This window comes from Somniosus microcephalus, chromosome 15 (assembly GCF_052327205.1).
Source record: "Somniosus microcephalus isolate GS21.2 chromosome 15, FLI_Smic_1.0, whole genome shotgun sequence".
Taxonomy (NCBI): domain Eukaryota; kingdom Metazoa; phylum Chordata; class Chondrichthyes; order Squaliformes; family Somniosidae; genus Somniosus; species Somniosus microcephalus.
The window spans coordinates 125,014,287-125,258,313 of record NC_141001.1 but is presented as its reverse complement, the minus strand read 5'-3'; the positions used below and the strand labels follow the sequence as shown (position 1 = coordinate 125,258,313).

General features: G+C 49.2%; 1 protein-coding gene across 1 annotated transcript; it reads left to right on the top strand.

Annotated features, from left to right (window-relative positions):
* Nucleotides 1-20,502: 20,502 nt before the first annotated feature.
* LOC147107216 (uncharacterized) lies at nt 20,503-144,268 on the top strand. Its single transcript, XM_086008421.1, has 7 exons — nt 20,503-20,658; nt 47,029-47,101; nt 75,259-75,420; nt 83,953-84,114; nt 114,789-115,097; nt 124,730-124,911; nt 140,533-144,268. The coding sequence occupies exons 1-7, from the start codon at nt 20,518-20,520 to the stop codon at nt 141,052-141,054; spliced, it is 1,551 nt and encodes a 516-aa protein (XP_085864547.1). The 5' UTR covers nt 20,503-20,517; the 3' UTR covers nt 141,055-144,268.
* Nucleotides 144,269-244,027: the final 99,759 nt, after the last annotated feature.

Here is a 244,027-nt window from a genome sequence, read left to right as displayed (position 1 = left end):
CTCTCTGTTCATCATATCCAATATCTCTCCTCTAATCTCTGTTCATCAATATCTCCTCTCGTTCATCAATATCTCTCTCTGTACATCAATATCCTCTCTGTTCATCAATATCCCTCTCTGTTCATCAATATCTCTCTCTGTTCATCAATATCTCTCTCTGTTCATCAATATCTCTCTCTGTTCATCAAATATCCCTCTCTGTTCATCAATATCTCTCTCTGTTCATGCAATATCTCTCTCTGTCATCAATATCCCTCTCTGTTCATCAATATCCCTCTCTGTTCATCAATATCCCTCTCTGTTCATCAATATCTCTCTCTGTTCATCCAATATCCCCTCTCTGTTCATCAATATCTCTCTCTGCTCATCAATATCTCTCTCTGTTCATCAATATCCCTCTCTGTTCATCAATATCACTTATGTTCACCAATATCTCTCTCTGTTCATCAATATCCCTCCTCCTGTCCATCAATATCCCTCTCTCTTCATCAATATCCCTCTCCGTTCATCAATATCCCTCTCTGTCCATCAATACCTCTCTCTGTTCATCAATATCCCTCTCTGTTCATCAATATCTCTCTCTGTTATCAATATCCCACTCTGTTCATCAACATCTCTCTCTGTTCATCAATATCTCTCTCTGTTCATCAATATCCCTCTCTGTTCATCAATATCTCTCTCTGTTCATCAATATCTCTCTCTGTACATCAATATCTCTCTCTGTTCATCAATATCCCTCTCTGTTCATCAATATCTCTCTCTCTTATTCATCAATATCCCTCTCTGTTCATCAATATCTCTCTCTGTTCATCAATATCTCTCTCTGTCATCATATCTCTCTCTGTTCATCAATATCTCTCTCTGCACAGCAATATCTCTCTCTGTTCATCAACATCCCTCTCTGTTCATCAATAATCCCCTCTCTGTTCATCAATATCTCTCTTGTACATCAATATCCCTCTCTGTTCATCATATCTCTCTCTGTTTTCTAATCAATATCTCTCTCTGTTCATCAATATCTCTCTCTCTGTTCATCAATATCTCTCTCTGTTCATCAATATCCCTCTCTGTCCATCAATATCTCTCTCTGTTCATCAATATCTCTCTCTGTTCATCAATATCTCTCTCTGTTTATCAATATCCCACTCTGTTCATCAACATCTCTCTCTGTTCATCAACATCTCTCTCTGTTCATCAACATCTCTCTCTGTTCATCAACATCTCTCTCTGTTCATCAATATCTCTCTCTGTTCATCAATATCTCTCTCTGTTCATCAATATCCCTCTCTGTCCATCAATATCCCTCTCCTTTATCAATATCCCTCTCCGTTCATCAATATCCCTCTCTGTCCATCAATATCTCTCTCTGTTCATCATATCTCTCTCTGTTCATCAATATCTCTCTCTGTTCATCAATATCCCTCTCTGTCCCTTAATGTCTCCCTCTCTGTTCATCAATATCTCTCTCTGTTCATCAATATCCCTCTCTGTCCATCAATATCTCTCTCTGTTCATCAATATCCCTCTCTGTTCATCAATATCTCTCTCTGTTCATCAATATCCCTCTCTGTTCATCAATATCTCTCCCTGTTCATCAATATCTCTCTCTGTTCATCATATCCCTCTCTGTTCATCAATATCCCTCTCTGTCCATCAATATCTCTCTCTGTTCATCAATATCTCTCTCTGTTCATCAATATCCCTCTCTGTTCATCAATATCTCTCTCTGTTCATCAATATCTCTCTCTGTTCTTCAATATCGCTCTCCGTTCATCAATATCTCTCTCTGTTCATCAATATCTCTCTCTGTTCATCAATATCTCTCTCTCTGTTCATCAATATCTCTCTCTGTTCATCAATATCCCTCTCTGTTCATCAATATCTCTCTCTGTTCATCAATTTCCCTCTCTGTTCATCAATATCTCTCTCCGTTCATCAATATCCCTCTCTGTTCATCAATATCCCTCTCTGTTCATCAATATCTCTCTCTGTTCATCAATGTCCCTCTCTCTGTTCATCAATATCTCTCTCTGTTCATCAATATCTCTCTCTGTTCATCAATATCTCTCTCTCGTTCATCAATATCTCTCTCTGTTCATCAATATCCCTCTCTGTTCATCAATATCACTCTCTGTTCATCAATATCTCTCTCTGTTCATCAATCTCTCTCTCTGTTAATCAATATCCCTCTCTGTCCATCAATATCCCTCTCCTGTCCATCAATATCCCTCTCTGTTCATCAATATCCCTCTCTCTTCATCAATATCTCTCTCTGTTCATCAATATCTCCTCTCTGTTCATCAATATCCCTCTCTGTCCATCAATATCTCTCTCTGTTCATCAATATCTCTCTCTGTTCATCAATATCCCTCTCTGTTCATCAATATCTCTCTCTGTTCATCAATATCTCTCTCTGTTCATCAATATCCCTCTCTGTTCATCAATATCTCTCTCTGTTCATCAATATCTCTCTCTGTTCATCAATATCCCCTCTCTGTTCATCAATATCTCTCTCTGTTCATCAATATCTCTCTCTGTTCATCAATATCCCTCTCTGTTCATCAATATCTCTCTCTGTTCATCAATATCTCTCTCTGTTCATCAATATCTCTCTCTGTTCATCAATATCTCTCTCTGTTCATCAATATCCCTCTCTGTCATCAATATCTCTCTCTGTTCATCAATATCTCTCTCTGTTCATCAATATCCCTCTCTGTTCATCAATATCTCTCTCTGTTCATCAATATCTCTCTCTGTTCATCAATATCCCTCTCTGTTCATCAATATCTCTCTCTGTTCATCAATACCCTCTCTCTGTTCATCAATATCTCTCTCTGTTCATCAATATCTCTCTCTGTTCATCAATATCTCTCTCTGTTCATCAATATCTCTCTCGTTCATCAATATCTCTCTCTGTTCATCATATCCTCTCATGTTCATCAATATCTCTCTCTGTTCATCAATATCTCTCTCTGTTCATCAATATCTCTCTCTGTTCATCAATATCCCTCTCTGTTCATCAATATCCCTCTCTGTTCATCAATATCTCCTCTCTGTTCATCAATATCTCTCTCTGTTCATCAATATCTCTCTCTGTTCATCAATATCTCTCTCCTGTTCATCAATATCCCTCTCTGTTCATCAATATCCCTCTCTGTTCATCAATATCTCTCTCTGTTCATCAATATCCCTCTCTGTTCATCAATATCTCTCTCTGTTCATCAATATCTCTCTCTGTTCATCAATATCCCTCTCTGTTCATCAATATCCCTCTCTGTTCAACAATCTCTCTGTTCATCAATATCCCTCTCTGTTCATCAATATCTCTCTCTGTTCATCAATATCTCTCTCAGTTCATCAATATCCCTCTCTGTTCATCAATATCCCTCTCTGTTCATCAATATCTCTCTCTGTTCATCAATATCTCTCTCCTGTTCATCAATATCCCTCTCTGTTCATCAATATCCCTCTCTGTTCATCAATATCTCTCTCTCTGTTCATCAATATCCCTCTCTGTTCATCAATATCCCTCTCTGTTCATCAATATCCTCTCTCTGTTCATCAATATCCCTCTCTGTTCATCAATATCCCTCTCTGTTCATCAATATCCCTCTCTGTTCATCAATATCCTCTCTGTCATCAAATCCTCTCTGTTCATCAATATCCCTCTCTGTTCATCAATATCTCTCTCTGTTCATCAATATCTCTCTCTGTTCATCAATATCCCTCTCTGTTCATCAATATCACTCTATGTTCATCAATATCTCTCTCTGTTCATCATTATCCCTCTCTGTTCATCAATATCCCTCTCTGTTCATCAATATCCTCTCCGTTCATCAATATCCCTCTCTGTTCATCAATATCCTCTCTCTGTTCATCAATATCCCTCTCTGTTCATCAATATCCCTCTCTGTTCATCCAATATCCCTCTCTGTTCATCAATATCTCTCTCTGTTCATCAATATCTCTCTCTGTTCATCAATATCCCTCTCTGTTCATCAATATCTCTCTCTGTTCATCAATATCTCTCTCTGTTCATCAATATCTCTCTCTGTTCATCAATATCCCTCTCTGTTCATCAATATCTCTCTCTGTTCATCAATATCTCTCTCTGTTCTTCAATATCCTCTCTGTTCATCAATATCTCTCTCTGTTCATCAATATCCCTCTCTGTTCATCAATATCACTCTCTGTTCATCAATATCTCTCTCTGTTCATCAATCTCTCTCTCTCTGTTAATCAATATCCCTCTCTGTCATCATATCCTCTCTGTCCATCAATATCCCTCTCTCATGTTCATCAATATGTCCTCTCTGTTCATCAATATCTCTCTCTGTTCATCAATATCTCTCTCTGTTCATCAATATCTCCTCTCTGTTCATCAATATCCTCTCTGTTCATCAATATCTCTCTCTGTTCATCAATATCCCTCTCTCTTTCATCAATATCTCTCTCTGTTCATCAATATCTCTCTCTGTTCATCAATATCCCTCTCTGTCATCAATATCTCTCTCTGTTCATCAATATCTCTCTCTGTTTCATCAATATCCCTCTCTGTCATCATATCTCTCTCTGTTCATCAATATCTCTCTCTGTTCATCAATATCTCTCTCTGTTCATCAATATCTCTCTCTGTTCATCAATATCTCTCCTGTTCATCAATATCCCTCTCTGTTCATCAATATCTCTCTCTGTTCATCATATCTCTCTCTGTTCATCAATATCCCTCTCTGTTCATCAATATCTCCTCTCTGTTCATCAATATCTCTCTCTGTTCATCAATATCTCTCTCTGTTCATCAATATCTCTTCTGTTCATCAATATCTCTCTCTGTTCATCAATATCTCTCTCTGTTCATCAATATCTCTCTCTGTTCATCAATATCTCTCTCTGTTCATCAATATCCCTCTCTCGTTCATCAATATCTCTCTCTGTTCATCAATATCTCTCTCTGTTCATCAATATCCTCTCTGTTCATCAATACCCCTCTCTTTCATCAATCTCTCTCTTGTTCATCAATATCTCTCTCTGTTCATCAATATCTCTCTCTGTTCATCAATATCTCTCTCCGTTCATCAATATCTCTCTCTGTTCATCAATATCTCTCTCTGTTCATCAATATCTCTCTCCTGTTCATCAATATCTCTCTCTGTTCATCAATATCTCTCTCTGTTCATCATATCCCTCTCTGTTCATCAATATCCCTCTCTGTTCATCAATATTTCCCTCTCTGTTCATCAATATCTCTCTCTGTTCATCAATATCTCTCTCTGTTCATCAATATCTCTCTCCGTTCATCAATATCCCTCTCTGTTCATCAATATCCCTCTCTGTTCATCAATATCTCTCTCTGCTTCATCAATATCCCTCTCTGTTCATCAATATCTCTCTCTGTTCATCAATATCTCTCTCCGTTCATCAATATCCCTCTCTGTTCATCAATATCCCTCTCTGTTCATCAATATCTCTCTCTGTTCATCAATATCTCTCTCCGTTCATCAATATCTCTCTCTGTCCATCAATATCTCTCTCTGTTCATCAATATCTCTCTCTGTTCATCAATATCCCTCTCTGTTCATCAATATCTCTCTCTGTTCATCAATATCCCTCTCTGTTCATCAATATATCTCTGTTCATCAATATCTCTCTCTGTTCATCAATATCTCTCTCTGTTCATCAATATCTCTCTCCGTTCATCAATATCCCTCTCTGTTCATCAATATCTCTCTCTGTTCATCAATATCCCTCTCTGTTCATCAATATCTCTCTCTGTTCATCAATATCCTCTCTGTCCATCAATATCTCTCCCTGTTCATCAATATCCCTCTCTGTTCATCAATATCTCTCTCTGTTCATCAATATCTCTCTCTGTTCATCAATATCTCTCTCTGTTCATCAATATCTCTCTCTGTTCATCAATATCCCTCTCTGTTCATCAATATCTCTCTCTGTTCATCAATATCTCTCTCTGTTCATCAATATCTCTCTCTGTTCATCAATATCTCTCTCTGTTCATCAATATCTCTCTCTGTTCATCAATATGCCTCTCTGTCATCAATATCTCTCATCTCCTCTCTCTGTTCATCAATATCTCTCTCTGTTCATCAATATCCCTCTCTGTCCATCAATATCTCTCTCTGTTCATCATATCCCTCTCTGTTCATCAATATCTCTCTCTGTTCATCAATATCCCTCTCTGTTCATCAATATCTCTCTCTGTTCATCAATATCTCTCTCTGTTCATCAATATCCCTCTCTGTTCATCAATATCCATCTCTGTCCATCAATATCTCTCTCTGTTCATCAATATCTCTCTCTGTTCATCAATATCCCTCTCTGTTCATCAATATCTCTCTCTGTTCATCAATATCTCTCTCTGTTCTTCATATCGCTCTCCGTTCATCAATATCTCTCTCTGTTCATCAATATCTCTCTCTGTTCATCAATATCTCTCTCTCTGTTCATCAATATCTCTCTCTGTTCATCAATATCCCTCTCTGTTCATCAATATCTCTCTCTGTTCATCAATATCCCTCTCTGTTCATCAATATCTCTCTCCGTTCATCAATATCTCTCTCTGTTCATCAATATCCTCTCCGTTCATCAATATCCCCTCTCTGTTCATCAATATCTCTCTCTGTTCATCAATATCTCTCTCTGTTCATCAATATCCCTCTCCGTTCATCAATATCTCGCTCTGTTCATCAATATCTCTCTCTGTTCATCAATATCCCTCTCTGTTCATCAATATCTCTCTCTGTTCATCAATATCTCTCTCTGTACATCAATATCTCTCTCTGTTCATCAATATCCCTCTCTGTTCATCAATATCTCTCTCTGTTCATCAATATCTCTCTCTGTTCATCAATATCCCTCTCTGTTCATCAATATCCCTCTCTGTTCATCAATATCTCTCTCTGTTCATCAATATCTCTCTCTGTTCATCAATATCCCTCTCTGTTCATCAATATCCCTCTCTGTTCATCAATATCCCTCTCTGTTCATCAATATCCCTCTCTGTTCATCAATATCCCTCTCTGTTCATCAATATCTCTCTCTGTTCATCAATATCTCTCTCTGTTCATCAATATCCCTCTCTGTTCATCAATATCACTTTATGTTCACCAATATCTCTCTCTGTTCATCAATATCCCTCTCTGTCCATCAATATCCCTCTCTCTTCATCAATATCCCTCTCCGTTCATCAATATCCCTCTCTGTCCATCAATACCTCTCTCTGTTCATCAATATCCCTCTCTGTTCATCAATATCTCTCTCTGTTTATCAATATCCCACTCTGTTCATCAACATCTCTCTCTGTTCATCAATATCTCTCTCTGTTCATCAATATCCCTCTCTGTTCATCAAATCATCTCTCTCCTGTTCATCAATATCTCTCTCTGTACATCAATATCTCTCTCTGTTCATCAATATCCCTCTCTGTTCATCAATATCTCTCTCTGTTCATCAATATCCCTCTCTGTTCATCAATATCTCTCTCTGTTCATCAATATCTCTCTCTGTTCATCAATATCTCTCTCTGTTCATCAATATCTCTCTCTGCACAGCAATATCTCTCTCTGTTCATCAACATCCCTCTCCTGTTCATCAATATCCCTCTCTGTTCATCAATATCTCTCTTTGTACATCAATATCCCTCTCTGCATTCATCAATATCTCTCTCTGTTCATCAATATCTCTCTCTGTTCATCAATATCTCTCTCTCTGTTCATCAATATCTCTCTCTGTTTCATCAATATCCCTCTCTGTCCATCAATATCTCTCTCTGTTCATCAATATCTCTCTCTGTTCATCAATATCTCTCTCTGTTTATCAATATCCCACTCTGTTCATCAACATCTCTCTCTGTTCATCAACATCTCTCTCTGTTCATCAACATCTCTCTCTGTTCATCAACATCTCTCTCTGTTCATCAATATCTCTCTCTGTTCATCAATATCTCTCTCTGTTCATCAATATCCTCTCTGTCCATCAATATCCCTCTCCCTTTATCAATATCCCTCTCCGTTCATCAATATCCCTCTCTGTCCATCAATATCTCTCTCTGTTCATCAATATCTCTCTCTGTTCATCAATATCTCTCTCTGTTCATCAATATCCCTCTCTGTCCATTAATGTCTCCCTCTCTGTTCATCAATATCTCTCTCTGTTCATCAATATCCCTCTCTGTCCATTCAATATCTCTCTCTGTTCATCAATATCCCTCTCTGTTCATCAATATCTCTCTCTGTTCATCAATATCCCTCTCTGTTCATCAATATCTCTCTCTGTTCATCAATATCTCTCTCTGTTCATCAATATCCCTCTCTGTTCATCAATATCCCTCTCTGTCCATCAATATCTCTCTCTGTTCATCAATATCTCTCTCTGTTCATCAATATCCCTCTCTGTTCATCAATATCTCTCTCTGTTCATCAATATCTCTCTCTGTTCTTCAATATCGCTCTCCGTTCATCAATATCTCTCTCTGTTCATCAATATCTCTCTCTGTTCATCATATCTCTCTCTCTGTTCATCAATATCTCTCTCTGTTCATCAATATCCCTCTCTGTTCATCAATATCTCTCTCTGTTCATCAATTTCCCTCTCTGTTCATCAATATCTCATCTCCGTTCATCAATATCCCTCTCTGTTCATCAATATCCCTCTCTGTTCATCAATATCTCTCTCTGTTCATCAATGTCCCTCTCTGTTCATCAATATCTCTCTCCTGTTCATCAATATCTCTCTCTGTTCTTCAATATCTCTCTCCGTTCATCAATATCTCTCTCTGTTCATCAATATCCCTCTCTGTTCATCAATATCACTCTCTGTTCATCAATATCTCTCTCTGTTCATCAATCTCTCTCTCTGTTAATCAATATCCCTCTCTGTCCATCAATATCCCTCTCTGTCCATCAATATCCCTCTCTGTTCATCAATATCCCTCTCTCTTCATCAATATCTCTCTCTGTTCATCAATATCTCTCTCTGTTCATCAATATCCCTCTCTGTCCATCAATATCTCTCTCTGTTCATCAATATCTCTCTCTGTTCATCAATATCCCTCTCTGTTCATCAATATCTCTCTCTGTTCATCAATATCTCTCTCTGTTCATCAATATCCCTCTCTTGTTCATCAATATCTCTCTCTGTTCATCAATATCTCTCTCTGTTCATCAATATCCCTCTCTGTTCATCAATATCCTCTCTCTGTTCATCAATATCTCTCTCTGTTCATCAATATCCCTCTCTGTTCATCAATATCTCTCTCTGTTCATCAATATCTCTCTCTGTTCATCAATATCTCTCTCTGTTCATCAATATCTCTCTCTGTTCATCAATATCCCTCTCTGTCCATCAATATCTCTCTCTGTTCATCAATATCTCTCTCTGTTCATCAATATCCCTCTCTGTTCATCAATATCTCTCTCTGTTCATCAATATCTCTCTCTGTTCATCAATATCCCTCTCTGTTCATCAATATCTCTCTCTGTTCATCAATACCCCTCTCTCTTCATCAATCTCTCTCTCTGTTCATCATATATCTCTCTCTGTTCATCAATATCTCTCTCTGTTCATCAATATCTCTCTCCGTTCAATCAATATCTCTCTCTGTTCATCAATATCTCTCTCTGTTCATCAATATCTCTCTCGTTCATCAATATCTCTCTCTGTTCATCAATATCTCTCTCTGTTCATCAATATCCCTCTCTGTTCATCAATATCCCTCTCTGTTCATCAATATCTCTCTCTGTTCATCAATATCTCTCTCTGTTCATCAATATCACTCTCTGTCATCAATATCTCTCTCCGTCATCAATATCCCTCTCTGTTCATCAATATCCCTCTCTGTTCATCAATATCTCTCTCTGTTCATCAATATCCCTCTCTGTTCATCAATATCTCTCTCTGTTCATCAATATCTCTCTCGTTCAATCAATCATCCCTCTCTGTTCATCAATATCCCTCTCTGTTCATCAATATCTCTCTCTGTTCATCAATATCCCTCTCTGTTCTATCAATATCTCTCTCTGTTCATCAATATCTCTCTCCGTTCATCAATATCCCTCTCTGTTCATCAATATCCCTCTCTGTTCATCAATATCTCTCTCTCGTTCATCAATATCTCTCTCCGTTCATCAATATCCCTCTCTGTTCATCAATATCCCTCTCTGTTCATCAATATCTCTCTCTCTGTTCATCAATATCCCTCTTCTGTTCATCAATATCCCTCTCTGTTCATCAATATCTCTCTCTGTTCATCAATATCTCTCTCTGTTCATCAATATCCCTCTCTGTTCATCAATATCCCTCTCTGTTCATCAATATCCCTCTCTGTTCATCAATATCCCTCTCTGTTCATCAATATCCCTCTCTGTTCATCAATATCTCTCTCTGTTCATCAATATCTCTCTCTGTTCATCAATATCCCTCTCTGTTCATCAATATCACTTTATGTTCACCAATATCTCTCTCTGTTCATCAATATCCCTCTCTGTCCATCAATATCCCTCTCTATCATCAATATCCCTCTCCGTTCATCAATATCCCTCTCTGTCCATCAATACCTCTCTCTGTTCATCAATATCCCTCTCTGTTCATCAATATCTCTCTCTGTTTATCAATATCCCACTCTGTTCATCAACATCTCTCTCTGTTCATCAATATCTCTCTCTGTTCATCAATATCCCTGTCTGTTCATCAATATCTCTCTCTGTTCATCAATATCTCTCTCTGTTCATCAATATCTCTCTCTGTTCATCAATGTCCCTCTCTGTTCATCAATATCTCTCTCTGTTCATCAATATCTCTCTCTGTTCTTCAATATCTCTCTCCGTTCATCAATATCTCTCTCTGTTCATCAATATCCCTCTCTGTTCATCAATATCACTCTCTGTTCATCAATATCTCTCTCTGTTCATCAATCTCTCTCTCTGTTAATCAATATCCCTCTCTGTCCATCAATATCCCTCTCTGTCCATCAATATCCCTCTCTGTTCATCAATATGTCTCTCTGTTCATCAATATCCCTCTCTGTTCATCAATATCTCTCTCTGTTCATCAATATCTCTCTCTGTTCATCAATATCCCTCTCTGTTCATCAATATCTCTCTCTGTTCATCAATATCCCTCTCTCTTCATCAATATCTCTCTCTGTTCATCAATATCTCTCTCTGTTCATCAATATCCCTCTCTGTCCATCAATAATCTCTCTCTGTTCATCAATATCTCTCTCTGTTCATCAATATCCCTCTCTGTTCATCAATATCTCTCTCTGTTCATCAATATCTCTCTCTGTTCATCAATATCCCTCTCTGTTCATCAATATCTCTCTCTGTTCATCAATATCTCTCTCTGTTCATCAATATCCCTCTCTGTTCATCAATATCTCTCTCTGTTCATCATATATCTCTCTCTGTTCATCAATATCCCTCTCTGTTCATCATTATCTCTCTCTGTTCATCAATATCTCTCTCTGTTCATCAATATCTCTCTCTGTTCATCAATATCTCTCTCTGTTCATCAATATCCCTCTCTGTCCATCAATATCTCTCTCTGTTCATCAATATCTCTCTCTGTTCATCAATATCCCTCTCTGTTCATCAATATCTCTCTCTGTTCATCAATATCTCTCTCTGTTCATCAATATCCCTCTCTGTTCATCAATATCTCTCTCTGTTCATCAATACCCCTCTCTCTTCATCAATCTCTCTCTCTGTTCATCAATATCTCTCTCTGTTCATCAATATCTCTCTCTGTTCATCAATATCTCTCTCCGTTCATCAATATCTCTCTCTGTTCATCAATATCTCTCTCTGTTCATCAATATCTCTCTCCGTTCATCAATATCTCTCTCTGTTCATCAATATCTCTCTCTGTTCATCAATATCCCTCTCTGTTCATCAATATCCCTCTCTGTTCATCAATATTCCTCTCTGTTCATCAATATCTCTCTCTGTTCATCAATATCTCTCTCTGTTCATCAATATCTCTCTCCGTTCATCAATATCCCTCTCTGTTCATCAATATCCCTCTCTGTTCATCAATATCTCTCTCTGTTCATCAATATCCCTCTCTGTTCATCAATATCTCTCTCTGTTCATCAATATCTCTCTCCGTTCATCAATATCCCTCTCTGTTCATCAATATCCCCTCTCTGTTCATCAATATCTCTCTCTGTTCATCAATATCCCTCTCTGTTCATCAATATCTCTCTCTGTTCATCAATATCTCTCTCCGTTCATCAATATCCCTCTCTGTTCATCAATATCCCTCTCTGTTCATCAATATCTCTCTCTGTTCATCAATATCTCTCTCCGTTCATCAATATCCCTCTCTGTTCATCAATATCCCTCTCTGTTCATCAATATCTCTCTCTCTTGTTCATCAATATCCCTCCTCTGTTCATCAATATCCCTCTCTGTTCATCAATATCTCTCTCTGTTCATCAATATCCCTCTCTGTTCATCAATATCCCTCTCTGTTCATCAATATCCCTCTCTGTTCATCAATATCCCTCTCTGTTCATCAATATCCCTCTCTGTTCATCAATATCTCTCTCTGTTCATCAATATCTCTCTCTGTTCATCAATATCCCTCTCTGTTCATCAATATCACTTTATGTTCACCAATATCTCTCTCTGTTCATCAATATCCCTCTCTGTCCATCAATATCCCTCTCTATTCATCAATATCCCTCTCCGTTCATCAATATCCCTCTCTGTCCATCAATACCTCTCTCTGTTCATCAATATCCCTCTCTGTTCATCAATATCTCTCTCTGTTTATCAATATCCCACTCTGTTCATCAACATCTCTCTCTGTTCATCAATATCTCTCTCTGTTCATCAATATCCCTCTCTGTTCATCAATATCTCTCTCTGTTCATCAATATCTCTCTCTGTACATCAATATCTCTCTCTGTTCATCAATATCCCTCTCTGTTCATCAATATCTCTCTCTGTTCATCAATATCCCTCTCTGTTCATCAATATCTCTCTCTGTTCATCAATATCTCTCTCTGTTCATCAATATCTCTCTCTGTTCATCAATATCTCTCTCTGCACAGCAATATCTCTCTCTGTTCATCAACATCCCTCTCTGTTCATCAATATCCCTCTCTGTTCATCAATATCTCTCTTTGTACATCAATATCCCTCTCTGTTCATCAATATCTCCCTCTGTTCATCAATATCTCTCTCTGTTCATCAATATCTCTCTCTCTGTTCATCAATATCTCTCTCTGTTCATCAATATCCCTCTCTGTCCATCAATATCTCTCTGTTCATCAATCTCTCTCTCCGTTCATCAATATCCCTCTCTGTTCATCAATATCTCTCTCTGTTCATCAATATCTCTCTCTGTTCATCAATATCCCTCTCTGTCCACCAATATCTCTCTCTGTTCATCAATATCTCTCTCTGTTCATCAATATCTCTCTCTGTTCATCAATATCTCTCTCTGTTCATCAATATCCCTCTCTGTCCATCAATATCTCTCTCTGTTCATCAATATCTCTCTCTGTTCATCAATATCCCTCTCTGTTTCAATATCTCTCTCTGTTCATCAATATCTCTCTCTGTTCATCAATATCTCTCTCTGTTCATCAATATCCCTCTCTGTTCATCAATATCTCTCTCTGTTCATCAATATCTCTCTCTGTTCATCAATATCCCTCTCTGTTCATCAATATCTCTCTCTGTTCATCAATATCTCTCTCTGTTCATCAATATCCCTCTCTGTTCATCAATATCTCTCTCTCTGTTCATCAATATCTCTCTCTGTTCATCAATATCCCTCTCTGTTCATCAATATCTCTCTCTGTTCATCAATATCTCTCTCTGTTCATCAATATCTCTCTCTGTTCATCAATATCTCTCTCTGTTCATCAATATCCCTCTCTGTCCATCAATATCTCTCTCTGTTCATCAATATCTCTCTCTGTTCATCAATATCCCTCTCTGTTCATCAATATCTCTCTCTGTTCATCAATATCTCTCTCTGTTCATCAATATCCCTCTCTGTTCATCAATATCTCTCTCTGTTCATCAATACCCCTCTCTCTTCATCAATCTCTCTCTCTGTTCATCAATATCTCTTACTGTTCATCAATATCTCTCTCTGTCATCAATATCTCTCTCCGTTCATCAATATCTCTCTCTGTTCATCAATATCTCTCTCTGTTCATCAATATCTCTCTCCGTTCATCAATATCTCTCTCTGTTCATCAATATCTCTCTCTGTTCATCAATATCCCTCTCTGTTCATCAATATCCCTCTCTGTTCATCAATATTCCTCTCTGTTCATCAATATCCCTCTCTGTTCATCAATATCTCTCTCTGTTCATCAATATCTCTCTCTGTTCATCAATATCTCTCTCCGTTCATCAATATTCCTCTCTGTTCATCAATATCCCTCTCTGTTCATCAATATCTCTCTCTGTTCATCAATATCTCTCTGCGTTCATCAATATCCCTCTCTCTTCATCAATATCCCTCTCTGTTCATCAATATCTCTCTCTGTTCATCAATCTCTCAATATCTCTCTCTCTTCATCAATATCTCTCTCTGTTCATCAATATCTCTCTCTGTTCATCAATATCTCTCTCCGTTCATCAATATCCCTCTCTGTTCATCAATATCTCTCTCTGTTCATCAATATCTCTCTCTGTTCATCAATATCTCTCTCTGTTTATCAATATCCCACTCTGTTCATCAACATCTCTCTCTGTTCATCAACATCTCTCTCTGTTCATCAACATCTCTCTCTGTTCATCAACATCTCTCTCTGTTCATCAATATCTCTCTCTGTTCATCAATATCTCTCTCTGTTCATCAATATCCCTCTCTGTCCATCAATATCCCTCTCCCTTTATCAATATCCCTCTCCGTTCATCAATATCCCTCTCTGTCCATCAATATCTCTCTCTGTTCATCAATATCTCTCTCTGTTCATCAATATCTCTCTCTGTTCATCAATATCCCTCTCTGTCCATTAATATCTCCCTCTCTGTTCATCAATATCTCTCTCTGTTCATCAATATCCCTCTCTGTCCATCAATATCTCTCTCTGTTCATCAATATCCCTCTCTGTTCATCAATATCTCTCTCTGTTCATCAATATCCCTCTCTGTTCATCAATATCTCTCTCTGTTCATCAATATCTCTCTCTGTTCATCAATATCCCTCTCTGTTCATCAATATCCCTCTCTGTCCATCAATATCTCTCTCTGTTCATCAATATCTCTCTCTGTTCATCAATATCCCTCTCTGTTCATCAATATCTCTCTCTGTTCATCAATATCTCTCTCTGTTCTTCAATATCGCTCTCCGTTCATCAATATCTCTCTCTGTTCATCAATATCTCTCTCTGTTCATCAATATCTCTCTCTCTGTTCATCAATATCTCTCTCTGTTCATCAATATCCCTCTCTGTTCATCAATATCTCTCTCTGTTCATCAATTTCCCTCTCTGTTCATCAATATCTCTCTCCGTTCATCAATATCCCTCTCTGTTCATCAATATCCCTCTCTGTTCATCAATATCTCTCTCTGTTCATCAATGTCCCTCTCTGTTCATTAATATCTCTCTCTGTTCATCAATATCTCTCTCTGTTCTTCAATATCTCTCTTCGTTCATCAATATCTCTCTCTGTTCATCAATATCCCTCTCTGTTCATCAATATCACTCTCTGTTCATCAATATCTCTCTCTGTTCATCAATCTCTCTCTCTGTTCATCAATATCCCTCTCTGTCCATCAATATCCCTCTCTGTCCATCAATATCCCTCTCTGTTCATCAATATGTCTCTCTGTTCATCAATATCCCTCTCTGTTCATCAATATCTCTCTCTGTTCATCAATATCTCTCTCTGTTCATCAATATCCCTCTCTGTTCATCAATATCTCTCTCTGTTCATCAATATCCCTCTCTCTTCATCAATATCTCTCTCTGTTCATCAATATCTCTCTCTGTTCATCAATATCCCTCTCTGTCCATCAATATCTCTCTCTGTTCATCAGTATCTCTCTCTGTTCATCAATATCCCTCTCTGTTCATCAATATCTCTCTCTGTTCATCAATATCTCTCTCTGTTCATCAATATCCCTCTCTGTTCATCAATATCTCTCTCTGTTCATCAATATCTCTCTCTGTTCATCAATATCCCTCTCTGTTCATCAATATCTCTCTCTGTTCATCAATATCTCTCTCTGTTCATCAATATCCCTCTCTGTTCATCAATATCTCTCTCTGTTCATCAATATCTCTCTCTGTTCATCAATATCTCTCTCTGTTCATCAATATCTCTCTCTGTTCATCAATATCCCTCTCTGTCCATCAATATCTCTCTCTGTTCATCAATATCTCTCTCTGTTCATCAATATCCCTCTCTGTTCATCAATATCTCTCTCTGTTCATCAATATCTCTCTCTGTTCATCAATATCCCTCTCTGTTCATCAATATCTCTCTCTGTTCATCAATACCCCTCTCTCTTCATCAATCTCTCTCTCTGTTCATCAATATCTCTCTCTGTTCATCAATATCTCTCTCTGTTCATCAATATCTCTCTCCGTTCATCAATATCTCTCTCTGTTCATCAATATCTCTCTCTGTTCATCAATATCTCTCTCCGTTCATCAATATCTCTCTCTGTTCATCAATATCTCTCTCTGTTCATCAATATCCCTCTCTGTTCATCAATATCCCTCTCTGTTCATCAATATTCCTCTCTGTTCATCAATATCTCTCTCTGTTCATCAATATCTCTCTCTGTTCATCAATATCTCTCTCCGTTCATCAATATCCCTCTCTGTTCATCAATATCCCTCTCTGTTCATCAATATCTCTCTCTGTTCATCAATATCCCTCTCTGTTCATCAATATCTCTCTCTGTTCATCAATATCTCTCTCCGTTCATCAATATCCCTCTCTGTTCATCAATATCCCTCTCTGTTCATCAATATCTCTCTCTGTTCATCAATATCCCTCTCTGTTCATCAATATCTCTCTCTGTTCATCAATATCTCTCTCCGTTCATCAATATCCCTCTCTGTTCATCGATATCCCTCTCTGTTCATCAATATCTCTCTCTGTTCATCAATATCTCTCTCCGTTCATCAATATCCCTCTCTGTTCATCAATATCCCTCTCTGTTCATCAATATCTCTCTCTGTTCATCAATATCTCTCTCTCTTCATCAATATCTCTCTCTGTTCATCAATATCTCTCTCTGTTCATCAATATCTCTCTCCGTTCATCAATATCCCTCTCTGTTCATCAATATCCCTCTCTGTTCATCAATATCTCTCTCTGTTCATCAATATCTCTCTCTGTTCATCAATATCTCTCTCTATTCATCAATATCTCTCTCTGTTCATCAATATCTCTCTCTGTTCATCAATATCTCTCCCTGTTCATCAATATCTCTCCCTGTTCATCAATATCTCTCTCTGTTCATCAATATCTCTCTCTGTTCATCAATATCCCTCTCTGTTCATCAATCTCTCTCTCTGTTCATCAATATCCCTCTCTGTTCATCAATATCTCTCTCTGTTCATCAATATCCCTCTCTGTTCATCAATATCCCCCTCTGTTCATCAATATCTCTCCCTGTTCATCAATATCCCTCTCTGTTCATCAATATCCCTCTCTGTTCATCAATATCTCTCTCCGTTCATCAATATCCCTCTCTGTTCATCAATATCCCTCTCTGTTCATCAATATCTCTCCCTGTTCATCAATATCTCTCTCTGTTCATCAATATCCCTCTCTGTTCATCAATATCTCTCTCTGTTCATCAATATCCCTCTCTGTTCATCAATATCCCTATCTGTTCATCAATATCTCTCCCTGTTCATCAATATCTCTCTCTGTTCATCAATATCTCTCTCTGTTCATCAATATCTCTCTCTGTTCATCAATATCTCTCTCTGTTCATCAATATCCCTCTCTGTCCATCAATATCCCTCTCTCTTCATCAATATCTCTCTCTGTTCATCAATATCTCTCTCCGTTCATCAATATCTCTCTCCGTTCATCAATATCCCTCTCTGTTCATCAATATCTCTCTCTGTTAATCAATATCCCTCTCTGTTCATCAATATCTCTCTCTGTTCATCAATATCTCTCTCTGTACATCAATATCTCTCTCTGTTCATCAATGTCTCTCTCTGTTCATCAATATCTCTCTCTGTTCATCAATATCCCTCTCTGTTCATCAATATCTCTCTCTGTTCATCAATATCTCTCTCTGTTCATCAATATCTCTCTCCGTTCATCAATATCCCTCTCTGTTCATCAATATCTCTCTCTGTTAATCAATATCCCTCTCTGTTCATCAATATCTCTCTCCGTTCATCAATATCTCTCTCTGTACATCAATATCTCTCTCTGTTCATCAATGTCTCTCTCTGTTCATCAATATCTCTCTCTGTTTATCAATACCCCACTCTGTTCTTCAACATCTCTCTGTGTTCATCAATATCACTCTCTGTTCATCAATATCCCTCGCTCTTCATCAATATCCCTCTCTGTTCATCAATCTCTCTCTTTGTTCATCAATATCCCTCTCTGTTCTTCAATATCCCTCTCTCTTCGTCAACATCCCTCTCTGTTCATCAATCTCTCTCTCTGTTCATCAATATCCCTCTCTCTTCATCAATATCCCTCTCTGTTCATCAATCTCTCTCTCTGTTCATCAATATCCCTCTCTGTTCATCAATATCCCTCTCTGTTCATCAATCTCTCTCTCTGTTCATCAACATCTCTCTCTGTTCATCAATATCCCTCTCTGTTCTTCAATATCCCTCTCTCTTCATCAATATCTCTCTCTGTTCATCAATATCCCTCTCTGTTCTTCAATATCCCTCTCTCTTCATCAATATCTCTCTCTGTTTATCAATATCCCTCTCTATTCATCAATCTCTCTCTCTGTTCATCAATATCCCTCTCTCTTCATCAATATCCCTCTCTGTTCATCAATCTCTCTCTCTGTTCATCAATATCCCTCTCTCTTCATCAATATCCCTCTCTCTTCATCAATATCCCTCTCTGTTCATCAATATCTCTCTCTGTTCATCAATATCCCTCTCTGTTCATCAATATCCCTCTCTGTTCATCAATATCTCTCTCTGTTCATCAATATCCCGCTCTGTTCATCAATATCTCTCTCTGTTCATCAATATCTCTCTCTGTTCATCAATATCCCTCTCTGTTCATCAATAGCTCTCTCTGTTCATCAATATCCCTCTCTCTTCATCAATATCCCTCTCTGTTCATCAATATCCCTCTCTGTTCATCAATATCCCTCTCTGTTCATCAATATCCCTCTGTTCATCAATATCTCTCTCTGTTCATCAATATCCCTCTCTCTTCATCAATATCCCTCTCTGTTCATCAATATCTCTCTCTGTTCATCAATATCCCTCTCTGTTCATCAATCTCTCTCTTTGTTCATCAATATCTCTCTCTGTTCATCAATATCCCTCTCTGTTCATCAATATCCCTCTCTGTTCATCAATATCCCTCTCTCTTCATCAATATCCCTCTCTGTCCATCAATAACCCTCTCTGTTCATCAATACCTTTATCTGATCCTCACTACTCCTGTCTTCTCTGCTGATGCTTATCGTTATCCTGCTCCTGATCCTAATGCTGATTACATAGAATGATAACATTTTACAGAACAGAAACAGGCCATTCGACCCAACTGGTCCATGCTGGTTTTTATGCTCCACATGAGCCTCATCTCACCCTATCAACTTATCCTTGTCTTCCTTTCTCCCTCATGTGTTTATCCAGCTTCCCCTTAAGTGCATCAATGCTATTCCCCTCAACCACTCCCTGTGGGAGCGAGTTCCACATTCTCACCACTCCCTGGGGAAAGATGTTTCTCCTGAATCCCCCATTGGACTTATTAGTGACTCTCTTATATTCATGGCCCCTAGTTCTGGCCTCGCCCAGAAGTGGAAACATCTTCTCTACGTTTACCGTCAAACCCTTCCAGTATCTCAAACACCTCCATCAGGTCACCCCTCAGCCTTCTCTTTTCTAGAGGAAAGAGCCCCAGCCTGCTCAATCTTTCCCGAGAGGTATAACCTCTCAGTTCTGGTACCATCCTTGTTAAACATCTCTGCACCCTCTCCAGTGCCTCTATATCCTTTTTATAATATGGCGACCAGAACAGTACGCAGTACTCCAAGTGTGGTCTAACCAAGGTTCGATACAGGTTTAACATCACTTCCCTGCTTTTCAATTCTCTCCCTCTAGAACTGAACCCAGTGCTTGGTTTGATGTTTTATGGTTGATAATGCTTATGCTCCTATTCCGGCTCCCAGTCCCACTCCTATTTCTGACTTTTATCCTGCTCCCGATGATGATCCTAATCCAGTTACCATTGTCGGAAAGTGCCTGTGTATGTGAATATTAGGTCAGGGATGGATTGTGATTAGCTGTGTCTCGTGCACTTCAGCAATTTAAAAATCCGATAAAACTGATATTACTTATCGTATTTAATGATCACTTCTATTTTGCAGAATAAAAACCCTTCAATAAGATATGAAATTACACCGAGTGATTATTTCACTATAAACAGAGATGGATTCATCTTCACAAAGACAAAGCTCCCCCCTGCAGACAGAGTGCACGATCTAACGGTAGGCCTGCTCACCCTACAGTTACATTCATAGTGCGGAATATAATGATTGGCCATTAATTCAGCCAATGCTTTGCCTACTTCCGACCAGTGTATTTCCCCAATAGATCAGCAGAGGTGTGTCATGTTTCCATTCCCAATTCTCGGGATGTGGGCGTCGCTGGCAAGGCCAGCATTTATTGCCCATCCCTAATTGCCCTTGAGAAGGTGGTGGTGAGCCGCCTTCTTGAACTGCTGCAGTCCGTGTGGTGAAGGTGCTCCCACAGTGCTGTTAGGGAGGGAGTTCCAGGATTTTGACCCAGCGACGATGAAGGATCGGAGATATATTTCCAAGTCAGGATGGTGTGTGACTTGAAGGGGACTTGGAGGTGGTGGTGTTCCCGTGCGCCTGCTGCCCTTGCCCTTCTAGGTGGAAGAGATCGCGGGTTTGGGAGGTGCTGCTGAAGAAGCCTTGGCGAGTTGCTGCAGTGCATCTTGTAGATGGTACACACTGCAGCCACGGTGCGCCGGTGGTGGAGGGAGTGAATGTTTAAGTGGATCTTGTAGATGGTCCACAATTAGCTGGTCTGAATTGGGGCAGACGTAGATAAGAAAGAAAGAAAGACTTGCATTTCTATAGCGCCTTTCACGACCTCAGGACGTCCCAAAGCGCTTAACAGCCAACGAAATACTTTTGAAATGTAGTCACTGTTGTAATGGAATTTGTGAATGGAATTCTGTAATTTGCCTCAGCACCATTGGGTAGAGAGGGGAAACAGGGTTCCTGCCTGTGATCGCGATTGCTGCAGGGATGTGCGTGTGTGTTTGATGTTGAGTGAGGATTAGATCAGGTGCAGCTGTGATGCCCCTACCGGTGAAGTAGCCAGCTAATGTTCAATGTTTGGACTGACAGATAGAATGAGCGGAGGTGCCATTGGAACTGTCCCCAGTGGCACTGGGCACCTTCAGGACAGGACGGAGCAAGGGAGAAACTTGGTAAAAACCAACCTTCACTCAGAGAAGGGCCGAGGCTCTGGGCCCTGAACACAGCTTGTAGAGGGTAAGAGAGAAGGTGAGGGAAGCTTGGGCTTGTCGCAGGAGAGACTGAGGGTGGCGAGGAGTCTGAGGGTCTTTAGGGAAATGAAGGAGTTGGGAGTGGGAGATGCTGCGACGGCCTGGAGGAATGGGCTCTGGCACCTTGGGCAGGTGGCGCCAAACCGGCAACATTGGCGTCTGGTCACTCTGGCAACACTGGCGTCTGGTCACCCTGGCAACACTGGTGTCTGGTCATCAAACCGGCAACACTGGCGTCTGGTCACCCTGGCAACACTGGCGTCTGGTCACCCTGGCAACACTGGCGTCTGGTCACCAAACCGGCAACACTGGCTTCTGGTCACCCTGGCAACACTGGTGTCTGGTCACCAAACCGGCAACACTGGTGTCTGGTCACCCTGGCAACACTGGTGTCTGGTCATCACACCGGCAACACTGGCGTCTGGTCACCCTGGCAACACTGGTGTCTGGTCACCCTGGCAACACTGGTGTCTGGTCATCAAACCGGCAACACTGGCGTCTGGTCACCCTGGCAACACTGGTGTCTGGTCACCCTGGCAACACTGGTGTCTGGTCATCAAACCGGCAACCCACCATTCATACAGTGCCATGTAAAGCATGGCATGCTGGGATTTGGGCGCTTCTGACATTAGCATTAATCAGACCGAGGCCTTTGGGGAATGGAGGTTCCACCAACACAAGATGGGTGCACTGCTCCTCGCTCTGCAGATGTGGGGGTCCAGACTCCAGCGGGAGGGCACGGGGCACCTCTCGGGCAGTCTGACCTGTCAGACATCCATCCTCCCTCCTTCCACTCCTCCTCTCCTCCCGACTCCATCCTCCTCCCCTCCCCTCTCCCCCTCCTCCTCTCCTCCTCCCTCCTCCCTCCTCCTCTCCTCCCTCCTCCACCCATCCTCCTCTCCTCCCCTCCTCCCTCCTCCTCCACTCCTCCTCCTCCTCCTCCCCTCCCTCCTCCTCCCTCCTCCCTCCTCCTCTCCTCCCCTCATCCTCCTCCCCCTCCCCTTCTCCCTCCTCCTCTCCCTCCTCCTCTCCTCCCCTCCCTCCCTACCTTCCTCCTCCCCTTCTCCTATCCTCCTCTCCTCCTTTCCTCCTCCCCTCCTCCCCTCCTCCCTCCTCCTCCATCCTCCTCCCCTCCTCTCCCCATTCCCTCCTCTTCCCCTCCCTCCTCCTCCCCTCCTCCCTCCCTCCTCCTCCACCCTCCCCACCTTTTCCTCCTCCACCCTCCTCCTCCCACCTCCTTCCCTCCTCCTCTCCTCCCCTCATCCTCCTCCCCCTCCCCTCCTCCCTCCTCCCCTCCCTCCTCCTCTCCTCCATCCTCCTCCCCTCTCCCCTCCTTCTCCTCTCCTCCCTCCTCCTCACTCTGTAATATTAGATCTGGTTCCATTGCCCACCTCTTCAGTGGAAACCCAACCTGGGGGCTGAGGTGAGACATGGCAGTGTGAGGCTGGGGAGATTTCAACTCCCGGTCAGTCACCCCCTGCCAAAAATCAGTGGCTGACCAGCAAATGGGAGCAGAATGTCCGGAGCAGGAGGACATCTCTGGTGGGCCCAGCAGCTGCTGCTCGGCCTGGAAACGCCCCCACACCCCCACACCCCCAAACCCCCTCCAAACCCCCCCACCAACTCCCACACCCCCACCCCCAACCCTCCCCCAACCCCCCCAAACCCCCTCCAAACCCCTTATTCTCAGAGATCCTTATCCTCACATCTTAACTTCGTTACATTTTTGCATTTCTTATTATTTCTAATCCAGAATATCCACCAAAATCAAATAAGAGTACCTTTTTGATCCCCGAGACTCAAAGAATTAAAAACTTACAGAGACTGCCTCTGAAGTTGAGAATCACTTGCCCTTTCCAACGACTTCTGACTTTCCATTTGAAAAGCTCTATTTTTATACCTTTTTTTAGTGGTTTATCCTTTGAAGTTTTCTGCTGGTGTAAGCTAATTATCTCTAGTCATTCTTTGTTGAATTCTTTTCTATTCTTACTGTCAATTTAGCTGTTGACTCTCAGAACCCTGTCTGCTGTATAGGTGTTTCAAAACTTATCATAAAAAACAACATGACTGAAGTACTTATTTGATGCTATTCTTACCGAAGGACTTCCATTCAATTTCTAAATCACTTCTGCTGTTTGAAAGCAGACGTCGTGACTCCTATGTGTTCCAAGTTCAACACAAACACAATGTGATTGCTTGGTGCCATCTATTGATATTATATCCTCAAAGTGTTCGGTAGGTATCTTTTACAACATGTAAATCAAGAACACTTCAACTAGGGTGTTTGTTGCATTTCTTAGCTACTTCAATTGGTTGCATATATAATCATGTTTCCTGTCTTATTTGATGTTACTTTTACAAAGGCACATGGTTTTTTAATATTTTGTGTTCCTGTTCAAAGTGTCAGTTTTTAACACTTTACTTGGGCATTGCTATTATGTTGGTTCCAAACTGCAGACATCTTGGAAGCAAGCCTTTGCTTCTTCAATAGGGTCTTTGTCTCAGTATTAACAATCAATTCCCACTTCAAAAGCTTGTATGGTGTTTACAACTTTTGTGTTAACACTTCATTTTATCTCAGAAGCCTGTATTTCTGTTTACAGCCGAGGCTTTCCAGACTTTTAGGCCCAGTATGTCATGTATTAATAATATCAGAAATCTGTTCATAGGCTGGTGTATCTCTTGGAATATGGCTATTTCCTTTACACTCACCTCTTGACCAAAAGATGAGCGCATAACATCAGGGCAGAGTTTGGTCAATAATACTCATAAGGTTACAATAGCATATTAATTTCACGAGATGCACAATCATGTGCTACATGAAAATTCCTTTTAAGTCATCCTAGGACAATGTTTCCCCTTATTTTAAATTGTACACAATTTAAAAGGATGATAAGTACATAGTCATGAAAGGAGCGAAACAACATGTACTTAGAATGTCCAATCGACAGATGTACGTTCCGTAGAGGTGAGTTATCCATACGAGTCAAGGAGACGTCAGTTGAAACTAGTTGAAGCTTGACACGCTGTCCCTTCGATCCGGCGTGTGTACAAATGCGTGTTGTGGTAAAGGCCTTGCTAGGCACTCAGTTGATTCCTTCTTTATCCGTTGTGTCTTCCTCCTTCGCTGAAGTAACTCATTGATCTTTCCTTGTTTCGGTTGTTACGTTTCGCAAATCCAATTCCTGATGCGTTGCCAAGCAACGTGTGGAGGAGCCGGCGACACCATCTGACTGACCGTCGTCAGTAATTCAATCGCATCCATTTCCTGTGTCGTGCTCCAAGCTGGGTCTTGAAAGACAGTGTACGACTGCACCTTGTATTGTTCCTCCATTCCGGTATTCTGCAGGACATCTCTTGAGATTGTCTATGGAGACAGTTTTAAGAATATGCTTGCCATTCGGCTGATTATTATGTATTTGAACTGTTCTTCCATTAATAACAGAATGTATTTGAACAGGTTTTTTCCACTTCGGTCTTAAACCAGGTTTTTGCTCGAACTTCTTTTCCTGTACCCATTCTCCTGCTAGGGGTTGCCATACTTTATTTGTCAATTTTTTCTGCCTATTTGCCTCCCTTATCCTCTGATCAATTCGATGAATGTCCTCTGTTACTTCTTTTTAAAAATCTAACTGTTGCTGTCAGATCAAGGACTCAGAGTGTGTAGAGGCAATAAAAGAACTATGGGTAAGCGGTGTATGCATCTCAACCCCATACATCAGATAAAATTGAGTTTTAGGGGACACTGTCCATGATGCAGATGTGGGCACATTATTGAGTGATAGCTGCACCTCCGTAATGCTGGTGGTCCACTTATTCCCCTGATTCTCAACAGTTTGACCAAAAGCTTTATTACTTCCTGGTTTTTACGTTCCACCAGCCCCGCTGATTGCGGATGACGTGGCGTGCTGTGCTCTAACCCAATCCCCTTTGTTCGCAGTAGTCTTTGAAGACCTTAGAGACAAAGGCTCCGCCTTGTTCGGAGTGTAAGGTTTCGGGTGCACCAGCTACAGTAATTATATCAGACATAGCATTGGCGAGTGCGTTTTCCGAAGCAGTTTTTGTGGGGACCAGCCAGTAGAAGGAAGTGCATCCATCTACACAAACGAGAACGTGTCTATATCCCAAAAACGGGGGAAGTGGTCCAATAAAGAATTTTCCCATTGGCTCAGCAGCTTTCACAGGAGCCAATGGTGGTGGCTTAATTAGTGATAACTTATTGGTTAAATAGCATGGCTCACAATTTGCCACGTATGTTTTACAGGTTTTAAGCGTGCCTGGCCACCAATATAAGGGGATCAATTTGCAGAATGTTGTTCTGGAACCACAATGTGCTTGAACTATGCCCTCGTGAGCTTCTTTTACAAGCTGTTCTCGTTTGTGTCTTGGGGGTACCTCTTGTTTTCCTTTGGGCAACTTAACTAGTACAATTCCCGTAGGGGTTTCCGAGTAAAAGTACTTTGGTGGACATTCTGGTGGATTCTCTGTTATTGGGTCTAATAGCTGAATCAGTTCCTCATCCTGATTAGCTGCCCGTTCTGCCCTAGTGATTACACTAACATTGGCAGACCCCTCTCGAGGGGGTGTCATGCAGACCGAACGTTTCGCTTGTTCGTCTGCAAGGCTGTTTCCTTTTGAGTGGACTGTCCCAGTGGCAGATGCAATATGATACTGGAAAGTGTGAGGTTATGCACTTTGGCAGAAAAAATCAAAGAGCAAGTTATTATCTAAATGGAGAGAAACTGCAAAGTGCTACAGTACAAAGGGATCTGGGGGTCCTGGTGCATGAAACTCAGAAGGTTAGTATGCAGGTACAGCAGGTGATCAGGAAGGCCAATAGAATCTTGGCTTTTATTGCAAGGGGGATGGAGTATAAAAGCAGGGAAGTCTTGCTGCAGTTATACAGGGTACTGGTGAAGCCACACCTGGAATACTGCGTACAGTTTTGGTTTCCATATTTAAGAAAATATATACTGGCTCTCGAGGCAGTTCAGAGAAGGTTCACTCGGTTGATTCCGGAGATGAGGGGTTTGACTTATGAGGAAAGGTTGAGTAGGTTGGGCCTCTACTCATTGGAATTCAGAAGAATGAGAGGCGATCTTATCGAAACATATAAGATTGTGAGGGGGCTTGATCGGGTGGATGCGGTGAGGATGTTTCCACTGATGGGTGAGACTAGAACTAGGGGGCATAATCTTAGAATAAGGGGCTGCCCTTTCAAAACTGAGATGAGGAGAAACTTCTTCACTCAGAGGGTAGTAAATCTATGGAATTTGCTGCGGAAGCTGTGACATTAAATAAATTTAAAATGGAGATAGACAGTTTCCTAGCAGATAAGGGAATTAGGGGTTACGGGGAGAGGGCAGGGAAGTGGACGTGAGTCTAGGTTCGGATCAGCCATGATCCTATTGAATGGCGGAGCAGGCCCGAGGGGCCGTATGGCCTACTCCTGCTCCTACTTCTTATGTTCTTATGTTCTTATGTATGCCCGTTTACATGAATCACCTGACAATTCTTTTTCTCCATTCTCGAACGGAGAATATCTTCCCACTGTGTGGGTTTAATAAGATCTGCTTTCTCTAAAGCATACCGTAATGCTGCGGCTTCAGCATATTGCGCTGTCTTATGGCCAAAGGGTATAGACAGTAATTCTTCTGGATAAAAAGAATAGGAATCTCAAAAAGTCCCTACTACTATCCCCATCCCAGCTGAGGATTGTTGGGATGTCCCTTTTTTAATCGTCATTGACGATCCATCACAGTAAATAACTTGATGGTATTCTGTCCGCGGTCTCGTCGGTGTTTGTCTGATTCCCTCCTCCGTATTAGGGCATCTCTCCATCGTGGAGGATGATATCTTTCCACATTGATTTGGATGGCGTTGTAGATAAGGATAGTATTTATTAATGAGTTTTTCAAGGAGGTCTTTACCTCCTCCCTCTAGGCAAGTTCGATCAAGCTGTGTTCGAACATGTTTTCCCCTGTCATCTTGGTCTGTGGCTGCTTCTACTGGCCTGGTGGAAATTTTAAGGTAATAGTTCATGTCTGGTTGTTTTATAATGAGGGAACAGGACAATTGTGGTACCAGTCCTGCATCTAGGTTCACCGTGATTCCATATATAGTAATAGGTATCTTGGAAAAGTTAATTATTTTGGTTTTGTCTTGTGTGAATCCCCCTACTGATTTTTTTTACAAATTGGGCTGCCCAAACCTGTCCACTTGGTTTTTATAATTGCAGGATCTATTACAGTGTAATCAGCTCCCGTATCAAACAGGGCCTTCACTTGTGTGTTTGTGGGCAAGGTTGCCAAGGCCTAGGGGAATTCAAGAGGCCCTGGCTGGATGCCAGGCCTTCAATCCTGAGATTGTTCATTGTTGGGGTGAAAATAAATTCACATCTAAACCATGTAAAAGTAAAAAGATGCAGTTTATTATCAGAGCTCTGGGAGAAGCGCCTTAGACCCTGCGGTCTGTGCGAGCACCTTCTCGTTCTCTCTTGGTTGGTACAGCTTTTTATTCTATTTTCATCCAATCACATTGTATTACAATAATCACCTGATCACATATGGATTCTGTTCAGTATTAAAAAAGGTTAGTTACATCTTACTATGCCTTTGGTTACAGGTCAAATTCCCATGACCCCTATATTCTGCTGTGTCTACAATTTTTAGCTAAAGCAGCATATTCCTTATTGCTTACGCAAAACGCACATATTCTGTCTGGTCCCACAACTGCGTCTTATCTTGGTTTTTCGAAGCTTCTCACATTGTTCTTTGTTTTAGTTTCGCCTCTTTACATAAGTCAATTTTTATTGTGATATTTCTTATCTTATTCACTTTCACATGACCCCACTCCTTTGTTCTGAGTTTAATTTTACTGGCATCACTTAATTAGTGGTCACCTCGGCTGTCCGAATTCGGAGAGGGTTCAATTTAACCCCTTCAGTACAATAGCTAATTAATCCTCCCCTGCAATGATTCTGGCGGTTAGGCCCTCGTGACCCTTCTTGGTCTGCAATACTGGGCTGCAGGTCATAGGTTACAGTATCAACAACTCGTTTGTAACTGAGCCCATTCTTTCTGTTCCTTATCTCTGCCACCTGTGTTATGACGTCTGGTTCTATAGTTGCTAGGCTGAGGTTTCTTTAATAATCTACGCAAGCCATTTTGTTTCTTTATGTTACCACTTTAAGTTTAGCTGATTTTATTAAATCTTTCTCACAGTTCAGCATTAGCTGTGTGTAGCCTGGTGGCTATACCTTACCTTATTCTTGTAAGGCTCCATTGTATAAAGCCCTTGAGCTGGGCAGACATTTTATCGCCACCTGGCTTCTCCTCAGCTCTTAGTGATTTCGCACATAACCCCTTTCTCTTTCCTTTGTAATTTGTTTGCTTTGCATTTTAAACACTGAGAGGATTTGCTTTTAACCCTTTCATTCATCCTCAGGAGCTTGAGCTTCATTTGCTGGTTTATCTTTAATTATTTTAACTGATTCTTGTTCCTCACTCTTGGGGGTTTCATGTTTTCCAAATCCCTGAGGGGGTTTATCGGACCGTTTAGTTTCTTGATGATCCTCCTGTTGAGGTGGACGTTGGTTCTGCCGGGAATCTTTTTGATCCCAATTTCGGTTTTCTCGATACCCTCCCATGGCTCTTTGATAGTTTTGGCCAGTATAAAAGCCATCCCCATAGGGAGTCCACTGTCCTTCGCTTTCCTTATGAGGTCTAGCCCCTCACCTATCCCATCTTTCTGAGGAGAAATCTGTCTCATATTGTGGGTGAGTTGGGGGTGTAAACCTTCTGGAATACCCTCTTGGGGGTCCTGAGCCATGAGTTTGTGTCTGGGCGGGGTGGACTTGAGACTTGGGTCTATACAGTCCTTCTTTCTGAGTACCAAAGGTACCTTCTCCGGTTTTTTTATCCCTAGTTTCTGATCTCATTATAGGTTTAGTTTGGGGTAGACCTAAGAGGTCATGATTTAATTGGATAATGTGATTGACATTATCCCATCTTTGTTGGTTATCTCAATAATCGTTTAGAGCACCATCACAGGCAAGTTTGAGGGCTGTATTTTGATATTGATTGGCCAGGCAACCATGGACAATGTCCCAATTATCCTGTGTAAGTACTTTGCCTAATCTGTAGGCAGCTACCAGCCCTTTAGTTGTGGCCGTATTAGTGAGTATTTCCTTGATGGAACCCATTACATGCCCCCCCTGAGTTGCCGAGAGAACATAAGCGTATATTTGAACACAGTTGTTGCACTGGTTTAATGGGGGAATTAAGTTTGAACTCAGCATCATTTGCAGTAGTTGCCTCAGGTGTTGGGCATTCCAATCTTAGCAACATGTTTCCAATTTATCAAGGTTAGTTAGAATCCGGCAGGTTTTTTCCTGGTTGGTGTTTCCCGGTCTACCGCACATTGTGTAGATAGAGCTCAGGTTTACTTGACCTAGGGGCGCAATTTGTGGTTGCTGGGGTTGGTTTACTGGACCATTAATCATTGCGCCTCCAGCATTTAGATAAGAGTGAGCTAGTGCCTGTCGGCATTGATTATAATGGATTCTAAGCTGTCTATAGTTTTCTCGAAGATTGTTGTCATTTACTTCATCATGAGTTTGCCACCTTAACCGGAATCCATGGCCCCCAGGAGCATAGGCTGCTCCGGGTCCTGCTATTTGTCCATGGTTGCCACCACCTTGTTGGGCACCGTTCATTAAGTCTCCCAATTATGCAGGTGTTCACCTTATCATCAAGGAATTTAGTGGATTTGGAGTATTTGTTTGATTATCCCACAGGATATTCTGTATCCCCTGGTTCTGGTGATCAACATTAATCGTGCCATGAGTTCTAACAGCTCCTTCAGTATCAAAGCCTTCTATTTCAAAAATTATCACTTGGTTTTGTGGAGGTACAGGGATAGGATTATTTCCCCTAATAAAGCAATCGTTTGAATTTTATAATAAAAAGTCTTGGCCAATTCCGACAGGGTTTGCGATTTCTTCAGGACCTAACCTCGGTTAGGGTTTAATATGAACCGTACAAGAAATTTCTAGACCTCAGTGGTATATTGAGGGAGTTCTGATTTAAGTTCTACAAGGCCTGATCAGGGACTTGTCATCTCTAGAGACTTAAATCTGGGTCTTAGTACCACTGTCAGTAAAACACTCCTTCTATACTTAACAATCTATGAGATGGATATAGATATAAATATAAATGTAGGTTCTGTATCAACTCGTTAACACACACTTTGGGCACCAACTGAAAGGATAATTACTAGTCCTAGCCCCTTTAAGGCTACCCCGGAACAGGCGTATTCCTCAGACGTTCACCTTCCACTAAAGCTAGAGATAGCCGAATTCTATAAGACGCTTAATTGGGTCTAAAGGTCCAAGCTATCTCTCTCTAAAGGAAAGGAATAACATAAATATGTTACCATCCTCCAGATAGTGCTTTAATAAGTTTAACTAGACTGTAACCTTCCGGATATTATGAGGGTCCGGAAGCCCCCCCCCCGCCAGAATTCTGCAACTCCTCACAAAAGAGTGTACAGAGATTGAGTTTGTGAGTTTGATACAGAAATACTATTTGAGACAATTCTAAAAATATATAGATTTATTTAAGAGCCAACATACAGTTAACATCTGTTAACAGTTCAAAATACAAATAGCTTACATTTCTTATTCTCAGAGATCCTTATTCTCAAATCTTAACTTCATTACATTTATACATTTCTTATTATTTCTCATCCAGAATATCCACCAAAATCAAATAAGAGTACCTTTTTGATCCCCGCGACTCAAAGAATTAAAAACTTACAGAGACTGCCTCTGCAGTTGAGAATCGCTTGCCCTTTCCAGCGACTTCTGACTTTCCATCTGAAAAGCTCTATTTTTATACCTTTTTTTAGTGGTTTATCCTTTGAAGTTTTCTGCTAATGTAAGCTAATTATCCCTAGTCATTCTTTGTTGAATTCTTTTCTATTCTTACTGTCAATTTAGCTGTTGACTCTCAGAATCCTGTCTGCTGTATAGGTGTTTCAAAACTTATCATAAAAAACAATATGACAGTTGTCGTAATAAAACTACGAGGCACTTGTTCTGAGTATTAAACAAGGCTTTAATCAACTGTTCTTCAACATGGAGATCTAGTTGTGTCCTTCACTAGTTCCTGTTAAAGAATGTCCTGAGCAAGCTGGGCCCATGCCCGAGTATTTATACGCCCTCTGGACAGCGCCACCAGCAGGCCACCCAGTATTACACCATAAGCCATTTCTACATGAATGACAAGATTCATGTCAACAGTAGTACTTATTTGATGCCATTCTTACCGAAGGACTTCCATTCAATTTCTAAATCACCTCTGCTGTTTGAAAGCAGACGTCGTGACTCCTATGTGTTCCAAGTTCAACACAAACACAATGTGATTGCTTGGTGCCACCTATTGATATTATATCTTCAAAGAGTTCTGTAGGTATCTTTTACAACCTGTAAATCAAAAACACTTCAACTAGGGTGTTTGTTGCATTTCTTAGTTACTTCAATTGGTTGCATATATAATCGTGTTTCATAGAAACATAGAAACATAGAAGATAGGAGCAGGAGTAGGCCATTCGGCCCCTCGAGCCTGCTCCGCCATTCAATGCGATCATGGCTGATCATCCAAATTCAGTACCTGGTCCCTGCTTTCTCCCCATACCCCTTGATCCCTTTAGCCTTAAGAAATATATCCAACTCCTTCTTGAATATATTTAATGAATTGGCCTCTACTGCCTCCTGTGGTAGAGAATTCCACAGGTTCACCACTCTCTGGGTGAAGCAATTCCTCCTCATTTCTGTCCTAAATGGCCTACCCCTTATCGTTAGACTGTGACCCCTGGTTCTGATCTCCCCGACCATCGGGAACATCCTTCCTGCATCTAGTCTGTCCAGTACTGTCAGAATTTTATAAGTTTCGATGAGATCCCCTCTCATTCTTCTAAACTCCAGCGAGTACAAGCCCAATCGACCCAATCTCTCCTCATACGTCATTCCTGCCATCCCAGGTATCAGCCTGGTGAATCTTCGCTGAACTCCTTCCATGGCAAGAACATCCTTCCTCAGATAAGGCGATCAAAACTGCACACAATACTCAAGATGTGGTCTCACCAAGGCCCTGTACAACTGCAGCAAAACATCCTTGTTCCTGTACTCAAAACCTCTCGCTACGAAGGCCAACATACCATTTGCCTTCTTAACCGCCTGCTGCGCCTGCATGCTTACCTTCAACAAATGGTGCACAAGGACACCCAGGTCTTGTTGCACTTCCCCTTTTCCCAATCTATTGCCGTTCAGATAATAATCTGCCTTCCTGTTTTTGCCACCAAAGTGGATAACCTCACATTTATCCACGTTATATTGCATCTGCCATGTTTCTGCCCAATCACCCAACCTGTCCAAATCATCCTGGAGTTTCTCAGCACCCTCCTCACAGCACACATGCCCACCCAGCTTTGTGTCTTCTGCAAATTTGGAGATATTACATCTAGTTCCCTCATCCAGATCAGTAATATATATTGTGAATAGCTGGGGTTCAAGGACCGATCCCTGCGGTACCCCACTAGTCACTGCCTGCCACTCAGAAAAAGAACCGTTTATTCCAACTCTTTGCTTTCTGTCTGCCAACCAGTTCTCCATCCAAGTCAGTACCTTGCCCCCAATCCCATGTGCCTTAACTTTACACGCTAATCTCTTATGCGGGACCTTCTCGAAAGCCTTCTGAAAGTCCAAATACACCACATCCACTGGTTCTCCCTTGTCCATTCTACCAGTTACATCATCAAAAAATTCCATTAGATTAGTCAAGCACGATTTACCTTTTGTAAAGCCATGTTGACTTTGTCCGATCCTGTCACTGTTTTCCAAGTGCTCTGCTATTACATCTTTTATAATGGACTCTAGCATTTTCCCCACTACCGATGTCAGGCTTCGTTTTCTCTCTACCACCTTTTTTGAATAGTGGGGTTGTGGCAGAGCCACTAAGGGACTCTGAGCAACTGTATATAATTCCCTTTAACGATGTTTTGCTCTAACCTAAGCCTGTACCAGTCTGTTAGTGACTTCTGTGTTTGTACATACTGTTTGCATGTACAGGGCACGGTCCCTTTAAGACCACAGCAAAGCGTGGGTAAACGCGATGACGTCATGCCGTTAATCACGTGACCACCCAAGCGCGGGAGGAACGTCATGACATCATGACGCCATGCACGGGACCGCCCTGGCAGTCCTCGTGGAGCCTCCGACCAGCAAAGACCTGTTTTCGTGGTACTTCTGTACAATCTGTTAACCTCGTTAGTTTTGCATTAAAACTCGTTTGTTTGATCGCCTGAGTCGAACTCGATTCATAGATAGGAATTAGAGGCAATTCCTACAGGGTAACATTAGCTACCCTCCAATCCATGGGAACTGTTCTAGAATCTATAGAATTTTGTAAGATGACCAGCAATGCATCTACTATTTCTAGGGCCACTTCCTTAAGTATCCTAGGATGTAGATTATCAGGTCCTGGGGATTTATCGGCCTTCAATCCCGTCAATTTCCTTAACACCATTTCCCTACAAATACTGATTTCATTCAGTTCTTCCCTCTCATTAGACACTATGTTCCCTGACATCTCTGGGAGGTTATTTGTGTCCTCCTTTGTGAAGACTGAACCAAAGTATGTATTTAATTGTTCTGCCATTTCTTTGTTCCCCATTATAAATTCCCCTGATTCTGACTGCAAGGGGCCTACGCTTGACTTCACCAATCTTTTTCTCTTCACATATCTGTAAAAGCTTTTACAGTCAGTTTTTATGTTCCCTGCAAGTTTCCTCTCATATTCTATTTTCCCCTTTTTAATTAATCCCTTTGTCCTCCTTTGTTGAACCCTAAACTGCTCCTAATCTTCAGGTTTACTGCTTTTTCTGGCCAATTTATATGTCCTCTCCTTGGATCTTATGCTATCCCTAATTTCCCTTGTTAGCCCCGGTTGAGTCACCTTTTTTGTTTTATTTTTATGCCAAACTGGGATGAACAAATTCTGTAGTTCATCCATGCGGTCTTTGAATGTTTGCCATTGCCTATCCACCGTCAACCCTTTGAGTGACATTCCTCAACCAATCCTACCCAACCTGTCTTATTTGATGTTACTTTTACAAAGGCAGATGGTTTTTTAATATTTTGTGTTCCTGTTCGAAGGGTCAGTTTTTAACACTTTACTTGGGCATTTCTATTGTGTTGGTTCCAAACTGCAGACATCTCGGAAGCAAGCCTTTGCTTCTTCAATAGGGTCTTTGTCTCAGTATTAACAATCAATTCCCATTTCAAAAGCTTGTGTGGTGTTTACAACTTTTGTGTTAACACTTCATTTTATCTCAGAAGCCTGTATTGACAGCTTGCGTCGTTGAGGCTTTCCAGACTTTTAAACCCAGTATGTCATGTATTAATAATATCAGAAATCTGTTCATAGGATGGTGTATCTCTTGGAATATGGCTATTTCCTTTACAAATACACTCAACGACTGAGCCTCCACAGCCCTCGGGGGCTGAGAATTCCAAAGATTCACCACCCTCTGAGTGAAGAAATTTCTCCTCATCTCAGTCCTAAATGGACGGCCCCTTATCCTGAGACTATGCCCCCTAGTTCTAGACACTCCAGCCAGGGGAAACAATCTCTCAGCATCTACCCTGTCAATCCCCCTTAGAATCTTATATGTTTCAATGAGATCACCTCTCATTCTTCTAAACTCCACAGTATAGGCTCAATCTCTCATCATAGGACAACCCTCTCATCCCAGGAATCAATCTAGTGAACCTTCATTGCACCGCCTCTAAGGAAAATATATCCTTCCTCAGATAAGGAAACCAAAACTGTGCACAGTACTCTGTTCCGCCATTGAATTAGATCATGGCTGATCTGTATCTTAACTCCATCTACCTGCCTTGGTTCTGTAACCCTCGCTACCCCTCACCCAACAAAAATCTATCAATCTCAGTCTTGAAAGCTCCAATTGAGCCCCAGCCTCAACAGCTTATTGGGGGGGAGAGTTCCAGATTTCCACCACCCTGTGTGTGAAGAAGTGCTTCCTGACATCACCCCTGAATGGCCTGGCTCTAATTTTAAGGTTCTGCCCCCTTGTTCTGGACTCCCCCCACCAGAGGAAATAGTTTCTCTCTACCGACCCGATCAACTCCTTTAATCATCTTAAACACCTCGATTAGATCACCCCTTAATCTTATAAACTCGAGGGAATACAAGCTGAGTCTGAGCAACCTGTCCTCATAATTTAACCCTTTTAGCCCTGGTATTGTTAAGTCTGTGTGTTATATTGAGAATTAATACACAGACCACAAGAGTAAAAGTTAACAGGTCTTTACTAGTCGAAGGTCAGGGCGGAACTGTCCAATAAATCATTACACAGCACTTATATACCGGTGTGGTCACCGCCGGTATTACAGTATACAGCAGCCAAGCTAAAGTAGTGCAACTCTTAAAATAGTTCTCTTAAAGGTGGAACGGTTACATACAATAGTTCTCTTAAAGGTGGAATGGTTACATACACTACAATCCTCCCTTTTTAGCTTACAATATATATATTCCCCATTAAACATAACATCATAACATATATACACAACTTCATGTAAAAACAGTTCACAGATTCAGTCTCTGCGGAAAACAGTTCACAGATTCAGTCTCTGCGGAGGCGCCTCCTGCGCTTCCTGACTCGGTCCGGATAACGCCTCGGTGGTGTAGTAGTTCTCGATGGTGTAGTAGGTTCACGTTGCTGGGGTGACTCATCTAATAGTCCTTCACTGGACTTAACAGCTTGAACTTTCGTAAATTCAGAACCAGCCTTGCTGACTTCTAAAGGCTCGAGTACCTTGGGAAGTTTTCCTACTTCCAGACTGATTTGGCTCCGTTCAGAGGGACCACGTGCGTGACCTGGTAGGGGTGATAATGGTTCAGATGAGTCATCATCTTCATCATCATGGAACAACTCACATGAATATACTAGATTGCTGTCCTCCTCAGTATCTACGTCCTCCAAATGGTTTATTATTTTTATTTTTGGAGCTTCAACTGTGAGTGTGGCTGCGGTCTGTGCATTACTTGATTTGCAGCTATATTCACCAGAGTCTTTGGGTGTGAGATTTGTAATGGTAAGTTCTATCACATTCTTATTTTGTTTAAATTTGTAACGGTCAGAAGATTCGATTAAGCTCTGGTCTTTGTACCATCTGACCATCTTGGGAGTAAGTGTAAACTCACAGCTCAAAGTAGCAGAATGCTTCTCTTCCACTGTAATGTTCTGTAGTTCTTTGACTACCTTTGACGGAGGCTCTTTAATAGTCAGCCTTGCCTCAGATTTTGATTTCCCTGCAATAAACTGCAGCAAGCCGGTCATCTTACAAGTTGTTTTTTTTAGAGTGAGACGATGAATAGTGCCACGATGCTCAATGTCCACATCTTCAGAAGCATGAAGAATTTCACCATTTAGTATCCATTTTGGAGACTTCACGTCAGCAACTGAAAGCGCACACTCAAGAATGGCGTCACTTGGCTCTGACACTTCCACATCACATATGGGTTTAATGATGGCAATTGATTGCTCTTCTACATATAACTTTGCTGTGCTTTGGTCATCTATGGCGTCGCACATGTAGTTGCCTTCATCTTCAAAAGCGACATTATTAATAACGAGCTTCCTGTACACATCTTCACTCACAATCTCATATTTATTACTGGGATGAATCTCTTTGTCTTTGTAATACCACTTGACAGCAGCATTTGACCTGGAAACCTTGCATTCAAAAATGACACGATGTTTCTCCATGTCAATCTTCTCTCTCAAGGGTTTCACAATTTTAACTGGCAATTCTTTAATTCGAAGCAAAGCTCTGGAAGTAGCACTTTCAGCAACAAACTTGATCTCTGCAGCATCTTCAGTTTTTGCCTCTGCCACCAATTCCCTGAGTGGCTTATTACTGCTGACACTGCTCACAAAAGGGTGCTCTTTCTTCTTAGCTTTCATTCGTTTGGCCTCCTCGCGCAGACAGGTTGTGTGTTCCTGCTCCATTTTCTCAATCAGCTGCTTCAGCTGTCTTTCCAGATTCTCCCACTCTGTGTCAAAGAACTTTTTCTTTGCATTCATCTCTTGCTCAAAACGGCGAATCATTTGTTCTAATTGCTGTTGTAGTTTGAAATTGAGTTGAGTTCGAGCCCGGTGTTCCTCAGAAATGTGCATGTCTGTAGACTGGACAGACTCAGAATTCTCTGTCAAACTATGTTGTTGTTGTTCAGTGGAAATCTGTTCTGATACTTTGTTCTCTCCTGAAGCATTTATGCACTCCTTCGTTTTTCCATCATTAGTCTGCAAGTCCATTTTAGACTTGTCTTTTGCACATGGGCTGGTCTTACCATCATCAGTTCCAGAGTCTGAGCTGATTGTGTAGTGTATGTACCCGTCTACCTTTAAGGGAACTATTGAATGTAACCGTTCACCTTTAAGAGGACTACTTTCGGGTGGCACTATTTGTTTGGCTTCTGTATACTGTAATACCGATAGTGACCACACCAGTATATAAGTGTTGTGGCATGATTGCTGGGGCAGATTCGCCCGGACCTTCGAATAGTAAAGACCTGTTTGTTTGTTACTTCTGAAGTCTGTGTATTTATTAACTGCACAACCCACAGACTTTACAGTGGCGACGAGTCCGATCGTACCCTGCGGCAAGACTACCAAAAGCAACGAAGAGCGTCGAAGAGAGACAACCGCCCTCGTCGTGCTACCAAAAGAAAACACGAGGCTGCAACATCAGAAAGCAGGAAGACTAACAACAAAAGCGTATCAGCAACAGGCACTGACTACCCTTCTGCCACGGTGCGGAGTGAGCCGACCAGCAAGAAACAAGGCGGCCGAAGAGACTGTGAGTAGGGGAAGGTGTAGAAGTATCCGGAGGATAAGGGCAGAGCACTCGACCTCGGTCGAGGGGGAGCTGTGCCGGCCAAAAGTCGGGTCCAACGGCGTCGGGTGACAGCCGGACCGCGATCGACGGGAAAAAAATCCGGGCAGCGACCGCAGCCACGAAGCGCTGAGCCTGCGAGTAGGCGCGGGAAGAGAAACCCAGCCGCAGCCGGGGAGGGAAACACCGGTCTGCGAGAGGGCTGGGGAGGCGAACGGGAACCGTGCGGGTGAGAGCCGGGTGCGGAGAGAGAGACTGCGAGGAGCCAGTCCAGCGGCTGAGCTGTTCTCCACCAACGGGGTACTCAGAGCCGGCAAAACCGTACGTGCGGGAGTGAGAGAGAGACACAGCCGAAAACGGGGTGAGAGACTGCGCGAAAGCCAGTCCAGCGGCTGAACTGTCCTCCGTTAACGGGGTGTACCCAGCGCCGGTAGAGCCGTGCGGGCGGGAGGAAAAGACAGAGCCGAGTAAGGGGAGCTGTGTGGAAGCCAGCCCAGCGGCTGAACCTGTCCGCTGTGGGGAAAGCGTTCCCCTTCCACCAGGGAAGAAACGCGGGAAGCCGCCATTAGGTGGGGAAGACGATTGAAGTGGGCGGGGCGAGAAGGAAAGAGCGGGAAACCGCCATTTTCGCGGGAAAACCGCCATCTTAGAAATAAACAAATAAATAAGAATACTTGAAGAAATACTTGTGTTGTACCCAAGGAAAGAAAGATGCCTAAGCGGGCGGACATCAACGATTTCAATTCGGAGATAGAAGACTGGGCCACGTACGTAGAACGTATTGAGATACATTGTAAGGCTAACAAAATAGCTAAGGAGGAAAAAGCTTTAACCTTACTTAACATGATGGGTGCGAAAACATTCGGGGTGTTGAAGAATCTTCTCTCACCAGCTAAACCGGCAGATCAGACTTTCGATGATATTGTAGCAGTGCTGAAGGATCACTTGAACCCCACACCGTTGATGCTGGCTGAACGATTCAAATTCTACGCAAGAACGCAGAGGAAAGACGAAAGCAATGCGGAATACTTGGTCGAACTGCGTAGGATAGCGAAATACTGCCAGTTTGGAGGGAATCTGACAGAGGCACTGCGGGACAAGTTCGTATGCGGATTGTCCAAAGAAGGAACGCAGAAGCGACTACTGGAAGAAAATGACCTCACACTGGACAGGGCTGTCCTCATAGCTGCATCGCATGAAGCCGCAGCGAAAGGAACGGCGGAAATGCAGCTAAAGGCGGCGGCACTAGGGGTGGACCAAATTACTTCGAGCACAACAAAATGCTACCGTTGTGGGAAGACAACACACGACCAGAATCAATGCTGGGGTAAAAACCAAGAATGCAGGAAATGTGGCAAGATCGGGCACATAGCTAAGGTATGCCGGTCAGGAGCAACGTACAACAATAAGAAGTCACCACAAAAATGGTACGGGAAGGTACAAGAGGTGACTAAGAAGAGTCTGAGGGAACAGAAGTCGGTCTCACACTCCAAATGCAAAGGACTGGACAGTCTGAGAATTCACAACGTGAGCAATGAAGCTGACCGACAAACTATCTGGATAACGCTACAGATTGCAAAGGTCCAAGTAAAAATGGAAGTGGACACCGGATCGGCGTTGACGGTCATGAATAAGCATGACTATAAGAAATTTTTCAAGCATATTCCACTACGGGATACGGAACTAGTACTACAGACATACACGGGGCACAAAGTATTCCCCATCGGAAAGATAGAAGTCAAGGTGAGATACAAGGATAAAGATCATCACCGGTTGGACCTGTATGTATTGCCTGAGGGAGGACCACCACTTCTGGGACGGGAGTGGATCCGAAAAATAAAATTGGACTGGCAGTCACTAAACGCCATGACGGTGGATTCTGAAAAAGAGGATGTCAAACCTGAACGGTTGTCCAGAATATTGGACGAAGCTAAGGAGGTATTCCAGCAGGGACTGGGAACACTGCAAGGTATTAAAGCAAAGGTTAAGATTGCAGAAAATGCAAGCCCAAAGTTTTTTAAGGCCAGGTCAGTACCTTACGCAATACGACCAGCTGTGGAGGCAGAACTGGAAGAACTTGAACGATCAGGGGTTCTGTCAAAAGTGGACTGGAGTGAGTGGGCCACGCCCATTGTTCCCGTCATGAAGTCCTCACCGAGTAATAAGCCAGGGGGACCGGGGAAGGTCCGTATCTGCGGAGATTTCAAGATTACTGTGAATCCGGTGCTTCACACGGTACAATACCCGCTTCCGCGGATTGAAGATATCTTTGCTTCGTTGGCTGGAGGGAAACATTTCACGAAAATAGATCTGGCTCAAGCATACCTACAGATGGAGGTCGAGGAAGAGTCACGCCAGTACCTCACCATCAACACTCACAGAGGCTTGTATCGCTACAATAGACTGGTCTTTGGGGTAGCTTCGGCGCCAGCAATTTGGCAGAGGGCCATGGAACAGGTGTTACAAGGAATTCCAAGCACGCAGTGCTACTTAGATGACATTTTAATCACGGGAAAAGATGAGGAAGAACACCTCACGAATTTGAAACTGGTACTCACCAGGTTGAAGGAGTATGGCCTTCGGGTTAATCGCAAGAAGTGTGAGTTCTTCCAAAAACGGATCTCATACTGCGGTCATGTCATTGACCGAGAGGGACTGCATAAGTCACCCGAAAAGATAGAAGCGGTTGTGAAGGCCCCCGCTCCAGGAAACGTATCTCAGTTAAGATCATTCTTGGGGTTGATTAATTACTATCACAAGTTTCTGCCGAATTTGTCCACGGTACTGCATCCGCTGAATGACCTGTTGCGGAAAGAAACACCATGGAAGTGGAGTGAAGAATGCAAAAAGGCTTTTCGCAGGAGCAAGGAGTTGATTACCTCTGAAGAAGCGTTGGCTCATTTCAACCCAGCATTACCCCTTCGTCTAGCTTGCGATGCTTCCCCGTACGGTATTGGGGCAGTACTCTCGCACAGGCTACCAAATGGCTCGGAAAGGCCAGTGGCTTTCGCGTCCCGATCATTGACACCCGCGGAGCGAAATTACGCCCAAATAGATAGGGAGGCCCTCAGTCTTGTGTGGGGCGTGAAGAAATTCAACCATTACCTACAATGTAAAAAGTTCACATTGCTGACAGACCACCAGCCGTTGGTGTCCATATTCAACCCAAATAAGGCCGTTTCCACCATGACAGCACAAAGGTTACAAAGGTGGTCCGTGTTACTTGGGGCACACCAATACGAAATTGAGTACAAAAGGTCTAAGCAGCATGGAAATGCTGATGGGTTGTCACGCTTGCCATTGCCGATGGTAGAAGAAGCGAGTATAGTGGACCCAGTAGAGTTGTTCCACTCATCCATAGTGGAGTGTCTACCGATAACAAACTCAATGATTGAGAATGAGACAAGGAATGACCCGACTCTTTCACGAGTCTATGATGTAACGGTGGAGGGATGGCCAGCACAGAGCGACCCAACACTGCAAGCATTTGCACAGAGGAAAGAACAACTGTCAGTGTGTCGAGGAACCCTGATGTGTGGATCTAGAGTGGTGATTCCACCCAAACTCCAAAAGAAGGTGCTAAAGGAGCTGCACGAAGGACATCTGGGGGGAGTAAAGATGAAAAATCTAGCAAGAGCGTTTGTGTGGTGGCCAGGCATTGATGGAGACATAGAGGAGATCACGAAGAACTGCCTAGGATGTCAGAGGGTTCAGAACGCGCCACCCCAGGCTCCTCTGCATCCATGGGAGTGGCCCTCATCGCCTTGGCAAAGAGTACACATCGACTTTGCTGGTCCATTTATGGACTCGATGTTTCTAATAGCGGTGGATGCCCACTCCAAGTGGCCGTAAGTAATTAAGATGACCACCACCACGACGGAAAAAACCATCGCAGTGTTAAGGACTATGTTTGCTCGGAATGGCCTGCCGGAACAGACCTGTTCTGATAATGGACCACAATTTGTGTTTGAAGAATTCAAGAAATTCTTAAAGAGCAATGGGGTTAAACATTACACGTCAGCCCCATACCATCCCGCCTCTAATGGATTGGCTGAAAGGTTTGTCCAGACCTTCAAGAAGGCCGTAAAGGCCATGAGTAATGAAAATATAAGTCTGCAACATAAAGTGGATAGCTTTTTGTTGGCATACCGAAATGCGACACATGCGGTCACAAATCAAACTCCCGCAATGATGTTCTGTAATAGACACCTAAGATGCCGGCTGGATTTACTAAAACCAAACGTCAGAAGAGACGTAGAGAACCGGCAATTCCAGGGCATGAACGACAGGGTCACTAGATCTTTCCAGACCGGTCAACGAGTTTTGGCCCGGGACTACCGTACTGAGAAATGGCAGCCTGGAACTATTGGGAAAAGGCTGGGGCCATTGATGTACACCGTGGACATTGGAGACAATATAATAAGGCGCCATGTTGACCAAATCATAGGGTCCGCCACAAATGGGCCACCGACTTCACCGCCTTATCCGGGTAATGTTGAAACTGAGATACCCAGAACACCTACTTCCGATCTAGTGATACTGGAGTCAGCTAAACCTGACACGGCTTTTCAAGCCGAATCGACCTTGTCAGAAGCACCTCCTAGCCCGCCTGAAATGACGACACCACTGCGGCGTTATCCTGACAGAATCCGGAAACCCCCGGAAAGACTGAATCTATGAACTGTCTTACATAAACCTGTATATATGTTAGAATGTATGTTCACTATGGACTTAGTAAGTAATAAGCTAAAAAGGGAGGATTGTAGTGTATGTACCCGTCTACCTTTAAGGGAACTATTGAATGTAACCGTTCACCTTTAAGAGGACTACTTTCGGGTGGCACTATTTGTTTGGCTTCTGTATACTGTAATACCAATAGTGACCACACCAGTATATAAGTGTTGTGGCATGATTGCTGGGGCAGATTCGCCCGGACCTTCGAATAGTAAAGACCTGTTTGTTTGTTACTTCTGAAGTCTGTGTATTTATTAACTGCACAACCCACAGACTTTACAGATTGTCTTCACCGAGTTCTCACTCTCTGCTTTGTCACGGTCACTGTTGCGTATGCCCTCATCCAATATTCTGGACAATCGTGCAGGTTTGACATTTTTCTTTCCGGAATCTACCGTTATTGCTTTTAGGGAGTGCCAGTCCATATTTATTTTCCTGATCCACTCCCGTCCCAGAAGTGGTGGACCTCCCTCAGGTAGTACATATAAGTCCATTCCTTGGTGTTCTGTGCCCTTGTGTCTCACCTTGACTTTTATCTTTCCGATGGGGTATACTCTTTGCCCCGTGTATGTCTGCAATACTATCTTCGTATCCCGTAGGGGAATATGTGTGAATAACTTTTTGTAATCTTGTTTATTCATGACCGTCAACGCCGATCCGGTGTCCAAGTCCATCTTCACGTGGACTCCTGCTATCTGCAGTGTGACCCAGATAGTTTGTCGGTCAGCTTCCTTACTCACATTGTGAATTCTCAGACTACCTAGTTCCTTGCTGTTGGAGTCTGAATCCGAATTCTGTTCATCCGAACTCTTCTCAGCCACCTTGTGTACCTCGCTACACTTTTCCTGCGGTGACTTTTTGTTGCTGGTCTTCTTTCCTGACCGGCATACTTTAGCTATGTGACCAAGCTTGCCACATTTTCTACATTCCTGGTTTTTAAACCAGCATTGGTTCTGATCGTGTGTTGTCTTCCCACAACGATAACATTTCGTTGTACCCGAAGCCATTTGATCCACGCTGAGTACCGCTGCCTTCAGCTGCATTTCCGCCGTGCCTCTCGCTGCGGCTTCGTGCGATGCTGCAATAATGACAGCCTTATCAAGTGTAAGATCATTCTCTTCGAGCAGTCGCTTTTGTGTTCCTTCCTTCGACAACCCACACATGAACTTGTCTCTCAGTGCCTCTGTCAGATTTTCCCCAAACTGACAGTATTTCACTAGCCTACGCAGTTCAACCAAGTACTCCGCATTGCTTTCCTCTTTCAGTTGCGTTCTCGCATAAAATTTAAATCGTTCCGCTAACATCAGCGGTGTGGGGTTCAAATGATCCTTCAGGACAGCAACAATATTAGCGAAAGTCTGATCCGCCGGTTTAGCTGGTGATAGAAGATGCTTCAATAGCCCGTATGTCTTCGCACCCATTGAGTTTAGTAAGGTTAGTGCTTTATCATCATTTGATATTTTATTTGCCTTACAATATATCTCTATGCGTTCTACATACGTGGCCCAATCTTCCACGTCGGGATCGAAATCGTTGATGTTACCACGCTTAGGCATCTTCGCAATCTTTTTGAGAAACAACAATGAAATTTTTCTTCAACTTTTTTTTTCAAAAATGGCGGTTTCCCGCGCTTGTCTTCTTCCCCGCCTCCGAAACTGGCGGTTTCCCGCGCTTGTCTTCTTCCCCGCCTCCGAAAATGGCGGTTTCCCGCGCTTACCTTTCTCCCCCGCGGGCTGTCTCTTGTCACTCCCGCTCGCTCGGTCTCGGTCTCCCTCGCTCGGTCTCCCTCGCTCGGTCTCGTTCTCCCTCGCTCGCTCGGTCTCCCTCGCTCGCACGGTCTCCCTCGCTCGCTCGGTCTTGTTCTCCCTCGCTCGCTCGGTCTCGTTCTCCCTCGCTCGCTCGGTCTCCCTCGCTCGGTCTCGGTCTCCCTCGCTCGGTCTCCCTCGCTCGCTCGGTCTCTTCTCTCTCCCGCTCGCTCAGTCTCGCTCGCTCGCTCGGGCTCTGTCTCTCCCACTGGCTGTAACGGCGATTGCCGTATTGCTGCTTTCGCCCTCCCCAGCGGTTTTCAATCGTGCCTCCCAGCCCCTCTTGCAGTCCGGTCCTTTCCCCCCCCCCGGCTGCGGCTGAGTTCTCCGCGTTTTTTTTTTTTAATTTTCTCCCGCGCCTTGCTGTCCCGGTCGCTGCGCCTCGCGGCCTCGGTAGCTGCCCGGCCTTTTTCACCGGTCGCAGTTGAGCTTGCTCTCGACGCTGCTGCGTCTCCCAGCCCGCTTGCAGCCCGGTCTCTCACACCGGCTGCGTTTGCATTCGCTGCGGTCTCTCACACCGGCTGCGTTTGCATTCACCGCGGCTTCCGTGCCTACGCTGCCCCAGTCTCAGCGCTTCTGGCCCCGACTTCTGTCCGGCTCTTTTCCCCGGCAGTGGTCGAGTTCTCCGCCCTTATATCCTCCGATCTTCCCTCCCCTATTTCACAGCCAACGTGGCCGCCTCGCTGTTCGTCGCTGATCGGCTTACTCACCACCGTGATAGAAGGGATGATCCTGCCTGTTGCTGATGAAAGGCTTCGTGTTAGAATTCTTCCGCTGCTCTGCAGACCCGAGTCTTCTCTCAGCAGAATGATGAGGGCGGATGCCTCTTCTCGACGCCCGTTAAACTGCCTTGGATAATCTCTGCCGCAGGGTAAGATCGTACTCGTCGCCACTGTTAAGTCTGTGTGTTATATTGAGAATTAATACACAGACCACAAGAGTAAAAGTTAACAGGTCTTTACTAGTCGAAGGTCAGGGCGGAACTGCCCAATAAATCATTACACAGCACTTATATACCGGTGTGGTCACCGCCGGTATTACAGTATACAGCAGCCAAGCTAAAGTAGTGCAACTCTTAAAATAGTTCTCTTAAAGGTGGAACGGTTACTAAATAGTTCTCTTAAAGGTGGAACGGTTACTAAATAGTTCTCTTAAAGGTGGAACGGTTACATACACTACAGGTATCATTCTGGTGAATCTGCGCTGCTCCCCCTCCGAGGCCAGTCTATCCTTCCTGAGGTGCGGGGCCCGGAACTGAACCCAGTTACTCCAGATGGGATCTGACCAGAGCTCTGTACAACTGAAGCATCACTTCAGCCCCTTTGTAATCCATCCCCCGAGATAAAGGCCAACATTCCATTAACCGATTGAATTATTTTTTGTACCTGTCCACTAGTTTTTACTGATTCATGTACATGGAGCTCTAATCTCTCCGCCCGTCCACAGTTCCCAGCTTCTCACCATTTCAAAAATACTCTGATTGAGCTTTCTTGGGTCCAAAGTGGATGACCTCACACTTGCCCACATCGAGCCTCATTGGCTCATTGACTGAATCGATTAATGTCCCTCCGTAACTGTCTGCTCCCATCGACATGACTTACTGAGCCTCCCAACTTATTGTATCATTATATACCTGTATTATTACTGAGTATATCTCCTGATTAGCTGCGGCCGGTCACTGGATAGCCTGAGAAAGTGTTACCCATCTCACCTGATTAGTAGAATGATACAAAAGCTGGTCTCTTACCCTGTGATGCCCAGTGTTAATGTGTGACCTCGACCTGCTGTGTTTGTACAGGTAACAGCGACAGATGATGACTACGGACAAAGAATTACAACCAAAGTCACAGTGAAAGTCATCAGCAATGACGGTAAATGTGCTTTGTTACATTCAGACCTCTGGTGTGTCAGACTGGAGCGGATTAATCTGATAGGGTCGTGCAATCACCTGATGGATCCCATCAAGTCCCCAGTTTTCCCAGTGACACTTAATGATCGGTTACAGACATGGTTCGACCATTTAAAATGCGAATCTTTAATACTTTTCAAGCAAGCTGCCCCAGTGAAGGTACAAGACTGTTAAGTAATGAGGGCGATTTTCTGAGTTTGTGAGCTTCAGAAATGCTATTGTGGTGAGAATCCTAACCAGCTGGTATTGAGTGCAGGGAATTTGCTCATAATCGGCCCATCGTTTCTCACACATTCTAAGTAAGTGGAAAGGGCAGAAAATCGTGGGCAGAATCCACTTGAAAGTCCAGTGAGAGGATAAACGTGGATAAAGTTTCCCCTCTCCCTAGATTAATTGACATCCACTCCCTCCCCCACCGGCGCACCGTGGCTGCAGTGTGTACCATCTACAAGATGCACTGCAGCAACGCGCCAAGGCTTCTTCGGCAGCACCTCCCAAACCCGCGACCACTTCCACCTAGAAGGACAAGGGCAGCAAGCGCATGGGAACACCACCACCTCCAAGTTCCCCTCCAAGTCACACACCGTCCCAACTGGGACATATATTTGGAGAGGTTCCATTAAAATTGAATGTAAAAAAAATAAGCCTCGCCAACAGAGATTTTCCAGCGGCTTCAGAAATGCGATTGAGTATCTGCCCCAGAAAGCAGCGCTAGTTAAAGGATACTCAGTGGTCTTCCAGTCACAGGCTCGGGGCAAGATTAGTGATGGTATTCTCATTAGCAACACACCTTAGGACACCAATCATTTACCTCCCCAAAGTGTGCAACAATGTTCCCACTCATTTTTTTCCCTGCTTGGGGCCTTTAAATTTGCTGCACTCATGCGCAGTATCTCTTCCAGGACCAGTTGCTGGTGCGTGGCCTGCGCGGGACCTCGTGATTGGTGCGTGGCCTGCGCGGGACATTGTGATTGGTGCGTGGCCTGCGCGGAACCTCGCGATTGATGCGTGGCCTGCGCGGGACCTCGCGATTGGTGCGTGGCCTGCGTGTGACCTCGTGATTGGTGCGTGGCCTGATCGAGACCTCGCGATTGGTGCATGGCCTGCGCGGGACCTCGCGATTGATGCGTGGCCTGCGCGGAACCTCGCGATTGGTGCGTGGCCTGCGCGGGACATTGTGATTGGTGCGTGGCCTGTGCGGGACCTCGCGATTGGTGCGTGGCCTGCGTGTGACCTCGTGATTGGTGCGTGGCCTGCGCGGGACCTCGCGATTGGTGCGTGGCCTGCGCGGGACATTGTGATTGGTGCGTGGCCTGTGCGGGACCTCGCGATTGGTGCGTGGCCTGCGCGGGACCTCGCGATTGGTGCGCGGCCTGCGCGGGACCTCGCGATTGGTGCTCGGTCGCGCACCTTCGGGGGAACACTGGTTTGCAACCGTTCATTATCCACAGTAGAATGAAGAGCTGGGTGGGGCGTGTCCTCCATAATACTGATGATGTTAAATCAGGTTTGATATTACCACACCCGAAAACATGAAGTTGTCAGAAAGTTTATGGTTAATGGTTTTACGTGTGATCGCCATACGCTCAGTGCTCATGGGCCATGTTTCCAATCACTGCTCATTCTATTTCTGAGCTACATTATGACTTACATTCTCTGGAAGTTTCACATCGGAAGCAAGGAGTTGTTGTTCTTGTATCGCGCACTCTTCCCTTGGACAACAGTCGAAGTGTCACGTGTGGACCAGGCCAGGCCCCCTTCCCTGAAGGACATTAGGGAACCAGTTGTGTTTTTCCGACAATCTAGAAGTTTTCATGGTTATTTTTGTCTGATGCCAGTCCACAAATCACCAGCTTTATTGAATTCAGTGTCACAAATTGCCCCGGTGGGACTTGAAACCATGACCTCTGTATCATACAGTTTACTCTCCAATAACTTACTGCATTCTGTTTATACTGGATGTGGTTTTAACTTTCTCTGGGTTAATCCTTTACTAAAGAATAAAACAAAGTCATGAGAATTCACTCAGCGACAATTATTGTCTCCATTGCCCCAGTACAGTGGACTCCTGGTGCCCACCAGGGGAGTGGAGAGGAAGAGTTGGTGCAGATTTGAAATGTCAGATCTCCGCTTTGTCTGCATATCTGCCGGGCAAATACACCAGGGCAGGAAGTTTCTGCCTGAAGCCGGGGTGGGGGGGGCTGCATTGTAATATTAACACTGGGAAGGGGCATCACTCTGTCCTTCGCGTTATTCCCCAACATTCATGTCTACAGGACCCTGAGTACATTTCACACCTCCATACGATAGCAAAATACTGCGGATGCTGGAAACCCGAAATAACAACAGCACTCTACAGCCCTCTGGACTCAACACAGAATTCAACAATTTCAGATCATAACCTTGGCCCCTATCACACATATATATTTTCTTCTTTATTTTATCCACACTTTTTGTTTTTTCTTCCCTCCCTTCAGTTGTCCTTCATTCTGCCAGCGCAATTCACGCCCCATCTAGAGCCATCCTTTGTTCCTTAACCTGCCCCATTACCACCTCCTCTCGCCTTGAATATCTCTCAATGTCTCTTTACTTCTCCTGCTTTCTATCCTATCACTGACTTTCCCTTTTGTTCTTTCATCCCCTCCCCCTTTTCCCAGCCCCTAAACTTGATTTCCATTTCCTGTTTTTTCCCAGTTCTGACGAAGGGTCTTCGACCTGAAACGTTAACTCTGTTTCTCTCTCCACCAATGCTGCCTGGCCTGCTGAGTGTTTCCAGCGTTTCCTGTTGTTATTTCACACCTCCTTGTGTTGGGTGCCCAGGGTCACAAGGTGATCAATCAGCTGTACGTGGGCCTTCATTTACAGGGCCTGGTCTGGAGATGCAGTGAGCTGCTAAAAGGCCATTTTTGCCCCAATTCTTCACTTTTATTTTGGTGTCAATCACATTTTTACTAGACTTTGGGGCAATTGCTCTGCCTTTCTCCTTCTGGAGACTGCCGCCAATGGGTTTCCCACTGGGAATCTCCCTGTCTGAGCGTTTTAGAGGGACTGGGTGCATGCTGTAGGCCATCAAATAGTGGGGAAGGTCTCCTGAATTCCCTGTTGGATTTATTAGTGACTATCTTATATTGATGGCCCCTCGTTCTGGTCTCCCCCACAAGTGGAAACATCTTCTCTACGTTTACCCCATCAAACCCTTCATAATTTTAAAAACCTCGATCAGGTCACCCCTCAGCCTTCTCTTTTCTAGAGAAAAGAGCCCCCGCCTGTTCAATCTTTCCTGATAAGTATAACCTCTCAGTTCTGCGATCATTCTAGTAAATTTTTTTTGCACCTTCTCCAGTCCCTCTGTATCCTTTTTATAATATGGAGACCAGAACTGTTCACCGTGCTCCAAGTGTGGTCTAACCAAGGCTCAATACAGCTTTAACATCATCAAATCAAATCAAATCAAATCAACTTTTATTGTCATTGTTAGTGCACAAGTGCAGTACAACAAAATGTGGGCTTACGGCTCCCGAGAGTGTACATTTAGATTAAGACATTTAAACATTCAACATACATTTGGCTTGTAATACATTAACATAAACATAACCATAATAAAGTGCATTGGCAGATGTGCAGGCTTTAGAGTTTATTTGTGGAGTTCAGTAGGATGACAGCCCTGGGAAAGAAGCTGTTCCTAAATCTGGTCGTACGGGTGCGAATGCATCTGTAGCGTCTCCCAGATGGCAGGAGGGCGAACAGACTGTGGCTGGGGTGGGTAGGGTCTTTGATGATGGACCGTGACCTCCGTAAACAGCGTTTCTGGTATATGTGCTCTATGGTCGGTAGCCGGGTGCCGGTAATGCGTTGGGCAGTTTTGACTACCCGCTGCAGGGCTTCTCTGCTTTTCAATTCTATCCCTCTAGAAATGAACCCAGTGCTTTCTTTGCTTTTTTTTGGCCTTATTAACCTGCCTCGCTACTTTTAGTGATTTCTGTATCTGTACCCAGACCCCTCTGCTCCTCGACCTCCTTTATTTTCCAAGCAGTATCTGGCCTCCTTATTCTTCTGACCAAAATGCACCACCTCACACATACCTGTATTGAAGTTCATTTGCCAATTACATGTCCGTTCTGCTAGTTTATTAATGTCTTCCTGTATAGGGTAGATAGAGAGAAACTATTTCTGCTGGTTGGTGAGTCCAGGACTAGGGGGCAGAGTCTAAAAATTAGAGCCAGACCTTTCAGGGGCTCGAAGGGCCGAATAGCCTCCTCCTGCTCCTATTTTTCTATGTCTATTTTTCTATGAAATTAGGAAACACTTCTACACACAAAGGGTCGGAGAAGTTTGAAACTCTCTTCCACAAACGGCAGTTGATGCTGGGTCAATTGTTAATTTTAAATCTGAGATTGATAGATTTCTGTTAACCAATGGTATTAAGGGAAATGGGGCAACGGCGGGTAGATGGAGTGAGGTCACAGATCAGCCATGATCTCATTGAATGGCGGAACAGGCCCAAGGGGCTGAATGGCCTCCTCCTGTTCCTATGTTCCGAAAACAATCAGAGGTGACACAAAAATTTTCTTTACGCAGTGAGTTGTTGTGATCTGGAACGCGCTGCCTGAAAGGGCGGTGGAAGCAGATTCAATAATGACTTTCAAAAGAGAATTGGGGAAATACTTAGTATCATTGAATCATAGAATGATACAGCAGAGGAGGAGGCCATTCGGTCCATCGTGCCTGTGCCGGCTCCTCCTAGAGCTCTCCAATTAGTCCCACTCCCCCTGCTCTTTCCCGCTAGCCCAGCAAATGCTTCCTTTCAAATATTTATCTTTTCCTGAACGCCTTGGCCTAGAAATTCACTGGTGCCCCTCGCCAGGGCTCCGGAAGTAGCGCCCCGGAAGAAGTCGCGGCTGCCCGCCGCAAATTCAGTTTGCGCACCCCAGAGGGAAGCGCGGCGCTACTTGAGGCGCTCCGCATTCCTCTTGGGGCGTTTTAACTGAAGTTTGCAGCGCAACGTGCCGCAGCACCACACGCTGCGGCACGGCATGCTGCGGTACTGCAGGCCTTCCTCCCCTTCTTAAAGGGGAGGGGCCTGCTGCAGCGCGCTCAAAGAGCGCGAGTGCCGGCAAAAGAGCCTGGCACCGAGGAGAAGTGCCGGGCTCTTGGGACACAGCCGGCACTCCGTGGGGGGGGTGGGGGGGGCTCAGGAGGCCGGGGATGGTGGCGCGGAGAGGTGCTGGCAGGCGGCTAGCAAAAAAAAATGGCCGCCCCACACTTCAGCACCTCCACCGCCGCAGGTAGGCCCTCCTGAACCGGTCGCAAATTGCGACTGGCGTTAAAGCAGGAGGCGCTACCAAATTTCGCGATCGGGGCGGTAGCGGGGCGCTGCACACACCGATGACGTCATTGGTAGCGGCGCAGCGCTAAGGGCTAGCGCCGCCATTAGCGTCCCGCTAAATTTAGCGGGAGGCATGGCCAGTGGCGTAAAACCCACTAAGTGCCCTCTTTGGGTGCTAACGGGTGGCGCAGCCCACTGAATTTCTAGGCCCTTAAGTCTTAGAAAAGAGAAGGCTGAGGGGTGACCTGATTGAGGTCTTTGAGATTATGAAAGGGTTCGATAGGGTAGACGTAGAGAAGACGTTTCCACTTGTGGGGAAGAGCCTAACTAGAGGCCATAAAAGATAGTCACCAATAAATCCAATGGGGAGTTCAGGAGAAACTTCTGAGTGGTGAGAATGTGGAACTCGCTACCACAGGGAGTGGTTGAGGCGAAGAGCACAGGTGCATTTAAGGGGAAGCTGGATAAACACACGAGGGAGAAAGGAATAGAAGGTTATGCTGATGGGGTGAGATGAAGAGGGGTAGGAGGAGGCTCGTGTGGAGCATAAACACCGGCATGGACCAGTGGGGCCGAAGGGCCTGTTTCTGTGCCGTATATCCCATGTAGGTCCCTCTCGTGTTGAATTAATTCCCATGTTTCCCAATCCTATTGCATCTTGTTTTGCTGCTCTTGTATCTACTTCCAGCCCCACCATTCACTCTCGATGCCTCAGTCTTCCGGTTTGGGCAGTTTCATTGTCTTCTCTGCTCATATCTCGGCTGTTGAACCTTCTTTCTTATGGCTAGTTTTATTTCCTGCTTTATCTTATCCTCAACTTCCCCAGGGCCAGCCTCCAAGCTCTGTATTTCCATGGTAACAGCCCTGCTCCCTCCCCGTCCCGACCTACTGTAAAAACCTTACTTCACCCTCTTGTTCATGAGCTAATGCAGGAGAACTTGCATTTCTCCAGCGCCTTTCACCACCTCAGGACGTCCCAAAGTGCTTTACAGCCAATGAAGTACTTTTTGAAGTGTGGTCACTGTTGTAATGTAGGAAACGCGGCAGCCAATATGTGCACAGCAAGCTCCCACAAACAGCAATGTGATAATGACCAGATAATCTGCTTTAGTGATGTTGGTTGAGGGATAAATATTGGCCCCAGGACACCGGGGAGAACTCCCCTGCTTTTATTCAAATAGTGCCGTGGGATCTTCTACCTGAGAGGACAGATGGGGGGGGATAAGCTTCAAGTTTCACCGGCTGGCGGAAGTCAATGGAAGTGGAAATCGGGTGGGTTATAACGGGCAGCCAACCTACTGCTGCCATATCAGCTACAGTCTACCTCGGGTCTCCTTTTAATGCCTCATCTGAAAGATGGCCCAATCTCTATGCAGCGCTGAAGTGTCAGCCTAGATAACGTGCTTAGTCTCTGGAATGAACCTTGAACCCACAACCTTCTATCTGAGAGCCATGGCTGACGCTTTGCTCCGAATCTTCCCGTTTCACCTGATGCAGATGCAAATGAACGAGGTTTACCCAGAATTAGTCCCAGTTATAGAACCAAAACCATTCAATCTGCCCCAACATGCATCCAACATCCATAATTCATTGATGATATTTTACTGTCCAACCCATGAATTATATAAAGTAGTTTTTTATTCATTCTTGGGATGTGGGCGGTGCTGGCAATAGAAACATGAAAACATAGAAGATAGGAGCAGGAGTAGGCCATTCGGCCCCTCGAGCCTGTTCCGCCATTTCATGAGATCATGGCTGATCATCCAAACTCAGTACCCTGTCCCTGCTTTCTCCCCATATCCCTTGATCCCTTTAGCCTTAAGAAATATATCTAACTCCTTCTTGAATATATTTAATGAATTGGCCTCAACTGCCTTCTGTGGTAGAGAATTCCACAGGTTCACCACTCTCTGGGTGAAGAAATTCCTCCTCATCTCTGTCCAAAATGGCTTACCCCTTATCCTTAGATTGTGACACCTGGTTCTGGACTCCCCTGCCATCGGGAACATCCTTCCTGTGTCTAGTCCTGTTAGAATTTTATAAGTTTCAATGAGATCCCCTCTCATTCTTCTAAACCCGAGCGAATTTAAGCCTAATCGATCCAATCTCTCCTCATACATCATTCCTGCCATCCCAGGTCTGGTGAATCTTCGCTGCACTCCCTCCATGGCACACAATACTCAAGGTGTGGTCTCACCAAGGCCTTGTACAACTGCAGCAAGACATCCTTGCTCCTGTACTTGAATCCTCTCGCTATGAAGGCCAACATAGCACTTGCCTTCTTAACCGCATGCTGCACCTACATGCTTACCTTCAGCGACTGGTGCTCAAGGACACCCAGGTCTCGTTGCACTTCCCCTTTTCCCAATATATTGCCATTCAGATAATAATCTGTCTTCCTGTTTCTGCCACCGAAGTGGATAACCTCGCATTTATCTACATTATACTGCATTTGCCATGCATCTGCCCAATCACCCAACCTGTCCAAATCATACTGGAGTTTCTCGGTAGCCTCCTCACAGCACACACGCCCACCCAGCTTTGTGTCATCTGCAAACTTGGAGATATTACATCTAATTCCCTCGTCTAGATCATTTATATATATTGTGAATAGCTGGGGTCCTAGCACCCATCCCTGCGGTACCCCACTAGTCACTGCCTGCCACTCGGAAAAAGAGCCATTTATTCCAACTCTTTGCTTCCTGTCTGTGAACAAGTTCTCTATCCAAGATAGTACCTCACCCCCAATCCCATGTGCTTTAACTTTGCATGCTAATCTCTTATTTGGGACCTTATTGAAAGTCCAAATACACCACATCCACTGGTTCTCCCTTATCTATTCTACCAGTTACATCCTCAAAAAATTCCAGTAGATTAGTCAAGCATGATTTACCTTTTGTAAATCCATGTTGACTTTGTCCAATCCTGTCACTGTTGTCCAAGTGCTCTGCTATTACATCTTTTATAATGGACTCTAGCATTTTCCCCACTACCGATGTCAGACTTACCGGTCTATAATTCCCTGTTTTCTCTCTACCACCTTTTTTAAATAGTGGGGTTACATTAGCTACCCTCCAATCCATGGGAACTGTTCCAGAGTCTATAGAATTTTGGAAGATGACCAGCAATGCATCTACTATTTCTGGGGCCACTTCCTTATGTACCCTAGGATGTAGATTATCAGGCCCTGGGGATTTATCGGCCTTCAATCCCATCAATTTCCCTAACACCATTTCCCTACAAATACTGATTTCATTCAATTCCTCCCTCTCATTTGACCCTATATTCCCCGACATCTCTGGGAGGTTATTTGTGTCCTCCTTTGTGAAGACAGAACCAAAGTATGTATTTAATTGGTCAGCCATTTCTTTGTTCCCCATTATAAATTCCCCTGATTCTGACTGCAAGGGACCTATGCTTGACTTCACCAATCTTTTTCTCTTCACTTATCTATAAAAGCTTTTACAGTCAGTTTTTATGTTCCTTGCAAGCTTACTCTCATAATCTATTTTCCCCCTCTTAATTAATCCCTTTGTCCTCCTTTACTGAATCCTAAACTGCTCCCAATCCTCAGGTTTGCTGATTTTTCTGGCCAAATTGTATGTCATCTCCTTGGATCTTATGCTATCCCTAATTTCCCTTGTTAGCCATGGTTGAGTCACCTTTTTTGTTTTATTTTTATGCCAAACAGGGATGAAGAAATTCTGTAGTTCATCCATGCGATCTTTAAATGTTTGCCATTGCCTATCCACCATCAACCCTTTGAGTGACATTCCCCAATCAATCCTACCCAACTCACGCCTCATACCATTGTAGTTTCCTTCATTTAAATTCAGGACCCTTGTCTCTGAGTCAACTACTTCACTCTCCGTTTTAATGAAGAATTCTATCATATTATGATTGCTCCTCCCCAAGGGGCCTCGCACAACAAGACTGCTAATTAATCCTTTCTAATTACAAAATACCCAGTCGAAGATGGCCTGATCTCTAGTTGGTTCTTCGACATATTGGTCCAGGAAACCATCCCATATACACTCCTCCAGAGTACTGTTACTAATTTGGTTAGCCCAATCTATATGTAGATTAAAGTCACCCATGATAACTGCTCTGCCCTTATTGCACGCATCTCTAATTTCCCGTTTAATGCCATCCCCAACCTCAGCATTACTGTTTCGGGGTCTGTATACAACTCCCACTAACATTTTCTACCCCATGGTATTTCTCAGCTCTGCCCATACAGATTCCACATCATCAGAGCTAATATCCTTCCTTACAATTGTGTTAATCTCCTCTTTAACCAGCAATGCTACCCCACCTCCTTTTCCTTTTTTCCTGTCCTTCCTGAATATTGAATACCCCTGGATGTTGAATTCCCAGTCTTGGTCGCCCTGGAGCCATGTTTCCGTAATCCCAATGATATCATATCAGTTTACATCTATTTGCACAGCTAATTCATCCACCTTATTATGAATGTTCCTCGCATTAAGACACAAAGCCTTCAGGCTTGATTTTTTAACACTTTTAGTCCTTTTAGAATTATTATTTACTGTGGCCATGTTTGATTTAAATCCTTGATTTCTCTGACTGCCATGTTTGCTTTTCTCCTTCCTATCTTTTGTTTCTATCCTTGTTTCCCTTTCCTCTGTCTCCCTGCACAGGTTCCCAATGCCCTGCCATTTTAGTTTAAACCCTCCCCCACAGCACTAGCAAACACTCCCCCTATGACATCGGTCGCGGTCCTGCCCAGGTGCAAACCATCCAGTTTGTACTGATCCCACCTCCCCCAGAACAGGTTCCAATGTCCCAGGAATTTGAATCCCTCCCCCTTGCACCATTCCTCTAGCCACGTATTCACCTGAAATATCCTTCTATTTCTACTCTGACTAGCACGTGGCACTGGTAGCAATCCTGAGATTACTACCTTTGAGGTCCTATTTTTAAATTTACCTCCTAACTCCTTATATTCAGCTTTTAGGAGCTCATCCCGTTTTTTACCTATATCGTTGGTACCTATATGCACCACGACAACTGGCTGTTCACCCTCCCCCTCCAGAATGCCCTGCAGCCGCCCCGAGACATCCTTGACCCTTGTACCAGGGAGGCAACACACCATCCTGGAGCCTCGTTTGCGGCCGCAGAAATGCCTATCTATTCCCCTTACAATAGAATCCCCTATACTATAGCTGTCCCGCTCTTTTTCCTCCCGTCCTGTGCAGCAGGACCACCCATGGTGCCAGGAAGTTGGCTGCTGCTGCCTTCCTCTGATAAGCCATCTCCCTCAACAATATCCAAAGTCGTATATCTGTTTGAGAGGGGGATGGCCACAGGGGACCCCTGCACTACCTGCCCGTACCTACTATTCTGCCTGGCGGTCACCCATTCCCTTCCTGCCTGTGCAGCCTTTACCTGCGGTGTGACCAACTCCCTAAGCGTGCTATGCACGATGTCCTCAGCATTGCGAATGCTCCAGTATGTATCCATTCGCAGTTCCAGCGCTGCAATGCAGTCTGCCAATAGTTGCAGCTGGATACACTTCCCGCTACATGGTCATCAGGGGCACAGGAAGTGTCCCTGATTTCCCACATAGTGCAGGAGAAGCATGCCACGGGGCCGAGCTGTGCTGCCATGATTTACCCTTTAATTAATTCAAATTAAATTATATCAGATCAATGCCGGCATTTATTGCCCATCCCTAGCCACCATTGGAGCACACATGCAGCTTTCTGCTTATCTTATTGGGCACACTGCCCGCCAACATTACACTGGGTCCCCTTTCCGTGACCTGGAACCCCCAGATTAGGGGGCCCCTTTGCCCGCTCATCATGCACCTCGTAAAGGGGTGGATTGGTGTAGTGTATGTACCTTGAAGAAGGAACTATATTCTGCAGCCCCTGTATACTGCAGTACCAGTAGTGACCACCCCTGTATGTAAGCCTGTGTAGTAACTTTGTATAGTAGTTCCAGTTTTGTCTCCATTCAGTAAACACCTGTTATAACCTGCAGTCCGTGTCTCAATTACACATGGACATTACATTGGCGACGAACAGATCCGAACTAACCTACAGTTCTGCACCACCTCACGGGGATCCATCCCTGAAGCGAAGTTATTAGAGGTCGAAGCCAGAAGGAAGAAATCCAAAAAGAAAAAAAAACAAACAGAAGAAACGGGCGTCGACCATGGGCAACTGCCCTCTGACTCATCGAATTCGAAGATTTGCAGGAGAGGCTGTCGAGAGCTGGGTTTGGTTCTCCAGCCTATGGTGTTCCAGCTAATCGGGCTGGTGGCAGGTAGTACACTGATCCTTCCTGGGCTGCGGCGGGCTAGAGCTCGATCGGGTGGCTTTTCAACAGGGCCGAGCAGCGTTGTCGGGAAGAGGAGAGAGAGAGAGAGGGTGGAGCACACAGGGCGCGGCCGGTGCTACGACGCCGGGCAGCGTACAGACCCGAGAAGAGGGAGGGAAGTGTCCCATAGGGTCTGCTCTGACGACGGGAACAGTAATTAAAATAAAAGAAAAAGAAATTAGAAGCGCAGAAAGCCGTGAGGAGCTGCAGTTTGCCACGGGGACCGCGGAGAGCGGCGTTGGCAGTAGCGCGGGGGGAAGCGCGCGAAGACCATAGGGCGTCGCCATCAAGGCATAAAAATGCCAGCAACAGCGCTGGCAGCAGCGGAAAAGGCAGAAAGCGCGGGAGGCGCCATCTTAATCTAGCGGGGAAGAAGGCAAAGCGCGGGAGGCGCCATTTTGTTCAATCGGGGAAGAAGGCAAAGCACGGGAGGCGCCATCTTAGATCTCCAAGATGCCGAAGACTGGCAATATCACTGCCTTCGATAATGCAATAGAAGACTGGACCACGTATGTGGAAAGAGTCGAAGTATATTGCAAGGCAAATGAAGTAGCCGATGAGAAAAAGGCATCGGTACTACTAAACTTAATGGGCGCAAGAACATACGGCCTATTGCGGAACCTGATCACTCCAGTCAAACCGATGGAGAAGAGTTTTAACGAAATTGTTGATATCCTACAGGAACACCTAAATCCTACACCGCTGCTGATAGCAGGAAGATTTAAATTCCACAAGAGAAATCAGCATAAAGATGAGAGCAATGCTGATTACCTTACGGAACTATGCAAGCTATCAAAGCACTGCCAGTTCGGAGCAGGACTGGCAGATACCCTACGGGACAAATTTGTCTGTGGACTCCTGAGTGAAGGAACCCAGAAGAGGTTACTCTCAGAGAAAGAGCTGACGCTAGATAAGGCTTTCAGCGTGGCAGTATTGTACGAAGCAGCAGCAAGGGGAGCTGTGGAAATACAGCAAAAGCCACAGGAATACGGCACCCATGAAATGACACGGGGATTTGAAAAATGTTATCGCTGCGGCAGAACAACCCATGACCAGAAGGACTGCTGGTCCAAGGACAAAACATGCAGGCACTGCGGAAAGATGGGACACATTGCACGAGTTTGCAGGTCCGGGAAGAAGACTAACGACAACAAAAAGACTACTAAGGAAAAGTACAGGAAAGTACAAAAGATGACGGACAGTAGTTCCGAAGACCAGAAGAGCGATAGTGAATCCGGGAACAAGAGACTAAGCTGTCTCAAACTACACAACGTAATCGCAAAAGAGGATCACCGAACCATTTGGGTCACCCTCACGATAGCAGGGTCCCAAGTCAAAATGGAATTGGATACAGGATCAGCCCTGACCGTCATGAATCGACGAGACTACGAGCGGCTATTCTCACACATACCCTTGAAAGACGCATCCATTGTCTTGAAGACATATACGGGGCAGAAAGTATACCCCAGAGGGAAAATAAGGGTGCCTGTCGAATACAACGGCAAGGAAATACAGAAATTGTATTTGTACATACTGCAAGATGGTGGACCACTGTTATTGGGACGTGAATGGATCAGAAAGATAAGTTTAGACTGGCACTCCATTCAGGCACTGACTGTGGCTGGTAAAAAGAATGACGACGTCACACCTGGTCGATTGTCAAAAATCTTAGCTAACGCTAAAGAGGTATTTCAACAAGGACTGGGAACTCTTAAAGGTGTAACTGCCTCGATAAAAATAGAAGAGAATGCAATTCCCAAGTTTTTCAAAGCAAGACCGGTACCGTATGCAATTCGCCCAGCCGACAAGGCAGAGCTGGAGAATCTGGAGAATGCAGGCGTGTTATCTAAGGTAGACTGGAGCGAGTGGGCGACACCCATCGTTCCTTTCATGAAGCAAATGTTAAACAATGGCCTAGAAATTAGCTATAGCCCCGCCAGCTCGCTGGCGGCCAGAATTTACCGCTGGGCGCGGAGCCACTCGCGCCCAGCCGATATTCAGTTTCAGCGCCCAAAGTCGAGGACGGCCGCTGTTCAAGGGTGTGGCCGCCCCCGCTTGGGGCGCTGAAACTGAATATCGGCGCGCTAGTGGCCGCAGCGCCACCCGCAGCGGAGCGGCAGGCTGCGGTACTGCAGGCCTTCCTCCCTCTCTTAAGGGGGAGGTGCCTGCAGCAGCCGGAGCCCCGATCGCGAGTGCCGGCAAAAGAGCCCGGCACAACGGAGAAGTGCCGGGCTCCCGGAAACCAGCCGGCAATGCCGCGGGGGGGGGGCGGTGGAGGAGGCCAGGGAAGGAGGAGCGGGCAGGCGGCCGCCGAAAAAGCGGCCGGCCGCACCTCCACCTTAAAGCGCCCCACTAAGGCTGCTGTACGGACCCGGTCTCCGAATGTTATTAGCGGCCGCCACGGAAGAGGCGGCCGCTACTGAAGATGGGGATCGGGCCGGTGTCGGGGCGGAACCGGGGCGCTGCGCACACCGATGACATCATCGGTGGCGGCGCAGCGCTAACGGCTACCGCCACAATTAGCGCGTCAATGAAGTTTGCCCGAAGTTTGCAGACTGGCGCAGAAGCCCTCTTTGGGCGGTAACTGGGCGCAAAGCCCACTGAATTTCTAGGCCAATAAGTCTGAGGAGCCAAGGAAGGTTCGCATCTGTGGGGACTTCAAGGTGACTGTGAACCCAGTCCTTCACAGAGTACAGTGTCCTCTTCCGAGGATAGAAGATATTTTTGCCTCACTATCTGGAGGGAAACGTTTTACAAAAATTGACCTAGCACAAGCATATTTGCAGATGGAGGTTGAAGAATCCTCTAGGAAATATCTCACGATAAACACTCACAAAGGTCTTTACCAGTATAATCAACTGGTATTCTGAGTAGCATCAGCTCCGGCTATATGGCAAAGAGCGATGGAACAAGTTCTGCAAGGAAATCCGGGGACTCAGTGTTACTTGGATGACATCCTAGTGACAGGTGAAAATGACAGTGAACACCTTGCCAACCTAGAGCAGGTGCTCACTAGACTAAGAGAACATGGGCTATGAGCCAATCGCCCCAAGTGCGAGTTTTTTAAGAAACAAATATCGTATTGTGGCCACGTGATTGATGAAGAGGGGTTACATAAGTCCCCTGACAAAATTGAAGCGGTAGTTAAGGCTCCAGCGCCTGAAAATGTGTCACAACTGAGGTCATTCCTCGGATTGGTGAATTACTACCATAAGTTTTTGCCGAATTTGTCCACAATTCTGCACCCACTGAACACCCTGCTACAAACTGGAGTAGCATGGAAATGGAGTGATGAATGTAAGCGGGCCTTTCAGAAGTGTAAAGGCCTGATCACTTCAAGAGAAGTATTGGCTCACTACAACCCATCACTACCGATAAGACTGGCGTGTGATGCGTCTCCCTACGGCATTGGAGCGGTACTGTCACATAAATCCCTTGATGGTTCAGAGAGGCCGATAGCTTTTGCGTCACGCTCGTTAACTGCAGCCGAGCGTAACTACGCCCAGATTGACAGAGAGGCCCTCAGCCTGGTGTGGGGGGTGAAGAAGTTCAATCACTACCTACACGGACAGAAATTTACTCTACTAACTGATCACCAACCTCTTGTCTCCATTTTCAACCCTAAGAAGGGCGTCCCGATAATGACAGCACAACGGCTAGAGATGTGGTCCCTTTTCCTAGGGGCACACCAATATGACATCGAGTACAAAGGAACTAAACAGCATGGGAATGCTGATGGATTGTTGCGCCTACCGTTGCCGACGGTGGAAGAAGCACCTGCAGTGGATCCTGTGGAGATATTCCACTCGACCATAGTCGAATGTCTACCTGTGATGAATGCAAACATAGAAAAGGAAGCACGAAATGACCCGACACTCTCCAGGGTCTATGATTTAACGGTGAAGGGATGGCCAGCACATGGCGAACCACTGTTGCCAGCATTCTCTCCAAGAAGAGAACAGCTGTCAGTGTGCCGAGGAACCTTGATGTGTGGATCCAGAGTAGTAATTCCACCCAAATTGAAGGATAGAGTGCTCAATGAGCTTCATGAGGGTCATCTGGGAGGGGTAAAAATGAAGAACTTAGCCACAGCGTTTGTGTGGTGGCCGGGAATCGATAGAGAAATTGAAGAGATGGCCAAGAGCTGTACAGGATGCCAGAAGGTCCAAAACGCCCCACCACAAGCCCCTTTACATCCATGGGAGTGGCCCTCATCTCCATGGCAAAGGGTACACATTGATTTTCCTGGTCCATTTATGGACTCGATGTTTTTAATTGTGGTGGATGCACATTCTAAGTGGCCAGAGGTAATAAAAATGTCCTCAACCACCACAGAAAAAACTGTCACAGTCTTACGAACCATATTCGCCAGAAATGGGCTGCCTGAACAGATTTGCTCCGACAATGGACCACAGTTTGTGTCTGAAGAGTTCCGGAGGTTCTTAAAGAACAATGGTGTTAAGCATTACACATCCGCCCCTTATCATCCAGCCACCAATGGATTGGCTGAGACGTTCGTTCAAACATTCAAGAAGGCTATCAAGGCAATGTGTAATGAAGACATACCCCTACAACACAAGGTGGATAACTTCTTGTTTGCCTACCGGAATGCGACACATGCGGTTACCAACCAAACTCCAGCCATGATGTTCTTCAATCGAAGACTAAGATGCCGCTTGGATTTGGTTAAGCCAAACATCAGAAGAGATGTGGAGAACAGGCAGTTTCAGAATATGAATGAAAGGCCAACCAGGAGTTTCAAGATAGGTCAACCAGTTTTGGCCGGGACAACCGCACAGAGAAATGGCAGCCAGGAACGATCTGCACACGGCAAGGACCTCTAATGTATACCGTGGACGTTGGAGAGAGCATTGTAAGACGCCATGCTGACCAGATTCTAGAGTCACTGGAAAACGTCAAATCTACACCACGATCCTATACACCTGGTGATGAAACCGAAGTACCAATTGCATCTACCTCAGAATCGATGATACTGGAAGCAGACGAACCAAACAACGACGTTGATCCCGAATCAACTTTGCCAGAAGAACCTGATACCCCAAAGAGGCGTTATCTGGACAGAATCAGGAAGCCTCCTCAAAGACTGAATTTATAATTGATTAACTTCAGCTAATGTATATAGCAACTGTAATTGTAAATATGTTATTTAATTATTAATCGAATGTTATGTACTGTTTAGCTAAAAGGGGAGGAATTGTAGTGTATGCACCTTGAAGAAGGAACTATATTCTGCAGCCCCTGTATACTGCAGTACCAGTAGTGACCACCCCTGTATATAAGCCTGTGTAGTAACTTTGTATAGTAGTTCCAATTTTGTCTCCATTCAGTAAACACCTGTTATAACCAACTTCTGCAGTCCGTGTCTCAATTACACACGGACGTTACAATTGGAAGTTTCACCACTTTAAAGGCAGTTCAGATAATCCTGGAAATGGCGGAGACCCGATTCTCCGCTGTTTCTGTGGGTGTTCCTCCAGACCCCCTGCCAGAGTTACAGTGAGAGTCGGGCAGACTCCCCGAGGGATTTCACGACCAATGTCCATTATAAATTACTGACTATTATCCATACTTTACTGTGACAATTAACTCATTTTGAATCCAGCGCCAACCACCGTGACAGCAACAACCCAAGGAACTGGGCCAACAAAACCACCGACTTAACCTGCAGAGACTGGGGCACTGACTCTGTCACCGGCCCCTCCAAACCTGCAGAGACTGGGGCACTGACTCTGTCACCGGCCCCTCCAAACCTGCAGAGACTGGGGCACTGACTCTGTCACAGGCCCCTCCAAACCCGCAGAGACTGGGGCACTGACTCTGTCACAGGCCCCTCCAAACCTGCAGAGACTGGGGCACTGACTCTGTCACCGGCCCCTCCAAACCTGCAGAGACTGGGGCACTGACTCTGTCACAGGCCCCTCCAAACCCGCAGAGACTGGGGCACTGACTCTGTCACCGGCCCCTCCAAACCTGCAGAGACTGGGGCACTGACTCTGTCACCGGCCCCTCCAAACCCGCAGAGACTGGGGCACTGACTCTGTCACAGGCCCCTCCAAACCTGCAGAGACTGGGGCACTGACTCTGTCACCGGCCCCTCCAAACCTGCAGAGACTGGGGCACTGACTCTGTCACCGGCCCCTCCAAACCTGCAGAGACTGGGGCACTGACTCTGTCACCGGCCCCATCAAACCCGCAGGGACTGGGGCACTGACTCTGTCACCGGCCCCTCCAAACCTGCAGAGACTGGGGCACTGACTCTGTCACAGGCCCCTCCAAACCTGCAGAGACTGGGGCACTGACTCTGTCACCGGCCCCATCAAACCTGCAGAGACTGGGGCACTGACTCTGTCACCGGCCCCTCCAAACCTGCAGAGACTGGGGCACTGACTCTGTCACCGGCCCCTCCAAACCTGCAGGGACTGAGGCACTGACTCTGTCACAGGCCCCTCCAAACCCGCAGAGACTGGGGCACTGACTCTGTCACAGGCCCCTCCAAACCTGCAGAGACTGAGGCACTGACTCTGTCACCGGCCCCTCCAAACCTGCAGGGACTGAGGCACTGACTCTGTCACCGGCCCCTCCAAACCTGCAGAGACTGGGGCACTGACTCTGTCACCGGCCCCTCCAAACCTGCAGGGACTGGGGCACTGACTCTGTCACAGGCCCCTCCAAACCTGCAGAGACTGGGGCACTGACTCTGTCACAGGCCCCTCCAAACCTGCAGGGACTGGGGCACTGACTCTGTCACAGGCCCCTCCAAACCTGCAGAGACTGGGGCACTGACTCTGTCACCGGCCCCTCCAAACCCGCAGAGACTGGGGCACTGACTCTGTCACCGGCCCCTCCAAACCTGCAGAGACTGGGGCACTGACTCTGTCACCGGCCCCTCCAAACCTGCAGAGACTGGGGCACTGACTCTGTCACCGGCCCCTCCAAACCTGCAGAGACTGGGGCACTGACTCTGTCACAGGCCCCTCCAAACCTGCAGAGACTGGGGCACTGACTCTGTCACAGGCCCCTCCAAACCTGCAGAGACTGGGGCACTGACTCTGTCACCGGCCCCTCCAAACCTGCAGGGACTGGGGCACTGACTCTGTCACTGGCCCCTCCAAACCTGCAGAGACTGGGGCACTGACTCTGTCACCGGCCCCATCAAACCCGCAGGGACTGGGGCACTGACTCTGTCACTGGCCCCTCCAAACCTGCAGAGACTGGGGCACTGACTCTGTCACCGGCCCCTCCAAACCTGCAGAGACTGGGGCACTGACTCTGTCACAGGCCCCTCCAAACCTGCAGAGACTGGGGCACTGACTCTGTCACCGGCCCCTCCAAACCTGCAGAGACTGGGGCAATGACTCTGTCACCGGCCCCTCCAAACCTGCAGGGACTGGGGCACTGACTCTGTCAAAGGCCCCTCCAAACCTGCAGGGACTGGGGCACTGACTCTGTCACCGGTCCCTCCAAACCTGCAGAGACTGGGGCACTGACTCTGTCACCGGCCCCTCCAAACCTGCAGAGACTGGGGCACTGACTCTGTCACTGGCCCCTCCAAACCTGCAGGGACTGGGGCACTGACTCTGTCACCGGTCCCTCCAAACCTGCAGAGACTGGGGCACTGACTCTGTCACCGGCCCCTCCAAACCTGCAGAGACTGGGGCACTGACTCTGTCACCGGCCCCATCAAACCCGCAGGGACTGGGGCACTGACTCTGTCACAGGCCCCTCCAAACCCGCAGAGACTGGGGCACTGACTCTGTCACCGGCCCCTCCAAACCCGCAGAGACTGGGGCACTGACTCTGTCACCGGCCCCTCCAAACCTGCAGAGACTGGGGCACTGACTCTGTCACCGGCCCCTCCAAACCTGCAGAGACTGGGGCACTGACTCTGTCACAGGCCCCTCCAAACCTGCAGAGACTGGGGCACTGACTCTGTCACCGGCCCCTCCAAACCTGCAGAGACTGGGGCACTGACTCTGTCACAGGCCCCTCCAAACCTGCAGAGACTGGGGCACTGACTCTGTCACAGGCCCCTCCAAACCTGCAGAGACTGGGGCACTGACTCTGTCACCGGCCCCTCCAAACCTGCAGAGACTGGGGCACTGACTCTGTCACAGGCCCCTCCAAACCTGCAGAGACTGGGGCACTGACTCTGTCACCGGTCCCTCCAAACCGGCAGGGACTGGGGCACTGACTCTGTCACTGGCCCCTCCAAAACTGCAGGGACTGGGGCACTGACTCTGTCACTGGCCCCTCCAAACCTGCAGAGACTGAGGCACTGACTCTGTCACTGGCCCCTGCAAACCTGCAGAGACTGGGGCACTGACTCTGTCACCGGCCCCTCCAAACCTGCAGAGACTGGGGCACTGACTCTGTCACAGGCCCCTCCAAACCTGCAGAGACTGGGGCACTGACTCTGTCACCGGCCCCTCCAAACCTGCAGAGACTGGGGCATTGACTCTGTCACCGGCCCCTCCAAACCTGCAGGGACTGGGGCACTGACTCTGTCACCGGCCCCTCCAAACCTGCAGAGACTGGGGCACTGACTCTGTCACCGGCCCCTCCAAACCTGCAGAGACTGGGGCACTGACTCTGTCACCGGCCCCTCCAAACCTGCAGAGACTGAGGCACTGACTCTGTCACCGGCCCCTCCAAACCTGCAGAGACTGGGGCACTGACTCTGTCACCGGCCCCTCCAAACCCGCAGGGACTGGGGCACTGACTCTGTCACCGGTCCCTCCAAACCTGCAGAGACTGGGGCACTGACTCTGTCACCGGCCCCTCCAAACCTGCAGAGACTGAGGCACTGACTCTGTCACCGGCCCCTCCAAACCTGCAGAGACTGGGGCACTGACTCTGTCACCGGCCCCTCCAAACCCGCAGGGACTGGGGCACTGACTCTGTCACCGGTCCCTCCAAACCTGCAGAGACTGGGGCACTGACTCTGTCACAGGCCCCTCCAAACCTGCAGAGACTGGGGCACTGACTCTGTCACCGGCCCCTCCAAACCTGCAGGGACTGGGGCACTGACTCTGTCACCGGCCCCTCCAAACCCGCAGAGACTGGGGCACTGACTCTGTCACCGGCCCCTCCAAACCTGCAGGGACTGGGGCACTGACTCTGTCACAGACCCCTCCAAACCTGCAGAGACTGGGGCACTGACTCTGTCACCGGCCCCTCCAAACCTGCAGAGACTGGGGCACTGACTCTGTCACCGGCCCCTCCAAACCTGCAGAGACTGGGGCACTGACTCTGTCACCGGCCCCTCCAAACCTGCAGGGACTGGGGCACTGACTCTGTCACCGGCCCCTCCAAACCCGCAGAGACTGGGGCACTGACTCTGTCACCGGCCCCTCCAAACCTGCAGAGACTGGGGCACTGACTCTGTCACAGGCCCCTCCAAACCTGCAGAGACTGAGGCACTGACTCTGTCACCGGCCCCTCCAAACCTGCAGAGACTGGGGCACTGACTCTGTCACCGGTCCCTCCAAACCTGCAAAGACTGGGGCACTGACTCTGTCACAGGCCCCTCCAAACCTGCAGAGACTGGGGCACTGACTCTGTCACAGGCCCCTCCAAACCTGCAGAGACTGGGGCACTGACTCTGTCACCGGTCCCTCCAAACCCGCAGAGACTGGGGCACTGACTCTGTCACCGGTCCCTCCAAACCCGCAGAGACTGGGGCACTGACTCTGTCACAGGCCCCTCCAAACCTGCAGAGACTGGGGCACTGACTCTGTCACAGGCCCCTCCAAACCTGCAGAGACTGGGGCACTGACTCTGTCACCGGTCCCTCCAAACCCGCAGAGACTGGGGCACTGACTCTGTCACAGGCCCCTCCAAACCTGCAGAGACTGGGGCACTGACTCTGTCACAGGCCCCTCCAAACCTGCAGAGACTGGGGCACTGACTCTGTCACAGGCCCCTCCAAACCTGCAGAGACTGGGGCACTGACTCTGTCACCGGTCCCTCCAAACCCGCAGAGACTGGGGCACTGACTCTGTCACCGGTCCCTCCAAACCCGCAGAGACTGGGGCACTGACTCTGTCACCGGTCCCTCCAAACCTGCAGAGACTGGGGCACTGACTCTGTCACAGGCCCCTCCAAACCCGCAGGGACTGGGGCACTGACTCTGTCACCGGTCCCTCCAAACCTGCAGAGACTGGGGCACTGACTCTGTCACAGGCCCCTCCAAACCCGCAGGGACTGGGGCACTGACTCTGTCACTGGCCCCTCCAAACCTGCAGGGACTGGGGCACTGACTCTGTCACTGGCCCCTCCAAACCTGCAGGGACTGAGGCACTGACTCTGTCACCGGCCCCTCCAAACCTGCAGAGACTGGGGCACTGACTCTGTCACAGGCCCCTCCAAACCTGCAGGGACTGGGGCACTGACTCTGTCACAGGCCCCTCCAAACCCGCAGAGACTGAGGCACTGACTCTGTCACAGGCCCCTCCAAACCTGCAGAGACTGGGGCACTGACTCTGTCACCGGCCCCTCCAAACCTGCAGAGACTGGGGCACTGACTCTGTCACTGGCCCCTCCAAACCTGCAGGGACTGGGGCACTGACTCTGTCACCGGCCCCTCCAAACCTGCAGGGACTGGGGCACTGACTCTGTCACCGGCCCCTCCAAACCTGCAGAGACTGGGGCATTGACTCTGTCACCGGCCCCTCCAAACCTGCAGAGACTGGGGCACTGACTCTGTCACCGGCCCCTCCAAACCTGCAGGGACTGGGGCACTGACTCTGTCACTGGCCCCTCCAAACCTGCAGGGACTGGGGCACTGACTCTGTCACCGGACCCTCCAAACCCACAGAGACTGGGGCACTGACTCTGTCACCGGCCCCTCCAAACCCGCAGAGACTGGGGCACTGACTCTGTCACAGGCCCCTCCAAACCTGCAGAGACTGGGGCACTGACTCTGTCACCGGCCCCTCCAAACCTGCAGAGACTGGGGCACTGACTCTGTCACCGGCCCCTCCAAACCTGCAGAGACTGGGGCACTGACTCTGTCACCGGCCCCTCCAAACCTGCAGGGACTGGGGCACTGACTCTGTCACTGGCCCCTCCAAACCTGCAGAGACTGGGGCACTGACTCTGTCACCGGCCCCTCCAAACCTGCAGGGACTGAGGCACTGACTCTGTCACAGGCCCCTCCAAACCTGCAGAGACTGGGGCACTGACTCTGTCACCGGCCCCTCCAAACCTGCAGAGACTGAGGCACTGACTCTGTCACCGGCCCCTCCAAACCCGCAGAGACTGGGGCAGTGACTCTGTCACCGGCCCCTCCAAACCTGCAGAGACTGGGGCACTGACTCTGTCACCGGCCCCTCCAAACCTGCAGAGACTGGGGCACTGACTCTGTCACCGGCCCCTCCAAACCTGCAGGGACTGAGGCACTGACTCTGTCACAGGCCCCTCCAAACCTGCAGAGACTGGGGCACTGACTCTGTCACCGGCCCCTCCAAACCCGCAGGGACTGGGGCACTGACTCTGTCACCGGCCCCTCCAAACCTGCAGAGACTGGGGCACTGACTCTGTCACCGGTCCCTCCAAACCTGCAGAGACTGAGGCACTGACTCTGTCACCGGCCCCTCCAAACCTGCAGAGACTGGGGCACTGACTCTGTCACTGGCCCCTCCAAACCCGCAGGGACTGGGGCACTGACTCTGTCACCGGCCCCTCCAAACCTGCAGAGACTGGGGCACTGACTCTGTCACCGGCCCCTCCAAACCTGCAGAGACTGGGGCACTGACTCTGTCACCGGCCCCTCCAAACCCGCAGAGACTGGGGCACTGACTCTGTCACCGGCCCCTCCAAACCCGCAGAGACTGGGGCACTGACTCTGTCACCGGCCCCTCCAAACCCGCAGAGACTGGGGCACTGACTCTGTCACCGGCCCCTCCAAACCCGCAGAGACTGGGGCACTGACTCTGTCACCGGCCCCTCCAAACCTGCAGAGACTGGGGCACTGACTCTGTCACCGGCCCCTCCAAACCCGCAGAGACTGGGGCACTGACTCTGTCACCGGCCCCTCCAAACCCGCAGAGACTGGGGCACTGACTCTGTCACCGGCCCCTCCAAACCCGCAGAGACTGGGGCACTGACTCTGTCACCGGCCCCTCCAAACCTGCAGGGACTGGGGCACTGACTCTGTCACCGGCCCCTCCAAACCTGCAGAGACTGGGGCACTGACTCTGTCACCGGCCCCTCCAAACCTGCAGAGACTGGGGCACTGACTCTGTCACAGGCCCCTCCAAACCCGCAGGGACTGGGGCACTGACTCTGTCACCGGCCCCTCCAAACCTGCAGAGACTGGGGCACTGACTCTGTCACAGGCCCCTCCAAACCTGCAGAGACTGGGGCACTGACTCTGTCACAGGCCCCTCCAAACCCGCAGAGACTGGGGCACTGACTCTGTCACCGGCCCCTCCAAACCTGCAGAGACTGGGGCACTGACTCTGTCACCGGCCCCTCCAAACCTGCAGGGACTGGGGCACTGACTCTGTCACCGGCCCCTCCAAACCTGCAGAGACTGGGGCATTGACTCTGTCACCGGCCCCTCCAAACCTGCAGAGACTGGGGCACTGACTCTGTCACCGGCCCCTCCAAACCTGCAGGGACTGGGGCACTGACTCTGTCACTGGCCCCTCCAAACCTGCAGGGACTGGGGCACTGACTCTGTCACCGGACCCTCCAAACCCGCAGAGACTGGGGCACTGACTCTGTCACCGGCCCCTCCAAACCTGCAGAGACTGGGGCACTGACTCTGTCACAGGCCCCTCCAAACCTGCAGAGACTGGGGCACTGACTCTGTCACCGGCCCCTCCAAACCTGCAGAGACTGGGGCACTGACTCTGTCACCGGCCCCTCCAAACCTGCAGAGACTGGGGCACTGACTCTGTCACTGGCCCCTCCAAACCTGCAGAGACTGGGGCACTGACTCTGTCACCGGCCCCTCCAAACCTGCAGAGACTGGGGCACTGACTCTGTCACCGGCCCCTCCAAACCTGCAGGGACTGGGGCACTGACTCTGTCACAGGCCCCTCCAAACCTGCAGAGACTGGGGCACTGACTCTGTCACCGGCCCCTCCAAACCTGCAGAGACTGGGGCACTGACTCTGTCACCGGCCCCTCCAAACCTGCAGGGACTGAGGCACTGACTCTGTCACAGGCCCCTCCAAACCTGCAGAGACTGGGGCACTGACTCTGTCACCGGCCCCTCCAAACCCGCAGGGACTGGGGCACTGACTCTGTCACCGGCCCCTCCAAACCTGCAGAGACTGGGGCACTGACTCTGTCACCGGCCCCTCCAAACCTGCAGAGACTGGGGCACTGACTCTGTCACAGGTCCCTCCAAACCCGCAGGGACTGGGGCACTGACTCTGTCACCGGCCCCTCCAAACCTGCAGGGACTGGGGCACTGACTCTGTCACCGGCCCCTCCAAACCTGCAGAGACTGGGGCACTGACTCTGTCACTGGCCCCTCCAAACCTGCAGGGACTGGGGCACTGACTCTGTCACCGGCCCCTCCAAACCCGCAGAGACTGGGGCACTGACTCTGTCACAGGTCCCTCCAAACCTGCAGGGACTGGGGCACTGACTCTGTCACCGGCCCCTCCAAACCTGCAGAGACTGGGGCACTGACTCTGTCACTGGCCCCTCCAAACCTGCAGGGACTGGGGCACTGACTCTGTCACCGGCCCCTCCAAACCCGCAGAGACTGGGGCACTGACTCTGTCACAGGTCCCTCCAAACCTGCAGGGACTGGGGCACTGACTCTGTCACCGGCCCCTCCAAACCCGCAGAGACTGGGGCACTGACTCTGTCACCGGCCCCTCCAAACCCGCAGAGACTGGGGCACTGACTCTGTCACCGGCCCCTCCAAACCCGCAGAGACTGGGGCACTGACTCTGTCACCGGCCCCTCCAAACCCGCAGAGACTGGGGCACTGACTCTGTCACCGGCCCCTCCAAACCCGCAGAGACTGGGGCACTGACTCTGTCACCGGCCCCTCCAAACCCGCAGAGACTGGGGCACTGACTCTGTCACCGGCCCCTCCAAACCTGCAGAGACTGGGGCACTGACTCTGTCACCGGCCGCTCCAAACCTGCAGACACTGGGGCACTGACTCTGTCACCGGCCCCATCAAACCTGCAGAGACTGGGGCACTGACTCTGTCACCGGCCCCTCCAAACCTGCAGAGACTGGGGCACTGACTCTGTCACTGGCCCCTCCAAGCCTGCAGGGACTGGGGCACTGACTCTGCCACCGGCCCCTCCAAACCTGCAGAGACTGGGGCACTGACTCTGTCACCGGCCCCATCAAACCTGCAGAGACTGGGGCACTGACTCTGTCACCGGCCCCTCCAAACCTGCAGAGACTGGGGCACTGACTCTGTCACCGGCCCCTCCAAACCCGCAGAGACTGGGGCACTGACTCTGTCACAGGCCCCTCCAAACCCGCAGAGACTGGGGCACTGACTCTGTCACCGGCCCCTCCAAACCCGCAGAGACTGGGGCACTGACTCTGTCACCGGCCCCTCCAAACCCGCAGAGACTGGGGCACTGACTCTGTCACCGGCCCCTCCAAACCTGCAGAGACTGGGGCACTGACTCTGTCACCGGCCCCTCCAAACCTGCAGAGACTGGGGCACTGACTCTGTCACCGGCCCCTCCAAACCTGCAGAGACTGGGGCACTGACTCTGTCACCGGCCCCTCCAAACCTGCAGAGACTGGGGCACTGACTCTGTCACTGGCCCCTCCAAACCTGCAGGGACTGGGGCACTGACTCTGTCACCGGCCCCTCCAAACCCGCAGGGACTGGGGCACTGACTCTGTCACCGGCCCCTCCAAACCTGCAGAGACTGGGGCACTGACTCTGTCACCGGCCCCTCCAAACCTGCAGAGACTGGGGCACTGACTCTGTCACCGGCCCCTCCAAACCTGCAGAGACTGGGGCACTGACTCTGTCACCGGCCCCTCCAAACCCGCAGAGACTGGGGCACTGACTCTGTCACAGGCCCCTCCAAACCTGCAGGGACTGGGGCACTGACTCTGTCACCGGCCCCTCCAAACCTGCAGAGACTGGGGCACTGACTCTGTCACTGGCCCCTCCAAACCTGCAGAGACTGGGGCACTGACTCTGTCACCGGCCCCTCCAAACCCGCAGAGACTGGGGCACTGACTCTGTCACCGGCCCCTCCAAACCTGCAGAGACTGGGGCACTGACTCTGTCACAGGCCCCTCCAAACCTGCAGAGACTGGGGCACTAACTCTGTCACTGGCCCCTCCAAACCTGCAGAGACTGGGGCACTGACTCTGTCACAGGCCCCTCCAAACCTGCAGGGACTGAGGCACTGACTCTGTCACCGGCCCCTCCAAACCTGCAGGGACTGAGGCACTGACTCTGTCACCGGCCCCTCCAAACCTGCAGAGACTGAGGCACTGACTCTGTCACAGGCCCCTCCAAACCCGCAGAGACTGGGGCACTGACTCTGTCACAGGCCCCATCAAACCTGCAGAGACTGGGGCACTGACTCTGTCACAGGCCCCTCCAAACCTGCAGGGACTGGGGCACTGACTCTGTCACAGGCCCCTCCAAATCCGCAGAGACTGGGGCACTGACTCTGTCACCGGCCCCTCCAAACCTGCAGGGACTGGGGCACTGACTCTGTCACCGGCCCCTCCAAACCTGCAGAGACTGGGGCACTGACTCTGTCACAGGCCCCTCCAACAGGCACACAAAGCGGTGCCACCCGGTCACCTGGACAGCAGCCAATGCAGGCACTGTGGCCTCACTGGGGACAATATTTGCCACTGATTTCCCGATCTCTGTAATCTCCTCCAATCCTACAACCCTCCGAGATCGCTGCGCTCCTCCAATTCTGGCCTCTTGTCCATCTCCCACTTGCTTCGCTCCACCATTGGCGGCCGTGCCTTCAGCCGCCTGGGCCCTAATCTCTGGAATTCCCTCCCTAACCCTCTCCACCTCTCTCTCCTCCTTTAAGACTCTCCTTAAAACCGACCTCTTAGACCAAGCTTTTGGTCACCTGACCTAATATCTCCTTATGTGGCTCGGTGTCAAATTTTTGTTTGATAATCGCTCCTGTGAAGTGCCTTGGGATGTTTTAGTACGTTAAAGGCGCTGTATAAATACAAGTTGTTGTTGTTGTTTTGCCGGTGATTTATCAAAGATTCCGTGTTATTTTGAATATTTGATTTTGTGCGGTATTTACACTTGCTTGGCCCTGGACCATTGCATTGTGTCAAACATCTGCTTCGGGTCAGTGAGAGGTCATTGGCCTCAGTGGAACTGCAGCCTTTAATGGGGAATACATTCATTGATTATTGAATGCTCTGATTATGTATCTTCTGCTTAATTACTTTTACTTTCCTGGCCACTGAAAATGAGCTAATTTTCAATCCAGCACCAACAACAACCCAAGGAACTGGACCGTCAAAACCACCGACTAACCCTCCCGGGCCTGGGCCAACCAGCAATGGGCCGTCAACTCCATCAAAGGTCCCTCCTGGACCCCCAGAACCCACAACAGCAAAGCCCCCCGGACCCGAGAGTGGGCCTCCTACAGGTAGGACAATGAGGCCTTGTCATACAACCATCTGCCCACCTAACTCATAGAATCAGAGAAAGTTACAGCACAGGAGGAGGCCATTCGGCCCATTGTGTCCGTACCGGCCGACAAAGAGCTCTCCAGCCTAATCCCACTGTCCAGCTCCTGGTCCGTAGCCCTGTAGGTTACGGCACTTCGAGTGCACATCCAAGTACTGTTTAAATGTGATGAGAGTTTCTGCCTCGACCACCCTTTCAGGCAGTGAGTTCCAAACCCCCACCACCCTCTGGGTGAATTTGTTCCCCCTCATATCCCCTCTAATCCTTCTACCAATTACTTTAAATCTGTGCCCCCTGGTTATTGACCCTTCTGCTAAGGGAAATAGGTCCTTCCTATCCACTCTATCAAGGCCCCTCATAATTTTATACACCTCCATCAGGTCTCCCCTCAGCCTCCTCTGTTCCAAAGAAAACAACCCCAGCCTATCCAATCTTCCTCATAGCTAAAATTCCGCAGCCCTGGCAACATCCTCGTAAATCTCCTCTGCACCCTCTCTAGTGCAATCACATCCTTCCTGTAATGTGGTGACCAGAACTGCACGCAGTACTCTAGCTGTGGCCTAACTAGTGTTTTATACAGTTGAAGCATAACCCCCCTGCTCTTATATTCTAGGCCTTGACTAATAAAGGCAAGTATCCCGTATGCCTTCTTAACCACCTTATCTACCTGTCCTGCTACCTTCAGGGATCGGTGGACATGCACTCCAAGGTCCCTCTGATCCTCTGCACTTCAGTGTCCTACCATTTAATGTGTATTCCTTGCCTTGTTAGCCCTCCCCAAATGCATTACCTCACACTTCTCCGGATTGAATTCCATTTGTCACTGTTCTGCCCACCTGACCAGTCCATTGATGCCTTCCTGCAGTCTGCAGCTTTCATCTTCATTATCAACCACACGGCCAATTTTTGTATCATCTGCAAACTTCTTAATCATACTTCCTACATTCAAGTCTAGATCATTGATATATACCACAAAAAGCAAAGGACCCAGTACTGAGCCCTGCGGAACCCCACTGGAAACAGCCTTCCAGTCACAAAACACCCGTCGACCATTACCCTTTGTTTCCTGCCTCTGAGCCAATTTTGGATCCAACTTGCTACTTTGCCTTGGAGCCCATGGGCTTTTATTTTCATGTCTCTCCAATAGTCACAGAGAAACCGACCACCAAACCTTATCTCAGTAGATCAACAATTACAACTACCCCTGGGCCTCCAGGACCAGTAACAACTCAAGCCAGCAAACCGCCTGATGGACCAGGAACTGGGCCAATGACAAGTATACCACCTGGTCTCACACCAGGCCAACTCTCCCACCGTCACAGCCGTGGGAATCCTATCATTGTTTTAATTCATTCATGGGATGTGGGTGTCGCTGGCAAGGCCAGCATTTATTGCCCATCCCTAATTGTCCTAGAGAAGGTGGTGGTGAGCCGCCTTCTTGAACTGCTGCAGTCCGTGTGGTGATCGTTTTCATGGAAGTGAGTGTCTCGCTGGACCACTTCACTGGGCAATTAAGAGCCAACCAGGTTGGTGTGGGACTGGAGTCACATATAGGCCCAGACCAGGCCAGGGCGGCAGGTTTCCTTCCCTCAAGGACATTAGTGAACCAGATGGGTTTGTCCAACAATCCAGAAATTTCATGGTCACTTTTACTGAATTCAAATTCTGAAACTGCCCTGGTGGGATTTGAACTCACGACCTGGCAGATTATTAGATCAGGGCTCGGGATTACTCGTGCTTTGTTTTGTGCTAAACTGTAACCTATAATTGAGCGTTTGATACTGAAAACAGCAAAGTGATTGATTTACGGGACTCGTAGTGAAGCCCCTGTGGGAGAGGCTCGGGGACCTCGCGGCTGGCTGGTGTGTGGCACAGGGAGATCAAGAAGGAGCAGGAAAGGAAGGGGGGTAGGAAAGGGGGCAGCGCGTGAGCACAGTGAGGCCGTATGATCGGTGCATCACGGGCAGTCCGAGCCTGGATCTCCGACGGGTGCCCCAGCTGGGTAAAGCTCCATGACAAGAGCACAGACTCATAAACTCAGCCCTCAGAGCGACAAGTGACAACCTCTGTCAGCCCCAGAAGGTCCCTGATGCGGCCGACGCTGCCCTCCTGCATTGACCCTCTCCCCCAACCCACCCCGGCTAGAGTTTACTGGGTCAACAGGAGGGGTCAGCAGGAGGGCACCTCATTTCATGGAGCAGGCGGGCGGGAGCGTCATTTCGGGCACATCTCCCGTGCCCGCGGAATCTCGTACACCCATCCACCCGTTGTTGGGGAGTGGGGTGGGGGGGGCGGCGAAGGGGGAGTGCTGAGCATTCCCCTGCTCTGATTGGCCCCCTGAGAAAAGCATTACCCATTTAGGTGGCTGGGGGGGATGGAGAGGTCTATGCCATGCCCGAACCCCACCATTGGAGCACACATGCACCTTTGTGCCTTACCTTATTGGGCACACTGCCCGCCAACATTACACTGGGTCCCCTTTCCGTGACCTGGAACCCCCAGATTAGGGGGTCCCTTCGCCCGCTCATCATGCACCTCGTAAAGGGGTGGATTGGAAGTTTCGGCCCTTTAAAGGCAGTTCAGATAATCCTGCAAATGGCGGAGACCCGATTCTCCGCTGTTTCTGTGGGTGTTCCTCCAGACCCCCTGCCAGAGTTACAGTGAGAGTCGGGCAGACTCCCTGAGGGATTTCACGACCAACGTCCATTATAAATTATTGACTATTATCCATATTTTACTGTGACAATTAACTCGTTTTTTTAATCCAGCGCCAACCACCGTGACAGCAACAACCCAAGGAACTGGGCCAGCAAAACCACCGACTAAACCTGCAGAGACTGGGGCACTGACTCTGTCACAGGCCCCTCCAAACCTGCAGAGACTGGGGCACTGACTCTGTCACCGGCCCCTCCAAACCTGCAGAGACTGGGGCACTGACTCTGTCACCGGCCCCATCAAACCTGCAGGGACTGGGGCACTGACTCTGTCACAGACCCCATCAAACCTGCAGGGACTGGGGCACTGACTCTGTCACCAGCCCCTCCAAACCTGCAGAGACTGGGGCACTGACTCTGTCACCGGCCCCTCCAAACCTGCAGAGACTGGGGCACTGACTCTGTCACCGGCCCCTCCAAACCTGCAGAGACTGGGGCACTGACTCTGTCACCGGCCCCTCCAAACCTGCAGGGACTGGGGCACTGACTCTGTCACCGGCCCCTCCAAACCTGCAGAGACTGGGGCACTGACTCTGTCACCGGCCACTCCAAACCTGCAGGGACTGGGGCACTGACTCTGTCACCGGCCCCTCCAAACCTGCAGAGACTGGGGCACTGACTCTGTCACCGGCCACTCCAAACCTGCAGGGACTGGGGCACTGACTCTGTCACCGGCCCCATCAAACCTGCAGAGACTGGGGCACTGACTCTGTCACCGGCCCCTCCAAACCTGCAGAGACTGGGGCATTGACTCTGTCACCGGCCCCTCCAAACCTGCAGAGACTGGGGCACTGACTCCGTCACAGGCCCCTCCAAACCTGCAGAGACTGGGGCACTGACTCTGTCACCGGTCCCTCCAAACCCGCAGAGACTGGGGCACTGACTCTGTCACAGGCCCCTCCAAACCTGCAGAGACTGGGGCACTGACTCTGTCACTGGCCCCTCCAAACCTGCAGAGACTGGGGCACTGACTCTGTCACCGGCCCCTCCAAACCCGCAGAGACTGGGGCACTGACTCTGTCACCGGCCCCTCCAAACCTGCAGAGACTGGGGCACTGACTCTGTCACCGGCCCCTCCAAACCTGCAGAGACTGGGGCACTGACTCTGTCACCGGCCCCTCCAAACCTGCAGAGACTGAGGCACTGACTCTGTCACAGGCCCCTCCAAACCCGCAGGGACTGGGGCACTGACTCTGTCACTGGCCCCTCCAAACCTGCAGAGACTGGGGCACTGACTCTGTCACAGGCCCCTCCAAACCTGCAGGGACTGGGGCACTGACTCTGTCACAGGCCCCTCCAAACCGGCAGAGACTGGGGCACTGACTCTGTCACCGGCCCCTCCAAACCGGCAGAGACTGGGGCACTGACTCTGTCACCGGCCCCTCCAAACCTGCAGAGACTGGGGCACTGACTCTGTCACCGGCCCCATCAAACCTGCAGAGACTGGGGCACTGACTCTGTCACAGGCCCCTCCAAACCTGCAGAGACTGGGGCACTGACTCTGTCACTGGCCCCTCCAAACCGGCAGAGACTGGGGCACTGACTCTGTCACAGGCCCCTCCAAACCTGCAGAGACTGGGGCACTGACTCTCTCACAGGCCCCTCCAAACCGGCAGAGACTGGGGCACTGACTCTGTCACCGGCCCCTCCAAACCGGCAGAGACTGGGGCACTGACTCTGTCACAGGCCCCTCCAAACCTGCAGAGACTGGGGCACTGACTCTGTCACTGGCCCCTCCAAACCTGCAGGGACTGGGGCACTGACTCTGTCACAGACCCCTCCAAACCTGCAGAGACTGGGGCACTGACTCTGTCACCGGCCCCTCCAAACCCGCAGAGACTGGGGCACTGACTCTGTCACCGGCCCCTCCAAACCCGCAGAGACTGGGGCACTGACTCTGTCACCGGCCCCTCCAAACCTGCAGAGACTGGGGCACTGACTCTGTCACTGGCCCCTCCAAACCCGCAGAGACTGAGGCACTGACTCTGTCACCGGCCCCTCCAAACCCGCAGAGACTGGGGCACTGACTCTGTCACCGGCCCCTCCAAACCTGCAGAGACTGGGGCACTGACTCTGTCACTGGCCCCTCCAAACCCGCAGAGACTGAGGCACTGACTCTGTCACTGGCCCCTCCAAACCCGCAGAGACTGGGGCACTGACTCTGTCACAGGTCCCTCCAAACCTGCAGAGACTGGGGCATTGACTCTGTCACCGGCCCCTCCAAACCCGCAGAGACTGGGGCACTGACTCTGTCACCGGCCCCATCAAACCTGCAGAGACTGGGGCACTGACTCTGTCACAGGCCCCTCCAAACCCGCAGAGACTGAGGCACTGACTCTGTCACAGGCCCCTCCAAACCCGCAGAGACTGGGGCACTGACTCTGTCACCGGCCCCTCCAAACCCGCAGAGACTGGGGCACTGACTCTGTCACCGGCCCCTCCAAACCTGCAGAGACTGGGGCACTGACTCTGTCACTGGCCCCTCCAAACCTGCAGAGACTGGGGCACTGACTCTGTCACAGGCCCCTCCAAACCTGCAGGGACTGGGGCACTGACTCTGTCACAGGCCCCTCCAAACCTGCAGAGACTGGGGCACTGACTCTGTCACAGGCCCCTCCAAACCTGCAGAGACTGGGGCACTGACTCTCTCACAGGCCCCTCCAAACCGGCAGAGACTGGGGCACTGACTCTGTCACCGGCCCCTCCAAACCGGCAGAGACTGGGGCACTGACTCTGTCACCGGCCCCTCCAAACCTGCAGAGACTGGGGCACTGACTCTGTCACCGGCCCCATCAAACCTGCAGAGACTGGGGCACTGACTCTGTCACAGGCCCCTCCAAACCTGCAGAGACTGGGGCACTGACTCTGTCACTGGCCCCTCCAAACCCGCAGAGACTGAGGCACTGACTCTGTCACCGGCCCCTCCAAACCCGCAGAGACTGGGGCACTGACTCTGTCACCGGCCCCATCAAACCTGCAGAGACTGGGGCACTGACTCTGTCACAGGCCCCTCCAAACCCGCAGAGACTGAGGCACTGACTCTGTCACAGGCCCCTCCAAACCCGCAGAGACTGGGGCACTGACTCTGTCACCGGCCCCTCCAAACCCGCAGAGACTGGGGCACTGACTCTGTCACCGTCCCCTCCAAACCTGCAGAGACTGGGGCACTGACTCTGTCACAGACCCCTCCAAACCTGCAGAGACTGAGGCACTGACTCTGTCACAGACCCCTCCAAACCCGCAGAGACTGGGGCACTGACTCTGTCACCGGCCCCTCCAAACCGGCAGAGACTGGGGCACTGACTCTGTCACCGGCCCCTCCAAACCTGCAGAGACTGGGGCACTGACTCTGTCACAGGCCCCTCCAAACCTGCAGAGACTGGGGCACTGACTCTGTCACCGGCCCCTCCAAACCTGCAGAGACTGGGGCACTGACTCTGTCACAGGCCCCTCCAAACCTGCAGAGACTGGGGCACTGACTCTGTCACAGGCCCCTCCAAACCTGCAGAGACTGGGGCACTGACTCTGTCACCGGCCCCTCCAAACCTGCAGAGACTGGGGCACTGACTCTGTCACAGACCCCTCCAAACCTGCAGGGACTGGGGCACTGACTCTGTCACAGGCCCCTCCAAACCTGCAGAGACTGGGGCACTGACTCTGTCACAGGCCCCTCCAAACCTGCAGAGACTGGGGCACTGACTCTCTCACAGGCCCCTCCAAACCGGCAGAGACTGGGGCACTGACTCTGTCACCGGCCCCTCCAAACCGGCAGAGACTGGGGCACTGACTCTGTCACCGGCCCCTCCAAACCTGCAGAGACTGGGGCACTGACTCTGTCACCGGCCCCATCAAACCTGCAGAGACTGGGGCACTGACTCTGTCACAGGCCCCTCCAAACCTGCAGAGACTGGGGCACTGACTCTGTCACTGGCCCCTCCAAACCCGCAGAGACTGAGGCACTGACTCTGTCACCGGCCCCTCCAAACCCGCAGAGACTGGGGCACTGACTCTGTCACCGGCCCCATCAAACCTGCAGAGACTGGGGCACTGACTCTGTCACAGGCCCCTCCAAACCCGCAGAGACTGAGGCACTGACTCTGTCACAGGCCCCTCCAAACCCGCAGAGACTGGGGCACTGACTCTGTCACCGGCCCCTCCAAACCCGCAGAGACTGGGGCACTGACTCTGTCACCGTCCCCTCCAAACCTGCAGAGACTGGGGCACTGACTCTGTCACAGACCCCTCCAAACCTGCAGAGACTGAGGCACTGACTCTGTCACAGACCCCTCCAAACCCGCAGAGACTGGGGCACTGACTCTGTCACCGGCCCCTCCAAACCGGCAGAGACTGGGGCACTGACTCTGTCACCGGCCCCTCCAAACCTGCAGAGACTGGGGCACTGACTCTGTCACAGGCCCCTCCAAACCTGCAGAGACTGGGGCACTGACTCTGTCACCGGCCCCTCCAAACCTGCAGAGACTGGGGCACTGACTCTGTCACAGGCCCCTCCAAACCTGCAGAGACTGGGGCACTGACTCTGTCACAGGCCCCTCCAAACCTGCAGAGACTGGGGCACTGACTCTGTCACCGGCCCCTCCAAACCTGCAGAGACTGGGGCACTGACTCTGTCACAGACCCCTCCAAACCTGCAGAGACTGGGGCACTGACTCTGTCACAGACCCCTCCAAACCTGCAGGGACTGGGGCACTGACTCTGTCACCGGCCCCTCCAAACCTGCAGAGACTGGGGCACTGACTCTGTCACAGACCCCTCCAAACCTGCAGAGACTGGGGCACTGACTCTGTCACAGACCCCTCCAAACCTGCAGAGACTGGGGCACTGACTCTGTCACAGGCCCCTCCAAACCTGCAGAGACTGGGGCACTGACTCTGTCACAGGCCCCTCCAAACCCGCAGAGACTGGGGCACTGACTCTGTCAAAGGCCCCTCCAAACCTGCAGAGACTGGGGCACTGACTCTGTCACAGGCCCCTCCAAACCCGCAGGGACTGGGGCACTGACTCTGTCACAGGCCCCTCCAAACCTGCAGAGACTGGGGCATTGACCCTGTCACAGGCCCCTCCAACAGGCACACAAAGCGGTGCCACCCGGTCACCTGGACAGCAGCCAATGCAGGCACTGTGGCCTCACTGGGGACAATATTTGCCGCTGATTTCCCGATCTCTGTAATCTCCTCCAATCCTACAATCCTCCGAGATCGCTGCGCTCCTCCAATTCTGGCCTCTTGTCCATCACCCACTTGCTTTTCTCCACCATTGGCGGCCGTGCCTTCAGCCGCCTGGGCCCTAATCTCTGGGATTCCCTCCCTAACCCTCTCCACCTCGCTCTCCTCCTTTAAGACGCTCCTTAAAACTGACCTCATTGACCAAGCTTTTGGTCACCTGACCTAATATCTCCTTATGTGGCTCGGTGTCAATTTTTGTTTGATAATCGCTCCTGTGAAGCGCCTTGGGATGTTTTAGTACGTTAAAGGCGCTGTATAAATACAAGTTGTTGTTGTTGTTTTGCCGGTGATTTATCAAAGATTCCGTGTTATTTTGAATATTTGATTTTGTGCGGTATTTACACTTGCTTGGCCCTGGACCATTGCATTGTGTCAAACATCTGCTTCGGATCAGTGAGAGGTCATTGATCTCAGTGGAACTGCAGCCTTTAATGGGGAATACATTCATTGATTATTGAATGCTCTGATTATTTATCTTCTGCTTAATTACTTTTACTTTCCTGGCCACTGAAAATGAGCTAATTTTTAATCCAGCACCAACAACAACCCAAGGAACTGGACCGTCAAAACCACCGACTAACCCTCCCGGGCCTGGGCCAACCAGCAATGGGCCGTCGACTCCATCAAAGGTCCCTCCTGGACCCCCAGAACCCACAACAGCAAAGCCCCCCGGACCCGAGAGTGGGCCTCCTACAGGTAGGACAATGAGGCCTTGTCATACAACCATCTGCCCACCTAACTCTCCAATAGTCACAGGGAATCCGACCACCAAACCTCAGCTCAGTCCATCAATAGGTACAACTACCCCTCAGCCTCCAGGGCCAATAACAACTCCAGCCAGAAAACCGCCCGATGGACCAGGTACTGGGCCAACGACAAGTATACCACCTGGTCTCACACCAGGCCAACTCTCCCACCGTCACAACCGTGGGAATCCTATCTGTAAATATCACAACAGAGAGTGATTCACTGGCCCCTTCTGTTAAACCCGATGCAAGTTCTAAAATTGGTAACTTGACATGAAGGCCAGTCCTCATTCACTACAAGATCTTGCTGTGGTCTCGTTTAACAGAGATCAGCTCAAAGCAGCAAAGTCATCTTTGCAACAACAACTTGCATTTATATAGCTCCTTTAATGTAGAGGAATGTCACAAGTAACAGGAAATGACGCCAAACCAGGAGGGGAGAGAGTAAAAGGGGTGACCCAAAGGGTTGTGGGAGGTGGAGAGATTTAAGGAAGGATTTCCCAAGAGTAAGACTGAGGCATCTGTAGACCGAGATAGGGTGCGACAAGGCCATGGAGAGACTTTAAAGACTAAGGTACGGATTTTATAGCTAATGTCTCGGGAAGCCACTGGAGATGATGATTGTTAAATGTTAATTTTAAATCGGAAATTGATCGATTTTTGTTAACCAAAGGTATTAAGGGATATGGGCCAAAGGCGGGTGGATGGAGTTAGGTCGCAGATCAGCCATGATCTCATTGAATGGCGGAACAGGCACGAGGGGCTGAATGGCCTCCTCCTGGTCCGGTGTTCCTAGGTTGGTGATGATTGGAGCACGGAATGATTTGCCACAGGAAGGGGTTGAGGCAGAGAACATTGCATTGCTGGTCATCTTCCAAAATTCTATAGACTCTGGAACAGTTCCCATGGATTGGAGGGTAGCTAATGCAACCCCACTATTCAAAAAAGGTGGTAGAGAGAAAACGGGGAATTATAGACCGGTAAGCCTGACATCAGTAGTGGGGAAAATGCTAGAGTCCATTATAAAAGATGTAATAGCAGAGCACTTGGAAAACAGTGACAGGATCGGGCAAAGTCAACATGGATTTACAAAAGGTAAATCGTGCTTGACTAATCTACTGGAACTTTTTGCGGATGTGACTGGTAGAATAGATAAGGGAGAACCAGTGGATGTGGTGTATTTGGACTTTCAGAAGGCTTTCGATAAGGTCCTGATTAAGAGATTAGCGTGCAAAGTGAAAGCACATGGGATTGGGGGCAAGGTACAGACTTGGATAGAGAACTGGTTGGCAGACAGGAAGCAAAGAGTTGGAATAAACGGGTCTTTTTCAGAGTGGCAGGCAGTGACTAGTGGGGTACCGCAGGGATCGGTCCTAGGACCCCAGCTATTCACAATATATATTAATGATCTAGACGAGGGAACTAGATGTAATATCTCCAAGTTTGCAGACGACACAAAGCTGGGTGGGCGTGTGTGCTGTGCGGAGGATGCCGAGAAACTCCAGTATAATTTGGACAGGTTGGGTGATTGGGCAGAAACATGGCAGATGCAGTATAATGTGGATAAATGCGAGGTCATCCACGTTGGTGGCAAAAACAGGAAGGCAGATTATTATCTGAACGGCAATAAATTGGGAAAAGGGGAAGTGCAAAGAGACTTGAGTGTCCTTGTGCACCAGTCGCTGAAGGTAAGCATGCAGGTGCAGCAGGCAGTTAAGAAGGCAAATGGTAAGCGTTTGCTAGTGCTCTGGTGGAGGGTTTAAACTAAAATGGCAGGGGGTTGGGAACCTGAGCGGGGAAACAGAGGAAAGGGAAACAAGGATAAAAGCAAAAGACGGGAAAGAGAAAAACAAAAGTGACAGGCAGAGAAATCAAGGCCTAGACATTCAATTGTTAGTGTTAAGTCTGTGTGTTTCAGTTGTATTAAGATTAATTACTGACACAGACTACAAGAATAAAGTTCAACAGGTCTTTACTAGTTGGAGGTCAGGACTATACTAAATACAATATCACTACACAGTACTTATATACCGGTGGTCACCACCGGTATTACGTATACAGCAGCCAGAGAAAGTAGTACATCTCTTAAGGTGGAACAGGCTTAAGTTCTCTTAAGGTGGAACAAGTTACATACACCACAATCCTCCCTTTTTAGCTTAACAGTCATATCCCCATTTAACATAACATCATAACATATATACATATATAACTTCAGGTATAAACAGTTCAAAGGTTCAGTCTCTCAGGAGGCCTTCTGATTCGGTTTGGATAACGCCTTTCAGTGGTCTCTGATTCTTGTTGCTGAGGTGACTCTTCTTGCTGGTTTCCTATGTATTGGACGTCATCATCAGGTACAGTCCCTGCCGAGGTAGATGCTTCAGGTTCATTAACGTCTTCCACAGTTGTCTCTGTTGCAACCATGGGTCCGACCCTTGCTCTTGATTCTACCAGTTGATCCGCATGACGCCTTATCACATTGTTACCAATATCTACTGTCTATATCAGAGGTCCTTGTCTGGCCCGAATTGTTCCGGACTGCCATCTTTCATTTCCATAGCCCCTTGCCAACACTGGTTGTCCTACGTCGAAACTTCGAGTGGACTTGTTATTAATATGCCGGAACTGTTTGTTTTCCACTTCCCTCCGCACATTTGGTTTTAACAAGTCCAACCTGGACTGCAACCTCCTGTTATAAAACATCATGGCAGGACTTTGGTTAGTCACTGCATGAGCGGCGTTTCGATATGCCATTAGGAAATTGTCCACCTTGTGTTGTAACGGAATCTGATCATCGTTCATGGCCTTTATTGTCTTTTTGAATGTTTGGACAAATCTCTCGGCCAACCCGTTTGTCGCCGGATGATATGGGGCAGAGGTATAATGTTTCACCCCATTCTTCTTTAAGAATTTTTGGAATTCTTCCAACACGAACTGTGGTCCGTTGTCCGAACATATCTGTTCTGGCAATCCGTTCCTTGCGAATATTGTTCTTAACACCGCAATTGTCTTTTCTGAAGTAGTGGTATTCATCTTGATCACCTCTGGCCATTTGGAATGTGCGTCCACCGCAATTAGGAACATGGAGTCCATGAATGGACCAGCAAAGTCAATATGTACGCGTTGCCATGGGGCTGAAGGCCATTCCCATGGGTGTAGCGGTGCGATCGGAGGTGCATTTTGCACTTTTTGGCACCCAGTGCAGCTTTTTGTCAACTCCTCTATCTGTTGGGCAATGCCCAGCCACCATACATAAGCCCTAGCAAGACTTTTCATCTTAACTCCCCCCAGATGACCTTCATGCAGTTCCTTTAGAACTCTTTCCCGTAACTTGGGAGGAATAATCACTCTTGTCCCGTACATCAAAGTACCATGGCAGACGGACAGCTGGTCTCGCCTTGCCGAGAATGCCGGTAACAGAGGATCACCATGTGTTGGCCATCCCTTCACTGTCACCTCGTAAACTCGGGACAGTGTCGGGTCGTTCCTGGTTTCTCTTTCAATACTTGCATTGGTGACTGGTAAACACTCGATGATGGTCGAATGAAATAACTCAACAGGGTCAACTTTCGTCGTCTCTTCTGCTTCAGGTAGTGGCAGGCGCGACAGCCCATCAGCATTGCCATGCTGCTTTGTACCTTTGAATTCTATTTGATATTGATGTGCCCCTAGGAAAAGGGACCATCTCTGGAGTCGCTGTGCTGTCATCACCGAAACACCCTTCTTAGGGTTAAAAATGGATACCAACGGCTGATGGTCTGTCAGAAGTGTGAATTTTTGGCCCTGCAGGTAATGATTAAACTTCTTCACTCCCCATACAAGGCTGAGAGCCTCCCTATCGATCTGCGCATAGTTGCGCTCAGCGGAGGTCAATGATCTGGATGCAAACGCGACTGGCCTTTCCGTGCCATTTGGCAACTTGTGTGAGAGTACTGCCCCAATACCATATGGAGAAGCATCACAAGCCAACCGAATAGGCAGTGTCGGGTTGAAGTGAGCCAACACTTCCTCTGAGGTGATCAATTCTTTGCTTTTGCGAAATGCCTTCTTACAGTTTTTGCTCCATTCCCATGGTACCCCCTTCTGTAAAAGAGCGTTCAGCGGGTGCAGTACCGTGGATAGATTCGGTAGAAACTTATGGTAATAGTTAATCAATCCCAGAAACGACCTCAACTCAGAGACATTATCCGGAGCGGGAGCCTTTACAACTGCCTCTACCTTGTCAGGAGACTTATGAAGCCCCTCCCGGTCAATGACATGACCACAGTACGAGATCCGCTTCTGAAAGAACTCACATTTCTGCTGATTACCTCTAAGTCCATACTCTTTCAGTCTGTTGAGCACCAGTTCCAAGTTTGCGAGGTGTTCTTCATCACCATCACCTGTAATCAGAATATCGTCCAGGTAACATTGTGTGCCTGGAATTCCCTGTAATACCTGCTCCATGGCCCTCTGCCAAATTGCCGGAGCCGATGCCACTCCAAAAACCAGCCTATTATACCGGTACAAACCTCTATGCGTGTTGATCGTGAGGTACTGGCGTGACTCTTCATCAACCTCCATCTGCAAGTACGCCTGCGCCAGGTTTATCTTGGTGAAGTGTTTCCCGCCAGACAACGAAGCAAAAATATCCTCAATCCGCGGAAGTGGATACTGCACCGTGTGAAGCACCGGATTAACGGTGATCTTGAAATCTCCACAGATGCGAACCTTCCCTGGTTCTCCTGGCTTGTTGCTCGAAGGATGTTTCATAACGGGAACAATGGGCGTAGCCCACTCGCTCCAATCTACATAGATACATAGATACATAGAAGATAGGAGCAGGAGTAGGCCATTCGGCCCTTCGTGCCTGCTCCGCCATTTAATGAGATCATGGCTGATCCTTTAATTCAGTATCCCGTCCCCGCCTTCTCTCCGTAACCCTTAACCCCTTTTGCCCGTAGAAATATATCTAATTCCCTCTTAAATATATTTAATGAGCTGGCGTACACTGCCCTCTGTGGCAATGAGTTCCACAGGTTCACCACTCTCTGAGTGAAGAAATTCCCCCTCATCTCTGTCCTAAATGGTTTAGCCCTTATCCTTAAATTATGTCCTCTAGTTCTGTTCTCACCCGCCAAGGGAAACATTCCTTCTGCATCCAGTCTGTCTAGACCTGTCAGAATTTTATACACTTCTATGAGGTCCCCTCTCAATCTTCTAAACTCCAGTGTGTACATCCCTAAACTACATACTGAACGTTCTAGCGCTTCCAGTTCCGCTTCTACAGTAGGTCGTATTGCATAGGGTACCGGTCTGGCTTTGAAAAATTTTGGTTGTGCATGTTCATCAATCTTGATGTTTGCTGTAATTCCTTTCAGTGTTCCCAGTCCTTGCTGGAACACCTCTTTAGCATCATCCAATATTTTGGACAATCGTTTAGGTTTGACATCTGTTTCCCCGGAATCTACCGTTAGTGCTTTTAAGGAGTGCCAGTCCATATTCATTTTCCTAATCCACTCCTGTCCCAGTAGTGGTGGACCTCCTTCAGGTAGCACATATAAGTCCATTACTTGGCTTTCTTCGCCCTTGTGGACCACTTTTACCTCTATCTTTCCGATGGGGTACACTCTTTGCCCCGTGTATGTTTTCAATATAATCTCCGTATCCCGTAGGGGAATATGTTGGAATAACCTTTTGTAATCTTTCTTATTCATGACCGTCAATGTCGATCCAGTGTCCAATTCCATCTTTACTTGGACTCCTGCTATCTGAAGAGTGACCCAAATTGTTTGGAGATCTGCATCCTTACCAACGTTGTGTATTCTTAAGCTACCCAGTTCATTACTGCTAGCATCTCAATCTGACTTCTGTTCGTTCGAACTGGTCTTTGTCACCTTGTGCACCTTTATGTATTTTCCTTGCGGTGACTTTTTGTTGCTGGTCTTCTTTCCTGACCGGCATACTTTAGCTATGTGGCCAAGCCTGCCACATGTTCTGCATTCTTGGTTTTTAAACCAACACTGGTTCTGATCGTGTGTTGTCTTTCCACAACGATAACATTTTACAGTACTCAAACCCAATTTATTTGTACTGTGTTCCAGTGACCGTAGCTGCATTACTGCCGTGCCTCTCGCTGCGGCTTCGTGTGCTGCTGCCATAGTGACCGCTTTCTCAAGGGTCAGCTCATTCTCCTCGAGCAGTCACTTTTGTGTATCTTCTTTTAATAATCCACACACAAATTTATCTCTTAGCACGTCTGTTAGTCCCGTTCCAAACTGACAGTACTTTGCTAGCTTACGCAATTCCATTAAATATTCAGCATTGCTTTCATCCTTCAGCTGCCTTCTGCTGTAAAATTTAAATCATTCCGCTAGCATCAGCGGCGTGGGGTTTAGATGATTTTTCAGGACAGTAACAATCTCCTCGAACGTCTTATCCGCCGGTTCATCTGGTGATAAAAGGTGTTTCAATTGCCCATATGTCTTCGCACCCATTAAGTTCAATAACGTTAGTGCTTTCTCTGCATCTGGGATTTTATTTGCTTTACAATAATTTTGTATACGTTCTACATACATGGCCCAATCTTCGATGTCGCCATCAAAGGTATCAATGTTCCCATGTTTAGGCATCGTTGCAATTTATTTTATCCCAAGATGGCGGCTTCCCGCTCTTGTCTTCGTCCTCCGCCTACAAAATGGCGGTTTTCCCGCGCTTGCCGGTCTTCACCCACTGGCTGCAATGGCGTTTGGCGTGCCGCTGCTGCTCCCCTTTCCCAGCGGTTAGTAACTCCCCCGACGCTGTCTCCGCTTCACCGCGGCTTCCTCGGGCATTCGCGCTTCCCCGGTGTCGCGCCTCGCAGCCCTTCTTGCAGCCCGGTTATTAGCAGCGGCTGCGTTCGCCTTCACCGCAGCTCTCGCGCCTTCAGTTGCCCCAGACGCTGCGCCTTTTTGGCCCGAAAGCGGCTCGGCCCTTATCACCAGCCGCGATCGATGTCCCCGCGCTGCGTCTTTCGGCCCGAATGCAGCCCGGCCCTTATCTCCGGTCGCGATCGATCTCACCGCCCTTATTCCTCCGTCTTCCTCCCCCCGTCTGTACAGCCAACGCGGCCGACTTTCTGCTCGCGTCGCTGACCGGCTAACCCACTACCGAGGTAGAAAGAAGATAGCTGACTGCCGCTGATGGAGGCTTCGAGTTCAGGATGTCTTCTGCACTCCGGGTTCTCGATGCCTGCCGCGCGACGTGTCTTCCAGCAGGTTGATGAGGGTGGATGCCTCTCTTCGACGCCCGTTCTGTGGACGAAGCCACCGTGGATATAAACTGCCGCAGGGTAAGAATCGGACTCGTCGCCACTGTTAAGTCTGTGTGTTCCAGTTGTATTAAGATTAATTACTGACACAGACTACAAGAATAAAGTTCAACAGGTCTTTACTATTTGGAGGTCAGGACTATACTAAATACAATATCACTACACAGTACCTATATACCGGTGGTCACCACCGGTATTACGTATACAGCAGCCAGAGAAAGTAGTACATCTCTTAAGGTGGAACAGGCTTAAGTTCTCTTAAGGTGGAACAGGTTACATACACCACAGTTAGCGCGAGCCGCTAGCGCCTTAGGAGGAGGAGAAGTGGGGCGCTACGCGGCTAGCGCCCGGGCGCGGTGCGATCTGCGCCTCTCGCGAACTTCACTCAAGATTTAGCGGCGGCGCAAAACCGCAGCGCCCGCTCAGCTGCGCGCGCAGATCCTGACGTCATTTCATGGTGCAACGCCCTTGGTGCGCCCCGAACTGGAACTTCAGTGGCGCCGCCCTTCTGTGCGCCTGCCGCCCCCAGCGACTGGTAGAGGGGAACGGTTCCCAGTCGCTGCGGGGCGCGGGGGGCGCTATTTAAAGGGGACTCCTCCTGCATTATAAGTTGCAGCCATTTTGTGGCAATCCTTCTTTGTGAGAGACGGGTATTTGGAGAGAGACAAAGGGAGAGAGCTTTCTGGTTTGACTCAGCGCTCGCACAGGTACTTCTGGCTTCAGGCTAGAGCTTTGCACTTGGATTTAACTTTCAGTGCCATAGCCTTGAGTCGCCACATATAATGGGGGCTGCAATGGGTGGAAACGTTGGCTTACTGCATTGCATTCAAAGGGCTCAGAGACGCCGTGAGAGAGTGCCAGTCATGGCCAGATGGAGAAGGGCCAACAGGCGTCGGCAGAGGAGGCCTTACCCACCCAGGGTATACCGCCAGCAGTTCTCATATCTGAACATGTCTGAGGAGCAGTGTGTTCGGAGGCTGCGATTCAGAAGGGAGGTGGTCACTGAGATCTGCCACCTGCTTCGCAGAGATCTGCAGCCACAGCTGAGGAGCAGGACGTCTCTGTCCGTGGCAGTGAAGGTGGCTCTCAACTTCTATGCCACCGGCTCCTTCCAATCCGCTACTGGGGACATTGCCAACACCTCCCAGTTCACAGTACATTGCTGCATCCGCCAGGTGACCAATGCCCTTTTCAGAAGGAGACGTCAGTACATCTCCTTCCCCATGACCCTGGACAAGCAGCAAGAGCATGCAATGGGATTTGCAGGAATAGCGGGCTTCCCCATGGTCCAGGGCGCCATTGACTGCATGCATGTGGCCTTGCGGGCACCTCTAGAGAATGCCGAGGATTACCGCAACCGGAAGGGCTACCATTCGCTCAACGTCCAGTTGGTGTGTGACCACAGGCAGCTCATACTAGCTGTCAATGCCCGCTTTCCAGGCAGCAGCCACGATGCCTTCATCCTGCGCCAGACTTCTGTGGCAGACATTTTCGAAGCCCAGGCTCACCCACGAGGATGGCTTCTCGGGGACAAAGGCTATCCTTTGTGCACCTGGCTGATGACCCCGCTCCGTGCGCCCAGCACCCCTGCAGAAGAGCGATACAATGACAGCCATCAAGCTACCAGGAACATCATTGAGCACACAATCGGTGCAAGACGGGAGGGAGGCATAAACTGCAAGTGCCGTCCGTCGGCGGCTTATTGCAACTCGGTTCTAGGCCCCCTCTCAGGGAATTGCTTGTGCCAATGAAAGAAGATGAATGGAGCCGCTCCGCAAGCCCTCAGCCGGTCAAGGCAACAAATAGTTCAAAATGCAAACATGGACAATGTGATTAAAGAAAATTTTTTACTGTGCAAACTCTGTGCCCTTCCCGCATGACAAACTAATTCAGAGAAACCCCCCAAAAAACAGTCAGAGACATAACTGGCTCTCACAACCTTCAGAAAATGAAAAGAACAGTTAAACAAAAATGACCACGATCCTCGGCCTTCATATAAAAAACAAACACAACAGTCTCGGCCTTCATAAAAAACAAACACAACAGTCTCGGCCTTCATAAAAAACAAACACAACAGTCTCGGCCTTCATAAAAAACAAACACAACAGTCTCGGCCTTCATATATAAAAAAAACCTTCTCGGCCTTCATATATAAAAAAAACATTTGGCCACACCTTCTACTTTTTCCCCTGCGAGGGTGATCCGCCTCGCTTCCGCGAGTGGCCCCTTCCGCCCTGCAGCTCCTCCTCAATGGGAGCCCAGTGGCTGCAGCAAGGCTGGGGGAAGGCTGCTGAGGGTCAGATGGTGAGATGGCAGATGCCCTTGGGGGACGGCCTGGACCAGCTCTGGGCCTGGAGGGCCCGGCTGCTGACTGATCCAACTCTGCTTGGGCGGCAGCAGTCTGTCCTACGGGTGGTGGCAGCTGCAGTGGAGGAGTGACAGTGTTGGCTGCAGGAATGCTGCCAACCTGACAGAGCACAGGCACTCCCTGGTTGGCTGATACACTGGCACTCGCACGGGCCAGCACTGCAGCATACGCAGCAATCTGCTGAAGCACAGACTGCTGGGCTGCTGCGGCGCGGCGAGGGCCCCGGCGATGCCTGGCCGATCCAGCGAGGGTGGCAGCAGTTAGTGCCCGTGTGGCCCTGATCTGTGTCTGCATCAGACCCTATCGTGGTTCCGGGAGGGAGGGGCAGGGGTGAGGGCAGAAGTGCGGGAGATAGAACGGACACGGTCAAGGGCAGTGTCAATCACGGTAGAGGGGAATCCTCGGTTGCGGAAAAAGGAAGACATGTCTGAAGCACTGGTGTGGAAGGTGGCATCATCGGAGCAGATGCAGCGGAGATGGAGAAACTGGGAGAATGGAATAGAGTCCTTACAGGAAGCGGGGTGGGAGGAAGTGTAGTCCAGGTAGCTGTGGGAGTCAGTGGGCTTGTAGTGAATATCGGTCGATAACCTATCCCCAGAGATGGAGACGGAGAAGTCGAGGAAGGGAAGGGAAGAGTCAGAGATGGACCATGTGAAGGTGAGGGAAGGGTGGAAATTGGAGGCAAAGTGAATACCTCTCCCTTTGCCTCTCTCCAAATATCCGTCTCTCACAAAGAAGGAGTGAAACAAAATGGCTGCCACTTATAATGCAGGAGCAGTCCCCTTTAATTAGCGCCCCCCGCGCCCCGCAGCGACTGGGAACCGTTCCCCTCTACCAGTCGCTGGGGGCGCCAGGCGCACAGAAGGGCGGCGCCACTGAAGTTCCGGTTCGGGGCGCACCAAGGGCGTTGCACCGTGAAATGATGTCAGGATCTGCGCGCGCAGCTGAGCGGGCGCTGCGGTTTTTCGCCAGCGCTAAATCTTGAGTGAAGTTCGCGAGAGGCGCAGATCGTGCCGCGCCCGGGCGCTAGCCGCTTAGCGCCCCACTTCTCCTCCTCCTAAGGCGCTAGCGGCTGCCGCTAACAACTGAATTTCTAGGCCCCAGAGTGCATTATAAAGGATGTAATAGCAGAGCACTTGGAAAAAAGTGACCGGATCGGAGAAAGTCAACATGGCTTTACAAAAGTTAAATCGTGCTTGACTAATCTACTCGAATTTTTTGAGGATGTAACTGGTAAAATAGATAAGGGAGAACCAGTGGATGTGGTGTATTTGGATTTTCAAAAGGCTTTCGATAAGGTCCCGCATAAGAGATTAGGGTGTAAAATTAAGGCACATGGGATTGGGGGCAAGGTATTGACTTGGATAGAGAACTGGTTGGCAGACAGGAAGCAAAGAGTGGCAGGCAGTGACTAGTGGGGTACCGCAGGGATCGGTCCTAGGACCCCAGCTATTCACAATATATATTAATGATCTAGACAAGGGAACTAGATGTAATATCTCCAAATTTGCAGACGACACAAAGCTGGGTGGGCGTGTGTGCTGTGAGGAGGATGCCGAGAAACTCCAGTATGATTTGGACAGGTTGGGTGATTGGGCAGAAGCATGGCAGATGCAATATAACGTGGATAAATGTGAGGTTATCCACTTTGGTGTCAAAAACAGGAAGGCAGATTATTATCTGAATGGCAATAGATTGGGAGAAGGGGAAGTTCAACGAGGCCTGGGTGTCCTTGTGCACCAGTCGCTGAAGGTAAGCATGCAGGTGCAGCAGGCGGTTAAGAAGGCAAATGGTATGTTGGCCTTCATAGCGAGAGGGTTTGATTACAGGAACAAGGATGTCTTGCTGCAGTTGTACAGGGCCTTGGTGAGACCACATCTTGAGTATTGTGTGCAGTTTTGGTCGCCTTATCTGAGGAAGGATATTCTTGCCATGGAGGGAGTGCAGCGAAGATTCACCAGACTGATACCTGGGATGACAGGAATGACGTATGAGGAGAGATTGGGTCGATTGGGCTTTTACTTGCTGGAGTTTAGAAGAATGAGAGGGGATCTCATTGAAACTTATAAAATTCTGGCAGGACTGGAAAGACTAGATGCAGGGAGAATGTTCCCGATGTTCGGGGAATCCAGAACCAGGGGTCACAGTCTAAGGATAAGGGGTAGGCCATTTAGGACAGAAATGAGGAGGAATTTCTTTACCCAGAGAGTGGTGAACCTGTGGAATTCTTTACCACAGAAGGCAGTAGAGGCCAATTCATTAAATATATTCAAGAAGGAGTTTGATATATTTCTTAAGGGTAAAGGGATCAAGGGATATGGGGAGAAAGCAGGGACCGGGTACTGAATTTGGATGATGAGCCATGATCGCATTGAATGGCGGAGCAGGCTCGGGGGGCCGAATGGCCTACTCTTGCTCCTATCTTCTATGTTTCTATCGCATCTCTCCAGGGAAAATTGGATAAATATTTGAAGTAGAGAAAGATGCCGGACTTTGGGGAGAGCGCGGGGCAGTGGAAATAGTTTTGGTTTGATACAGGGCTGTGGGGGGAGAGCAGGGAAGTGGGATTAGTATTAGATTGATACAGGGCTATGGGGAGAGAGCGGGGCAGTGGGATTAGTTTTAGATTGATACAGGGCTATGGGGAGAGAGCGGGACAGTGGGATTAGTTTGGGATTGATAGAGGGCTGTGGGGGGAGAGCGGGGCAGTGGGATTAGTTTGGGATTGATACAGGGCTATGGGGAGAGCGGGGCAATGGGATTAGTTTGGGATTGATACAGGGCTATGAGGAGAGAGCGGGGCAGTGGGATTAAGTTGGGATTGCTGCAGGTCTATGGGGAGAGAGCGGGGCAGTGGGATTAGATTGGGATTGATACAGGGCTATGGGGAGGGAGCAGGGCAGTGGGATTAGTTTGGGGATTGATACAGGGCTATGGGGAGAGAACGGGGCAGTGGGATTAGCTTTGGATTGATACAGGGCTATCGGGAGAGAGTGGGGCAGTGGGATTAGTTTGGGATTGATACAGGGCTATGTGGGGAGAGCGAGGCAGTGGGATTAGTTTGGGATTGATACAGGGCAATGGGGAGAGAGCAGGGCAGTGGGGTTAGTTTGGGATTGATATAGGGCTATGTGGGGAGAGCGAGGCAGTGGGATTAGTTTGGGATTGATACAGGGCTATGGGGAGAGAGCGGGGCAGTGGGATTAGTTTGTAGATTGATACAGGGCTATGAGGAGGTAGTGGGGCAGTGGGATTAGGTTGGGGATTGATACAGGGCTATGGGGAGAGAGCAGGGCAGTGGGATTAGTTTGGGATTGATACAGGGCTATGGGGGAAGAGCGGGGCAGTGGGTTTAGTTTGGGATTGATACAGGGCTATGGGGAGAGAGCAGGGCAGTGGGATTAGTTAGGGATTAATACAGGGCTATGGGGAGAGAGCAGGGCAGTGGGATTAGTTTGGGATTGATACAGTGCTATGCGGAGAGAGCGGGGCAGTGGGATTAGTTTGGGATTGATACAGTGCTATGGGGAGAGAGCAGGGCATTGGGATTAGTTTGGGGATTGATACCGGGCTCTGAGGAGAGCACGGGGCAATGGGATTAGATTGGGATTGATGCAGGGCTATAGGGAGAGAGCGGGGCAGTGGGATTTGTTTGGGGAATGATACAGGGCTATGGGGAGAGAGTGGGGCAGTGGGATTAGTTTGGGATTGATACAGGGCTATGGGCAGAGAGCTGGGCAGTGGAATTAGTTTGGGATTGATACAGGGCTATGGGGAGAGCGGGGCAGTGGGATAAGTTTTAGATTGATACACGGCTATGGGGAGAGAGTGGGGAAGTTGGATTAGTTTGGGATTGATACAGGGCTATGGGCAGAGAGCTGTGCAGTGGAATTAGTTTGGGATTGATACAGGGCAATGGGAGAGAGCGGGACAGTGGGATTAGTTTTGGAGTGATACAGGGCTATGAGGAGTGTTCTGCCCTCGCAACGTGATTCTATGCAGAGCTAGACAGATAGCGAACAACTCGATATCTTCCAATAAAATCACAAGGCTTGACTTTTCTTGTAACGCTTTACTGAACGATTCTAATTGTAAAACTGAAATACAACACAGAAATGGAAGCACACATTAGTATACAGGCGCATAACTGATATGTATACACAGATTTAGGTACGCCTGAGCAACACAGTACATTTAGTAAACTGGGAGGCATTCTCTTTAAATTAGCCCTGTACATAGTGTATGAAAATACAGCTACTAGTTAATCAGCTAGGCAGAGAAAAGTTACAACTAAACATTTTCTACAACATACAGTGCACATTAATCATCCATAGCATTCTAAAATACTTACAGACAAACAATTTCCAAGACTCAAGCATGGGGACAATACAACTGCCCGGAGCCTGTGCTGCTGTAGGAGCACCGTGGTGTAGGTCTGTGTCCCAGCGAGGACTCCACGAGGACTACGTAGCAGTCCTGTGGGGAGCGTGATGACCTCATCACGCTCGGTAGCGTTGTCCGCGCTTGGGGCGTCACGTGATGCGCGTGGTCGCGTTTCTGGCCGTGGAGGCCGAAGTCGGGAGCGGGAGCTGGAGGCCAGGCTGAGCCGATGCTTGCCGCGGGAGCGGAAGATCGCGTCGCTCCCGGCGGCTGGTAGATGCGGCCAAAGACGCTAGGCCGGGCTGTGCCGGCAGCCTTTCTGGAAGGCCGAGTCGGGCCGGCAGCCGCCTCACGCACGTCACGTCGTACGTGCCGTGACGTCAGCACGCTACGTTGTACGTGACGTGACGTCAGCACGCTAAGGCGCGTCTTAAAGGGGCAATGGCCCTAAAAGGTAAGTTAAAGGGGCAACGGCCCCAACAGGTAGGTTATACATATATAAGTAAGTTAAATACATACAGTGAGGTTAAGTTAGAGGGAGAGGCAGCACACTCCCCGCTTGGTACAATTCCATTGTACCACTACAGATACAAAATAAACCTGAAGAAAACGTCCTTTGGCTGCAACATACTCAGAGTCCGTTCTCTAGGTTACTTCAGAAAGGAGGATCTCTGAGACTGGCCTCAGAAACACTTTGATAGGCCCCTCCTTGACAATCTTCACCTCCACCTTGCGGACCCTCTTGTCCCTGGTCGGCAGAGTTTTGACAACCAGGCCCACTGGCCATTCATTTCTGCGTGCTTGGCTGTCTTTCAGCAAGACAACGTCTCTCACTTTGACGTTTGGCTTGTCTTCTGTCCATTTCCTACGGCTCTGTAGGGTGGACAAATACTCTCCTCTTTGCTTGGGGAATGTCTGTCCCTCTTCAAGACATTTGAATTCCTCCTTGAAGACATCATGCTGGACAGAGTGAATGATCACACCTTTGGCTTGTGAAGGCTCACTTGTGCTGGATACTTCTTTAGAACATTTCCATCCTTTGCGTTCTATGTTGTCCGAATTCCCCTTGAAGGATGCTGCTACATGAATGAGTCGGGCTGTGGTTCGGCAGAGTGTTCTCCAGCTTGAGAATCGCTCGAAGCTTTGTGAGCCCAACTGAGATTCTGAGGCTTTGGTGACCAGGGTCGTAACTTCAGGCCGAATCTCAGTATCAGCTTCAGGCTCCACAAGGGTGAAGGGATTGGACTCAGGAGTCTCCTCTGTGTTGACATTAGACAGGAAAGAGGGGCCCGAGAACCAACTGCTTTGCTGTAGGTGTGCTGCTGGTATAGACCTGGTAGCATGGTCTGAAGGGTTCAGGTCTGTGGAGACATAGCACCACTGGTCAGGGTGAGTGGATCGTCTGATACGAGTCACCCGGTTGGAAACATACACGTAAAACCTTCTTGTGGAGTTGTGGATGTAACCAAGTACAATCTTGCTGTCCGTGAAGAACTTGACGGCGCCCACATCGATGTCAATCTTGTCTCTGATCAACTGTAGGTTCCATTTTGCTTCTTTTTCTGGGAGGAGTGGAGCATCCCACTCACTCTGATCCGATGAGAGTTCCCGTACTAATGCTTTTCCTTGCATTGTTATGGGAGCTACGAACCCCAAAGGGTCGTACAAACTGTTGACTGTGGACAGGATGTCTCTCCGTGTGAATGGCCTTTCTTCACGGGACACCAGGAATGTGACGCTGTCTGTTTCCAGGTTCCAGGAGAGCCCCAGGCTCCGTTGAAGGGGGGGAGGATCCACTCCAAGGTGCAAATCCTTCAGATCCTTGGCACGGTCCTCTGCAGGGAAGGCTTCCATCACCAGTCCACTGTTCGATGCTACCTTGTGTAGTCTCGGGTTGGACTCTTTCCATGGCCAACAACTTTCAGGACGGCCATCTAACTCCAGAAGGCCCGAACTCAACAACTCTCGGCGGATAAGGCACCCAGCGAGGTCCTGTGTACCCTGTGGCTCGGGTGAGGACTGCTTGGCTGGATTGGCCGAGTGCTGTGGAGGTCTCTGTAGGTAAGTCTTGCTTGTTTCTTCTCCTTTAAGCTCAGTGTCTCCAAAAACAGGCTGTTTGCTACTGTGTTGAGTAGCTGGTTCTGCGTTGAGATAGTTGGATGTTTCCTTGGAGAACAATTTGGAGTGTTGTTGGACACACTCACTTGTACGTTGCACTGGACTGAGGGGCTGTCCCAGAACATATGTTTCCTGGCTGGGCTCCCCGCCTTCGTTCTCCTCACCTTCTTCATAAGCTGCGGCTTTAGCTTTAGCTTTAGCGGCAGCTCTCTGGCTTTGGAGAATGTGGAGACTGGCAGCGAGGTCAGCTCTCTGCTTCATAACCCTAGCTTCTTTTTCAGCAAGGGCCAATTGAGCCTGGGCAGCTTTTGCCTTGGCACGTGCTTTGGCGGCTGCAGAAGCTGTCGATGGCGACGGTCTGCTGGACTGCCGAGATGATCTAGTGGATACTTTAGAGGACTGTGCTGTCTGCTTCATCACACTAGCGTCGAGGTCAGCTCTCTGCTTCATCACACTGGCGTCGAGGTCGGCTCTCTGCTTCATAAGGTCAGCTTTCTGCTTCATCATACTAGCTTCGAGGTCGGCTCTCTGCTTCATAAGGTCAGCTTCTTTTTCAGCGAAGGACAATTGAGCCTGGGCAGCTTTTGCCTTGGCACGTGCTTTGGCGGCTGCAGAAGCTGTCGATGACGACGGTCTGCTGGACCGCCGAGATGACCTAGGGGATACTTTAGAGGGCTGTGACTTGGCATCGTTTGCTAGGAGAGGCTCATGCTTCTCGCTTGACTGGTCGACGTCCTCTAGGGTATATTGTTTTCCTGAGCGTAGACTCATGGTAGCTGAGTGGTATCTTCCTGCGCTTGAGCCCGCTGTGCTGTTGTCTTTTTACTGTTCTGCCCTCGCAACGTGATTCTATGCAGAGCTAGACAGATAGCGAACAACTCGATATCTTCCAATAAAATCACAAGGCTTGACTTTTCTTGTAACGCTTTACTGAACGATTCTAATTGTAAAACTGAAATACAACACAGAAATGGAAGCACACATTAGTATACAGGCGCATAACTGATATGTATACACAGATTTAGGTACGCCTGAGCAACACAGTACATTTAGTAAACTGGGAGGCATTCTCTTTAAATTAGCCCTGTACATAGTGTATGAAAATACAGCTACTAGTTAATCAGCTAGGCAGAGAAAAGTTACAACTAAACATTTTCTACAACATACAGTGCACATTAATCATCCATAGCATTCTAAAATACTTACAGACAAACAATTTCCAAGACTCAAGCATGGGGACAATACAACTGCCCGGAGCCTGTGCTGCTGTAGGAGCACCGTGGTGTAGGTCTGTGTCCCAGCGAGGACTCCACGAGGACTACGTAGCAGTCCTGTGGGGAGCGTGATGACCTCATCACGCTCGGTAGCGTTGTCCGCGCTTGGGGCGTCACGTGATGCGCGTGGTCGCGTTTCTGGCCGTGGAGGCCGAAGTCGGGAGCGGGAGCTGGAGGCCAGGCTGAGCCGATGCTTGCCGCGGGAGCGGAAGATCGCGTCGCTCCCGGCGGCTGGTAGATGCGGCCAAAGACGCTAGGCCGGGCTGTGCCGGCAGCCTTTCTGGAAGGCCGAGTCGGGCCGGCAGCCGCCTCACGCACGTCACGTCGTACGTGCCGTGACGTCAGCACGCTACGTTGTACGTGACGTGACGTCAGCACGCTAAGGCGCGTCTTAAAGGGGCAATGGCCCTAAAAGGTAAGTTAAAGGGGCAACGGCCCCAACAGGTAGGTTATACATATATAAGTAAGTTAAATACATACAGTGAGGTTAAGTTAGAGGGAGAGGCAGCACACTCCCCGCTTGGTACAATTCCATTGTACCACTACAGATACAAAATAAACCTGAAGAAAACGTCCTTTGGCTGCAACATACTCAGAGTCCGTTCTCTAGGTTACTTCAGAAAGGAGGATCTCTGAGACTGGCCTCAGAAACACTTTGATAGGCCCCTCCTTGACAATCTTCACCTCCACCTTGCGGACCCTCTTGTCCCTGGTCGGCAGAGTTTTGACAACCAGGCCCACTGGCCATTCATTTCTGCGTGCTTGGCTGTCTTTCAGCAAGACAACGTCTCTCACTTTGACGTTTGGCTTGTCTTCTGTCCATTTCCTACGGCTCTGTAGGGTGGACAAATACTCTCCTCTTTGCTTGGGGAATGTCTGTCCCTCTTCAAGACATTTGAATTCCTCCTTGAAGACATCATGCTGGACAGAGTGAATGATCACACCTTTGGCTTGTGAAGGCTCACTTGTGCTGGATACTTCTTTAGAACATTTCCATCCTTTGCGTTCTATGTTGTCCGAATTCCCCTTGAAGGATGCTGCTACATGAATGAGTCGGGCTGTGGTTCGGCAGAGTGTTCTCCAGCTTGAGAATCGCTCGAAGCTTTGTGAGCCCAACTGAGATTCTGAGGCTTTGGTGACCAGGGTCGTAACTTCAGGCCGAATCTCAGTATCAGCTTCAGGCTCCACAAGGGTGAAGGGATTGGACTCAGGAGTCTCCTCTGTGTTGACATTAGACAGGAAAGAGGGGCCCGAGAACCAACTGCTTTGCTGTAGGTGTGCTGCTGGTATAGACCTGGTAGCATGGTCTGAAGGGTTCAGGTCTGTGGAGACATAGCACCACTGGTCAGGGTGAGTGGATCGTCTGATACGAGTCACCCGGTTGGAAACATACACGTAAAACCTTCTTGTGGAGTTGTGGATGTAACCAAGTACAATCTTGCTGTCCGTGAAGAACTTGACGGCGCCCACATCGATGTCAATCTTGTCTCTGATCAACTGTAGGTTCCATTTTGCTTCTTTTTCTGGGAGGAGTGGAGCATCCCACTCACTCTGATCCGATGAGAGTTCCCGTACTAATGCTTTTCCTTGCATTGTTATGGGAGCTACGAACCCCAAAGGGTCGTACAAACTGTTGACTGTGGACAGGATGTCTCTCCGTGTGAATGGCCTTTCTTCACGGGACACCAGGAATGTGACGCTGTCTGTTTCCAGGTTCCAGGAGAGCCCCAGGCTCCGTTGAAGGGGGGGAGGATCCACTCCAAGGTGCAAATCCTTCAGATCCTTGGCACGGTCCTCTGCAGGGAAGGCTTCCATCACCAGTCCACTGTTCGATGCTACCTTGTGTAGTCTCGGGTTGGACTCTTTCCATGGCCAACAACTTTCAGGATGGCCATCTAACTCCAGAAGGCCCGAACTCAACAACTCTCGGCGGATAAGGCACCCAGCGAGGTCCTGTGTACCCTGTGGCTCGGGTGAGGACTGCTTGGCTGGATTGGCCGAGTGCTGTGGAGGTCTCTGTAGGTAAGTCTTGCTTGTTTCTTCTCCTTTAAGCTCAGTGTCTCCAAAAACAGGCTGTTTGCTACTGTGTTGAGTAGCTGGTTCTGCGTTGAGATAGTTGGATGTTTCCTTGGAGAACAATTTGGAGTGTTGTTGGACACACTCACTTGTACGTTGCACTGGACTGAGGGGCTGTCCCAGAACATATGTTTCCTGGCTGGGCTCCCCGCCTTCGTTCTCCTCACCTTCTTCATAAGCTGCGGCTTTAGCTTTAGCTTTAGCGGCAGCTCTCTGGCTTTGGAGAATGTGGAGACTGGCAGCGAGGTCAGCTCTCTGCTTCATAACCCTAGCTTCTTTTTCAGCAAGGGCCAATTGAGCCTGGGCAGCTTTTGCCTTGGCACGTGCTTTGGCGGCTGCAGAAGCTGTCGATGGCGACGGTCTGCTGGACTGCCGAGATGATCTAGTGGATACTTTAGAGGACTGTGCTGTCTGCTTCATCACACTAGCGTCGAGGTCAGCTCTCTGCTTCATCACACTGGCGTCGAGGTCGGCTCTCTGCTTCATAAGGTCAGCTTTCTGCTTCATCATACTAGCTTCGAGGTCGGCTCTCTGCTTCATAAGGTCAGCTTCTTTTTCAGCGAAGGACAATTGAGCCTGGGCAGCTTTTGCCTTGGCACGTGCTTTGGCGGCTGCAGAAGCTGTCGATGATGACGGTCTGCTGGACCGCCGAGATGACCTAGGGGATACTTTAGAGGGCTGTGACTTGGCATCGTTTGCTAGGAGAGGCTCATGCTTCTCGCTTGACTGGTCGACGTCCTCTAGGGTATATTGTTTTCCTGAGCGTAGACTCATGGTAGCTGAGTGGTATCTTCCTGCGCTTGAGCCCGCTGTGCTGTTGTCTTTTTACTGTTCTGCCCTCGCAACGCGATTCTATGCAGAGCTAGACAGATAGCGAACAACTCGATATCTTCCAATAAAATCACAAGGCTTGACTTTTCTTGTAACGCTTTACTGAACGATTCTAATTGTAAAACTGAAATACAACACAGAAATGGAAGCACACATTAGTATACAGGCGCATAACTGATATGTATACACAGATTTAGGTACGCCTGAGCAACACAGTACATTTAGTAAACTGGGAGGCATTCTCTTTAAATTAGCCCTGTACATAGTGTATGAAAATACAGCTACTAGTTAATCAGCTAGGCAGAGAAAAGTTACAACTAAACATTTTCTACAACATACAGTGCACATTAATCATCCATAGCATTCTAAAATACTTACAGACAAACAATTTCCAAGACTCAAGCATGGGGACAATACAACTGCCCGGAGCCTGTGCTGCTGTAGGAGCACCGTGGTGTAGGTCTGTGTCCCAGCGAGGACTCCACGAGGACTACGTAGCAGTCCTGTGGGGAGCGTGATGACCTCATCACGCTCGGTAGCGTTGTCCGCGCTTGGGGCGTCACGTGATGCGCGTGGTCGCGTTTCTGGCCGTGGAGGCCGAAGTCGGGAGCGGGAGCTGGAGGCCAGGCTGAGCCGATGCTTGCCGCGGGAGCGGAAGATCGCGTCGCTCCCGGCGGCTGGTAGATGCGGCCAAAGACGCTAGGCCGGGCTGTGCCGGCAGCCTTTCTGGAAGGCCGAGTCGGGCCGGCAGCCGCCTCACGCACGTCACGTCGTACGTGCCGTGACGTCAGCACGCTACGTTGTACGTGACGTGACGTCAGCACGCTAAGGCGCGTCTTAAAGGGGCAATGGCCCTAAAAGGTAAGTTAAAGGGGCAACGGCCCCAACAGGTATAAGTAAGTTAAATACATACAGTGAGGTTAAGTTAGAGGGAGAGGCAGCACAAGGAGAGAGTGGGGCCATGAGATTTGTTTATGGAATGAGACAGGGCTGTGGGGAGAGAGTGAGGCAGTGGGATTCGTTTTGGATTGATACAGGGCTATGCGGAGAGAGCGGGGCAGTGGGAATAGTTTGGGATTGATACAGGGCTATGAGGAGAGAGCAGGGCAGTGGAATTAGTCTGAGGATTGATACAGGGCTATGGGGAAAGAGCGGGGCAGTGGGATTTGTTTGGGGAATGACACAGGGCTATGGGGAGAGAGTGGGGCAGTGGGATTAGTTTTGGATTGATACAGGGCTATAGGGAGAGAGCGGGGCAGTGCAATTAGTTTGGGATTAATACAGGGCTATGGGGAGAGAGCGGGGTGGTGGGATTAATTTTGGATTGATACAGGGCTATGGGGAGAGAGCGGGGCAGTGGGATTAGTTTGGGATTGATACAGGGCTATGGGCAGAGCGGGGCAATGGGATTAGTTTTGGATTGATACAGGGCTATGGAGAGGGAGCGGAGCAATGGGATTAGTTTGGCATTGATACAGAGCTATGGGGAGAAAGTGGGACAGTTGGATTAGTTTGGGATTGATACAGGGCTATGGGGAGAGCGCGGGGCAGTGGGATTAGATTGGGATTGATACAGGGCTATGGGGAGGGAGCAGGGCAGTGGGCTTAGTTTGGGATTGATACAGGGCTATGGGTTGAGAGTGGGGCAGTGGGATTAGTTTTGGATCGATACACGGCTATGGGTTGAGAGCGGGGCAGTGGGATTAGTTTTGGATTGATACAGGGCTATGGGGAGAGAACAGGGCAGTGGGATTAGTTTTGGATTGATACAGGGCTATGGGGAGAGAGCAGGGCAGTGGGATTAGTTTTGGATTGATACAGGGCTATGGGGAGAGAGCAGGGCAGTGGGATTAGTTTGGGGATTGATACAGCGCCATGGGGAGAGAGCGGGGCAGATGGATTTTTTTGGGGACTGATGCAGGGCTATGGGGAGAGAGCGGGTCAGTGGGATTAGGTTGGGGATTGATACAGGGCTATGGGGAGAGAGCAGGGCAGTGGGATTAGTTTGGGATTGATACAGGGCTGTGGGGAGAAAGCAGGGCATTGTGATTAGTTTGGAGATTGATACCAGGCTCTGGTGAGAACATGGGGCAATGGGATTAGATTGGGATTGATACAGGGCTATGGGGAGAGAGCAGGGCAGTGGGATTTGTTTGGGATTGATACAGGGCTATGAGGAGAGAGCGGGGAACTTGGATTAGTTTGGGATTGATACAGGGCTATGGGGAGAGAGCGGGGCAGTGGGATTACATTGGGATTGATACAGGTCTATGGGGAGAGAGCAGGGCAGTGGGATTTGTTTGGGGAATGATACAATGCTATGGGGAGAGAGCGGGGAACTTGGATTAGTTTGGGATTGATACAGGGCTATGGGGAGAGAGCGGGGAACTTGGATTAGTTTGGGATTGATACAGGGCTATGGGGAGAGAGCGGGGCAGTGGGATTACATTGGGATTGATACAGGTCTATGGGGAGAGAGCGGGGATGTTGGATTAGTTTGGGATTGATGCAGGGCTATGGGCAGAGAGCTGCGCAGTGGAATTAGTTTGGGATTGATATAGGGCTATGGGAAGAGCGGGACAGTGGGATTAGTTTGGGATTGATACAGGGCAATGGGAGAAAGCGGGACAGTGGGATTAGTTTTGGATTGATACAGGGCTATGGGGAGAGAGCAGGGCCGTGAGATTTGTTTAAGGAATGAGACAGGGCTATGGGGAGAGAGCAGGGCAGTGGGATTAGTTTTGGATTGATACAGGGCTATGGGGAGAGAGTGGGGCAGTGGGATTAGTTTGGGAATGATACAGGGCTATGGGGAGAGAGCCGGGTAGTCGGATTAGTTTGGGATTGATACAGGGCTATGGGGAGATCGCGGGGCAGTGAGATTAGTTTGGGATTGATACAGGGCTATGCAGAGAGAGCGGGGCAGTGGGATTAGTTTGGGGATTGATGCACGTCCTTGGGGAGAGAGCGCGACAGTCGGATTAGTTTGGGATTGATACAGGCCTATGGGGAAAGAGCGGGGAAGTGGGATTCGTTTGGGATTGATACAGGGCTATGGGGAGAGAGCGAAGCAGTGGGATCAGTTTGGGATTGATACAGGGCTATGGGGAGAACACGGGCCAGTGGGATTAGTTTGGGATTGATACAGGGCTATGCGGAGAGAGCGGGGCAGTGGGATTAGTTTGGGGATTCATGCAGGTCCTTGGGGAGAGAGCGGGACAGTCGGATTAGTTTGGGATTGATACAGGGCTATGGGGAGAGAGCGAAGCAGTGGGATCAGTTTGGGATTGATACAGGGCTATGGGGAGAACACGGGCCAGTGGGATTAGTTTGGGATTGGTACAGCGCTATGGGGAGAGAGCGGGGCAGTGGGATTAGTTTGGGATTGATACAGGGCTATGGGGAGAGAGCGGGGCAGTGGGATTAGATTGGGACTGATTCAGGGCAATGGGGAGAGAGCGGGTCAGTAGGATTTTTTGGCGATTGATACAGGGCTACGGGGAGAGCGCGGGGCACGGGATTAGTTTGGGATTGATACAGGGCTATGGCTAGAGAGGGGGGCAGTGGGATTAGTTTGGGATTGATACAGGCCTAGGGGGAAAGAGCGGGGCAGTGGGATTCGTTTGGGATTGATACAGGGCTATGGGGAGAGAGTGAGGTAGTGGGATTAGTTTGGGATTGATACAGGGCTGTGGGGAGAGTGGGGCGATGGGATTAGTTTTGGATTGATACAGGGCTATGGGTAGACAGCAGGGCAGTGGGAATAGTTTGGGATTGATGGAGGGCCAATGGGAGAGAGCGTGGCAGTGGGAATAGTTTGGGATTAATACAGGGCTATGGCGAGAGAGCGGGGCAGTGGGATTAGTCTGGGATTGATACAGGGCAATGGGGAGAGAGTGGGACAGTGGGATTAGTTTGCGATTAATACAGGGCTATGGGGAGAGAGCGGGGCAGTGGGATTAGTTTGGGATTGATACAGGGCAATGGGGAGAGAGCGGGGCAGTGGGATTAGTTTGGGATTGATACAGGGCTATGGGGAGAACGCTTAGAAGTGGGATTAGTTTGGAATTGATACAGAGCTATGTGGAGAGAGCGGGGCAGTGGGATTTGTTTGGGATTGATACAGGGCTATGGGGAGATCGCGGGGCAGTGAGATTATTTTGGGATTGATACAGGGCTATGAGGATAGAGCGGGGCAGTGGGATTAGTTTGGGGATTGATGCACGTCCTTGGGGAGAGAGCGGGACAGTCGGATTAGTTTGGGATTGATACAGAGCTATGGGGAGGGAGCGAAGCAGCGCGATCAGTTTGGGATTAATACAGGGCTATGGGGAGAGTGGTGGGCATTGTGATTAGTTTGGGATTGATACAGGACTATGTGGAAAGAGCGAGGCAGTGTGATTAGTTTGGGATTGATACAGGACTATGTGGAAAGAGCGAGGCAGTGTGATTAGTTTGGGATTGATACATGGCTATGGGGACAACACGGGCCAGTGGGATTAGTTTGGGATTCGTACAGGGCTATAGGGAGAGTGTTGTGCAGTGGGATTAGTTTGAGATTGATGCAGGGCTATGCGGAGAGAGCGAGGCAGTGTGATTAGTTTGGGATTGATACATGGCTATGGGAAGAGAGCGGTGCAGTGGGATTAGTTTGGGATTGATACAGGGCTATGGGGAGAGAGCGGGTCAGTGGGATTAGTTTGGGATTGATACAGGGCTATGGGGAGAGAGCGGTGCAGTGGGATTAGTTTGGGATTGATACAGGGCTATGCGGAGAGAGCGGGCCAGTGGGATTAGTTTGGGGATTCATGCAGGTCCTTGGGGAGAGAGCGGGACAATCGGATTAGTTTGGGATTGATACAGGGCTAAGGGGAGAGAGCGAAGCTGTGGGATCAGTTTGGGATTGATACAGGGCTATGGGGAGAACACGGGCCAGTGGGATTAGTTTGGGATTGGTACAGCACTATGGGGAGAGAGCGGGGCAGTGGGATTAGTTTGGGATTGATACAGGGCTATGGGGAGAGAGCGGGGCAGTGGGATTAGATTGGGATTGATTCAGGACAATGGGGAGAGAGCGGGTCAGTAGGATTTTTTGGTGATTGATACAGGGCTACGGGGAGAACGCGGGGCACGGGATTAGTTTGGGATTGATACAGGGCTATGGCTAGAGAGGGGGGCAGTGGGATTAGTTTGGGATTGATACAGGCCTATGGGGAGAGAGCAGGGCAGTGGGATTAGTTTGGGATTGATACAGGGCTATGGGGAGAGAGCGGTGCAGTGGGATTAGTTTGGGATTGATACAGGGCTATGGGGAGAGAGCAGGGCAGTGGGATTAGTTTGGGATTGATACAGGGCTATGGGGAGAGAGCGGGTCAGTGGGATTAGTTTGGGATTGATACAGGGCTATGGGGAGATAGCAGGGCAGTGGGATTAGTTTGGGATTGATACAGGGCTATGGGGAGAGAGCGGGTCAGTGGAATTAGTTTGGGATTGATACAGGGCTATTGGGAGAGAGCGGGGCAGTGGGATTAGTTTGGGATTGATACAGGGCTATGGGGTGAGTGCGGGGCAGTTGGATTAGTTTGGGATTGATACAGGGCTATGGGGAGAGAGCGGGGCAGTGGGATTAGTTTGGGATTGATACAGGGCTATGGGGAGAGAGCGGGGCAGTGGGATTAGTTTGGGATTGATACAGGGCTATGGGGAGAGTGAGGGGCAGTGGGATTAGTTTGGGATTGATACAGGGCTATGGGGAGAGTGCGGGGCAGTGGGATTAGTTTGGGATTGATTCACATGTATGGGGAGGGTGTGGCGCAGTGTGATTAGTTCGGGATTGACACAGGGCTATGGGGAGAGTGTGGGGCAGTGGGATTAGTTCGGGATTGATACAGGGCTATGAGGTGAGTGCGGGGCAGTGGGATTAGTTTGGGATTGATACAGGGCTATGGGGAGAGTGCGGGGCAGTGGGATTAGTTTGGGATTGATACAGGGCTATGGGGAGAGTGCGGGGCAGTGGGATTAGTTTGGGATTGATTCACATGTATGGGGAGGGTGTGGCGCAGTGGGATTAGTTCGGGATTGATGCAGGGCTATGGGGAGAGAGCGGGGCATTGGAATTAGTTTCGGATTGATACAGGGCTATGGGGAGAGAGCGGGTCAGTGGAATTAGTTTGGGATTGATACAGGGCTATGGGGAGAGAGCGGGTCAGTGGAATTAGTTTGGGATTGATACAGGGCTATGGGGAGAGAGCGGGTCAGTGGGATTAGTTTGGGATTGATACAGGGCTTTGGGGAGCGAGCGGGGCATTGGGATTAGTTTGGGATTGATACAGGGCTATGGGGTGAGTGCGGGGCAGTTGGATTAGTTTGGGATTGATACAGGGCTATGGGGAGAGAGCTGGGCAGTGGGATTAGTTTGGGATTGATACAGGGCTATGGGGAGCGAGCGGGGCATTGGGATTAGTTTGGGATTGGTACAGGGCTTTGGTGAGAGAGCGGGTCAGTGGGATTATTTTGGGATTGATACAGGGCTATGGGGAGCGAGCGGGGCATTGGGATTAGTTTGGGATTGATACAGGGCTATGGGGAAAGAGCGGGGCAGTGGGATTAGTTTGGGATTGATTCACATGTATGGGGAGAGTGTGGGGCAGAGAGTTTAGTTTGGGATTGATACAGGGCTATGGGGTGAGTGCAAGGCAGTTGGATTAGTTTGGGTTTGATACAGGGCTACGGGGAGAGTGCGGGGCAGTTGGATTAGTTTGGGATTGATACAGGGCTACGGGGAGAGTGCGGGGCAGTGGGATTAGTTTGGGATTGATACAGGGCTATGGGGAGAGAGCGGGGCAGTGAGTTTAGTTCGGGATTGATACAGGGCTATGGGGAGAGAGCGGGGCAGTGGGATTAGTTTGGGATTGATACAGGGCTATGGGGAGAGAGCGGGGCAGTGAGTTTAGTTCGGGATTGATACAGGGCTATGGGGAGAGAGCGGGGCAGTGGGATTAGTTTGGGATTGATACAGGGCTATGGGGAGAGAGCGGGGCAGTGAGTTTAGTTCGGGATTGATACAGGGCTATGGGGAGAGAGCGGGGCAGTGGGATTAGTTTGGGATTGATACAGGGCTATGGGGAGGGTGTGGCAGTGAGTTTAGTTTGGGATTGCTCTTGCAATGTGCTGGCACAGACATGATGGGCTGAATGGCCTCCCATCTTTTAGGGTTCTATGCCGAGACTGGAGTTCAGGGTGAGAGACTGGGGGAAGACCTGGAAGTATCATCTGCACAGATGGTTCTGATCTTGAAGATGAAGAAATCCATGAGCTCCTTGTGCCTGGAGTTTGAGGCGAGGGTAGAGGTGAGGGTGAGGTGGCTTTAGTGAGGTGGCTTATTGCGAAAGGAATGAGCCTGAGGACCTGTTTTGATCCTCAGGATGTTCCTGCAGTAGGTGGATTTGGCTGAGGAGGTTGAAGCATGGCGCTGCTGGACGTGGCCAAGCAAGATGAAGCGCTGAATGCCTCGGCCAGCTGTTTGCCAGATACCTCGAATTTGCCCCCAGTACCCCCTTCTCAGGGCAACTATGGATGGGCAACAACCTGGCCCGTATTGCCCACATCCTATGATAATACACATAGTGATAACTTGGTTTTGGTGATGTTGGTTGAATGATAAATATTGGCCGGGACACCGGGGAGAACTGCCCTGCTCTTCTTCGGAATAGTGCCATGCGATCTTGTACATCCACCTGAGACAGCAGATGGGGACTCGGTTTAATGTCTCATTTGAAAGATGGCACCTCCAACAATGCAGCGCTCCCTCAGCACTGCACTGGGAGTCTCAGCCTGGATTATGTGCTCACGTCTCTGGAGCGGGACTTGAACCCACGACCTTGTGACTCAGAGGTGAGAGTGCGACCCACTGAGACATGACTGACACCACAAAGGTGTAAGGTCAACAGGAGCAATGCCATGGGAACACCATCACCTGCAAGTTCCCCTCCCAGTCACACACCATCCTGACTTGGAAATATATCGGCTGTTCCTTCATCGTCGTTGGGTCAAAATCCTGGAACTCCCTCCCTAACAGCACTGTGGGAGTACCTTCACCACACGGACTGCAGCGGTTCGAGAAGGCGGCTCACCACCACCTTCTCAAGGGCAATTAGGGATGGGCAATAAATGCTGGCCTTGCCAGCGACGCCCACATCCCATGAACAATTTTAAAAATCTAACCACTTATCCCCATATATTTGACAACATCCTCTCCTCTCTGGAACTTGTCAAGTTTCCCTCGCAAAGGACTGTAGCGTTCCTGTCGTCCCCCATGACCAGCTCATGGTGGACAGGTCACTTCAAACTCACTGCAAGTCATTCCTCTTCTGGCCTCATGTTTCCTTCAAGGCCTCATCTGGGTCTCCCTGGAAAATGGAACCTTTATTAATAACCCTCGTGTGGTCCAGAGAAGCTTTGTGCTTACTTCGACTGGAATTACTGGTCAGTTCCTATGCTGGGTGTAATTTGAAGGCAGATTGTGATTAGATGAACCTTCTAAAAAAAGTTCCCTTGTTTTGTTTTGAAATATTGCTTAGTTGGCTGATCGTAAAACTTTAAGCTTTGAGCAACTGGTGTGAAATAAAAGTGTCAACGCCTGTTGGACCTTGACCCTGACAGGAACCTTCTGATTCGCTGCAATTCAGCCGTGAAGGTTTATCATTGTTTTATAGTAACTGAGAGAAGTTGCAATAACTGGGGTGTCCGAGGTGTAGCAAAATCCCAAACATTCTCAGGAAGAAATTGCTCATAATCTCAGAGCACGAGGAGGAAATCTCACCCCATGGTTATAAAAGGCTGATTTTTAGTAAGTTTGCTACCCAGTTTTTCACTGAGTGTTACCTGGTGGTCATGAGGGTAAAACAGCTTCCTTGCTGGTGATACCAGCATTATCATCCTTATCACTGAAGGGAAGTACAGAGTGATTCCGAGTGAGTTGGGTGCTTAGCCTGACTGACTCGTGTCCTGAGATTTTAGGCTGTCGTTAACACTGGTAGTGAGGCTGGTGTCTACGTGTGGGTTCCAGACACGCTTCTCAACCTCTTTTTAGACACCATCCCCCTCCCACCTGTGTCACGTGCTATTTGGGAAAGCAAATATATGCCTAGTTGCCAAGGAAATAATCTGGGATCTGAGAGACTGAAGAAGGCAAAGGAGAGGGAGAAATAAAGCTGATCTCTGAGCCTGAAGGGACAGATTGAGGTTTACGAATGTACCAATCACACTTGGGGGTTGTGTACGTTACCAATCAAGCTAAGAACAGCCCGTTTGGAGATGGTTTTGCTTCTTCAGGATCAAACAGTCAGCAGCAGTAAGGGTCCCTCGCCCCCCACTGTGGCCGGGGGGGTCACCAGCTTTCCTCAGGTCCCCTACTGGCGCCTGATTAACACATCATTGCTGGGTCTCTCTTCAAATGTAAAGCAGCCAATGGTGGCACAGTGGCCTCTCTGGAAAACTTATGTCTTTGTCAAACAACTGCTTTAAAACGGAAAGGGGTCGTTGGCAGTACCCTGAATGGAACTCCAACTCTTAATAAGCTATAAATGAATTGATTATTGAATGCTAAGATTACTTTACCATCTCTTCAATTACCTTTGAGTAAGTGAGGGAGTTGAGCAAAGTCGCCGTTCTCTTTTTCTGAGTGCGCGGCCCCTTTAGGGGGCTACACTGCTCTTTCACAATACCGCTCACGGAAAGTCTTTCTCATTGAACAGCCAGCGAGCCGACTGCACGGGAGGTCCAGAGAGCTGCGCGGCCACACGGCTTAAAGGGAACATTGGGCTTGAGTTATGTGGAGAGACTGACGAAGCTGAGGCTTTTCTCCTTGGAGCAGAGAAGGTTAAGGGGAGATTTGATAGAGGTGTTCAAATTGCGAAGAATTTTGAGAGAGTAAATAGGGAAAGCAGCGGGAGGGTCGGTAACTAGAGGACACAGAGTTAAGGTGATCGGCAAAAGACCCAGAGGGGAGATAAGGAGAATTTTTTTTATGCAGCAAGTTGTTGTGATCTGGAATGCGCTGCCTGAAAGGGCGGTGGAAGCAGATTCAATAGTAACTTTCAAAAGGGAATTGGATAAATACTTGTAGGGAAATATTTACAGGGCTGTGGGGAAAGAGCAGGGGGGAGTGGGACTAATTGGAGAGCTCGTTCAAAGACACGGCACAGGCACGATGGGCCGAATGGCCTCCTCCTGTAAGATTCTATGATTCTTTGCTTTCCTGGCCACTAAAAATGAGCTAATTTTTAATCTAGCACCAACAACAACCCAAGGAACTGGACCGTCAAAACCACCGATTAACCCTCCTGGGCCTGGGCCAACCAACAATGGGCCGTCGACTCCATCAAAGATCCCTCCTGAACCCCCAGAACCCACAACAGCAAAGCCCCCTGGACCCGGACCGACAACCATCCGCCCACCTAACTCTCCAACAGTCACAGGGAATCCGACCACCAAACCACAGCTCAGTGGATCAACAATTACAACTAACCCCGGGCCTCCAGGACCAGTAACAACTCCAGCCAACAAACCGCCCGATGGATCAGGAACCGGACCAACAACAAGTAAGCCAGCTGGTCTCACACCAGGCCAACTCCCCCACCGTCGCCATCACTTTCTGTTCACTCCTGATCACACTCAAAAACCCTTGCATGGATTTTAATTCCTGTTTACTCTACGACCTTCATGTTTCCTGGATCTCACCTTTCTCACCTCCCGTATAAACATGCTGAGTGTTCATTTCCAATCGTAAGAAAGGCTAGAATAGGAGTAATTGTTGGTGACATCAGCAGGTGTGAAGGTCACCCTCGGCAGGGGAGCAGAGCATGCGGTCAGGGATCGACCGCCCGTTGTACGTGGGGAGAGAGGTGTCTAGGGGGCAACCGATTCACTATCGCCCGCTTTGCACCCCTGCGGAGTAGAATTTCACCCCCAATGTTATTTAATGCGGGGTTAACCATGTCCTTTAAATTGAATAGCGGCTCCAGTGAAATAGTGGACAGGGAGAGGGGCGCTGTGTCTGGGGAAATCACTGCCTGACTGTTGAGTCTGTGCAACACCCGGCATCAAATCATCTCAATCCTGAAGCCCTCTTCACTTCAGCACCATGTTAATCAGTGACATAAGAAAACTCACTGAGCACTTGGTTTTTAGTGTAAAACAAGGCTTCAATCAACTGTTTCACAACCATGAGAATCTAGTTACATCACTAGTTCCTGGTTACAAAAACATCCTGAGCAAGCTGGGCCCACGCCCGAGTATTTATACTCCTTGGACGGCGCCACCAGCTGGCCGCCCAGTGTTATTTCAGGAGTCATTTCTTCATGAATGATCAGATTCCTGACAATCAGTATTGTGCTTTCCTGTTGATCTTTGTTCACTTTAATATTTGCATGCTATTATTCTACTTTAACCTTTCAATTCTGCGGGTGCATGCAGGGTCTACAGTAGAAATTAATGTTAATTCTGGTCTTACTGTTGGTGAGTGCCTCATTTTGATTTAATGGAACCCTAAGAATGACTGAGAAAGATATCCTACCTTTGCCCTACCATCTAGGAAAAAGCAACCCGCTTGGTCAGCACCTTGTCCGTCACCTCAAAGATCCACTCCCTCCACCACTGGCACACCGTGGCTGCAGTGTGGACCATCTACAAGATCCACCACCCTAAACATCCACTCCCTCTACCACCGGCACACCTTGACTGCAGTGTGGACCATCTACAAGATCCACCACCCTAAACATCCACTCCCTCCACCACCGGCGCACCGTGGCTGCAGTGTGCACCATCTATAAGATCCACCACCCTAAACGTCCACTCCCTCCACCACCAGCGCACCGTGGCTGCAGTGTGGACCATCTATAAGATTCACCACCCTAAACGTCCACTCCCTCCACCACCAGCGCACCGTGGCTGCAGTGTGGACCATCTACATCACCTCCTTCGCCAAGCATTTAGTCACCTGTCCTAATATCTCCTTCTCTGGCGTGCTGTCAGTTTTTGTCTGATTATGGCCCCTGGGACATTTTACTAAGTTAAAGGCGCTATAGAAATGCAAGTTGTTATTTTCCTGTGATCCTGTTTTCTCTCCCTGCTGTCCCCTGATCCCAAGTTCTCACTCATGTGGGACTAGTTGGAGAGCTCATTCAAAGAGCCGGCACAGGCACGATGGGCCGAATGGCCTCCTCCTGTGCTGTGTGATTCTGAGATGCGGCTGATGGAACAAGCAGTTCTTTCTCTTCCCTATGTAAGCTGCCACAGAGGCTGTTAGAAACGGTCAGTTGAAGAGATCAGAAGACCTCCGAGGGAGTGAGGAACATGCTTCATTCTGGGCTAACAGAGATCACAATATAACGAGGAAAGGGGAAGGCCATTCGGCCCATCTTAATTCATCCATCCGGGGAGATCCTGTTGCCCCCTCCCCCTCCCTCCCGCCCCCCCATTGCCACATCCAATTGCTTCTCAAACGATTCCAGGATTTTTGCCTTTAGTTCTCGATCTGGGAGTTTATTTCATACATTGATCACTCTCTGTGTGAAGAGCAACCTCCTGATATCAGTTCTAAAATGAACTTTCACTAGTTTGAACCAGTGTCTTACTCCCACAGTTTAAATTAAAGTAATGTTCCAGCTTAACTTTTTCTATACCCTTAACAATTGTGTATCGCTCTGTAAGATCCCCTCTCAGACCCCCCTTTCCAGCTGAGAAGCCCCAGCCTCTCCAGTCTTCCCTCAATGACTCAGACCCTGACACTGGGGACCAGACTCATGGCTCTTCGCTACACTGCCTCCAGCAGTTGAATATCTCCCTGGTTTCTTGGTGACCAGAGCTGGACCCAGTGCACAAGCTGCGGTCTGACCAGAGCCCTGAGCTTGATCATTACCCCTCCAGACGCGGGTTCTGTTCTGACTGTAGTTCAGTGTCCTGCTGATTGCTCAGTCGTTGTTTTTCAGTGTACGATGAAAATCTTTAGGTTGAATTTGGGGTGTGAAGATTGGATGTTTAGATAGTTACTGTCGGCTGCCATTGCTCAGTGGAGACAGGGAGTGCCCACAGCAGAAGGTGAGGTGAGGATCATCCCGATAAGCTGATCAGGAAACCAGCACATGAGCTGACACCAAACCTCCCGACTATTTCCTGCCTATTCCTATCTCCGCTCTCCCCTCCACCAGCGGCATGCCATGGATCACCTGGATGTACCTTGACCAGGAAACCATTGCCAGCCTCTCCAATAGGCTGGAAAGGATTGCACTCGACGCATCATTGCCACAGGGCTCTTCTTGCCGATTGGACTATCAGGGATGGTACATGGACTACTGCCATTGAGCTGCATTCTCTCTTCTCTGGAATACAAGGGACGGTACCGGTGCCCTTCTCTAACAGGACCACCAGGGATGAGGTACACATTCTGCCACCAAGGATCCAACATCACTCCCCTCAAGGCTGCCAGCTACAGTGAGCAATCAGAATAGTTGTTGCATAAATTCCTGACATGCGCCTATACCCAACTAGAATGAAGACCAATAGTATTTAGAAAGTAGTCAACATTCAGTTCTGATATAAGGTCTCATAAAACTTCTTCTGGTAAGCCATAGAAAGAAAAGAAAGACTCGCCATTCTGGGCACCGCACTTTAGGAAGGATGTGAAAGCCTTAGTGTGGGTGTAGAGGAGATTTACGAGAATGATTCCAGGGATGAGGGACTTCAGTTATGTGGATAGACTGGAGAAGCTGGGGTTGTTCTCCTTGGAGCAGAGAAGATTGAGAGGAGATTTGATACAGGTGTTCAGAATCCTGAGAGATCTGGACAGAGTAGATAGAGGGAAACTGTTCCCATTGGCGGAAGGGTCGAGAACCAGAGGACACAGATTTAAGGTGATTGGCAGAAGAACCAAAGGCGACATGAGGAAAAACCTTTTTACGCAGTGAGTGGTTAGGATCTGGAATGCACTGCCTGAAAGGGTGGTGGAGGCAGATTCAATCGTGGCTTTCAAAAGGGAGTTGGATAAGTACCTGAAGGAAACACTTTTGCAGGGTTCCGGGGAAAGGGCGGGGGAGTGGGACTAGCTGAAGTGCCGGCACGGGCTCGACGGGCCGAATGGCCTCATTCTGTGCTGTAACCATTCTATGATTCTATTTCTTTAGCACCTTTCACAGCCTCAGGAAGTCCCAAAGTGCTTTACAGTCAATGAAGTACTTTTTGAAGTGTAGTCACTGTTGTAATGTAGGAAACACGGCAGCCAATTTGCACAGGGCAAGATCCCACAAACAGCAATGTGACAATGACCAGATCATCTGTTTTTAGGAGTTGGGTTGAGGGATGAATGTTGGCCAAGACACCAGGGGGAGAACTCGCCATCTCTTCTTTCAATAATGGCTGTGGAATTTTTTATATCCACCTGAGAGAGCAGACGGGGCCTCGGTTTAACATCTCATCCAAAAGTCATGTGGTAATTTGCAGTATTATCAGATGACAAGACAGAGGGCGCTTAGCCCACCTGATCCCATCTGTTCCCATCTGAGCCCATCCTTCCAGAATCCCAGCCCGACAGTTTTCACTTTACAGAATCCAGCTATGACTTGAATTGGTTCAGTATCCAGGCCTCAACTAACCTCCCGCTAAATACTGGAAGGGAAAACATTTGCAGGGCTGTGGGGAAAGAGCACGGAGGAGTGGGAATAATTGGAGAGCTCTTTCAAAGAGCCGGCACAGGCACGATGGGCCGAATGGCCTCCTCCTGTGTTATATCACTCAATGATTCTATGAATCATCAGCCTCTGAGTAAAAAAAATACTTCTGGGAGCAGGTTATAAGCCTCCCCTCACTCCCCTCACCCTGAGCCGTCTTGTTGCCCTGGCATGGCTGAAAGTATCTTTCTGGTTTTATTTTCTCTTCCCTGTTCAGTATCTTGTACATGTCAAGCAGGTTTTCTCAGAGACAGCTCTTTAGGAGGTTACAGACCCTGAGGTTATCCCATCGCTCCTCATAGCTCGTCCCTCGAGCCCCATCACCCTCCTCTGCACTGCCTCAAGGTGGCCCCTTGTATCACATCACCCAGACCCGTCCTCCGTACTCCAGGTGTAGTCTATCACATCACCCAGACCCGTTCTCCATACTCCAGGTGTAGTCTATCACATCACCCAGACCCGTTCTCCATACTCCAGTTGTAGCCTATCACATCACCCAGACCTGTCCTCCGTACTCCAGGTGTAGTCTATCACATCACCCAGACCCATTCTCCGTACTCCAGGTTCAGCCTATCAGATCACCCAGACCCGTCCACCGTACTCCAGGTGTAGCCTATCAGATCACCCAGACCTGTTCTCCGTACTCCAGGTGTAGCCTATCACACCATCCAGACCCGTCATCCGTACTCCAGGTGTAGCCTACCACATCACCCAGACCCGTCCTCCATACTCCAGCTGTAGACTATCACATCACCCAGACCCGTCCTCCGTACTCCAGGTGTAGACTATCACATCACCCAGACCCGTCCTCCATACTCCAGCTGTAGACTATCACATCACCCAGACCCATCCTCCGTACTCCAGCTGTAGACTATCACATCACCCAGACCCGTCCTCCGTACTCCAGCTGTAGCCTACCACATCACCCAGACCCGTCCTCCATACTCCAGCTGTAGACTATCACATCACCCAGACCCATCCTCCGTACTCCAGCTGTAGACTATCACATCACCCAGACCTGTTCTCCATACTCCAGCTGTAGACTATCACATCACCCAGACCCGTCCTCCGTACTCCAGCTGTAGACTATCACATCACCCAGACCCGTCCTCCATACTCCAGCTGTAGACTATCACATCACCCAGACCCATCCTCCGTACTCCAGCTGTAGACTATCACATCACCCAGACCCGTCCTCCGTACTCCAGCTGTAGACTATCACATCACCCAGACCCGTCCTCCATACTCCAGCTGTAGACTATCACATCACCCAGACCCGTCCTCCGTACTCCAGGTGTAGCCTATCACATCACCCAGACCCGTCCTCCGTACTCCAGCTGTAGACTATCACATCACCCAGACCCGTCCTCCGTACTCCAGGTGTAGCCTATCACATCACCCAGACCCGTCCTTCGTACTCCAGGTGTAGCCTATCAGATCACCCAGACCCGTCCTCCGTACTCCAGCTGTAGACTATCACATCACCCAGACCCGTCCTCCGTACTCCAGGTGTAGCCTATCAGATCACCCAGACCCGTTCTCCGTACTCCAGGTTCAGCCTATCAGATCACCCAGACCCGTTCTCCGTACTCCAGGTTCAGCCTATCACAGTTATTGGTGCCTCACACTGTTAGAATCCCAGAACCAAGTTTAACACTTTGTACCCAGTGGGGTAAAGTTTATGAGTTAACATTCTCGGCACAGGCATGGATATGGGGAGTCTGTGCAGGCATGGTCCATGAACCACACGCACTGGTATCCATGCCTGAATTCCTGTTACGGATTTCTGACTTTGGAAACTCTACTGAATAGTTTATCCAGTATTTATTAGTGGTGAGTAAAAGCAAACTGAATCAAGCCGGGCTGTGAAAGGTGCCAACTGATGGGATATGTTGGCCAGCTTATACTAGGGGACTTTTGATGATGATATTCTCCTCTCCACTCTCTTGGTCTCCCGGCCAAGAATGGTGCCTGTAAATTGGCACTTGGAGAAGCCAGGGTTTACATTCCATTCCCGTTCCACTGCTCAGTATCTCCGGATGTAGAGAATGGAACCTTGTGTAGGGAATCACAGTGACTGCACCATATCAACAACAACAACTTGTATTTATACAGCGCCTTTAACATAGAAACATAGAAAAAAAGGATCAAAATAGGCCATTCGGCCCTTCGAGCCTGCTCTGCAATTCAATATGATCATGGCTGATCCTCTATCTCAATACCATATTCCCGCTCTCTCCCCATACCCCTTGATGCCTTTTGTGTCTAGAAATCTATATATCTCCTTCTTAAATATATTCAGTGACTTGGCCTCCGCAGCCTTCTGTGGTAGAGAATTCCACAGGTTCACCACCCTCTGAGTGAAGAAATTTCTCCTCACCTCAGTCCTAAATGTCCTACCTTGTATCCTGAGACTGTGACCCCTCGTTCTAGACCCCCCAGCCAGGGGAAACATCCTCCCTGCATCCAGTCTGTCTAGCCCTGTCAGAATTTTATACATTTCAATGAGATCCCCTCTCATTCTTCTAAACTCTAGTGAATACAGGTCTAGTCGACCCAATCGCTCCTCATACAACAGTCCTGCCATCCCAGGAATCAGTCTGGTGAACATTCGCTGCACTCCCTCTATGGCAAGTATATCCTTCCTTAGGTAAGGAGACCAAAACTGCACACAGTACTCCAGGTGTGGTCTCACCAAGGCCCTGTATAACTGTAGTAAGACATCCTTGCTCCTGTACTCAAATCCTCTTGCAATGAAGGCCAACATACCATTTGCCTTCCTAACTGCTTGCTGCACCTGCATGTTTGCTTTCAGTGACTGGTGTACAAGGACACCCAGGTCCCTCTGTATATCAACATTTCCCAATCAATCACCATTTGAATAATGCGATAGCAAAATACTGCAGATGCTGGAAATCCGAAATAACAACAGAAAATGCTGGGAAAAACTCAGCAGGCCAGGCAGCATCCGTGGAGAGAAGATAGAGTCAACGCTTCGGGTGAAAACCCTTTGTCAAGACTTGTCACGGATGTTGCCTGGCCTGCTGAGTTTTTCCCAGCATTTTCTGTTGTTATTACCATTTAAATAATATTCTGCCTTTCTGTTTTTCCTACTGAAGTGGATAACTTCACATTTATCCACGTTATACTGCATCTGCCATGTATTTGCCCACTCACTCAACTTGTCTAAATCGCCTTGAAGCCTCTTTGCATCCTCCTCACAACTCACAATCCCACCTAGTTCGTGTCATCAGCAAACTTGGAAATATTACATTTGGTTCCCTCATCCAAATCATTGATATATATTGTGAATAGCTGGGGCCCAAGCACTGATCCCTGCGGTACCCCACTAGTCACCACCTGCCACCCCGAAAAAGACCCATTTATTCCTACTCTCTGTTTCCTGTCTGTTAACCAATTTTCAATCCATGCCAGTATATTACCCCCAATCCCACGTGCTTTAATTTTGCACACTAACCTCTTATGTGGAACTTTATCAAAGGCCTTCTGAAAATCCAAATACACCACATCCACTGGTTCTCCCTTATCTATTCTACCAGTTACATCCTCAAAAAACTCCAGTAGGTTTATCAAGTATGATTTCCCTTTCATATATCCATGTTGACTTTGCTTAATCACGTTGATATTTTCTAATTGTCCTGTTATCACATCCTTTTTAATAGACTCTAGCATTTTCCCTACTACTAATGTTAGGCTAACCGGTCTGTAGTTCCCTGTTTCCTCTCTCCCTCCTTTTTTAAATAGTGGGGTTACATTTGCCACCCTCCAATCTGCAGGAACTGTTCCATAATCTATAGAATTTTGGAAGATGACAACCAATGCATCCACTATTTCCATGGCATCATCTTTTAGTACTCTGGGATGCAGATTAATAGGCCCTGGGGATTTATCAGCTTTCAGTCCCATTAATTTCTCCAGCACTATTTATTTTACTAATACTAATTTCCTAATTTCCTTTAATTCCTCCTTCTCACTAGACCCTTGGTTCCCTAGCATTTCTGGGAAGTTATTTATGTCCTCTTCCATGAAGACAGAACCAAAGTATTTGTTTAATTGCTCGGCCATTTCCTTGTTCCCCATTATAAATTCTCCCGTTTCTGACATTTGTCTTCACTAATCTTTTTCTTTTTACATACTTGTAGAAGCTTTTACAATCCGCTTTTATGGTCCTTGCAAGTTTACTCTCATACTCTATTTCTCCCCTCTTAATCAATCTCTTGGCCCTTTTTTGCTAAACTCTAAACTGCTCCCAATCCTCAGGCTTGCTACTTTTTCTGGCAACTTTATATGACTCCTCTTTGGATCTAATACTATCCTTAATTTCTTTTGTTAGCCATGGTTGGGCCGCTTTTCCTTTTGTGTTTTTGCATCAGAAAGGAATGTATAACTGTTGCATTTCATGCATTCGTTCCTTAAATGTTAGCCATTGCCTCTCCACCGTCAAGCCTTTTAATGAAGCACCCCAATCTATCATAGCCAACTCACTCCTCATACCTTCGTAGTTTCCTTTGTTTAGATTTAGGACCCTAGTTTCGGATTGGACTTCTTCACTTTCCATTTTAATGAAGAATTCTATCATGTTATGGTCACTCTTCCCTAAAGGACCCCGCTCAAAAAATCAAGATGTAGAATCAGTCTGGGTGGAGCTAAGAAGCACCAAGGGGCAGAAAACATTGGTGGGAGTTGTCTATAGGCCTCCACACAGTAGTGGTAAAGTAGGGGATGGCATGAAACAGGAAATTAGAGATGCATGTAACAAGGGTACTACAGTAATTATGGGTGACTTTAATCTACATATAGACTGGCCAAACCAAATTAGCAATAATACTCTGGAGGATGAATTCCTGGAGTGTGTATGAGATGGTTTTTTAAACCAGTATGTTGAGGAGCCAACTAGGGAACAGGCTATCCTAGATTGGGTATTGTGCAATGAGAAAGGGTTAATTAATAATCTTGTTGTAACATAGTAAAACATTCCAAGGCGATTCACAGGAGCGATTATCAAACAAAATTTGACACTGAGCCACATAAGGAGATATTAGGACTGGTGACCAAAAGCTTGGTCAAAGAGGTCGGTTTTAAGGAGCGTCTTAAAGGAGGAGAGAGGCGGAGAGGTTTAGGGAGGGAATTCCAGAGCTCAGGGCCCAGGCAGCTGAAGGCACGGCCGCCAATGGTGGAGCGATTATAATCAGGGATGCCCAAGAGGCCAGAATTAGAGGAGGGCAGAGATTTTGGAGGATTGTGGGGCTGGAGGAAATTACAGAGATAGGGAGGGGTGAGGCCATGAAGAGATTTGAAAACAAGGATGAGAATTTTATATTAGAGTTGTTGCCGGACCGGGAGCCAATGTAGCTCAGCGAGCACAGGGGTGATATCCTGCCCCTGTGGGCTATAGCACCCAAACAAGAGGAAACTCATTTATGTTTTTGGATAAGTAATATCACAGAGCATCAATAAACCAGCTCTTTAAATAAAATGTTGTTTTGCAGGTGCACCGGCAGTAAACCCGCGTCTGATCTATGAAGCCAAACACATGGCGGCCCTGGGAGTCCCGTTAGCGCTACTGCTGATTATCTGTCTCGTTATCATTGCAATTCTCCTCCGCAAAATCCACAAGGAGAAAATGGAATGGAAAAGAATAAAGGAAATATCATCGGCAAAGATAAAAGCCGTGAGTGGTCAAATCCTGAGACACTCGAACAGAGAAAACCCTCTTGATGGGTGGACAAAGCAGTCCCAGAGGGAGAGCTGGGATACGGTGGGATTTGTCAGATATTAATGACCTGGACTTGGGTATACGAGGCATCATTTCAAAGTCTGCAGATGATACGAAATTGGAAAATGTAGTAAACAGTGAGGAGGACAGTAACAGACTTCAGGAGGACACAGACAGGCTGGTGGAATGGGCAGACACACGGCAGGTGAAGTTTAACGCAGAGAAGTGTGAAGTGATTCATTTTGGTAGGAAGAATGAGGAGAGGCAAAATAAACTAAAGGTACAATTTTAAAGGGGGTGCAGGAACAGAGAGACCTGAGGGTGAACGGACACAAATCATTGAAGGTGGTGGGACAAGGTGAGAAGGCTGTGAAAAAAGCACACAGGATCCTTGGCTTTAATAATAGAGGAATAGAGTATAAAAGCAAGGATGTTATGGTAAACCTAGTTCGGTCCCAGCTGGAGTATTGTGTCCAATTCTGGGCACCACACTTTAGGAAGGATGCCAAGATCTTGGAGAGGAGATTTACCAGAATGGTCCCAGGGATGAGGAACTTCAGTTATGTGGATAGACTGGAGAAGCTGGGGTTGTTCTCCTTGGAGCAGAGAAGATTGAGAGGAGATTTGATACAGGTGTTCAGAATCCTGAGAGATCTGGACAGAGTAGATAGAGGGAAACTGTTCCCATTGGCGGAAGGGTCGAGAACCAGAGGACACAGATTTAAAGTGATTGGCAGAAGAACCAAAGGGGAGATGAGGAGAATTTTGTTTTAAGCAGCGAGTTGTTGTGATCTGGAATGCACTGCCTAAAAAGGCGGTGGAAGCTGTTGAGTCTGTGTGTCCCAATTATGTTTAGGATCAATCACTGGACACAGACAACAAGAATAACTTTTAACAGGTCTTTACTATTCGGAGGTCAGGGCTGAACTGCCCAGCAAATCCTTACACAACACTTATATACCGGTGTGGTCACCACCGGTATTACAGTATACAGCAGCCAAGAGAAAGTAGTACATCTCTTAAAGTAGTTCTCTTAAGGTGGAACAGGTTACATACACCACAATCCTCCCTTTTTAGCTTAACAGTTATATCCCCATTTAACATACATAATAACATATATAGATATATATATATATACAACTTCATGCAAAACAGTTCAAAGATTCAGTCTCTGAGGAGGCCTCCTGATTCGAGTTGGATAACGCCTTTCAGGGGTCTCTGATTCTCGTTGTTGGGGTGACTCATCTAGTTGGTCTCTTATGGATTGGACATCATCATCAGGTACATTCACTTCTGAGGTAGATGCTTTAGGTTCACTAACTTCTTCCACGGTTGTCTCTGCTGTAACCATGGGTTTGACCCTTGTTTTCGATTCTACCAGTTGGTCAGCATGACGCCGTATTACATTTTCATCAACATCTACCGTGTACATCAGGGGTCCTTGTCTGGCCCGAATTGTTCCAGATAGCCATTTCTCGTTTTTATAGTCCCGGGCTAACACTTGTTGTCCTATTTCGAAGCTCCGAGTGGTCTTGTTATTTATATGCTGGAACTGTTTGTTTTCAACTTCCCTCCGCACATTTGGTTTTAACAAGTCCAACCTGGACCGCAACCTCCTGTTATAGAACATCATGGCAGGACTTTGGTTTGTCACTGCATGAGTGGCGTTTCGATATGCCAGTAGGAATTTGTCCACCTTGTGTTGTAGTGGAATCTGATCTTCGCTCATGGCCTTTATTGCTTTTTTAAACGTTTGTACAAATCTCTCGGCCAACCCGTTTGTAGCCGGATGATATGGGGCAGAGGTATAATGTTTCACCCCATTATTCTTCATGAATCTCTGGAATTCTTCTGACACGAACTGCGGTCCGTTGTCTGAACATATTTGTTCTGGCAATCCATTTCTTGCAAATATCGTTCTTAACACCGCGATCGTCTTTTCCGAGGTAGTGGTAGTCATCTTAATCACTTCTGGCCATTTAGAATGTGCGTCCACCGCAATTAAAAACATGGAGTCCATGAAAGGACCAGCAAAGTCAATATGTACACGTTGCCATGGGGTTGAAGGCCATTCCCATGGATGCAGCGGTGCAATCGGAGGTGCATTTTGCACTTTTTGGCACCCTGAGCAGCTTTTCGTCAGCTCCACTATCTGTTGGTCGATACCCGGCCACCACACATAAGCCTAGCAAGGCTTTTCATCTTGACTCCCCCCAGATGACCTTCATGCAGTTCCTTTAGAACTCTCTCTCTTAACTTAGGAGGAATAATCACCCTTGTTCCATACATCAATGTTCCTTGACAGACGGACAGCTGTTCTCGTCTTGCTGAGAATGCCGGTAACAGTGGATCACCATGTGCTGGCCATCCCTTCACTGTCACTTCGTAGACCCTGGACAGTGTCGGGTCATTCCTGGTTTCTCTTTCAATACTTGCATTGGTGACTGGTAAACATTCGATGATGGTCGAGTGAAATAACTCAACAGGGTCAACCGTCGGTGCCTCCTCCTCTGTAGGTAGTGGCAGGCTGCTTTGTACCTTTGAATTCTATCTGATATTGATGTGCCCCTAGGAAAAGGGACCATCTCTGAAGTCTCTGTGCTGTCATCACCGAAACACCCTTCTTAGGGTTAAAAATGGATACCAACGGCTGGTGGTCTGTCAGAAGCGTAAACTTTTGGCCCTGCAGGTAATGATTAAACTTCTTTACTCCCCACACAAGGCTGAGAGCCTCCCTATCTATCTGAGCATAGTTGCGCTCAGCGGAGGTCAATGATCTGGATGCGAACGCAACTGGCCTCTCCTGGCCATTTGGCAACTTGTGTGAGAGTACTGCCCCAATACCATATGGAGAAGCATCACAAGCCAAAGGAATAGGCAGCGTTGGGTTGAAGTGAGCCAACACTTCCTCTGAGGTGATCAATGCCTTGCTTTTGCGAAAGGCCCTCTTACAGTCCTCGCTCCACTTCCATGGTACTCCCTTTTGCAAAAGAGCGCTCAGCGGGTGCAGCACCGTGGATAAATTTGGCAGAAACTTATGGTAATAGTTAATCAACCCTAGAAACGACCTCAATTGGGATACATTATCCGGAGCGGGAGCCTTCACAACAGCTTCGATCTTATCAGGAGACTTATGAAGCCCCTCCTGGTCAATGACATGACCACAGTACGAGATCCGCTTCTGAAAGAATTCACATTTCTGGCGATTAACTCGAAGACCATATTCTTTCAATCTGGTGAGCACCAGTTCCAAGTTTGCAAGGTGTTCCTCGTCATCATCTCCTGTAATCAGAATATCGTCCACGTAACATTGTGTACCTGGAATTCCCTGTAATACCTGCTCCATGGCCCTCTGCCATATTGCTGGAGCCGATGCCACTCCAAAAACCAGTCTATTATACCGGTACAAGCCTCTATGCGTGTTGATCGTGAGATACTGGCGTGACTCTTCCTCAACTTCCATCTGTAAGTACGCCTGCGCCAGGTCTATCTTGGTGAAGTGTTTCCCGCCAGGCAACGAAGCGAAGATATCCTCAATCCGCGGAAGCGGATACTGCACCGTGTGAAGCACCGGATTAACAGTGATCTTGAAATCTCCACAGATGCGAACCTTCCCCGGTTCCCCCGGCTTGTTGCTCGATGAACGCTTCATGACGGGGACAATGGGCGTGGCCCACTCACTCCAGTCTACCTTAGACAGTACTCCTGAACGTTCTAGCCCTTCCAGCTCAGCTTCCACAGCAGGTCGCATTGCATAAGGTACCGGTCTGGCTTTGAAAAATTTCGGGTTTGCATGTTCTTCAACCTTGATGTTTGCCGTAATTCCTCTCAGTGTTCCCAGTCCCTGTTGGAACACCTCTTTAGCATCGTCCAATATTCTGGACAATCGTTTAGGTTTGACATCTTTTGTACCGGAATCTACCGTTAGTGCTTTTAAGGAATGCCAGTCCATATTTATTTTCCTAATCCACTCCCGTCCCAGTAGTGGTGGACCTCCCTCAGGTAGCACATATAAGTCCATTCCGCGGCTTTCTTTGCCCTTGTGGACCACCTTTACCTCTATCTTCCCGATGGGGTATACTCTTTGCCCCGTGTATGTTTTCAATACAATCTCCGTATCCCGTAGGGGAATATGTGGGAATAACCTTTTGTAATCTTTCTTATTCATGACCGTCAATGCCGATCCAGTGTCCAATTCCATCTTCACTTGGACTCCTGTTATCTGATGTGTGACCCAAATTGTTTGGAGGTCTGCTTCCTTACCAACATTGTGTACTCTTAGACTACCCAGTTCATTACTGCTGGAGTCTGAATCTGACTTCTGTTCGTTCGAACTGTTCTATGTCACCTTGTGTACCTTTCTGTACTTTTCCTGCGGTGACTTTTTGTTGCTGGTCTTCTTTCCTGACCGGCATACTTTAGCTATGTGACCAAGCCTGCCACATTTTCTGCATTCCTGATTTTTGAACCAGCACTGGTTCTGATCGTGCGTTGTCTTTCCACAACGATAACATTTTACTGTACTCAAGACCATTTGATTGGTGCAGAGTTCCGGTGACCGTAGCTGCATTTCCGCAGTGCCTCTTGCTGCGGCTTCTTGCGATGCTGCAATAGTGACAGCTTTATCAAGCGTAAGATCATTCTCCTCAAGCAGTCGCTTTTGTGTTCCTTCTTTTAACAATCCACACACAAATTTATCTCTCAGCGCATCTGCTAGTCCTGTTCCAAACTGACAGTACTTCGATAGCTTACGTAGTTCAATTAAAAATTCAGCGTTGCTTTCGTCTTTCAACTGCGTTCTTCTGTAAAATTTAAATCGTTCTGCTATCATCAGCGGCGTGGGGTTTAAATGATTCTTCAGGACAGTAACAGTATTCGCGAAAGCCTGGTCCGCCGGTTTATTTGGTGATAGAAGGTGCTTCAATAGCCCGTATGTCTTCGCACCCATTGAGCTTAATAAGGTTAGTGCTTTCTCATCATCTGGTACCTTATTTGCTTTACAATAAACTTCCATGCGTTCTACATACGTGGTCCAATCTTCGATATCACTATCAAAGGTATTAATGCTCCCATGTTTAGGCATCCTTGCAAGTTTTTAAATTTTTCTTTTTCTCAAAATGGCGGCTTCCCGCGCTTGGCGGTCTTTCCCGCGCTCGTCTTCTTCCCCCGCCGACTACAATGGCAGATTCCCGCGTTTGCCTTCTTCCCCCGCTGGCTGCAATGGCGATTGCCTTGCTGCTGCCGTTCTCGCCTCCCCAGCGGTTCTCACTCCCCGACGCTGCTTTGCCTCGCAGCCCCGCTTGCAGCCCGGTCCTTTACACCGGCTGCATTTGAATTCTCCGCGGCTCTCGTGCCTTAAGCTTCTCAACTCCCCGACGCTGCTTTGCCTCGCAGCCCCGCTTGCAGCCCGGTCCTGTACACCGGCTGCGTTTGAGTTCTCCGCGGCTCTCGAGCCTTAAGCTGCCCCGGTCGCTGCGCCTCTCGGCCTCGATTGCAGCCTGGCCCTTTCTACCGGCCATGGTCGAGCTCTCCACCCTTATTCCTCCGTTTTCCCTCCCCTACTCCACAGTCAACGCGGCCGACTTTCTGCTCGTGTCGCTGATCGGCTTACCCACCACCATGGTAGAAGGGATGATCACTGCCTGTCGCTGATGGAGGGCTTCGTGGTCAGAATTCTTTTTCTTTTTAACCCGGGTTCTCGATGCCTCCCGTGCGATGGTGCTCAGCAGGATGATGAGGGCGGATGCCTCTTCTCAACGCCCGTTTTGAGGATGAAGCTGCCTTGGATGTAAAATTGCCGCAGGGTAAGATCGGACTCGTCGCCACTGTTGAGTCTGTGTGTCCCAGTTATGTTTAGGATCAATCACTGGACACAGACAACAAGAATAACTTTTAACAGGTCTTTACTATTCGGAGGTCAGGGCTGAACTGCCCAGCAAATCCTTACACAACACTTATATACCGGTGTGGTCACCACCGGTATTACAGTATACAGCAGCCAAGAGAAAGTAGTACATCTCTTAAAGTAGTTCTCTTAAGGTGGAACAGGTTACATACACCACAGAAGCAGATTCAATAGTAACTTTCAAAAGGGAATTGGATAAATATTTGAAGGGAAAAAATTTACAGGACTCTGGGGAAAGAGCAGGGGGGAGTGGGACTAATTGATCAGTACATTTCCGGCCCAACGTGGAAGGAGGCATTGCTGGATCTGGTTCTGGGGAATGAGATGGGTCAAGTGGAGTAAGTTTCAGTAGGAGAACATTTAGGGAACAGTGATCATAGTATCATAAGGTTTAGATTAGCTGTGGAAAAGGACAGGGAGCAATCTAGAGTAAAAAAACTTAATTGGAGGAAGGCCAATTTCAGTGGGTTGAGAACGGATCTGGCCCGGGTAAATTGGAATCAAAGATTGGCAGGCAAAACTGTAATCAAACAATGGGCTGCCTTTAAAGAGGAGATGGTTGGGGTACAGTCGAGGTACATTCCCATGAGGGGGAATGGTAGGGCAACTGAAGCCAGAGCTCCCTGGATGATGAAAGAGATAGAGAGTAAGATGAAGCAGAAAAAGAGCGCGTATGCCAGATGTCAGGTTGAGAAAACAAGTGAGAACCAGGCTGAATATAGAAAGTTCAGAGTTTAAGTGAAAAAGAAAATAAGAGGGGCAAAGAGAGAGTTTGAGAATAGAATGGCAGCTAACATAAAAGGGAGTTCAAAAGTCTTCTAAAGGCATATAATTAATAAGCAGATAGTAAGGGGGGGGTGGGGCCGATTAGGGACCAAAAAGGAGACCTACGCATGGACGCAGAGCCCATGGCTGAGGTACTAAATGAGTACTTTGCATGTGTCTTCACCAAGGAAGAAGATACTGCCAAAGTCATAGTGAAGGAGGAGGAGTGGAGATACTGGATGGGATAAAAAATGATAAAAATGAGGTACTAGAAAGGCTGTCTGTACTTCAAGTAAATAAGTCACCAGGACCGGATGGGATACATCCTAGGATGCTGAGGAAAGTTAAGGTGGAAATCGCGGAGGTTTTGGCCATAATCTTCCAATTCTCCTTAGATGCGGGGGTGGTGCCAGAGGACTGGAGAATTGCAAATGTTACACCCTTGTTCAAAAAAGGGTGTAAAGATAAACCCAGCAACTACAGGCCAGTCAGTTTAACCTCGGTAGTGGGGAAGCTTTTAGAAACAGTAATCAGAGACAAAATTAACAGTCACTTGGACAAGTGTGGATTAATTAAGGAAAGCCAGCACGGATTTGTTAAAGGCAAACCATGTTTAACCAACTTGATTGAGTTTTTTGATGAGGTAAAAGAGAGGGTTGATGAGGATAATGCGGTTGACGTGGTGTACATGGATTTCCAAAAGGTGTTCGACAAAGTGCCACATAATAGGCTTGCCAGCAAAGTTGAAGCCCATGGAATAAAAGGGACAGTGGCAGCATGGATACGAAATGGGCTAAGTGATAGGAAACAGAGAGTAGTGGTGAACGGTTGTTTTTCGGACTGGAGGAAGGTACACAGTGGTGTCGGTCGGTTCTAGGACCACTGCTTTTCTTGATAACTTGGACTTGGGTGTACAGGGCACAATTTCAAATTTGCAGATGACTCAAAACTTGGAAGTATAGTGAACAGTGAGGAGGAGAGCGATAGACTTCAGGAAGACATAGACAGGCTGGTGGAATGGGCGGACATGTGGCAGATGAAATTTAACACAGAAAAGTGCGAAGTGATACATTTTAGTAGGAAGAACAAGGAGAGGCAATATAAACTAAAGGGTACAATCCTAAAGGGGGTGCATTAACAGAGAGACCTGGGGGTATATGTGCACAAATCATTGAAGGTGGCAGGGCAGGTTGAGATAGCGGTTAAAAAAGGATACGGGATCCTGGGCTTCATAAATAGAGGCATAGAGTACAAAAGCAAAGAAGTTATGGTGAATCTTTATTTAAAAAATTGGTTCGGCCTCAACTGGAGTATTGTGTACAATTCTGGGCACCACACTTTAAGAAGGATGTGAAGGCCTTAGAGAGGGTGCAGAGGAGATTTATGAGAATGGTTCCAGGGATGAGGGACTTCAGTTATGTGAATAGACTGGAGAAGCTGGGGTTGTTCTCCTTGGAGCAGAGAAGGTTGAGAGGAGATTTGATAGAGGTGTTCAAAATCATGAGGGTTCTGGACAGAGTAGATGAGAGAAACTGTTCCCATTGGTGGAAGGGTCGAGAACCAGAGGACACAGATTTAAGGTGATTGACAGAAGAACCAAAGGCGACACGAGGAAAAACTTTTTTACTCAGCGAATGGTTAGGATCTGGAATGCACTGCCTGAAAGGGTGGTGGAGGCAGATTCAATCGTGGCTTTAAAAAGGGAGTTGGATAAGTACCTGAAGGAAAAGGGCGGGGGAGTGGGACTAGCTGAAGTGCTCTTGCAGAGAGCCGGCACGGACTTGACGGGCCGAATGGCCTCCTTCTGTGCTGTAATCATTCTATGACCCTATGATAGGCAGTCCCTGGGGAAGATGGGATGTAGCAATGCCCACACAGTTCTCCATACAGTTTCATCCTCCTATTTCTCATCTACATGCTGCCCCTCGGCGACATCATAAGAACTTAAGAAATAGGAGCAGGAATAGGCCACTTGGCCCCTCGAGCCTGCTCCGCCATTCAATGAGACCATGGCTGATCTTGGGCTCAAAGCCTCTTCCCCGCTCGCTCCCCATAACCCTTCACTCCCTTATCTTGCAAAAATCTGTCTATCTCCACCTTAAATGTATTTAATGACCCAGCCTCCACGGCTCTCTGGGGCAGAGAACTCCACAGATTTACGACCCTCTGAGAGAAGAAATTCCTCCTCAGCTCAGTTCTAAAAGGGTGACCCTTTATTCTAAAACTGTGCCCCCGAGTTCTAGATTTCCCCACGAGGGGAAACATCCTCTCTGCATTTACCCTGTCGAGCCCCCTCAGTATCTTATATGTTTCAATAAGATCACCTCTCATTCTTCTAAACTCCAATGAGTATAGGCCCAGCCTGCTCAACCTTTCTTCATAACCCCCTCATCTCTGGAATTAACCTAGTGAATCATCTCTGAACTGCCTCCAATGCAAGTATATCCTTCCTTAAATAAGGCGACCAAAACTGTACGCAGTACTCAAGGTGTGGTCTCACCAATACCCTGGACAGTTGTAGCAGGACTTCCCTGCTTTTATACTCCAACCCCTTTGAAATAAAGGCCAACATTCCATTTGCCTTTCTGATTACTTGCTGTACCTGCATGCTAACTTTTTGTGTTTCATGCACAAGGACCCCCAGGTCCCTCTGAACTGTAGCATTTTGTAATCTCTCTCCATTTAAATAATATTTTGTTTTTTTATTTTTCCTGCCAAAGTGGATAACCTCGCACTTTCCCACATTTTTATAATCCATCTGCCAAATGTTTGCCCACTCACCTAGCCTGTCTATATCCCTTTGCAGGTTCTTTGAGTCCTCTGCACAACTTGCTTTCCCACCTATCTTTGTATCATCCGCAAACTTGGCTACATTACACTCGGTCCCTTCATCCAAGTCATTAATGTAGATTGTAAATAGTTGAGGCCCCAGCACCGATCCCTGTGGCATCCCACTAGTTACCGTTTGCCAACCGGAAAATGACCCATTTATCCCGACTCTCTGCTTTCTGTTAGTTAGCCAATTCTCTATCCATGCTAATATATTACCCTCAATTCTGTGGGCTCTTATCTTATGCAGTAACCTTTTATGTGGCACCTTATCGAATGCCTTCTGGAAATCCAAATACACCACATCCACTGGTTCACCTTTGTCCACCCTGCTCGTTACCTCCTCAAAGAATTCCAGCAAGCTTGTTAAACATGATTTCCCTTTCATAAAACCATGCTGACTCTGCTTGACTGCATTATGATTTTCCAAATGCCCTGCTACTGCTTCCTTAATGAAGGACTCCAGCATTTTCCCAACGACAGATGTTAGGCTAACTGGTCTATAGTTTCCTGTTTTCTGTCTCCCTCCTTTCTTAAATAGGAATGTTACATTTGCGGTTTTCCAATCCGCTGGGACCTCTCCAGAGTCCAGGGAATTTTGGTATATTGCAACCAATGCATCCACTATCTCTGCAGCCACTTCTTTTAAGACCCTGGGATGCAGGCCATCTGGTCCAGGGGACTTGTCATCTTTTAGTCCCATTATTTTACCTAGTACTATTTCCTTAGTGATAGTGATTGTCTTTAGTTCCCCCCTCCCTGTGGCCCCTTGATTATCCATTATTGGGATGTTGTTAGTGTCTTCTACCGTGAAGACAGATACAAAATATTTGTTCAGAGTCTCATGACATCAGGTTCCACATGCCCGCTAGCAACACCCAGCGCAGCCTCACCACAATCTCTCTCAACCCCTGCCAAGGAACAGGATTAGGCCATTCAGCCCCTCAAGCCTGCTCTGCCACTCAATGAGATCATGGCTGATCATCCAAATTCAGTACCCTGTCCCTGCCTTCTCCCCATATCCCTTGATCCCTTTAGCCTTAAGAAATATATCCAACTCCTTCTTGAATATATTTAATGAATTGGCCTCAACTGCCTTCTGTGGTAGAGAACTCCACAGGTTCACCACTCTCTGGGTGAAGAAATCCCTCCTCATCTCTGTCCTAAATGGCTTACCCCTTATCCGTAGACTGTGACCCCTGGTTCTGGACTCCCCGACCATCGGGAACATCCTTCCTGCATCTAGTCTGTCTAGTCCTGTTAGAATGTTTTAAGTTTCAATGAGATCCCCTCTCGTTCTTCTAAGCTCCAGCGAGTATGAGCCCAATCGACCCAATCTTTCCTCATACATCATTCCTGCCATCCCAGGTATCAGTCTGGTGAATCTTCGCTCACTCCCTCCATGGCAAGAACATCCTTCCTCAGATAAGGCGACCAAAACTGCACACAATACTCAAGGTGTGGTCTCACCAAGGCCCTGTACAACTGCAGTAAGACATCCTTGTTCCTGTACTTGAATCCTCTCGCTATGAAGGCAAACATACCATTTGCCTTCTTAACAGCCTGCTGCACCTGTATGCTTACCTTCAGCGACTGGTGCACAAGGACACCCAGGTCTCATTGCACTTCCCCTTCTCCCAATCTATTGCCATTCAGATAATAATCTGCCTTCCTGTTTTTGCCACCAAAGTGGATAACCTCGCATTTATCCACATTATACTGCATCTGCCATACATCTGCCCAATCACCCAACCTGTCCAAATCGTACTGGAGTTTCTCGGCATCCTCCTTACAGCACACACGCCCACCCAGCTTTGAGTCGTCTGCAAACTTGGAGATATTACATCTAGTTCCCTCGTCTAGATCATTTATATATATTGTGAATAGCTAGGGTCCAAGCACCGATCCCTGCAGTACCCCACTAGTCACTGCCTGCCACTCGGGAAAAGAGCCGTTTATTCCAACTCTTTGCTTCCTGTCTGCCAGCCAGTTCTCTATCCAAGTCAGTACCTTGCCCCCAATCCCATGTGCTTTAACTTTACATGCTAATCTCTTGTGCGGGACCTTATCGAAAGCCTTCTGAATGTCCAAATACACCACATCCACTGGTTCTCCCTTATCTATTCTAGCAGTTACATCCTCAAAAAATTCCAGTAGATTAGTCAAGCACGATTTACCTTTTGTAAATCCATGTTGACTTTTTCCGATCCTTTCACTGTTTTCCAAGTGCTCTGCTATTACATCTTTTATAATGGACTCTAGCATTTTCCCCACTACTGATGTCCGGCTTACCGGTCTGTAATTCCCCGTTTTCTCTCCACCACCTTTTCTGAATAGTGGGGTTACATTAGCTACCCTCCAATCCATGGGAACTGTTCCAGAGTCTATAGAATTTTGGAATATGACCAGCAATGCATCTACTGTTTCTAGGGCCACTTCCTTAAGTACCCTAGGATGTAGATTATCAGGCCCTGGGGATTTATCGGCCTTCAATGCCGTCAATTTCCTTAACACCATTTCCCTACAAATACTGATTTCATTCAGTTCCTCCCTCTCATTAGACCCTATATTCCCCGACATCTCTGGGAGGTTATTTGTGTCCTCCTTTGTGAAGACAGAACCAAAGTATGTATTTAATTGGTCTGCCATTTCTTTGTTTCCCATTATAAATTCCCCTGATTCTGACTGCAAGGGACCTATGCTTGACTTTACCAATCTTTTTCTCTTCACATATCTATAGAAGCTTTTACAGTCAGTTTTTATGTTCCCTACAAGCTTACTCTCATATTCTATTTTCCCCCTCTTAATTAATCCCTTTGTCCTACTTTGTTGAATCCTAAACTGCTCCCAATCCTCAGGTTTGCTGCTTTTTCTGGCCAATTTATATATCCTCTCCTTAGATCTTATGCTATCCCTAATTTCCCTTGTTAGCCACAGTTGAGTAACCGTTTTTGTTTTATTTTTATGCCAAACAGGGATGAACAAATTCTATAGTTCATCCATGCGATCTTTAAATGTTTGCCATTGCCTATCCACCATCAACCCTTTAAGTAACATTCCCCAATCCATCCTACCCAACTCCTGCCTCATACCATCGTCGTTTCCTTTATTTAAATTCAGGAACCTAGTCTCTGAGTCAAATACTTCACTCTCCATCTTAATGAAGAATTCTATCATATGATCGCTCTGTCCCAAGGGACCTCGCAGAATAAGATTGCTAATTAATCCTTTCTCATTACATAATACCCAGTCTAAGATGGCCTGATCTCTAGTTGGTTGCTCGACATGTTGGTCCAGAAAACCGTATACACTCCAGGAATTCCTCTTCCACAGTATTGTTACTAATTTGGTTAGCCCAATCTATATGTGGATTAAAGTCACCCATGATAACTGCTGTGCCCTTATTGCACGCGTCTCTAATTTCCCGTTTAATGCCATCCTCAACCTCGGCATCACTGTTTGGGGGTTTGTATACAACTCCCACTAACACTTTCTGCCCCTTGGTATTTCTCAGCTCTACCCATACAGATTCCACATCATCAGAGCTAATATCCTTCCTTACTATTGTGTTAATCTCCTCTTTAACCAGCAATGCTACCCCACCTCCTTTTCCTTCTTGCCTGACTTTCCTGAATATTGAATACACCTGGATGTTGAGTTCCCAGCCTTGGTCACCCTGGAGCCATGTTTCCGTAATCCCAATCACATCATATCCATTTACATCTATTTGCGCAGCTAATTCATCCACCTTATTACGAATGCTCCTCGCATTAAGACACAAAGCCTTCAGGCTTGTTTTTTTAACACTCTTAGACCTTTTAGAATTATTATTTACTGTGGCCATGTTTGATTTAAACCCTTGATTTCTCTGACTGCCACTTTTGCTTTTCTCCTTCCTGTCTTTTGCTTCTATCCTTGTTTCCCATTCCTGTCTCCCTGCACAGGTTACCAATCCCCTGCCATTTTAGTTTAAACCCTCCCCCACAGCACTAGCAAACACTTCCCCTAGGACATCGGTCCCGGTCCTGCCCAAGTGCAAACCGTCCAGTTTGTACTGGTGCCACCTCCCCCAGAACCGGTTCCAATGTCCCAGGAATTTGAATCCCTCCCCCTTGCACCATTCCTCTAGCCACGTATTCATCTGAAATATCCTTCTATTTCTACTCTGACTAGCACATGGCACTGGTAGCAATCCTGAGATTGCTACCTTTGAGGTCGTATTTTTTAATTTACCTCCTAACTCCCTATATTCAGATTTTAGGACCTCGTCCCAGTTTTTACCTATATCGTTGGTACCTATATGCACCACGACAACTGGCTGCTCACCCTCCCCCTCCAGAATGCTCTGCAGCCACTCCGAGACATCCTTGACCCTTGCACCAGGGAGGCAACATACCATACTGGAGTCTCGTTTGCGGCCGCAGAAACGCCGATCTATTCCCCTTACAATAGAATCCCCTATTACTATAGCGCTCCCACTCTTTTTCATCCTGTCCTGTGCAGCAGAACCACCCACGGTGCCAGGAAGTTGGCTGCTGCTGTCTTCCCCCTGATAAGCCATCCCCCAACAATATCCAAAGCGGTATATCTGTTTGAGAGGGGGATGGCCACAGGGGACCCCTGAACTACCTGCCTGCACCTACTACTCTGCCTGGTGGTCAACCATTCCCTTCCTGCCTGTGCAGCCTTTACCTGCGGTGTGACCAACTCCCTAAACGTGCTTTCCATGACGTCCTCAGCATTGCGAATGCTCCAGTATGTATCCATTCGCAGCTCCAGTGCTGCAATGCGGTCTGCCAGTAGCTGCAGCTGGATACACTTCCTGCACACATGGTCGTCAGAGACATAGGAAGTGTCCCTGATTTCCCACATAGTGCAGGAGGAGCATACCACGGTGCCGAGCTGTACTGCCATGACTTACCCTTCAAATAATTTAAATTACCTTTAATCAAATCAATACCACCAATTACACTACAATTAAATGATATACTAAAGGGCCCTTGGTTACTAGCACTAGAAACTATAACCACAAAAAAATTAAGACCTTCTAAACTTTATAAACTATGAACCTTAACTGTCAAACTATAGAGTAGTATAAATACTCCCTGGCCGTACTCACCCAATCAGCTGCTCCCTCCTGCCCACATCACGTTTTGAATCGTGATGTGTCTCTGGAACGCCGCCGCCGGTCTGCAAGATTGGTAAGAAAGCCCGCGAAAGTGAGTTTAAATACTCACTGGGTCTCCGGTCTCACTGCTCCCGACACCAGCCTCTGCAAAGAAAGCCCGCGAAAGTGAATTTAAATACTCACTGGGTCTCCAGTCTCACTGCTCCCGACACCAGCCTGTGAAAGAAAGCCCGCGAAAGTGAGTTTAAATACTCACTGGGTCTCCGGTCTCACTGCTCCCGACACCAGCCTCTGCAAAGAACGCCCGCGAAAGTGAGTTTAAATACTCACTGGGTCTCCGGTCTCACTGCTCCCGACACCAGCCTCTGCAAAGAACGCCCGCGAAAGTGAGTTTAAATACTCACTGGGTCTCCAGTCTCACTGCTCCCGACACCAGCCTCTGCAAAGAACGCCCGCGAAAGTGAGTTTAAATACTCACTGGGTCTCCGGTCTCACTGCTCCCGACACCAGCCTGTGAAAGAAAGCCCGCGAAAGTGAGTTTAAATACTCACTGGGTCTCCGGTCTCACTGCTTCCAACACCAGCCTCTGCAAAGAAAGCCCGCAAAAGTGAATTTAAATACTCACTAGGTCTCCGGTCTCACTGCTCCCGACACCAGCCTCTGCAAAGAAAGCCCGCGAAAGTGAGTTTAAATACTCACTGGGTCACCGGTCTCACTGCTCCCGACACCAGCCTCTCTATAACGAGGAGTATTTTCTTCCCTCTCTTAAAAAGTCCATGTAAATCACAGTGAGAATCACCTGTAATGCTCATTGATATACAACACATGTAGCAACACAAGAATATTCTTTACGCTCTAGTGGAATTGACACCAATAATGGACACTTCCCTCACTATTTACAAACAAATGTGATCAACCAATTCCAATAATCCTCTTTTCTCCATTGCAGTTTTCCAGAAGTTCATATTCATCAAAAAGTGACAAAATGCAGTTAACAAATGAAGGGTACCCGGAGGAAGACAAACCAGAAGAACCTCATAAATCCAGTTGGCTATCGCTGAAGAGTGCTCCCGTCGTAGAATCCACCGCCCTGGCTGCTGTCCTTGACCCGTCAGTGGAGAATAGCAGCTCAACAGGGTCCTCGAAAAACCAAACTGGCCCCACGTCCCAAAGGACCAATGCTGCTCCCACAGCCCACGGGGAGAGCAAAGCATCGAGCTCCTTGGGTGAGCCCGATAATGACGCAGAGGTTAAATCCATTCTCACCAAAGAGAGGAAGTCAGACGAAGGCTACAAATCAGTGTGGTTTAAGGAAGATATCGAGCCGGAAGCGAATGAAGAGCATGTAATCGAGAGGCACGATGATGAAGACGAGGCGGAGGAAGATGAGCGTGGGTGTGGTGACAGGGAGGGAGGAGGCAGACCTGTTGTGCGGTTGATGCAAGATGATGCACTTTCTATCAGCCTTTAGCTCCATAGACAGCTGATCCACCACAGCAAAAAATAACAAATCACAATGATTTTTCTAAATCAATGCATATTATGGGCTGCATTTTCCAGGATGTTTGGAAGAGCCTAGAGCTGCTATTGGTGGCACAGTGCAGGTATCTGCAATCACATGCTTCCCAGAGCAAGTCCACCTTACAATCCAAGTGTCTAATTTACATTGTAATTAAACACAATTCGCCCACTCAATGTCTGAATGACAATTGCTGGATAGTGTCCATATCCAAGCTCACAGGAACAATGATTATCTTCCATCTGAAATTTGGATTTAAATCAAATTGATCCGACATGTATTTTTTAAGTAGCAAACTAGAGGCTGAGTCTCATGCTGATCGAACATAAAACTTTAAACATCTGTGCCGATTCTTTGCTAGAGCAATCCCAAACTAATCCCACTGCCCCGCTCTCTCCCCATAGCCCTATATCAATCCCAAACTAATCCCACTGCCCTGCTCTCTCCCCATAGCCCTGTATCAATCCCCAAACTAATCCCACTGCCCCGCTCTTCCCATAGTCCTGTATCAAATCCAAACTAATCCCACTGCCCCGCCCTCTCCCCATAGCCCTGTATCAATCCCAAACTAATCCCACTGCCCCACTCTCCCCATAGCTCTGTATCAATCCCAAACTAATCCCACTGCCCCGCTCTCCCCATAGCCCTGTATCAATCTCAAACTAATCCCACTGCCCCGCTCTCTCCCCATAGCCCTCTATCAATCTCAAACTAATCCCACTGCCCCACTCTCTCCCCATAGCCCTGTATCAATCTCAAACTAATCCCACTGCCCCGCTCTCCCCATAGCCCTGTATCAATCCCAAACTAATCCCACTGCCCCACTCTCTCCCCATAGCCCTATATCAATCCTAAACTAATCCCATTGCCCCGCTCTCTCCCCATAGCCCTGTATCAATCCCAAACTAATCCCACTGCCCCGCTCTCTCCCCATAGCCCTGTATCAATCACCAAACTAATCCCACTGCCCCGCTCTCTCCCCATAGCCCTGTATCAATCCCAAACTAATCCCACTGCCCCACTCTCTCCCCATAGCCCTGTATCAATCCCACACTAATCCCACTGCCCCGCTCTCTCCCCACAGCCCTGTATCAATCCCACACTAATCCCACTGCCCCGCTCTCTCCCCATCACCCTTTATCAATCCCTAACACTATCAAAACCTCTATTAAATCTCCCCTTACCTTCTCTGCTCCATTGGGAACAGTCCCAGTGTCTCCAGTCTCTCCTCAGAGCTCCAGTTTCCACCCCTGGTGAATCTACTCTATCTGCTGTGACTTTATTCTCCTTTCAGTAATAGAGCACAAAACTGCAACCAGCCTCTAACTGGTGTTTTTATTTTACAAACTCATCATTATTCTTTATGTTTCTTTTCTATGCTGCTATTTATAAAACCCAAAGTTTTATTGGCCTTTTTATAACTTTATCTCCCTACACTCGCACTTTCGGGGAATTCTGTATTTGAACCCCGGGGTGTCTCTGTTCATCCTCACCCTTCATTGTCTTTCCATTTAGTGTTTGCTCCCAGTCCTTGTTTTATTCTCCTAAAATGTATTACCTCCTGCTTCTCCACATTAAACTGCATCTGCCACCTGGCTGCCCTTTCCATTAACTGTATATTGTCCTGCAGTATTTTACCCTCCTCCTCACTGTCAAACCTCCTACTTTTTTATTGTCTGCAAATTCTGAGATTGTGCTCCCAAGACCCAAGTCGAAATCATTGATCGAATAAAAGTGGGCCCAGCACTGACCCCAGGGGTATCCCACTCCCAGCACTGACCCCAGGGGTTCCCACTTCCAACCCTTATCCAGTCCGAGCAACACCCATTCACCACCACTCTCTGCTTCCTGCCTGTCACCAAATTTCTATGTTGACCTAGGCCTCCATTTTAACTCAGGCCGGGATCGGTCTGTGCGGTGGGTGGGAGGGGCTGGGGAAAGCAACAACCTCACATGTTGAGGCCCAGAGAGATTCTGACCCCTGAGCCTCATTTCCAGATCCAGGCTCCAAGTCCCGCATGATCCATGCAGGAGTCACTGGCTGGCCAGCGGGTGGGAGTGGGAATTCGGGGGGCCGGAGTCCATTGCTGGTGACCCATGGCAACAGTCCCCGTCAGTCAGGTGGTTTGTGGGGGGGCGCTGGAGGTGATCGCGATCGTAGGGGGTGGTGGGCGGAGGAGAGTTTTGTGGGAGCTTGCTGTGCGCAAATTGGCTGCCGCGTTTCCTGCATTACAGCAGTGACTGCACTTCAAAAAGTACTTCATTGGCTGTAAAGCACTTTGGGTGCCCTGATGCTTTGATAAGGCGCTATAGAAATGCAGGTTCTCTCTTACCTGGGAGCGATATTAATGGCACCCTGGGTGGAATTACAAGGCAGTAATCTAATCAAGGAATTCAGATAACATCATCAACCTTGAGAACAAATCTTGGGGAATCAATAAACGTCATCTTACTGCTTGAGATTAGATTACAGCCTGTCGTTGTTTTCCCAGTGAAACTTTCCAGCTTTATTCAGCTTGGAATCAATATTTGACGTGTTCAGAGTCCCTGGGTGTGTCTCCAATGGCCACAGTTAGATCTGTTACTGGTTTACCAGAAATCTTAATGGTCATGATGTCGTAACCACAAGAATAATTTTCAGTTGATTCTCAGGAGAGTTCAGGGCTGGTGATAAGCCGGTGTGCGGTGGAGAAGACAATGATCAAGGTCTCGTTTACCCCAGGGTGTTTCCATCAACAGGCATCTCGTGTAGTCTCAGTGCAGTGTGAAGGGTGTAAGAGAGGTGCTGATGTATCAGTCGGTCACTGGAGGGATGGAGCTGCTCCCCTCAAAAATCTCACCGCGTGATCAGAAAATAGTGAAAAGAACTTTGGTAAACTCCACACCTGGAGAGTTTCGGTTTGCCTGATGTGTTGCTCACTAACTCCTAACTCTCCTGGTGTGCAGTTTTCAGTATTCGGTTTGGAGACATGGGACATTAAACAGCCTTTTTATTTTACTCTGCAAACAACAGGAAAGTGAAATAGGATCATCTGATCTGAATTTTTTTAATTAAAAATTGCTTTGTACTATTTGCTAGTGAATGTTGTAATCTACGCACTCCAGAATTGTGTCTGTTTCTCCAATAAATGGTCCAAATGAAATAAAGTATCTTCCTCTCCTGAAATATTGATGCAACAACGTCTGAGATTAATTTAAATCGCATTGCTGTTTGTGGGAGCTTGCTGTGCACAAATTGGCTGCCACGTTTCCTGCATAACAACAGTGACCACACTTCAAAAAGTACTTCATTGGCTGTAAAGCGCTTTGGGACGTCCTGAGATTGTGAAAGGCGCGGGAGAAATGCGAGTCTTTCTTTCTAACTAAATGTTTTTGGATGTTATAAATACACAAATCGTGAATTGGTTGAACGAGCTATTGAACTGATTACAATTGTAGGAATTAAATGGGGTTATAACTGGGGTTATTGCTTCTGGCCAGTCAGAAGTATCTGAGCTGCTCCAGAGCCCCGTGCGGTTTCGAATCGCTCCCCTTTCCTGGTTCTGACCGCTGGACTTATTCAGTAGCGATGTAGATAAAACGAGACTCGTGGTTGGGTGCAAAGAAGACCAGTATTTATTGAAATAAAAAGAAATAAATTGAAAATAATGGATACAGCACACCTATGCTGAATACAGCACTTTTACTTAACGCAGTACACTTTTGCTTACTACAGCACTCTTCTCCTTAGTACAACACTCTTTTACTTAATACAGCACTTTTACTTAGTGCGGCACACTTTTACTTAATACAGTACACTTTGCCTACTACAGCACTCTTTTGCTTAGCAGGACACTCTTTTACTTAAGACAGCACTTTACCTAGTGCAACACTCTTTTACTTAATACAGCACTTTACCTAGTGCAGCACTCTTTTACTTAATACAACACTTTACCTAGTGCAACACTCTTTTACTTAATACAACACTTTACCTAGTGCAGCACTCTTTTACTTAATACAACACTTTACCTAGTGCAACACTCTTTTACTTAATACAGCACTTTACCTAGTGCAGCACTCTTTTACTTAATACAACACTTTACCTAGTGCAACACTCTTTTACTTAATACAGCACTTTACCTAGTGCAGCACTCTTACTTAATAGGGGAGGGGAAAACAGACACAACGAGGGAAAATTGACTAAAATTACTATTTAACAAAATTCCCATTAATTCCCACCCCTAATACCTATCTAGGTTGCCTTGTGATGGGCCAGAGAATCTATGCTCACCAGAGAATGCCTGCTCCATGCCCTTGTGGTCTTAGATTCTTCACCGCCCCGAAGTAGAGATACCCCAGTATTTAAAAGTAACTGTTGGTATTCCACTCCTTTGGGCGGGCTGTCGAGTTGTTCTTCTGTAGGCAGGACACGGAGGCCAGGCGGCAGAGAGAGAGAGAATGGCTTCCCGAGAGGCTATCTTATATACCCTAACTGGGAGCCGAAATCTTCGCGCCCAAATCCGGAAGTATCTGGGCTATACAAAAGGGAATCGATCTGTCCCCATTGACTGTTTGAATAAAGCTGTCTTAGTTTGAAAAAACATGTCTGTTTCCTTAAGTGCTGAGTAAACAGCCCTTGGATGTTAGTGTAAACAAATCCATTGTCCTGCGGTCATGCCCAACCGTAATTGATTGACAGTCTCAAGTACTTAATCTCTTGAGTCAACATTGTAAGAGTTGGTGTAAACAAAGTTCTTTGTTCAATGTTGCAGCTTCCCAAACTGCATTTGATTGACAGTTTAAATACCTCATTACTTCAGAGGCTGTTTTTTTTTCAAATCTCTTGTCAGCCATCTTTGATTTTCCTTCCACATACACACAGGCTTTGTTGTGTATTTTGCCATGAGGTCGGACAGCCATCTTTAATTTTCCTTTTCACATACACACAGGCTGCCCTTTTCTTCTGCCACGAGGTCTGATGGCCATTTTGATGCCCTGGATATTTAAAGGTGTATTCCACCCAGGTTTTCTTTAATCAAAAATATAATCTTCGGGGCTGTGGAGATTTCCCCATCGGATACTAAAACTTGCTTGTAGTGTCCTGTCCAAAGGTGAGCAATAATTTCTGACCCCCCCACATACAACCTTCCCTTATACTTATCTAGATCTATCCTTGATCCCCCGACACCTCTGTAGTGTATGTAACTGTTCTACCTTTAAGAGAACATTTTAGGTGTGGCACTACTTTATCTTGGCTGCTGTATACTGTAATACCGACGGTGACCACACCGGTATATAAGTACTGTGTCAGGATTTATTGGGCAGATTCGCCCTGACCTTCGAATAGTAAAGTCCTGTTAAAGTTACTCTTGTAGTCTGTGTATTAATTCGCCATAATACCTACAGACTTTACAGTGGCGACGAGTTCAATCTTACCCTGCGGCAACAATACTTCTGAAGCAGTTAACGAGCGTCGAGAAGAGGCACCCGCCCTCGTCATTCTGCTGAGAGAAAACTCGAGTCTGCAGAGCAAGGAAGAAGGAAGAATTCAGACACGAAGCCTTCCATCAGCAACAGGCACTGATTGTCCCTTCTGCCATGGTGGTGAGTGAGCCGATCAGCACGAGAAGCAAGTCGGCCATGGTGGCTGTGAGTAAAGGGAAAATAAAAAAAATAAACGGAGGATAAGGGCGGTGAACTCGACCACGGTCGGGGGAAAGGAGCCGGACAGAAGTCGGGCCCAGAGGCGCTGAGACTGGGGCAGCGTGGAGCACGGAAGCCGCGGTACAAGCGGGCTGGGAGACGCAACGGTGTCGTGAGACAGCTAGACCGCGACCGGCGAAAAAGGCAGGGCAGCTACCGAGGCCACGAGGCGCTGCGACCGGGATCGTAAGGCGCGGGAAGATATAAAAATAAATAAACCGCGGTGAACTCAGCCACAGCCGGGGAGGAAAGCACCGGACTGCGAGAGAGCTGGGAGGTGCGATTGGAGTGAAAAAGGCCGGGCAGCGACCGAGGCCACGAAGCGCTGCGACCGGGATCGTAAGGCGCGAAAAGATATAAAAATAAATAAATCGCGGAGAACTCAGCCGCAGCCGGGGAGGAAAGCACCGGACTGCGAGAGGGCTGGGAGGTGCGATTGGAAGCCGCTGAGGGAGAGACAGAGCCCGAGCGAGCGGGAGAGACAGAGCCCGAGCGAGGGAGACTGAGCGAGATCCAGCCCAGCGGCTGAAACTGTTCGCCGTCAACGGGTTGTACCCAGCGCCGGTTGCCCTGCTGAGAAAAGGGAACAAGGAACGCACTGAAGCCGACGCGCAGGCTGCGAACCCCGAAAGCCAGCGGTCGTCGCCCGAGGGAAAAGCTTACCCCTCCCGCCAGGGGAAGAAACGCGGGAAGCCGCCAGTAGGCGGGGAAGAAGACAGAAGCGGGAAACCGCCATTTTGGAAAAAAAAAGTTAAAGAAATATTTCGTTGTTGTTTCTCAGGAAGAGTGTGAAGATGCCTAAGTGTAGTAACATCAACGGTTTCGATTCCGATGTGGAAGATTGGGCCACGTATGTAGAACGCATCGAGATATATTGTAAGGTCAATAAGATAGCAAATTATGACAAAGCTCTAACCTTACTAAACTCAATGGGTGCGAAGACATACGGGTTATTGAAGCATCTTCTATCACCAGCTAAACCGACGGATCAGTCTTTCGCTAATATTGTTGCTGTCCTGAAGGATCATTTTAACCCCGCACCGCTAATGTTAGCGGAACGATCTAAATTTTACGTGAGAACGCAACGAAAAGAGGAAAGCAACGCGGAGTACCTGGTTGAACTGCGTAGGCTAGCAAAATACTGTCAGTTTGGGGTAAATCTGACAGAGGCACTGAGAGACAAGTTCGTGTGCGGGATGTCGAAGGAAGGAACACAAAAACGACTGCTCGAAGAGAACGATCTTACACTTGATAAGGCTGTCCTTATTGCAGCATCTCACGAAGCCGCAGCGAGAGGCACGGTGGAAATGCAGCGGAAGACAGCGGTACTCAGTGTGGATCAAATGACTTCGGGTACAACGAAATGTTATCGTTGTGGGAAGACAACACACGACCAGAACCAATGCTGGTTTAAAAACCAGGAATGTAGAAAATGTGGCAAGCTTGGTCACATAGCTAAGGTATGCCGGTCAGGAAAGAAGACCAGCAATAATAAGTCACCGCAGAAGAAGTACAGAAAGGTACATAAGGTGACTGGGAAGAGTCCAGATGAACAGAATTCGGACTCAGACTCCAACAGCAAGGAACTGGGTAGTCTGAGGATTCACAATGTGAGTAAAGAAGCTGACCGACAAACTATCTGGGTCACACTACAGATTGCAAAAGTCCAAGTGAAGATCGGCGTTGACGGTCATGAATAAGCAAGATTACAAAAAGTTATTCAAACATATTCCCCTACGGGATACGGAGATAGTATTGCAGACATACACGGGGCACAAAGTATACCCCATCGGAAAGATAAAAGTCAAGGTGAGATACAAAGACAAAGATCACCAAGGGATGGGCATGTATGTGCTGCCCAAGGGAGGTCCACCACTTCTGGGACGGGAGTGGATCAGGAAAATAAAGATAGACTGGCATTCACTAAACACAATGACGGTAGATTCCGGAAAGGAAGATGTCAAACCTGAACGGTTGTCCAGAATACTGGACGAAGCTAAAGAGGTATTCCAGCAAGGATTGGGAACACTGAGAGGAATTAAAGCAAAAATCAAGATTGCAGAACATGCAAGCCCAAAATTTTTCAAAGCCAGATCGGTACCTTACGCGATACGACCTGCTGTGGAGGCAGAACTGGAAGAGCTTGAACGTTCAGGGGTACTGTCTAAGGTGGACTGGAGTGAGTGGGCCACGCCCATTGTTCCCGTCATGAAGTCTTCATCAAGTAACAAGCCAGGGGGACCGGGAAAGGTCCGCATCTGCGGAGACTTCAAGATCACAGTTAATCCGGTGCTTCACACGGTACAATACCCGCTTCCGCGGATTGAGGATATCTTTGCTTCATTGTCTGGCGGGAAACACTGCACCAAGATAGACCTGGCACAAGCATACTTACAAATGGAAGTCGAGGAAGAGTCGCGCCAGTATCTCACAATCAACACGCACAGAGGCTTGTATCATTATAATTGACTGGTTTTTGGAGTAGCTTCGGCTCCAGCAATTTGGCAGAGGGCCATGGAGCAGGTCTTACAGGGTATTCCAAGCACGCAGTGTTACTTGGACGATATCCTGATTACGGGAGAAGACGAGGAGGAACACCTCACAAATTTGAAACTGGTGCTCACCAGGTTGAAGGAATATGGCCTTCGAGTTAATCGCCAGAAATGTGAGTTCTTCCAGAAACGGATCTCGTACTGCGGTCATGTCATTGACCAAGAGGGGCTGCACAAGTCACCTGACAAGATAGAAGCTGTCGTGAAGGCCCCCGCTCTGGAAAATGTATCACAGTTGAGATCGTTTCTGGGGTTGATTAATTATTACCACAAGTTTCTGCCAAATCTATCCACGGTGCTGCATCCGCTGAATGCTCTGTTGCGGAAAGAAGTGCCATGGAAGTGGAGCGAGGACTGTAAGAAGGCCTTTCGCAGAAGCAAGGCGTTGATTACCTCTGAGGAAGTGTTGGCTCATTTCAACCCAACGTTACCTCTTCGTCTAGCTTGTGATGCTTCCCCTTATGGAATTGGAGCAGTACTTTCACACAAGTTACCAAATGGCTCGGAAAGGCCAGTCGCATTTGCGTCCCGATCATTGACCTCCGCTGAGCGAAATTATGCTCAGATAGATAGGGAGGCCCTCAGCCTTGTGTGGGGAGTAAAGAAATTCAATCATTATCTGCAGGGCAAGAAGTTCACATTACTGACAGACCACCAGCCGTTGGTGTCCATATTCAACCCTAACAAGGCCGTTTCCACTATGACAGCGCAAAGGCTACAGAGGTGGTCCGTGTTACTTGGGGCACACCAATATGACATCGAATACAAAAGGTCCAAACAGCATGGAAATGCTGATGGGTTATCGCGCCTACCGTTGCCAGTAGTAGAAGAGGCGGCTACAGTGGACCCGGTAGAGATGTTCCACTCATCCATAGTGGAATGTCTACCAGTAACAAATTCGATGATCGAAAATGAAACAAGAAATGACCCGACTCTCTCACGAGTCTACGATTTAACAGTGGAGGGATGGCCAGCACATGGCGAACCAACGCTGCCCGCATTTTCGCAAAGAAAAGAACAGCTGTCAGTGTGCCGAGGAACCTTGATGTGTGGATCTAGAGTGGTGATTCCACCCAAACTTCAGCATAAGGTGCTAAAGGAGCTTCACGAGGGGCATCTGGGTGGAGTGAAAATGAAGAACCTAGCAAGAGCGTTTGTGTGGTGGCCAGGTATTGATGGAGACATCGAAGAAATAACCAAGAGCTGTCTAGGATGCCAGAAGGTCCAAAACGCGCCACCACAAGCTCCTCTGCATCCATGGGAGTGGCCCTCATCTCCTTGGCAAAGGGTACACATCGACTTTGCTGGTCCATTTATGGACTCAATGTTTCTAATCGCGGTGGATGCACACTCCAAGGGGCCGGAGGTAATAAAGATGTCCTCCACCACCACGGAAAAAACCATCACAGTATTAAGGACCATATTTGCCAGGAATGGGCTGCCGGAACAGATCTGTTCTGATAATGGACCGCAATTTGTGTCCGAAGAATTCAGGAAGTTCTTAAAAAGGAATGGGGTCAAGCACTACACGTCAGCCCCATACCATCCCGCCACCAATGGATTAGCTGAAAGGTTTGTCCAGACCTTCAAGAAGGCCACAAAGGCCATGGGTAATGAAGACATCAACCTACAACATAAGGTAGATAACTTCTTGTTGGCGTACAGGAATGCAACACATGCGGTCACAAACCAAACTCCCGCCATGATGTTTTTCAATAGAAGACTAAGGTGCCGGCTGGATTTGATTAAGCCAAACGTCAGAAGGGACGTAGAGAACCGACAATTTCAGGGCATGAATGAAAGGCCAACTAGATCCTTTCAGATAGGTCAACAAGTTTTGGCCCGGGACTACCGTACCGAGAAATGGCAGCCTGGAACTATTGGGAAAAGGCTAGGGCCGCTGATGTATACCGTGGACATTGGTGACAGCATAATAAGGCGCCATGTTGACCAGATCATAGGGTCATCCCCAAAGGACCAACCTACTCCACAACCTTACACGGCTAATGTTGAAGCAGAGATACCCAGAGCATTTACCTCCGATCTGGTAATACTGGAATCAGATGAACCTGACACTGTCCTTCAAGCCGAATCGACCTTGCCAGAAGAACCTACTACCCCGCCGAAAACTACTACACCACCGAGGCGTTATCCGGACAGAGTCAGGAAGCCTCCAGAGAGACTGAATCTGTGAACTGTTTTGCATAAGTTGTATATATGTTATGATGTTATGTTAATGGGGAATAAGTATGTTGTAAGCTAAAAAGGGAGGATTGTAGTGTATGTAACTGTTCTACCTTTAAGAGAACTATTTTAGGTGCGGCACTACTTTATCTTGGCTGCTGTATACTGTAATACCGACGGTGACCACACCGGTATATAAGTGCTGTGTCAGGATTTATTGGGCAGATTCGCCCTGACCTTCGAATAGTAAAGTCCTGTTAAAGTTACTCTTGTAGTCTGTGTATTAATTCGCCATAACACCTACAGACTTCACAACCTCCATCTCCCCTACCCAGAGAGAATCGCAGTACACGGTAGGCATCTATCGACAGAAAAACAAGATTAGTTAAATAATCAATACACGGAGGGGGTCCAATGCCCCTGCACCACTGAATATTCACAATAATTCAAGCATGGAGGGGGCCCAATGCCCCTGCACCACTTGTATTCACAATAATTCAAGCATGGAGGGGTCCAATGCCCCTGCACCACTTGTGACATAGTTTTAACACGATACGACATCTTCAATGGGATTACCACCAAGCCAAAACATATCTGTTATAAATACAAATGGAAGAACACGAGCTTCCCTTTTTAAACTTAAAATGCAATTGCCTGACACTTTATTAAATGGCACCATCCTTCAGCCATAAATGTTTTCCAAACTTTCCACAATCTGTAAACACAACAAATCATAGGCATATGCAATTTGTTCAATTAACTCTAAACAAGTAGTACTATCTCACAGTTAGGGACTAAATTCACACACTATTTCCTTTGGAGTTGGGACCAATACATAATACAAAATATAACAAGCTTTTGTAAACTCTTAGGCCTAGAAATTGGGTTGAGGCACCAAAGTGGCGCCAAGTTCGCCTGGGCGCTGATTTTTGCGCAGCGCTCGGAGCATTAACGAACATCAGAAATTCAGTGTCAGTGCCCCTAGAGGGAGACGGGGCAAGGCTCGAGGCGCTCCACGTCCTTCTTAGGGCGCTGAAACTGAATATCGCAGCGCGACGTGCCGCAGCGCCACACGCTGCGGCACGGCACGCTGCGGTACTGCAGGCCTTCCTCCCATTGTTAAGGGGGAGGGGCCTGCACCAGCGCAATCCCCGATCGCGAGTGCCAGCAAAAGAGCCCGGCACCGAGGAGAAGTGTCGGGCTCTCGGAAAACAGCCGGCAATGCCACGGGGGGTGGGGGGGATCAGGAGGCCGGGGACGGAGGTGCTGGCAGGTGGCCACCGAAAAAGGTGGCCGCTCCGCACCTCCACCTTAACTTGCGCCACTGCTGGCACAGCAAGGCCCCGTGAACCGGGCGCAGGTAGCGAATGGCGCTACAGCGGCGTTCGCTACCAAATATCGCGCTCGAGGCGCTAATGGGGCGCTGTGCACACCGATGACATCATCGGTGGCGGCGCAGCGCAACAGGCTAATGCCACCATTAGCGCCCCTGCTGAATATCGTGGGAGGTGCAGCCAGTGGTGCTACAGCCACTGACTGCCCTCTTTAGGCGCTAATAGGTGGCGCAACATACCCAATTTCTCCCCCTTAATCTTAATCGAATTTCCAATAAGAGTTTAAATGCTGTGGGCTTCTGCCTCCTGCAGACCCCTTCCTTCGTGGGCTAGGGGTGCTTCCTTTCCTGAACACCCAAAAACACGATGGTCCTCTGTACCTTCCGGAACTCTGAAAAAGACTAAGAGAAACATCTAGCCAGGTCCCCTGGCTCGGGGGAATGTGATCGCGTCCCACGACCTTGGCTCACATAATACAACTTCTGGAATGGTACCATACTTAAAACTTATACTCTAATAATTAACACTACCGAATTGCAATATAACATTTTAAAATTAACACGTTCTACCTTAATCCTTTATACACATTACTTGAACAAAGCTATATACAAGTGCCGCCCATCTCCGGGCGGCCAGCCTAATCCCTGGTTGGGCTGCCACAGGCTGCTTCCTGCGGCGTGGCTGGACTGATTCCACCTTCTCGTCCCTCGCAGCTTATGGCTGCTGGTTGGGGACTTCTGCCTTTTGGCTTCTCCCTGACTCGGGAGACCGCCCTATTCCACTGGAAAGCTGGTGACCATACTTTCTTGGGCTGGGTTACCCAAAGAGATCTCCTAGGGAGTGTTGCTGGTGGGGCTACCCCGGTGAGCAGACCCTTAGCATGGGTCACACTCCTTGCTGGCTGGGGACCTCCTCCTTCAGGTCCCTCCCTTCCCAATCCTGGGCTGGGGACAGGCAATCCCTTGCCACCGGCTGCTGGTGGCTGAGAGCCTTCCCCTCCAGGTCTAAAACCTGGTTCAGGCTCCTCCCTGGAGTCCCACAAGAGAGGGGGAATCACTCGGGCCAAGTGCTGGGGAACTTTTCCTCTCACGCACACGACTGCGCCTGCGAGTGCAGTCTGTGTGTGTGTACGCGCTGCAGGCTGAGGATTTCTATCCTCAGGTTCAATCCCAGCTGCCCGTTTCCCTGCCTCCGGCTTAAACAACCTGCATTGTTTAATATAACTGGCAGCCTGCCAGTAATCCTGTTCTAAATCCTTTTTCCTCACCAGGGCGGCCTTAAAGGTGGAATCTTGGGCCCGGACCTGCTTTTGGTCCGGGGCCAAAGCTATCCCCTGTGTGCCTCCCTTGTTTCGGATTGCTACTATCGGGTCTGCTCTACAGGGGTCCCAGAACTCTCCTTCCCTGTTCCCCTGCTTGAACAACTTGCACTAGTCATGAATGGCTCCTCCCCTAGCACAAGCCACAGCGCCTGCCTGTGCAGCCTGTGAGCTTGTACCTTTTTTTAATTTTTTATTCATTGATGGGATGTGGGCGTCGCTGGCTAGGCCTGCATTTAGTGCCCATCCCTAATTGCCCTCGAGAAGATGGTAGTGAACCGTCTTCTTGAACAGCTGCAGTCCATATGGTGTAGGTACACCCACAATGCTGTTAGGAAGGGAGTTCCAGGATTTTGGCCCAGTGACAGTGAAGGAACGGCGATACAGGTCCAAGTCAGGATGGTGTGTGGCTTGGAGGGGAACTTGTAGGTGGTGATGTTCCCATGCGTCTGCTGCCCTTGTCCTTCTAAGTGGTAGAGGTCGCGGGTTTGGAAGGTGCTGTTGAAGGAGCTTTGGCGAGTTGCTGCAGTGCATCTTGTAGATGGTACACACTGCAGCCACAGTGCGCCAGTGGTGGAGGGAGTGAATGTTGAAGGTGGTGGATGGAGTGCCAATCAAGCGGGCTGCTTTATCCTGAATGGTGTCGAGCTTCTTGAGTGTTGTTGGAGCTGCACTCATCCAGGCAAGTGGAGAGTATTCCATCACACTCCTGACTTGTGCCTTGTAGATGGTGGAAAGGTTTTGGGGAGTCAGGAGGTGAGACACTCGCCGCAGAATTCCCAGCCTCTGGCCTGCTCTTGTAGCCACAGTATTTATATGGCTGGTCCAGTTCAGTTTCTGATCAATGGTAACCCCCAGGATGTTGATAGTGGGGGATTCAGCAATGGTAATGCCATTGAATGTCAACAGGAGATGGTTAGAGTCTCGCTTGTTGGAGATGGTCATTGCCTGGCACTTGTGTGGTGCGAATGTTACTTGCCACTTGTCAGCCCAAGTCTGAATGTTGTCCAGGTCTTGCTGCATATGGACACGGACTGCGTCAGTATCTGACGAGTCTCGAATGGTGCTGAACAGTGTGCAATCATCAGCGAACATCCCCACTTCTGACCTTATGATGGACGGAAGGTCATTGATGAAAAAGCTGAAGATGGTTGGGCCTAGGACACTGCCCTGAGGAACTCCTGCAGTGATGTCATGTGATTGAGATGAATGACCTCCAACAACCACAGCCAACTTCCTTTGTGCTAGGTATGATTCCAACCAATGGAGAGTTTTCCCCTTGATTCCCATTGACTTCAGTTTTGCTAGGGCTCCTTGATGCCATACTCGATCAAATGCTGCCTTGATGTCAAGGGCAGTCACTCTCACCTCACGTCTTGAGTTCAGCTCTTTTTTCTGCTGCGGGCTGAGGATTTCTGACCTCAGGTTCACTCCCAGCTGCCTGTTTCCCTGTGGGTCCCATTAAACTAAATGGGACCTTGTTAGACCGGGATGAATTGGTCAGGTCTTCCGAGTGGACCACCATGCTGGAAGCTCCAGTGTCCACCGAATATCTCCCCTGCACCGTCTTCACCCCATCTTATCATAGGGCCTGCTCCCCTCAGCATTTTCGTGGGGACACAGGTCAACAGCTTGCGCTGGCTGTAGTCATTGCTGGGAGTGGGTTGGGGCAGACGGGGCCAAAGCACCGGTGGTGGCTGCTGCTCTCCCCTGGCCAGTCAGAAGAGACCGTAGGGACTGTAAAAATGACTCGATCGCAGCGGGGGGGATATCTGGCCTGCCTTTTGGGCTGGGGCTGTGGGATCCTTTCCCTTGTTATCCTACCAGGGATTCTTACAGTCTTTTCTCCAGTGACCGTCTTTCCAGCACCCATAACAATTTAACCTAGCCTGGGAGGGACAGCTCACCTCCTGGTGCTACTCTTTCTTACTCTGGCTCCCAGGTTTAACCTCATGGACTTTTCCCTTGGGTTGGGGGCGCCTCGATACACCTGATGTTTCTGAAGGCTACTGTGAGCCGGCGGGTCACCGCTTCTTCGGTGGTCTGGGGGTTTCGGGGGTCAAACCAAGCCACGACCTGGGCTTGGATCTGGGGTAGGCTGTTTGTCATAAGACAACGGAGCCAGTGAGTTAATTGGACTGGGTCCAGTGCTGCCCGCCCTGGCATTCCCGAGCATGTGCTCCGGTAGCCTAGCCACGGCCTGTCTGCGAACGCCTGCGGGTACTCATAGAGTCATAGAGTTTTACAGCGCAGAAAGAGGCCCTTCGGCCCATCGTGTCTGCGCCGCCCATCCATCCCTGTCCAGTCTAATCCCATTTTCCAGCATTTGGTCCATAGCCTTGTATGCAATGGCATTTCAAGTGCTCATCCAAATGCTTCTTGAATGTTGTGAGGGTTCCTGCCTCCACCACCCTTTCAGGCATTGAGTTCCACATTCCAACCACCCTCTGGGTGAAAAAGTTCCTCCTCAAATCCCCTCTAAATCTCCTGCCCCTTACCCTGAATCTATGCCCCCTTGTTATTGACCCCCCTACTAAGGGGAAAAGTTCCCCTTTATCTACCCTATCTATGCCCCTCATTATTTTGTACACCTCAATCAGGTCCCCCCTCAGCCTTCTTTGCTCCAAGGAAAACAACCCCAGCCTGTCCAGTCTCTCTTCATAGCTGAGGTGCTCCATCCCAGGTAACATCCTGGTGAATCTTCTCTGCACCCTCTCCAAAGCAATCACATCCTTCCTATAGTGAGGCGACCAGAACTGCACACAGTACTCCAGCTGTGGCCTCACCAGCGTTTTGTACAGCTCCATCATAACCTCCCTGCTCTTATATTCTATGCCTCGGTGATTCCCCTGGGAGCTGCACCGTTCTTTCTACCCGGGCGAACGGACTACCATCATTGAGTCCCATGGCCTCCAATATCTCGTTCTTCAGACCCTCATAATCCTTCTGCCCCCTTTTGCACTCGCCAGATAGGGCCTGGAGGAGATCCCCTGCCAGGGAAAACAGCAGCATTTTTGTTTGCTCTGCGTCATCGCAGTCAGTAACACAAGCTGCCTGTTCTATCTCCCTGAAGTGTAGAGAGGGGTCTCCTTTTTAGTGAGCTTGGGGATGTGGCTAACCATGTCCCTGAGCTGCTGGGTGTCATATAGCACCACAAGCTGATTCTGGATGGCCCCGGGGTCATCTTCATCAACGGGCGGACCGTACCTCCGTTGTCGGAGGGGGTGCACTGGTCCTGGTCCTGGCCTATCTAGTGGGGCCTGCTGTGCTTCCTCTACCACCTCATCCTCCACCCCCCTTTGCTGCCAGAGCTCCTGACCGCTCGGAGCTGTGGGTGGCGGTCGTGGGACCTCTGATTCCCTGACCAGCCTTTCCCTGGGTGTTGCCTGTGGGACGGTTTTATTTGGGTTGCTGGTAAAATCCGACTGACCTGCCTTCGGGCTGATCAGACATATCATCCCCTTTGCCCTCTTTAAAGCCATATTCAAGCTTTCTATCTTTTCCCTACAGGGACCATGATCTGCTTCCTCAAACCCTTGCTCGCAGGCCAGCTTATATGCTGCCTTTACCTCCCTAACCTTTTCCTCCTGCTCTTTTATTTCTTGTATGAGGCGGGCATTCTCCTCTCGCACCCTCATCTCATTGCTCTTGCCCTCTGCAACTAGGCACTTCAGGTACTCTGACTCATGCCTCGTGTGGCTTTTGCCCTCACTAAACTGAACCACCAGGCGCTCTATCTTGGCCTGCTGTTGTTCAACCTCCCTTTCCCTATCCCAACTCTCTGCTCTAGATTCCCTAAGCCTGCGGGTAACTTCCTCAAGCCTGTGGGCACCTAACCACAAACAGACCAGTGGGATAAAAAGAAAACCAATAACTGCTGCTCTCTCCAGACCCAAACCACCGTCTGCTACATCGCACACCATTGCCGACGGTCCTGCTGCGGTCGCCATTTTGTAGGAATTAAATGGGGGCATACTGGGGTTATTGTCTCTGGCCAGTCAGAAGTATCTGAGCTGCTCCAGAGCCCCATGCAGTTTCAAATCGCTCCCCTTTCCTGGTTCTGACTGCCGGACTTATTCATTAGCGATGTAGATAAAACGAGACTCGTGGTTGGGTGCAAAGAAGACCAGTATTTATTGAAATAAAAATAAATAAATTGAAAATAATGGATACAGCACACCTATGCTGAATACAGCACTTTTACTTAACGCAGTACACTTTTGCTTACTACAGCACTCTTCTGCTTAGTACAACACTCTTTTACTTAATACAGCACTTTTACTTAGTGCGGCACACTTTGACTTAATACAGTACACTTTGCCTACTACAGCACTCTTTTGCTTAGCAGGACACTCTTTTACTTAATACAGCACTTTACCTAGTGCAACACTCTTTTACTTAATACAACACTTTACCTAGTGCAGCACTCTTACTTAATAGGGGAGGAGAAAACGGACACAATGAGGGAAAATTGACTAAAATTACCATTTAACAAAATTCCCCTTAATTCCCACCCCAATACCTATCTAGGTTGCCTTGTGATGGGCCAGAGAATCTATGCTCACCAGAGAACGCCTGCTCCATGCCCTTGTGGTCTTAGATTCTTCACCGCCCCGAAGTAGAGATACCCCAGTATTTAAAAGTAACTGCTGGTATTCCACTCCTTTGGGCGGGCTGTCGAGTTGTTCTTCTGTAGGCAGGACACGGAGGCCAGGCAGCAGAGAGCGAGAGAATGGCTTCCCGAGAGGCTATCTATATACCCCAACTGGGAGCCGAAATCTTCGCCCCCAAATCCGGAAGTATCTGGGCTATACAAAAGGGAATCGATCTGTCCCCATTGGCTGTTTGAATAAAGCTGTCTTAGTTTGAAAAAACATGTCTGTTTCCTTAAGTGCTGAGTAAACAGCCCTTGGATGTTAGTGTAAACAAATCCATTGTCCTGCGGTCATGCCCAACCGTAATTGATTGACAGTCTCAAGTACTTAATTTCTTGAGTCAACATTGTAAGAGTTAGTGTAAACAAAGTTCTTTGTTCGATGTTGCAGCTTCCCAAACTGTATTTGATTGACAGTTTAAATACCTCATTACTTCAGAAGCTGTTTTTTTTCAAATCTCTTGTCAGCCATCTTTGATTTTCCTTCCACATACACACAGGCTGTGTTGTGTCTTTTGCCACGAGGCCGGACAGCCATCTTTGATTTTCCTTTTCACATACACACAGGCTGCCCTTTTCTTCTGCCACGAGGTCTGACGGCCATTTTGATGCCCTGGATTTTTAAAGGTATATTCCACCCAGGTTTTCTTTAATCAAAAATATAATCTTCGGGGCTGTGGAGATTTCCGAAATTCTTGCGAAACCCTACACAATGAAGAGACATTAGGGTTGAAATTGGTCCTGATGATCTTATCTCATTGAAACATACAAGTTTCTGAAGAGGTTTGACAGGGTAGATGCTGAGAGGCTGTTTCCCCCTGGCTGGAGTGTCTAGACCTAGGTGTCATAGTCTCAGGATAAGGGGTCGGCCATTTAAGACTGAGATGAGGAGGAATTTCTTCGCTCAGAGGGTTGTGAATCTTTGGAATTCTCTGCCCCAGAGGCCTGTGAATGCTGAATCGTTGAGTATATTCAAGGCTGAGATCACTAGATTTTTGGACTCTCGGGGAATCAAGGGATATGGAGATCGGTGGGGAAAGTGGAGTTGAGGTCGATGATCAGCCATGATCTTATTGAATGGTGGAGCAGGCTTGAGGGGCTGAATGGCCAACTTCTGCTCCTAATTCTTATGTTCTTAACTTGTACAAATGCTTAACGCACTCAGAATAAGTTCCATTTTCTGTTAATCTAACGGGGACATTGACCTTGACAATAAAAGAAGCTGGTGGAAGCATTTTACTTTGGCCTTGCACCTGGCCTGAGCTGAACTTGTATCTGACAGCCTGACAGACGCTGATGCCACTGGGAAAGTTTTGGCCCCACTCACAGAGAGATGCTCTGAGAACCAGCGGTTGGATTTCCAATGGGGATTCCCCTGTTTGTAATTTTAATGGAGGGGCTGGAGCTGTGAAGGATGGAGGATAGAAGAGTGAGGCAGCGTTTGAGAAGACAGCACCCGACAAGATATTACCCCTTCCCCAAAGAATCTACAGGCCACGTGGGTCCCATGAAGAACTTGGTGATGTGCTCCGTGTTAGAAGATTCCACTTCACAAAGAGACAATAGGGGGAGTTGTGCTCGGTCTGGCAGGAACATCCGTGACCAAAGTCACCTGCCTGTGGCTGGAAAACTGACAACGCCACTCATTCAAAGCAGAGGTGGGGGGTCACCCAGGGGTAATATCACCCAGGGGGCTGTAACTGAGAGATGGGGTCTTCATCCAGTTTGGTATTAAAGCAAAGCAGCAACACGACATGGTCGACCCCGTGTTATTGCGTTACTGGGATCCCCAGGGTGCAAGGTTAAATAGGGTGCAGACATGCACCACGGCGAGCTCCTACAGTGAAACCCCTTCAACTTTCCTAACTGACAGAGGCGCTGCTCACAGGATGGCCAGACGGTGTGTGACCAGATGCAAAGAATCCTTTGGGTGAATGCCAGATTTGCTGGACTTTGTCATGATTCCTTCATCCTGAGAAACTCTGCACTCTCCAAGCTCTTCAAGGAAGATCGGCAAGTGTACGGAAGGTTTGTGGGTGACAAGACATGCCCCTTGCTGCCGTGGGTAATGACCCCCTGTTAGAGTTCGGAGACCAGCAGCTGAGGAGCTCTGCAGTGAGGAACATGTCTCTGTCAACGTGGCCACTGAGAGAACCATTGGGGTCTTAAAGATGCCTCGATAGATCACATGGGTCATTGCAATATGCTCCGAATTTGAAGCTTGTTGTGCTCTGTACAAAGACCTGGACAGGGACCCTCCCAGGGAGTCAACCCCAGGTGTTTTGGAAGCAACAACAACAATGTGCATTTATATAGCACCTTTAACTTAGTGAAACATCCCAGGGTGCTTCACAGGAGCGATTATCAAACAAAATTTGACACCAATCCATACGAGGAGATATTAGGACTGGTGAGGTAGGTTTTAAGGAGCGTCTTAAAGGAGGAGAGAGAGGTAGAGAGATGGAGACATATCTTGAAAGGACTGGAGTCAGTAGAATCGTGCAGATTACGACTGTCGTTAACCACAACTTGTTTACAAGATTTCAGAACTAGGATACGATGTGCCAAAGATAAGCAGAGTTACTGTTGATATACAGGAAGTGGTGCAATTCTAAAGAAGTTGCAGGAACAGAGAGACCTGGGGGTGTACGTACACAAGTCTTTGAAGGTGGCGGGACAAGGTGAGCAGGCTGTGAAAAAGCACACGGGATCCTGGGCTTTATAAATAGAGGGACAGAGGACAAAAGCAAGGAAGTTCTGCTAAACCTTTATGAAACACAGATATAAACACACACACACAGACCACAGAAAAACACAGAGACATATAAATGCATGAACACACACAGACAAGGACACACAGAAACACACAGAAACACACAGAAAAAAAAGACTCCAAACTTCTACTTCAATCTGCCTGAAATTGTAAATCAGATTTTTAAATTGTCACACTTTAATATATTACACTACTACTTTCGGATGATGAGAAAAGCTTGTAATGGGACGTCTAGTCTGGCTCTCCATTCGATGGTCTCCTGAGATGCCGAGTGGAGAAATGAGGCGCCTCCCGCCACAGATCTCAGTGGGCAGGTTGATGTGATGTGTTCCACGGTCTGGGACTCCTGGCCACAGTCGCTCTTCGGGTCGTCTCTCACATTCCACTGGTGGAGCTGGTGGCTGCACCGTCCGAGCCCTGTGCGGATTGGGTTGAGCGCCGTCCACTGGCTCCGAGGGAGGTTGGAGCCAGGGACCTCTGCTGTTGGATCAGTGATGAGGTGTTCGCTCTTTATAAGAACATAAGAATTAAGAGCAGGAGTCAGTCATACGGCCCCTAAAGCCTGCTCCGCCATTCAATGAGATCATGGCTGATCATCAACCTCAACTCCACTTTCCTGCACTATCCCCATATCTCTTAATTCCCTTAATATCCAAAAAATCTATCGATCTCTGTCTTGAATATACTCAACGACTGAGTCTCCACAGCCCCAGAGATTCACCACCCTCTGAGTGAAGAAATTTCTCCTCATCTCTGTCCTAAATGGCCGACCCCTTATCCTGAGACTGTGACCCCTGGTTCTAGACTCTCCACCAGAGGAAACATCCTCCCTGCATCTACCCTGTCAAGCCTTGTAAGAATTTTGTATGTTTCAATGAGATCACCTCTCATTCTTCTAAACTCTAGAGAATATAGGCCTAGTCTACTCAATCTCTCCTCATAGGACAATCCCCCCATCCCAGGAATCAGTCTGGTGAACCTTCGTTGCACTCCCTCTATGGCAAGTATATCCTTCCTTAGGTAAGGAGACCAAAACTGTACCCAATACGTCAGGTGTGGTCTCACCAGGGCCCTATATAATTGCAGTAAGATGTCTTTACTCTTATACTCAAATCCTCTTATAATAAAAGCCAACATACCATTTGCTTTCCTAATTGCTTGCTGTACCTGCCTGTTAACTTTCAGTGATTCGTGTACAAGGACACCCAGGTCCCTCTGAACACCAGCATTTCCCAATCTCTCACCATTTAAAAAAATACTCTGCTTTTTATTTTTCCTTCCAAAGTGGATAACTTCACATTTCTCCACATTATATTCCATTTGCCATGTTCTTGCCCACTCACTTAGCCTGTCTATATCCCCTTGAAGCCTCCTTGCATCCTCCTCACACCTTACATTCCCACCCAGCTTTGTATCATCAGCAAACTTGGGTATATTACATTTGGTCCCCTCATCCAAATCATTGATGTAGATTGTGAATAGCTGAGGCCCAAGCACTGATCCTTGCGGTACCCCACTAGTTACAGCCTGCCAACCCGAAAATGCCCCTTTTATTGCTACTCTCTGTTTTCTGTCCATTAACCAATCCTCTATCCATGCTAATCCGTGTTGACTCTGCCCAATCCTATTATTATTTTCTAAGTGCCCTGTTACCACGTCCTTAATAATAGATTCTAGCATTTTCCCTATGACTGATGTCAGGCTAACTGGTCTGTAGTTCCCAGTTTTCTCTCTCCCTCCTTTCTTAAATAGTGGGGTTACATTTGCAACCTTTCAATCCGTGGGAACCGTTCTAGAATCTATGGAATTTTGGAAAACGACAACCAATACATCCACTATCTCTATAGCCACCTCTTTTAAAACCCTAGGATGTAGGCCATCAGGTCCAGGGGATTTATCGGCTTTCAGTCCCATGAATTTCTCCAGTGCTATTTTTTACTAATGCTCATTTCTTGCAGTTCCTCATTCTCGCTAGACCCTTGGTTCTCCACTAGTTCTGGGTGGTTTTTTGTGTCTTCTTCAGTGAAGACAGACACAAAGGGGGAAAAATTCGCTACTTTTAGCGCCCTGAAAAAGTTAATGCCCCGCGCCATAAATTGAGTGGTAGCAGGAGGCGGGGCGCTACTGGAAGCTCTCCCCCTCCCTCTTGGGGCGCTCCCATTGAATATCGCAACGCTATGTGCAACAGCGCCACGCACGCCGGTACGTAGAGCCACGGTACTGCAGGACTCCCTCCCCTGATTAAAGGGGAGGGGCCTAGCGCTGCACGCACCGGGGCCCTGCTGGACCACCAGGGAGCAGGGTGCCGGCAAGAGAGCCTGGCACTCAAGAGGAGCACCGGGCTGACCGATTGTGGCCGGCACCCCGCATGCAAAAGTGGAAGGGGGCAGGTGCTGGCAGGTGGCCCAAAAAGAATGGTTGCCTGGCACCTGCCCTTTTATTATCACCGCCGTGGCCACAAAAACACCCCCCTGACCCTGTCGGACATATCGTCCGGCGGTAGGTCAGGGGGCGCGACCAAAGTATGCGGCCGGGGCGCGAGCGGAACGCTGCGCACAGTGATGATGTCATCGTCAGAGGCGCAGTGCCGTGGGGCACTATGAGCTACCGCTGCCACTAACCTCCCACTGAATTTCGCGGGAGGCGTTAGCGGCAACGCGCCCAGGCCCAATCCAATTTTTCCCCCAAAGTATTTGTTTAATTTCTCTGCCATTTCCTTATTCCCCATTATAATTTCTCCTGTCTCAGCCTGTAATGGACTCTCGTTTACTTTCACTAATCTTTTCCTTTTTACACACCTATAGAAGCTTTTACACTCTGTTTTTATGTCTCTCGCAAGTTTATTTTCATATTCTATTTTCCCTTTCTTTATCAATTTCTTTGTCCTCCTTTGTTGAATAATAAAATCTTCCCAGGTTTACTGCTCTTTTGGGCAACATTATAAGCCTCTTCCTTTAATCAAATACTATCTTTAATTTCTCTTGTTAGCCACAGTTGGACCATTTTTCCCATGGTGTTTTTATTCCTAAAGGGAATGTATATTCACTGTGAATTATAAATTATTTCTTTAAATGTTTGCCATTGCTTTTCTGCCATCATATCTTTTAATCTAGTTTTCCAACCTACCTTAGCCAACTCGGCCCTCATGCCTATGTACTTTCACGTTTAGGACCCTAGTTTCGGACTTAACAAATCACTCTCAAACTCAACATAAAATTCTATCATATTATGATCACTGCTCCCCAGAGGCGCCTTTACTACAAGGTTATTACTTAAAATGGCCAATTCCCTCGTAGGTTCCTTGACATACTGATCTAGAAAACTATCTTGAATGCATTCCATGAACTCTTCCTCTGCACTATTTATCATAGAATCATAGAATGGTTGCAGCACGGAAGAAGGCCATTCAGCCCATTGAGCCCATGCCAGCTCTCTGAAAGAGCACTTCAGCCAGTCCCACTCCCCGCCCTTTCCCCGTAGCCCTGCAAATTTATTTCCTTCAGTTACTTATCCAACTCCCTTTTGAAAGCCGTGATTGAATCTGCCTCCACCACCCTTTCAGGCAGTGCATTCCAGATCCTAACCACTCACTGCATAAAAAAGTTTTTCCTCATGTCGCCTTTAGTTCTTCTGCCAAACACCTTAAATCTGTGTCCTCTGGTTCTTGACCCTTCTGCCAATGGGAACAGTTTCTCTCTATCTACTCTGTCTAGACCCCTCATGACTTTGAACACCTCTCTTAAATCTGAAGTCCCACATCATTCTCGTAAATCTTTTCTGCACCCTCTCTAAGGCCTTCACATCCTTCCTAAAGTGTGGTGCCCAGAATTGGACACAATACTCCAGTTGAGGCCGAACCAGTGTTTTATACAGGTTCATCATAACTTCCACACTATTGTACTCTGTGGGCTGGATTTTAATTCAGGGGCGGGCTGTGGTCGTGTAATTCACATTTCATGTTATCCACCCGAATCTAAATCGATGTGGGAGATTGATGCGATTTTAAGTTAATTGGCCAATTGAGTTCCAGCGTGTGGGAACCCATGGCAAATGAGTTTTTCCAGTCTGAAAGTCGCCTCCGATGACGTCATCATTGCTGCTGCATTTAAGGTCGGCAACAAGCCTTGCTTCTTCTACAGACTGCCAAGCTTTTGGCCTTTCATGCTACAGGGACCTGGAGGAAGAATGGCCAGCCAGAGACCTAGGTCTGCTCCCAGGTTTAATGACGTTGCCCTGCAGGCTTTAGTTGAGGGAACAAGAGCTCATAAAGAGGTGCTCTTCCCTTCTTCAGGGAGGAAGAAGCCTCCCCAGCAGACCAAGGCTGTATGGGTCCACGTGGCAGAGGAGGTCAACTCATTATCAGTAACCCACAGAACCTGGATTCAATGCAGGAAGAGGTTTCATGACCTTCAGCGCACTGGAAAAGTGAGTATGAATTTCCCATCACCCTGTAGGGGTTGCAAAATTTCCCCTATTTCCCTGAAGATTGAAAATATTGGTCCACGTCGTGGACGAAGAATTGGGTGATGTGACTGGTCTGCAGTGTTTTAAAATGGGCCGAGAACCGCAAAAGACTGCTCTGAGATGGACAGAACGTGGACAACACCGGAGTCGTAGAGCTCTGTGGAAAATATTCACACACCTTAAGACAGTGCTTTTAGTAATAAAATTGTTCCCTGGAGTTTGGGCAATCACAAAAGGTTTTAAAATGGCCACAGAAAGCTTGGCCAAAAGGACAAAGCAGCAAAACAGCTCGCAGCGAGTTGTCTGTGTGAAAAAGTAGGAGGTTACAGGGGCTGTGAGTCAGACCTGCCAATCAAAGGGAGGTTCCCTTCGAAGCACTTGAAGTTGTTTATTGACTTAAGCAGTTGCCCACGTGAGAAAACCGCAGGGCAATCGATTTGAAACTGCTTCTGTTTACATAGCCATTCAAAGCATTCACAGTCAATGAGACATTGAAACCATGGAACCAGATCTTGAATGGGAACCGTTTAAGCATTGAATGTGTTTAAATCACCCATCATTCTGGACAATAGGGCTGTTGCATTCTCTTTTGTTTGAGCCCAGGTAAACTCCGGATGTGGGCGGGAACATTTCGGCCCCACAGTGCAGACACAGTAACCCAGTCCAACCACTTTGAGTTAGCCAATCACAGCTTTTCTCTTGTGAATTGGAACTTTTTGGGCGCGAATTTTCCAGACAGGCAAACAGCGGGGGGGGGGGTGGGCTCACAAGGTATATATGATAGCTCCTGGGAAGTTATCACTCTCTTTACTTCCTGGGACCACAGGTGAGCCTCTCTCTCGCTCTCGCCTCTCTCTCGCTCTCTCTCTCTCACTTCGCTGGACCACAGGTGAGCCTCTCTCTCGCTCTCTCTCTCTCACTTCGCTGGACCACAGGTGAGCCTCTCCCTCTCTCTCTCTCTCTCTCTCACTTCGCTGGACCACAGGTGAGCCTCTCTCTCGCTCTCTCTCTCTCACTTCGCTGGACCACAGGTGAGCCTCTCTCTCGCTCTCTCTCTCTCACTTCGCTGGACCACAGGTGAGCCTCTCTCTCTCTCTCTCTCTCTCTCTCTCACTTCGCTGGACCACAGGTGAGCAGAGTTTCTGACTCCTCAGCAAAGCAGCCGAGTAAGGAGTTGGGGGATGGTAATTAAGGGGATATTGCTAAGATTGTTTAATCAACATTGTAGCCACTTACCCCTCATTTTTACCATCTGCATTCCCCCATTTAAGCAATTTTACTGTAATTACTGTGTTCGTGTGGTATAGTTTGATATTTGATTATAGTTTCTTGTAGTTAATAAAATTTGATTTTTCTCTCATCCAAACCACGTGTCCGTTTTAATGTCATTAATTATAAGCCCTGCAGTCAGAACTGGAAGGTGGGGTAGCGATTCGAAACCGCTGTTTGAAAATTGGTTTATTTGGAATTGGCCAGAGTGCAGGCAAAGGCTGCAGACCAGGAAAATTACCTTAAACCAGTTAAAAGAAGCCCCCCCTTACAACCCTCAATCTGATCCCCATTGCCATTCCTCACCAGCACTCAGCTTTAGCAATCTCTTCCTCCACATCCCACTTGACACTGACATCCATGCACCCTTACTCATTCCCTCTCTCTCTATGGTCACATTCAACTAACTATTCGACTATGCAGCCCCCACACTCCCTATCACTGTGATGCTATGAAAACAACTAACAACACACAGGGAGGGCCCTTGGTCTTGCCACCTCCCTCCATCTTTGTCTCCTTCTAAGTATCTATGCTATGGATTCTCACTCAACCTCCACTTGTCTCCCTCATTGCAGGAAAAGAGAGCTCACAATAAGCGAGAAAGAGCAAGGACAGGAGGTGGGCCACCCTCAGTAGCCCACCTCACCCCCTGGGAGGAGGCGGTCCTGGAGATCGCAGGAGTGGAGGAAGATGCGCAAGTGGGGGACGGACAGAGGGGTGCATCACAGCAAGCTGGTGACAGAATAGTTTTCCATCTCTCTCATTGACATTGCATGAATCACTGATAATGATTCTGAAGCTCTAACAGATGGACTAATGATCATCTGCAATATGCAATGTGCATGTAACCTTGGCATCACATCTCTGACTCTTTCCTTTACTCCCCCACAGAACCATTGCAAGCACCCGTCCCCACTAGCCACGAGGAAGAGCCTGAGCCTCAAGACTCCTCAGAGGAAACTGCAACCTCTGAGGGCGCAGCGTCAGCAGAATTCAGTGCACTCAGCACCAGCGCAGACACTCACATCTCGGTGGGACCTTCGGGACATAGAGTAGTGTTGTCACCTGGTGTATCACAGCTCACAAGTGAGCATCAGCAGATTGTGGAGACAGGGACAGCAGTGGAGAGTCCTAGTCGGAGGGCGCAGGACTCTCCCAGCTCAGCTCATCTGCATGTCGACCCTCTGTCTCTGGGTCCATCCATAAGATCAGCGGAGCTGGAACTCCAGGAACAGATGCAGGAGTCTCTGGCAGGTTTTGTCTCCAGGGTCGCTGCGAGTGTGGAGCGAATGGAGGAGTCCATTGTAAACATGAGCAGAGCCTTTGTGGAGTCATTGGTGCATGAACGCATCACCATGGAAAGGATGGCAACCTCCATGGAAGTGATAAGTGGCCAGAGTGTAGAAAACATGGTGAGTGTTCTGAATAGAATGACATCGCTGGAGGAGCGATGGTCATCTATTGAACAGAGAAACCAGACCTTCATGGAAGTCCTTCTGAGTAGGACTGCCATTGCAGATATGGGTCCCCATGGCCCCCCTGATGTGCAGCAAGATGCTCTCAAGCCACTTGCAAGCGCTGAGGGGGACCTGACCCATGAGAGGGAAGTTGGTGGCAGACATCAAGGAAGTGGGGGCTCCTCTCCAAGCGCTCACACTTCCATGCCACTGCAGAGCCCTCGGTCAGAGCCACACCAGAGTCCACACCCAACTGAGATCGGCGTCTCAACCACTGCACAGCCATAGGAGCAGCAGACTGTTGCCGAGCTCTCACAGGTTCGCAACCAAGAGGACGCCCGCCAAAGGTGTCGAGACAGGAGCAGCAGGAAAGCGAGCAAGGGGCCTCCACATCTGCAGGAGCCACAGGGGAAGCACCACGTAGGAGCACGCGTAAGAGAAAGATACTGCACAAATAGTCACAAGGGTAGTCACTTGGATGAAATTTGATGTTTTCTGTGAAAAAGCCATCAGATGAATAATGTAAATAAAAAATCTGATGGCTACTGCTATAGTTGTGGCGTGTGTCATTTTGCGAATGGGACGTTCACATTGAGGGCTTAGGATTACTTGCAATTGTCTATATCGTGGTCAAATTGCTAGGAATCCGTTGATCCTTGGCCATTGTCGATGCTCAGGTAAGAAGCTGTGAGGCAAAAGTGTTTGATTGGCTAGGCTAAGCAAATCTGGCCAAGATGAGTGCCTTCCTTGCATCCCAGGCAGCAATGTTCTCGCGTAATGCTGCTGCTGGTTGATGGGCCTCTGCAAGATGTTCGTTTTCGCTCTCCTCCTCCTCCTCCTCCTCCTCCTCATCTGAGGATGATATGTGACGAGCCACTTCGTCCTCAGGAATCTGCAAGCCACGATGCTGTGCCATGTTGTGAAGTGCACAGCAAACCACGACGATTCTGGAGACCCTGGCTGCTGCGTACTGCAGGGCTCCACCTGATCTATCCAGGCATCTGAAGCGTATCTTCAGCAAACCGATGGTTTGCTTGATTATGGCTCTGGTGGACATATGGCTGGAGTTGTAGCTCTCCTCAGCTTCATTGGATGGTTTCCTCAACGGCGTCATTAGCCACGTCTTCAGGGGATAACCCTTGTCTCCAAGTAACCATCCGTTAAGTTGGTCTGGCAGACTGAATAGCGGAGGTACACTAGACTGGCGCAGTATGAAGGCGTCATGGCAACTGCCAGGGTACTTGGCACAAAGATACAAAATTTCCTTCTTGTGGTCACACACCAGCTGAACGTTGAGGGAGTGGAAGCCCTTGCGGTTGACAAAAATACCTGGATTGCGATGGGGTGCCTTAAGGGTCACATGTGTGCAGTCAACGACGCCCTGCACCCTTGGAAAGCCTGCCAGATTAGCTAATCCAACCGCACGCGCCGTGACACTTGCTCGATCCTTGGTGAAATGAATGTGATTGTGCGCGATGGCAAAGAGGGCATCGGTTACCTGCGTGATGCAAGTGTGTGCGGCCGCCTGGGAGATGCCGCTGATGTCTGCTGCTGATCCCTGGAATGAGCCTGAGGCAAAAAAGTTGAGTGCGGTGGTGACTTTGACGGCCACTGGTAAGGGGTGTCCACCTGGTCCTCTGGCCTGCAGGTGTTGTTGCAGCATTGCTCAGATGTCACCCACTACCTCTCGCGAAAGTCGGAGCCGCCTTTGGCACTGCTGCTCAGACATGTTGAGGTAGCTGACCCTGTGTCTGTAGACCCTGTTTTGGGGGTATCTCCTGCACCGACGGGCTTCCATGCGCTGGCCCCTTCTGGCCTGTGCAGCTTCAGGTGGGTGAGCAGCAACTTGGTGCTCCTGTTGTTGCTGCTGCTGTTGGTGCTGCTGCTGTTGGTGCTGCCGTTGTTTCTGGTTGTGCTGGTGCCGCGGCTGGTCTTCGTCCTCATCTAATGTCCAGAAGGGAAGGAAATAAATGGCTCCCATGCTTCTGGTATATGCCTCAGTTGAGGAAGCGCTCAGTGAAGGTGGCGAGAGGGGTTTCCCAGGAGGTCACACTGGAAATGGGTGTCAGGCTCCAAACTTCCACAGCTGTGGTTATGCCTTCTAAAAGTTCCCCCAGACCCGAGATAACAAAGTCCTGCCACCTGCAAATGATGGCTGATCAAATCTCCTCTTTAATGGTTGAGCTGCAGCTGATAGTCAGCAATCCAATTGTGCTCCCGCCAGGTTTCACCGTCGTGTTTCAGAACAGGTGTGTTTCACGTGAGAAAAGGGTTAAAATTGCAAAGGCCTTTCAAAATGGCATTATAGAGGCAATTTAGTGGTTGTTAAAGGCCTTAACGGCCTATCCCGCCTCTTGGAGGCAGGACGGAGACGGGACATCAGACACGAATTAATGAAAATTGCTTGGAGGCGGGATGGAGGCGGGGCTGGGCCCGTCCGCCAGTTTTTGCAATTTCAACCCATCCACACGCCTCCAATCCCGCCTCCACAGCCCAGTGAAAATCCTGCCCTATACCTCTATTCATGAAGCCCAGGATCCCGTAAGCATTTTTAACTGCTTTCTCAACCTGCCCTGCCACCTTCAACAATTTGTGCACATATACCCCCAGGTGTCTCTGTTCGTTCACCCGCTTTAGGATTGTATCCTTTAGTTTATATGTCCTCTCTTCATTATTTCTACCAAATGTATCACTTCACACTTTTCTGTGTTAAATTTTATTGCCACGTGTCCGCCCATTTCACCAGCCTGTCTATGTCCTCTTGAAGTCTATCACTATCATAGAGTCATAGAGTCATATGGCACAGAAGGAGGCCATTCGGCCCATCGAGTCCATCCCGGCTCTCTGTAGAGCAATCCAGTCAGTCCCATTCCCCCGCTCTATCCCCGTAGCCCTGCAAGTTTAATTCCCTCAAGTGCCTATCCAGTCTCCCCTTGTAAACATTGAGTGTCTCCGCTTCCACCACTTCCGTCGGCAGCGAGTTCCAGGTCCTCACCACTCGCTGCGCAAAAAAGTTTTTCCTCACATCCCCCTGTATCTCTTGCCCAAAATCTTAAATCTGTGTCCCCTAGTCCTTGTACCATCAACTAGTGGGAACAGCTTTTCCCCGTCTAGCCTATCCAAACCCGTCATAATCTTGTACACCTCTATCAAATCGCCCCGCAACCTCCTTTGCTCTAATGAAAACAAATCCAGCTTCTCCAACCTGTCCTTGTAGCTAAGATCCCCCATCCCCGGAACCATTCCGATAAATCTCCCCTGCACCCTCTCCTCCTCACTGTTCACTATACTTCCAAGTTTTGTGTCATCTGCAAATTTTGAAATTGTGCCCTGTACACCCACATCCAAGTCATTAATATATATCAAGGAAAGCAATGGTCCTAGAACCGACCCCTGGTGAACACCACTGTATACCTTCCTCCAATCTGAAAGACAACCGTTCACCACTACTCTCTGTTTCCTGTCACTTAGCCAATTTCATATCCATGCTGCCACTGTCCCTTTTATTCCATGGGCTTCAACTTTGCTGGCAATCCTATTATGTGGCACTTTGTTGAACACCTTTTGGAAATCCATGTACACCACGTCAACCGCATTGCCCTCATCAATCCTCTCTGATACCTCATCAAAAAACTCAATCAAGTTGGTTAAACACGATTTGCCTTTAACAAATCCGTGCTGGCTTTCCTTAATTAATCTACACTTGTCCAGTGACTGTTAATTTTGTCCCTGATTACTGTTTCTAAAAGCTTCCCCATTACCGAGGTTAAACTGACTGGCCTGTAGTTGCTGGGTTTATCTTTACACCCTTTTTTGAACAAGGGTGTAACATTTGCAATTCTCCAGTCCTCTGGCAGCGGTCCCGTATCTAAGGAGGATTGGAAGATTATGGCCAGTATCTCTGTGATTTCTTCCTTCACTTCCCTCAGTGTCCTAGGATGCATCCTATCCGGTCCTAGTGACTTATCTACGTTAAGTACAGCCAGTCTTTGTAGTACCTCCTTTTTATCAATTTTTATCCCATCCAGTATCTCCTCTACCATCTCCTTCACTATGACTTTGGCAGCATCTTCTTCCTTGGTGAAGACAGATGCAAAGTACTCATTTAGTACCTCAGCCATGTCCTCTGCCTCCATGCATAGGTCTCCTTTTTGGTCCCTAATCGTCCCCACCCCTCCTCTTACTACCCGTTTACTATTTATATGCCTAAAGGCTTCTGGATTACCTTTTATGTTAGCTGCCATTCTATTCACATACCCTCTCTTTGCCCCTCTTATTTTCTTTCTCACTTCTCTGAACTTTCTATATTCAGCCTGATTCTCAGATGTATTCTCAACCTGACATCTGTCATACGGGCTCTTTTTCTGCTTCATCTTACTCTCTATCTCTTCCGTCATCCAGGGAGCTCTGACTTTAGTTGCCCTGCCTTTCCCCCTAGTGGGAATGTACCTCGACTGTACCCGAACTATTTTCTCTTTAAAGGCAGCCCAATGATCCATTACAGTTTTGCCTGCCAATCTTTGATTCCAGTTTACCCGGGCCAGATCCATTCTCATCCCACTGAAATTGGCCTTCCTGCAATTAAGTATTTTACTCTAGATTGCTCCCTGTCCTTTTCCATAGCTAATCGAAACCTTATGATACTATGATCACTGTTCCCTAAATGTTCTCCTACTGAAACTTGCTCCACTTGACCCATCTCATTCCCCAGAACCAGATCCAGCAATGCCTCCTTCCTCGTTGGGCCAGAAACATACTGATCAAGAAAGTTCTCCTGAACACACTTCACAAATTCTTCCCCCTCTCTGCCCTTTACACTATTACTATCCCAGTCTATATTAGGATATTGAAGTCCCCCATTATTACTACTCTATAGTTCTTGCACCTCTCTGTAATTTCTCTGCAAATTTGCTCCTCTATATTTTTCCCACTAGTTGACAGTCAATAGAATACACCTAGTAGTGTAACGGCACCTCTATTATTTCTTAACTCTAGCCATACATCTTCCCGGGTGGCGGGTCCCCATATCACGCAGGGACCCGTCTCCTCGAGATGGGAAGTGGATTAGAGCCAATTAACTGCCTGTTAACAGGTAGTTAACAGGTAGTTAACAATCAGTTTTGAGGCTTATCCCCATTTTACCCCTGCGAGTGCGGGCTTCCCAATAGCTGCAAACTTTGCCAGGGTCAGCGAGGTGAGCAGTGGGTCTGCGGGGGTGAGAGGGGTCAAACAGTCCACTGTAGAAGTGAGTGATGGGTGCAAGTGTGGAGAGGTAAGTATGAGAGGTGAGTGTAAAGTGTTAGAAAAAGTTTACTTACCTTTGCTTCTACCTGCAGGCTTCAACCCTTGGGATCCAGAGGTGCCTCATCTCAATGGCAGAGATGACAGAATGGCTGCTGCATTCTCAGATGCAGCAGCCATCTGCTTTCTGCTGAGGAAAGAGGTTTTGGTGAGCCTTCTGTGCAAGGGCTCACCTTAGAACAGAGGTTGTCAGCCTTTGACAGCTTCTCAACGCTGTCAAACGCTGACAATTCATCTGTCAAAATTTTTTCGACAGATGAAACGTCATATGCTGACGTCCTCTGTCACCGGCTTTCCCTTAATTGGCTGGCTAAGCCCGCAGGGGGGGGCTTAACAAGGTCAATCAAGGGAAAATAGCCTGGGTTGGTCAGACATCATTGGGGGCAGGACTGAAACCCGAAAACCAGCAGTCCCACCCCCAATGTGGCCCCCATTGACAAAATCCAGCCCAAAGGTTTATTTCTACAGGGATAGAATTGAAAAGTAGGGAAGTTATGCTAAACTGTGAAGGAATAAGCAATATACCTATTCAGAAAAATACACCATTCTATAAAAGAATTCTGAATTATTAAAACATGACATACTGGGCTTGAAAATCTAAAAGCCTCAACAATGGAGAAGCTGTTAACAGCATACAGGCTATTGAGATAAGATAAGTTGTTGACACTGAATCAATAGCCTTATTGAAACAGGAGGTGGGAGGTTCCTGATAGTCTGAAGCCTTGGAAAGAACACAATGGTATACCCTGTTAAGGTGTTATAATTACACTTCGGAAAGAAACAAATAAAAATTAAGAAACATATGCCTTCATGGGAATGGCATCAAGTAGGGGAGGCACCAGCCGTCACATTGTTTTTGTGTTGAACTTGGAACACCTAGGAGACACGAGTCTGTGTTACAACCAGCTCAGGTGACTTAAGAATTGCATAGAAGACCTTGGTAAGAATGACATCAAATAGATGCACCTGCTCCACACTGTTTTTTATGGTGAGCTTTGAACACCTAGGGTAGAGACATAATTCTTAATGCTACCAGCTGATCTAACTGTAAAAATAGCAGGGGTCAGCAGAAAAATGACGAGAGATAATTAGCTTACATCAGCAGAAAACTTCAAAGGAAATACCACTGAGAAAGGGTATAAAAATTGAACTTTCAAATGGGATGAGATTCGCAGTAAAGGGGCAAAGCGATTCTCGGCTTCAGAGGCAGGCTCTGTAAGTCTACAACTCTCTGAGTCTTGGGGAACAACGGTATTGTATTTGATTTTGGTGGATATCCTGGAATAAACTAAGAACTGTAAAACTAGCGCGAAGTTAAGATTTTAGAATAAGGATCTCTGACAATAGAATTGTAAGCTATTTGTATTTGGAACTGTTAATGTTGCGATTGAATCACCAACTGTAAATTACATGTCGGTTCTTTAATAAATCTATATATATTTAGAATTGTCTCACAAAATACTTCTGTATCAAACTCGCGAACTCAATCTCTGTACACTCTTTGGTGAGGAGTTGCAGAATTTTGGGGGAGTTTTCCAGACCCTCATAATATCCGGAATGTTACAGTCTAGCTAAACTTATTAAAAGTGCTATCTGGAGGACGGTAACATCTTCAGGTTGTTCCTTTCCTTGAGGGGGAGATAGTCTGGACCTTTAGACCCAATTAAGTGTCTTTAGGATTTGGCTACCTCAAACTTTAGTTGAAGGTGAACGTCTGGGGAATACGCCTGATCCGGGATAACCCGAAAGAAGCTAGGACTAGCAATTATCCCTTCAAAACCTGTATTGAACCTTGGTTAGACCACACTTAGAGTACTGCGTATAGTTCTGGTCGCCATATTATAAAAAGGATATAGAGGCACTGGAGAGGGTGCAGAGAAGATTTACAAGGATGATACCAGAAATCCGAGGGTATACATATCAGGAAAGGATGAACAGGCTGGGTCTCTTTTCTCTTGAAAAAAGAAAGCGGAGGGGTGACCTAATAGAGGTCTTTAAAATTATGAAAGGTTTTGAGTGGATACAGAGAGAATGTTTCCACTTGTGGGGAAGAGCATAACTAGAGGCCATCAATATAAGATAGTCACCAAGAAATCCAACAGGGAATTCAGGAGAAACTTCTTTACCCAGAGTGTGGTGAGAATGTGGAACTCGCTACCACAGGGAGTGGTTGAAGCGAATAGTATAGATGTATTTAAGGGGAGGCTAGACAAGCACACGAGGGAGAAGGGAATAGAGGGTTATGCTGATAGATTTAGATCAGGAAAGACGGGAGGAGGCTCGAGTGGAGCATAAACGCCGGCATGGACTGGTTGGGCCGAATGGCCTGTTTCTGCACCATATAGCCTGTGTAATACTGTGTATTTTAGTTTTAGTTACTAATTTAATAAAGTAAAGTTATAGCATTTTACAGTTTCTTAGCTAGCTTAGAGACAAATAAAAACTGTAGTAATCACCAACCAATCACCTTGTCTTGTGATGTCACTCCTCAATTTTTTTCTCTCTCTCCACTGCTCCTTATACCCCGGTGTCCGCTCTCTCAACTGCTCCTTATACCCCGGTCTCTGCTCTCTCCACTGCTCCTTATACCCCGGTCTCCGCTCTCTCCACTGCTCCTTATAGCCTGGTCTCCACTCTCTCCACTGCTCCTTATACCCCGCTCTCCGCTCTCTCCGCTGCTCCTTATATCCCGGTCTCCGCTCTCTCCACTGCTCCTTATACCCCGGTCTCCACTCTCTCCGCTGCTCCTTATACCCCGGTCTCCACTCTCTCCACTGCTCCTTATACCCCGGTCTCCGCTCTCTCCGCTGCTCCTTATACCCCGGTCTCCGCTCTCTCCAATGCTCCTTATACCCCGGTCTCCACTCTCTCCGCTACTCCTTATACCCCGGTCTCCACTCTCTCCACTGCTCCTTATACCCCGGTCTCCGCTCTCTCCGCTGCTCCTTATACCCCGGTCTCCGCTCTCTCCACTGCTCCTTATACCCCGGTCTCCACTCTCTCCGCTGCTCCTTATACCCCGGTCTCCGCTCTCTCCACTGCTCCTTATAGCCCGGTCTCCACTCTCTCCACTGCTCCTTATACCCCGGTCTCCACTCTCTCCACTGCTCCTTATACCCCGGTCTCCGCTCTCTCCACTGCTCCTTATACCCCGGTCTCCGCTCTCTCCACAGCTCCTTATACCCCGGTCTCCACTCTCTCCACTGCTCCTTATACCCCGGTCTACGCTCTCTCCACTGCTCCTTATACCCCGGTCTCCACTCTCTCCACTGCTCCTTATACCCCGGTCTCTGCTCTCTCCACTTCTCCTTTTACCCCGGTCTCCGCTCTCTCCACTGCTCCTTATACCCCGGTCTCCGCTCTCTCCACTGCTCCTTATACCCCGGTCTCCGCTCTCTCCACTGCTCCTTATAGCCTGGTCTCCTCTCTCTCCGCTGCTCCTTATACCCCGGTCTCCGCTCCCGCCTCTGCTCCTTATACCCCGGTCTCCGCTCTCTCCGCTGCTCCTTATACCCCGGTCCCCGCTCTCTCCGCTGCTCCTTATACCCCGGTCTCCGCTCTCTCCGCTGCTCCTTATACCCCGGTCTCCGCTCTCTCCGGTGCTCCTTATACCCCGGTCTCCGCTCTCTCCGCTGCTCCTTATACCCCGGTCACCGCTCTCTCTGCTGCTCCTTATACCCCGGTCTCCGCTCTCTCCGCTGCTCCTTATACCCCGGTCTCCGCTCTCTCCACTGCTCCTTATATCCCGGTCTCCGCTCTCTCCGCTGCTCCTTATACCCCGGTCTCCGCTCTCTCCTCTGCTCCTTATACCCCGGTCTCCACTCTCTCCACTGCTCCTTATACCCCGGTCTCCGCTCTCTCCACTGCTCCTTATACCCCGGTCTCCGCTCTCTCCACAGCTCCTTATACCCCGGTCTCCGCTCTCTCCACTGCTCCTTATACCCCGGTCTCCACTCTCTCCACTGCTCCTTATACCCCGGTCTCCGCTCTCTCCTCTGCTCCTTATACCCCGGTCTCCACTCTCTCCACTGCTCCTTATACCCCGGTCTCCACTCTCTCCACTGCTCCTTATACCCCGGTCTCCACTCTCTCCACTGCTACTTATACCCCGGTCTCCGCTCTCCACTGCTCCTTATACCCCGGTCTCCGCTCTCTCCACTGCTCCTTATACCCCGGTCTCCACTCTCTCCACTGCTCCTTATACCCCGGTCTCCACTCTCTCCAATGCTCCTTATACCCCGGTCTCCACTCTCTCCACTGCTCCTTATACCCCGGTCTCCGCTCTCTCCGCTGCTCCTTATACCCCGGTCTCCACTCTCTCCACTGCTCCTTATACCCCGTCTCCGCTCTCTCCTCTGCTCCTTATATCCCGGTCTCCACTCTCTCCACTGCTACTTATACCCCGGTCTCCGCTCTCTCCACTGCTACTTATACCCCGGTCTCCACTCTCCACTGCTCCTTATACCCCAGTCTCCGCTCTCTCCACTGCTCCTTATAGCCTGGTCTCCACTCTCTCCACTGCTCCTTATACACCGGTCTGCGCTCTCTCCACTGCTCCTTATACCCCGGTCTCCGCTCTCTCCGCTGCTCCTTATACCCTGTTCTCCACACTCTCCGCTGCTCATTATAACCCGGTCTCCGCTCTCTCCACTGCTCCTTATACCCCGGTCTCCGCTCTCTCCACTGCTCCTTATACCCCGGTCTCCGCTCTCTCCACTGCTCCTAATACCCCAGTCTCCGTCTCTCCGCTGCTCCTTATACCCCGATCTCCGCTCTCTCCACTGCTCCTTATACCCCGGTCTCCGCTCTCTCCACTGCTCCTTATACCCCGGTCTCTGCTTTCTCCACTGCTCCTTATACCCCGGGCTCCGCTCTCTCCACTGCTCCTTATACCCCGGTCTCCACTCTCTCCACTGCTCCTTATACCCCGGTCTCCGCTCTCTCCACTGCTCCTTATACCCCGGTCTCCGCTCTCTCCACTGCTCCTTATACCCCGGTCTCCGCTCTCTCCACTGCTCCTTATACCCCGGTCTCCACTCTCTCCACTGCTCCTTTTTGCCCGGTCTCCACTCTCTCCACTGCTGCTTATACCCCGGTCTCCACTCTCTCCACTGCTCCTTATACCCCGGTCTCCACTCTCTCCACTGCCCCTTATACCCCGGTCCCGGCTCTCTCCACTGCTCCTTATACCCCGGTCTCCACTCTCTCCGCTGCTCCTTATACCCCGGTCTCCGCTCTCTCCACTGCTCCTTATACCCCGGTCTCCACTCTCTCCACTGCTCCTTATACCCCGGTCTCCACTCTCTCCACTGCTCCTTATACCCCGGTCTCCGCTCTCTCCACTGCTCCTTATACCCCGGTCTCCGCTCTCTCCGCTGCTCCTTATACCCCGGTCTCCGCTCTCTCCACTGCTCCTGAAACCCCGGTCTCCGCTCTCTCCACTGCTCCTGAAACCCCGGTCTCCACTCTCTCCACTGCTCCTTATACCCCGGTCTCCCCTCTCTCCACTGCTCCTTATACCCCGGTCTCCGCTCTCTCCACTGCTCCTTATACCCCGGTCTCCACTCTCTCCACTGCTCCTTATACCCCGGTCTCCACTCTCTCCACTGCTCCTTATACCCCGGTCTCCGCTCTCTCCACTGCTCCTTATACCCCGGTCTCCACTCTCTCCACTGCTCCTGAAACCCCGGTCTCCACTCTCTCCACTGCTCCTTATACCCCGGTCTCCACTCTCTCCACTGCTCCTTATACCCCGGTCTCCACTTTCTCCACTGCTCCTTATACCCCGGTCTCCACTCTCTCCACTGCTCCTTATACCCCGGTCTCCACTTTCTCCACTGCTCCTTATACCCCGGTCTCCACTCTCTCCACTGCTCCTTATACCCCGTCTCCGCTCTCTCCACTGCTCCTGAAACCCCGGTCTCCACTCTCTCCACTGCTCCTTATACCCCGGTCTCCACTCTCTCCTCTGCTCCTTATACCCCGGTCTCCACTCTCTCCCCTGCTCCTTATACCCCGGTCTCCGCACTCTCCGCTGCTCCTTATACCCCGGTCTCCACACTCTCCGCTGCTCCTTACACCGCGGTCTCCACTCTCTCCACTGCTCCTTATACCCCAGTCTCCTCTCTCCACTGCTCTTTATACCCCGGTCTCCGCTCTCTCCACTGCTCCTTATACCCCGGTCTCCGCTCCCTCCACTGCTCCTTATACCCCGGTCTCCACTCTCTCCACTGCTCCTTATACCCCGGTCTCCGCTCTCTCCACTGCTCGTTATACCCCGGTCTCCGCTCTCTCCACTTCTCCTTATACCCCGGTCTCCGCTCTCTCCACTGCTCCTTATACCCCGGTCTCCGCTCTCTCCACTGCTCCTTATACCCCGGTCTCCGCTCTCTCCGCTGCTCCTTATACCCCGGTCTCCGCTCTCTCCGCTGCTCCTTATACCCCGGTCTCCGCTCTCTCCACTGCTCCTTATACCCCGGTCTGCGCTCTCTCCGCTGCTCCTTATACCCGGGTCTCCGCTCTCTCCACTGCTCCTTAAACCCCGGTCTCCGCTCTCTCCACTGCTCCTTATACCCCGGTCTCCGCTCTCTCCTCTGCTCCTTATACCCCGGTCTCCGCTCTCTCCACTGCTCCTTATACCCCGGTCTCCGCACTCTCCGCTGCTCCTTATACCCCGGTCTCCACTCTCTCCACTGCTCCTTATACCCCGGTCTCCGCTCTCTCCACTGCTCCTTATACCCCGGTCTCCACTCTCTCCGCTGCTCCTTATACCCCGGTCTCCGCTCTCTCCACTGCTCCTTATACCCCGGTCTCCACTCTCTCCGCTGCTCCTTATACCCTGGTCTCCGCTCTATCCACTGCTCCTTATACCTCGGTCTCCGCTCTCTCCACTGCTCCTTATACCCCGGTCTCCACTCTCTCCACTGCTCCTTATACCCCGGTCTCCGCTCTCTCCACTGCTCCTTATACCTCGGTCTCCGCTCTCTCCACTGCTCCTTATACCCCGGTCTCCACTCTCTCCACTGCTCCTTATACCCCGGTCTCCGCTCTCTCCACTGCTCCTTATACCCCGGTCTCCGCTCTCTCCGCTGCTCCTTATACCCCGGTCTCCACTCTCTCCACTGCTCCTTATACCCCGTCTCCGCTCTCTCCTCTGCTCCTTATATCCCGGTCTCCACTCTCTCCACTGCTCCTTATACCCCGGTCTCCGCTCTATCCACTGCTCCTTATACCCCGGTCTCCGCTCTCTCCGCTGCTCCTTATACCCCGGTCTCCGCTCTCTCCACTGCTACTTATACCCCGGTCTCCACTCTCTCCACTGCTCCTTATACCCCGGTCTCCTCTCTCTCCACTGCTCCTTATACCCTTGTCTCCGCTCTCTCCGCTGCTCCTTATACCCCAGTCTCCGCTCTCTCCGCTGCTCCTTATACCCCGGTCTCCGCTCTCTCTGCTGCTCCTTATACCCCGGTCTCCCTCTCTCCACTGCTCCTTATACCCCGGTCTCCACTCTCTCCACTGCTACTTATACCCCGGTCTCCACTCTCTCCACTGCTCCTTATACCCCGGTCTCCGCTCTCTCCACTGCTCCTTATACCCCGGTCTCCACTCTCTCCGCTGCTCCTTATACCCCGGTCTCCGCTCTCTCCACTGCTCCTTATACCCCGGTCTCCACTCTCTCCGCTGCTCCTTATACCCCGGTCTCCGCTCTCTCCGCTGCTCCTTATACCCCGGTCTCCGCTCTCTCCTGCTCCTTATAACCCGGTCTCCGCTCTCTCCACTGCTCCTTATACCCCGGTCTCCACTCTCGCCGCTGCTCCTTATACCCCGGTCTCCGCTCTCTCCGCTGCTCCTTATACCCCGGTCTCCGCTCTCTCCGCTGCTCCTTATGCACCGGTCTCCGCTCTCTCCACTGCTCCTTATACCCCGGTCTCTGCTCTCTCCGTTGCTCCTTATACCCCGGTCTCCGCTCTCTCCACTGCTCCTTATACCCCGGTCTCCACTCTCTCCACTGCTCCTTGTACCCCATTCTCCGCTCTCTCCACTGCTCCTTATACCCCGGTCTCCGCTCTCTCCACTGCTCCTTATACCCCGGTCTCCGCTCTCTCCACTGCTCCTTATACACCGGTCTCCACTTCCTCCACTGCTCCTTATACCCCGGTCTCCGCTCTCTCCACTGCTCCTTATACCCCGATCTCCGCTCTCTCCACTGCTCCTTATACCCCGGTCTCCGCTCTCTCCACTGCTCCTTATAACCCGGTCTCCGCTCTCTCCGCTGGTCCTTATACCCCGGTCTCCACTCTCTCCACTGCTCCTTATACCCCAGCCTCCACTCTCTCCACTGCTCCTTATACCCCGGCCTCCGCTCTCTCCACTGCTCCTTATACCCCGGTCTCCACTCTCTCCACTACTCCTTATACCCCGGTCTCCGCTCTCTCCACTGCTCGTTATACCCCGGTCTCCGCTCTCTCCACTTCTCCTTATACCCCGGTCTCCGCTCTCTCCACTGCTCCTTATACCCCGGTCTCCGCTCTCTCCACTGCTCCTTATACCCCGGTCTCCGCTCTCTCCGCTGCTCTTTATACCCCAGTCTCCGCTCTCTCCGCTGCTCCTTATACCCCAGTCTCCGCTCTCTCCGCTGCTCCTTATACCCCGGTCTCCGCTCTCTCCACTGCTCCTTATACCCCAGTCTCCGCTCTCTCCACTGCTCCTTATACCCCGGTCTCCGCTCTCTCCACTGCTCCTTATACCCCGGTCTCCACTCTCTCCGCTGCTCCTTATACCCCGGTCTCCTCTCTCTCCACTGCTCCTTATACCCCGGTCTCCGCTCTCTCCACTGCTCCTTATACCCCGGTCTCCACTCTCTCCACTGCTCCTTATACCCCGGTCTCCTCTCTCTCCACTGCTCCTTATACCCCGGTCTCCGCTCTCTCCACTGCTCCTTATACCCCGGTCTCCACTCTCTCCGCTGCTCCTTCAGTACCGCCCTTCTGACAGTGCAGTGCTCCCTCAGTACTGCCCCGCCGACAGTGCGGCTCTCCCTCAGTACTGCCCCTCCGACAGTGCAGTGCTCTCTCATTACTGCCCGTCCGACAATGCAGCGCTCCCTCAGTACTGCCCCTCCGACAGTGCAGCGCTCCCTCAGTACTGCCCCGCCCGACAGTGCAGCGCTCCCTCAGTACTGCCCCTCCGACAGTGCAGCGCTCTCTCAGTACTGCCCCTCCGACAGTGCAGCGCTCCCTTAATACTGCCCCTCCAATAATGTGGCACTCCCTCAATACTGCACTGGAGTTTCCGCCTGGATTTTATGCTAAAGAATATCTCACCCATAAAGGAGAAAACTGACTTGTTGACAGAGAAACCATTCTTGTACAATAGGTTAAAATATTTCCCTGAGAATTGGCAGCTCTTGTGTTTGAAGTGTTCTGAAGCAGTAGATTTATTGGAGATTAGCTGAAGTGCCCAGCGGTGCCAAGGGTCTTTTGAGGTCATGTTGTTGTTGGAAGAGAGAGAGAGAGCGACTGGGGGGAAGAGAGAGAGCGACTGGGGGGAAGAGAGAGAGCGACTGGGGGGAAGAGAGAGAGCGACGGGGGGGAAGAGAGAGAGCGACTGGGGGGAAGAGAGAGAGCGACTGGGGGGAAGAGAGAAAGCGACTGGGGGGAAGAGAGAGAGCGACTCGGGGGGAAGTGAGAGAGCGACTGGGGGGGAAGAGAGAGAGCGACTGGGGGGAAGGGGGGAGGTGGGGGATGGAAGGGGTGAGGAAGGGGAGGGGAGGGGGGAGGGGAAGAGGGGAGGAAATGGCGAGAGGGGAGGAAAGGGGGAGGGGGTAGGAAAGGGGGAGGGGAGGGGAGTGGAGGTAATGGGGAGGGGGAGGAAAGGAGAGGGGGGAGGAAAGAGGATGGGGGGAGGAAAGGGGGGAGGAAAGGGGGGGAGGAAAGGGGGGGAGGGGGAGGAAAGGGGGAGGGGAGGGGTGGGAGGAAAGGGGAGGGGAGGAAAGAAGGAGGGGGAGGGAGAGGAAAGGGGGGAGGGGGGGAGGGAAAGGGGAGGAAAGGGGGAGGGGGGAGGGGGGAGGAAAGGGGAGGAAAGGGGGGAGGGGAAGAAGGGGGAGGGGGAATAAGGGGGAGGGGGGAAGAAGGGGGGGAAGAAGGGGGGGAAGAAGGGGGAGGGGAAGGAGGGGGAAGAAGGGGGAGGGGGGAAGAAGTGGGGGGGAAGAAGGGGGAGGGGGGAAGAAGAGGGGAGGGGGAAGAAGGGGAGGGGGAAGAAGGGGGAGGGGGAGGGGGGAAGAAGGGGGAGGGGCAGGGGGTAAGAAGGGGAAGGGGAGGAGGGGAAGAAGGGGGAGGAGGGAGAGGGGGAAGAAGGGGCAGGGGGAGGGGGAAGAAGGGGGAGGGGGAAGAAGGGGGAGGGGGGAAGGAGGGGGAGGGAAGGGGGAGGGGGGAGGGGGGAAGAAGTGGGAGGGGGAAGAAGGGGGAAGAAGGGGGAGGGGGAAGAAGGGGGAAGAAGGGGGGGAAGAAGGGGAGGGGGAAGAAGGGGGTGGGGGGAGGGGGGGCAAAGGGGGAGGGGCGAGGGGGAGGGGGAGGAGGGGAAGGGGAGGGGGAAGAAGGGGGGAGGGGGGAAGAAGGGGGAGGGGAAGAAGGGGGAGGGGGAAGAAGGAAGAAGGGGAGGGGGAAGGAGGGGGAGGGGGTAGTAGGGGGAGGGGGGAAAAGGGAGAGGAGGGGAGGGGGAAGAAGGGGAGGAGGGGAGGGGAAGAAGGGGGAGGAGGGGAGGGGGAAGGGGGAGGAAGGGTGAAGAAGGGGAGGGGAGGAGGGAGGGAAGAAGGGGGAGGGGGCGAGGGGGGAAGAAGGAGAGGGGGAAGAAGGGGAGGGGGAGGAGGGGGAAGGGGAAGGGGGAAGAAGGGGGAAGGGGGAAGGAGGGGAGAGGGGGGTAGGGGGATTGGGGGAGACCCCGAGCCCCGCCCCCCAAGCCCCGCCCCCTGATCTCCCGAGCCCCACCCCCCCGCCCTCCCGAGCGCCGATCTCCCGAGGCCCGATCTCCGATCTCCCGAGCCCCGCCCACCCCCCCGATCTCCCGAGGCTCGCCCCCCCCGATCCCCCGAGGCCCGATCTCCCAAGCCCCCCCCCCGAGCCCCGATCTGCCGAACCCCGATCTCCCGAGCCCCGCCCCCCGCCCGAGCCGGCTTCAAGAGCAGAGAGAGAGACGCCGCCGCGCAACCTACCGCGTGATGCCCGGCCGGACTCAAGTCGCGCACGCTGACTCCTGCCTCACCCGCCTTTACTAAGATGGCGGCGATGGCGACGCTCGGCTCAGACCCGCCCCCTCCAGCCTTCACAAAGATGGCGGCGATTGCGAGCCGCTTGTTGAGCGCAACGGGAGGTGCCTAGCTTGGGCGTGGCTGGGCAACAGAGGCCCAGGCTTACAGGCCTAGAAAAACGGTGAAAGGTAGGAAAATTCTAGACGTTAGAGAAAAGATTTACAAATTAATTAACTTTTTTTAAAAACAATTTGTGTTTTAAAAGCAACTTTTTTTTTGCTGGAAATGTAGATTTGAAAAGAAACACGCAGAAAGTGGGAAAAAGAAATGAACAGTTTGGAATCAAGATGGCGGCCACTCACCTCGGTTCAGAATGATAAGGCCCGCCCACACACGCACCGATTGGTCAACCGTCAGGTAACTGAACTGTAGGATTGGTCAATTATCACATCACTCAACTGTAGGATGGCCCGCCCGCACACACAATGAACCCGCCCCCACTCGATGCAAATGAGCGGATAATGAGAGGAATTTTGAACGTTTTTTGGATACCGTCGGCACAATTTTTGTCCGACCGTCGGCACAATTTTTGGCTGAGCAAAAAGTAAATACAGCTACAAGAGTCCCCTAATGATGAGCTTTCTTTTGATAAAACATATGTGTAGGTACGCTCTATAACTTTTGATTTTATAGCCGGACAGAGAGACAGACAGAGAGACAGACAGAGAGACAGACAGACAGACACATCCTTTTATATATATAGATGAGGAGACCGGGAGTTTCACAGATTAATGCTGACCCACATCAGGTGCTGTTTGTTGAAAACATCACCAACGTAAATGTAATGTATACAACATTGAAGGGGCTACTTTGTTTCACGGATGTACATCCTTAGTTGCGAGCGTATATAACAGACGCGTATCGATTTGTATAGTCAGTGCCGAAGTTCCAGTTACCCAGTAAAGATCACTTGAAGTTACTCTCAGTCTCTGCTGTTTTATTATTTTATGTAGTTGTGTATAGCGGTACAAACACAACAAATTGGCGACGAGAATTATGAACCTACGTCTTCCTATTCTGGCATCGCATCCAGAGGACACCGAAACTTGGAAGAAAGGAGCGAGAAGGTGGAGAAAACGGAGCACGCTTGCTAAGCTAGGCAGGGGATACGTAAGTCAAGTGAAAAGTGCACAGGACTTGCATGACACTAGCTAACTAGTAAAGAAAGAAAAACGGGTTTGGAAAAAAAAATGGCGATGATTGGCACGATTGCAGCATTTGATAGCAGCATTGAAGACTGGGCAACTTACATTGAAAGAGTGGAGTTGTACTGTGAGGCTGACGGAGTGGAGGTAGAAAAGAAAGCCACTGTTTTGCTGAGTGTTATGGGCGCAAAGACATACGGGCTACTACGTAGTTTATTAACCCCTGAAAAGCCAGCAAACAAAACATTCAAACAAATAGTGGACACACTCCAAGACCATTTAAGCCCCAAACCACTGCTCATAGCTGAAAGATTTAAATTCCATAAACGGAACCAGAGCAAAAATGAAAGCATTTCTGAATATTTGGCAAAGTTGCGCAAATTATCAGAACATTGCCAATTTGGAGTGAGCTTATCAGACGCATTGAGGGACAGATTTGTGTGTGGCATGCAAAGTGAAAGCACACAAAAGAAGCTCCTGTCTGAAAAAGACCTCACATTAGAGAAGGCTCTGAGTATTGCAATATCAATGGAAGCAGCAGCACGTGGCGCTTTAGAAATTCAACAAAAATCCCTGGAATATTCAACTAATAAAATGTCACTGAAACAAGAAAAGGAGTGCTAGCGCTGTGGCAAAATGTCACATGACCACAATGACTGTTGGTTTAAAGATAAAGACTGCAGACAATGTGGCAGACGAGGGCACATTGAAAGAGTCTGCAAAGCAAATAAGAAGCCGAAAACTGATACAATACAGAGTAACAAAAAGGTACATCAAGTGACTGAAAACAAGAAACCTTTCAAAGATAGATACAAGAAGGTACACTACGTGACTGGAGACAGTTCAGATAAAGAAAAAAGTGACACAGACTCAGAGGAAGAGGATCTGGCTTGTCTAAAATTACAGTGTGAAAGAGACAGGGGATCACAGAAGTGGCAGGAGTTAGGCTGAAAATGGAGTTGGACACAGGCTCAGCTTTAACAGTGATCTCTGTACATGACTACAAACGACTGTTTTCACACATACCGCTAAGGCCAACTAAAGTACTGTTAAAGACATACACAGAACAAAGAGTGTGCCCCAAAGGTAAAATAAAAGTGACCGTGACATACAAAGAAAAAGAAATACCGCAATTGAACCTCTATGTAGTGGGAAATGGAGGACCACCATTGCTGGGACGCGAATGGCTCAGGAAAATACAGTTGGATTGGCACACCATCCAAGCACTGTTTGTGTCAGCAAAGGAGGACAGCAACACCACTCCTGAGAGACTGTCACAAATACTCTCTGACTCTCAGGAAGTGTTCAAGAAGGGAATAGGAACACTTAAGGGCATGAAAGCAAAAATTAAGATTGAGGAGAACGCAAATCCAAAGTTCCACAAGGCCAGACCAGTGCCTTATGCAATTTGCCCTTCAGTAGAAGCAGAGCTGGAGAACTTGGAGCAGTTAAGGGTCCTGTCCAAGGTGGATTGGAGTGAATGGGCCACACCTATAGATCCAGTGGTGAAGAAAACCTCCAGCACAAAACCAGGAAAGCCAAGAAAAGTGCGCATCTGTGGAGACTTTAAAGTGACTGTTAACCCAGTCCTCCACACAGTACAGTACCCATTGCCTCACATTGAGGACATCTTTGTTTCCCTGTCAAGAGGGGAATGCTTCACAAATATTGACTTGGCCCAGGCCTATCTCCAAATGGAAATTGATGATGCATCAAAGAAGTACCTGACAATAAATACGCACAAAGGCCTTTACCAGTACAATCGGCTGGTATTCGGAATAGCATCAGCTCCTGCAATCTGGCAAAGGGCAATGGACCAAGTCCTGCAGGGGATCCCAGGTACTCAGTGTTATCTTGATGACATCATCATTACTGGCAAGAATGACAACGACCACCTTTCCAACCTCGAACAGGTGGTCATCAGGTTACGGGAGTATGGGCTCCGAGCGAACCGAGACAAGTGTGAGTTTTTCAAAAAGGAAATCTCATACTGTGGACATGTGATTGACAAGGACGGTTTACACAAGTCTCCAGACAAGATTGAAGCTGTAATTAATGCACCAACACCTGAAAATGTGCCTCAGTTGAGATCATATCTTGGACTGGTGAACTACTATCACAAGTTCTTGCCCAACCTATCCACAGTGTTACATTCACTAAATGCACTGCGACAGACAGGGTCACAATGGAAGTGGAGTGACAGCTGTGAACAAGCTTTTCAAGAGAGTAAAAGACTCATTACTTCAGAAGAGGTGCTAGCTCACTTTGACCCATCCTTACCTATTCGACCGGCATGTGATGCTTCACCCCATGGCATTGGTGCCGTGTTGTCACATAAGTTCCCAGACGGCTCAGAAAGACCAATAGCCTTTGCCTCAAGATCATTGACTACAGCTGAACGCAATTATGCACAGATTGACCGAGAGGCCCTCAGCCTTGTGTGGGGAGCCAAGAAATTCAACCACTACTTGTATGGTCAACAGTTTACACTGTTAACTGACCACCAGCCTCTCATTTCAATCTTCAACCCAAGGAAGGGCATTCCAGTAATGACGGCACAACGGCTACAGCGATCGTCACTCTTCCTAGGGGCTCACCTGTATGACATTGAATACAAGGGGACCAAGCAACATGGCAACGCCGATGGTTTGTCACATTTACCACTGCCGACCTCAGAGAGAACTACAACAGTTGACTCAGCAGAGATATTTCACACAACAATAGTTGAGCAGCTACCAGTGACAAACTCCCTCATTGAAAGAGAAACACGCAATGACCCTACATTGTCAAAAGTTTATGACATCACTGTGAAGGGATGGCCAGCGCATGGTGACTCATTGTTTCCAGCATTCTCAGCTAGGAGGGAGCAGTTATCAGTGTGTCGGGGAACACTGATGTGCAGCTCACGAGTTGTGATTCCTCCCAAGCTTTGTAACCAAGTGCTAGATGAACTGCATGAAGGCCACTTAGGTACGGTAAAGATGAAAAGCCTTGCCCATGGATACGTGTGGTGGCCGGGAATTGACAAACAGATCGAGGACCTGGCAAAGAGCTGCTCAGGATGTCAAAAGGTTCAGAACGCACCAACTCAAGCCCCTCTCCATCCATGGGAATGGCCCTCATCACCATGGCAACGTGTGCACATCGACTTTGCTGGACCATTCATGGACTCCATGTTCTTGATTGCAGTCGATGCACATTCCAAATGGCCCGAGGTCATTAAAATGAAATTAACCACATCTGAAAAGACCATTTCAGTTCTGAGGACCATGTTCGCTAGAAATGGCCTACCAGAACAAATCTGCACAGACAATGGACGACAATTTGTCTCTGACGAATTCCAAGGTTTCATGAGGAAAAATGGAATCAAGCACTACACATCTGCCCCGTACCATCCAGCTACAAATGGCTTGGCAGAAAGATTCGTACAGACTTTCAAGAAGGCCATCAAAGCAATGTACAGCGAGAATCTACCACTGCAACACAAGATAGACAATTTCCTCTTTGCTTATCGGAACGCAGTACACCCAGACACTAATCAGACTCCAGCGATGATATTTCTGAACAGGAACCTGAGATCTCGCATGGACCTTCTTAAATCGAATGTACGTCGTGATGTAGAGAACAAACAGTTCAAACATTTGAATGCTAAGCCAACAAGAAGCTTCAGTGTGGGACAGTTAGTTCTTGCTCGTGATTTCCAGACGGAAAAGTGGCAACCAGGGACAATATCCACAAGGGAGGGACCACTGATGTATACTGTGGATGTGGGAGAGAACGTTTTGAGACGTCATGTGGACCAAATTCTGGATGTTCAGGTGGACAACACCCCTATACCTCGCCCAGACTCACCTGACATGGAAACAGGCACTCCTGATTCATCAGTATCAGCACCAGCCTCATCCATAGCTGAGAGCTCTACCTGTGCTGATAGCTCACCTGATGCACCTGTACCTGTACAGTCTCATTCCCCAAAGCAAAAGAGTCTGGAGAGACGTTACCCAGAGAGACAGAGGAGGCCTCCCCAGAGACTTGACTTGTAAAAGGGCTGTTGACAAAATAAAATGTTATGTTGGAATTTGAATTTTGTTACTTTTAAGAAAACGAAAAGGTTACTGTAAAGACAGGCTCTGTATGTTAATTATAGAAATTTTGCATTAATATACTATTAAACTAAAGGGGGAGGAAGTGTAATGTATACAACATTGTTTTGCGGATGTACATCCTTAGTTACGAGCGTATATAACAGACGCGTATCGATTTGTACAGTCAGTGCCGAAGTTCCAGTTACCCAGTAAAGATCACTTGAAGTTACTCTCAGTCTCTGCTGCTTTATTACTTTGTGTAGTTGTGTATAGCGGTACAAACACAACAGTAACTGATTACTTCATGTTGAACACCACAATGCTGGGCTACAGTCAGCGAGCCAGGAGAATGAATTGCAGAATAAAAGTGGGTTATCTATAACGTTCCGCTCTCACTGACAGAAACTCCCGTAGCACAATGCCCTAACAAAATATACATAAATATTAGACATCATCAACAGAAAGAGCAAAGGGTCTTTCCTCTCTTCCCAGTAACTGAACAATCCTATGTTTGTTTATAAAAGAAACTATTTATTGCCAGTCTGTCGTCAGTTGTTCTTTGACTTTTCCAGTGCCGGCACTAATGAAGGGACTTGGACCTTTGTTGGTTCTGTGATGTATTTAGACGTTACTGATTGACAGAACAGAACCAGCCTGTTTAAAGGAGTATTGTTGTCTGATAGAATCTCCTATCCCGGCCTTCAGCAGGCTACCCCACTGAGACCCCCACTGACCAAACACACTTGGAGTACTGTGCACATTTGGTCTCCATATTATACAAAGGATGTAGAGGTGCAAAAAAGCTTCACAAGGATGATACCAGAACTGGGAGGTTGTACTTTTCAGGAAAGATTGAACAGGCTGCGGATCTTTTCTCTAGAAAGAGAGGACTGATCGAGGTCTTTAAAATTATGAAGGGGTTCAATAGGGTAGACATAGGGAAGTTTCCACTTGTGAGGGAGACCAAAACTAGGGGCCATCAATATAAGATAGTGTAGGAGTCTACGTACTCCTAGCAAAAAATACTGAACTCGGAGAGGTTCAACAGAAAAGGTTTAATTCTTGAGACTGCATGTTGAACACAAAATGGCGTCAGAGCCTACACCAAGTCCGACTGCCTTTCATCAGTCCACAGCTTCGACTGCTCCTCCCCCGCTCTGGGCTTAACTATGTTGCAGATCGAGTTTCTTAAAGGTGTGATCCTTCTTAAAGGCATGACGCCTGATTTATAGTCTACGGACCGAAAAGCAGATTGTGTCCTTTCTGTGGTCGGTACACCACACAGCTCCCCCCAGAATCCGCTAGTAGGGAGTGTACGAACCGGCGTGGCGGCTTGATGGCACGGCCAGAATGGCTCTTGGCGGTTGGTGTCAGGAGCGGGGCGGTCGGACGCGTCGGGCTCTTAGGCGGTCTGCCCCACGTTGGGGGTTGGCCCACTTGAACAGGTTCGTCGGGCTCTAGGTGCGCCAGCTTGAGCCGGTCGACCGACACCTTGTCAGTTCTGCCGCCCACTTCGAGGAGGAAGAACTTGTTCCCCGTCTGGAGTACCTTGTAGGGTCCGTCGTATGGGGGCCGTAGAGGTCCTCGGTGGGCGTCATGGCGCACGAAAACAAATTTGGCCATGTGCAGGCTAGGTGGTACGCGGGTTGCTGGTTCGCCGTGCCGGCCGGTGGGTACCGGAGCGAACTGCTGTGCTCGGTTGGCGAAAGCGCGGCGTTGCTGGTCAGCCGACCAGGGGGTCGTGGCGGTGGGCAGGAACTCTCCGGGTACGCGCAGCGGCTGGCCGTACACGAGTTCTGCCGCCGAGGCTTGCAGGTCTTCCTTGACCGCGGAGCGTAGGCCAAGTAGCACCCACGGGAGGCGGTCGATCCAAGCCTCGTCCTCGAGGCTGGCGCGGAGGGGCGCCTTCATGGACCTGTGGAATCGCTCGCACAGTCCGTTGGCTTGGGGGTGGTAAGCTGTGGTGCGGTGAACGGCCACCCCGAGGTTTCGGGCGATGGCGGCCCACAGATCAGAGGTGAACTGCGGGCCTCTATCCGACGTCATGTCAGAGGGGACGCCGAACCGAGCGACCCAGGTACCGATGAACGCCCTCGCGATGTCGGCGGTGGTGGTGGACGTCAGTGGAATGGCCTCGGGCCAGCGGGTGGTACGGTCCACGATTGTCAGCAGGTGCGTGTGACCTTGTGATGGCGGCAGGGGGCCGATGAGGTCGATGTGGACGTGGTCAAACCTTCTTTCTGGCACGGTGAACTCCTCGAGTGGGGCTTTGACGTGCTGGTGGATTTTGGCATGCTGGCAAGCTATGCAGGATCTGGACCAGACGCGCACATCTTTGCGCAGGCCGCGCCAGACAAATCGGTTGGCCACCAGTCTAATGGACGCGCGGGTGCCGGGGTGTGAGAGGCTGTGGACGATGTCGAACACCCGTTTTCGCCAGGATGCCGGGACTACGGGGCGGGGTTGCGCCAAGGAGGTGTCGCATTTGACTGTGATGGCGGATGGGCCGCAGGTGATGTCGGTCGGTCGCAGCCCTGGGAGGGTTGTGGGCGCGGAGAGCAGATCGGGGTCGGTGCGTTGCTCCGCTGCCAATTGAGCATAGTCCACTGCCAGGTGGGCGCCGTGGACGCCGGGGCGGGATGGGCAGTCGGCCACCACGTTGTCTCGACCGGAGATGTGCCGGATGTCCGTGGTGAATTCAGACACCGCGGCGAGCTGGCGTTGTTGCCTGGCCGATCACGGGTCCGCAGATTTCGCCATCGCGAATGTCAGGGGTTTGTGGTCAACAAACGCGGTGAAGGGGCGGCCCTCCAGAAGAAATCTAAAATGGCGGACTGCCAGGTACAGTGCGAGGAGCTCGCGGTCAAAGGCGCTGTATTTGGCCTCCGGGGGGCGCAGTTGGTGGCTGAAAAAGGCCAGCGGTTGCCAGGCCCCGTCGACCCACTTTTCGTACACGGCGCCGACTGCGTGGTCGGAGGCGTCCGTGGTGAGGGCCACCCTGGCGTTGGGCTGTGGGTGAGCGAGCATGGTGGCGTCGGCGAGCGCCTTTTTGGTTGAGTCGAAAGCGGTCAACATGTCCGCCGACCACTCGATCGCCATTCTGTCTTTCTTACCCCGGAGGGCTTCATATAGGGGCCGCATGAGGGAGGCCGCTCCGGGAATGAAGCGGTTGTAAAAGTTGATCATCCCCAAGAACTCCTGGAGGCCTTTGATGGTGGTAGGCCGGGGGAACTGCTGGACGGCTTGCACCTTGGCGGGCAGGGGAATGGCTCCGTCCTGCGTGATGTGGTGGCCGAGGAATTCAATCCTGCTGAGGCCGAATTGGCACTTGGCTGGGCTGATGATGAGCCCGTGCTCACTGAGCCGCTGGAACAGGGTGCGGAGGTGCTCGATGTGTTCCTGCTTGGAGGAACTAGCTACCAGGATGTTATCCAGGTAGACAAAGAGGAACTTCAGGTCCCGGAGGACCGAGTCCATGAGCCGCTGGAAGGCCTGGGCCGCGTTTTTGAGGCCGAAGGGCATTCGGAGGAACTCGAATAGCCCAAAAGGGGTGATTATGACCGTCTTGGGAACGTCCGTGGGGTGGACTGGCACCTGATGGTAACCGCGCACCAGGTCGACTTTGGAGAAGACTGAGCGGCCGGCCAGTCTAGCCGAGAAGTCTTGAATGTGCGGTATGGGGTACCGATCCGGCGTGGTGGCGTTGTTTAGGTGCCGGTAGTCCCCGCAGGGGCGCCATCCCCCGTCGGGTTTGGTGACGATGTGGAGCGGGGAGGCCCAGGGGCTGTTGGAGCGGCGGATGATGCCGAGCTGTTCCATTGTGGCGAACTCGGCCCGCGCGATCTCCAGCTTGGCCGGGTCCAGCCTGTGGGCGTGGGCATACACCGGTGGGCCTGTGGTGGGGATGAAGTGTTCTACCCCGTGCTTAGCAACTTTCGCGGAGAAGGTCGGGTTGGTGAGGGCTGGGAACTCAGCCAGGAGTGCTGAGCGGGCGCGGCACTGCCACGCCATTTCGGCGGGTTCGGGGGGGGCCATGGCGCCCTGGATAGGTGACATGGTGTTCATGTCCACGAGGCGGCGCCGAGGCTTGTCGACCAACAGGCCGTGGGCACACAGGAAATCCGCACCGAGGAGCGGGGAGAGCACCTTGGCGGTGATAAACTCCCAGTGGTAGCGGCGGCCTGCGAGGTCGATGGTGACGGTGCGGGTGCCGTACGTCCGGATGTCGGTGCCATTGGCGGCAGCCAGCGCAGGGCCGCGGCCACCTCGCTGGATCTCAAGGGCGGACACAGGGATGATGCTGCGCTGCGCGCTCGTGTCGCATAGGAAACGGCGTCTGGAGGCGCTGTCCGTAACGTACAGCAGCGCGCCTGCTTGCCCCATGGCCATCGTGTAGGCCGGTGTGGGGGTGGTTGGAAACGTGCAGGGATGGCTGCAGCGGCGTGCCCGTGCGCCGAACCGGGTATGGAAGTAGCAGTAGCCCTGGGTCGGAGGGCTTGGGGGGCGTGGGGGCCTGGGGGGCCTCGTGGCCGAGCTGTGTGGCCGCGCGATAGAGGGTGGAGCGCGCGCCGACGCTGCGGAGGCCAGGTCGGGGGTGACGGCGTGGTTGGAGCCGGCGGACAGGAGCTTATTGGCTTTGTCGGCCAGGACCTCGAGGTCCGTGAGGCTGGACGCCACGATCGCCGGGCGGATGCTGGGAGGTAGTTGGCGGATAAAGAGCGTGCGGAAGAGGGAGCCGGGCGGTTTCTCATCGGTCAGAGCAAGCATGTGTGAGAGCAAGTCTGACGGCATGGAGTCACCGAGGCCCGGGAGGTCGAGGAGGTGGCAGTTGCGCAAAAATTGGGAGGCTGTGAATTTTTTAAGGAGCGCGGCCTTGAGATGTGCGTACTTGCCTTCCTCCGAAGGGTTTTGTAGTGTTGTCCAGACTTTCGTGATTGTGGAGCTGCCCAGGGAGGCGAGGAGGTAGTCGTACATCGTTGCGTCGGCGGTGATGCCGCGGAGTCGGAATTGCGATTCAGCTTGAAGGAACCAGGCGGTGGCTAGGTTCTCCCAGAACTCCAGCAGCTTCACAGAAACTGCGTTTGTGTCAGCCATGGTTACGCTTACGAGTCGTCCTGAGCGTCGGGGTCACCAATGTAGGGGTCTACATACTCCTAGCAAAAAATACTGAACTCGGAGAGGTTCAACAGAAAAGGTTTAATTCTTGAGACTGCCTGTTGAACACAAAATGGTGTCAGAGCCTACACCAAGTCTGACTGCCTTTCATCAGTCCACAGCTTCGACTGCTCCTCCCCCGCTCTGGGCTTAACTATGTTGCAGATTGAGTTTCTTAAAGGTGTGATCCTTCTTAAAGGCATGACGCCTGATTTATAGTCTACGGACCGAAAAGCGGATTGTGTCCTTTCTGTGGTTGGTACGCCACAATAGTCACTAATAAATCCAATCGGGAATTCAGGAGAAACTTCTTTAGCGGCAGCGGCGGCGGCGGGAAACATGAGCGGCAAGGCTTTAAAAGGCCCCCAGAGACCAGGTAGGCCTCACAGCGTCAGCGGCAGAGGCGGCGGCGGGAAACGCGAGCGGCGAGGCTTTAAAAGGCCCCCAGAGACCAGGTAGGCCTCACAGTGTCAGCGGCAGTGGCGGCAACGGGAAACGCAAGCGGCGAGGCTTTGAAAGGCCCCCAGAGAGCAGGTAGGTTTACTAATCTCCAATCTCAGAGAGGGAGAGAAGTAAAAAGTAATCGAAGTGTGACGTCACCAGAAAGCAGGTAAGTGATTGGTTGGTGAGTATTTCTCTCTTTTTAAACTTTAACTCTGTGGTTTATAGTTTCTAGGGTCTCTGTGGTGTAGCGGGGACTGTTGGTAAACCAGGGCCCTAAAATATATCAGTTATCTGTAGTGTAATTGGTGGGATTGATTTGATTTAATTTAATTTCAATTAATTAAAGGGTAAGTCATGGCAGGACAGCCCAGTGCCGTGGTATGCTGCTCCTGCGCTATGTGGGAACTCAGGGACACTTCCTGTGTCCCTGACAACCATGTGTGCAGGAAGTGTGTCCAGCTGCAGCTACTGGCAGACCGCATTGCGGTGCTGGAGCAGCGATTGGATACATACTGGCCCATTCGCGGTGCTGAGGACATCGTGAATAGCATGTTTAATCAGTTGGTCACACCACAGGCAAAGGTTGGACAGGCAGAAAGGGACGGGGTGACCAACAGACAGAGTAGTAGGTGCAGGCAGGTAGTGCAGGGGTCCCCTGTGGCCATCCCCCCCTCAAACAGATATACCACTTTGGATACTGATGGGGGGGATGGCTTACCAGGGGAAGGCAGCAGCAGCCAACTTCCTGGCACCAGGGGTGGCTCTGCTGCACAGGACGGGAGGAAAAAGAGGGGGAGAGCTATCATAATAGGGGATTCTATTGTAAGGGGAATAGATAGGCGTTTCTGCGGCCGCAAACGAGACTCCAGGATGGTGTGTTGCCTCCCTGGTGCAAGGGTCAAGGAAGTCTCAGAGCGGCTGCAGGGCATTCTGGAGGGGGAGGGTGAACAGCCAGTTGTCGTGGTGCATATAGGTATCAACGATATAGGTAAAAAGCGGGATGAGGCTCTAAAAGCGGAATATAGGGAGTTAGGAGGTAAATTAAAAAATAGGACCTCAAAGGTAGTAATCTCAGGATTGCTACCAGTGCCACGTGCTAGTCAGAGTAGAAATAGAAGGATATTTCAGATGAATACGGTGCTAAAGGAATGGTGCAACGGGGAGGGATTCAAATTCCTGGGACATTGGAACCGGTTCTGGGGGAGGTGGGACCAGTTCAAACCGGACGGTTTGCACCTGGGCAGGGCCGGGACCGATGTCCTAGGGGGAGCGTTTGTTAATGCTCTGGGGGAGGGTTAAACTAAAATGGCAGGGGGTTGGGAACCTGAGCAGGAAGACAGAGGAAAGGGAAACAAGGATAAAAGCAAAAGACAGGAAGGAGAAAAACAACAATGACAGTCAGAGAAATCAAGGGTTTAAATCAAACATGGACACAGTAAATAATAACTCTAAAAAATCTAAGAGCGTTAAAAAAACAAGCCTGAAGGCTTAGTGTCTTAATGCGAGGAGCATTCGTAATAAGGTGGATGAATTAGCTGCACAAATAGAGGTAAACGAATATGATATAATTGGGATTACGGAAACATGGCTCCAGGGTGGCCAAGGCTGGGAACACAACATCCAGGGGTATTCAATATTCAAGAAAGATAGGCAGAAAGGAAAAGGAGGTGGGGTAGCATTGCTTGTTAAAGAGGGGATTAACACAATTGAAAGGAAGGATATTAGCTCTGATGATGTGGAATCTGTATGGGTAGAACTGAGAAATACCAAGGGGCAGAAAACGTTAGTGGGAGTGGTATATAGACCTCCAAACAGTAATGCGGAGGTCGGGAATGGCATTAAACGGGAAATTAGAGAAGCGTGCAATAAGGGCACAGCAGTTATCATGAGTGACTTTAATCTACATATAGATTGGGCTAACCAAATTAGTAACAATACTGTGGAGGAGGAATTCCTGGAGTGTATACAGGATGGTTTCCTGGACCAATATGTTGAGGAACCAACTAGAGATCAGGCCATCTTAGACTGGGTATTATGTAATGAGAAAGGATTAATTAGCAATCTTGTTGTGCGAGGCCCCTTGGGTCAGAGCGATCATAATATGATAGAATTCTTCATTAAGATGGAGAGTGAAATAGTTGACTCAGAGACTAGGGTCCTGAATTTAAATAAAGGAGACTACGAAGATATGAGGTGCGAGTTGGGTAGGATTGATTGGGGAATGTCACTCAAAGGGTTGACGGTGGATGGGCAATGGCAATCTTTCAAAGATCGCATGGATGAACTATAGAATTTGTTCATCCCAGTTTGGCATAAAAATAAAACAAAAAAGGTGACTCAACCGTGGCTAACAAGGGAAATTAGGGACAGCATAAGATCCAAGGAGAGGACATATAAATTGGCCAGAAAAAGCAGTAAACCTGAGGATTGGGAGCAGTTTAGGATCCAACAAAGGAGGACAAAGGGATTAATTAAGAGGGGGAAAATAGAGTATGAGAGTAAGCTTGCAGGGAACATAAAAACTGACTGTAAAAGCTTTTATAGATATGTGAAGAGAAAAAGATTGGTGAAGTCAAGCGTAGGTCCCTTGCAGTCAGAATCAGGGGAATTTATAATGGGGAACAAAGAAATGGCAGACCAATTAAATACATACTTTGGTTCTGTCTTCACAAAGGAGGACACAAATAACCTCCCAAAGATGTCGGGGAACATAGGGTCTAATGAAAGGGAGGAACTGATAGAAATCAGTATTTGTAGGGAAATGCTGTTAGGGAAATTGATGGGATTGAGGGCCGATAAATCCCCAGGGCCTGATAATCTACATCCTAGGGTACTTAAGGAAGTGGCCCTAGAAATAGTAGATGCATTGCTGGTCATCTTCCAAAATTCGATAGACTCTGGAACAGTACCCATGGATTGGAGGGTAGCTAATGTTACCCCACTGTACAAAAAGGGTGGTAGATATAAAATGGGGAATTACAGACCAGTAAGCCTGACATCGGTAGTGGGGAAAATGCTAGAGTCCATTATAAAGGATGTAATAGCAGAGCACTTGGAAAAAAGTGACCGGATCAGACAAAGTCAACATGGTTTTACAAAAGGTAAATCGTGCTTGACTAATCTATTGGAATTTTTTGAGGATATAACTGATAAAATAGATAAGGGAGAACCAGTGAATGTGGTGTATTTGGATTTTCAAAAGGTGTTCGATAAGGTCCTGCATAAGAGATTAGCGTGTAAAATTAAGGAACATGGGATTGGGGGCAAGGTATTGACTTGGATAGAGAACTGGTTGGCAGACAGAAAGCAAAGAGTTGGAATAAACGGCTCTTTTTCCGAGTGGCAGGCAATGACTAGTGGGGTACCGCAGGGATCGGTCCTTGGACCCCAGCTATTCACAATATATATTAATGATCTGGACGAGGGAACTAGATGTAATATCTCCAAGTTTGCAGATGACACAAAGCTGGGTGGGCGTGTGTGCTGTGAGGAGGATGCCGAGAAACTCCAGTATGATTTGGACAGGTTGGGTGATTGGGCAGAAGCATGGCAGATGCAATATAACGTGGATAAATGCGAGGTTATCCACTTTGGTGTCAAAAACAGGAAGGCAGATTATTATCTAAATGGCAATAGATTGGGAGAAGGGGAAGTACAACGAGACCTGGGCGTCCTTGTGCACCAGTCGCTGAAAGTAAGCATGTAGGTGCAGCAGGCAGTTAAGAAGGCAAATGTTATGTTGGCCTTCGTAGCGAGAGGGTTTGAGTACAGGAACAAGGATGTCTTGCTCAGTTGTACAGGGCCTTGGTGAGGCCACATCTTGAGTATTGTGTGCAGTTTTGGTCGCCTTATCTGAGGTAGGATGTTCTTACCATGGAAGGAGTGCAGTGAAGATTCACCAGGCTGATACCTGGGATGGCAGGAATGACGTATGAGGAGAGATTGGGTTGATTGGGCTTGTACTCGCTGGAGTTTAGAAGAATGAGAGGGGATCTCATCGAAACTTATAAAATTCTAACAGGACTAGACAGACTAGATGCTGGAAGGATGTTCCCGATGGTCGGGGAGTCCAGAACCAGGGGTCACAGTCTAAGGATAAGGGGTAAGCCATTTAGGACAGAGATAAGGAGGAATTTCTTCACCCAGAGAGTGGTGAACCTGTGGAATTCTCTACCACAGAAGGCAGTAGAGGCCAATTCATTAAATATATTCAAGAAGGAGTTGGATATATTTCTTAAGGCTAAAGGGATCAAGGGATATGGGGAGAAGGCAGGGACAGGGTACTAAATTTGGATGATCAGCCATGATGGCATTGAATGGCGGAGCAGGCTCGAGGGGCCGAATGGCCTACTCCTGCTCCTATCTTCTATGTTTCTCTGTTTCTATGTTTACCCAGAGAGTGGGGAGAATGTGGAACTCGCTACCACAGGGAGTGGTTCAGGCGATTAGTGTAGATTCATTTAAGGGGAAGCTGGATAAACACATGAGGGAGAAAGGAATAGAAGGAATAACAACAGAAAGTGCTGGAAACACTCAGCAAGTCAGTCAGCATCGAGGAGAGAGAAGGGTTCGACCTGAAACGTTAACTCTGTTTCTCTCTCCTCGATGCTGCCTGACCTACTTGATGTTTCCAGCACTTTCTGTTGTTATTTCAGATTTCCAGCATCCGCAGTATTTTGCTATTGTAAGGAATAGAAGGATATGGTGATGGTGTAAGATGAAGCGGGGTGGGAGGAGGCTCGTGTGGAGCGTGGAGCAGGCGGGCGGAATGGCCAGGTGGGCGGAATGGCCTGTTGAGTGGAATGGCCTGTTGAGTGGAATGGCCTGTTGGGCGGAATAGCCTGTTGGGCGGAATGGCCAGGTGGGTGGAATGGCCAGGTGGGCGGAATGGCCTGTTGGGCGGAATGGCCTGTTGGGCAGAATGGCCTGTTGGGCGGAATGGCCTGTTGGGTGGAATGGCCAGCCGGGTGGAATGGCTTGTTGGGTGGAGTGGCCTGTTGGGCAGAATGGCCTGTTGGGCGAAATAGCCTGTTGGGCGGAATGGCCAGGTGGGCGGAATGGCCTGTTGGGCAGAATGGCCTGTTGGGCGGAATGGCCCGTTGGGCGGAATGGCCTGTTGGGTGGAATGGCCTGTTGGGCGGAATGGCCTGTTGGGCGGAATGGCCTGTTGGGCGGAATGGCCAGGTGGGTGGAATGGCTTGTTGGGTGGAATGGCCTGTTGGGTGGAATGGCCAGGTGGGTGGAATGGCCAGGTGGGTGGAATGGCCTGTTGGGCGGAATGGCCTGTTGGGCAGAATGGCCTGTTGGGTGGAATGGCCTGTTGGGCGGAATGGCTTGTTGGGCGGAATGGCCTGTTGGGTGGAATGGCCTGTTGGGCGGATGGCCTGTTGGGTGGAATGGCCTGTTGGGCGGAATGGCCTGTTGGGTGGAATGGCCTGTTGGGCGGAATGGCCTGTTGGGTGGAATGGCCTGTTGGGCGGAATGGCCTGTTGGGTGGAATGGCCTGTTGGGTGGAATGGCCTGTTGGGCGGAAAGGCCTGTTGGGCAGAAAGGCCCGTTGGGCAGAAAGGCCTGTTGGGTGGAATGGCCTGTTGGGCGGAATGGCCTGTTGGGCGGAATGGCCTGTTGGGCAGAAAGGCCTGTTGGGCAGAAAGGCCTGTTGGGCGGAATGGCCTGTTGGGTGGAATGGCCTGTTGGGCCGAAAGGCCTGTTGGGTGGAATGGCCTGTTGGGTGGAATGGCCTGTTGGGCGGAATGGCCTGTTGGGCAGAATGGCCAGGTGGGTGGAAAGGCCTGTTGGGCGGAATGGCCTGTTGGGCGGAATGGCCTGTTGGGCGGAATGGCCTGTTGGGCGGAATGGCCTGTTGGGTGGAATGGCCTGTTGGGTGGAATGGCCTGTTGGGCCGAAAGGCCTGTTGGGCGGAATGGCCTGTTGGGCGGAATGGCCTGTAGGGCGGAATGGCCTGTTGGGTGGAATGGCCTGTTGGGTGGAATGGCCTGTTGGGCGGAATGGCCTGTAGGGCGGAATGGCCTGTTGGGTGGAATGGCCTGTCTCTGTGCTGTGTGCTCAATGTTTTATTGACTCCAATGTGATGTGATTGCAACATCTGGATGGTTTTTACAAATGACTCAGTGGGCAACACTCTTGTCTCTGAATCAAAAAGTTATGGGTTTAAGCCCCATTACAGAGACTTCTGAAGTTCTCTCGATTCAGGAACCGTTCCTTTAGACTGAAAATTGCGCATGTCACTCCGCTATTTAAAAATGGCGAAAGAGGGAAACTCATGTTGAGGTAGCTCATCCTTTGTCTGTAAACCTTCTGTCGGGGGTATCTCCTGCAGCGAGGTGCCTCCATGCGCTGGTGCCTTCTGCCCTGTGCAGCATCAGGTGGCTGAGCAGGAGGTTGGGGCTCCTGCTGCTGTTGCTCCTGAGCTGCCTGGTTCTGCTGCTGCCGTGGATGCTTCTCAAGGGGGTAGAAGTTATGCTGCAGCTGTACAAAACCCTGGTGAGACCACACCTGGAGCACTGGGAGCAGTTCTGGGCACCACACCTTAGGAAGGATATATTGGCCTTGGAGGGAGTGCAGCGTAGGTTTACCAGAATGATCCCCGGACTTCAAGGGGTAAGTTACGAGGAGAGATTACACAAACTAGGGTTGTATTCCCTAGAATTTAGAAGGTTAAGGGGTGATCTGATGGAAGTTTTCAGGATATTAAGGGGAACAGATAGGGGAGATAGAGAGAAACTATTTCCGCTGGTTGGGGATTCTAGGACTAGGGGGCAGAGTCTAAAAATTAGAGCCAGACCTTTCAGGAGTGAAATTAGGAAACACTTCACACACAAAGGGTGGTAGAAGTTTGGAACTCTCTTCCGTAAATGGTAATTGATGCTAGATCAATTGTTAATTTTAAATCTGAGATTGATAGATTTTTGTTAACCAAAGGTATTAATGGATATGGGCCAAAGGCGGGTAGATGGAGTTAGGTCGCAGGTCAGCCGTGATCTCATTGAATGGCGGAACAGGCTCGAGGGGCTGAACGGCCTCCTCCTGTTCCTATGTTCAGCACACAACCCAGGCTGACATATCCAGTGTAGTACTGAGGGAGCGTTGCACTATTGGAGGGGCATTACTGACACCCCGACAGTTCAGCTCTCCCTCAGTGCTGCCCCTCCGACAGTGCAGCGCTCCCTCAGTAAAGCCCCTCCGACAGTGCGGCGCTCCCTCAGTACTGCCCCTCCGACAGTGCAGCACTCCCTCAGTACTGCCCCTCTGACAGTGCAGCTCTCCATCAGTACTGCCCCTCCAACAGTGCAGCACTCCCTCAGTATTGCCCCTCTGACAGTGCGGCGCTCCCTCAGTACTGCCCCTCTGACAGTGCAGCTCTCCATCAGTACTGCCCCTCCAACAGTGCAGCACTCCCTCAGTACTGCCCCTCCGACAGTGCAGCTCTCCCTCAGTACTGCCCCTCCGACAGTGCAGCTCTCCCTCAGTACTGCCCCTCCGACAGTGCAGCTCTCCATCAGTACTGCCCCTCTGACAGTGCGGCGCTCCCTCAGTACTGCCCCTCCGACAGTGCAGCACTCCCTCAGTACTGCCCCTCTGACAGTGCAGCACTCCCTCAGTACTGCCCCTCCGACAGTGCGGCGCTCCCTCAGTACTGCCCCTCCGACAGTGCGGTGCTCCCTCAGTACTGCCCCTCCGACAGTGCAGCTCTCCATCAGTACTGCCCCTCCGACAGTGCAGCGCTCCCTCAGTACTGCCCCACCGACAGTGCAGCACTCCCTCAGTACTGCCCCTCTGACAGTGCAGCACTCCCTCAGTACTGCCCCTCTGACAGTGCGGCGCCCCCTCAGTACTGCCCCTCCGACAGTGCGGCGCTCCCTCAGTACTGCCCCTCTGACAGTGCGACGCTCCCTCAGTACTATCCCTCCGACAGTGCAGCGCTCCCTCAGTACTGCCCCTCCGACAGTGCGGCGCTCCCTCAGTACTGACCCTCCAACAGTGCAGCGCTCGCTCAGTACTGCCCCTTCGACAGTGCAGCGCTCCCTCAGTACTGACCCTCCGACAGTGCAGCGCTCCCTCAGTACTGCCCCTCTGACAGTGCGGCGCTCCCTCAGTACTGCCCCTCCGACAGTGCGGCGCTCCCTCAGTACTGCCCTTTCGACAGTGCAGCGCTCCCTCAGTACTGACCCTCCGACAGTGCAGCGCTCCCTCAGTACTGCCCCTCTGACAGTGCGGCGCTCCCTCAGTACTGCCCCTCCGACAGTGCGGCGCTCCCTCAGTACTGCCCTTGCGGCAGTGCGGCGCTACCTCAGTACTGACCCTCCGACAGTGCGGCGCTCCCTCAGTACTGCCCCTCCGACAGTGCCTCGCTCCCTCAGTACTGACCCTCCGACAGTGCAGCGCTCCCTCAGTACTGCCCCTCTGACAGTGCGGCGCTCCCTCAGTACTGCCCCTCCGACAGTGCGGCGCTCCCTCAGTACTGCCCTTGCGACAGTGCAGCGCTCCCTCAGTACTGCCCCTTCGACAGTGCAGCGCTCCCTCAGTACTGACCCTCCGACAGTGCAGCGCTCCCTCAGTACTGCCCCTCTGACAGTGCGGCGCTCCCTCAGTACTGCCCTTGCGACAGTGCAGCGCTCCCTCAGTACTGACCCTCCGACAGTGCAGCACTCCCTCAGTACTGACCCTCCGACAGTGCTGCGCTCCCTCAATACTGCCCCTCCGACAGTGCGGCGCTCCCTCAGTACTGACCCTCCGACAGTGCAGCGCTCCCTCAGAACTGACCCTCCGACAGTGCAGCGCTCCCTCCGTACTGCCCCTCCGACAGTGCGGCGCTCCCTCAGTACTGCCCCTCCGACAGTGGGATTTGAACTAGTGTTCCCTGTTTTATTAATCCAGTAACATAACCAGTGCACTACATTCCCTGTTAACTCATCAAAGTTCAGACACTCCCTTCACACACTGACCCTGACTGTGATTGTCACTGAGATGGGATCGGGGACTCGGGTACTGGGAGATTTGTATTAAAAACAGAAAATGCTGGAAATATTCAGCAGGTCAGGCAGCATCCGTGGAGAGAGAAACAGAGTTAACGTTTCAGGTCGATGACCCTTCGTCACAACTGGAAAATGTTAGAGATGTAACAGGTTTTTAAGCAAGTGTAGGGGGCAGGGAAAGGGGGGAGGAAAGAACAAAAGGGAAGGTCTGTGATAGGGTGGATGGCAGCAGAGATTAAAGATAAAAGGGATGATGGTGCAAGGCAAAAGGAGATGGTAATGGGACAAGTTAAGAAACAAAAGATGACTCTAGATGAAGTGTAAATGGCGATGGCAGAATGATCGACAGCTGCCATGTGAGAGAGAGAGAAAAATGAAAAAAGATAGGGGCCGAGGTTATGATCTGAAATTGTTGAACTCGATATTGAGCCCAGAAGGCTGTAAAGTGCCTAATCGGAAGATGAGGTGCTGTTCCTCGAGCTTACGCTGAGCTTCCGTGGAACAATGCAAGAGGCCGCGGACGGTGAGTTCTGAGTGGGAATGGGGCGGTGAATTAAAGTGACAGGCGACCGGAAGCTCGGGGTCACCCTTACGGACTGAACGGAGGTGTTCCGCAAAGCGGTCACCCAATCTGCGTTTGGTCTCCCCAATGTAGAGGAGACCACATCGTGAGCAGCGAATACAGTATACTAGATTGCGAGAAGTACAAGTAAATCGCTGTTTCACCTGGAAGGGGTGTTTGGGGCCCTGGCCTTGGGAGATTTGTATTACCGTGTCTCCATCTGTCGGCCTATCGTGATATTCGCATCACGAGCAGGGAATCACAGGGGCAAACGTCGATTCTACTAAAATAAGAGGGCTTGTGGGTGGATGTTAAAAATCCGACAGGTTCCCCACCCCCGCCCCGCAGAGTGTGACAACACAAGCAGCAGCTGATGCGTGGCTCTTTAACCCTGCCACAAGGAGGCAGTCTTGTACATGTTATAACGTGTGCTGTTGGGTGAGTGTGTCCAGGCTGGGAGCTCCCTGCAACAGACACGTCCCTACTGTAATGTATGTACCTTTAAGGGGGGAACTATTTATAAATTTAGTCTTTGGGGAGGCTTCCTGATCCTTTCTGGATAGCGCCTTTCCCGAGTGTCTTGCTCTTGGTGCGGAGGCGATTCTGGCCCCCTGTCGTCGGTTGGTTCATCCGCTTCCGATGCTACTGTTTCTGGGGTAGATGCGACCTGTACATCGGGTTCATCACCAGGTACGTATGGGTGAGGCATGGGGTTGACTCGTTCCTGTGACTCTAGGATCTGGTCAGCATGGCGTCTCACGATGCTCTCCCCAACGTCCACTGTGTACATTAGTGGCCCCTGCCGTGTGCATATCATTCCTGGTTGCCTTTTCTCTGTTCGGTAGTCGCGGGCCAAGACTGGTTGCCCTACATTGAAGCTCCTTGTCGGCTTCTCATTGATGTGTTCGAATTGCTTACTCTCAACATCTCTTCGTACATTTGGTCTGAGCAAATCCAGACGAGATCTCAACCTTCGGTTAAAGAACATCATGGCCGGGGTCTGGCTGGTAACTGCATGTGTCGCATTTCTGTAGGCTAACAGGAAATTGTCCACCTTATGCTGCAGTGGAATGTCGTCATCGCACATGGCCCTTACTGCCTTTTTAAAGGTTTGTACGAACCTCTCAGCCAATCCATTTGTGGCTGGATGATACGGGGCGGATGTGTAATGCCTTACCCCATTCCTTTTCATAAATCTTCGAAACTCTTCGGACACAAACTGTGGTCCGTTATCAGAGCAAATCTGCTCTGGCAAGCCGTTCCTGGCAAAAATGGTCCGTAGGACTGCAATAGTTTTCTCCATGGTGGTGGAGGACATTTTGATCACCTCAGGCCATTTCGAGTGCGCATCCACGGCTATTAAAAACATTGAGTCCATGAATGGAGCAGCAAAATCAATATGCACCCGTTGCCATGGAGATGAGGGCCACTCCCATGGGTGTAGAGGGGTATGTGGTGGTGCATTTTGGACATTCTGGCATCCTGAGCAGCTCTTTGTCAGGTCCTCGATTTGCTGATCGATCCCCGGCCACCACACATAAGCCCTAGCAAGGCTTTTCATTTTCACCCCTCACAGATGGCCTTCGTGAAGCTCATAGAAGCACAGAAACATAGAAGATAGGAGCAGGAGTCGGCCATTCGGCCCTTCGAGCCTGCTCCGCCATTCAATGTGATCATGGCCGATCATCCAAACTCAGTACCCTGTCCCTGCCTTTTCCCCATATCCCTTGATCCCTTTAGCCTCAAGAAATATACCCAAATCTTTCTTGAATATATTTAATGAACTAGCCTCCACCGCCCTCTGTGGCAGAGAATTCCACAGGTTCACCACTCTCTGGGTGAAGAAATTCCTCCTCATTTCAGTCCTAAATGGCTTACCCCTTATCCTTAGACTATGACCCCTGGTTCTGGACTCCCCGGCCATCAGAAACATCCTTCCTTCATTGAGCACTCTCTCCCTTAACTTGGGTGGAATTACCACTCGGGATCCACACATCAAGGTCCCCGGCATACTGACAGCTGTTCTCGTCTGGATGAGAATGCTGGCAACAGTGAGTCGCCATGTGCTGGCCATCCCTTCACCATTCATTTGACGACTGTCAAAAATGCTAACTGACGCACAAGAAGTGTTCCAGCAGGGACTCGGAACACTAAAAGGCATAACAGCGATGATCAAAATAGAGGAAAATGCAAGCCCAAAGTTTTTTAAGGCCAGACCGGTACCTTATGCGATCCGCCCAGCCGTCAAAGCAGAGCTGGAAGGTTTGGAACGTTCAGGAGTACTGTCCAAAGTGGACTGGAGCGAGTGGGCTACACCCATCGTCCCTGTAATGAAGAGGTCGTTGAGTAATACGCCTGGGGAACCAAAGAAGGTTCGCATCTGTGCGGACTTTAAGGTGACAGTGAACCCAGTCCTTCACACTGTACAAAATCCGCTTCCGCGGATTGAAGATATTTTCGCCTCGCTATCTGGAGGGAAACGCTTCACTAAGATTGATCTGGCCCAGGCGTACCTGCAAATGGAGGTAGAAGAAGCCTCGAAATAGTACCTCACAATCAACACTCATAAAGGTCTCTATCAAAACAATCGGCTGGTGTTCAGGGTAGCATCAGCTCCGGCTGTTTGGCAAAGGGCAATGGAACAAGTCCTACAAGGGATTCCAGGGACCCAGTGTTATTTGGACGACATCCTGGTCACGGGCGAAAATGACAGTGATCACCTCGCCAACCTGGAGCAGGTGCTCACTAGATTGAAGGAATATGGGCACCGAGCTAATCGCCACAAATGCGAGTTTTTCCAGAAGCAGATCTCGTATTGTGGCCACGTTATTGATAACGAGGGGTTACATAAGTCCCCTGAAAAGATTGAGGCAGTAGTCAAGGCTCCAGCGCCGGAAAATGTGTCACAACTGAGGTCGTTCCTCGGGCTGGTGAACTACTACCATAAGTTCTTGCCGAATTTGTCTACCGTACTACACCCACTGAACACCCTACTGCAAACGGGGGTACCATGGAAGTGGAGTGATGAATGTAAATGAGCTTTCCAGAAGAGCAAAGCATTGATCACATCAAAAGAGGTGTTGGCTCATTTCAACCCAGCACTACCAATTCGGTTGGCATGTGATGCATCACCCTATGGCATTGGAGCGGTGCTGTCGCACAAATTCCCGGACGGCTCGGAGAGGCCAGTCGCCTTTGCATCTCGGTCACTAACCTCAGCCGAGCGTAACTACGCCCAGATTGACAGGGAGGCCCTCAGCCTAGTGTGGGGAGTGAAAAAGTTCAATCACTATCTGCACGGGCAGAAGTTCACCTTGCTGACTGACCACCAACCACTTGTCTCCATCTTTAATCCAAAGAAGGGCGTTCCGGTGACGACTGCGCAACGGCTACAAAGATGGTCCCTTTTTCTAGGGGCGCACCAATATGAAATTGAGTATAAGGGCACGAAACAGCATGGAAACGCTGATGGGCTATCACGCCTGCCACTGCCTACTGCGGAGGAAGCACCAGCAGTGGATCCTGTCGAAATATTTCATTCGACTACAATTGAATGCTTCCCAGTAACTAACGCTGGTATAGAGAAGGAGACCCGAAATGACCCGACACTGTCTCGGGTATATGATTTGACGGTGAAGGGATGGCCAGCACATGGCGACTCACTGTTGCCAGCATTCTCATGCAGAAGAGAACAGCTGTCAGTATGCCATGGGACCTTGATGTGTGGATCCCGAGTGGTAATTCCACCCAAGTTAAGGGAGAGAGTGCTCAATGAGCTTCACGAAGGTCATCTGGGAGGGGTGGAAATGAAAAGCCTTGCTAGGGCTTATGTGTGGTGGCCGGGGATCGATCAGCAAATCGAGGACCTGACAAAGAGCTGCTCAGGATGCCAGAAGGTCCAAAATGCACCACCACATACCCCTCTACACCCATGGGAGTGGCCCTCATCTCCATGGCAACGGGTGCATATTGATTTTGCTGGTCCATTCATGGTGTTTCCTTGCCGTTATATATAACGTTCACCCTTATTGTTCCTTTGGGGTAGACTTTTTGCCCCCTGTACGTCTTCAAGACAATCTTTGTATCTCTCAAGGGTATATGTGAGAATAGCCGCTTGTAGTCCCTTCGGTTTATGACTGTTAGGGCTGATCCTGTGTCCAATTCCATTTTCACTTGGACTCCTGCTATCTTGAGCGTGACCCAGATAGTTTGGTGATCCTCCATTTTGATCACATTATGTAGTTTCAGACAACCCAGCTCCTTGCTTCCGGAGTCTGTATCACTCTTCTGTTCGTCTGAACTACTCTCCGTCACCTTATGTACCTTCTTGTACTTCTCCTGTGGAGATTTCTTGCTGCTGGCTTTCTTTCCCGACCTGCAGACTCTTGCTATGTGTTCTACTTTTCCACACTGTCTGCACACTTTGTCCTTGAACCAGCAATCATTATGGTCGTGTGTTGTTCTGCCGCAGCGATAGCACTTCACTGTTCCGTATGACATTTCATTTGTGCCATATTCTTGCGGTCTCCGTTGTATCTCTGCAGCGCCCCGTGCTGCTGCTTTGTGTGATACTGCAATGCTGAAAGCCTTGTCCAGCGTAAGATCCTTTTCTGATAGAAGCCGTTTCTGGGTTCCTTCATTTTGAAGCCCGCACACAAACTTGTCCCTTAAAGTATCTGCTAGTCCCATTCCAAACTGGCAGTGTTTCAATAGCTTGCGCAGTTCCGTTAAATACTCAGCATTACTTTCATCTTTATGCTGGTTCCTTTTGTGAAACTTAAATCTTTCTGCTATCAGCAGCGATGTGGGGTTTAAGTGGTCCTGTGGGATTGACACTATGTTTTCAAAATCCTTTTCTACTGGCTTCTCTGGGGTTACTAGGTTTCGTAGTAAGCTATACGTTTTTGCACCCATTGAATTCAACAATACCAGCGCTTTCTTGTCATCTGGCACTTCATTCGCCTTGCAGTATACTTCTATGCGATCGACATATGTCGTCCAATCTTTGACTTCATTGTCGAACGCTGTGATACTGCCACTCTTCGGCATTTTTTTTGGGTGTGGTTAGACTGACTTAAAATGGCGTCTCCCGCGCTTTCCTTTCTTCCCCGCTGTGGCTTAAAATGGCGTCTCCCGCGCTGCTGCCAACGCCGCTCTTGGCGGTCCTCGTGGTAAATGGCGGTGCCCTGTGGGTTTCGTGCGCTGCTCCTGCGCTGCTGCCAACGCCACTCTCTGTGGTCCTCGTGGCAATGGCAGCGCCTCGCATTTTCCTGCGCGCCTCTCTCCTCCGTTGACGCTGCTCGGCCCTTGACCACCGGCTGCGCTCTGCTCTCTCTCGCCTCTCTCCCCCATTGACGCCGCTCGGTCCTGAACACCTGTGCACTCTGCCTTCTCTCTCTCCCCCGTCGACGCTGCTCGGCCTTTTTCTGTGCCGCTCGGTCGGGCTCTAGCCCGTCGCTGTCCGGGAAGGGTCTGCGCATTACCTGTTGCCAGCCCGTTTCGCTGGACCACCGTGACTGGAAAGCCAAGCCTGGCTCTTGACAGCCTCCCCTGCGATGCTCAAATCTCTGCTGGATGACTGGGCGGTTGCCCGTGGTCGACGCCCGTGCTTCTGGACTCGACCTTCTTCCACTGTTCTCCAGGAGCGAATCCCTGGGAGGTGATGCAGAGTTGCAGGTAGGTTCGAACTTGCTCGTCGCCACTGTTACGTCCGTGTAATAATAAGAAAAGGACTGCAGAGAACGGTACAACAGGTGTTTACTCAACGTGGTTCAAACTGCAACTGAAACAACAGATTACTACTCAGCGTTATATACAGGTGTGGTCACTGCCGGTACTACAGTATACATGAGCTGTAGAAAATAGTTCCCCCCTTAAAGGTACATACATTACACCTACGATCAGCCAAAGTCAGCCTTCGCTGAGTGGTGTGAGTGAGGGACTGCGCGCAGTCAGGAAGGAGAGTTTTCTTACCGGATAAATGAACGAAATAATAATTAAATAGCAATGATTCTGTGTTTATTATTTATCTTTCAATGCACTGAGTTCACGATATTTCAGCGGTTCAGGCAGCACATTTCAGCCCCGTACCAAACACACATTCTCTGTGGGGTCAGAGGGCACACCTGGCCACGTGGAACTTCAGATTAAAGATGGAGGATTTCAGAATTGCTTTTTCCGCAATTGCTAGGCATTTTGGTTTAAATTTCTGCCTTTAAACTGAGTTCATTTCATTTCTTTTCCAGTGTATGTACCTAGTGCTCTCAGAGAAAAGTATCGCCAATTAGTGCTAAATTAACTTGGACGCTGCCTTGTGTCAAGATTAAACAGCAGCCAATGTTACTTGTGTTGGCTGTGGCTCAGTGGGTAACACTTCTCGCCTCTGGGTCAGAAGCTAGAGAGTTCATAGTCCCGCTCCAGAAACTTGAGCACAGAAATCTAGCTGACACTCCAGTGCAGTACTGAGGGAGTGCCGCACTGTTGGAGGGGCAGTACTGAGGGAGTGTCGCAATGTCGGAGGGGCAGTACTGAGGGAGTGCTGTACTGTTGGAGGGGCAGTACTGAGGGAGTGCTGTACTGTCAGAGGGCAGTACTGCGGGAGCGCTGTACTGTCAGAGGGCAGTACTGCAGGAGCGCTGCACTGTCAGAGGGGCAGTACTGAGGGAGTGCTGCACTGTCGAAGGGGCAATACTGAGGGAGCGCTGCACTGTCGGAGGGGCAGTACTGAGGGAGCGCCACACTGTCGTAGGGGCAGTACTGAAGGAGCGCTGCACTGCCGGAGGGGCAGTATTGAGGGAGCGCTGTACTGTCGGAGGGGCAATACTGAGGGAGCACTGCACTGTCAGAGGGGCCGTACTGAGGGAGTGCTGCACTGTCGGAGGAGCAGAACCCCAAATAAAGCACCTCTCAAACCAGCAATAATCTACCAGTTAAAGAGCAATGACATCACACTTTCCATGACCCCAGAAGGGACACAGAAGGAACTGAGCTTTCATTAATCTCTGGAAATTGCCATTTCCTGAATTTAGTTTTACTTCATAAGATGAATTATCAGAAACTAGATGGAAGTTTATGTCACGTCTGTGCTGTTGATTCATAAGAACATAACATAAGAACATAAGAAGTAGGAGCAGGAGTGGCCATACGGCCCCTCGGGCCTGCTCCGCCATTCAATAGGATCATGGCTGATCCGAACTTAGACTCACGTCCACTTCCCTGTCTGCTCCCCGTAACCCCTAATTCCCTTATCAGCTAGGAAACTGTCTATCTCCGTTTTAAATTTATTTAATGTCGCAGCTTCCACAGCTCTTTGGGGTAGCAAATTCCATAGATTTACTACCCTCTGAGTGAAGAAGTTTCTCCTCATCTCAGTTTTGAAACGGCAGCCCCTTATTCTAAGATTATGCCCCCTAGTTCTAGTCTCACCCATCAGTGGAAACATCTTCCCCGCATCCACCCGATCAAGCCCCCTCACAATCTTATATGTTTCGATAAGATCGCCTCTCATTCTTCTGAATTCCAATGAGCAGGGGCCCAACCTACTCAACCTTTCCTCATAAGTCAACCCCCTCATCTCCGGAATCAACCGAGTGAACCTTCTCTGAACTGCCTCGAGAGCAAGTATATCTTTTCTTAAATATGGAAACCAAAACTGCACGCAGTATTCCAGGTGTGGCCTCACCAGTACCCTGTATAACTGAAGCAAGACTTCCCTGCTTTTATACTCCATCCCCCTTGCAATAAAAGCCAAGATTCCATTGGCCTTCCTGATCACCTGCTGTACCTGCATACTAACCTTCTGTGTTTCATGCACCAGGACCCCCAGATCCCTTTGTACTGTAGCACTTTGCAGTTTCTCTCCATTTCGATAATAACTTGCTCTTTGATTTTTTCTGCCTAAGTGCATAACCTCACACTTTCCAACATTATATTCCATCTGTCAAATTTCTGCCCACTCACTTAGCCTGTCTATGTCCTTTTGCAGGTTTTTTATGTTCTCCTCACTCACTGCTTTCCCTCCCACCTTTGTATCGTCGGCAAACTTGGATATGTTGCACTTGGTCCCCTCCTCCAAATCGTTAATATAGATTGTAAAGAGTTGGGGTCCCAGCACTGACCCCTGCGGAACACCACTAGTTACTGATTGCCAACCCGAGAGTGAACCATTTATCCCAACTCTCTGTTTTCTGTTAGATAGCCAATCTTCCACCCATGCCAGTATATTACCCCCAATCCCGTGGTTTTTTATCTTGTGCAGTAATCTTTTGTGTGGCACCTTGTCAAATGCCTTTTGGAAGTCCAAATACACCACATCCACTGGTTCCCCTTTATCCACCCTGTTTGTTACGTCCTCAAAGAATTCGAGCAAATTTGTCAAACATGACTTCCCCTTCGTAAAACCATGCTGACTCTGTCCGATTAAATTATGCTTATTCAAATGTCCTGTTGCTGCTTCCTTAATAATGGACTCCAACATTTTACCAACCACAGATGTTAGACTAACTGCTCTATAGTTTCCAGCCTTTTGTCTACCTCCCTTTTTAAATAAGGGCGTTACATTAGCAGTTTTCCAATCTGCTGGGACCTTTCCTGAATCCAGGGAGTTTTGGAAAATTACCATCAATGCATCCGCAATCCCTACCGCTACTTCTCTCAAGACCCTAGGATGTAAGCCATCAGGTCCAGGGGATTTACCCGCCTTAAGTCCCATTATCTTACCGAGTACCATCTCCTTAGTGATTTTAATCATGTTTAGCACCTCCCCCCATATAGCCCCCTGTTTGTCCAGTGTTGGGATATTTTTAGTGTCCTCTACTGTAAAGACTGATACAAAATATTTGTTCAACGTATTTGCCATCTCCATGTTCCCCACCACTAATTTCCCGGTCTCGTCCTCTAAGGGACCAACATTCACTTTAGCCACCCTTTTTCTTTTTATATAACTGTAGAAACTCTTGCTATCTGTTTTTATATTTTTTTGCTAGTTTACTTTCATAATCTATCTTCCCTTTCTTAATTAATCTTTTAGTTATTCTTTGCTGGCTTTTAAATGCTTCCCAATCTTCTATCCTCCCACTAGATTTGGCTACTTTATATGCCCTTGTTTTCAGTCGGATACTATCCTTTATTACTTTACTTACCCACGGATGGCTGTCTTTTCTTTTACACCCCTTTTTCCTCAGTTGTGAAATATCTCCTTGAATGTACACCACTGCTCATGTACCATCTTACACCTTAATCTATTTTCCCAGTCCACTTTAGTCAACTCTGCTCTCATACCTTCATAGTCTCCTTTATTTAAGCTTAGTACGCTGGTTTGAGAGCCAACTCTCTCACCCTCCAACTGAATCTGGAATTCAACCATGTTATGGTCACTCATTCCAAGGGGATCCTTTACTAGGATATTTTTTATTACTCCTGTCTCATTACACAGGACCAGATCTAAGATTGCCTGCCCCCTGGTTGGTTCAGTAACATACTGCTCAAGGAACCCGTCCCTAATGCACTCAATGAACTCTTCCTCAAGGCTGCCCTGCCCAATTTGATTTGTTCAGTCAATATGAAAGTTAAAATCTCCCATGATTATAGCTGTTCCCTTATTACAAGCCCCAACTATTTCCTGATTTATACTCCGACCAATAGAGTTGCAATTGTTAGGAGGCCTATAGGCTACGCCCACTAGTGACTTTTTCCCCTTATTATTCCTTATCTCCACCCAAACCAGTTCACTATCCTGATCCTTTGACCCAATATCATTTCTCACTATTGCAGTGATTCCATCCTTTATTAACACAGCCACCCCACCTCCCTTTCCTTCCTGTCTGTCCTTCCTAATAGTCAAATACCCCTGGATGTTTAGTTCCCAGTCATGGTCACCCTGCAGCCATGTCTCCATAATGGCCACCAGATCATACCCATGTGTAGTTATTTGTACCGTCAACTCGTCTATTTTGTTACAAATGCTGCGTCCATTCAGGTAAAGAACTTTTAAATATGTTTTGTGACAATTTATTCCTGCTTTTACCCCCTTTACTACTTTACCTTTATCTTTATATATTCTGTCCCTTCCTGACATGCTCTGGTTTTTAATTCCCCCACTGCTACCTTGCTCTATTGCCTTCTCCGCTAACATTTTTATTTTTCGCTCTCTTGAAACCTCCCCCCCACTAATTAGTTTAAAGCCCTCTCTACAGCCCTAGTTATTTGATTCGTCAGGATTCTAGTCCCAGCACTGGCCAAGTGAAGTCTGTCCCAACGGAACAGCTCTCTCCTGTCCCAGTACTGGTGCCAGTGTCCCAAGAAGCAAAACCCATTTCTCCCACACCAGTCTTTGAGTCACGCATTTAACTCTCTGATTTTATTTACCCTAGCCAAATTTGCTCGTGGCTCAGAGTAATCCAGAGATTATTACCCTTGTGATTCCGCTTTTTAATTTGGCCCCTAGCTGCTCATACTCCCTCAGCAGAACCTCTTTCCTTGTCCTACCTATGTCATTGGTACCAACATGGGCCATGACAACTGGATCCTTCCCCTCCCACTCCAAGTTTCTCTCCAGCCCAGAGGAGATGTCCTTAACCCTGGCACCGGGCAGGCAACACAACCTTTGGGACTCTCGCTCTTGGCTGCAAAGAACCCTATCTATCCCCCTAATGATACTATCCCCTACCACTACAACATTTCATTTACTCCCTCCACTTGAATGGCCCCGTGCTCCACGGTGCTGTGGCCAGGTTGCTCATCCTCCCTGCAGTCCCCGTTCCTGTCCTCACAGGGAGTAAGAGCCTCGAACCTGTTGGACAAGAGCAAGGGCTGCGGCTCCTCCAACACTACCTCCTGGATCCCCGTACCTGCCTCACTCATAGTCACACCCTCCTGTCCCTGACCACGGACTACATCTGAATTAGTTAATCTAATTGGTGTGACTACTTCCTGGAACACAGAGTCCAGGTAACTCTCCCCCTCCCTGATGTGCTGCAGTGTTTGAAGCTCGGACTCCAGCTCATCAACACGGAGTCGGAGTTCCTCGAGCAGCCATCACTTACTGCAAATGTGATCACTGTGAACATCAATGGTGTCCACCAGCTCCCACATATTGCAGCAGTAACACATCACCTGCTCTCCCATTCTATGTAATTAATTAAATGTATTAATATTATTTTTAAATACCCTCTGCCCCGATTGTAGATGATGAATATCACACCTCTATTTAATTGAACTTACCAACTTATAAAGGTTTAAAAGGGAAGGAAAAGTACTCACCAACCAGCCAATCACCTGCCAGCTTGGCCGTGATGTCACTTTTGAATTCTGACCTCCCCTTGGACTGTTGCTTGTGGAGCCTGTTTAGGCTGCCTCGCCTCGCTGCTTTGACTCGACTCAACACCCGCTGCTGCTCCCGGCTGCCTCAACTGGGCCTCGCCTAGCTGCTCCCCCTCTGCGATGTCTGCTAATCCTGAGGCTGGCAGGCAAAAACAAGGCCAGAAACAAAACAGAAAAAGCAGCTAACACCCCACTTACCCTAACTCTCTCACTTACCCAAACTCTCACAACACTCTCTGCTACTCACACTCAGTGCTGCTCGCACTAGCACCGGTCTTTTTATACTGTTTGTTTGTTGCCAAATGAGTCACCCCTGCTGATTGGTTAGAGAACTGGTTTTCACTGCCTGCCAATTAACTCCTACTGCAGTGTTACCTTGTTTTACTCTTCTTAAACTAACAGAGTCCCAAATATTTAACTTTTCCCCTTTACTTAAACTGCTTCAAGGGGATTTTATTTGGCCTGAATCTGCCTGAAGTGTCTCCTGCCTTAAATCTGACAGATCTCCGAGAATGAGCTGTTTGCTGGTCAGAATGATGCCAGCTTGAATATTTTTTAGTCATTCCTGGGATGCGGGCATCAGTGGCAAGGCCGGCATTTATTGCCCATCCCTAGTTGCCCTTGAGAAGGTGGTGGTGAGCCGCCTTCTCCAAACCGCTGCAGTCCGTGTGGTGAAGGTGCTCCCACAGTGCTGTTAGGGAGGGAGTTCCAGGATTTTGACCCAGCGACGATGAAGGATCAGCTGATATACTTCCAAGTCAGGATGGTGTGTGACTTGGAGGGGAACTTGGAGGTGGTGGTGTTCCCATGCGCCTGCTGCCCTTGTCCTTCTAGGTGGAAGAGGTCGTGGGTTTGGGAGGTGCTGCTGAAGAAGCCTTGGTGAGTTGCTGCAGTGCATCTTGTAGATGGTACACACTGCAGCCACAGTGTGCCGGTGGTGGAGGGAGTGAATGTTTAAGGTGGTGGATGGGGTGACAATCAAGTGAGCTGCTTTGTCCTGGATGGTGTCGAGCTTCTTGAGTGTTGTTGGAGCTGCACTCATCCAGGCAAGTGGAGAGTATTCCATCACACTCCTTACTTGTGCCTTGTAGATGGTAGAAAGGCTTTGGGGAGTCAGGAGTGAGACACTCGCCACAGAATACCCAGCCTCTGACCTGCTTTTGTAGCCATAGTATTTATGTGGCTGGTCCAGTTAAGTTTCTGGTCAATGATGACCGCCAGGATGTTGATGGTGGGGGATTCGGCGATGGTAATGCCATTGAATGTCAAGGGGCAGTGGTTAGATGCTCTCTTATTGGAGATAGTTATTGCCTGGCACTTCTGTAGCGCAAATGTTACCTGCCACTTATCAGCCCAAGCCTGAATGTCATCCATGGCTGATCTTCTGCCTCAACTCCATTCACCGGCCCTATCGCCATATCCCTTGATGCCCTTACTAGTCAGAAATCTATCGACTTCTGTTTTGAATATACCCAATGACTGAGCCTTCACAGCCCTCTGGGGTAGAGAATTCCAAAGATTCTCCACCCTCTGTGTGAAGAAATTTCTTCTCATCTCAGTCCTGAATGCCTTACCCTTTATCCTGAGGCTGTGGCCCCTGGTTCTAGACTCCCCAGCCAAGGGAAACATTCTCCCAGCATCCACCCTATCAAGCCCTGTAATAATTTCGTATGCTTCAATGAGATCCTCTCTCATTCTTCTGAATTGAAGAGAATTCAGGCCTAGTTTACTCAATCTCTTCTCATACGACAGTCCCGCCATCCCAGGAATCAATCTCGTGAACCTTCGTTGCACTCCCTCTATGGCAAGTATATTTTTCCTTAGGTAAGGAGACCAAAATTGTACACAGTACTCCAGGTGTCATCTCACCAAGGCCCTATATAATTGGAGTAAGACTTCTTTACTCCTGTACTCAAATCCTCTTGTAATGAAGGCCAGCATACCACTTGCCTTCCTAATGGCTTGCTGCACCTGCACATTCACTTTCAGTGACTCATGTACAAGGACATCCAGGTCCCTTTGAACATCTGCATTCCCCAATCTTTCACCATTTAGGAAGTACTCTGCCTTTCTGTTTTTTCTACCAAAGTGGATAACTTCACATTTATCCACATTATATTCCATCTACCATGTTCTCGCCCACTCACTGAGCCTGCCGAGATCTCCTTGAAGTCTCTTCACATCCTCTTCACAACTGACACTGCCACCTAGCTTTGTATCATCAGCAAATTTGGAAATGTCACATTTAGTCCCCTCATCCAAATCATTAATATAGATTGTGAATAGCTGGGGCCCAAGCACCGATCCTTGCGGTACCCCAGTAGTCACAGCCTGCTATCCTGATAAAGACCCGTTTATCCCTACTCTTTGTTTTCTGTTTGTTAACCAATTCTCAATCCATGCTAGTATATTATCCCCAATTCCATGTGCCCTAATTTTGTTCACCAACCTCTTGTGTGGGACCTTATCGAAGGCCTTCTGAAAATCCAAATACACCACATCTACCGGTTTCCCTTTGGCTACTCCACTAATTACTTCTTCAAAGAACTCCAATAGGTTTGTCAAACAGGATTTCCCTTTCATAAATCCATGTTGACTCTGCCCAATCTTACTATTAGTTTCTAAGTCCCTAGTTATTGCATCCTTTATAATAGATTCCAGCAGTTTCCCAACTACTGATGTGAGGTTAACAGGTCTGTAGTTCCCTGTTTTCTCTCTCCCTCCTTTCTTAAATAGCGGGGTTACATTTGCTATCCTCCAATCTGCAGGAACCGTTCCAGAATCTATAGAATTTTGAAAGATGACAACCAATGCGTCCACTATCCCAATGGCCACCTCTTTCAAAACCCTAGGATGTAGGTCATCCGGTCCTTGGGATTTATTGAATTTTAGTCCCATTAATTTTGCTAGTACTGTTTTTTTACTAATAATAATTTCTTTAAGTTCCTCATTCTTGCCATACCCTTGGTTTTCTCGTATTTCTGGGAGAGACAATATAAACTAAAGGTTACAATCCTAAAGGGAGTGCATGAACAGGGAGACCTGGGGGTATACGAGCACAAATCATTGAAGGTGGCAGGGCAGGTTGAGAAAGTGGTTAAAAAAGCATTCGGGATCCTGGGCTTCGTAAATAGAGGCCAAGAGTACAAAAGCAAGGAAGTTATGATGAACCTTTATAAAACACTGGTCCGGCCTCAACTGGAGTATTGTGTCCAATTCTGGGCACCACACTTTAGGAAGGATGTGAAGGCCTTAGAGAGGGTGCAGAAAAGATTTACGAGAATGATTCCAGGGATGAGGGACTTCAGTAACGTGGATAGACTGGAGAAGCTGGGATTGTTCTCCTTGGAGCAGAGAAGATTGAAAGGAGATTTGATAGAGGTGTTCAAAATCATGAGGGTTCTGGACAGAGTAGATAGAGAGAAACTGTTCCCATTGGCGGACGGGTCGAGAACCAGAGGACACAGATTTAAGGTGATTGGCAAAAGAACCAAAGGCGACATGAGGAAAATCTTTTTTACGCAGCGAGTGGTTAGGGTCTGGAATGCACTGCCTGAAAGGGTGGTGGAGGCAGATTCAATCGTGGCTTTCAAAAGGGAATTGGATAAGTACCTGAAGGAAAAAAAATTGCAGGGCTCCGGGGAAAGGGCAGGGGAGTGGGACTGGCTGAAGTGCTCTTGCAGAGAGCTGGCACGGGCTCGACGGGCCGAATTGCCTCCTTCTGTGCTGTAACCATTCTAGGATTCTATGATTCTATGAGTGGAAGGTTGATGTAGGAGTGAATAAATTGGTATCCAGAGGTCTCAGTAACGTGATAAAACTGATGAAACTGTGGGTCATGGAGACAAGGCAGAGGGCCACACCAAGATTCAATGATGCCTCCCTCGAAGTTCTGGTGTAGGTAGTAAGAGCACGCAGGGAGGTCCTCTTCCCTGGTGATCGATGCAAACGACCACCCATAGACACCAAAAGGGCCTGGCTGGAGATCGCAGAGGAGGTCAGTAGCAGGGATGTGGTAAGAAGGACCTGGATCCAGTGGCAGAAAAGGCTCAATGATCTCATGAGGTCAGGAAAGGTGAGTGCAATGCCACACTCACCGACATCCTGATGTGCCTGTCATCACATCCCCATCACTCAACCTTCCCAAGCCTACTCCTGCACATCACTCCTCACACCAACCTACCTTGCAGGTCCACCCATCCCTCTCTCTATGTACATACTCACATCCCCATCTGACTAACCACCCCTGACACTCACCCTCATCCTAATGCAATCATAGCAAGTAACACCACAGAAGGAGGCCATTTGGCAATGTCACCCCACTCCCTCATAGTCACCCTCTACAGATGTAGCCCATCCATTCCTTACACTCGTTCCATCACTCTCACTCAAAGTTCTCTTCTTTCCCTCCTCGCAGAAGAGAGCCCACAACAATAGGGCGAGGCAGAGAGCCGGAGGTGGCCTTCCAGTCTTCACTCAATTAACTCCAGCAGAGGAGGAGGCCCTGGAGACCTGGAGTTGCAGAGCTGCTGGCGGTGGGAGATGGAGAGAGGGGGACATCCCAGCATCCTGGAGACAGAATGACATCATGCAGCCACATGGTATACAGCATTCACTCATATGGGGACTGATGTCAGCAGCCAGTGAAATGTCACCATGTGCATAATGGTAACGTTACCCATTCTTATCATAACACTTCTAATTCATCTCTTTACTCTCTCACAGGTCCAACAAGTGCCCCCTCCCCCTCTCACTGTCCAGCCGGAGGAGGAAGACGGCTCCTCAGAGGAAGCTCCAGTCTCTGAGGGTGCACCGTCCGCAGACCCAAGTGTAGCCAGCACCAGCACAGATACACACACCTCGGTGGGTCCTGTGTGACATAGAGTAGTGTTGTCACCTGGTGTCTCACAGATCACAAGTGAGCAAGAGTAGATGGTGTTGACAGGGACAGCAGTGGAGACTCCTCGCCGGAGGGCGCAGGACGCTCCAAGCTCTGCTGAGCTGCATGCAGACGCTGAGCCTCGGGCGCCATCCAGAGAGAGGGCGACCCTGAAGGGACAGCAACAATTGCAGGGGGCTCTGGCAGCTTTTGCAGCCGCGATGTCTGCAAATGTTCAGAGAATGGAGGAGTCCGTCTCCAACATGAGCAGCACCATCTCGATGGCGATGGCGGTCTTGTGCTGTTCCATGGAAAGGATGGCCACCTGCATGGAGAACATGCTAGCTGTGGCCAAGAGATGGCAAACACTCAGATCTCATCTCGAGGAGAGATATAAACGTAGACTTGGGCCTTCATCACCCCACTGCTGTGCAGTAAGGTTTCCTCCAGCTCCTCACTAGCAGGGAAGTGCGGATGACCCATGAGAGGGATGATGGTGAGAGGGAACATGGAAGTGGGGGCTCTTCTCAAAGCGCTCACACTTCTCCCCCGTTGCCTCCCCTGCAGTCAGAGCCCCACACGCTGCCTCAGATCCCGGTAGCCAAGGCTGCCCCTGCACAGTTGCAGGAGGAGCAGCCTTTGGCGGGGCCCTCACTGGCTCCAAAACCCAGAGGACGCCCACCAAAAGTGTCTAAGCAGTCGCAGCAGGGAAGTGAGCAGGCTGCCTCTACCTCTGCTGAATCTACAGGGGTAGCTCCTCATAGAAGCACACAGAAAAGGAAAAAGACACAATCCTAGATGCACAAGGGTAAGCACGTGGGTGTATGAACAAATGTTAATGGTAAGTTTCAGTTATATTTATGACACAGATAAATTTATTTCTTTGCACCACTTTCCCGTCTAGTCCATTTTTGCCTGTGGCCTTGTCACTTGGAGTGAATGGTGAGACATTACTTAACCTCGAGCACTGGGGCTTTGGGTGAGAGGAATGGCTTGGTCAGAGGGAGAACCAGTGGATGTGGTGTATTTGGACTTTCAGAAGGCTTTCGATAAGGTCCCGCATAAGAGATTAGCGTGTAAAGTTAAGGCACATGGGATTGGGGGCAAGGTATTGACTTGGATAAAGAACTGGTTAGCAGACAGAAAGCAAAGAGTTGGAATAAACGGCTCTTTTTCCGAGTGGCAGGCAGTGACTAGTGGGGTACCACATGGATCGGTCCTTGGACCTCAGCTATTCACATTATATATTAATGATCTAGACAAGGGAACTAGATGTAATATCTCCAGATTTGCAGACGACACAAAGCTGGGTGTGTGTGTGTGCTGTGAGGAGGATGCCAAGAAACTATAGGATGATTTGGACAGGTTGGGTGATTGGGCAGAAACATGGCAGATGCAATATAACGTGGATAAATGTGAGGTTATCCACTTTGGTGGCAAAAACAGGAAGGCAGATTATTATCTGAATGGCAATAGATTGGGAGAAGGGGAAGTGCAACGAGACCTGGCCGTCCTTGTGCACCAGTCGCTGAAGGTAAGCATGCAGGTGCAGCAGGCAGTTAAGAAGGCAAATGGTATGTTGGCCTTCGTAGCGAGAGGATTTGATTACAGGAACAAGGATGTCTTGCTGCAGTTGTACAGGGCCTTGGTGAGACCACATCTTGAGTATTGTGTGCAGTTTTGGTCGCCTTATCTGAGGAAGGATGTTCTTGCCATGGAAGGAGTGCAGCGAAGATTCACCAGGCTGATACCTGGGATGGCAGGAATGACGTATGAGGAGAGATTGGGTCGATTGGGCTTATACTCGCTGGAGTTTAGAAGAATGAGAGGGGATCTCATTGAAACTTATAAAATTCTGAAAGGACTGGACAGACTAGATGCAGGAAGGATGTTCCCGATGGTCGGGGAGTCCAGAACCAGGGGTCACAGTCTAAGGATAAGGGGTAAGCCATTTAGGACAGAGATGAGGAGGAATTTCTTCACCCAGAGAGTGGCGAACCTGTGGAATTCTCTACCACAGAAGGCAGTTGAGGCCAATTCATTAAATATATTCAAGAAGGAGTTGGATATATTTCTTAAGGCTAAAGGGATCAAGGGCTATGGGGAGAAGGCAGGGACCGGGTACTGAATTTGGATGATCAGCCATGATCTCATTAAATGGCGGAACAGACTCGAGGGGCCGAATGGCCTACTCCTGCTCCTATCTTCTATGTTTCTATGTTTCTATGAAGAGGCTGTGTGCTCTACGCCTTGCTCCTCCTGCAGCTCCAATCCTCGGTGCTGCGCTATGTTGTGCAGCGTACAGCAAACAACAATGATTCTGGAGACCCTGGCTGGTGCGTATTGAAGGGCTCTTCCAGATCTGTCAGGGCATCTGAAGCGCATCTTCAGCATGCCTATTTCTTGCTCTATGACACATCTAGTGTACATGTGGCTCTTATTATAATGCTCCACGGCCTCAATACTTGGCATCCTCAAGGGCATCATGAGCCACGTCTTCGGTGGATAGCCCTTGTCTCCAAGCAGCCAGCCAGTAAGTCTGTTTGGATGAGCGAAGAGCTGAGGGAGAGTGGACTAGCGCAGCACGAACGAGTCATGACAGCTGCCAAGGAATCTGGCGCACACATGCATGATGATCTTTTTATGGTTGCAGACGAGCTGCACATTGAGGGAGTGGAAGCCTTTGCAGTTCACAAAGACTCCTGGGTGATGTGGGGGTGCCTTGATGGCCACATGTGTGCAGTCGATGACACCCTGCACCCGTGGGAAGTCAGCCAGAGCCGCAAAGCCAAGCGCCCGCTCAGTAACACTGGCTTCATCAGTGACAAAGTTGATATAATTGGCTGACGTGTCAAACATGGCATCGATCACCTGGATGATGCATCTGTGGGCGGCTGACTGCGAGATCCTGCAAATGTCTGCTGCAGATCCCTGTAAGGAACCTGAGGTGAAGAAGTTGAGGGCAATGGTGACTTTGACAGCCACTGGTAAGGCGTGTCCACCAGGTCCTCTGGGCAGAAGGTCTTGTTGCAGAATTCTACAAAGATCTGCCACGACCTGGTGCAATAGCCTTAGCCTCCAGATGCACTGCTGCTCAGTCAGGTCCAGGAAGCTCATCCTCTGCCTGTATGCCCTGCGTTGGGGGCATCGCCTCCGGCACGGTGCAGCCCTGCGCCGACCCCCTCTCTCCTGTGGAGCATCATGTTGTTGAGCAGAAGGCTGCTGTTGCTGCTGCTGCTGTTGGTGTGACTGGTGCTGTTGGTGCTGGGGCTCATCTTGGTCCGATTCTGAGGTCCAAGGTGAGAGAGCATAAGCGGCACCCATGCTGATGAAATAGATGGCAGGTAAAGTGGAGATCTGTGGCCCAATCCCTCAAAGTGCTGAGAGTAGCTTCCGAGGTTGCAGAAATGACCTGCGAACTGCTGACACCTAAATCTCTGCACAAAGTGGAGTCAGCAAGAGCCTCTCCGTTAGTCAAGTAATCAGGTGGAATGCGGGAGCATTAATAGAAGAAAGGCTTGCATTTCTACAGCGTCTTCACGACCACCGGACGTCTCAAAGCACTTTACAGCCAAGGGAGTACTTTTTGAAGTGTAGTCACTGTTGTAATGTAGGAAACGCAGCAGCCATATTGCGCAAAGCAAGCTCCCACAAACAGCAATGTGATAATGACCAGATCATCTGTGTTAGTGATGTTGATTGAGGGATAAATATTGGCCCCAGGATACCGGGGAGAACTCCCCCTGCTCTTCTTCGAAACAGTGCCATGGGATCTTTTAGGTCCACACCAGAGAGCAGACGGGGCCTCGGTTTAACGTCACATCCGAAAGATGGCACCACCGACAGTGCAGCCCTCCCTCAGTAGTGCCCCTCCGACAGTGCAGCACTCCCTCAGTACTGCCCCTCCGACAGTGCAGCACTCCCTCAGTACTGCCCCTCCGGCAGTGCAGCGCTCCCTCAGTACTGCCCCTCCGACAGTGCAGCACTCCCTCAGTACTGCCCCTCCGACAGTGCAGCACTCCCTCAGTACTGCCCCTCCGACAGTGCAACGCTCCCTCAGTACTGCCCCTCCGACAGTGCAGCGCTCCCTCAGCACTGCCCCTCCGGCAGTGCAGCGCTCCCTCAGTACTGCCCCTCCGACAGTGCAGCACTCCCTCAGTACTGCCCCTCCGACAGTGCAGCACTCCCTCAGTACTGCCCCTCCGACAGTGCAGCACTCCCTCAGTACTGCCCCTCCGGCAGTGCAGCGCTCCCTCAGTACTGCCCCTCCGACAGTGCAGCGCTCCCTCAGTACTGCCCCTCCGACAGTGCAGCACTCCCTCAGTACTGCCCCTCCGACAGTGCAGCACTCCCTCAGTACTGCCCCTCCGACAGTGCAGCGCTCCCTCAGTACTGCCCCTCCGACAGTGCAGCGCTCCCTCAGCACTGCCCCTCCGGCAGTGCAGCGCTCCCTCAGTACTGCCCCTCCGACAGTGCAGCACTCCCTCAGTACTGCCCCTCCGGCAGTGCAGCGCTCCCTCAGTACTGCCCCTCCGACAGTGCAGCGCTCCCTCAGTACTGCCCCTCCGACAGTGCAGCACTCCCTCAGTACTGCCCCTCCGACAGTGCAGCACTCCCTCAGTACTGCCCCTCCGACAGTGCAGCGCTCCCTCAGTACTGCCCCTCCGACAGTGCAGCGCTCCCTCAGTACTGCCCCTCCGTCAGTGCAGCACTCCCTCAGTACTGCCCCTCCGACAGTGCAGCGCTCCCTCAGTACTGCACTGCGAATGTCAGCCTAGATGTTGTGCTCAAGTCTCTGGAGTGGAACTTGAACTCACAACCTTCTGACTCAGAGGCAAGTGTGCTGCCCAGTGAGCCATGGCTTTTCCCAGCTCTGAATGAATGGACTCACACAATGGCCACTGAGCTCCCGCCTCCCCTTCACAGGCGAGGTTCCCGAGGTGCGTGAATCCCGTGCTCAAGAAGTTAAAGCCAAAAGCAGCTTGTGATGAAATATTCCATTCACCACTGCCTGTGACTGAGATCGGTTTCAGTGTCATTTCCCTTCCCCCAGACCTCATTGTATTGTGTACTGGAATGTGCTGTATTGTATACTGGAATGTGCTGTGTGTAGGGCTCCGCCCATACCTGGCCCCGTTTGTAAGCTAGCTTCAGTCTAGCCCCAGTCTCCAGAAGGAAGACATCTCTCTCTCTTACGTGTTACTTTCTAAGCTAATAAAAGCCTTGTTTTTGTTCTGCTAACTTCCAGTCTCGGAATTATTGAGGCACATCAATTTTACTAGCTTATTTTTCAACACTATGGATCAACTCCTGAAACCCGAACGTTTGGATTTGGATCAACATGCTCCGGACGCATCAGCATGCTTTGGACACTGGTTTGAGTGTATGGAATTCTTCCTGGACAATTCCGCAGCCGTCAAAGACGCTACGGACGCTGCGAGGATGAGACTCGGAATTCTGCGGAATTGGGTAAGCCACCGGGTTTACCCCCTCATCCAAGACGCCGAGACGTACCTGGCCGCCTGCGACATCTTAACGGCACATTACCAGCAGCCTACGAATGAGGTGTATGCTAGGCACCTGCTCGCTACCCGCGCACAGCGACCTGGGGAATCGGTGGAGGAGTTCCTAAGCACCCTGAAAATGCTTGGCAAAGACTGCAAGTGCCGAGATGTAAAAGCCGCAGTGTACACTGACGAGCTTGTTCGCGATGCCTTCATCACAGGCCTCAGCTCCACTTACATCCGGCAAAGACTGCTGGAAAAAACGGGGTTGGACCTGAAACAGGCTGCGGACACCGCGCGATCCCTGGATGTGGCCCAGAGAAACTCGGACGCCTACTCTTCAGCCCGCGCCGTCCACGCCGCCACGTGTGCACCGAGGGCGCCGCCATCTTGGAAGGCATCTTCCCCGCCCGACAGCCTGACACCGGCTGGGCCCCGCTCTCCCCCCAGAAGCCCTACGACAGCCGCGACGCGTCAGGGACCCAACTGCTACTTCTGCGGGCAGCCAAAGCACACCAGAAACCTGTGCCCGGCGAAAGGCACCACCTGCTTTAAGTGCGGTAAGAAGGGGCACTTCGGGAAGGTGTGCAGAGGGAACCCCGCCGGAAAACCAACCGCCGGAAAACCCGCCACTGCCGCGTGTGCGCCGTGGGAGCGGCCATCTTGGACGCCATCTTGCCCGACCTCGTGGGGTCCGCCATCTTGTGAGCAGACAGCGTGGACGCCATCTTGTATCGATCAGGGCCCTACAGTGGCATCGGTCACAGTGGACCAGACCAGGCCGCACCCGCTATCCAGATCAATGGTGGACATCGAGGTAAACGGGTGCCGGGTTAAATGCTTAATTGACAGTGGAAGCACGGAGAGCTTTATCCACCCAGAACTGGCACAACAACTCTCCCTAAAGGTGGTCCCTACTCAGGGTACCATCTCTATGGCTGATAAAACCCAGACATCGACCATTCTGGGTTACTGCACGGTACAATTGTGCGTTAACGGAACTGTATATGATCATTTTAAAGTATTAATCATGAAGAACCTATGTGCGAGCGTGATCTTGGGCCTGGATTTCCAGTGCAACCACCAAAGCATCACGCTCAAGTACGGTGGGTCCCAGCCGCCCCTCACAGTGTGCGGTCTGGCTACCCTGAAGGTAAAGCCACCTTCGCTATTCGCGAACCTTACCCCTAACTGCCGGCCAATAGCGACCAAAAGCAGGAGGTACAGCTGGGAGGACAGGCGGTTTATCGCGACCGAGGTAGACAGGCTCCTGAAAGAGCGCATTATTGAACGCAGCAACAGCCCGTGGCGCGCCCAAGTGGTAGTGGTAAGGGGTAGCGAGAAGAAACGGATGGTGATCGACTATAGTCAAACGATCAACAGGTACACCCTACTAGACGCCTACCCGCTACCCCGCATATCAGAAATGGTGAACCAAATCGCCCAATACCGGGTGTTCTCCACCATCGACCTCAAGTCAGCGTACCACCAGCTCCCTATCAGACCAGAGGACCGCCCGTACACCGCCTTCGAGGCGAACGGACGCCTCTACCAATTCCTCAGAGTCCCCTTTGGGGTGACGAATGGGGTCTCGGTCTTCCAGAGGGAGATGGACCGCATGGTCGATGACCACCACTTGCAGGCAACCTTCCCCTACCTCGACAACGTCACCATCTGCGGTCACAACCAGCAGGATCACGACTCGAACCTCGAGAGGTTCCTGAAAACCGCACAAAAACTCAACCTCACCTACAACGAGGACAAGTGCGTTTACAACACCATGCGCCTCTGCATACTAGGCAGCGTGGTGGAGAATGGGGAAATCGGGCCAGACCCCGACCGATTGCGCCCCCTACGGGAGCTGCCCCTGCCCAACACTCCCAAAGCCCTGAAAAGGTGCCTGGGGTTATTTTCTTATTATTCCCAATGGGTCCCCAACTACTCCGACAAAGCCCGCCCCCTCTTGAAAGCATCCTCTTTCCCGCTCTCTGCTGAGGCCCACGCCGCCTTCAAAAGCATTAAGCAGGATATTGAGCGGGCCACGCTACAGGCAGTGGACGAGAACACTCCATTTCAAGTGGAAAGTGATGCGTCTGACTTCGCCTTGGCGGCCACCCTCAACCAGGCGGGGCGGCCCGTAGCTTTCTTCTCGAGGACCCTCCAAGGGCCCGAGATCAGACACTCCTCCGTGGAAAAGGAGGCCCAAGCCATCGTGGAGGCAGTGCGCCACTGGCGCCACTACCTAGCCAGCAAACGCTTCACCCTACTTACCGACCAGCGGTCGGTAGCGTTTATGTTCAATAATAAACAGAGGGGGACGATTAAAAATGATAAGATTCTTAGGTGGCGAATCGAGTTCTCCACCTTCGAGTACGACATCATTTACCGGCCAGGGGCCCTTAACGAATCCCCTGACGCCCTCTCACGAGGGATGTGTGCCAGCGCCACCGGGGATCGGCTACAGACCCTCCACAACGACCTCTGCCACCCAGGGGTCACGCGGCTGTTCCACTTCATAAAGTCCCGTAACTTACCCTACTCGATTGAGGAAGTTCGGTCCCTGACCAGGAACTGCCACACTTGCGCTGAGTGCAAGCCTCGGTTCTACCGCCCAGATAGAGCCCACTTAATCAAAGCTACACGGCCCTTTGAGCGGCTCAGCTTAGATTTCAAGGGCCCCCTCCCGTCCATCGACCGCAATGTTTACTTCCTGAACATTGTGGACGAATACTCCCGGTTCCCATTCACCTTCCCCTGCCCAGACATGACCAGCGCCACGGTCATTAAATGCCTCAACAGCCTGTTCTGCCTGTTCGGTATGCCGAGCTACATCCATACGGATAGGGGGGCGTCCTTCATGAGTGAAGAGCTATGCCAGTACATGCTGTCCAAGGGGATCGCCACGAGCCGTACCACCAGCTACAACCCCCGGGGTAACGGCCAAATGGAGCGAGAGAACGGGACAGTATGGAAAGCAGTCACTCTAGCTCTAAGGACCAAGGGCCTCCCTATCTCCCGCTGGCAGGAAGTCCTCTCGGATGTGCTCCATTCGATACGGTCGCCATTGTGTACGGCCACTAATACCACGCCTCATGAACGAATGTTTGTCTTTCCCCGGAAATCCACCTCAGGCGTATCCATGCCGTCATGGCTCTCCACCCCAGGTCCGGTACTCGTGCGAAGGCATGTGAGGGGCCACAAGACGGACCCTCTCGTGGAGCCAGTACACCTACTCCACGCCAACCCCCAATACGCATATGTCCGGCACGCCGACGGAAGGGAGGACACCGTGTCCATAAAAGACGTTGCCCCAGCCGGCATCGACAACAACCACGGCAATAGCGGCAACGACGATCACAGCAACTCTTACCCACCCACTACTCTTTCATCACCCCCGGAAGAACACCGACCAACGGCACCCCCACCAACTACCCCTCCAACAACCCTGGCGGCACCCCCGGCAGAGACCCAGGAGGCTACCGGGGACACCCAGCCGACACCCGCGGCACCGCAACAGCCACGTCGGTCGCAGAGGACTATCAAACCCTCGAACAGACTAAATCTATAGAAGGGGTGAATGTGATGAAATATTCCATTCACCACTGCCTGTGACTGAGATCGGTTTCAGTGTCATTTCCCTTCCCCCAGACCTCATTGTATTGTGTACTGGAATGTGCTGTATTGTATACTGGAATGTGCTGTGTGTAGGGCTCCGCCCATACCTGGCCCCGTTTGTAAGCTAGCTTCAGTCTAGCCCCAGTCTCCAGAAGGAAGACATCTCTCTCTCTTACGTGTTACTTTCTAAGCTAATAAAAGCCTTGTTTTTGTTCTGCTAACTTCCAGTCTTGGAATTATTGAGGCACATCACAGCTGTTAAAAAGCCTCTAAGGGTCTCTCAACAAGCATTTAAGCACTCCAATGAGGTCGCCCGCCTGTGCCGCTCGGCTCTGTGGCGCGCTGGGAAACGCGCCCGAGTTAAATGCCGAAGTCGGCGAGATGACAGCGGATTCCTGGCGTGCTGGCAATTTCGGCGCTTTTTACTGCTGACCCGCCCCCAAACCCGCACACTTGGCAATGGGAAAATTCTGGCCTTCATATTGCTAGGCAACACCTCCCAGAAGTCATGGCAGTGCCTGTGCCGGTTCTTTGAACGAGCTCTCCAATTAGTCCCACTCCCCCTGCTCTTTCCCCACAGCCCTGCACATTTCTCCTTTTCAAGTATTTATCCAATTCCCTTTTGAAAGTTATTATTGAATCTGCTTCCACCGCCCTTTCAGGCAGCGCATTCCAGATCACAACAACTGGCTGAGTATAAAATAGTTCTCCTGATGTCGTTACAGTAGGAGCTGTACTGCGACTCTGTCTTCGACGCAAGTGTCCTCAACTCCATCCCACAGCATGCTACCCGCCACCATCTCAGCACAACCCCAGTCTGGCATGAGGTTGAAAAGGCCATCCGACAACTGAAGAACAACAAGGCCTCGGGAGCAGATGGAATCCCCGCCGAGCCACTAAAGCATGGCGGAGAAGCACTACTGGCGCGAATTCATGAACTAATTTCTCTTATCTGGAAGGAGGAGAGCATGCCAGGGGATCTCAGAGACGCCGTAATTGTGACCATCTTCAAGAAAGGTGACAAGTCCGATTGCAGTAATTACAGAGGAGTTTCCCTGCTGTCTGCCACAGGGACAGTCATCGCAAGAATCCTCCTCAATCGCCTCCTCCCAGTGGCCAAAGAGCTCCTCCCAGAGTCGCAAGGCGGATTCCGCCCACTAAGGGGCACAATGGAGATGATCTTCACTGCGTGTCAATTACAAGAGAAATGCAGGGAACAGCACCAACCGCTGTACATGGTCTTCTTTGATCTCACAAAGGCCTTCGACACTGTCAACCGTGAGGGATTATGGAGTGTCCTCCTCAAATTCGGCTGCCCTCAAAAGTTTGTCACTATCCTCCGCCTGATTCACGATGGCATGCAAGCCGTGATCCTGACCAACGGTTCCACCACAGACCTAATTCACATACGAACCGGGGTCAAACAAAGATGTGTCATTGCACCAACGCTCTTCTTAATCTTCCTTGCTGCAATGCTCCATCTCACCCTCAGTAAGCTCCCCACTGGAGTAGAGATAATTTACAGAACAAATGGGAAACTGTTCAACCTCCGTCGCCTCCAGTCCAGATCCAAGGTCGTCCCATCCTCTGTCGTCGAATTACAGTATGCAGACGACGCTTACCTCTGCGCTCACTCGGAGGTCGAACTCCAAACCACCGGCAACACCTTCACCGAAGCGTACGAGAGCATGGGCCTTACACTAAACATCCGTAAGACAAAAGTCCTCTACCAACCTGCCCCCGCCACACAGTACTGCCCCCCGATTATCAAAATCCACGACAAGGCCTTGGACAACGTGGACCACTTTCCATACCTCGGGAGCCTACTGTCAACAAGGGCAGACGTCGATGACGAAGTCCAACACCGCCTTCAGTGTGTCAGTGCAGCCTTCGGTCGCCTGAGGAAGGGAGTGTTTGAAGACCAGGACCTCAAACCCGGCACTAAGCTCATGGTCTACAGAGCAACAGTGATACCCGCCCTGCTGTATACCTCAGAGACATGGACCATGTACAGCAGGCATCTCAAAGCACTGGAGAGGTACCACCAACGCTGCCTCCGCAAGATCCTGCAAATCCATTGGCAGGATAGGCGCACCAACGTCAGTGTTCTTGCTCAGGCCAACATCCCCAGCATCGAAGCTCTGACCACGCTCAATCAGCTCCGATGGACGGGTCACATTGTCCGCATGCCCGATACGAGACTCCCAAAACAAATGCTCTACTCGGAGCTCCGGCACAGCAAGAGAGCCCCAGGTGGGCAGAGGAAACGCTTCAAGGACACCCTCAAAGCCTCCTTGAAAAAGTGTAACATCCCCACCGACACCTGGGAATCCCTGGCCCAAGACCGCACAAAGTGGAGGAGAAGCATCCGGGAAGGCGCCGAACACCTCGAGTATCTTCGCCGGGAGCAAGTGGAAGCCAAACGCAGGCAGCGCAAGGAGCGCACGTCAACCCAAGCACCCCACCCACCCGCCCCTTCAACCACCGTCTGCCCCACCTGTGACAGAGACTGTAGGTCCCGCATTGCACTCATCAGTCACCTGAGAACTCATTTTTATTGTGGAAGCAAGTCATCCTCGGTTCCGAGGGACTGCCTAAGAAGAGAAGGAGTGAGACCAACGTTACATCACAGCCCAGCATTATTTTATCTGATTTAAATTCCAAAGACCTTACGACATAACTAACTGCAAACTGTAGGATTTGTTTCCTGGACATTTTTCAGGAATCTATAAATAGTTTGCAGTGTTCCCATTCATGTGAAAGTGAACTGAGCTTTCAAACCCTGATTGGAGGTTTGATTATTTCGGGACAGAGGGTGGGGCAGACGGATTTCTAGAAGCAGAAATTATTACCATGGAAGAACAGCGGCAATAACCTTCGAGGCTTCAGCAGAGAGTGGGAGAGTGGTTTGAATTTTCTTTCTTCGGATGACAAGTAATGGATAATTTGTTAGAAGCTCCAAACCGATTTTACTGTCATTATTTCGCCTTCCTGCCTGACTCTCTCTCTCTCTCTCTCTCTCTCTCTCTCTCTCTCTCGCTGTGTAACATCTCCCAAACTCTGACTGTCTTGTATTTAATGGGAGATTGTTACCAGACTTTACTAATGGCAACTTGGAAAATCAGACCTTCGAATCTCTCGACTGGTTTGCTATTCACTACAAGTTTCTGTGGTTAGCTAAAGGGAAATGAGCCTTCCTTAAATGGGATAACTATTTAATTAAGGTCCCTCGCACAATTCCATTACTTTGAGCAAGGCTCCATACCCAGGGCTCACTTTGCCCATTAAAGGTGCATGACGGGGCTGGCCTGTTTTGCAGTAAAGGGTTCTGGTCTTTCAGTCAATGTTGTCATCTTCTGCACCACCCATCTTGCTTTTGTTCTTTACACAGGATTACAGCGGATATACGGCACAGAAACAGGCCATTCGGCCCAACCAGTCCATGCCGGTGTTTATGCTCCACTCGAGCCTCCTCCCGTCGTTCCTCATCTAACTCTATCAGCATAACCCTCTATTCCCTTCTCCCTCATGTGCTTGTCTAGCCTCCCCCTAAATGTATCGATACTATTCGCTTCAACCACTCCCTGTGGCAGCGAGTTCCACATTCTCACCACTCTCTGGGTAAAGAAGTTTCTTCTGAATTCTCCATTGGATTTCTTGGTGACTATCTTATATTGATGGCCTCTAGTTATGCTCTTCCCCACAAGTGGAAACACTCTCTCTGTATCCACTCTAACAAAACCTTTCATGATTTTAAAGACCTCTATTAGGTCACCCCTCAGCCTTCTTTTTTAAAGAGAAAAGAGACCCAGCCTGTTCATCCTTTCCTGATATGTATACCCTCGCATTTCTGGTATCATCCTTGTAAATCTTCTCTGCACCCTCTCCAGTGTCTCTACATCCTTCTTATAATATGGTGACCAGAACTGTACGCAGTGCTCCAAGTGTGGTCTAACCAAGGTTCGATACAGGTTTAGCATAACTTCCCAACTTTTCAATTCTATCCCTCTAGAAATAAACCCTAGTGCCTGGTTTGCTTTTTTATGGCCTTGTTAACCTATGTCGCTACTTTTAGTGATTTGTGTATTTGTACTCCGAGATCCCTTTGTTCCACTACCCCACCCAGACTCGCACCCTCCAAGTGATAAGTGACCTGCCTATTCTTCCTACCAAAATGTAATACCTCACATTTATCTGTGTTGAACTTCATTTGCCAATTATATGTCCATTCTGCAAGTTTATTAATGTCCTCCTGTAACTTGTTGCAGTCCCCCTCAGTATTGACTATCCCCCCCCCAAATTAGTGTCATACACAAATTTAGAAATTGTGTTTTTGATTCCAAAGTCTAAATTGTTAATATAAATTGTGAATAGCAGTGGTCCCAGCACTGATCCTTGTGGAACACCACTGCCCACCTTCTGCTACCCTTTACCCCTACTCTCTGCTTTCTGTCCTGAAACCAGCCAGCTATCTGTGCTCTTCCTGAACACCCTACATTTTTTGCTTAACTGTTCATATTGCCAACGCCTCCCAGAAGTCATGGCAATAGAATCATAGAATCATCGAATCATAGAATCATCAAATCATCGAATCATTGAATCATCGAATCATCGAATCACACAGCTCAGGAGGAGGCCATTCGGCCCATCGTGCCTATGCCGGCTCTTTGAACGAGCTCTCCGATTAGTCCCACTCCCCCCTGCTCTTTCCCCAGATCCCTGCAAATTTCTCCTTTTCAAGTATTTATCCAATTCCCTTTTGAAAGTTACTATTGAATCTGCTTCCACCACCCTTTCATGCAGCGCATTCCAGATCACAACAACTCGCTGCGGGAAAACAAATTCTCCTGATGTCGCTACAGTAGGAGAGACCAGCGTTACATCACAGCCCAGCATTATTTAATTGATTGAAATTCCAAAGACAACAACAACAACTTCTTTTATATAGCATCTTTAATGTAGTAAAATATCCCAAGGTGCTTCACAGGAGCGATTATGACAAAAAATTGACACCAAGCCACATAAGAAATTAGGGCAGGTGACCAAAAGCTTGGTCAAAGAGGTAGGTTTAAAGGAGCTTCTTAAAGAAGGGGAGAGAGGTAGCGAGGCGGAGAGGTTTAGGCAGGGAATTCCAGAGCTTAGGGCCCAGGCAACAGAAAGCACGGCCGCCAAAGGTTGAGCGATTATAATCAGCGATGCTAAAGAGAGCAGAATTAGAGGAGCGCAGATATCTCGGGGGTTGTGGGGCTGAAGGAGATTACAGAGATAGGGAGGGACGAGGCCATGGAGGGATTTGAAAACAAGGATGAGAATTTTGAAATCGAGGCATTGCTTAACCAGGAGCCAATGTAGGTCAGCGAGCACAGGGGTGATGGGCGAACGGGACTTGGAGCAAGTTAGGACACGGGCAGCCGAGTTTTGGATGACCTCAAGTTTACGTAGGGTTGAATGTGGGAGGCCAGCCAGGAGTGGGTTGGAATATTCGAGTCTAGAGACAACAAAGGCATGGATGAGGGTTTCAGCAGCGGATGAGCTGAGGCAAGGGCGGAGGCGGGCAATGTTACGGAGGTGGAAATAGGCGGTCTTAGTTATGCTGCGGATATGTGGTCGGAAGCTCATTTCAGGGTCAAATATGACACCAAGGTTGCGAACAGTGTGGTTCAGCCTCAGACAGATGTTAGGGAGAGGGATGGAGTAGGTGGCTCGGGAACGGAGATTGTGGCAGAACAATTGCTTCGGTCTTCCCAAAGACCTTACGACAACTGATTGCAAACTGTGTGGGATTTGATTCATGAATCGATTATGCTCTCAAGTGCGGCAGAAATTGTGTCTAATTATAAGTCAATATGAAACTCAATTGAAAAACTAGAATACAAAACAGGAAATGAAGAGTTACTGGGATGATGACATTGGGACTTACTGCAGCTGTTTCAGGAGCTCCCTGAGGTACGACTGTGACAAAGATCTTGGTGCGTTAACAAAGAAAGACTCCCACTTTCACAACATCAAGATGTCCCAAAGCGCTTCACAGCCAATGAAGTGCTATTGACGCGCAGTCACTGTTGTAATGTAGGAAATGCGGCAGCCAATTTGCGCACAGCAAGCTCCCACAAATATATTGGTGATGAAGGACAACGGGGATAACTCCCCCGCTCTTCTTTGAATAGTGCCAATGGGATCTTTACATCCACCTGACAGAGCCGACGGGCCCTCGGTTTAAAGTCTCATTCGAAAGGCAGCACCTCCGACAGTGCGGTGCTCCCTCAGTACTGGCCCTCCGACAGTGTGGCGCTCCCTCAGTACTGCCCCTCCAACAGTGCGGCACTCCCTCAGTACTGCCCCTCCGACAGTGCGCCGCTCCCTCAGTACTGGCCCTCCGACAGTGTGGCGCTCCCTCAGTACTGCCCCTCCAACAGTGCGGCACTCGCTCAGTACTGCCCCTCCGACAGTGCAGCGCTCCCTCAGTACTGACCCTCCGACAGTGCGGCGCTCCCTCAGTACTGACCCTCCGACAGTGCAGCGCTCCCTCAGTACTGCCCCTCCGACAGTGCAGCGCTCTCTCGGTTCTGACCCTCCGACAGTGCGGCGCTCCCTCAGTACTGACCCTCCGACAGTGCAGCACTCCCTCAGTACTGCCCCTCCGACAGTGCAGCGCTCTCTCAGTACTGCTCCTCCGACAGTGCGGTGCTCTCTCAGTACTGCCCCTTCGACAGTGCGGCGCTCCCTCAATACTGCCCCTCCGACAGTGCAGCGCTCCCTCATAAGAACATAAGAACATAAGAACATAAGAAATAGGAGCAGGAGTAGACCAATCGGCCCCTCGATCCTGCTCCGCCATTCAATAAGATCATGGCTGATCTGATCCTAACCGCCAATCTACTATCACAGAACCATCTCCTGAATCTAACAGAATTAGACACACGAAATAGGAGCAGGATCAGGCTACATGGCCCCTGGGCCCGCTCCGCTACCCACAGGGCCATGTCCGATCCGAACCAAGACTCATGTCCAAATTCCTGCCCGCTCCCCGTAACCCTTAATTCCCTTTCTAGGAAACTGTCTATTTCTGTTTTAAATTTATGTAATGATGTAGCTTCTACAGCTTTTTGGGGCAGCATATTCCATGGACCTACCACCCTCTGAGTGAAGTAGTTCCTCCTCATCTCAATTTTGAAAGAGCAGCCCCTTATTCTAAGACTATGCCCCCTAGTTCTAGTTTCACCCATCATCGGGAACATCCTCCCCGCATCCACCCGATCCAACCCCTTCACAACCTTATACGTTTCAATAAGATCACCTCTCATTCTTCTGAACTCCAATGAGTAGAGTCCCAATCTACTCATCCTCTCCTCATATGTCCATCCCCTCATCCCCGGGATTAACCGAGTGAACCTTCTTTGTACTGACTCGAGAGCAAGTATGTCTTTTCTTAAGTATGGACACCAAAACTGTATGCAGTATTCCAGGTGCGGTCTCACCAATACCTTGTACAACTGAAGCAATACCTCCCTATTTTTATATTCTATCCCCCTAGCAATGAAAGCCAACATTCCATTGGCCTTCTTAATCACTTGCTGCACCTGCATACTAACCTTTTGAGTTTCGTGCACCAGGACCCCCAGATCCCTTTGTACTTCAGTACTTTCCAGTTTCTTGCCATTAAGATAATAACTTGCTCTACGATTTTTCCTGCCAAAGTGCATAACCTCACACTTTCCAGTATTGTATTCCATCTGCCAAATCTCTGCCCACTTACTTAGCCTGTCTATGTCCCCTTGCAGGTTTTTTATGTCCTCCTCACTCACTACTTTCCCTCCCATCTTAGTATCATCTGCAAACTTTGATATGTTACACTCGGTCCCCTCCTCCAAATCGTTAATATAGATTGTAAAGAGTTGGGGAACCAGCACTGACCCCTGCGGAACACCACCAGTTACTGATTGCCAGTCTGAGAATTAACCATTTATCCCAACTCTCTGCCTTCTGTTAGATAGCCAATCCTCTATCCATGCCAGAATATTACCCCCAATCCCGTGATTTTTTATCTTAAGCAATAATCTTTTGTGTGGCACCTTGTCAAATGCCTTTTGGAAGTCTAAATACACTACGTCCACTGGTTCCCCTTTATCCACCCTATATGTTACTTCCTCAAAGAACTCCAGCAAATTTGTCAAACATGACTTCCCCTTCATAAAACCATGCTGACTTTGTCCTATTAAATTATGATTATCCAAATGTCCTGTTACTGTCTCCTTAATAATGGACTCCAAAATTTTACCTACCACAGATGTTAGGCTAACCAGTCTATAGTTTCCAGCCTTCTGTCTACTGCCCTTTTTAAATAAGGGTGTTACATTAGCAGTTTTCCAGTCTGCCGGGACCTTTGCTGAGTCCAGGGAGTTTTGGAAAATTATTACCAATGCATCCACAATCCCTACCGCCACTTCCCTCAAGACCCTAGGATGTAAGCCATCAGGTCCAGGTGATTTATCCACCTTGAGTCCCATTATTTTACCGAGTACCACTTCCTTAGTGATTTTGATCGTGTTTAGCTCCTCCCCCCCTATAGCCCCCTGTTTGTCCAGTGTTGGGATATTCTTAGTGTCCTCTACTGTAAAGACTGATACAAAATATTCATTCAGTGTTTTTGCCATCTCCATATTTCCCACCATTAATTTCCCGGTCTCATCCTCTAAGGGACCAACATTTACTTTAGCCACCCTTTTTCTTTTTATATAACTATAAAAACTCTTACTATCTGTTTTTATATTTTTTGCTAATTTACTTTCATAATCTATCTTCCCTTTCTTAATCTCTATCTTCCCTTTCTTAATCAGCACTGCCCCTCCGACAGTGCGGCGCTCCCTCAGTACTGACCCTCCGACAGTGCAGCGCTCCCTCAGTACTGCCGCTCCGACAGTGCAGCGCTCCCTCAGCACTGCCCCTCCGACAGTGCAGCGCTCCCTCAGAACTGCCCCTCCGACAGTGCAGCGCTCCCTCAGTACTGCCGCTTCGACAGTGCAGCGCTCCCTCAGTACTGCCGCTTCGACAGTGCAGCACTCCCTCAGTACAGCCCCTCCGACAGTGCAGCGCTCCCTCAGTACTACACTGTACTGATTTTATGCTCCTGTCTGGAGTGGGACTTGAACCCGCGACCTTCTGACTGACAGGCTGCCCAGTGAGCCACAGCTGACGCCTTATTTATTTGGCAGCACCGCAGGAAGTTCTTCCAGACAGGGTTACTTAAGGTCACCGATCAGCTCTCATCCTTTACAGCACCATCTCCTGTCTCGGTTAATATTATTCTTCAAGATCTTTAATTGTATTGAACCCAAAAATACGTTTGCGCTTTGCACAGGCTCTAGAAGCAGGGGGCAGGGGCTCGGGCTGAGAATAGGGAAGGGGGGGCACAGACTGTGTAGGGTCACTTACTTCACCCAGCGGCAGTGACCATGCAGACCGCTCTGTCCAGGGTGAGGTTGGGGGTAACCGTAAGGGCAGTAAGGACATGCCTCAAACTCCCACCCCCACCCTCCCAAATAAACCTACTCGCCGAGCACTTCATTTTCCTGCAATCCCAGCGCATCCGCATCGGAAAATCCGGGGCTAGCGCTAGTCAGCGCAAAACGGGCACAAGACCAATGCTGGCAGGTTCCCATCCCCCTACGCTGTGCGGCCTGCGAGCAGAGTTCCAGCCCATATGTTCCTGTATCGGATTGTAAAAAGGCAGGAACAGGAAAAGGCCATTCAGCCCATGTTGACCATCCCATCATGGAGCTCTGTGCTCAGGCCCCACATAGCTCTCTGCCTTGGCACTGCGTACCAGGCAGCAATTCGTCCAATGCTTTTCTTAACACTTAAAGGACTCTGTGCTGATTGTGAAATAACAATCTGCTTGGTGAATCACCTGGGCTTCAAAGTGTTTCGCCAGCAGTTTCTGTAGCCGTGCAATTACAGAAGAATGCAGGTTAAAAATAGTTCAGCATCTTTTAATGTATTACAAGAATGCATTTCACACCTGATCCTCTTTTAACAAAGGCGTATTTAGAGACTGACATCAGCCTTGGCAAAGCACCAAAGGGAGTCGTCAGAACCTCATCCGGTCAGGAGCAGATTCAATGAATCCTTGGATTCCCAGAATTGCTTTAGGTAATTGACTCAAATCACACAACAGTTGAGTTTCTGTCTGGAAAGCTGGTGAATCGCGAGGAAGTCGGCAGAACGTTCCAACAAACACTGTCCACGGAATCTGCAATCTGGATTTAGAGCAACAACAGGAACAACAACACAGGATCAGGAGGAGGCCATTCAGCCCCTCGAGCCTGTTACACAGGAACAGGAGGAGGCCATTCAGCCCCTCGAGCCTGTTACACAGGAACAGGAGGAGGCCATTCAGCCCCTCGAGCCTGTTACACAGGAACAGGAGGAGGCCATTCAGCCCCTCGAGCCTGTTACACAGGAACAGGAGGAGGCCATTCAGCCCCTCGAGCCTGTTACATAGGAACAGGAGGAGGCCATTCAGCCCCTCGAGCCTGTTCCACTATTCAATCAGATCACGGCTGATCTGTACCTCAACCCCAATTCCGAAGACTTTGCTCCATATCCCTCGATACCTTTACCCAACAAAAATCTGTCAATCTCAGTCTTGAAAGCTCCTACCGACCCCCAGAACCCACAGCCTTTGGGGGAGCGAGTGCCAGATTTCCAGTCCCCTGTTGTGTGAAAAAGTGCTTCCTGTTTAAGGTTCTGTCCCCTTGTTCTGAATTTCACCACCAGAGTTTCTCTTCATCTAACCTCTCGAATCCTTTTATCATTTAAACACCTCAAGAATGTTGTTCCTCCACAGCGCCTCGTCTCCGATCCAAAGTGGATGTCCTCACACTTCCCCACATTGAAGTCTATTTCTCACAGTTTTGCCCACTCACTTAGTCTGTCTATGTCCCCTTTGCAACTTCCAGCTCCCATCTTTTTTATAAATTTGTTCTCGGGCTGTGGACGTCACTGACAAGGCCCAGCATTTATTGCCCATCCCTAGTTGCCCTTGAGAAGGCGGTGGTGAGCCGCCTTCTTGAATCGCTGCAGTCCGTGTGGTGAAAGTGCTCCCACAATGTTGTCATTCAGAGGACACATTAGAGGCTGCAGTTATTCTGGATCTGGTATTTTGTGTTTCTGGAGAGTTCCTTTGTGTCTTCATGTTGCTATTTGACAGGAAGTGCATGAGGCATCAATTGTAAAGTTTCTCCAGCAGCCCATCCTGGCCCCTCTCATGGTCAGTCAGAGGAAACGATGTTTTATAACAATCGGGTCTTACCAACAAAACGCGACAGGACAAAGTGTGACAGGAAGTAATTGTGACGCTTACAGGAAATGCAAGATTTCTAACATAGACAGATAATAGATTTCCTCTTTTTTAAAATTTGAATCTAAGTGGGATGAACTGGTTTCAGTCCCCGTTGAGATAACTGCGTGTTTCATTATGTATCTCGATAATTCCCATTTACGATGTCGACTTTAGCCAGGTGTCTGGGGGCCTCTGAGGGTATCTTGTGACAGAGAGCGGCACATCTCACCTGGGGGGTTGTGCCTCTGAGGTACGAGATGACCTTCGCTTGTGGAAGTGAACCTGGCCGCAGGTGTCAGGGAGGTTGTGGGTTCGAAATCCCACTTCAGAGAGTTGAGCACAAAATACAACTGTCTTCCTGAAGCTGTTTTTTAGGGATGTAACATTCAAATGAGATGGTGATGACGCAAATTGTACTCTGACACATCAGGAAAGGCCTGTGATGCACTTTCCTCACCAGAAAACTTTCTCCAATGAATCAGACTCCTAAATCATAAATACCTCTCGCCCTTAGAGAGCTGACAAATTATTCAATCACCTCCAGACCGGCTGTCATTGTACCTGAGGGCCAGCCCTCGCTGTGCAATATCAATTCAATAGGTAAGAGGAATACTAGATAACCAATGAGATTGATCACTTAGTGGGAGTAGCACTGTGGGTGATGTGATTCCACCCCTGGGAGGATTATAGAAGAGGTTTACACTGATCCCTCTTTCCACAGATCTCCTTCATTCAGTACTTCAATTGCTTTTCCTGCTATAGGTGACTAATTGTGACATTACCTCGATCACACACAGATGTATGTAGAAGATAAGCCTTTATATTATGCGAAAATACCATGATTTGCATGATGTTGGAATCTGAGTTAACATGGGGAAATTAACGTGCGCAGTGGCGGGAACGTGGTGAGGTGTGTCTGTGTCCTTTCACTCACAATCTGCGGTGACCTCGCAACACTGTCAAAGTCTTGGGCTGCATATCCTCAGTGTCAGAATGGAGCAGGCTTATCTTCTACATACATCAGTAAGATAGAGCCCTTATCTGAGGAAGGATGTTCTTGCCATGGAGGGAGTGCAGCGAAGATTCACCAGACTGATACCTGGGATGGCAGGAATGACATATGAGGAGAGATTGGGTCAATTGGGCTTATACGTGCTGGAGTTTAGAAGAATGAGAGGGGATCTCATTGAAACTTATAAAATTCTAACAGGACTAGACAGACTAGATGCAGGAAGGATGTTCCCGATGGCGGGGGAGTCCAGAACCAGGGGTCACAGTCTAAGGATAAGGGGTAAGCCATTTAGGACAGAGATGAGGAGGAATTTCTTCACCCAGAGAGTGGTGAACCTGTGGAATTCTCTGCCACAGAGGGCAGTTGAGGCCAATTCATTAAATATATTCAAGAAGGAGTTGGATATATTTCTTGAGGCTAAAGGGATCAAGGGATATGGGGAGAAGGTCAGTACCCAGGGTACTGAATTTGGATGATCAGCCATGATCTCATTAAATAGCGGAGTAGGCTCGAGGGGCCGAATGGCCTACTCCTGCTCCTATCTTCTATGTTTCTATGTTTCGCAAACTGGGATCC

What these genes read in the sequence shown, in the direction of transcription:
- LOC147107216 (XM_086008421.1), top strand. Translation starts at nt 20,518, where the DNA reads ATGATCACTTCTATTTTGCAGAATAAAAACCCTTCAATAAGATATGAA. An exon ending in ACAGAGTGCACGATCTAACG is followed by an intron (nt 20,659 to 47,028) that starts GTAGGCCTGCTC and finishes GTGTTTGTACAG; the next exon opens with GTAACAGCGACAGATGATGA. An exon ending in AGGAACCGGACCAACAACAA is followed by an intron (nt 115,098 to 124,729) that starts GTAAGCCAGCTG and finishes GTTGTTTTGCAG; the next exon opens with GTGCACCGGCAGTAAACCCG.